We start from the raw sequence: 243,793 nt of genomic DNA, 5'->3' as shown, positions 1-243,793 counted from the left end.
GTCCAAGCAATCTAAACAGTCTCTGAGAGTTTCCATAGTAACTTTTATTTTTTTAAGTGTTGAAAATTTCCTAGCGGCATGGCTGGTTGCCTGGGCTACAGTGTTGTGTTGACAGCTCTGGTCCCTCTCCTGGCAGCTGAAGATTAGGACAGTGACCAATGAGAGAGTAGCGTTCTCTGAAGTTTCCGTCAGGCCAGTGATTCATTTTGAGACCCACATTTTATGAATGCTGTGAATTCAATGCAATGTAGCTGTTGAGGTGTCTACATTCAAATTGGATTCCATTAACTTTATGGTGTGATTAAATGTCTGAATCATGAGGACTTAGGGTTGGATTTATGTGCCTTCTGAAAGCACTTTAGAAGACTGGCAGCTTCAGTGACTGTAATTTGATGCATTGGATTAGGAGAACAAAACCTAAAAAGATATCAGCTGAAATATAACTTGGATCTGAGAACCCAAACTTGAGAGTTGAGGTGGACACTCACTCTCAGATGTGCAGAGTGGAGCACTATTCTGCATGCATAATTTTTCCTTCAGAATACTTTATTTTTGACATTAGAAGGGATTTGGTGGTCTGCCATTAGGGTGTTTTGCAACTTAAAGTACCTGGTCATTAATTGTGGTGCTTGTTAAAAATGCCAGTTTCCAAGTCTGGCCTTCCGACTCTGCAGGGCTGGAGTGGGGTGCAGGAATTACAGACTTCCTTGGGAGAAAGCGATTTAATCCTCCTGCTTTTGGAGAAGTGATGTGTCTCACTTATGGCCTGAATCACAGCTAGTGGTAAGAGAGCAAGACCCCAAATTATATCTCTTTCCATTTTTCTTCAGGGATGTTTTATTAACTACTTAGTTCACACTCATTCAGATATGTATTTATGACATGGAAATTGTCAGATTTGAAAGCCACATGCACCACATTAGAAACATCAGAGAAAAACATGGAATGGCAGAGAAAGAGAACTTTGATATCTAAAAATTTAAAGAACTCCTGAGGTGTTAAATGGGAGCTGCACAATGCTTCTTCACGTATTTGAGTCAGTTTCAGGCAGTTCCTGACAGTCATGTATAAAATACTTTCATTTCTGCCTTTCTCTTTATGGATTTCTTTGGCTTCACATACCCTACAAATACACAGCTTCTGGAAATTCTAGAACAGATGGAATTAAAAACTTCATTATTGCTGTTTGTACTTGCTATTTAATTTTTTTAACTTATGAATTATATTTTCAGATTCTTTGTAACTTCCTGTTGAGTGGTCAGCATTTTTTGTATTGCTTTTAAAGAGCTGTTTATATATTAAAGTTATTAACTCCAAATCTGTCATACATATTGCTGAAGGTTTTTTTTTTTCCCCTATTTTTATTAATGGTAAATTTTCTTTCACATGAAGCAGTTCAGAATTCTCCTGTAGTTAAAATTTTTCTTCTTACCTGTTCTTGTCTTTGTAATGTTACTTCATTTCTTTAATTTGTTAAGCCCTCTCTATCATGAGATCAGGAAGAGTCATTCACACTTTCTTCTAGTTGTTTTGTAGTTTTAATATTTGCATTTAATGCTTTAACTCATTGCTATACTCTGTAACATGTAACATATAAAACACAGATAACATATAAATATTTTTCCTTAATTATCTCAGCATCATTTCTTATAGATTTCTTTACTTTCCAATTGGTTTTTCAAGCATGTCATAAGAATTCTTTATTCCATACTGAGATACTGTGCTAAATATTTTTAATGAATTTAAAAATTTAATGACTACAGATTTCATTTGATCTTCATAATAAAATTCTAGTATAATTATTTTTATCCCCATTTTACAGGTGAGTGAACTGAGGCCTAGATACCTTATACTACTTATCTACAAAAGGCAGATCTAAGAGGGGATCTCAGGATTAAGTGCTTCCAAATTCTTAGATTTAGTCACCCATGTAAATTTCACCATAAAACAAATTCCTACAGTTACAGCTATTTTGGGATTCTTTATTGTTTTACTAACTTGGCAGCTGTGTGCTGTGCTTAGTTGGTCAGTCGTGTCTGACTCTTTGTGACCCCATGGACTGTAGTCTGCCAGGCTCCTCTGTCTATGGGGATTCTCCAGGTAAGAATACTGGAGTGGGTTGCCATGACCTCCTCCAGGGGTCTTCCTGACCCAGGGATCAAACCAGGTCTCCCACATTGCAGGCAGATTCTTTACCGTCTGAGCCACCAGGGAAGCCCAATTTGGCAGCTAGTTTTGCGCCATGAGGGAAGCCCAACTAATATCACACTTTTAAGCATTTCAGCTTTCAGAAATACTTACAAGTATTTCAGAAAACCATCTTCTGGACTTCCCCGGTGGTCCAGTGTTTAAGAATCTGCCTGACAATGCAGCAGACATGGGTTCGGTCCCTGAGCTGGGAAGATTTCTCATGCCACAGGGCAACGAAGCCCATGTACCACAACCACTGAGCCTGTGCCCTAGGGCTTGTAAGGCACAACTGCATTCACCGCAACTACTCAAGATGTGTGCCTAGGGACTGTGTGAAACAAGAGAAGCCCCACAGTAAGCCCGAACACCCAAATGAAGAGTAGCGCCTGTTGGCCACAGCTAGAGAAACCCACGTGCAGCAATCAAGACCCAGTGCTGCCATCAGTAAATAAATAATAATTTTTTAAAAAAAATTATTATTTCTTTTTAAAAAGGAAAGCCATTTTCTCTTGTTACTGAAGGTGTATTCATGTTGGCCTCAGACTAACATCAGTAAATACAAATCCTGAGATTTTCAGTGGAATTACATGTAAAAATGACATCTTTATAGTATTTAAATTTTGCATCAAGCAAAATATCCTTTAGAACAGTTTATTTTTCTTCTGTAGGTCCTTTACATTTCCTATTTTCACTTTAAATATTTTGAATGCTTTTTAACTGTTGTAAGAGATTTTTTCCCATTATATTTTCTAACCATTATTAATTTGTAGAAAATCTATTTTTTTAGTCTTTATATTTTATCTTTCTTTTTCGAATAGAATTCCTTCTGAGTTTTTACTGTAGATAATATTATAATCTACAAATAATCATTTTAGCTTTATGATAACTATACTTTTAATCTCCTTATGTTGTCTTATTCCAGGGGTAGGAAAAGTGAAATATCATTGGTGAAAACAGCCAGCCTATGTACCTGTGTCCTTTTCCTCTTCCTTCTATAAAACATTCATGAAGGACTTCTCTGTGCCAGGCACTGTCCTAGACCTTGCAGGTAGAGCACAGAACAAGACAGAAACAGCACCTGCCCTCCTACAGCTGTATCCTGGGCTGGGAGACACACATCTAGCAGGTAATTATTAGTAATTCATTAACTGCAACCCTTATCTCATTTTTGACTTTAATGGGAATGCACCTAGTGTTTCAGTCCAAGTCAATGTGAGATCTTTAACATGTTATGTCCTTCTAAGGCAAGGTTCTAGTTTTTTAAAGTCAGGGATGTCCCTGGGGTTTTAAGAAAAGGCTTCTCAATGTTGCCTTAAAAAAAAAAACAACCCCCAAAACTATTGTCAATCCATCCATTTTATAAACAATAAACTCAAAGCTCACAGGGCTAATGGAGCATGCCCGACATCCTGCAGGGGTTTTTTTTTGTGTGTGTGTGACCGTATCCTCCATGGAACTCACCTTCTAGAACTCATCTCGGTACCATCAGGGCAATGCGCCTATTCACCCACAGCTTTGATCCCCAGGTTAGGAAGATCCCCTGGAGAAGGAATCAGCAACTGGCTCCAATATTCTTGCTTAGAGAATTCCATGAACAGAGGAGCCTGGAGGGCTACAGTTTATGGGGTGGCAAAGAGTTGGACATTCCTGAGCTACTGAGCACACAAGCACCTGTCAATATATCCAACTTAGACTGAGAACTTTTTCAGAACAGGAGCCGTTTCTTGGAAGCATTCTGTGCTTCCATGGGTTGGAACAGTACCTGCCACTTTCTAGTGGTCGCTGCAGTAAAGACTCCCTACTTGCCCCAGAGAGGGCAAGGAAAAGGGCACCCAAGCTTCTGGAGTTGGTCCAGAAGCTGGCAAAGGGCAAGGACACTGAAGGCTAGAGTGTAGCATCAACCTATCAGAAGTGATATTTACTTCTTATTAGTTAAAAAAGTTAACATGGAATTTATGGAAAATATAGAAAAAAATTTTAAAATCACCTGCAACCTTACCATCAACAGATAACTTCCATTTTATTTGAATGCTTTATCTTTGCATATCATTTTTTCCCTACAAAACACTTATCATATTGAGTGATAGGTTTTTCCTCTAATATCTTGAACAATTTCCCAAGTCTACAATTATGTCAGCTTTTTGTTTGTTTTGTCTCATCAGTTGAGGCCTGGCCCTTGAGTTTCCCTTTGCAGTGCTCCAGTGATTCATCTGTCTATTCATTTTGAAAGAGTTCTAACAAATAAAGGAGCCTATGAGGACACCTTGAATAAAGACACTTAACTGAATCTAAAATGGCCACACTTGGTTGAATGAATGATGACCTTGTCATCAAAATTTCAGCAGAAAGGAAATGGTACTAATAATTCAACAAGAGTCTAGCACCTTAAGAGCTGAATAGGTTTGGTTTCAAAAAATTTCTAGCTATTTTTCATAGACATGTTGGAATGCAATAGCTTCTTCTGTGGCAAACATTTAAAATACCACACCCACACAGAGAGATAATAATCAGCACTAGCAGCATAATCTTTGAAAAGGAGGAAAAAAATAAGTCTTATCTATCTGTCTACCTACCTACCTATCCATCTAAATTTGGAATTGAAGAATGCTGAGAATGCTAGGACATTCCAAGGTATAAAATATGGAAAAAAACACCACCACAAAAAACATTATGGAGGAAAGATCATTGCTGGAGTAGAAATGGCAGGGACCTGCCCAACAGCCATTGTATGTTTTTTCCCTCTTGAAAGGAAATTCCAATTTTGTTCAGTTACTGGCTTACCATGTGTTTCAGGCCCGCTCTCCCGCCCCTGCTGGTGAATCCTGACTCATCGAAGTTAATTCTTTTTTTTTTTTTTTTTTTTTTTTACTTTTAGAATGATCATATTTTGATATTTTTCTATAGTGTGCTAGTGTTTCCAGTTAAATATGCTTGCTTTTGGGTTTTCAGATAAACCTGCAAAGTTAATTCTTATCATTCTACTTCCCTTACCAGTATCCGGTTTAGAATTGATCACGTGATACAACTCTGGCTGAAGGGACACAGGAGAAACTCTCCCAGGAGGCTTTGGGCAAAGTTTTTCTTCTTCTTAAAATGAAACATAAGTGAAGAAAAAACCTGTGAGCATGTAGTTGTCATCTTGGGATTAGTGGCGGACAACTCAGGACAGTAGCCAAGGTGCTGAAGGGGACGCTGCAGGCAGAAATGATCTGGGTCCTCCATGATGTCATTGAGGCTCCCCACCTATGAGCTTCTTTCTTGTAAGATTATGTAGTATATTTTCATAATTGTTTAAGCCATTTTGAATTTAAGATTTTATTGCTTTGTAGCCACAAGCATTCTGAGTGGCACAGGTGGTCACCAATAGCTAGTAAACAAGTGGTGATAGAACATGTTTGAGGGAGAGAATAACTAAATTCTATTTCCAACTCTATGATCTGACTGTGCTGCTTATTTTTACCTATGGACTGTCTACTACCCAAATCAGAAAATAATGCTTCTGAAATACATATTAATCTTTAGAATTGGATATAGTTAACATCAAGGAGCAACATATCAGTATTTGCTCTAGTAAGGGCTTTAGCTAGGTTCAGGAGTAGGAATCTAGTAAATACTTTTCAGTGAATCAAGGAGTTGAGGAAATAACCTTGGCTTAAGGGAGAAACTATTAGCAAATTAATAATCTAGAGTCTTGTTTATACTTATTATATTAGAGATATCCCAAGCCATCCATAGACATTTAAAAAATTACTAGCCTGACTTAAAGTAGGAAGTATTGAAGGTGTGGCCTCTCAAGAGTTTCCTGAGTGTGCAGTTCATCATGCTCGAGAGGCTCAGTCAATTATTTCATAGAAAGTCTGTTTAGGAGGGACTGCGGGCTTATATAAGCTAAGAAGTAATTACTTTATGCAATAAAACTATAAGCAGGTCCCTGGTTAATGAATTTGCTGGTTGTTCTCCCAATTTATAGACATTGACCCATATGAGGTACACTGCATATGCATAAGCACAGAGAGACATATTCATTAGTTACTTAGGGCAGGTCAAATTCCATTAACAGAGAGACTCAAGAGTGAAGTCACTCTCAGGAACGGAAGTTTCTTTCTACTTCATGTGACAGTCTGGATGTGTGATCTCGGTTGGTAAGTTTCACCTGTTTTGTGTATGAACCCAGGCAGACAGCTGCTTTGTCACCTTCCAGCCATCACTGTCTCACTGCCATCCAGCCAGCAGAGAGGGGAGGGGAAGAACATGGACGAGGTGTGGTCTGGTCTTGAGTGATACTCTTCAAGGAGCACAATGCACTTGTGTTCACATTCTGCTGGCTGGAACCCGGTCCCACTGTCATACCTCACTGCAAAGGGATCAGGAAAAATGGAGACTAGCCATGTGCTTAGGAAAATTGGAGAAGGGGTTTCCTGGACACCTTCTCACACATATGTGGAGTCACAAAAAGAGGACCAGGAACCTTGTCCTCCCTAGTCCCTTCTCCCCACTGCAGTTAGAGTCCTAGCTGCATAGTTCAAATGTGCTTATCCCTCACCGGCCACCTTCAAGTCTCAGCTGAAAACCCTTCAATAACCTACTATTAATATATTCAGGACAAACACAAAGCTCTTTATCCCAACATAATCTAATATCCTTTAAGCCAGGGGTCTCCAATACCCGGTGGTCCATGACCTGTTAGGAACCAGGGCACACAGCCAGAGGTGAGCAGCGGGCTAGTGAGCAAAGCTTCATCTGCATTCATAGCTGCTCTGTATCACTGGCATTGCCACCTGGGCTCCAGCCTCCTGGCATATCAGCGGTGGCATTAGATTCTCATAGGAGCATGCACTGTGAACTGCACCTGCGAAGGATCTAGGTTGTGCGCTCCTTATGAGAATCATCTCAAAACCATCCCCCCTCCTCCTGACCCCTCGACCATGGACAAAATTGTCTTCCATGAAACTGGTTTCTGGTACCAAAAAGGTTGGGGACTGCTACTTTAATCTATTAATTTTCAATCTTGGAAAATGCCCCTTCTCCCTTTCAAGGCTCCAGTCACTCAGACCCCCTTTCACATCCTCTATTTCCTATATTGTCTTTTCCCAGGGATTTTGCACTTGCTGTTCCCTTTGCCTAAAAACTCTTTTCTCCCGTCTTTGCCTAATTTGTGCTTACTCATCCTTTCAACGTGATTCTCCCAGGGGAACGTGCCTGGATTGTTCAAATTCCTCTAAATCAGCTCTCATTGTAGACTATACTGTTTTCCCCCACAGTACCCATTACAGTTATTCTTTTATAATTGTTTGTGTGATTGATTAAAATCCACCTCTTACACTAGACTATAAACTCCATGAGTTAAGTGATTATGTCGGTTTTTCTACAGAAGATACTCAGTAAATATTTGTTGACTATCAGGATATGTGAGTAAATGAATGAACAATTGTATGGATGAAGATCTGGATTTTAGTTTGGGCCCTGCCACAAATTAGCCATGTGATCACAGAGTTTTTACTATTTGGGGCCTCAGTTTGTCTTCAAGAACTGAACTAACATGATGTTTAAAACTTTCAGCACCATGGTCCTATGGTCCTACTATTTTAAAACTGAATCCTGTGGGTCATTATGTTTGTTTCAATCACTCAACTATGTTTCCTAAGCAGATGTTACAAGTTCTGGATCTGGCAAGTAGAGTAAAAAACATATTTTATTCTTTTGTCTTGAATTTTTGATGATTACAAATTCAGTGCAAACTTTAACTTTATCCTAATCTATGAAGTTCAGTCATAGCTGAAAAGGGGATTGGATGACGTTAATAAAAAATAATAGCACCAATGATTATACAGAAAAAGATAAGGAAATAAAATCTATAAATATGTTGTTAGTCACTGTAAGGGATTAATTCCAGTTTGGGACTGGAAAATGAGTATCATGTTACTTTTATTCCATTTGAATTTGTGCCTTGGCTTTATGAAGGTCATGTTTTGACAGTGCCTTAATATAAATGTTTATTGGTATAAGAACAGGGGCTTTTATCCTCCTTTTGATTTTGAGATTGATATTCAATAAAAATATTGAGTCTGTATTAACCCTTTTTAGATCATAGGATGACAGGTGACCATTACCAAGCTTGATTTCAAGTTGCTGGATAGCATCAATTCCATGAACTCCATGAAGTCAAGGACCTTATCTGTCTTGCTGCTACTGCTGCTGCTGCTAAGTCACGTCAGTCGTGTCCGACTCTTAGCGACCCCATGGACTGCAACCTACCAGGCTCCTTTGTCCATGGGATTTTCCAGGCAAGAATACTGGAGTGGGTTGCCATTGCCTTCTCCTCATCTGTCTTATTTCATCCTAATACCTAGAAAGTGCCCTGAGTAAATAACAAGTTAGATTAAAAACAAGAAACACCAAATGACCGTTGGAGACATCTGCACTCAACATTCCCTGAAGCTAAAAGTTAAATAACACAAAACTCTGGCAGCTCAGACAAAAATGTGATGAACTGATCTCTGTTGTTGGTAGTTTCATGAACAAGAGAAGGACTGCAAGAACCAAAGAAATTTTTGGTATTCTCTCTCACTTTTGAAATTTGAATTCCAACAAGATGGTATTATTTTGATTTAGATTCCTTTTTGTTTAGGAAACCTAAACTAACAGTTATTTTGGCTGCTACAAAGAGGTCCTGACTCCTCTTATTTAACAAACCAATGTCCAGGAAAAAAAATTTTTTTTTGCTATCCAGAAGAGGGACATCTTCCTGAGACTCTGAAACCTGAGATATCATAAGTATTTCTCCTCTGCAATTGTTGAGAAAAGTAGCACGTTTCTTCTCTAGGGGAACTGAAGCATAATGAAATGCAATCTAAGAACATGCAAACTTATTATCTACCAGGATGGTTGAATGGTTCCAATCAAATGGAAGAGAGAAATAAGGGCTTTATATTCGGATTTTGGAAAAATGATTCCACAGCTATATTTAGGTGCAACAGTGCCTACAAATACCTGAAATAGTGGCAGTCTGTGCCTTGCTTGTATCATCATGAGTATATTTTCTATTTGAAACTTTCCATAGGGGTGAGGAAAAAATCACTGCAAATTATTCCTGCAAATGGAGAAAATCTATCTCACTGTGGATGGTAAGAACAAGGCTGCTACATATCTACGTAAGAGGTTGTGACTGTTATTCAGGTGAATCCTCAGAGGGCTGCCTTTGTGCCAAAGACTGCATAGAGTAGGTGGACCCTGTGACTAAAAAAGTAAAAAATGTTATTTATTTCTCCCACTCTTAGAAACTGCTAAGAAGTGGAGTTATAGCTTTTATGAGAATTCGCTCTTTTCCACGCCTACATGTATAGAAGTCCTGGCACCTGGGAGATGACCTTTTTAAAAATATGAATCTGATGTCACTGACTACTTAAAACTTATCAACAAGTAACACATTGCTTTTAGGGTAAAAATAAAAATCTGTACTGTGGGGCTACAGGTCCCTTAGAGAGCTCTGGCTGTGACCAGTCATACAGCTTCCTCTGCACCCCAGGGACTTTGCACATGCTTCTCTCTCTCTGCCTGAAATTCATCTTCCTCCACCTTCTGTGAAGTTAAATCCAACCTCTCCCAATCCTACCTCTTGTGTCTCAAGGGGAAAAACATGTGAGAAGTTCCCCTGATGTCCCAGACTAGATCAAGTTCTTTTTTTCAATATGCTCATAATTTCCTGAAGCCTGCCTTTGTCATAGTCAGCATTAGCTGTCTCCCTCTCCTAGATGGTGATGGACAGGGAGGCCTGGCATGCTGCACTCCATGGGGTCGCGAAGAGTCAGACAACAACTGAGTGACTGAACTCTCCTACATTATTAGGACAGAGGCCCTGTCTGTTTGGCTCACTAGTAAATGCTTGGGCACGTAGTAGGTACTCAATGAGTATACAGCATGTACATAAAGGAACAAATGGAGCTGGGTTAGGCATTCCATCCCTACATAAGTTTTCTAAATACTTAATATGTTTAGAATACAAATAAGTTTGTTCCCTTATTATAACTAAAATCCCAAATGGTCAGTTTTCCCTTTGTTTCATATTGACTATGAGATAGCTAGGTGAAGGTAAGGTTAAGAATATGGGCTTTGTAATCACACAAGCCTAAGTTCAAAACCTGGTTCAACCATTACTGGCTGTGTAATCATGGGAAAGTTACTTAAATTTTTTTCTCTGCTCCAGTTTCCTCATCTGTAAAACAGGTCATACCTGGATTTCAAGCCCTGATCTGCCAGTTGTCAATGGTGCAATTCGGTTCAAGTTAGTCATCTCTCTAAGCTTCAGGCATCTTAACTATACAATTAGGCCAGTAATATCTGTCTGTCTATCTGTTAGGGTTATTTGAAGGATTAAAAGTACACGAAAGTGAAACTGTTAGTTGCTCAGTAAGGTCAGACTCTTTGCAACCCCATGGATTGTAGCCTGCCAGGCTCCTCTGTCCATGGAATTCTCCAGGAAAGAACACTGGAGTGGGTTGCCACTTCCTTTTCCAGGGGATCTTCTAGACGCAGGGGTCAACCCCGGGTCTCCTGCATTGCAGGCAGATTCTTTATCATTTGAACAGGGAAGCCTTTAAGTGTATATATATATATATATATATATATATATATATATATATACACATACATATACATATATATGCTGCTGCTAAGTCGCTTCAGTTGTGTTCGACTCTGTGCGACCCCATAGATGGCAGCCCACCAGGCTCCCCACTCCAGTACTCCTGCCTGGAAAATTCCATGGACGGAGGAGCCTGGTAGGCTGCAGTCCATGGGGTTGCTGAGGGTCGGACACGACTAAGCGACTTCACTTTCACTTTTCACTTTCAGGCACTGGAGAAGGAAATGGCAACCCACTCCAGTGTTCTTGCCTGGAGAATCCCAGGGACGGGGGAGCCTGGTTGGCTGCCGTCTATGGGGTCGCACAGAGTCTGACACGACTGGAGTGACTTAGCAGCAAAGAGTTATCATACACTGTTGGTAAAATATCCTTGGAAGGCACTTTGGCAATATCTATAAAAACTGGAAATGCAAATAAAATTTGACCTAGGAATTTCTCTCCTTAGGAATTCATTCTTGAAGTATAATCATACATGTTCACACAGATGGCAACACGACATTGTGATAGCAAAAGTGTGTTAGCCACTCAGTTGTGTCCGACTCTTTGCAACCCCATGAACTGCAGCCCACCAGGCTCCTCTGTCCATGGGATTTTCCAAGCACGAATACTAGAGTGGGTTACCATTTCCTTCTCCAAGCAAAAGTACTGAAAACAATACAAAGTCCATTAATAGAAATCGTTTAAAAGTTATGGAATTTCTAAAATGAAATACTGTATACATACTCATTAAAAAGTGTGTGCTCAGGCACATCCAACTCTTCGAACTCCATGGGCTGCCACTAAAAAATACTGATAGAGAATTATCTTAAGATATATTATTTCATATAAAAAAGCACTGTAAAGAACAATGCAAACTGTGTGTGTTTTTTTAAAGACCACTCTATACAAGTATCCAGTTGTTTAAATGGGCAAAAATAATTTCCTATGGACTTACTGAAAGCTGTGGTTGCCTCATGGGAAAACAAATGAAGGTACCTAGCCAGGGTGAAATTTATTTCTCATTGTCTACACTGCTTTTTTCCTTTTTTTTGGTAATAGAGTGCATATATTGCTTTATTGATTCAAAATTAATTTAAAAGAGCAAAGACTGAATTAAAATTTGTAGTTACTGCTACTATAATTGCTCTTTCTCCTATTATTAGATGTTACAGTCAGGCTATTGCAGGGATCCCTGGGCTGCTCCAACACTATAAAGACATAAGAAAACAGGGTGACAAGTTAGTTACCATGGGGGGACATACCGACCCACAAGTTCCAGTGGAAAGACAGAGGAAGCTGGGAATTCTGGCAAGGTGGCTACCCCAAACAACTGGACAGTGGGTATCAGGGATGGGCAGTGGGTTTTGGTTATCAAGACTATGGTTTTTCCAGTGGTCATGTATGGATGTGAGAGTTGGACTGTGAAGAAAGCTGAGCACTGAAGAATTGATGCTTTTGAACTGTGGTGTTGGAGAAGACTCTTGAGAGTCCCTTGGACTGCAAGGAGATACAACCAGTCCATTCTAAAGGAGATCAGTCCTGGGTGTTCTTTGGAAGGAATGATGCTAAAGCTGAAACTCCAGTACTTTGGCCACCTCATGCGAAGAGTTGACTCATTAGAGAAGACTCTGATGCTGGGAGGGATTGGGGGCAGGAGGAGAAGGGGACAACAGAGGATGAGATGGCTGGATGGCATTACCGACTCAATGGATGTGAACTCCGGGAGTTGGTGATGGACAGGGAGGCCTGGTGTGCTGCAATTCATGGGGTCGCAAAGAGTCGGACACGACTGAGCGACTGAACTGAACTGAACTGAACTGAACTGAAGAGGTAAACAGAAACCAAACCTTAGGAAAAAAATCCTTTAATGTGAATTCATTGAGTTATCAGAACAACCACAAAAAATAAGTATTATCTTCACTTAACAGATGACCAATTAGTGGGTGAGCAGCCTGTCCAAAGTCACACATCAGACCCTGGGAGTCTAACTCCAGAGGCAGGCTTTCGGTGTTCATATAGGGTATTGTTTTTGTGTAGTTTTTAGGGATCCAACTGCTTATTTTTTATTCAGTTTTGAACTCTTTGTACCTTTGCTCAAAATCAGCACTCTTTATTAGAAATGGAGGTCCACCTATGTGCCAATGGTTGCATTTGAAGCTGTTCTGGATATTTTAAGAAGCTCCTTTATTTCCTATTTGTGGTTTCTCTAGTTTCACCTCTGTTTTCCCTGGAAAAAAGACGGATTGATGAAATTAAGACTTGTGAGCCCTTCTAGTGATCTCTGATGGCCATCAGCATTTTCAGTTAGGAAGGACGGCTCAAAGAAGAAACATCTTAGCTCATTCAGGCCTTCCAGACTTGGAACTGCATGAACAAATAAATAAAGACAGTTTCAAAGTAAGGACTTCTCTTACTTCGCTGATCAGTGTAGTTAAAACAACCAAATGCTTCCAGATCTGTCTCTACCCTAAATGAATATATTTTGGGCAGTCCCCTTGGTACTGATGCCGTAAGCACGGTTGTAGCCCAAGGTCACAGCACGGACCAAACATATTCGACCAAGCGCCACCCAGATGTAAGTACATTTGGTTCCAATATAAACTGGAAACTTCTTGAAGAAATGTTCCCCTCCTTGCAATGCTCTACATTCTAGAACACTCTGAAGTCTCAGAAATTGGGAAAGGAACGAGGTAGTAGTCAATATAATTTGCCAAACTAGGGATAATCAGTTGGCAAATGGATACTTTCTTTTGAAATTATATTTTTAATAATGGTATTTAAAGGCTTGAGATGTTTTCAATCATTCTACTGCAATATAATGGTTAATTTTAAGAGCTCTGTGAGTTTGATTTGTATTTAAGATTTTTGCAATCTATATATAGGTTGGTCTTTAATAACCACTTATACATTGCTTCTTTTTATATAGGTCATGTATTCTCCCAGGAGAGTAACAAGATTAGAAATAACAAATACAGTACAGAATAAATTAAAGTGCTTCAAACTGCATTATATAATTTCAGAAAATTGGTTTCACACTGAAACATTTAAATAAGAAAACCAACTGATTTAAGGAGAAAAAAAAACAAAACCTAGTACATGCACTTGAATTCCTATTGTTTAGCAAATTTTACCCTCAGCAGTATGGTGGTGGTCTGTGTTCACAAGGCTTCAGCAATGTGGCAGTTCATTTGGGTCAATATGGATAAAATCATTATCATTCTTCTTTATTTTAAAATGTTGACTTCATTCTCCTTAAGATGAATAACATTTACTAGTCAAAATGTCAAAGGAGTATTATAAAAGTAATTGTATTTTTATATATGGTTCTCCAAACTCTTATATAAAAATGTTCTTATTACACACAGTGCAATAAATTCAGAGGTTGTTATGGGACAGGAGACAGAGAAATTGGGGCCAATACTTTTCTAATTAGTTAGGATAATAAAAAGTGGGGCTTGGTTTTCCTGTCTCAACTAAATGAAGGCGATCTGGTGCTCGAGAGAGTCTATGATTCCGGCCGGTTTTGTTTGTTTCGTTAAGTTTTAGTATCACTCTCCTGGTTCGGAGTCCTCAGGCCTTTTTCAATTTTTCTATTCGTGCATTAAAGGCTTCTTCCTGTATTTGCAGCTTTTCGTTTATCTCAGTCTGTGAAGACAATCATAAAAAAGTGGTTATGATGGAGCTATCTTTTGCTGCACATTGTCTTTGTGGTTTTGACATACTATAGTGCCTAAAGACAGACATTATCCCTCACACACCTTCCTGTTTTGCAGACATAGCCGTGTTTCAGCCTGTAGTGATGTGATAACACTTTATCATATTTCTCTGCACATTCCCAATGTATAGCATGTCTGCTATGAACAGGAAGTGGTATTTGGACAGCCATTTTTCACATAGGCTTGTGTTGGAAGATAGGCTAATTTATCTGCATTTTCAGACAGACTTTACCAACAAGCACCGAATCAGAATAACTGCTCTAGGCTCAGTTACTGCAGTGTTGTTGGTACTGCCACCCCTCTGCAATGGGTGTTTTTGTCTCCCGTGTAATACATTCTAATTGGGATCCCAGAAAGCTTCTGTTGTGAAATCACAACACAAATAATCTCACAATTAGAATGATTCTCATAATTAAAGAGTATTTGCCACATATACAGCTCTTAAAATTATGCCCTTTGTGATATAGTTTTGGTATAAAAAAGTAAGCAGTTGCTGACAGGTTTTCGTGTTTGCTGTGGCTATGATAGCATTTAGCCTCTGGCAGTGATATTCTGTGGACTAACATTGCTACCTACACAAATCCAAAAATATTTTCACATTAGCTGAACATTTGTAGCCCTGGAAATGTCTTTTTTGTTTTTCATGATGGATTATAACATTATGTATAGAGAAACCAGTGGCAGGGGGCATGATAAAACTGGGGTCTTTGTTTAGGTGATTTAAAATAGTAAACAAGCATATGAGGAATAGTTCATACACATAAATGTTAATAAGTAATTAGAAATGTAGAATTGTAATGCCTATGACCTAATTTAAGGTCAGCAGGTAACTGTATTTTAAGAAACATTTTAATTTATATAGAAGAAATTTAAAAAATCAAATACTGATTTTGGTCCAAATATAACTTCATTGTTATTTATTTATTTATAACTGTAATTGTAACAGCTAGTTTTGAAAGGTCTACTTGCTTGCCTTGTCTGATGAGATATTGTTTCACAGTTAAGAGAAACTATTTCTGAAAAGATCCCATTGGTGCCAATAATTCTGGGTTCTCGCACAAGTACGTTTTTTGGCTCCAGTTTTATCGAGTCTTGGGCTCAAGTCTGGCCTCTGGCTTTTCCTCGTTTCCTTTCTTGGTGCTAAGTGAAGGAGGCAATGAGGGTTGTCCAGGTTACAAAAGAAATGTCTTATTTTTAGGAACCTATAATCCTCTCGGGCATAATTTTGGGAAAGCTGAAAGGAGGAAGGGTCTAGGAGTATGGAGACCTAGGGATTCATTTAGCTCTGCAGCCTTGAGCAGGTAACTTAACCACCTTTAGTTCTTACTGAAAAATTAAGTAGTTTAAAATTAAGTATGTTAAATTTCATGTATGTTGGCTTTTAAATTCATAATTCCAAGTATGTTAACTTTTAAATTCATAATTCTAACTTTTAATTCTGATATATTCACTGTTGTTATACTATTTCATTATCATGATATTGTGCTATATTTAAAAAAGTATTACTTCTGTTTCTTTATGGCAGGCTATATATTATATCATGTAGGGCATGAAATGGTTTGAAGAAATGATTCTGTTACAGTTCCAAAGGATTGGGAAGCAGTGGTCTAACTAGACAATTGACTCTTCCCACTTTCAATTAAATGTATTTTAGGTCTACCAATAATCTCATTTCTTTTAAACTAAGGACAGAAGTATTATTATCTTCCAGCTTCTGTTTCCCTATCTCATCAGGGTTTTCACATTAACCTGGAGGTCTTTTTGGTATTTCACTGAGACAGAATTGACTGCCAGTAAGTGAAGGCTCTGGGGAAAAGGCTCCTGAAGGTCAAGGGCGTGCCTGCTAGAGCTGTGCTGACCGAGGGACACATCTCAGATCTCCAGACCATGGTGATCAGTATTTTGGACATGGACGACAAGATCCCCCGTCTGGTCAAGAACAGGTTGTCCTTGGTCTACAGTGTCTCCATGTTAATCCTCAGGACACGGATGACCAGATGTGCTACCTACAAGTCCCAGGATAGGGTATGGTTCTATTGCCTTTTAGGAAAGAATGGAAAATCCATGACCTGGGTCCGACAGTCTCTCAGTGATTACTTCTTGAGGTGATTTTCCACTCAGATTTTCTAACCTGGGAAGTTGACCTAAAAATACCTATGGTCCCAAGATGGCAAACTTCTCTTAAGGTTTTCACATTATTTTACTCTACTGCTTAAGATAGGGCCAACAGCCAACATTTAATGAAAGAATTTAGTGCTAGCATTCATATGTCTCTGAAATACAAATGCAAGAATTTAGTGCTAGCATTCATATTTCTCTGAAATATAATTCTTTAAATATATTAAAGTTTGCTCCATTGGGCATAATTTTTATTATACAACTCAGGGCCAAACTAATTTCATTTTAAATGTATCTTTAAAATTAAAATATCTAGGCTACATAAGCTTAAAATGTTTGCTCTATTCAGTATAATTTTAATTAACATCTCAGGGCCAAGATAACTTCATTCTTAATAAATTTCTGAAGCTATAAAGTGAGTCAATGGGAAAGTAAGTAGATTAACATAAAAAAATTTAAGGATTCACACAATTTTCAGAAATTTCTGAATTACAGAAAGTGAAATATGCTTGTAACCACAATGGAGAATGAGGTCTGAAAAAAACTGTACTCAAAACATGAATTCACTACTGCCTTTTCCTACAAAAATTATAATAAGACTATGATTTTTACCTTTGTATATTTTTTGAGTATGATTTTTAGATAAAGAAGGAGAAAAAACTATTGGAAAATTTAATGTATCTTACAAATAATAATTCATTAAATGTTTCTACAGCAAGTCATTGGTTTATATGCACTGACCACTGATAAGTGGCTACCTTTGAACAGGGATGAGACAGTTTTAAGAGCCAAGAATACTGGAAGGCAGGTTTTAGAAGTGGAAAATAACTTACCCATTTAAAACAGGGAGAAATTTAGGTAGGCAGAGAGTAATTACCCGACTTGGAATTTGACCAAGACGCAACAGTAAACACTGAAAAAGTGCCACACCACTGGAGTATTAAAAAGCAAAGTAGTCTGGTTGTGATATTAGAGGTTGTGTGGTTTTTGTAGATTACGCTGGAATTAGAACTAGAACCCGGTTCACAGCTCCCAATCAGGGTCTTTCATCAACTTCTGACCCTGGAAACTCTGGACAAATGACTTAATATTTCTGTTTCTCTCAGTTTTCATTTTATTTATCAGAGAAGTGCCTGCCTAATTCAAATGGAGTTTACTAGGATTATTGAGAGAAAATACATAAAGGGGTTTGCTATCTTGAGATACTGTATAAATAAGCATCATCAAGCCATTTTATTGAAAAACTGGCAATAATTTGGCTCAAGCTAATGCCCATTCTAAAGGAGATTGGTCCTGGGTGTTCTTCGGAAGGCTAAAGCTGAAACTCCAGTACTTTGGCCGCCTCATGCGAAGAGCGGACTCATTGGAAAAGACTCTGATGCTGGGAGGGACTAGGGGCAGGAGGAGAAAGGGACAACAGAGGATGAGATAGCTGGATGGCAGTGCCGACTCGATGCACGTGAGTTTGAGTGAACTCTGGGAGTTGGTGATGGACAGGGAGGCCTGGTGTGCTGCAATTAATGGGGTCGCAAAGAGTCGGACACGACTGAGCGACTGAACTGAACTGAACTGAATGCCCATAAATCTACTTAATATGGAAATGATCAAGGCACCTGAAAGATCTGCATCCCTCACCTCTGGTCCTTTCTATGCCTAATTCTTGACAAGATGGGGGATCTTGTCGTCCAGTGTCCATAGTTCTCTCTATGCCTAATTACATTTAGATGAGCCAGCTAATGGACTTCCAGGCCCAGTAAGAACGGCTGCAGGCCAGTGGGACAACACTTACACATAGAACCATCATATTTCTTTTGCTATAAGGGTAGTGATATAAATACTACAGACTCTAATATTAAAGAAATTTCAATGAATATTTAAACATACTGCTCATGGAACATGGAACATGGCCTCAGTAAAGATGTTTTCAATTTTGAGGGCTTGCAAACAATTTTATTACTGTATAGGGCCTTGGTGATAATTTCAGGGCCACAGGATCACAAAGGAGCCCAGGGCCATGATTATCCACAAACTATATTTAGATGAAATGTTATCAAATCTAAAGAGGAGATATGTTTTGAACTCAGCTTAATTCAGCTGCTCTCTGCCCTTCAACAGAGTAACCAGTTATTACATTCATGGGGTTGTTAACAATAAAGCTTTGTGTAAAACGTGTCCTTTCACTATTTCTGGTAAACACTAAACACCCCTTATTAAGCCGAGGACTTTGGCTGATTCTGTTGGCATCGAATTATTAAATGTTCGTGTAAATAGTACATTAACACTTGATGATTAAACAAGTAACAAGGTATGCTATTGCCAAGCTAATCTTTTGTTTCCTCTAAATTGTTATTAATGCAGAGTGCTTTTTATATATAGTCTCATGTCCAAAAAAACAACTGAGTGCATTCCCTGAGATGCATTCATATTTTAAACATGCAGTATAATGTCCTATTGGTTCATGTTTATTTCCTCAGGAAATTATAAATCCTCTCAAAATATGCAAATGACTCAATCATTTTGCCTAGGAAATGATGCAAGCCTTTGTGTTGAGGTAGAAAAGGTGGCATTCTATTTTTTTGGACAGGAAAAAAATTAAGGATAAAGCTAAGCCTATTGATTCATCATTAGCAGTTGCTACTGAGATGGTTGCTGTCATCACCATTTTCATGCAGCCATTGGTGTCAGTGGTAAATCATTAATATATAAATAAATAAATAAATAAATATATATCCATTAGCTGGGCTTCCCTGGGGGCTCAGATGGTAAAGAATCTGCCTGCAATGTGGGAGACCTGGGTTCGCTCCCTGGGTTGAGACGATCCCCTGGAGAAGAGAAGGGCTACTCAGTAAAGAGCTGGACACGACTAAGCAACTTCCACTTTCACACACCCATCAGCTCTTACTGATATGTGAAAAGGAGCAAACTATCTGAGAAGGAGTTCAAAGATAAGAAAGCCTCTCTTTAGAAATTTCATGGAAAGACTAAGCTAAGAATGATGGTCTGGTGTTAAATGTACTACCATTACCCCTGCATGAGCAGTCAGTCAGTGTGACTGGGCATCAAGTGTTTATGGGTCTTGATGCTGCGTGATTCTGTAAACTGGTAACATACCACAAAATGTGCCATTGTTGAATTTATTTTGTGATCTTACTGAGTCTCAGATGACACAACTGAGAGTTATGTGGAGACGTTACATTGAGCTGCTCGATCATCAGCATCACACTTGCTGGCAGAGCATGGGTAGTGTTTATAGACATTAAGGTTGAGGTTGGCTAATTAACAAGTAATAAAGTAAGTAAGCACACTATCAAGTAAGCACACTATCAAGGCTGAGTACCTGAATGCTGAGTAAAATGTCATCTGTGACTTGGTCCAGCACCGATTTTATCTCTTCAATGGTGAAACCAACTAACAGATCAGTTTCTGAAGTATCGGCTTCTGGCTGGGACTCTTCAGGGCCTTGTTCTTGATTCAACCCCTAGAATATTAAATGTAAACAACACTCAAGTAGTTTCTGGAGCCTTTACTGATTTATATGTAGCCTCAGACTTCTCTTGGCTGCTTTCCTATCAGAAATGATATCAATCTAGGTGGATTTTGATCTGACATTTTCCTGCATTTTCATTATTCATGAGCATTATGACAGGTCAGTAAGCGGTGCTTTTACCTACTCAGAGAAAATGAAGGTAGAGATTGGGGAAGGTGGAGCAGAAAAGATTAAAATTGCTTAATCAGCCTCAGCTGGCCCACCTGTGAATCAATGCCAAAAGAAACATTTATATTTAACTAGGAAAGGTCGGAAGGAAAATAGGAGTGCATTTGGTTCTTTTTCTCCTACTAGAGAATATCATACTGAGACACAGTGAAGTAAGAGACAAAAGAAAACATACCTTTATTTCCATATCCAGTGGTGGAGGTGGCTCTATGAATGTTGAGTAAACATCAAATGAGATTCCTTCTTCTAGAGGATCAGGGAAAGGGTGATCGGCAGGATTCACAACTTCTATCAGTTGCTAGAGGGGAAGAGAAGAGCTGTATTATGACAAAAGCTCGGGTGAGTAACCACAATTTCAGCCAATATACACAAAGTTCCAAGTCTATTACTTTTTAAATGCCATTGACTCTGATTTCTTGATGCCACAGATCTCTTAGCTTTATAGTGCTTTTTGTGCTCTGATAATTAGCATTTTACTTCCCCCACTGTCTTATCTTTCTATACTGTGTAGTTTGGGACTTCATTTTATACTGCCTTAATCTTGAATTGTTCCATGGGTCAGTGTTCCCTTCCTCCTGCCTACAAGTTCTCTGAAGGCAGAGACCATGTTTTAGATTCTCTGTGCATCTTCTCCAGTTCTGGCAGAGTTTGATCTTAAAACACTCAATGACAGCCTGATGGTGATTGATATTACCCAGTAGAGTCTAGCTGTTCTTACAGGCAACGGTGAAATGGCCAAGAGAACTTGGTGATGAGGATAATAAAGGTTCTAAAGGTTAACGTACAAAGTTAGCACAGAGTAACTCAGAGAGGAGATGTGCAAAGTCAAGAAAAAATACTGAGGGCAAGGCAAGATGTCACTGAAAACATTTAACAATTCTGTGGCAAGATTGTCCCAATCAGAGAAGGGTGATGGTGGTCAACAGCAGAAATGAAGAAACGAGTCAAAGAAGTGTCCACCTCACCATGCCTTGAGGGAGAGAGCAGAGGTGAGGGTACAGATGACACTAAACATCTGATGCCTCTCAATGGTTCCTCTTGCTTTGATTTCATGTTTAAAAGGCAACATTCTGATCATAATCTGACTTCTCATCTCAGTTGTTCTACAGACATGACTCAGTTGTTCTACAGCTGAGTGCTCTGATCTTCATGCCTATTACATTCCTCACTGTAAATCAATAAACCCATGTTCTCATGTATTCAGTAAGGTCCTAAGAGCTTGTTTTTATGGCTCTGAGATGAAGCTACCCACTGTATGCTGACAAAGTCTTTAAGACTACAAGTTTTGAGACTTCCCTCAAGGCCCAGTGGTTGAGCATATGATTTCTAAGGTAGCGATGGTGATTTGATCCCCAGTCAGGGAACTAAGATCCCATGTGTGTGTAGTGTGTGTGTGTGTGTGTGTGTGTGTGTGTGTGTGCGCGCACACAAACACTAGTTGTGTCTGACTCTTTGTGAGTCCATTGACTTTAGCCCACCAGACTTCTCTGTCCATGATATTTTTCAGACAAGAACACTGGAGCAGGTTGCCATTTCCTACTCCAGGGGATCTTCTCAACCCAAGTATTGAACCCTTATGTCTTGAGTCTCCTGCATTTGCAGATGGATTTTTTACCTCTGTGCCACCTGGGAAGCCCAAGATCCTATGTGCTTAAGGGCAACTAAGCCAGTGTGCCACAACTACTGAACCCATGGGCTCTGGCACCTGCTCATGACAACTAGAGAGAAGACAGAGTGTTGCAACTAAGACCAGATATAGACAAAAAATTAAAAAAAAAAGTGCCTACTCTAAGACAATAATCTAGAAATGCATAAACACCAAATAATTACCATCCCATGGGGCCTGGAAAAACCCTGAAATCATCATGTTCATTTCTAACTTTTCCACGTATTATAATACTTCACTTTTTACATACTAATACTTTTGATTTAGATAGGTTTTGGAATGAACTGAAGGCTAGGTTATTGCATGGTCATACCAATATATTTTGCCTTGAATTTGTATTACTAATTTTAATTTGATCTTATAGGAAGTTGCTGCTTAGTATAAATATATATAAGGACTGAAGTGTTGTAACTTTACAGTCAAGGCAATTTGGAAATCAAGAAATTAAATGATTGGCTTAAGGTCAAATAATTACTTGGTGACAGGGCTAGGAGTTAAGCCCTGGTGTGCTGACTTTGTGGCCTATGCCGTTTTCAGTCAACTGTAATATGTCCTCATGTTGCCACATTTGGAAGTTGCTGATATTATTAAGCACTTAATCTTTATTCTGTTAGATGACATCATTCCAGATTATTCATCCTAAATTGACCAAGATGACTAAATGTTAATAAAAATAGAAGATTGAAAAAACTGTATCAGAATAATCTTTCTGTCTCTTCACATTAGTAAAATGTTCTTTTTTCCTAAACGGGACATCCGAGCATTTTCATCTCCTCACAAAATTTGTAAATTTTTTTCAGCATGCTTGCTTTTTTATCCTCCTACACTTTATATTGCACTTTATTTTACTAAGCTAGAAAAGTGACATAGTTAAATATATTTTAGTGTCTTCTGAAACATTATAGATAAAGTAAATAAGCTGTATATAGGAATCCAGAGACAAGGGAAGATAATGAGGAATTTACTTGGTTGACTAAAGGAGACTAAATTCACTAAAGCTGACTTTAATATAGGGTAAAACTAGAAATTTGAGGGGAGTGGTAGTGAGTTAGACATTGAAAAAAGAAGAAAGGAATTGACTGGAATTTATTTTATTTACCACAGGCACTGAGAAGGTAAGCAGGAGATAACCTGCAAGGTTAAAGTAGTTTCTTTTAATGAAGGAAAATTTTATCTTGTTGCTTTTGCCATATCTGTCTTGCTGGTATAGTTTTCCATACACAGGCTAAGACTTTGCTAATTTTATTTCCCTTTGGTGGAAGTCATCAATGGATCATATCTCCAACCTAGTAGTAGAGAATTCTACCATCTGCCCACCTGTATCCTTTCTTCCAATAAATTATACATTTAAATACTTAAGGGCAAACAGATATTTGTGCTTACGGATCTCATTTTATTCCTTAAATCCCTTGTGGGCTGGATTTCCTTATAAAGTTTATCTGAACTGCTCGCCAACTCCAACTCCTCTGTTTTCCAAGTCTTTGGCACTGGTGCATGTGTGTGTACATGTGTGTGTGTACTGGGCACACACTTTGAAACCTGGAACTCCTCAGCTCCACATCATCATTTTTTCGGTGGGGTGAAGCTCCTATTTATCCCAAGAACCCAAACCTCTGACTGAGAACCAGGTTTCTTTTCCTTGATTTTTGTGAGTATAGCTCATATAGCTATTCATTTATTTGATTCATGTACAATAACTGGCAGTGAGGATTTCTTTACTTCAGGGTATTTTGCATACCATCAATGAACCAAACCACAGCTATGTTTTTCTTTCACAAAGAGTCTATATTTGGTTACGTTAGTAAGATACTGTAAGGGAGAGAAATAAAATAAATTCCAATTTCAGATGAGGGTAAATGTAAAGTCATTTCATTAGTAGTACGAAGGTACATTGTCAAATATATAGCTTGAAATAAACATAGTGCCCAGAAGCATCATAGTGATTTTTTCCCCATTAAGTAGCCATTTTAGAAAACAAGTTTAAGGAAAATTAGAATCAATAATTGTGGTGAGAGCACAGAGCCAGCAAATATGTTTAAATGAAACCGTCTGATGCAATACTTTCTTTAAAAAATACAATTAGGCCTTTGTATTTTTTTTTTTTAACAAAACCTCATGTTTTACAACATCACTGGTTCTGTAATAAAATCTATTTAAAACAGAAAGACATGGTCAGCTTTATTAAGTTAGATTTTCTGAAAGAACGTTATAATTTCCTCAAGTCTATGAATAGCTGAAGCAAATTAAACTAGTTTTATAACTATTTTATATATTCCTGTAGAACTGTAATTGTCTCATATTTTTTCCCTCAAAAGTATAATACATTACCTCTTAAATCTGGAAAATAAAAACAGAAAAAGTATAAAGTATGTTTATAAAAAATACTCCTATTTGGTACTCTGGTTTAGCAACCCCCTCTTTGAGTCTATAAGAGAATAGCACCCATAATCTTCAGATCAGAAAACAAAGAGAAAGACTTTAAGTGATTTGCCTGAGGCCTAATGCTGGAATTAAAAATCAGGAGTTTCTGATTATATACGTACATCATTTGACCAAATGATTGGTTTTGCCTGACTTTCAAATACCCCCTAAATATTACTTTGAATGTAAAGCAATAAATGTGTTTCTCTTGCCATTTTTGAATGCTTGCACACAAATGGATATAATAAAAACAATTATGTTGTTCCATGTGAATGCCATTTATATTTTTTCTGATAATGAGCAGACCATTTGAACTAAGGTGAGTACATTAAAAGCTCTAATAAAGAAGAGAATAGATTTCTAAACAGAATAATGAACTGTTAAGTGAACATACAATAAATAACATCTACAGATGTGGACGTTAGAAAATTTGTTTTGCATAACTTACCAGTATACATTTCCCCCAGATGTTATCTGTTACATGAAAATTAACTTAAGTTGGCTATAGTGTTCATTAAGTGCACACTGCATTTGAGTTATTTAAGATGGTTTATAATCTGAGTTTAGTTGAATTGTGCCATGGTATTTAAAGAATATCAAGTAAATGGCTTTTGGCATAATTTATACTTGGAAGTACAAAATTTCATCAACAAACATTATGCAGCTTTAAAAACATCCAAGATCTTTACTTACAAGCCAAATGAAATCACTAGAAGTCATTTAAGAATTTATATATTCAGTATGAAATAGACATTTACTACAGGAATAAATAATAAGGATTTTCAACCTCCTGGAACTCAGGACAGGGTCAGTTTAGGTCTAAAAAATACTTACAGGAATTAAAACCTGCTTCCAGATCTTTCTGTGTCTGAGCAGTATAAAGATCTTATCTGAAAATTGTGTTACTTCATGTTTTCTTTTTCTACTCTATGTGTTAACATTATTGGTAGCATTAACTCTAGTTTGCATTAACTCTAGTTTATTGTGTTTATTACTTGTTTTCTTATTTTTGTTGTTTGTTTTTGCTTATTTTTATTTATTTAGTATAGTTTTTTCTTTAGAAAAACCATAGGTGATTTGTTAGTAGTGTTTATATCATTGAAATCCATGATTAAGATGGCAATTATTAAAGTCAGTTAAGTTATTCAAAATATTAAAAATGCTATTGGAATGACAATTTTCTGTTCTGAATGGCAAAAAACAAGAAAAATTCATTAAACTCTTTTTGAGCTACAGATACAAAAAAACTGGTATGCTTCAAAGAGACAATTTTGGAATTGTCAGATGATGACATCATAGGTAAATCAGAATTTACTACAAAATGTCAAAGTTTCAAAACAAAAACTTTATGGTAAACTTCCCCAATACTAAGGAAAAAAAAGCACAAAAATTCCTGTAATGTTTTAACTATTTTCTCTCCTTGAAAAAAAGCATTACTTATTTGCAAGTCTAATTAAGACATATTGTGTCATTCTGGAAAATTTTAACACAAATTGTAACCCATTGCTCACCACATACAACACATAAAATACCAACACATGAATGCCACCTGCAAAACGCAATCAACTCTGGTAATGTCATACTGAGGCCATAAATTTAAAATGAAAAGAGAGGAAATTCAAAAGCTGAGATTATCAGAGAAACTTTAATCCATTTCTAAAGTGTTTTTTTTGTGTGTGTGTTTAGGCCATTATAAATTTCTTAATATACCCTATAAATGTAGAATATCAATTCTGCTAAGAGTCCTCCTCCCCAGTTGAATTTTTGACTTGGAAATAAATTCGCAAATGCAGCACATTAATTTTCTTTCCTATGCTTAATATGCAGTATTTACATTTTGAAAAGGTTCAAAATGTTGCCAGGCTTCTGCAGGGTATGAATAGACATCTAATAGCAACTTCTATTTTTATCCACAGCATACTGGTAGTTTGAACATTTATAACTTAATAGAGCTCTGAGACCATCAGATTCACATGCTAATCACCTAAACAGGGAACGGTAACAGTACAAGTTAGGACAGGAAATGAAGACTACCAAGTCCAGCTAAAGCTGCAAGGAGGAATTTAGGTTGGCAGGCGCCAGTAAACCAATTCGCAATCTGGCTAGGACACTCCAGTTAACACCTTATGCCCACTTTATTTATATCTCTTGATTTGATCTTGTTTAACTTGGGCTTAAATTTTTTTTTAAGTTAGATAGGTAAATAAATTGATTTCAGGGTATTTTAGACATCTTTAGTATTTCTAAGTGTACTTCTGTTTAAGGCCAACCCTCTAATATGAAAAGAAATGAGTACCCCTATCTTAAAGACCTCAGATGACAAAATCCTCTCTAATGAATCTGAAAAAGAGTACCTTCTTATACTGTAAAGGCAATTTAAGAGGAAAAGATGTTTTGATCTGGCTCTGGTACAATTCCTGAGGGATAGAACAGTCCTTTAGAAACTCAGATATTTTCTAAAGATGGCAATAATCTGGAAGATATAGAACTGAATTATAGGTTTTAGACTTGGTTCTATTCCTAATTGTGTGATGCTAAGAAATCCCTAGGCCTCAGTTTATTTATCTGTAAAAGGAAGATAATGATAATTGCTACCTGGCTAATTGTTTCAAGGCACAAATTAGATAATGTGAGTGAAAATGTTGGGAGTTCTTCAAAGGGAAACTGTTATTGAACCTGAAGGTGTATTATATTACTATCATTTATAATTACTGTTATTATGGAAAGGATCATCTTTCTAATGCCGACACTGGAAGACAGATTAGAGTAGCCATGTTGGGGATACTAGTCTATGCTATTTCTATATTTAATTGGAACATCGCCCAAGCAATCCAATTAACTCAGAAGAATTTGTTAATGATGACATCCCATCACCCTGTTTCCATATAGTCTCAATTTTTAAAATACCAAACATATATCCAATGCCCTTTTATTTGATGAATTCCTTGGACCCAAACAACTTCTCTTTTGGGACTTAGACAGCATGACATAATTAGGTAGGTATGTGGCTTGGTCAGGACTATGGCAAATCACCTTATTTAGAAAAGGAGAGTGTTTATGTTCAACTTTCAAAATTAGAAAATCTGCTTCTTTCCCCCACCCCCAATTTATCACTCTGTTTATTTTTCATTTTCCAGTATCCAATGTGGCTTGTGATTTCCCAGATTGAGTTCAATTAAAAAGATTTCCTTTAACAAATTTTGTCAAAAGCACAGTTAGGGCAAACTTTCAACATGTCTTTCTTGTGAAAATCAAAATACCAGAGTTATTACAACTGCGAAGTTCAGCACTGTACTTTTGACTCTTGAATTGTCCTTATTGTGCAATTTCCTCAGGGTGAGAGACTGAAAATATGGTTAATACCATTACAAATAATTAGAAAAAAACTATTTCTTTTCAAAAATATCTTTTAGAAGCCACTCAGATTGTATCTGTTTATCTTACTAAGTTATACTCTAAAAGGCATATCACTGAACTCACTGTAAACTATTTCAAACAGCCCTGATGATGGGTGAATTTTTGTTTGGTTTCATCCAGTGTATTCTATTTAAATTTGAGGTTTCTAGTACTTAAAAATGAGGAAATACTATAAATTACCTCTTGTTTTAAGAATTAGGAAATTAAGTATCAGTTAGTCAGAATAATAAGATGAGTTATGCAATTATCTTTGTGGAGAGCCTATTCTGAATTATGAAATATAAATTTAAAATTTTGATTTTATAAATGTTGCATTTAATTATATCTTATGATAGCTTATATGAAGATAAAGCTATTTCATGGCTTTTATACTTGAAAATATTCCTTTTGAACAAGTATCTATAACTTGCAGATGTTATGAGAGACTACAAATCATAATGGTTAGAAGAGAAACTACAATGGAAGAATCCTAAGTCCTTGGTTCTAGACTTTCTCTTCATGGACTTTCTGTTACTCTCCCAGTTTAAGTTATCTGAATAAAAGGAGGCTAAAACTATTTGGAGAAAGCTACACATGCAATTTACTTAACTTCAAAGTATATGGATTGAGCTACACTTCAGTCCCAAAGCCATCAGCTGAAAGAAAATCTTTAAAACTATATTGAAATTTATTTCATTTAGAAATAAAAGGCTTTTTTGGGCTAAACTAGAATGTTTGTAAGTGCTATGAAATCTTTACAAAAGTCAACAGAATATTATTATTCCTGACCTCTTAGGCCCAAGTGTCTATTTTAAGTAATCTGACATTAAAAATGTGCTGACAAATATAGATTAAAAAACAACACAGGAAGTTGTAAATCAGTTGGTAACCCTTAGCATCAAGGAAATAAGAGACCATGAAAATATACTCATTTACTTTAGTCAACCTCAATCTTAATTTTTAACTTAAGAAAATTTGCAGAAGGCATAAAGTTTATATTTTGGATATTTTATTCATAGTTTATATGTTTCCTTTTTCTCCAGTGGGCTCACAAATTATTACAAGGAAACACGTTGTCATAGTTATAAATATTTCTCTCTCTGCTTAGCTTCCACCCCCTCCCTCCCCCTCCTTTTTAAAAATCTCAACTAATTCTTTAACTGTATTAGGCACTCTTTGGTCAGCGGGGCAGGATTTTCTTGCTTCAGAGGAAACTGCTGTTGATTATTCTTATGTGCCTGGCATTCTAGAAACATGGCTCTTTCAGGAAGCACCCAAGCCCTTCCTTCCATGCAGGGCAGCCCCTTATTATTTACATGGGACAATTATTTTTTTAAGGACCTAAGAAGAGGCGTGTCTTCCCTTGCAAGGAACAGCTCTAGGTACAGTAGTTTCAAGACTTTTCATGGAATCTGAATTCTTTGAAATTAACTACAAAACTGACTCTGTGGACAATGGCATATACAGCAAGAGATTTTATCAAAAAGACCTTTTACCTATAAGTAATAAATCATGCTGCTGCTGCTGCTGCTGCTAAGTCGCTTCAGTCGTGTCAGACTCTGTGCGACCCCATAGACGGCAGCCCACCAGGCTCCCCCGTCCCTGGGATTCTCCAGGCAAGAACACTGGAGTGGGTTGCCACTGCCTTCTCCAATGCATGAAAGTGAAAAGTGAAAGTGAAGTCGCTCAGTCGTGTCCGACTCTTAGCGACCCCATGGACTGCAGCCTACCAGGCTCCTCCATCCATGGGATTTTCCAGGCAAGAGTACTGGAGTGGGGTGCCATTGCCTTCTCTGAATAAATCACGCTAGTTTAGTTAAAAAACTGAAGTAACAGCAACTCTGAAAAAATTTGTTGTTGTTCAGTGGCTCAGTTGGCTCCAACTCTTTGCAACCCCATGGCCTGTAGCACGTCAGGCTTCCCTGTCCTTCACCATATGAAAAATTTAGGTGGTATCTTTATTCCAGATTTGAATGTTTTAGAAATTTGGATTTTTTCCCCCCTTAAATGTGTACTGGGAGTCCTAGGTTGGCTCTGCCATTCAGTAGAGAGTATGTCTGAGATGTGGTTTCTTTATTTGTAAAATTAGGGGGTTGAACTAGGTCATCTCTAGTCCAGTTACAGATGTTCTATCCTATGTTACTAAATTTCAAGTGGTTTTTTCTCTATTTATACAAGACTCACAGTCGCCAGCCTATACAGAGCCTCAGATTCAGTATTTTTATGTCATGATGTAGAGGAATATTTGGATTACACACTTAGTGCTTACTGGAATCAGACAGGCTGCGGCTTGTTCATTTATTTCTACTTATTTATCTTCTCCAAACTGACTCCTCCTCCATTTGCTTTATCTCTTGATGGTATCACCAGCTTTTTGGTTGCCAGACTCAAAACCCGGAGGTTGTCTTCAGTACTTAACTCTCCCTTGTCCCTGATATTAAATCAGTCACAAAGCATGTTGGGGGCACCTCAGTGATGTCTGCCAGACCCATTCCCTTCTTTTACACAACAATGCCCATTGGGAAGGCTTCAAATCCAAATTCCTGCCTTACAGATCTTAAGTACCTCCAGCCATATTGGAGTACTTGGCTTGCACAAAATAAGTACAGTGCCTAGCACAGAGTGTTGCTGTTGTTCAGTCACTTAGTTGTGTCTGACTCTTTCTGACACCATGGACTGCAGCACACCAGGCTTTCCTGTCTCCTGGAGTTTGCTCAAACTCATGTCCATTGAGGCAGTGACGCCTTTTAATCATCTCATCTTCTGTCTCCCCCTTCTCCTGCTGCCCTCAATCTTTCCCAGCATCAGGGTCTTTTCCAATGAGTTGGCTCCTGCAACAGGTGGCCAAAGTATTGGAGCTGTAGCTTCAGCATCAGTCCTTTCAACGAATATTCAGGACTGATTTCCTTTAGGATTGACTAGTTTGATCTTCTTGCAGTCCAAGGGACTCTCAAGAGTCTTCTCCAGCAGTACAGTTTGAGGGGTGCTCAATAAATATTTTTTCATAGGAAAAATAAAAGCATAGATGGAGGTGCTTTCCCAACCAGTGTCTTGCCTGGGAGGGTATTTCTCCCTCTTCCTTGCCAGCTGATATTCCATCTGGCCTTCCAGGCCAGCTCAAACCACCTCAGTGACATTTTTCTTGTGCTTCAGAATATTCCCTGCTCCTCTTAATAGTACTTTGTACATTGTGCCTTGAGTTACAACCATGGATGAGTGATCTCCCACTACTTTGTGGAAACTTCCTGAGGGCAGGAACCATGTCTCTGGGACCTCAGCTCAGGTTTCTGTACACAGGAGGCATTCATTAGGTGTTGAGTCTTCCATTACGGTAACCATCCATGACAACATTTTCAGGGCTGCCAGTCTGTTTGATCAGTTCTGATTCAGTTTTGTAAGTTTGTCCTGAAAAATGATACTGCTTGGACAAGCAGATCTAATGGTTCACTTCTGCATCAGTGCAATGCCTGTATTTTTCAGTTATGAATGGAGTTTTAGAGTATTCATTTGATTAGCACAATGAAAACAGCATTTCAAAGACTTGACTGTATTGCTTAAGCTGACTAATAGTTATCAGTCAGTGTAGTTTAAAATTCTAAATAATTCCTCAGAGATACTGTCCTCCCTACAGTTTTGGATGGGAGTAACATTAAAAAATTGCTAGATTTTCTGTTGCCTGGCTCTGGGGGCCATGATTCACATTGCTTTCCATGGGTTGTCCACTGGCAGCCCCCAACCTCCAAAACAATTTGAATGGTACCCACTGGAGTTGTGTCAGTGCTCACCATGACCAGGAAGCTGAACACTGATGATGAAAAAGGGCCACTCTCATTTATAGAGAAACTTGCTCCAAGCTAGGCATTAGAAATGACATTACAGAAAGCATATTACAAATATCAGGCCCTTCAATTCATACCATGATGTGAGGAGAAGTTTTATTGATCCCAATTTTGGGGGAAGAACCTAAAGTTCAAAGAGGATAAGTAACTTGATCAAGGTCACACAGCTAGAGTATGTGGAATTCCCTCAGAACTTGAACCCAGATCTATTTGACTCCGAAGTCCATATACCCAATCCATAGGGGCAAGTGAAACCCCTCTGCTTCTTTATGGATCCCCTAAATTCTTTCTCTCTAGTTCATGATCTTCCTCTCGAGTTTATAATGAGAAACTAGAGGTGCCAATAAAGGTCTGTCTAGTCAAGACTATGGTTTTTCCAGTGGTCATGTATGGATGTGAGAGTTGGACTGTGAAGAAAGCTGAGCACCAAAGAATTGATGCTTTTGAACTGTGGTGTTGGAGAAGACTCTTGAGAGTCCCTTGGTCTGCAAGGAGATACAACCAGTCCATTCTAAAGGAGATCAGTCCTGGGTGTTCTTTGGAAGGAATGATGCTAAAGCTGAAACTCCAGTACTTTGGCCACCTCATGTGAAGAGCTGACTCATTGGAAAAGACTCTCATGCTGGGAGGGATTGGGGGCAGGAGGAGAAGGGGACAACAGAGGATGAGATAGCTGGATGGCATCATGGATTCGATGGACATGAGTTTGAGTGAACTCCGGGAGTTGGTGATGGACAGGGAGGCCTGGTGTGCTGCAATTCATGGGGTCGCAAAGAGTCGGACACGACTGAGCGACTGAACTGAACTGAACTGAACTGAGAGGTTCAGAAAAGTAAATGATGTATGTACACTATTTAAATATCTGAAAATATAACTTCTCAGGGAATTTCAGAAAGAGAATTTGTTCATTGGTTCCTCACAGCACCGTAGGGCATTGTTTCAGAATAAGCTAATGAAAGTAAGGCACGGAGGACTGAATTTGTTTTTAAAGATGGCAAGATATAAAAAGCATTTGGTTTATAAAGTAATGTGAGAACATGCTTAAATTCATCTGTGTAAACAGGAAAGTCTAGGAGCATCAGTTTGCTTTTGGTGGCTAAAACTGCGTGTTCCTGTTCAAATAGCAATTTATCCTATTTGTTGTAATTGTAATTACTGTTTTCATTGGAATCACAGGTTTTTTTTTTTTCTAGAAACAGGCATGCAGAAAAACAACCAATAACCTAGATAGTTAAAAAAACACATTGAGAAATGGGTATGGTATTGTGAACAAATCTCTTGTGATTATTCTTCCACTGTGCTCTGTAATGTACTTTAAATCCATTTCCATATTTTTAATTAACACTTAGTTCCAAAAAACTTTCTGGAGGCCATTTAAATCACAAATGGGAGAAAAAACAAATTTGCTTTATCAGAAAATTGACTATAGACTATTTGGTGGCTTTTATTATTTTTACATTTTAATGATTAAAATTAAATATAGCCCAATGACTCACAACAGAAGACAGTGAAATAATTTTCATGACTGATATAATTTTAAAGTCAACCTGGGTGAATAAGATATTAGGTCTGCTGTGGACGACTTTCATTGTCTGTCCTGTGGCTCTGGTTTCTGATCAGTTCCAACCATTTCGTGGAAAGAATTAGACAGCTGTGCTGAGTTACTCTTCTAGCACAAACCCAGTGGTGCTTTGGCTTTATCTCAACAGCTGTCCTATTGGGACTGTGGTCTTGCTTTTGTCCTGTGGATTTTAGGCACCTATTTTCATAGCCTGAATCACTCATTTCATTGAGTGGGAAACAGAATGCACACATATTTTAAAATTCTTTGCACCAAAAAACCTGCATTATCTGCTGCTTCACTCAAACACTCACTGTCACAAGCAAAAGGCATAACTGCAGCTCTCTGAGGATGCTTACTCACCCATGGTCCTCTGGCAAGGGCCACTATCCTCATTTAGAACACAGGGATGTTAGGTACCCACCACATGGGTGTTTTGTGAGGATTAAATCAATGTGTTTAAGGCATGGACAGAGTGCCTGGCATGTAGTAAGAGCTTAAAAGTGTGAAGCTTGTTCTTATTTTTACATCTTCATGTCACATATTTATGTCTACAATAAACACAGTCTACCCAAAGCTCTGTGAGGGTAGGGATTTGGTCTGTTTTGTTGTTTTGTTCCCTACTTTACTGCCTGGCAGGTGGCTGATAAATAGTGGGACAGTAATAAATATTTATTGAATAACTGAATGCAGGAAATCATTGTGGTCTCATTTGGTCAGTATATCATTCTACTACTAGTTTCCCCCTGTTATATAGTCTGTTGGTATAGGGGGTGCCAAATTTTATGATTTTTTTTTTTCTGTATCTCTCCCCTGCCCTCCCACTATGACCTGTAACTCAGGCTGCTCCTCATCATGGCTGTCCAGTCCAGTTCCATGACTTTACATTTTCCTCGAATCTAATGGTTAGATTCTTCCAAGGGGTGTCCATGGAGTTTTGCAAAATGAATAGATTGTGGTGATGAGACCAGAATATTAGAATGAGTGTAGCCTGTTCCCTGATGAGGAAATTATTCAGGCCAGGAAAACCCTTGAAGGATCGTTCTGGTTTTCACACTTGTATGAACACAGCCTTGGTATGAGGGGTTGCTAATGAAGCTGGAGAATCTGGCCCAGCATGTTAATTTACCTGATTCAGGGAACTTCCTGGTATTTATAAATGAACTCTGTACATCAGACAACTGATATTTAGATAAGAAAATTTGAGAACGGCACATGCTGTAATACAGTGCTTCAGTGGATTGTAATACAGATTGATTTTAGCAAAGCTAATGTCATTTAAGTAATCAAAAACAAGCAAGGACAATGAGTTACTGTTTCAAAATTCTTCTGTTAGATATGAGAAAGCAGAACTAAACCCATAATAATAAGTAAGGCACACTGCAAAACTAAGTCATAGTATTAATCGAGTTAATCAAATTATTCAATCTACAACTGGATCTTAACAGATTTGGGATTGGAGTATCATTGAAAACATAAGTCCACTGATTATCATCATTACCCTAGGAAAGATGAAGGTTTTACTTCTGAAGAATTTGGAGTTCAGGTCATATTGTGAAGAACAGATAGAGTATCAAAATGTTATGAAAAGACATATTCTATTTCTGTAGCTTCTGTTTATATTTGAAACATTTTCTTCTCTTTCAGCTCAGCAGTGATGGTAAATACTAAGAAATGACTGGGAAGATAAGATTTTACAGTAATTCTTTATTCCTAAAAAATGCCATTTCTTTATTTTGTTATAATCATGTTTACTTGCTTATTTATAAATAATTTTAATTTGGTTTGGATACAGAAATATAGCATTGTAACTAACTTATCCTTTGTCAGATCAATTTTTCTATTGGTAGATCAACAGATATTTTATTACTTTAATGAGAATTTTTAAAAAGTGTTTGCTGTTATATCTCTGAACTTCACCATCTCACTAGCATCTGTCAGCTTTAATCACCTACAAAAACTACCTTATAAAGATTACCTTATCAGAAAAAGTGTCATCTTGTGAGCTTAGGTGTGAGAATTGCAAAATAAAGCTGAGCTACACTAACAACTGCTGTGCTAATTTATTGTAAATTATGTTTTTTTGTTTGCAGAGATAAGACATGGGAAGTGTTTCTATTTAAATTCATTTCCTATTATTTTAACATAAATAACAAATAGCTCAACAACAACAACAACAACAAAAGAACATAGAATATTCCTTAAATAGGTTCCAGTGACAGTGAAATTTATTTTCTAAGTTATTGGTACCAGTCATGTCACTCCATTCTAGGTGCAGAATCAGACAGCACAATTAAGACAAAATATGGATGCTTAGAATGCTAAATGGAAATTGCCAATTGTCATGTGAAGAGTGATGATAGGATATGAACTGGAAATAATTGCATAGCAAGCTGGTCTACAACAAAGCTTTAATTCACTGGGCTGACACTGTAAACTCATAATGTGTCGACCTGGCACCAGTCACGATAGATTATGGCTGTTCAGAATACATAAGCATGCCCCTTTTAAGAGTATTCTGGGAACCGTAGTTCAGACGACCCCAGTAAAAAACACTGCAATGGTTTTAGACAAGCTGGTTCTTTAAGAAATGAAAAAATCATGATGAGTGGTTCTATTATTAAAATTCAGAACTAGGTGGCAATGAATCACATTAAGTTATCACCTTTAAATCATCAGACAGTATAAATTGGGTCCTATAAAGAACCATGAGTCTCAATGCATTTTTAACAAGATGAACTTCTTATATAAACAAGCTTTTATTATTATATTTATTATTATTATTATATTAAAACTAGAGTGGAGTTTAGTGCTCATAAAAGTGAAGGGCTAATGCTGCTAGCTTGAGCCAGAAAGAGTATAGGCCTATATTCGTAGACTGCTTTATGTAGCTCTGCCAATAAATTTTGACCTATTCTTGTTCTTATAAGTCAATGCCAAACATGGAAATTTGTATGATTCTTTTAAAAATGCATTAGTGGATAAGCATGTGGTAAGAGGACCCCAAGTCTATTTTTTTAAACCTACTGGAATTTGAACTCTAGACTGGAGAACCACTTGCAAGTCAACCCAATTATTTCATTCTCCCAACACCTTAAAAAAAATACATTGTTATCATTCAAAGAAAATAGAGTGGAAATACCATTTAAGAGAAAAATAGAAAGCCATTTTGCTGGCTTTGCTCTGATTTTCTTCTAGTAAGCTTTATGCTGTACCAAATTGCATTTAAAAGAAGAGTTTTTCCTCTTGTATAAGATTTAGATTTCAGTTCAATTCAATTGATCTGAATGTATTCCATCCAGGCAGCCACATCACAGGCAGGATTTCTGCTCTTATAGGAGTTAGTCTGGAGGTAGAATTAGAAGGCAGGGGATACAAGCACCTGTATAATCAATTATAACAATAAGTGAAAATGACTACGATTAGGTTAGAAGAGAGGACTACTGGGCTAGTCCCACTTTATTTAGCTGACGACTGAATGACTGAGTGATGTGCTCGTTAAAGACAAGAACAGAGAAGGGAAGGGCAGGGCAAGGTGGAGTATGTGGGTGGATACTGTGTCAGCTGGCTACTCTCATCATAATCACCCAAAGTCAGAGGAATAGGTGGCATTAAATAACTTGCATATGAAAATATGTTAAAATAAATTTGGTTCTTGAAGAAGTTGAACATAGTTGTTAATTACTGATAAATATTACTCTAATTATAAAGAAGAACAGAACAAACACTATTATTGGTTGATGGTTATTTTTGCTTTAAATGTTTACAGTTGGAGGGACACAGATAGACCTCTGGGCACAGATTATGAAAAACACATTTGATAGCTAAATATAAAACATCCAAATATTAATAACTACTGACATTTATGTAGTCCTTTCCTCCCAAAGCCCTTGACAAACATTAATGGCTATATGTACACAAGAATAGCACTGAAATGCTGCTGCTCTTGCAAATGACTAGATACTAAATCCAAGACAAAAGTAGCAAATGGTTGATTTACTTAAATACAGGTCTGTAGACTAAAGGTGTACATTTAGAAACACGAGGCTACATTTCACAATGTTTACCATATTTTATTTCAACATTATTGAATTACTGGGCTTTTCAAACTCCATTCTCTTATTTAGACACTAAGAGTCGGACATGACTGAGCGACTGAACTGAACTGAACTGAAGGTGTTTGTATTTTTTTAGATGTTGGTGTATGATTGTTGTACAGCAATGAATATCAGGGTTGATGGCATCTCCTTTCTGAGGACATCAGCTCTGACTCTTTAGTGCCCCCTAGCATGAGGAGGGCTGATATGCCAGTGAAGCACAGGACTGCCTCCTACTGAAAGACTAGTTTTGTTTCATTACCAACCAAAATTGTTATTAGTTATATGAGAAAAACTATCTGGCTCAAATAAGTTTCTTTTACGAAATATCAGATCAAATTAGAACTGTTGCTTGGTGACACTGATTGAAAAGATGCCATGTTTGTTGTTACTAACTTAAATAAAGTGTAAATTACCTTGCAGTAATAATTTTTAAAGACCAGAAAACAAAATTTTTAATGTATACTCTTAGGGCTCTTACTGTAAAATATTAATTATGTTATTGCATTCTCAATTTCATTGCATTCTGGCAATGACAGAAATATAAATTTCCTTAACATTTCCTGTAATGATATTATATTCTGGAAAATTTCGATTCAGGGATTACTACAAATCACTTACTTTAAATTTTAACATTCTTTCCTTCTCCATAAATCCTATGCACCCTCAAAAGTTCAGCTAAACTCCCAGCTCCTCCTCAAAGCTTTCATACTTTTTTCAGAAAACAAGGCATTCTATTTTTAAAATTCTCATTTATGCAATCATTTGCAGTGTGACTTTACTGAGTATCCACTATAAACCAGCATTGTCTAGGCCCTAGGTTTTCAGGGATGATCAAATATTCCTCTACTTTCAAGCAGGTCACAATTTAGCGTGTACATGGGGTTCTTGGTAGGGATGATATACAAGATAATTTGCAGAGTGAAATAACTGCTAGAAGAATATGTAGGGTGTTCTAGAAATAGAGAGGAGAGACAGCTACTTCATTCTGATAGAACAGAACAGAGGAAGGGATTCAGGAAAAGCATAAAGGGGAGATGGTACCTGTATTAAATTTTGAAGGGTAAATAGGGAATAGCATGCAGATGGGGGTGAATAAAGAGACAATCCCATAAACAAAGACAGACAGACAGGGGAAGTGCATGTTCAAAAGTATAGAGGGTAAGGAGAGCATCCCAGGACAGGAGATGCACATAGTGTTGGCGAAAGTTGGGGCCAATCAGGTCTAGGTTGAGTTTCAGCTTGCACATTTAATAACTACACAACTTTCAGACAAGTCACTTAATTTCCTGTAACCGTTGGTTCTCAGCCTATCATATGGGGCAAGCAACCTTCTGACTGACATCATGCATTGGTAAAGCCCATTTCTTTGAGGATTTTGTGGGAACATCTCAAAAAGTCAAAGATCAGAACAACTGAAATAAAAGTTATCGTGTAAAACTTTGTTTGAGGCATGCTAATGTTTTAAATATTTAAATGTTGTAAAGTTTTTAAATTTAAAATTTGATGTATAATCTTTTAGAGTCAGTCATGTCTAGAAGTAAGTGTATATTTGTCTTTTGCTATAGCTACAGTGAAACAATGGAGAAAAGGAAATTAAGAGATTTATTTCTATATGTCCAAATAATATCCAGCAATTTTAAAAACAAATTTAGCAAATGTTAGAACAATGCATTTCCCTCATCATTTGCTGAGAAGAAGGCTGCTTGATTAATGTAATTAAAGGGTTGCTTGTAACTCAAGACTCAATTAAAAAAATAAATTTGGCCTTATTACTTTACTTCCAACTGGTGGTTTTCCTAGCGTGATTTTTGAGCTAAAATCTGCGGCTGCTTTGTTCATGACACATAAATTGTTTTAGCACATCCTTTCCCCTGCTGTGCATATGATTAAGAAAGCAGAGGTTAAATAGTGCAGTAAAGAATTGGGTAAATTCATTCTATTTTTGCTCACAGCGCCTTTTACCCCCTCTCCCTTTTAGGACTGGGAAAGTGCAAAAACCTATTATCTCTTTCTGAAATTATTTAAGATAGGTTCTTAGGCTGAAAATGTAACTTCTCTCTCTTAACACTTTCTAGTATACTGATTGTGTGATGCCTGTGCTATAGATATTATTTGTACTGGCAAGAAAACCAAATGCAAGTGCATCCTACCATTTATTGAGTGCTCATGTATGCTAGGCATTTTGCACACATTGGCCTATTTTCACTTGCAATAATCCTATGAAATAGGAATACGCATTCTCATTTTAAGATAAGGAACAAGAGGCTCTGAGAGGTTATGTTATTGTTCAAATAACATACCCCATGATTAGAGGTAACAGAACTAAGGTGCTAACCCTGGTCTCTTTCATTCTAAACCTTGTTTCTTAACTATTCGCATTTTTTTGTAGGTAGAGTTTGATTTACAAGATTTAAATAAAATTCTGGTAGAGCATCTTGCATATATAGTTGGTGCAATACATGTTAAATTCAACTAAATGAAAATGTTATGCTCACGAGCACAGAGAGAAGACAGTTGTTGCTCTCTTTGAGTTTACAATCTAACGTGGGCATGACTATAAGGTACAATGAGACAAGCAGCCTCAAAGGCAGTGTAGTATAGTGAGGAAATCATGAAAAACTCAGCATGTTTGATAGAGTTCTTTATCTCTTTCCTTAAGCCTGCTCCTTCTCCAGGCTTCCAGGTAATGGTGATAATATTCACCTAACTGTTCAAATCAGAATTGTGGTGGAGGCATGGGTCATTCTTGATTTCTCCTTTTCCCTCATGCTTTACATCCAATTCTTCAGCCACTCCTGCCAGATCTGCTCTGAAATATATTTGGAATCTACTTCTCTCTAACTTTTCTACTATCACCCTTTCCAGGATCTCAGAGCAGAGCAATCACCTTCTCATTGGTCTTCCTGCTCTCCTATTCAGTCAGAATCAGGCACAAGATACAGCCAGGGAAGGCTTTGTGGAGCCTGAAGTTAAATTACGAAAAAAAATTACATACACAAGTGATCTATAGAAATCACACAAGTGAATATATATATATATATATATATATACACACATGTACATATGCATATATATGCAAGGAATTAACAACAAATTAGATATATTAAAAAGCTGACAAATTCCACAAATATTACAAAATAAAAAAATGAGTAACTGTCAACTGCTTGACCTATATTTGTAATTCATCTCACTTTACTTTTGGAGCTTCATATTCTAATCAGCTCTTCATATGACAAAATGTTGTAATATTATTTTCCACAGAAAGACTAGAAAGATTATCTAGTCTTTCCTCTAGTTTGATTAATGAAAATTGTAATGATTATTGATATAGTTCAGAAAAATTTCAGCTTCACAACTCATTATAGATACTATCATGTGAATTTTAGGACTGATGGCAAGTTTAAAAAAAAACCTGTAGCAAGATTCCTCCATATATGAAATGTAACACTATAGGGTCTTTTCAGATTCTCTTATACAGTGAACAATTTAAAATAATCTTAATCCTTATAAAGATGGCACTCATTAAGCAATTTCTGTCAATATCTTTACTGTAGATACATATTATATATTTGATGTTATTGTCAATGTTAGTATTTTTTGGTAAAAGGCAAGAAATTAAAATCTTTTTACAATGTGTTCATGTGATTCACTCCTTTTCCCTAACTGGACCATCAAGCAATCTGGCCTAGTCATTGCTTCTATTTAAAATGTATTTTTTCCGCTTATTGAGTTACTACTTTTGTTATGATTACAATTGTTTTGAGGGGTTACAATTTATTCACTGATGTCAGAATAGTTTATATTAATTTCTCATCTGCATTGCTCTTATTTTATATTCTACTATATTTTGAATTTTTCTCAGTTCTTTATAAAGCAATTTAAAGATGACAAAAGAAGGTGCTCTGAATATAAGTCCAAATCAAAAGTTGTTAATTTCTCACTTGTTGAATTAAAATACTCCAAAAGTCTGCCCAAATTCCAGTTAAGATGATATATTCAAAATTTGTTGAATAAAATGTTTGCATTTCATTTGCACTTGGGTTTTTATTCCAAGTCTTCAAAAATATATTTGAGTTCTTAAAATGTCATTTAACTCATATTACAAGACTTAAATAACTTTTCACATAGCTGATCACTGTTAGAATTTTCCACAGACTAGCTTCTCCTTCCATACGCTTCAAACCTGGTTTCTCGAGACCCCACTACTGACACATGCCCAGGCCCTGGCCCTAAAGAACACACTCACATTACAATGTGACCCTGTATCATGATGCAGTCTCTGCATCATGATGTCACAGTGCACGGCAAAAGCCACACTTGCACAAAGATGGCTAGATAAAGACTATTACATATGAGTTCCCTCTCCCAGTTCAATCAGTGACCTTTCTAATGTGCTTATCTACCTATAAATCTCCAACTGTCTGTAGGAAATTTATGTTTTGTCATTTCAGTATCACATTAAATTTAATGTATTTAACACTAAACTCAACATCACAACCCTTAGTATCATTATGAAAATTATCTTTTCTAATTATGTCAATAGCACAATTACTTTTAGATCCTTTTATTCAAATCTGTACAAGTTTTGACTTGTCTTAATTTAGTCTTTGATATCCAAATTGTCATCAACTTCTATTTTAAATTTTCTTTATAGTAGTTCTTACATGTCTATTCCTTTCCATTTCGATTGCTATATCCTAGTTCTATTTTTTAATCATTTCTCAATTTCCTAATTTAGCTTTCTGTTCCCCAATCACTTTTCATTTCACAATGTTGTGTATAACATTGCCAAGTTAACTTTGCTCAAAATACTGCTTTTATCAACTTCTTTTTATTACATTTAGATCACAGTTCTTACCAAAGATGGAATAGAAACAGCTCAAATTTCTGAAGAATTAAAGTTACTCTCATGCCTATTAAATATTAATTAGGATGAATTGAGTGGAAAGCCATGCTGAATTTGACAGAGTCTGATTCATAGCATATTTTCTACTTAGAACTTTATTTCCAAGTTGTAGCAATTCTCAGCCTCTCTACCAGGATTTCCAGATAATTCAGCCTTCATGCCCAAGTCATCTACTGTTTATAATGAATTAACTTCTTTCCTGTGCATCTTGAATCTTACTAGCTATGTGCCATCCTTGAGAAAATAATCATTTAAACAATTTTCTGTAGGACTTAGTCGCCTTGTAGAACTCCTGTTAAAAAGGCGGATAAAGTAATAACTGAAATAAACCATAGCTGATATAAATTGCTAATAAAATATTACAAGTAGAGATTCTGCATCTACCTTAATGACTTAGGAAAAAAAAAACCCACTTCATTCATAATTAGCAATGTCCATTTGCATACAAACAATGCTGCCAAATTCAAACCCTGTCCTACTTAAGAGAACAAAGGCTGTTTATAAACAGCTTCCATGTAATACTGTCTATATTATTTGTCTTTGTACTTTTACAGACTGAAGTTTTACTATTAGTGCAGACTAGGCGGATAGGTGAATTAATGAGGTTTTTAACTGTTTATAATTTGCCAGAAGATCCAAACTGCTATAACATATATTGTCCAATATAACTGTTATATAATATAATGTATACTACAGTAATTTTCATGTTAGAATTATGTGAAATCTACACATATTTAGAGAGGTCAACTATAATAAAACATTTTTATTCTTGAGCTATCATTAAAAATGTTTCAAATTTAAATTTTAAAATGAAAAGTGGATAATAGTTGTTTGTTAACACTATATGGTAGTGACATTTGTGTAATGGGATAGCATCTAGCTGTTAAAGTGAAAGAAAACCCAAAATTCAGCAGCTTTAACAAGACAGTATTTTATCGTGGCTTCACATAAAATTTCAGAAGTTAGCAAAAGAAAGCTGCTACACAGCACACACATAGCAACTCTGACTCTGCTCTGTATGAAGTCTTTTGGGGTCTGGGCTCCTTTTAGCTTGCTGCTCCTCTATGCTGGCCTCCAGTCCCGAGATAACCTCCTGGTCCAAAATGCTTGCTCCATCCAAAGCCATCCTTTTCATAGTCTACCCAGGAAAACAGGAGAAAAGCAAAAAGAAGGGAAGAGATGGGAATACCAGACCACCTGACTTGCCTCCTGAGAAATCTGTATGCAGGTCAGGAAGCAACATTTAGAACTAGACATGGAAGAACAGATTGGTTCTTGGAAAGGAGTATGTCAAGGCTGTATATTGTCAACCTGTTTATTTTTCATATATGCAGAGTACATCATGCAAAATGCTGGGCTGGATGAAGCACAAGCTGGAATCAAGATTGCTGGGAGAAATATCAATAACCTCAGATATGCAGATGACACCACCCTTACGGCAGAAAGTGAAGAGGAACTAACTAAAAAGCCTCTTGATGAAAGTGAAAGAGGAGAGTGAAAAGTTGGCTTAAAGCTCAACATTCAGAAAATTAAGATCATGGCATCTGGTCCCATCACTTCATGGCAAATAGATGTGGAAACAATGGAAACAGTGACAGACTTTTATTTTGGGGGCTCCAAAATCACTGCAGATGGTGACTGCAGCCATGAAGTTAAATGACACTTGCTTCTTGGAAGAAAAGTTATGACCAACCTAGGCAGCATATTCAAAAGCAGAGACATTACTTTGCCAACAAAAGTCCATCTAGTCAAAGCTATGGTTTGTCCAGTAGTCATGTATGGATGTGAGAGTTGAACTATAAAGAAAGCTGAGCACCGAAGAATTGATGCTTTTGAACTGTGGTGTTGGAGAAGACTCTTGAGAATCCCTTGGACTGCAAGGAGATCCAACCAGTCCATCCTAAAGGAAATCAGTCCTGAATATTCATTGGAAGGACTAATGCTGAAGGTGAAACTCCAATACTTTGGCCACCTGATGCAAAGAACCAACTCATTGGAAAAAACCCTCATGCTGGGAAAGATTGAAGGCGGGAGGAGAAAGGGACGATAGAAGATGAGATAGCTGGATGGCATCACTGACATGATGGACATGAGTTTGAGCAGGCTCTGAGAGTTGGTGATGGACAGGGAAGCCTGGTGTGTTACAGTTCATGGGGTCACAAAGAGTCGGACACGACTGAGAGGCTGAACTGAACTGAAAAAGAAGGGTGTGCTCCTTCCTTTTAATGACAATTCCATTAAGATTCACACTTGACTTCTGCTTACATTCCATCGGCCAACACTGTTTTGCCTAAGTTTACTTACTCACTCACTGAAAAGGATGCTGGGAAGTGAAGTCTATCCTAGCCAATCATCTTCCCCAGTAAAATTTTTCTACTAGGGGAAAAGGGGAAGAAGGGGGAGAATGTATGCTGGGAGATGACTCAAGAGACTCTACCACAAATCCTATAATCCTAATTTTATCTAATAAACCACTCATACTTCATTCTTATGGAGAGGGTAGATCCTATGCCAGAAAATTACACCCAGTTGGGCAAACAATGACAACATTCTTATAAATGAACTACTTGAAGGCAATGTCTTCATCTTTTTCAGAAGGACCTCCAGGGTCTACACCATGGTGGAAGCTGGAGAAATGTTAGTGTGAGGTAATAACTAAGATGCACTGGTCCCAGACTGATTTAGTTAAGTCTGGCTGTTCCAGAGACTTTTGGTGGGAAACTGAAACTCAAGATTTAAGGATTGCCATTACCTAGTCTTTGATAATTTCATGTAGCAGACTTTATTTGATCTTATTGACAGAAAGTGGCTCTCGTGTCTGCCTGGAGTCTAGAAAGAAAGATCAAGTTCCTGCTGAATTAGGTTCCGTAGGAGGCTGTAGTCTAATCTCCATGTGAACCTCAGTTTGTGAACACCTTTTGAGGTTTATCCTGGATCCCTCTGAGAGAAATTTTCTGGCTAGGACCCAATTTTATTCCATTGACTTCACGGTTGTATAAAGATACCTTCTATTTCACTGTTGCTCATCAGTGGAACTCAATAATTCCGGCCTTGGAAAATCTCATTCTTTTCTTGGATTCTCTTTAGAACATAGAAGAATGCTCAGTACTATCATGCTTCATCAAAAAATTTAAGATTACTTTTAGGTTAGGCTGAATTTCTCAACTATGGTTCAAATCTCACCTGGTCTCATCAATGAAACTAGTTTTACTAAAAGAAGCTAATGCCATCCTCCACTCTGGTCCACATGATTTCTTCTTATTTTTGTTTTTATTTTAAGATCTTGTCCAACACTTCTAATTTGGATGAGCTTACTCATAATCTCTTTGATCATGGCTATTGCTTTAGAAAGAGTTCCACTTATTTCTCTAGTTATGAATGCTGCCAGTTGTCTAACAGTCTGTAATTTCAGATATTTAAACTTTGAAGAACCAGTGTGTTTCCCTTTCATTTGCAGGAGATAGGTTTAAAGAGACTTAAGTAAGGAGGCAAAAATCCATTGTATTTGTTGTTGACATAAAATGTTGCAGATAGCTTTCTGGCTTTTGTCTCAACTCTCTTTAGTGTTTTATTTTTTCCTTCCTACTTCTTCAGGAAAATCTTAATTAGGTTCCAGTGGTTCTTAACATCTGTTTAATTTTCCATTAAAAAAGTAAGGTGTGTTTTGAGTAGTTAGCAGACATCCTTAGTATCAGCAAATGGAAAAGGTTGAGCAATAAAGCAGTGGGCCACTGGAACAAAAGACTAAATATTATTGGTGAAAGAGTAATTGCGGTTTTGGATCATGAATTTTAAATCATTATAACTAGGTTTAAACACATCTTTATTAATCAAAATAGGAACCATTACAATCAACACATCTTTGCCAGTGAGAAATAAGTTTATTTCTGTAGCATAAAAATTCATGCTTTGGGATATGATGAACTCTTGGGAAGCATTTTCTGCCTCCTGCTAGTTGTGGAAGTATTTTCCCTACAAAAAGCTGTAATGCTTGAAGAAGTAGTAGTCTGTTGGCAAGAGGACAGGTGAATATGGTGGGTGAGGCAAAACTTCATAGCCCAATTTGTTCAACTTTTGAAGTGCTGGTTGTGTGATGGGCGGTTGGGCATTGTTGTGGAGAACTGGGCCCATTTTATTGACCAACGCCGGCTGCAGGCACTGCAGTTTTTGGTGCATCTCATCGGTTTGCTGAACGTATTTCTCAGATGTAATGGTCTTGCCAGGATTCTGAACGCTGCAGTGGATCAGATGGGCAACATACCACCCAACAGTGACCATGACCTTTTTTTGGTGCAAGTTTGGCTTTGGGAAGTGCTTTGGAGCTTCTTCTTGGTTGAATCACTGAGTTGATCGTTGCTGGTTGTCGTATAAAATCCACTTATTATCCCACGTCCCAATCCGATCGAGAAATGATTCATTGTTGTTGCACAGAACAGAGAAGACACTTCAAAACAAAGATTTTTTTAAATTTGAGGTCAGCTCATGAGGCGCCCTCTTATCAAGCTTTTTCACCTTTCCAATTTGCTTCAAATGCCAAACGACTGTAGAAAGGTCGGCATGGAGTTCTTTGGCAACCTCTTGTGTAAGAGGATCAGCTTCGATGATTGCTCTCAATAGGTTGCTATCAGCTTCTGATGGCCGCCCAATGCACTCCTCATCTTCAAGGCTCTTACCTTCTTTGCAAAACTTCATTTACTTTATGTTCATTAGCAGTTCCTGGGCCAAATACATTGTTGATGTTGCAAATTGTCTCTGCTGCTTTATGACCCATTTTGAATTCGAATAAGAAAATAACTCGAATTTGCTTTTTGTCTAACATCATTTCCCTAGTCTAAAATAAATATAAAATAAACAGCAATAAGTTATTAGCATCGAAATAAAGTGAAATATGTTAACTAAAATGATGTATAACATAACCACATTTATTTAAGAATGTATTCCAATATCAAACAGCAAATTTCAACAATGCAAAACCACAATTACTTCTGCACCATCCTAATACAATAGCGACTATTGGACACCTAAATCCACTGATCTGATATGTTATACACATTGAACTTGATTATAAATGTGGACCAAGAGTAAAAAGGTCTTGGGATGGATACACACACACACACACACACACACACACACACACGCATGTGCATGCCACATATGGTAATAAACATTATATTACTATACTCCTGAAATTAAAAGAAATTTTAGAGCTGGAAGAAAAGACAGGCCAAATCATTTTGAAATATTAATAAATACCTAATATATGATAACTGATTTATCCTCAGTAAAAAGTTTAAATTTTAAACTGGAAAAAAAAGCTAGAGTTAAAAAAAGTCAGCTCTTGACAATGTTTGGTATATATAAATGAGAGTGCATTCTACACTAAGCTTCTATTATCAGTTTTTCTGTTGTAATTTAAAAACATTATAGTCTCTATTCTTCTAACAATAAAACTCTTTTTCATGACATAAATCTAAGAATGTCTTAGCTGAAAAAATTATCTTTCTAGTTAAGGGCTTTATTATTCTCTTTCCTCTTTATTATTTGATCATTTAAGGAAAAATCAAGGAAAAACATATCTTAAGAAAATAAAGAAATATAGATAAAAAGCTAACATTCCTCAGTTTGTACTTTGAACTGCTAGTTTTCTGAACTGTGAATGCTTTTATATTTAAAAGTAATTTAACATCTAGTTATAAACAAAAAAAGGACCAGGTTAGGTTAAACTTTGGTAGTTTGAATGTAATGATTTCGTTACTTTGAAAATCATCCTCATGGGTATAAAAATAAAGTTTTAACCAAACCTCCACAGGAGGGCACTATAGTGTGACTCTGGTATAAACTGCAACTATTGCAGCCCATTCAGTCATTATCTGACCCTTGATTAAACATCTAAAATAGTGAGCACTTCTCCCAAATTAGAAAATTCTAGTTTTCAAAACTCAAGATAGATAGATTTCACATGCGGCAAATTTATTTTCTTAGTAAAATAACGCAAAAGAGTATAGGATATTTAATCTTTCTTTTGCGCCATACATTAAACATAAAATCTTATCTCAAAATACAGCAAAAGTGGTAAGGTGCATGGTCTGGATGAGGCAAAATCTAAATAGGTTAGGGTTATATAATATTGAAACAACAGGAATATTTTAGAACTATCAGACTATGCAATCTAAACTAAAAGATACTAAAACAGATAAATGCATTTACTACTCATTGGTGGCATGTATTTAGAAACAGTATATGAAAATTGTATATAAAATTGGTATAACAAATGGTATATGTTACTTATAATGTATGCCTACCTAACTAGACAGTGGATAGGTAAATCAACCTTAGTGAATGTAGAAACAGAATCAAAATATAAATACCAAAGTATCTCCAAACTAGTTCACCTCATCCCAGTAAGGATCTGAAAACACTGACTGCAATGATAAAGACGGAGATTTGATTTAAATTAAGATTTTCTAAATGCCCCTGGCCCTAACTTTCAATTTCACTAGTGTATTTCCAAGTTTTTCTCTAGCAGATAAGAATTTTGATAGTTTACTAGAGTTAAATCCATATGAAAGTAATTGTAATCTTGGCAGTTATGAAGTGTCTCTGTGACCCTTGCCTTATTATTCTGAGGACTAAGAGAATGCTGTACAAGTCCACAAAAGCTCCACTGAATAGAAAGTTTCATTAAATTTACAGAGCAATAAGAGCAGGGGTTACAGATATAGCTCTATAACTTTACATAACAGATCTGTTTCCATTAAGCAAATTACTCATTTCATTATAGTTCTGCCAAAAAAATAGCATTCAGATAAATCCTAATAATGAAGGGAAAGGCTGGTAGAATGTTGCAGTGGTGAGAATCCCCATATCAATGGCCTTAACTTTTGGGTGCAACATGTTCCACTTTATGGTCTAATATTGATAGCTGCAGTATTCTGGAAATATAAGTTGAAACAAAATGATGTAACCACACCGTGAGCCTGACAGCTTTCTGAATCTGCATTCTGTATTAGAAATGTATGGCATCATAATTTTATACAAATGCAAAGTGCTTACTTAAAACAGGGTTTGCTAAACTTTTGATGGCTCACACCTGGCTGAATAATTAAATTTGTTGGTAATTAAAATGCTAGTTCATCACTCCCCTGGGGACTCAAGGCAGACTGTTTTAATTCAAATATCTTTTCTTTTAGCTCATACTTACAGATTCTTTAGCCAATAAACAATTCAGCAATAGATTTAAAAGCAATAAAAAATCAGAAAGTAAGACTTGGATACTCTACTTGTACATAATAAAAATTACTTTTATAAACTACTCTTATGTAAAATTGGCAAATTATATAGTCAGATACTTAAATAATAGAATCATACAAGATCAAGGTTTTCCTTTCTTTTTAAATCTGGAATCTAGCTAACCAGAACACCTACTTCACTGGTTTTTCTGAAACTTCCATTTAAATTTTTTTCTCAGCTTTACTAGGTATACTTTTAAATACCAAAACTAGCACATATCTAAGTCAAGGCTGCATATTGTCATCCTGCTTATTTAACTTATATGCAGAGTACATCATGAGAAATGCTGGGCTGGATGAAGCACAAGCTGGAATCAAGATTGCAGGAAGAAATATCAACAACCTCAGATATACAGATGACACCACCCTTATGGCAGAAAGTAAAGAAGAACTAAAGAGCCTCTTGATGAAAGTGAAAGAGGAGAGTGAAAAAGTTGGCTTAAAACTCAACATTCAGAAAACTAAGATCATGGTATTTGGTCCCATCACTTCATGGCAAGTAGATGGGGAAACAATGGAAACAGGGTTGTCTTTATTTTTCTGGGCTCCAAAACCACTGCAGATGGTGATTGCAGCCATGAAATTAAAAGACACCTTGGAAGGAAAGCTATGACCAATCAAGACAGCCTATTAAAAAGCAGAGACATTACTTTGCCAACAAAGTTCCATCTCATCAAGGCTATGGTTTTCCAGTAGCCATGTATGAATGTGAAAGTTGGAGTATAACAAAAGCTGAGCACCGAAGAATTGATGCTTTTGAACTGTGGTGTTGGAGATGACTCTTGAGAGTCCCTTGGACAGCAAGGAGATCCAACCAGTCCATCCTAAAGGAGATTCAGTCCTGAATGTTCATTGGAAGGACTGATGTTGAAGCTGAAACTCCAATACTTTGGCCACCTGATGCAAAGAGCTGACTCATTTGAAAAGACCCTAATGCTGGGGAAGATTGAAGGCAGGAGGAGAAGGGGATGACAGAGGATCAGATGGTTGGATGGCGTAACTGACTAAATGGGTGTGAGTTTGGATAAACTCCAGGAGTTGGTGATGGATAGGGAGGCCTGGCATGCTGCAGTCCATGGGGTCGCAAAGAGTAGGATAAGACAGACAGACTGAACTGAACTGAAGGTATACATTTTGATGAATTTAGACATATGCATACACTTGTCACACCATCACTACAATCAAGGTAATAAGCATACCCATCACCTCCAAAAGATTTCTTGTTTCCTTTGCTTCTTTTATTTATTTATTGCTGTGGTATAGCAACACTTAACATGAGCTTGATCTTCTTAAGTTTTAAGTGCACAGTACCATATTTCTAACTCTAGGCACTATGCTGCACAGCAGATATCCAGAACTTATTTATCCTGCATACCTGAAACTTTATACCCATTGAACAACTCCCTATCTACTCTTCCCTTCACCCCCTGGCAATACCATTCTGTTCTCTCTTTCCATGAATCTAACTATTTTATATACCCCATGTAAGTGGAATCACTCCATACCTGTCCTTCTGTGACTGGCTTAATTCATGTAGCATAAGGTGGCACTAGTGGTAAAGAACCCACCTGCCAATGCAGGAGACATAAGAGATGCAGGTTCAATCCCTGGGTCAGGAAGATCCCCTGGAGGAGGGTATGGCAACCTACTTCAGTATTCTTGTCTGGAGAATCCCATGAACAGAGGAACCTGGCTGGCTACAGTCCATAGTGTCAGAAAGAGTTGGATACAACTGAAGTAATTTAGCATGCAAGTATGTAATGTCCTCCAGATCCATTCATGTGTTGCTGTAAACGGTAAGATTTCCTTTTTAAAGGCTGAAAAATATTTCATTATATTTCTGTACCACATTTCCTTTCTCCATTTATTTGTTGATGCACATTTGGGTGGCTTCCATACATTGCCTATTGTGAATAATGCTGCAGTAAATATGGGAATGCAGGTATCTCTCTGAAATCCTGATTTCCACTCTTTTGGCTATATAATCAGACACGGGATTGCTGGATCATATGGTAGTACTATTTTTAATTTTTTTGAAGAATGTCCTTATTATTTGTCAAGGTGACTGTGCCATTTAACATTCCACTAACACTGTACGAAAGTTTCAATTTCTTCACAAAAATAAATCTTGTTTTTTATTAATAACCTTCCTAACAGGTGTGAATCACATTCCCTGGTGGCAAGGACAATAAAGCATCTGTCTACAATGCGGAAGACATGGGATTGATCCCTGGGTGGGGAAGATCTCCTGGAGAAGGAAATGGCAACCCACTCCAGTATTCTTGCCTGAAAATCCCACGGACAGAGGAGGCTGGTAGGCTAAAGTCCATGGAGTCGCAAAGGTCAGGAGGGGCGGCTGTGAGGAGATACCCCTAGTCCAAGGTAAGGAGCAGCAGCTGTGCTTTGCTTGATTAGCTGTGAAGAGATACCCCATGTCCAAAGTAAGAGAAAACCAAGTAAGATGGTAGGTGTTGTGAGAGGGCATCACAGGGCAGAAACGTTGAAACCATAATCACAGAAAACTAGCCAATCTGATCACATGGACCAGAGCACTGTCTAACTCAATGAAACTAAGCCATGCTGTATGGGGCCATCCAGGACGGGTGGGTCATGGTGGAGAGGTCTGAGAGAATGTGGTCCACTGGAGAAGGAAATGGCAAACCACTTCAGTATTCTTGACTTGAGAACCCCATGAACAGTATGAAAAGGCAAAATGATAGGATACTGGAAGAGGAACTACCTGGGTTGGTAGGTGCCCAATATGCTATTGGAGATCAATGGAGAAATAACTAGACCATTCAGATATGACCTAAATCAAATCCCTTATAATTATATAGTGGAAGTGAGAAATAGATTTAAGGGACTAGATCTGATAGATAGAGTGCCTGACGAACTATGGACAGAAGTTTGTGACATTGTACAGGAGACAGGGATCAAGACCATCCCCATGGAAAAGAAATGCAAAAAAGCAAAATGGCTGTCTGAGGAGGCCTTACGAATAGCTCTGAAAATAAGAGAAGTGAAAAGCAAAGGAGAAAAGGAAAGATATAAGCATCTGAATGCAGAGTTCCAAAGAATAGCAAGGAGAGATAAGAAAGCCTTCCTCAGTGATCAATGCAAAGAAATAGAGAAAAACAACATAATGGGAAAGACTAGAGATCTCTTCAAGAAAATTAGAGATGCCAAGAGAACATTTCATGCAAAGATGGGCACAATAAAGAACAGAAATAGTATGGACTTAACAGAAGCAGAAGATATTAAGAAGAGGTGGCAAGAATACACAGGAAAACTGTACAAAAAAGATCTTCAACCAAGATAATCATGATGGTGTGATCATTCACCTAGAGCCAGACATCCTGGAATGTGAAGTCAAGTGGGCCTTAGAAAGCATCACTACGAACAAAGCTAGTGGAGGTGATGGAATTCCAGTGGAGCTATTTCAAATCCTGAAAGATGATGCTGTGAAAGTGCTGCACTCAATATGCCAGCATATTTGGAAAACTCAGAAGTGGCCACAGGACTGGAAAAGGTCTGTTTTCACTGCAATCCCAAAGAAAGGCAATGCCAAAGAATGCTCAAACTACTGCACAATTGCACTCATCTCACATGCTAGCAAAGTAATGCTCAAAATTCTCCAAGACAGGCTTCAACAGTACATGAACCATGAACTTCTGATGTTTAAGCTGGTTTTAGAAAAGGCAAAGGAACCAGATCAAATTGCCAACATGAGCTGGATCATCGAAAAAGCAAGAGACTTGCAGAAAAACATCTATTTCTGCTTTATTGACTATGCCAAAGCCTTTGACTATGTGTATCACAATAAACTGTGGAAAATTCTGAAAGGGATGGGAATACCAGACCACCTGACTTGCCTCTTGAGAAACCTATATGCACGACAGGAAGCAACAGTTAGAACTGGACATGGAACAAAAGACTGGATCCAAATAGGAAAAGGAGTACATCAAGGCTGTATATTGTCACCCTGTGTATTTAACTTATATGCAGAGTACATCATGAGAAAAGCTGGGCTGGAAGAAGCACAAGCTGGAATCAAGATTGCCGGGAGAAATATCAATAACCTCAGATATGCAGGTGACACTACCCTTACGGCAGAAAGTGAAGAGGAACTAAAAAGCCTCTTGATGAAAGTGAAAGAGAAGAGTGAAAAAGTTGGCTTAAAGCTCAACATTCAGAAAACGAAGATCATGGCATCTGGTCCCATCACTTCATGGGAAATAGATGGGGAAACAGTGGAAACTGTGTCAGACTTTATTTTTTTGGCTCCAAAATCACTGCAGGTGGTGACTGCAGCCATGAAATTAGAAGACGCTTACTCCTGGGAAGAAAAGTTATGACCAACATAGATAGCATATTCAAAAGCAGAGACATTACTTTGCAAGAAAGGACCATCTAGTCAAGGCTATGTTTTTTCCAGTGGTCATGTATGGATGTGAGAGTTGGACTGTGAAGAAAGCTGAGTGCCGAAGAATTGATGCTTTTGAATTGTGGTGTTGCAGAAGACTCTTGAGAGTCCCTTGGACTGCAAGGAGATCCAACCAGTCCATTCTAAAGGAGATCAGTCCTGGGTGTTCATTGGAAGGACTGATGCTAAAGCTGAAACTCCAATACTTTGGCCACCTCATGCAAAGAGTTGACTCATTGGAAAAGACTCTGATTCTGAGGGATTAGGGGCAAGAGGAGAGGGGATGTCAGAGGATGAGATGGTTGGATGGCATCACCAACTCAATGGACATGAGTTTGGATGAACTCCGGGAGTTGGTGATGAACAGGGAGGCCTGGCGTGCTGTGATTCATGGGGTCGCAAAGAGTTGGACATGACTAAGCAACTGAACTGTCTGAACAGGTGTGTGGTAATAGCTCAATATGGTTTTGGTTTGCATTTCTCTGATAAATAGTGATACTGAGCATCTTTCACATATCTGTTGTCTATTTGTTGTCTACTTTGGAGAAATATCTCTTCAAGTTCCTTGCCTACTTTTTAAAACAGGTTATTTGGTTTTTCCTATTTATAGAAGTTTCTTATATTGTAAATCAACCCTTTATCAGATACATGATTTGAAAATATTTCCTCCCATTCTACAGTTTGTCTTCTCACTGTTTTGTTTCCTTTGCCATGCAGAAGCTTTTTAGTTTGATTTAGTCCATGGCATCCCACTCCAGTACTCTTGCCTAGAAAATCCTATGGATGGAGGAGCCTGGAAGGCTGCAGTCCATGGGGTCGCTGAGGGTCGGACATGACTGAGTGACTTCACTTTCACTTTTCACTTTCATGCATTGGAGAAGGAAACGGCAACCCACTCCAGTGTTCTTGCCTGGAGAATCCCAGGGACAGGGGAGCCTGGTGGGCTGCCGTCTATGGGGTCGCACAGAGTCGGACACGACTAAGTGACTTAGCAGTAGCAGTAGTCTCACTTATCTATTTTTGCTTTTTTGTTTGTGCTTTTGGGCTTCCCTAGTAGCTCAGCTGATAAAGAATCTGCCTGCAATGCGGGAGACCCTGGTTTGATTCCTGGGTCAGGAAGATCCCCTGGAGAAGTGAATGGTTACCCACTGCAGTATTCTGGCCTAGAGAATTCCATGGACTGTATAGTGCATGGGGTTGCAAAGAGTCAGATGCGACTTTCACTTTCTTTGTGCTTTTGGCATCATAGTCAAAAGTCACTGCCAGGACCCATGTCATTTCCCTTAGGTTTTCTTCTAAGAACTTTACAGTTTCAGGTACTACATTCAGTTTTTAACACATTTTGAGTTGATTTTGTGTATGGTGTGAGATAGGGGTCCAATTTCACTTGTTTGCATGTGAATATCCAGGTTTCCAAACACCTTTTGTTGAGACTATCCATTTTCAATTGTGTATTCTTAGCTCCTTTGTTGAAGATCGGTTGTTCATATATGTGTGGGATTATTTCAGTTTTAGTCAAATGACTTTAATTAAAAAAAAATGATAGTAATTTAAAAAAATGTAACCTCCAGGATCTATATTAGAGATGGGCCAAATTTCTATGGACTTTCCTCCTTCTTTCTCTCACTTTCTTCTCTTTCCCTTCTTTCCTTCCTTTTCATCCTTTCTCACTTTCTTTTTCATTTTTACCAAAGTCAGGAAGAGGTACCGAAAGATTTTTTCACAAAATTTAATATGTCCAAAAGAAAAAGCAAAATTTTGGTTAACTAGGATGCTTCATTTATTAATCAAAATTTTGCTGCCAAAATCTATTTAATTTCCAACTGTGATCCCCCAAAGAACAAAACAGTTTTTTGAGGGTGACTGATGTTTTTATTTTGAAACAAAAACAATCAGAAGGTGAAATATGACATTAGGTGAGTACTAGAAACCTCCATAATACAAGAGGGAAAAGAAAGAGATAATGATCAATGTATAACTATTGATTTTACATGGTTTCATCCTTTAGTGAATGAAATGACATACTGTGCCTCTGTGGGCAGAATTATGTAACAAAAGCCAATAGAAGAGGGAGCCACAACATGCAAAAGCAGATTACCTATGACCTATATCAACATTTTCAGTGTTCCCATGATTTAGACATTAGGTTTTTAAATATAATGCATAGAAGTTTGATCAAAATTGTATCTGTGTTTTACTTTTTTTGAAATATCTTCTAATTTACATATAAGTTATAAAAATCATCAACAGAGTTCCTGTAGTACCACTGATAGAACCACTGGATTAAACTGCAGACCAATGCTGTATTTCTCATCAGACTTCAATATGCTTTAAAGAAACATAGCACTTTCCTGTACAACCAGAGGACAGCTATTTAAATTAACCTTGATCTAATATTGCCATATAATCCCCAGACTCTAGTAGAGTTTTGCCAATTATCCTAATAATGTCATTTGTAAGTCCGGGATCCAATCCAGAAGTATGTTTTGTATTTGTTTCTTTAGTCTTGTCAAGATAGACTGATGAGTCCCTCAGTCTATCTTTACTTTTCTTGAACTTGATTTTTTGAAAAGCCTAACAGTAACTTTTAAAAATATTTTTCTGATGTTCCTCATGATTTAATGCATTTTTGACAAGATGCCCCAGAAGTAATGTTATATCCTTTTCATTACAGCATATCAGGAGACAACAGTGCTAATTTGCATAATTTCTTATAATATTAATGTTTGTAACTTGGATGAGATGGTATTGGTTAAATACTCTGCTTTGAAGTTAATTATTCAGCATGTTGTACTTACTTAATAAGCAGTTAGTAACAATTTTTTTGAAAGATACATTGAGACAATGTAAGTATTCAGTTTTTCATCAAACTTACACCGTCAGTTTTAGCATTCTTTGATCATTCATATCTAAATAAGTTATTATTAAATAGTAATAGTTTAACTTCATTATTCTTTTGATTTACAAGTTGTCATTCCACTGATGTGTCCTATTTCCCTTCATAAATCTATTTTTAAAATTCATGAATTTACAACAGTGAAGCTTCAGGGATATGTATTTTACAAATGGAGTCCATTACCATCATAGTGTATTTTGGTGTTCAAATTAGCTAGTAGAGCATTCATTACTATCATGATTTATTTTGATGTTCCATTTGGCCAGCAGGTGATCCTTCAAACTAGAGCCTGTGTCAATGGACAAGGCCCCATCACTCTTTGTATACTTCTTTCCTTTCTGGAACAATAACACATTCCAGAACCACTATTTTTTCCTTCCCTATAGCCAAGTCAGATGTTTATGGAGCCTTAGTTTCTTTTATTGTGCCACTGTATTTAGAAACGAAGAACTTGGTGCTTAGCGTGTTCATTGTTACTAAGGGTCCTCTCAGCAGACAAAATTAGAAAAAATTTACATTACATCACACTATACTATTCTCTGTGTGTTTATCTACCTACCGACCTGTCTATATATCCACCTATCTGTCCACCCACCTATCTTAAAACTCATTAGTTCAAACTGATAACTCCAAAACCAAGTAGTCCTCCCCCTTACTACTTGTATAACTTCCTCTCCATTGTTCTTGATACATTTACTTATCTTCTCTATGTCTCCCCTCATATATAACCAATTTTCAAAGCTGTGTTATTCAAAAGTTCAACCCTAGATATATGCTGCCCTCTCTTTCTCCTACTGCCCCCAGCTCGGATCTAAGAAGGGGGATGGGAAGTAGATGAAGAAGGAAGGAGGAAATAAAGAATCTTGGCTCTGGCTTCACAGTCCTCCACACTGAACTAAAACTTGAACCTGGACAGAAACACAGTAGCTCTCCAGTTCCCTGCTGGGTTGTGCTGGTAGAAACAGCTTTGTCAAAAACTTATGAAAATCCAAATTATGAAGTAATCTTTTGGAGTCTATTGTATACTAACTGAAACAAACAGGTTAGCTATATAAGCATATAGAAGAAACTAATAGTTATAGTCCCTTTACATTCTATAAAATCCATAGAAATATTATAGATTATTCTTTCTTTGTAATTGATATCTAAAAGGTGATATCTAATAAATTTACTTATGAGGCTAGCTCCCAACTGGTATATTTTTGCCCAAAAATCTGCAATCACCTGGTGACATTAGGTGTTGATTTGTAAATACTGACAGGCCAGTTGCAACACTTGCAGATCTATCTCCTACTTCCATATTTCAAGAAAGGTATTTTTATTACCAAACGTCTGAGGATTGATATGCCAAAAGTGTTAAAGGCCTTGTATATAAACATGAGTATGAGCTAACTTTGTATGTTTAAAAGAAAACAAAAACAGAAAGAAAAGCCAACATGTTAGAAGACTTACAGAGATGAAAGGATCTAAAGAAACCAGGGAAACATAATACCCATATCTTCGGATGCATTCAAAAGCATGTTGAAATAAAGGAAGGTTGAAAAATGGTTTTAGTCGTATGACATTAGAGTCTAAAAACACTGAATGTGTGTGACCCACAGATTTTAAGGCTCTAGAAATAAAATTTCAAGCCAATTCTGTAACAGATGCTAATGTAAATGATGCTTACAGGCATTGATAAAACACTGCCTTCCTTCTACTAACATATTCCATAATTATACTGTGATTTAAATAGTTTATATATAGAGAGATGAATGTGGAACAGGAGAAAAGTATTCATACATTAGCATTCAGAGTAAGTAATTCAAACATCTAATTGTTCCAGCTCAAGGAAAATTTAAAAATATTACCGGTTAGGTGTTGAAAATTATTTTGGTTTATTTTTTATTGAGTCATGCTGATCATTTACAAAATTAGAAAATGTTCTTGATCATAATAGATACACATTAGAGAAAATACAGGAAAGGAGCAGAATGACAGACAATTATCAGGAAAACATTTCTGCTTTTTTTTTTCCATCCTAGATATATTAAAAAGTCTTTTAAAAAAAAACAACAAACTGAGCTTGTGCTGTTTGAAAAGAGTTATGGATAAAAACAGACATTTCTAGCTTGTTTGTTTGTTTTTTTTTTTTTCTGGAGAGAAATGTTGTGTATAAGGGGTTTGATTGTACACTCTTTGAACTCTAGAGGTCTTTTAGATGTATTTTAATTAACTTGAAACAGCTTTAAATCTCTTTCTTCAATATTCTGAGAACACCAAAGAAAATTTTAACTATTGTAAGAATTATTCTTGAGATTTATGCAATGGTCAATTTATAAGTCTTTCCTTTTGTAATGAGTGTGGAACCAAACCAAATGGAGTCACTTATGCCAAGGACAAAGTGGAGTCAGTCAAAACACAAGAGCAAAAATTAATCTTAACCTAACCTCACAGCTCTTTCTTCTTAGAAATCAGCAGAGGACACTAGCCAGGCCCCAAATACCAAGTCTTTTCATGCCATCTCTGATTTTCTTGTTTCCTAACTCAGCTACCCTGATCCAAATAAGAAAGAAGACCACCAGGCAACAAACCAGCTGAAAAAGCCAAACAACTTCTGTATTCTTCCCATAAAAATTCATTAGTCTGTAAGCAACTGAGAACTCATTGTTCCCGTAGCCTTGAGTTCCCTGGCTTGTAAGCTGAAAACCTTGCAATAAACTCATCCATCTGCTTTGTTTCACTCAGCATGAAGAATCTGGTTTTTGACACTGGGGTGATTTGTAAATTTAGGATCTTTGGAAATTCCAGTTTTATTAGTATAGGTAAAAATATTATGATATTTAAAAATAGTTGAAGTCCAACTGGGTCAACTGAATAAATGTTTCTTGCATATTTCTCTATATTAATATCTATAGGAAAGTCAGTTAAGTAAACGTCCTAATTTCATTGAGTTTATAACAGAAAGTAATAACTTATAAATCTCATTTTGTCTTTTATAATTTTAATTTATACAGGTATCATAATGTTATAGGGGATTTCAAAGGAAGTTATCCAATTCTGGGCAATCCTATATGATTTCATGGGAAAATAGTATTTTCTAAATGTTATAAGTAACATGTTCCCTGTTGCAGAGCTTCCCTGGTGGCTCAGATAGTAAAGAATCTGCCTGCAACGCAGAAGTCTTGAGTTTAGTCCCTGGGTCAGGCAGATGCCCTAGAGAAGGGAATTCTACTCACTCTAGTATTTTTGCCTAAAGATTTCCATGCTTGGGGCTGGTGTACTGGGACTACCCAGAGGGATGGTACGGGGAGGGAGGAGGGAGGGGGGTTCAGGATGGGGAACACGTGTATACCTGTGGTGGATTCATGCTGATGTATGGCAAAACCAATACAATATTGTAAAGTAATTAACCTCCAATTAAAATAAATAAATTTATATTAATTAAAAAAAAAGAATTCCATGCTGTCCCCTGTTATATCAGCTTCCCACCAATGAAAATGATTTTACTATTTTTTGACCATAAGAATAAACAGCATCATCTTCAAATGGATCAAGCAATATGAAATAGTAAAAATAAAAATAAAAACTGTCACCAGAATTCCATATATTATTAATATTTAAATATTTTTCCAGGTATTTTTCCTATGTAATCAAATATGCACATAAAAATAAAGCTGTACCTTTTATATTGTTGTTTAGTCCCTAAATCATGTCTGACTCTTTTGAGACCCCAAGGACTATGGCCCGCCAGGCTCCTCTACCCATGGGCTATCGCAGGCAAGAATACTGGAGTGGGTAGCTATTTCCTTCTTCAGGGGATCTTCCTAACCCAGGGGTCAAACCCATGTCTCCTGCATTGGCAGGCAGATTCTTTACCACTGAGCCACCAGGGAAGCCCATTTTTTATATTACTACATTTAATATTATATACATATATATATATATAAATATATTTACTGTAAGGAATAGGATGATATGATATAGATATTTTAGTCTTTCCTTGTCAATCTCATTGTGAAAATTCAAGAGCTCATATTTAATGGGTATGTGATCCTAATTTGGATGGATGTACTGCTGCTGCTAAGCCACTTCAGTCGTGTCCGACTCTGTGTGACCCCATAGACAGCAGCCCACCAGGCTCCCCCGTCCCTGGGATTCTCCAGGCAAGAACACTGGAGTGGGTCACTATTTCCTTCTCCAATGTATGAAAGTGAAAAGTGAAAGGGAAGACGCTCAGTCATGTCCGACTCTTCGCGACACCATGGACTGCAACCTACCAGGCTCCTCTGTCCATGGGATTTTCCAGGCAAGAGTACTGGAGTGGGGTGCCATCGCCTTCTCCGATGGATGTACTAGTATGTGCTTAATCAATTTCTTATTCAGGGACACTATTTTCCAGTTTTCATGACTATAAAGAGCAACACTAGGAGGAGAGTCCTCATAGATATATCTGCACATACCGAATTACCTTTTTGAGATAAAGCCACAGAATCAGAATTTCCAGGTCAAAGGGTATGCGTTCTAAAATTTTTGATACATTTTAACAAACTGCAGACTAGCAGAGAAGAAATTTGAATTTTCATAGAGTCTAGTTTCTTATACCCAGATAGGCTAACTCAGTGTTGCCAATCCAATAAAGAGAGGATGGTATCACATTAACTTGTCAGTATTTCTTTCATTATTAGTGAGCCTGAATATCTTTTTCATATATTTAGTGGCCATTTGTCCCCTCTTTTATAGAATGCTGTTTGTGTCATTTAGTTTACTATTGGGATGGTTTATGTGATGCTATGAATGTTAATCCTTTGTTTAACATTTGTTAAAAATAACATTTCTATTTAAGAAATTTCCAAACTTGATTCTATGTGTTATCTTTCTGTTAAAATGTAATTTGGGGTTTTATAATTATCAATATTTTCCTTTATGTCTTATGAGACATGCTCAGAAAGTCTATCTCATCTGAAATTATAAATAAATTAGAAAAGAGTTTGTTCATATTTTCATCCAGATCTACTATGGTTTTATTTTTTAACTTTATATATTTTCTTTATCTGGCATTTTCTTGGATGAAAGGAGTAAGATGGTGATGAGTAATTTTCCATATTTCAATAATTCATTTGAATGCCATCTTTATCATATATTAAAATCTTAGATATGCTCACAGCTCTTTCTAAACTCTTGGTTGTGCTACTTGACCTGCTGGTCTTTTTCAGATCCTGCATCATTTCATTGTATCTGGTAGGATAAATTTCTCTTCATTAACATGGCATTTTCATTCTTCCAGCTGGAAGAATAATTATGTTATATTCTCCCTTGTTAGTATATATACCTCATCATAAGAGTACCCCAGTCACAAATTTTAATAGGGTTTTGAGTGGCATTGCATTGGATTTAAACATTAAGAGTGAATTTTCATATAGAAGTATTAAGTACTTCTATGAAAGAAGAAAATATGCTTCATTTTTTGTTCAAGCCTTCATTTATATTCTTCAGTAAATAACAGTTTATTCACTTGGTTTCATCATATTCTTTTGATTTTTTCATGGCTATTGAAAACTTGGTCTTATTTTTGTGAGTGGAGTTTTTATTCCAAAATATTTTCCAACTATATTGTTTAAACATAAAAATGCTCTTAACTTTTATACTTTAATTTTTACTTGTTGCCATATACAATGTTACTTTTTTCTTGTTTTCAGTTGATTCTCTTGGATTTTTCAGGTAAATAGTCATACAATTTAAAGCCAATCACGCTTTTCCTTCTGCTTTCTAATACTGATTCTTCTTGAATTAAATGATGCCCTCCCCCTCCCCCCCAGTTCATATGTTGAAGGTCTAAACCCCAATGTGACCAAGTTTGGAGTTCAAAATTAAGGTTAAATGAGGTCATAAAGGTGGGGCCCTTTTCCTATAGCATTAGTGTCCGTTTAAGAAGGGACACCAGAGCACAACCTCTCTTTCTCTGCCATGTCAGGACACACAGCAAAGGTGGCTGTCTGCAGGCCAGGAAGAGAATTCTTAACAGAAATTGACCATCCTGGCGCTATGATCTTGGTCTTCTCCAAGAACAAAGACAAAATAAATTTCTACTGTTTCAGCCATCCAGTCTATGGAATTTTGTCATGGAGGCCTGAGCAGAATAATATTCTTATTTCATTCTCTTATTGGACTGGCTTTAAGTCATAAAGATGGTTGGATGGCGTCACTGACTCAATGGATGTTAGTTTAAGCAAACTCCGGGAGTTGGTAATGTACACGGAAGCCTGGCGTGACTGAACTGAACTAAGTCATAAAATGACAAATAAATCACTAAATTTTTAAAAATTGAAAATAGTTGATTTACAGTGTTGTGTTAGTTTTGGGTATATAGCAAAGTGATTCATATATATATATATATTTTAGATTCTTTTCCACTGTATGTTATTATAGGATAGTGATTATAATTCCCTGTGCTATACAGCAAAATTCTTACTTATTATATTTATTTTATATATAGTAGTGTGTATATTTTAATATTAAACTCCTAATTTATCCTCCCTAGGAGCCCTCATCTTATCACTATTTTTAATGGGAATTCTTGTAATTAATTTTGGAAATGTCTGATTTTAAAATACTAAGTATTATTCTACTCCTATTTTAATAAGAGGTCCTATCAGTAATATGAGGCTGCTTTATTTAAAATGGAGCTATTGTGTAGCACAGGGAATTCTGCTCAATATTACGTGGTAGCCTGGAGGGGAGGGGAGTTTGAGGAAGAATGGATACAGTTGTATGTATGGATAAGTTCCTACACAGTTCAGTTCAGTCGCTCAGTTGTGTCCAACTCTTCGCGAACCCATGGACCACAGCACGCCAGGCCTCCCTGTACATCACCAACTCCCGGAGTTTACTCAAACTCATCTCCATTGAGTCAGTGATGCGATCCAACCATCTCATCCTCTGTAGTCCCCTTTTCACCTGCCCTCCATCTTTCCCAGCATCAGAGTCTTTTCAAATGAGTCAGCTCTTTGCATCAGGTGGCCAAAGTAATGGAGTTTCAGCATCAAAATCAGTCCTTCCAATGAATATTCAGGGCTGATCTTTAGGATGGACTGGTTGGATCTCCTTGCAGTCCAAGGGACTCTCAAGAGTCTTCTCCACCACCACAGTTCAAAAGCATCAATTCTTCGGAGCTAAGCTTTCATTATAGTCCAACTCTCACATCCATACATGACTACTGGAAAAACCATAGCCTTGATGAGATGGATCTTTGTTGGCAGAGTAATGTCTCTGCTTTTTAATATGCTGTCTAGGCTGGTCATAACTTTCCTTCCAAGGAGCAAGTGTCTTTTAATTTCATGGCTGTAGTTACCAACTGAAGTGATTTTGGAGCCCAAAAAAGTAAAGTCAGCCAATGTTTCCACTGTTTCCCCATCTATTTGCCATGAAATGAGGGGACTGGATACCATGATTTTAGTTTTCTGAATGTTGAGCTTTAAGCCAACTTTTTCACTCTCCTCTTTCACTTTCATCAAAAGGCTTTTTAGTTCCTCTTCACTTTCTGCCAGAAGGGTAGTGTCACCTGCATATCTGAGGTTATTGATATTTCTCCTGGCAATCTTGATTCCAGCTTGTGCTTCTTCCAGCCCACCCTTTCTCATGATGTACTCTGCACAGAAGTTAAATAAGCAGGGTGACAATATACAGCCTTGACATATTCCTTTTCCTATTTGGAACCAGTCTGTTGTTCCATGTCCAGTTCTAACTGTTGCTTCCTGACCTGCATACAGATTTCTTAAGACGTAGGTAAGCTGGTCTGGTATCTCTTTCAGAATTTTCCATAGTTTAATGTGATCCACACAGTCAAAGGCTTTGGTATAGTCAATAAAGCAGAAATAGGTGTTTTTCTGGAACTCCCTTGGTTTTTGGATGATCCAGCAGATGTTGGAAATTTGATTTCTGGTTCCTCTGATTTTTATAAAACCAGCTTGAACATCTGGAAGTTCACAGTTCACATATTGCTGAAGCCTGGCTTGGAGAATTCTGAGCATTACTTTGCTAGCGTGTGAGATGAGTGCAATTGTGTGGTAGTTTGAGCATTCTTTGGCATTGCCTTTCTTTGGGATTGGGATGAAAACTGACCTTTTCCAGTCCTGTGGCCACTGCTGAGTTTTCCAAGTTTGCTGGCATATTGAGTGCAGCAATTTCACAGCATCATCTTTCAGGATTTGAAATAGCTCTACTGGAATTCCATCACCTCCACTAGCTTTGTTCATAGCGACGCTTGCTAAGGCACACTTGACTTCACATGCCAGGATGTCTGGCTCTAGGTGAGTGATCACATCATCGTGATTATCCAGGTTATGAAGATCTTTTTTGTACAGTTCTTCTGTGTTTTCTTGCCGCCAGCTCTTCTTAGTATCTCCTGCTTCTGTTAGGTCCATACCATTTCTGTCCTATATTGAGCCCATCTTTGCATGAAATGTTCCCTTGGTATCTCTAATTTTCTTGAAGAGATATCTAGCCTTTCCCATTCTATTGTTTTCCTCTATTTCTTTGCATTGCTCACTGAGGAAGGCCTTCTTATCTCTCCTTGCTATTCTCTGGAACTCTGCATTCAGATGGTTATATCTTTCCTTTTCTCCTTTGTTTGTCCCTTCTCTTCTTTTCACAGCTATTTGTAAGGCCTCCTCAGACAGCCATTTTGCTTTTTTGCATTTCTTTTTCGTGCAGATGATTTTGCTCCCTGTCTCCTGTACAATGTCACAAACCTCCGTCCATAGTTCATCAGGTACTCTGTCTATCAGATCTAGTCCCTTACATTTATTTCTCCCTTCCACTGTATAATTATAAGGGATTTGATTTAGGTCATACCTGAATGGTCTAGTGGTTTTCCCTACTTTCTTCAATTTAAGTCTGAATTTGGCAATAAGGAGTTCATGATCTGAGCCACAGTCAGCTCCCAGACTTATTTTTCCTGACTGTATAGAGCTTCTCCATCTTGGCTGCAAAGAATATAAACAATCTAACTTTGGTGTTGGCCATTTGGTGATGTCCATGTGTAGAGTTTTCTCTTGTGTTGTTGGAAGAGAGTGTTTGCTATGACTAGTGTGTTCTCTTAAAAAACTCTATTAGCCTTTGCCTTGCTTCATTCTGTACTCCAAGGCCAAATTTGCCTGTTACTCCATGTGTTTCTTGACCCCCACTTTTGCATTTCAATCCCCTATAATGAAAGGACATCTTTTTGGGGTGTTAGTTCTAAAGGGTCTTATAGGTCTTCATAGACCCGTTCAACTTCAGCTTCTTCAGCACTACATAGTTCACCTGAACCTATCATAACAGTGCTTGTTAATTGGCTATATCCCAATACAAAATAGAAAGTTAAAAGTAATGTGTGAATATTCAAATGCTTTTTAATATTTATCAAGAAGATAACAAAGTTTTTCTTCTTGTCTATTCAGGGATGACATGTGAATAGATCTGCCTTGTACTCCTGTAATAACTCAATTTGATCATGGTGTGTTATTGTTCTCAAGTATCACTGAATTCTACTTGAGCAAATTTTACTTAGGTCACCTGTACCAATATTCACAAGTGAACTGAGTTGTAGTTTTCTCTTTTAAATTACTTTTTCTTTTGCCTCATCTTTTTTTTTTTAATTTTTATTTTTACTTTATTTTACTTTGCAATACTGTATTGGTTTTACCAAACATTGACATGAATCCACCATGGGTGTACATGAGTTTCCAATCCTGAACCCCTCCTCCCACCTCCCACCCCATTTGACAAGATTTGGAATCACTGTTTGCCCTCATAAAAAGTATGAGCAATGTTTCTTCTGTTTCCTTGGAAGAGCTTAAATATGTCAACCTCTATCACCTGAAGGTTAAAAATATTTCATTTCTGAAGACTTTTATTTTTTCTGTTTTTATCTTATAGTTATTAGTTGGTTTAGACTTTCAGTATCATCTGTTTTAATAATTTTTTCTTCCCTTCCAACCATGTTTCTCTACAGTGATCTCTGGTTATTGCTGCTTTCTAATTCATGTTTACTTTTGTATTGGTGCTTTTCTTTTATGTTTTTGAAATTTAGGCTACCTAGTATTTTACCTAGTAAAAAAGAAAATTCTTTTTAAAGAGTAATTATTAATTCGATTGCTCTTCTTTTGCAAATCATTAATTTTTACTTTTATCTTAATGATTTTCTTCTGTTTGTTCTGTGATTACTGTTACTTCTTAAACCCTTGAGTAGAATGTTTTGTTACTCTTTTTTAATTTTTTAACTGTTTCATATTAAAACAACTTTAAGATCCTGTGCATAACTTTGGTTGTATCCATTTGTTTGGCAATGAGTATTTAGATTGTTATTTTTCTAACAATTTTGGCATAGAATTAATCTTTGGCTGGAATTATTCCCTGGTGGCTCAGTGGTAAAGAACTGCCTGCCATGCAGGAGACAGAGGTTTGATACTTGGGTTGGGAAGATTCCCTAGTAAAGATTTTGCACCCAAACTTCATCTCAGAATGACTATGGGATACTAAAATTGTGACAATGAATCCTATAGAATGCATCATTCCTTAATCCTCTGCTTCCAGCTGGATTTGGCCAAAGAGAGCCACAAGCAGGATGTAAGAGAGAGGGCAAGGAGGAAAGAGAGAAATCAGGGTATTTATTGCCCCCATTCCTTATTACTTGGTTATGGTTCTGGACTACACTGTGCTTCTTTATGACTTCAGTTCCAACTTTGTGGCTCCCCTTTCAAGATTTCATTTCTTACTTCTAGTGACACCTTGAGCCCTTGGATCTTCCCTCTTCAGCCTTAGGGCTAGTGACAAAACTTACTCCTTAAACTTACTCCTTAAACCTCAGTGACTTACAACTATAAGGATTAATTAATATTAGTTATTGGTTGTGATGCTGCTTCCTGATGTCCATTCTGGGATTCAGGTGATAGAGAAGCACAAACTAGGTTTAAAAGCTTCCTCCCATCTCTTTCATGACATTTCAGCTCACATTTTATTGGCTCATGTAAGTCATGACCAAGTATAACTTCAATGAAATGGGCAAGTATAAGCCTCCTTATAGAGGCAGAAATGGGGGAACAGTAGTAACAAAATCTGTCAAAGGTATCAATAATGCCTTCCCTGCTGTTGACTGTTGCAGATGGATATGGCAACCCACTCCAATACTCTTGCCTAGAGAATTCCGTGGACAGAGGAGTCTGGTGGGCTACTGTCCACGGGGTTGCACAGAGTCGGACTTGACTGAAGTGACTTGGCATGCATGCATGCGTTGGAGAAGGAAATGGCAACCCACTCCAGTATTCTTGCCTGCAGAATCCCAGGGACAGAGGAGCCTGGTGGGCTGCCTCTATGGGGTCACACAGAGTTGGACACGATCGAAGCAACTGCAGCAGTAGCAGCAGCTGTTGACTGTACGTGGTGCTCACCAGGCTGCAGGGATTCTCATCCCAATATAAACATACAGATGATATATAGAAATGATCTTCAAGTTTTTTGAAGATGTTGTCTGTTTCATGCCCAGAATTCTGATAAATACTGTGGTGTTCACTGAATCTTTTCTCACTATTTCTGAAACTCAATGAAAAGTAGTTTTTCTTTTAAGAATTATAATAATTACATTGTTTTATACTTCATTAGTAATTTGACCTTAATTTTATGCTCAAGTGAGTGCAGTACTCATCAATCATCTCTCATCCAGTGATTCTGCCATTTCTATAGTTTTTATTTGGATGATTATCTGTATTAGCTGGTACTGACAAACGTATTTTTCAAAAATGGTACTTGTAAACCTGGGACATATGCTTCTTTAAATTTTGTCTGTTTGTGCTTATTTCATATTGTCTTGACATCTGAATACTAATTTGAGTATGTAACTCTACAGTCAAAGCTCTCCACCTCCCCACAATAAATACCTTTTATTAAATGCAATTCTAATACAAATGACATATGGCTATATAAGATATACTAAATGACGAACCTTCAGTTATTATTGGCTTCCTTTGCCTGATATTCCACATCGAATCTCTTCTCCTAAACTTCATTGACATTATTTCTAATTCCTTCACATCTGAAACTGCTAAGGAGAATTAAGTCGATGTTTCTTTCTACCTCTTCCTTTATCAGTGGCTTATTTCTGTTGCTGGAATGCTTTAACCATGAAGTTCAGTAACTCCACATGGAGATGTCTTGAGGTTTGTCATTCTTTATATTTTCCATTTAGGACACTGACACCTTTTGTTCTTCACCTTGCAGGACATTTTAGTTCTGTCCAAAATAGCCATAAGAAATTTGGCCCATTCCTAAAGGTCTTTGAAATGTGATCCTATCTAAAACATCCATGAGGATGTTTGGTCTATGCCAAATGGTTTTGGACTAACTTCCTGTCTTCCTTCACTGAGAAATGTTACTTCAGTTTATCTTTTTTTTTAAAAAATGTTTCTTTTCTTTATTTTTAAATATAAATTAATTTATTTTAATCGGAAATTACTGATTGTTAATTAACTTTACAATTGCCAATTACTTTACAATATTGTATTGGTTTTGCCATACATCAACATGAATCTGCCACAGGTATCCTACTGTACATTGGACCTCTACTGGATCCCTTGTAATTCTCCTCTCTATGTCCTTTCCCTCACATTTCTTGTGTGATTTTCTAATGCTTATTTTTTGTTGTCATGGTTTGGTTTTTCTACTGTAATTTCTACTCTTCCCCATTTCTAAATATTTCCCAGTTTTTCAGTGTTATCATTTTTCTCTCTTTAGAATATCATTTTCCTTTTTATTTTATTGTTTTATATCTTTAAATGACATGTGTCCTAAATTGCAGGTACTGGGCGAGGGGAAGAAATAGAAAGCATTATAGTTTAAACTCTTTAGGGTAAATCTTCATCTATCTTTAGTGAGTCTATTTGATTTTTTTTCACTCCTTTTCCCCTCGCTCTTCCCTTTCCTTTTTCTTATTTAGCTCTCCTCCCTCACTCCCTTCTTCCCTCCTCCTCCTATTCCTTCTTTCTGATTTTTTAAACGTTATTGTTAATTATAGATCCACCTTTTAAAATGGAGACGGAAATGGCAACCCACTCCAGTATTCTTGCCTGGAAAATCGCATGGACAGAGGAGCCTGATGGGCTAGGGAGAAAATCACAAAACAGGATAAACTCCCAACACAGAGAAGCATCCTCCAGTTCAGGAGTTTAAAAAAATGTAGAGAAAAACATGAAAGGAAGGATCTCATACCCTACAGCTTAAAGTTTACCTCAAGATAGCACGACCTTTGGTTAAAAGCATATATCAGAGATAACTGCCTGCAGCTTGGAGAAGCTGCTTCCCATCTACTGCCAATTTTGCTTACCAGAAGACTAGAACCTATGCTGAGTATTTTCTGGCTTTTCAAAGCTAGCAATAGAAAGTGTGAATCTTTAGATTTTCTATCACATGTCACCTGCAACTCTGTTCTGTCTTCATAAACTGGAGAGTTTAAGCTTGGCTCTCGGTATCCTTTCTCAGCTATCCTTTGAGTACAGTCTAAATAGTACTGTATAACAGTTGTTCAGTGGCATTATAGTTTCTGTTTAGGCCTAACCTTTCTTAATTTAAGTTGGAAATCAAAGAAAGGAATTTTATAAATATGCCTATATGTCATTATCTTTCCAAGAAGTCCATTATAACTTTCAAAATTTGTTTTACTAAGACCCAGGAAAGCAATGATCAGACTTAATCTTTGGTTTAAGATACAGGAAGTCAGGGCTTTATTAACACTTCCTGAAACTCTGAGGCATTTAGAAGTAAATTATATATTGGAATTATGTTACTCCATTAGTAAGTGTATCCAAAAGGTAATTTATTTAACCTAATGACTTTCTGTAAAATTAACAACATGTTTTCAAAGTATATTTATGAAATGAAAAGTAACTGATGAAAGTTTTTCGTTTAGCAGTTTTGTTGGACTTTTTATTATGAACTGGAAATCAATTTCTAAGCACCCAGAAGATACAGGCATTGGGTAGAAATTAACGTTTTCTGTGAGAAATGTATCTCATCAGATTAATCAAATTTATTTCCATGAGATAGTGACAAGCTGTTAGAGCTCATGAAATAACACCTGTATTATAATTTTTATTAGATCTCCAGGAGCTTTTCACAATGAATTGGTAAATATTTTGTTTAAAACTTAGCTTTTTAACTTTTCCCAGTAAACTGTCTACTTTCTGAACTGCAATGACTAACTGGATTGGCTGGTTTGACTTGATGTAGTACTAATCTGACTTCTGACTGCCACTTTGGAAATTAAAACACATGCACACACATACACATCCAAACTCTGACCTTTGTTTCATATTTAAATAATAATCTCCTTTTGGAAAACTATGCTATTTTTATACCTTTCTTTAAACAAACTGAGGCTACTTTTCACAAATGATTTTTAAGTGTTTTAATTTAAACTTTGTGGACTGGGTGTTTTCTAGTGAATTGAACTACTTTTTGGACTGAAATGAACAGCTTGCTTAGTTGCTGTGACACTGTGTAGCCCTAACCTGCCTCATGACCCTGACTTTGGAAACTAAAACACCTACACACATCATGGTGTTCATGGACACAAACACACACCCAAACTCTGACCTTTGCTTTATGTCAAAAATAATACTCTTTTTATGGAAAATCATGCTGAATTTATGGCAAACAAGATTTCTATCCAACTCTGCTTCAGGAAGAATTTTCCTATGTTAAAACTCAGTAAGGTTCCCTTTAGTTCACCCTCACAGTCAAGTTTGAAAATGGCTTCAAGTTGTTTATTGCACCAAACCGGAATCACAGTGTCTAGCATCCATTTAGAGTCTGTTATAATCTACTCTACTCTACTCACTAAATTTTATTTCCCAACAGTCTCCAATATGTAGCCTTGCTTAAGATGAGCAATCTCTTCCCTGTTATCTGGTTAAAATGCAACAATTATTCTTGGCTCTATGACCTTGCTCATACTGTAACTAATTTCCACTTTCTCAAATATGGAATGTTCTTTACTAACTTTTCTAAATGCTGCCCTTCTTTGTAGGCCTACCTCATTTCCAAACTCCTCAAACAAAATTTTATTTTGCTGCTATGGTCCACAGTGATTGTTCTTTTTCCTTTTATTTCTAAACTAAAACTTTTGTGTTAATTCCCTTAATATTTATCTTTTCAAGTAGATTGTATATTCTCTGATATCAGGTATCATATTATACTTTTTTATTTTTCAACAGTCATAAAGAGCATAGCACTGAACACATAATACTTTTTTTGGCTGTCAAAGGTATGAGTAATGTGTTTACCTTTTTCTGTTTATAACTGTAGACTATTTCCTCTAGGTAGAACACAATTTTTTTAAATGCAATTATTGTCAGATTTTGCTTCTCCTGTGTAGGTAGGTGGTTAAAGGGTTTACCATTATATTAAAACCTGAAAAAGTGAGAAGTATTAGTGGCTCAGTTGTGTCCAACTCCTTGTGATCCCATGGACGGTAGCCCTCCAGGCTTTTCTGTCCATGGGATTTCCCAGGCAAGAACACTGCAGTGGATTGCCATTCCCTTCTCCAGAGGATCTTCCCCACCCAGGGACTGAACCTGTGTCTCCTGCACTGCAGGCAGACTCTTTAACATCTGAGCCACCAGGTAAGAGTAAAATATCCTAAGATAATTTGAAGCCCTGGAAGTTCCAATAAGGTGGAAAGTGGATGATTTTGTTTTCAAAGATTAGAGTTCATGAGATAGACTATACTCCACATAAAACTGGAAGTGTATATGGACTTTCCTGGTGGCTGAGATGATAAAGAATCTCCCTGAAATGAGAGAGACCTGGGTTCGATCCCTGGGTCGGGAAGATCCTCTGGAGAAAGGAATGGCTACCCATGCCAGTATTCTTGCCTGGAGAATTCCATGGACAGAGGGACTTGGTAGGCTACAACCCATGGGGTTGCAAAGAGTCAGACACCACTGAGAGACTAACACTTTTTTCACTTCAGATCCTAATCTGGGAGGAAAGATACCCCTTTTTTTTCTAAAGTCATTTCCTGAGTATTGTGTTTCTTTTATTATGATATTCCCCGCTTCCCAGCACACCACCACCATGAGCCTGGTAAAATACACACAAACATCACTTAGTGTCATTTTGCATATTTGTATTTAAAAAACACAATTAAGGACAAGGAAGGAAATGGCAAGCCAACGGCCTTCAGAAGTACCCAATATTGGCCTATTCGAAAGCTTAAATTTTATTCTAATCTTCCTCAATAAAGATACATTACTACCTCATATATATAAAGCAACAGTGAGTGGGGAGAGGGACATATTATTCAAAATAGATGCTGATTATTTTATATAATATGAATTTCTTATTTAAGCAACTAGAAATAATGTTATTTAAAATGTAGAAGAGATAAGACATATAAATAATTCACGGTTGAAATTTAAAAATGCCCCAAGAAAGGTAAAGATAAAATGAAGAGTTCACAGGGGAAATAGAAGAGCTATTTTCAGTTTAGGGGGTTAATAATTGATAAAAGAGAGAGGATTTGAAGTGAACATTGATGATAGAGCTAGTTTGGACAAGCATCCATTTAAGGGAGGTGGGAAGATGTGATGGGTTATGGATGACTACTAATCCTCTGTCACTCTCTGCATTGAGAGGTGAAGCTTATTCCCCCTCCCTTTGGAATCCTAGCTGGTTCTGTGACTGCTTTCCCTAGTGCAACATGGTCCAAGTGACACTGGGAGTTCTGAGCCTAACCTCCAAGAGGACTGGGCAGCTTCTGCTTCTTCCCTCTTGCAACCTTCACTTTTGAGATCCAAGGACCCTGCAGTGAGTCCAGCCACCTAGATGAAATGTGTAGAGATCATGAGAGAGAGGTCAGCTTCTAAGGGTATGTATTTTCTTGATGACTAATAAAGCCAGACATACCTTTTCATTTGGATATATTCTTTTGTGAAGACTTTGTCCAAGTTTTTGCCCATTTCCCCCCCTATTGGTTTACCTCTATCTTACTGATTTGTAGTTCTTTATCTATTGTGTATACATCTTTTTTTTTTGGTCACATACATTTTATGGCAAATATTTTCTCCAATCTACTAAAAAGTTTTATCTTTTAAATTGTGTTTTTTGTTGAAAAAAGTTCTTAATATTAACATAGTACAGTTTATCAACATTTTCAGTTTCAGTTAGTATTTTCTGTGACCCTGTTTAAGGCCATGATATTTTTGTTTTCCTCGATAAGCTTATATGTTTTACTTGTATGTTCAGATCTATAATTCATAAGGAATTGATCTTTGTTTATATTGTGAGCTAAGGGTACACAAACATTATTTTTTCTTATGGAATATACACCATCTATCATCACTTATTGAAAAGGCCGTTTCCCCCTCTGCATTCTATTGTCACCTTTGTCATAAACTAAATGACCATGTGAGTATGGTTCTCTTCTTGCACTTTTCAATTCTCTTCTGATGGTCTATTTGTCCATCATTAAGTCAAACATGGTGGTGGTTTTATCGCTAAGTTGTGCCTGACTCTTGCGATCCCATGGACTGTATCCTGCCAGATTACTCTGTCCATGGAATTCTCTAGGCAAGAATACTGGAGTGGGTTGTCATTTACTTCTCCAGAGGATCTTGCTGACCCAGGAATCAAATCTGGGTCTCCTGCATTGCAGGCAGATTCTTTACCGACTGAACTATGAGGGAAGTCAAACATAAGTTGCTGTCAGTACTCAGTTCAGTTCAGTCGCTCAGTTGTGTCCGACACTTTGCAGCACGCCAGGCCTCCCTGTTCATCACCATCTCCCGGAGTTCACTCAGACTCACATCCACTGAGTTCATGATGCCATCCAGCCATCTCATCCTCAGTCGTCCCCTTCCCCTCCTGCCCCTAATCCCTCCCAGCATCAGAGTCTTTTCCAATGAGTCAACTCTTCACATGAGGTGGCCAAAGTACTGGAGTTTCAGCTTTAGTATCATTCCTTCCAAAGAAATCCCAGGGTTGATCTCCTTCAGAATGGACTGGTTGGATCTCCTTGCAGTCCAAGGGACTCTCAAGAGTCTTCTCCAACACCACAGTTCAAAAGCATCAATTCTTTGGCGCTCAGCCTTCTTCATAGTCCAACTCTCACATCCATACATGACCACAGGGAAAACCATAGCCCTGACTAGACGGACCTTAGTCGGCAAAGTAATGTCTCTGCTTTTGAATATACTATCTAGGTTGGTCATAACTTTTCTTCCAAGGAGTAAGCGTCTTTTAATTTCATGGCTGCAGTCACCATCTGCAGTGATTTTGGAGCCCCCAAAAATAAAGTCTGATACTGTTTCCACTGTTTCCCCATCTCTTTCCCATGAAGTGATGGGACCGGATGCCATGATCTTCCTTTTCTGAATGTTGAGCTTTAAGCCAACTTTTTCACTCTCCTCTTTCACTTTCATCAAGAGGCTCTTTAGCTCCTCTTCACTTTCTGCCATAAGGGTGGTGTCATCTGCACATCTGAGGTTATTGATATTTCTCCCGGCAATCTTGATTCCAACTTGTGCTTCTTCCAGCCCAGCGTTTCTCATGATGTACTCTGCATAGAAGTTAAATAAGCAGGGTGACAATATACAGCCTTGATGTACTCCTTTTCCTATTTGGAACCAGTCTGTTGTTCCATGTCCAGTTCTAACTGTTGCTTCCTGACCTGCATACAGATTTCTCAAGAGGCAGGTTAGATGGTCTGTTATTCCCATCTCTTCCAGAATTTTCCACAGTTCATTGTGATCCACACAGTCAAAGGCTTTGGCATAGGCAATAAAGCAGAAATAGATGTTTTTCTGGAATTCTCTTGCTTTTCCCATGATCCAGCGGATGTTGGCAAGTTGATCTCTGGTTCCTCTGCCTTTTCTAAAACCAGCTTGAACATCAGGGAGTTCACGGTTCACATACTGCTGAAGCCTGTCTTGGAGAATTTTGAGCATTACTTTACTAGCATGTGAGATGGGTGCAATTGTGTGGTAGTTTGAGCATTCTTTGGCATTGCCTTTCTTTGGGAGTGGAATAAAAACTGACCTTTTCCAGTCCTGTGGCCACTGCTGAGTTTTTGAAAATTGCTGAGTGCAGCAATTTCACAGCATCATCTTTCAGGATTTGAAACAGCTCAACTGGAATTCCATCACCTCCAGTAGCTTTGTTCGTAGTGATGCTTTCTAAGGCCCACTTACTTCACTTTCCAAGATGTCTGGCTCTAGATTAGTGATCACATCATCATGATTATCTGGGTCGTGAAGATCTTTTTTGTACAGTTTTTCCATGTATTCTGCCACCTCTGCTTAATATCTTCTGCTTCTGTTAGGTCCATACCATTTCTGTCCTATATTGTGCCCATCTTTGCAGGCAATGTTCCCTTGGTATCTCTAATTTTCTTGAAGAGATCTCTAGTCTTTCCATTCTGTTCTTTTCCTCTATTTCTTTGCATTGATCGCTGAAGAAGGCTTTCTTATCTCTTCTTGCTATTCTTTGGAACTCTGCATTCAGATGCTTATATCTTTACTTTTCTCCTTTGCTTTTTGCCTCTCTTCTTTTCACAGCTATTTGTAAGGCCTCCCCAGACAGCCATTTTCAGATTTGTAAATCTTGAAAACAGTAGTACAAACACTTCATTGTGTTTTCTTCAAGATTGTTTCAGTTTTTTTTTTTTTTTGAGATTCTTTATACATTTTAGAATCAGATTAGCAATTATATGTACAAAACCTGCTGGAATTTTTATTGAGGTTACCTTGAATATGTAGATAAATTTGGATAGAACTGACATCTTTATTATACTGAGTCCTCTAGTCCATGGCCACTGTATATTCCTCTATATGTTTACATATTCTTTTAATTTCATTCAATAATGTTTTGCCATTGTCTATGTACACATTCTTTACAGACTTCCAGTTTGATATGGTGTTTTTTTTTGCTTGTTTAATATTTTTAGTTATTTTACTTATTTGGCTGTGACAGGTCTTAATGGTGGCATACAATCTTCTACCTTCATTGTGGCATGTAGAATCTTTGGTTGTGGTATGTGGGATCTAGTTCCCTGACCAGGGATAGAACCCAGGCCCTCCCTGCATTGGGGGCACAGAGTCTTAGCCACAGGACCACCAAAGAATTCCTGATAGCTCGTGTTTTTTGATGTTATTGTAAATGTTGTCATTTTATTAAGTTTTATTTTCTAATTATATCTTGATAATATACAAAAAACCTTTTGTTTATTGGTCACATGTCCATTGATTTATGAAATTATTTTATAAATTGCAATAATTCTTCTGTAGGTCCTATATATACAATTGGATCATTAAATGTGAGAAATAACAGTTTTAAATTTTACTTTCCTATTTCTATATCTTCAACTTTTTCCTACCTTATTGCACTAGCTAAGATTTCCAGCATATCCTGAATAGAAGTAATGAGAGGAGAGATCCTTATTCTCATTCTTAAGAGGAAAGATTTCAATATCTGCCATAATTATGCCATATCGGTCATAATTATGATAATTATGATAATTAATTCTTCTATTCCAGATTTGCCACAGACTTTTATAATGACTGGATGTCAGATTTATGAAATGATAGTTCTTCTAATGAGAAGATCATATGATTGCCCTCCTCTATTTTAATGAGGCAAATTTCGCTGACTGATTCTCAAATGTTAAATAAACCTTGCATTCTTGAAAGACACAACTTGTTTACCATTGGACTTGATTTGTTAACAATTCATTTGGAATTTTTGCATGTGTTTTCTTTTTTTTTTATGAGTATTTTTTTTTAGTTTTTTATTTTTTTTTTAAATTTTAAAATCTTTAATTCTTACATGCATTCCCAAACATGAACCCCCTCCCACCTCCCTCCCCATAACATCTCTCTGGGTCATCTCCATGCACCAGCCCCAAGCATGTTGTATCCTGCGTCAGACATAGACTGGCGATTCAATTCTTACATGATACTATACATGTTAGAATGCCATTCTCCCAAATCATCCTACCCTCTCCCTCTCCCTCTGAGTCCAAAAGTCCATTATACACATCTATGTCTTTTTTCCTGTCTTGCATACAGGGTCGTCATTGCCATCTTCCTAAATTCCATATATATGTGTAAGTATAGTGTATTGGTGTTTTTCTTTCTGGCTTACTTCACTCTGTATAATCGGCTCCAGTTTCATCCATCTCACCAGAACTGACTCAAATCAATTCTTTTCAACGGCTAAGTAATACTCCATTGTGTATATGTACCACAGCTTTCTTATCCATTCATCTGCTGATGGACATCTAGGTTGTTTCCATGTCCTGGCTATTATAAAGAGTGCTGCGATGAACATTGGGGTACATGTGTCTCTTTCCATTCTGGTTTCCTTGGTGTGTATGCCCAGCAGTGGGATTGCTGGGTCATAAGGTAGTTCTATTTGCAATTTTTTAAGGAATCTCCACACTGTTCTCCATAGTGGCTGTACTAGTTTGCATTCCCACCAACAGTGTAGGAGGGTTCCCTTTTCTCCACACCCTCTCCAGCATTTATTGCTTGTAGATTTTTGGATCGCAGCCATTCTGACTGGTGTGAAGTGGTACCTCATTGTGGTTTTGATTTGCATTTCTCTAATAATGAGTGATGTTGAGCATCTTTTCATGTGTTTGTTAGCCATTCGTATGTCTTCTTTGGAGAAATGTCTATTTAGTTCTTTGGCCCATTTTTTGATTGGGTCGTTTATTTTTCTGGAATTGAGCTGCATAAGTTGCTTGTATATTTTTGAGATTAGTTGTTTGTCAGTTGCTTCATTTGCTATTATTTTCTCCCATTCAGAAGGCTGTCTTTTCACCTTGCTTATATTTTCCTTTGTTGTGCAGAAGCTTTTAATTTTAATTAGATCCCATTTGTTTATTTTTGCTTTTATTTCCAGACTGCATGTGTTTTCAAAAGGGAGAAATGTCAAGAATTTTCCTCTTATAATATCCTTGCTAGGTTTAAGTATGTTAATCTTTTTGTGAACTCAGGAAGTTCATACATCATTAGTTTTATTACTTTCTTATAAGCATGAAGATATGCTGGAAATCTCCTTGTGGAAAATATTTTGTTAATATTTAAAAATATTTTAATTATTTCAATTTCTTTGATATAGAGCTATTAGAACTTTCCAAATTTTGTCATTTTAACTAGCATGAAAATTTAGGTAAAATGTTGCTTATATTATCTTCTTATCTTTTAAATGCCTGTATAATCTTTAGCAATGACAGTCCCTTGGAGTGGAAGGAGATCAAACCAGTCAATCCTAAATGAGATCAACCCTGAATATTCACTGGAAGGACTGATGCTGAAGCTCCAGTACTTTGGCTACCTTATGTGAAGAGCCAACTCATAGGAAAAGACCGTGATGCTGGGAAAGACTAAAGGCAGGAGTAGAAGGGAACAACAGAAGATGAGATGGTTGGATGGTATCACTGACTCAATGAGTTTGAGCCAACTATGGGAGATGGTGAAGGACAAGGAAGCCTGGTATGTTGCAGACAGGGGTCCAAAAGAGTAAGACATGACTGAGCGCCTGAACAGTAACAGTTTATTACTGACCTTGTATTGTGTGCCATCTCTTTTTCTTAAACAGTCTTTCTATCAATTTTATTAGCCTTTCTAAAGAATTACCTCATATATTTCTTAATTTTCTCTGCTGGTTGTGTATTTTCTATTCCATTAATTTCTGCTCTTAGATTTTTATTTTCTTGCTTATCCTCCCTTTGAATGTAATTTGGTATTTAAAATTTTTATTTCTCTAATTTGGTCTCTGGCCCAGCAGTCTGGATGTCTTCTTCAAGCACATTAAACTGTGACAGCTAACTTGTAGAGTATGTAAAATCTCGGTCCTTTCACAGATCTTGACAATACCATTCCCTTATTATGCTTTCAATATTTGTAGAAATTTCAGTGATGTAACCTCATTTACTACTGATATTAGTAATTTTGTCTTCTTTTTTCACTGCTTAGTTTTGATAGTCATTTATCAACTTTTATTGACCTTCTAAATAATAGCTCAACCTTTTTTGTTTGGTTTTATTGGTTTCTGTTCCTGATTAGTGTTTTTTGTTTCTGTTTAATTTATGCTTAATTTTATACTTTTTACTAGTTTCTTAAGGTGGAATCTGAGGTCAGAGATATGGGACGTTTTGTTTAATGTTGTAAATCTCTCTGTAAACACTGCTTTAGCTTTATCCTACAAATTTTGATTTTTTTTGTGTGTGTGTTTTTATTTTCATTCCAGTCAAAATACTTTTAAAATTCCTTTTTGATTTTTATGGGTTGAGAACTGTGTTATTGAGTTTATACCTATTTGGGGATTTCTCTTACTGATTTCTAATTAATTCAATTATAATCAGAAGACATTTTGTATAATTTGAATTCTTTGAAACTAATTAGACTTCTTTATAGTCCAGAAATGGACTACTTTGTAAATATCCTTTGCATACTTAAAAGAAAAGCTTTCTGTTGTTCAATTATGTCAAGCTATTTGATAATATTGTTCAAGTCTTCTGTATTTTACTAACTTAGTCTTCTTGTTCTATCAATTATTAAGGGAGAGGTATTGAAATCTTCCACTGTAACTGTGGATTTCTCTGTTCATCCTTATAGATCTGTTGGTTTTTGTTTTATATATTTAGAATTTCTGTAACTAGTCACATGAATATTTAGGATATTTTTTTTCTCTTTAATTGACTCCTGTATCATTTTGAAATGACCTTCTTTCTTACTGGTCAATTCATTGCTCTGATCTCTATTTTATCTGATATTGACAAAGCCATTCCTCCTTGCTTTTTCATTTTTATTAGCATGGTGTATATTTTTTCCATCTTTTTGCTTTTAACCTATATCTATCTTTATATTCAAGATGTGTTTCTTGTAGGCATCATATAGTTGGCAACTTTATGATCTTTGCCTTTTCTTTGGGTTCTTATATTCAGTATCATAATTCACATGATTAGGTTTACATTTCCATTTAATGTGATAACTGATATAGCTGAGTTTAGGGCTACCATCTTGCTATTTATCCCATAAATCCTTTGTTCATTTTTTTCTGTCTTCTTTTGGATTCACTATTTTGATTTCATTTCTTAGCTAAGGACTTTTTAGAGTGTTTTTGGCAGTTGATTTAGTGTTAACAGTATACATCCTTAATCCAGTCTACCCTGAGTGATACTGTACCATTTCATGTACAGAAGTTTTTAGCAATATACTTCCAAATCTCCCTTTTTAGTCTCTGTGCTATTATTATCATATGTATGTGTGTGTCAAATTGTGTCCAACTCTGTGTGATCCTATGGACTATAGCCCACAAAGCTCCTCTGATCATGTGATTCTCCAGGCAAGAATACTGGAGTGGGTTGCCATGTCCTCCTCCAGGGGATCTTCCTGACTCAAGGATCAAACCCATGTTCTCTTATGTCTCCTGAACTGGCATGCAGGTTCTTAACCACTAGCGCCACCTGGGAAGCCCATTATTATCATACATTCTAATTTTTTAAAATGCTATAAGCCAAAAATACATTCTTTCTCTAAATAGTAGAATGTTAAAAAATTATTTTATATTGACTCATACCTTTACCCTTCTAGTGTTTTCATTCCTTTGCATAGTTCCAGATTTCCACTTTATATCATTTTCCTCTGCCTGAACATCTCCTTAACATTTCCTGTATTGGGGGTCTGCTCACAATGGATTTTTAAGCTTTTGTGTATCTGGACAAGTATTTATTTCACCAGCAGTTTAGAACAATATTGTCACTGGATGTAGAACTCTAGGTTGATCGTTTTTCTTTTGGTGCTCCATCTCTTCTGGTTTGCAATGTTTCTAGGGAGAACTCTATTTTCATTCTACCTTTGTTCCTCTGTGAGAAACAAAGATAATGCTTTTAATTCTATAGATGCTTTTAAGATTTCTCTTTATCACTAGTCTAGCAATTTGATTATACTGTATTACAGATTAGTTTTCTTTATGGTCTTACGTTTGGGTGAGTTTTGCTGAGTTTCTTGGATCTATAACTTTATAGTTTTCAGGAAATCTGGATAAAAATTTGCTACTATCTCTTCAAATACGTTCCCATCTCCTCCTTTTTTCTTTCAAGAAATCCAATTACATGTGTATTTGGCTACTTGAAAACATCCCACAGCTCACTGACTTATTTTAACTTCCTCCAGACAAGCAAGGAGTAGGAGCAAAATGCCTCAATCCAATCATGGTCTAGAAAATCATGGGGCTGGTTTTCAAACACTGTAAAAGCTAAGTGCACCTTTAATTCATTCTCACTATTAGTCTATAAGGCTAAGTGTACCATTCATTTACATTCCACTCCAGAATCCCAAAGACTAGGACCCTTACCTCTCTGGATTTCTGTACTTTAAATTGTTATGCTCTCAGCAGTGTAAGACTCTAAAAGTTCTGCTATGCTCTATGGATGCTCTTTGCACAGCATTTGAATTGTTTCCTTAGCACTGTCTGTGAAAAACTGCATATACCTGGAGTAGATGACTGTCACAGAATGTTAGGCTCACTTCTATACACCTATCTTCTTTCTTCAATTTCCATCTCCTCATCCTAGCACCAGTGGCATGCCCATACTCTAATTTTTGTTTTCTTCATATAGTCAAAGCTATGGTTGTTCCAGCAGTCATGTACAAATGTGAGAGTTGGACCATAAAGAAGGCTGAATACCAAAGAATTGATGCTTTCGAATTGTGGTGCTGGAGAAAAGTCTTGAGAGTCCCTTGGACTGTAAGGAGATCAAACCAGTCAGTCCTAAAGGAAATCAATCCTGAATATTCATTGGAAAGAGTGCTGATGAGGCTGAAACTCCAATATTTTGGCCACCTGATACAAACAGCCAACTCAATAGAAAAGACCCTGACTCTGGAAAAGATTCAGGGCAAGAGGAGACAGAGGTGACAGAGGATGAGATGGTTGGATGGCATCACTAACTCAATGGACATGAGTTTGAGCAAGCTCCAGGAGATAGTGAAGGGCAGGGAAGCCTGGAGTGCTTTAGACCATGGGTTTGCAAAGAGTTGTACACAACTTAGTGACAGAATAACAACAAAAGTCTTATGAATTTGCCAAAAATTCTATTGGCTTGTCTGCTTCTTAGGGACTGTCCTTTGCCTGCTTCTCAATTTCTTGACTTGTACTTCCTAAAACAAATACTCCAGGAGAGAGGTAGCACATATGCTTAGGCTTACTTCAAAAATACTGGGCTCACATCTCTCTAGGATCATGGCCTCTTTAAGTATTGACTGCCTTGGAAGATCTCCAAAGCCTTCAAATGAGTTTTTAAAATTTATCCACTTTTTTATTTGTTCCTGATTAGAGCATCTTCTGTTATAAGATACTCCATCAGAGCTAGAAACAGATGTGATAGAATGATTATTTTTTGATGAAGTATTTTTTACACTAGAAAGATACATAATTGTCAAATTTATGCTTTATTGTTTAACATCCTCAAAGTACAAATTTCCACTGTTTTGAAAAGAGAATATTTTTGAGTTTACTTTATATCCAGGGGATTTCAAAAGTATCACAACTGCTTTCAGGATCCAAATTGTGTTCAATAGGGTTTCTCTAGTTAAGTGTAAGAGCTCCTTAAAGAAACTATTATAATAAAGTATCTATCATTATCTCTTTCTCTATTTATGTCTCTGCACACACATACAAAATCAGCATCTCAAGCCTCCAGTCACAGTGCTATATTAGGAACTGGGAATCTGTGGCAAAGAACAAAGTGAAAGTGAAAGTGAAGTTGCTCAGTCGTGTCCGACTCTTTGCGACCCATGAACTGTAGCCCACCAAGCTCCTCCGTCCATGGGATTCTCCAGGCAAGAATACTGGAGTGGGTTGCCATTTCCTTCTCCAGGGGATCTTCCCAACCCAGGGATCGAACCCAGGTCTCCCACACTGCAGGCAAACGCTTTAATCTTTGCACCACCAGGGAAGCCCTTGAATACAAGACTCCAAGTACTAACATCAAAGATTTCAAGGGAGGAAAGGAAGCCAGGTTGAAAGAAGAAGAGGGAGGAGGCGGGAGGGAGGGGCGAAAGGGGTGGCCTTACAGTCGTCTCCTACCACCTACAGATACCCAGACATTATGGGACTTTTCCCTGGGCCTCAAAAAGGGAGGACTGGAACTCGGCCCTACCAGAAATCAGATCAGACCAGAACCAGAATTCGAGTTCTCTGCCAAGAGGAGGTGATCAGTCTCCAATCCTCAGCTCAGGCTGAGGGCCCTTCGACCAGATTCCTGCGTTCAGGACCGGGGGACTAGAAAAACAGGGAAGGACAGGAAGGGTTAAGGAGAGGAAAGAGAGAGGGGGAAGGGGAGGTTTCCATTATCTATATACACAAAAAACTCACTGGAAACTTTATTTAAAATAGTAATTAAGTTTCTTCTTGTTTCTGGTGAATAAAAGCATTACATTCTTAAATCATTGTCTTCATTTTGAGGTAACAAAAATTGAAATGTACAAATTATATAAAATGCTTATTCTATGAAGTCACTCTTGTTTTAATTTACGTCCCTCACCCTTTAACTCATTTTATAATTTTGAAATGGCAAGTGGAGCTTATGTTACCACAAACATTTCCTTTAATCTGAAAAATGTGTTTTTTGAAAAGCCACTCAACGCAAATAAAGCTCTAAGTAAAGCTTCTTTTTCTAAATCAGTTTAAATTAGCTATATTTTTTTGGAGCCTTGAAAAAAATGAGAGATACAGCACTGAGTTTCGTTAGTTTTATATATATACATATATATATGTATATATTCTTCTCTTTCTGAAGAGAAGAAAGGAAGTCAGGCCAACAGTGATTTAAATGACTTTAAAACAAATCTTTCCTCTTTCTGTCTTTTGTTTTTAGTGGTTTATTGGCTGTTGGAGTCCCTTCTAGTATGTAAAATTAATTTGTGCAAAGGCATTGATTTAATGTATTTGTGATTTGTGTAAAGGCACTATGCATTTGCTGTGAAAATTTAAGTGAGCTTTTGTGGTTATACCATAAAGCTAATAAAGCAATCCACGTATTTTAGCCATGTTTTAATTAAAGGTGACTATCTTAAACTGACTTAATTCCAAATGTCTGGGCTTATTTTAACTTAATGGCTCTATGTCTAAGCAATAATCTAATTTTAAACTTTTTGTTTATTCTAAGTAAAGTCAAACAATATGTGTATTTGTTAAGAATAATCTTTGGGCAATACTTGAGATGATGTATTCCATTAGAAATGATTTGGGAAATCTCTTTTGAATAACCAATTTAAACTGTCTCCCCTTATGATCTGTAGAAAAAAGGGATAAAATTAAATATTTCTTCTATTCAAAATTAACTGCTGAATGTTAAATATTTTCCACATCTATCTACTTTGGATTTATTAAAGTAAGTTTCAAAAGTGGGGCCTCTCTCTTCCAAATTCTTAGAGCATTTTAACCATAAAAGGCTTAAAAATATTTCCCAATCCCATGGGCAGTAATCTGATATTCAGGAATTCTTTTTTAAGGGAATAAATGGAGTATAAATAAGCTTTTAAAATTAGAACTTTATGTGTGATCCACCATAGAAAACATTGTTTCAGTGCTTATAATGTGCCATGTACTTGAGATATAAAAAGGGAAACAGAAAGCGAAATAAAATTTATGTAGTACTCCCTACTCCTTATTTTCCCAATATTTAAGCATTTTCTCCTTTGTTTCTTATAGTACTCCGACAAGAATAAGAGGTGTTCTCTCAGTTTTAAAGATGAGGGACCCACAGCTCCATAGAGTTATGTAATTCGTCCATGGTTCTAAAGGCAGCAGATGGAGACTAAATTTTAACACGGGTAGAGAAATGGAAAGGAAGGTAAATAATAAACTGACCACTTCTGTTTCATTATCAAAAGAACACACTCATTCATTCACTCGCTTACAAAGCTGGTGTCTCATGTGTTTTTGTCTATACGAGCACTGGGGATATAAAATGAGATCAGTACTCAAGTCACACTTTCAAGTCCTGAATATGGAGTGAACATACTCCCATCAATATATTCAGCCTGCTCAGCCTCTACTGTCTCATTTTTTGTTTCATCCTCTTTTGTCTGATACCTTTAAAGTCAACTCAACCATTTTCTTCATTGTTGCATCCCTATTTCCCCCAACCCCTGCCAATCGGTTATCTGGACAATAAGTTATCACACACATATGTGGACAGCTCAGTTCAGAATCCCATTTTGAGGGTCTTTTTCCTGAGGCCACTCCTGTTATCGATTACTATACAGTCCAGGTTCTGTGACAAAAAGGCACACTGAAGCTTGGTAACTGAGGAGGGCTTAAAAAGGTGGTTATTTACCAAAAAGCAGGCTGCTTTAGGGGGAAGCAACAAGGATGGTTTGGCACCCTGTTCTCATCCCAGCGTCAAGCTGGGAGGAAAGGGAGCAGTTTCCAGAATACAGAGAGAAGAGTTATGTAGATAAGGCAGGAAGTCTAGCCTTCTGTAAAGGCCACACTCAATATGCAGTGACCCTACAGGGAGGGGAGCTGAGAGTAGAAACACACAGCCTCTCTCTTCAACCACCCATGTCCACACAGTGGCCTACCTAGAAGTCAGAAGGTAAGAAGCTATTGATGATTTCCAAAAACATTGGTTTTCTGAGACACAGAGAAGGGTAGAAAAGGGTAGAAAGTGGATCTGGAGAAGCCAACAGAAAACATCACGCAATAGGCCAAATATTTAATGTAGGATTGTTTATGGTATTTAAAATATATTTAGGAAATAGCTATGTTTAATTATAATTGTTTTTATCTAGATAACTGATTATGTTGAATAGGTGACTACATTCATTTTATGAAAATGGTATAATTAAATATTCAGAACTTCAGCCAGAGTTTATCTTAAGTAACATCTCAAGTTTTGAAAAATTTACATTTATATCAGAGTTATGCTCATTTACATTTAATCATCACATTACTTCAAAACATTCAATATTTAACAAAAATAATGGAGTACTTTCACTTTTCTTTTCTCCATTTTGACTGTAACTTAATATACAGTACTGTACTTAATGTCCATTTTTATAAACTACATAAGCCAAAGGCACATATTTGGTTAACGATATTTATGAAATGAAAATGAACATCATGGTGCCTCTGGGTATAAAGCATAAAGAATGTAAAAGAACTGTAAAAGTGATAACTAATTTAAAATAACTTTGTTATAATATTATTTCTATTATCTTTTTTCAGTGCGTGTTTGGAAGGTACTATAGTTAAACTATGTCCTACTTTGTTTCTGTTTAATTGCTTGAACATCTGTAGGTAACCAATATTATGACATCCTGCTTAACTTAAAAGTGGCCTAAACTGTCTCATTCAAGGCTTTCTTTGGTGATCCTAGGCATTAAATCAAAGCCTCTGCAGAGGAAGTTTGGGACAGTCTTTAAGCATGTGGACCTTAGTCCTCAGGTTTCATGGTTAAAAAGTTGTCTCCCTCCTTTGGTTGTTGTGAAAATTGTTGACTTAAAGTTTGTAGACAGTTCCTAGTGTATACTAAATGTTCAACTAGCTTAACTTCCCTTCTCCCTAAACGTTTGCTCAGTTAACATCTATTATTCCATGTATCCACCCCAAAAAGATAACTAGGCTCAGAGAAGCCTTCTCTGACCCACTAATCCTCAGATTAGAAAGCACTCTCTAATCTCCTTCTTTACAATACTCTGTAGTTTTCCTTTACAGTACTTGGCCTGTGTGCGCATGCGTGCTGTTATGTCTGACTCTGCGACCGGATGGACTATAGCCTGCCAAGGTTCTCTGTCTATGGGATTCTCCAGGCAAGAATACTGTAGTGGGTGGTCATTTCCTCTTCCAGGGCGTCTCAACCCAGGGATCGAACCTGTGTCTCCTGCATTGGCAGTGGATTCTTTACTACCGAGCTATCTGGGAAGCCCTATATTCTAGTGAGTTTATTAATGTCCATTTCTCTCACTAGATTCTTTAGCATTATGAACAACTGTGCTTATTTTGCTGGCACATACTGATACTAAAAGTAATATTTTATAAACATATGGACAGTAAGTTCCCAGAGTACTTAGTGTGGTAGGCACTCTGCACTTGCTTAATAAATATCTTGATTATTAAAGGAGACAATAGAGAGCAACCTGAAGATTATAGGTAACATCTACAACTGGAAATGCATTTAGAAGACAGTGATCTGGAACCTATAATTTGTTCCTTAGGAGATGAGCTTAAACTGCAAGGCAGCTTTGCCCATGTGGAGCTGAAATGCACATCTAGTCCTATTCCTGAGCCAAAGAGAGCATTGAGCCAATATCTCCCAGTGAACTTGTACAGTTATCAGTAATAAGCCTTGCTTATAAAAAAGGCTTAGCTTCACATACTTATAACATGTCTCTCTAGATTGCTAGTTTGAGTTATTAAAAAAAGTAGTTTCTTAAATAAATTAAGTAAAGATTTTCATTGTTTAAGTAGAGCAAAATTATCTGTATTCATTTGTTAGCAGCATGCATCATTTCTTTCCCATTTAGAATACTTGATCTCTTTAGCTGAAAGCCTGTAATTCTTTAAGTTACTGTGTGTTGAATTAGGATAGAAAAACATTTTCTGAATAATGGAGACTTCTCTGTCAGTTCTTCCTCTTCTTAAAGTGTGTGTGTGTGTGTGTGTGTGTGTGTATGTGTGTGTGTGTATTTCCCCACAAGCACTGGCACATTTATATGATTCTGTGTATACTGAGCACGCAAATCCTGGAGTAAAGTTGCTTCCCCATCTAAATTCTGATTAGTCTAAAAGCCAAGCTCTGGGAGGTATGAAACTCCATACTCATCACTTAAACCTGCCACATTTGCTATGGTCATTAGTACTTCAAGCCAAGAGAAGAAATAAGCAACTAAAAAAACACACACAAAAAAACAAAAAAACTCACTCTACTTCATCTATCCTTATATTATTTCCTTGATCAAACACAGAGCTAGTTTGCCACAGAAAACTTTGGTTTTTTCCCTCTTCACTCCTATAGTCAATGGTGCTGATGCAGCTGCATAATTTGCATAGAAAGTTGCTCCCTTCTGTAGTCAGAATACCAATAAGGTGGCCTCTTTCTAAGCATGTTTATTCTCTCTTGATTGACTCTTCACTTGCATGCTTTTCTGCACAATGCATACTCACTTGCATATTCTCAGCCATCTGTCAAACACTCACCAAGCCTTTAAGGCTGGCCTCATAATCAAACTTGAACACTGAGGAAAGGTTGGTATGTGGCCCAATATTATAGAACTGTGACCAGAATCATCTTTTCAAGAAAGTAATCAATAAAAATATATCATCCTACAGTACTGGTTGACTTCCATTTGATTGCATAAATTTATTAACAGTTAAGCCTGCATTCACCAAGATACAGCTAGCTCTATATTTATAGTAAATGACTTCCTAGTTATAAACAACCATAGTTTCTATCCACACCAACTGTAGCAATCCAACATGATTTTCAGTCTGTAGAACAGAATCTGTTTTGTCATTCTATTAGTTATGCTACCTAGAACAAGACAGGCTTATCATAAATTTGGGACTTCACTACCAATGAGAATATTTAGAAGTATATTTAAGGGAAGAATAGGATAAAATAGTTTGAATTGGAACTGTCCTATAAAATTCTATAAAAATCCAGGATAGATGGTCACATCCCTATAGATGTCCTGGCTCAATTTTACATTTTATACTTTAAACAACTTTACAAAATCTGTTTCAAAAATCGTACAGTTAAATTTAAAATATATTCAATGAAAATATAATTTACTACTTCTCAATTCATTCAATAAAATTCATTACGTGTCTTTTGCTTGCAGGAGCTTCCATTACTGGGTATGTCATTCATTATTGAGAAAGTAACTGCATACTCCTAGACAAGATCCTCCCCAGAAGAGCCAGCCAATAGTCTTTCGTCTGCCATATGCTTTTTTTTTTCTTTTTAATCCTGTCAGACCTTCAGATTTGAAGACAGCTGTTATATCTTTCTTCAGTTTTTCTTCTTCAGAGACCTCTGAAAAATCCAGGTTATTTTCTTCTAACACATTTTGATTTGAATATATCCCTTTTCAAATGTACATTACTGAACCCTGTATGGTCTATTTTAGACATGTCTGGACATCTTAGTGAATAATGAAAAGATGACTTTTCTTTAAACCAGAAGCTAGATTATTAATGGATTCTGCTGTAATCACAGAATTGAGATATGTTGATTTTTCTTAAGACTCTATTCATTCCCTCTCTTCTTGCCATCTATTGGCCAGATAAGTATCTGAAACTACACAGTACATCCCATAGCTGGTGTCCTTGTTTTCTAGGTCTTATTGTGATCATCCTGGACATTTTGGTGATTTATAGAACTCATGAATAATAAGATGCTATCGAAGTAACAATTAAATCTTCATTGGCAATAGACCCTTTTGCTTTAGGGAAAAAGAACACTGCCTAATCACATAAACATGAAATGCATCTCTTCAAAATAAAAGACATTTTCATAATGTTATGCAATCTTTTAAAGTTAAGTAAGCAAGAAAAAAGAAATACTGCTGGATAAGGAAAATAAACGGAAATCGAATAAATCTTTGCTAATTTAAGTCTTTACTCAGAAAACAGCTGTGTGTTGAAGTACATGCTGATTATAAAAAATAAATTCAGGACATATAGACAAGTGTAAAGAGCAAGTAAAAATTATCTGGTATACTATCAACATCAAATAACTACTGCTAACAATTTGAAATATGTCCTTCAGGACCTGTTCTTTATATAGCTACATAAATAAGGATATAAAATTATAAATCACAATCACAATAGATACATTTGGTAGTCTGTTTTTTTTTACTTCCTTAACATAATGTGAATAATTTTTCATCATAAGTACAACACTACATGAGTACTTTTAATGATGACAAATAATAGAGACATCACAGATTTGAACATTTTCTTCTAATAGATGTTCAGGTGTTTCACAGTTTGAGGGTTTTTTTTTTTCCTATCATAAACAAATACATGCACTGATAGATCTGTCTAGTGTCTGATTATCATTTTGGAATAAACTCAAAGAAGAATAACTGTTAGCTCAATAGGTGAACACATTTTAAAATTTGATAAATCTTGCCAAAGTTCTCTCTGGAAAGTTTACCAGTTTACACTCCTACCATCAGTGTATGTGAGTGCCAGTTTAAGATACTCTTAAGATAAGGTGCTATCACTTTAATTTTTGAGAATCTGATAATTTTAATTTGCATTTCTTTGAGTTCTACAAAGGGTGAAACTGCATAAGTTTATTGGATATTTATATATCTTCTCTTCTAAATATGCTTTACTATTTTTTCCACTAGTATTGTTACCTTTTGTTCATTGATTTGTAAGAAATCATTACATTCCACATTAATACTATTATGCCTTTGTTCTACCCATACTGTTTTATTTTTAGAGTGTTTGATTTTTGTCTATGGTGTTCCCCTCCCCAAACAGAATTTTAAAATTTTGATGTCATCTAAAATATTATTGGTCTCTGATGTCTTAAGAGTCTCAACGTATAATGGGAATTCCCATTATAAATTAAACATTCCCAGGGTGGTCCATACAAAGAGGTTCTCCATGATTAAAACAACTCATATAAGCATATTTTCTTCTAATACTGACTTTTAATTTCCTGGTAATGGGTTTAACGATTGATATCTTAATAGGTTGATTTAGATTTTTCAGTCTGTGCACAAAAATAATATTCTCCAAATAAAATATTTTGGAATTAGTCAATGAAATAAACTTTTCCTTCCTTTACATTAATTGATTTAGTGAACAACTACTGAATGCTGTGCTGTGCTTAGTCGTCCAGTTGTGTCTGACTCTTTGCCACCCCATGGACATCCATGTGGATTCTCCAGGCAAGAATACTGGAATGGGTTGACATGCCCTCCTCCAGGGAATCTTTCCAACCCAGGGATGGAACCCAGATCTCCCACACTGCCGGGAAGGATTCTCTACCCTCCGAGCCACCAGGGAAGTATGTGAATATATATAGGTTCTCTACTGAAGAAAATAAGAAAAAAATATCAGTTATCCTAATCCCCCAGAGCTACATAGTTTCAAGTGATACAACTCTATACTTAGAAAATATTTAATTCTAAGGAAATCAAAAGTAAAAATGCCAGAGAAAGTCAGTCTCCCCTCACCCCTTCCTTTTTCTTCGGTGTTTAAAAGAAGCATCCCTCAAACAGCTATGGGGGAATAATTAGATTTGAATTGGCATAGAAAAGGTTGAAGAGCATTTCAAGCAGCAGGAAAAGCTTATGTCAAGGCAAAAGTAAGTAGGAACCCTGTAATTATGAAAAGACCAACCTAGTTCATCAGAGAACTGGTTACAGAGGAACTGAGATTAATGTTAGTGGGCCAACAGATGGAAAGACTTGAGTAACAGGTTCAAGAGTTTAGGTGCCATATGATTGGTGACGGAAACCATCTTTAAATTATGCTCCTGCCATTTATCAATTATTTTATACTGGAGACAGATCCCCTACATTTCTCTCAAAAGACTGATATTTAGGGCAGGATGATTATTTTCCTGTGCTTTGTGGAAAAAGAACAAGAAGTTTGATAAATTGTATTCTCAAGCATCAACCATTTTCTTTAAATGATAGATTCTAAAGTCAGTCACACATGCCAGGTAGAGCAGATAGAGTTATTTTAACACAACAATTTCTGATTGATTTTCTTTAGCAATACCCAATGAGAGTAGGTCAAACTACAAATTATGTCCTGTATGATTTTCCCGTCCAGCAGTTTGCTAATAGGATCATCCAACAAGGGGGAAAAAAAAGCCTTTTTCAAGATTAAAAACATCATCTGGATAAGTTTAGATTATTTTGATAGGTACATCTCAAGGGTAAACTAAAGAGAAAAAAGATATCTTTATAGCTACGCTTCAGTTGCCACACTCTGTTCCAAAATACGATCAGACATGCAATGCTGTTTCTGCTTTTTGTTTTTCCTTAAAAGGCTGAGCGTTTACATAAGTGTCATATTTTGTTTATTAAGGACACCATAACTTTATAGTTTAAAAAAAGAAAATAAATTCATATTTCTATCTGGTTATTTTTCTCCGCCAAAAGCTAACATTTTAAGTACAGTGTCATTAACACCCATAATCTGTGTGGGTTTTGAAATAAGGAAGAAAAAAGTGTTTTATTTATTTTGTTTTTGATTTAGGAATAAGTGTTCAGAACATAAAATTATATACAATTGACATCACTGACTTTAGAGAGGTCTGAATTTTCTATATTTGCTGACTATAAGTGGTATTATTTTAGGTTTTGAAAGGCTGCCAAAATATGACTCTAGGCAAGGTAACCACTTAGGCATATTTATCATTCTCTTTAAATATCTTTGTAAGTATGTCATATTTATAATAATCAGATTCTGCCACAGTACCACTTGTGAAAACAGGGCCTCCACTTTCAGCTGTGCAGGCTGCGTAATGCACAACTCCACTAATCACATAGATCGTGATGTGAACGGTGCCCTCTGGAGTTGTGCAAAGGGAGAGTGTGTGAAAATGTCCATAAACTTACAGTCTGAACATTAAGCATTTTCGCTTAAATAGTTAAGAGATAAAATTATACCTATTACATGTGTAAATTAGGGAAACTATTAAAGCAGACTTAATCTTTTTTATATTTAAATACAAATATGTATATGTGTGTGCATCTGTTTAAATACACACACACACACACACACACATATATGTATAATATAACCTTTGAAAATACACATGATCCAAGACTTGATGTGTTGAAACTCTGGTGAAATTAAACTGAATAAATATTTTTAAAATGTGTTATGTATACATAATTCATGATATCAATTTTAATTTCTTAGGGAAAATTTGGGATGTTATAGCACAGCACCAGATTTTTAATCTATAAATGACTTTTCAGTTAAACCAAGTTTATACTTAAATTTAAAATATGTCAGTAACACACTTGTAAAGTATCTAAAAATTTTATGGATCAAGAGTTCACCTATGTTTTTTCTATTCAGTTTTTCATTTTGTAAACACCCAGATGATAATTCTCTGTCAATATATTAATACGGAAGCATGCTTATATGCCTGCATTTAATTTACAAAATGCGCCTCACTACTTCTTGGGAATGAACTAGGGAACAATTTAATTATTGTACAAGTAATACATGAAGACATTCACACTGTAGAAGGTTACCATAAATCTGAAATACACAGAATAAAATGTCCCTCTTCAAACCCTATCAAACTCCTACTTTCACTCAGTTGCCCAAAGGTCTGCCATGTTAAAGTTTAGTATAAATCTTCTAGCCTTTCAAGTCTTTACCATCATTTAAATGTATATACATGTCTATATATTTTCATGTTTATCTGCCTTTAAAAATAAGTGGAAACACTATTCACATTGTTCTACCGTTCTTCTTCCTTTAAGCATGTTCGAGATCCTAACATAACCATACATGTGGATCTGCTGGACTCCTTCAAAAGACTGGTTAGTTTTCCACAGTGTGATTATACTTCATTTTATTTAGTCATTTCCCTTCTTTTTCACTTTCTGAAATTATTAGCTGTTATAAACCATACTTTGATGTATATTCATGAATAAACATCTTTATATAACATGAGTATGTCCAAATGAAAGATACTTATAAATTAGAATTTGGTGGACATAGGATATTTACATTTGATTTTTCCAATCTACTCTCCGAAGTGGCTTTAAAAATTTAAAAACTTCTCAACAATCCCCTGCCATAGAGCTTTGTTTTCTTGCATCTTCCTTAATACTGGCTATTAATCAACCTTTTTGATATTAGCCAATATTATAGTTGAAAATAGTTTTTCTTATTTGCACTTCCTTTATAAATAGTGAGGTTAAATATATTTGTATCTTATCAGTAAAATATACAGCCTGTTCAAATTCTTTGCAATGCTTCTGTTTCTTGTTTGTCTTTTACTTATTTCCTCTGTGCTTACTATTTATGCATAAAATAATTTTGACCTTTAACATTGTTTGCAAAAATTTTCAAGTGCCTTTTTAAAAACATTTTTCTTTGTAGTATCTTCCTTAAACCTTAAAAAAAAATAGGCAGTTAATCCTAGAACTAAATTTAATCTCAAAATTAAAAACTACTTTCCTCCATACTTTTCTCGTGTTTTCATATGAGAGATTTTAAATTTAGCACTTTTTAATCCAATGGATTTTTATTATTCCATTTTCTCTTCTACTAGCTTAACATTATTTATCCAAAGCTTATCCTAGAGATGCAGTTCAGTTCAGTTCAGTTGAGTCGCTCAGTTGTGTCTGACTCTTTGCGACCGCATGAATCACAGCACACCAGGCCTCCCTGTCCATCACCAACTCCCGGAGTTCACTCAAACTCATGTCCATTGAGTTGGTGATGCCATCCAGCCATCTCATCCTCTGTCGTCCCCTTCTCCTCCTGCCCCTAATCCCTCCCAGCATCAGGGTCTTTTCCAATGAGTCAACTCTTCGCATGAGGTGGCCAAAGTATTGGAGTTTCAGCTTTAGCATCAGTCCTCCCAATGAACACCCAGGACTGATCTCCTTTAGGATGGACTGGTTGGATCTCCTTGCAGTCCAAGGGACTCTCAAGAGTCTTCTCCAATACCACAGTCCAAAAGCATCAATTCTTCGGCACTCAGCCTTCTTCACAGTCCAACTCTCACATCCATACATGACCACTGGAAAAACATTGATGAGACAGACCTTTGTTGGCAAAGTAATATCTCTATTTTTCAATATTATGCATCCTCAAATTATTAAATATTTATAAATCGATACTTTGACTCTTCTCAAAAAATGTGAGAAACAATACATTAACTCATTTACCTTCTTTTCAGTTTATAAGGTGCTTAGTCACACAGTCATGTCTGACTCTTTGTGACCCCATGAACAGTAGCCCACCAGGCTTCTCTGTCCATGGGATTCTCCAGGCAAGAATACTGGAGTAGGTTGCCATTTCCTTCTCCAAACTAATTTACCATCCTTTCAATATATAAAGTATTATCAGTTTATTTGGGGTTCCCTGGTGGCTCAGACTCTAAAGAGTCTGCCTGCAGGAGACTTAGGCAGTGAACCCAGGAGATCTGGGTTCAAATCCTGGGTCAGGAAGATCCCCTGGAGAAGGAAATGGCAACCCACTCCAGTATTCTTGCATGGAGAATCCCATGGACAGAGGAGCCTGGCAAGCTATAGTCCATGGGGTCACAAAGAGTTGGACACAACTGAGCGACTTCACTTTCACTTTTATCAGTTTATTTTAATTCTCTATGTAATATTTTAAGCCACACAAAACACAGGTGTATTATTCAGATCTACTGTCACATTTTACTTGTTTTCATTCTTTTCTATTTCTTTCACTTTCTATCTAGAATCATTTCATTAAAAATGTTGTAATGAAAAATTAGTCTTACTCAAATATAGATGATTTATGTTTTGATAATTTCTACTGTACAGCAAAGTGATTCAGTTATACATATACATGTTCTTTTTTTACATTCTTTTGCATTATGATTTATCATAGGGTACTGAATATAGTTCCCTGTGCTATATAATAGTATCTTGTTGTTTATCCGTTCTCTATACAGCAGTTTGGATCTGCTATTTCCACACTTTCAACCTTTACCTTCCCTTTGGCAACCACAAGTCTTTTCTCTAGGTCTGTGAGTGTGTTTCTGCTTCTTTGATAGGTTCATTTGTATATTTTAGATTCCACATATAAGTGATATCATATGGTATTTGTCTTTTTCTTTCTGACTTGGTATAATAATCTCTGCTGCTGCTGCTAAGTCGCTTCAGTCGTGTCCGACTCTGTGCTACCCCATAGACGGCACCCACCAGGCTCCCTTGTCCCTGGGATTCTCCAGGCAAGAACACTGGAGTCGGTTGCCATTGCCTTCTCCAATGCATTAAAGTGAAAAGTGAAAGTGAAGTCACTCAGTCGTATCTGACTCTTTGCGACCCCATGGATTGCAGCCCACCAAGCTCCTCCGTCCATGGGATTTTCCAGGTGAGAGTACTGGAGTGGGGTGCCAATAATAATCTCTAGGTCCATCCATATTGCTGCAAATGGCATTATTTCTTCCTTTTTATGGCTGAGTAGTATTCCACTGTACATACGTACCACAGCTTTTATTTTTTGTTTTTTAGCATTTACAATGTTGTGTTGGTTTCTGTCATACAACACTGTAAATCAGCCATAATTACACATATATCCCCTCTTTGCTAAACCATTCTTCCTTCCAAGCCATAACAGAATGCCAGACCAGGCTGCCTGTGCTACACAGTGACTTCTCACCAGCTATCTATCTTACACTTCGATAGTGTATACATGTTGATGCTACTTTCTCCATTCACTCTCTCCTTCCCCCACTGTGTCCACAAGTCCATCCTCTATATTGGCATCTCCACATCTTCCCTGCAAATAGGTTCATCAGTGCCATTTTTCTAGATCCGTATAGATACGTACTAATACACTATATTTGTTTTTTTCTTTCTGATTTCAGTTCAGTTCAGTTCAGTCACTCCGTCGTGTCCAACTCTTTGCGACCCCATGAATCGCAGCACGCCAGGCCTCCCTGTCCATCACCAACTCCCGGAGTTCACTCCGACTCACTTCCATCGAGTCCGTGTTGCCATCCAGCCATCTCATCCTTTGTCGTCCCCTTCCCCTTCTGCCCCCAATCCCTCCCAGCATCAGAGTCTTTTCCAATAAGTCAACTCTTCGCATGATGTGGCCAAAGTATTGGAGCTTCAGCTTTAGCATCATTCCTTCCAAAGAAATCCTAGGGCTGAGCTCCTTCAGAATGGACTGGCTGGATCTCCGTGCAGTCCAAGGGACTCTCAAGAGTCTTCTCCAACACCACAGTTAAAAAGCATCAATTCTTTGGCGCTCAGCCTTCTTCACAGTCCAGCTCTCACATCCACACATGACTACTGGAAAACCCATAGCTTTGACTAGATGGACCTTAGTTGGCAAAGTAATGCCTCTGCTTTTGAATATGCTATCTAGGTTGGTCATAACTTTTCTTTCTCATTTACTTCACTCTATATAACAGGCTCTAGGTTCATTCATCTTGATAGAACTGACTCAAAATTAATTCTTCTTTATAACTGAGTAATATTCCATTGTATATATGTACCACATCTTCTTTACCCATTCATCTGTCAATGGACATCTAGGTTGCTTCCATGTCCTGGTTATTGTAAACAGTGATGCACTGAACATTGGGGTACATAAGTCATTTAGAATTGAGGTTTTCTCAGGGTACATGCCCAGCAGGGGGGTTGCTGGGTCATAAGGTAGATTTATTCCTAGTTTTTAAAAGGAATCTCCATATTGTTCTCCATAATGGCTGTACCAGTTTACATTACCTCCAACAGTATAGGAGGTTTCCCTTTTCTCCACATTCTCCCCAGCATTTACTGTTGGTAGCTTTTTTTTTTGATGATGGCCATTCTGACTGGTGTGAGGTGATACCTCATTGTAGTTTTGATTTCCATTTCTCTAATAATTGGTGATGTTGAGCATCTCTTCATATGTTTTTGCCATCTGTATGTCTTCTTTAGGGAAATGTATGTTTATGTCTTCTGCCCATTTTTTGATTGGGCTATTTGTTTTCCTAATATTGAGCTGTATGAGCTGCTTATGTATTCTGGTGATTAACCCTTTGTCAGTTGTTTCATTTGTCATTATTTTCTCCCAACCTGAGGGTTGTCTTTTAATCCTGTTTATTGTTTCTTTTGCAGTGTAAAAGTTTTTAAGTTTAACTAGATTCCACTTGTTTATTTTTGTTTTTATTTCCATTACTCTACGTGTTGGGTCAAAGAAGATGTTGCTAATTATGTCAAAGAGTATACTGCTTTATGCACTCTTTAAGAGCTTTATAGTTTTTGGCCTAACATTTAAGTCTTTAATCCATCTTGAGTTTATTTTTGTGTGTGGTGTTAGGAAGTGTTCTACTTTGATTCTTTTACATGTAGCTCTCCAGTTTTCCCTGAAACACTTATTGAAGAGGCTGTCTTTTCTCCATTATATTTTCTTGGCTCCTTTGTCGAAGATAAGGTGTTCATAGGTGCGTGGGTTAATTTCTGGGCTTTCTATCTTGTTCCATAGGTCTATATTTCTGTTTTTCTGCTGGTATCATACTGTCTTGATTGCTGTAGCTTTGTAGTATAGCCTGAAGTTGGGAAAGTTGATTCCTTCAGGTCTGTTTTTCTTTCTCAAGACTGCTTTGGCTATTCGAGGTCTTTTGTGTTTCCATATGAACTGTGAAATTTTTTGTTCCAGTTCTGTGAAAAATACCATTGGTTGTTTGATAGGGATATCTTTGAATCTATAAATTACTTTGGGTAGTAATAATCATTTTTACTCTATTGAGTCTTCAATCTAAGAACATTGTACCACATCTTTATCCATTCATCTGTTGGACATTGATGTTGTTTCAATGTCCTGGCTATTGTGAATAGTGATAAAATGAATGGTGGGATGCATCTATCTTTTCAAATTATAGTTTTGTCTGGATATATGTCCAAGAGTGAGACTGTAAGCTCAGATGGCAACTCTATTTTTAGTTTTTTGAGGAATCTCCACGTTGTTTTCCATAGTGAATACACCAATTTACATTCCCACCAAAAGTGTAAGAGGGTTCCTTTTTTATTCTACACCCTCTCCACCATTTGTTATTTGTAGACTTTTTCAGGATGGTTATTCTGACCAGTGAGAGGTGGTACCTCATTGTAGTTTTGATTTGCATTTTTCTAATAATTGGTGATTTTGAATATTTTTTCATGTGCCTATTGGCCATGTGTATGTCTTCTTTGAAGAAATGCCTATTTAGGTCTTCTGTTCATTTTCATTTAGGCCTTTTTCCTCTTTTCTTTTCTTTTTTTTTGTTATTGAGTTGTATGGGTTGTTTGTATATTTTAGAAAAAATGTGACTCATAAAGGGTTAGTACGCCAAAAAATAAAAAGACTTCATACAAGTCAGTAACAGAAAGAAAAAAAAAAAAACCTGCATAAAAATGCAAACATCTTCTCCCACTCAGTAGGTTGCGTTTTAATTTTGGTGATGTCCTTTGATGTGCAAAAGATTTTAAGTTCAACTAGGCCTCATTTGTGTTTTTTAGCTTTTGTTTTCTTTGCCTGATGAGACAGATCCAAAAACATAGTGCTAACTCTTAATGCTCAAAATTCTCGAAGCCAGGCTTCAGCAGTACATGAACCATGAACTTCCTGATGTTCAAGTTGGTTTTAGAAAAGGCAGAGGAACCAGAGATCAAATTGCCAACATCCGCTGGATCATAGAAAAAGCAAGAGAGTTCCAGAAAAACATCTATTTTTGCTTTATCGACTATGCCAAAGCCTTTGACTGTGTGGATCACAATAAACTGTGGAAAATTCTGATACAGATGGGAAACCAGACCACCTGACCTGCCTCTTGAGAAAACTATATGCAGGTCAGGAAGCAACAGTTAGAACTGGACATGGAACAACAGACTGGTTCCAAATAGGAAAAGGAGTACGTCAAGGCTGTATATTGTCACTCTGCTTATTTAACTTCTATGCAGAGTACATCATGAGAAACGCTGGGCTGGAGGAAGCACAAGCTGGAATCAAGATTGCTGGGAGAAATATCAATAACCTCAGATATGCGGATGACACCACCCTTATGGCAGAAAGTGAAGAGGAACTCAAAAGCCTCTTGATGAAAGTGAAAGAGGAGAGTGAAAAAGTTGGCTTAAACCTCAACGTTCAGAAAACGAAGATCATGGCATCCGGTCCCATCACTTCATGGGAAAGAGATGGGGAAACAGTGGCTGACTTGATTTTTGGGGCTCCAAAATCACTGCAGATGGTGACTGCAGGCATGAAATTACAAGACGCTTACTCCTTGGAAGGAAAGTTATGACCAACCTAGACAGCATATTAAAAAGCAGAGACATTACTTTGACACAAAGGTCCGTCTAGTCAAGGCTATGGTTTTTCCAGTGGTCATGTATGGATGTGAGAGTTGGACTGTGAAGAAGGCTGAGTGCCGAATAATTGATGCTTTTGAACTGTGGTGTTGGAGAAGACCTCTGAGAGTCCCTTGGATTGCAAAGAGGTCCACCCAGTCCATCCTAAAGGAGATCAGTCCTGGGTGTTCACTGGAAGGACTGATGCTAAAGCTGAAACTCCAATACTTTGGCTACCTCATGCGAAGAGTTGACTCACTGGAAAAGACCCTGATGCTGGGAAGGATTGGGGGCAGGAGGAGTAGGGGACGACAGAGGATGAGAGGGTTGGATGGCATCACCAACTGGATGGATGTGAGTTTGTGTGAACTCCGGGAGTTGGTGATGGACAGGGAGGCCTGGCTAGCTGTGATTCACAGGGTCGCAAACAGTCAGACACGACTGAGCGACTGAACTGAACTGAAAATAAATTTGGGGGATTTAGATGATGATTGCATAGAATCTATACATAAATTGGGAAGAACTGATGTCTTCACAATATTGAGTCTTTCTACCCACACATGGAATATCGCTCCATTTATCAAGTTTTTTTTTTTTCATTTCATTCTTCAGAGGTTTACGTTTTCCTCATGTAAATCTTGTATATATTTTGTCGATTTATGGCTAAGTATTTCATTTTTTGAGTGCTAATACAAAGAATAAAGTGATTTAAATTTCAAATTCCACTTGTTCTTTCTGATACATAGGAAAGAAACTGACTTTTTTATATATTAAGTTTTTATCCTGTACTCTTTTGAGAATTGCTTGTGTTTGTTTCTTATAGGATTTCTTTTTTGGTAAATTCTATCAGATTTTCTACAGTTAGGTCCTCTGCAAACAAAGACATTTTTATATCTTCTTTCTCAATCTGTATAATGTTTATATCATCTTCTTGTCTTATCAGTTAGAACTTATAGTACAGAAGAGATATCCCTGCCTTGTAGTACACTTTACCTTAGTGGAAAGTTTTGAGTTTCTAACTTAATGGTATTTGTTGTTCAGTTGTTAAATCGTGGTTGACTCTTTGCAACCCCATAGACTGCAGCACACCAGGCTTCCCTATCTTACACTATCCCCTGGAATTTCCTCAAACTCATGACCATTTAGTCAGTGATGCCATCCAGCCACCTATCTCATCTTCTGTTGCCCCCTTCTCTTCCTGTCCTCAATCTTTCCTGGCATCAGGGTCTCTTCCAATGAGTTAGTCTTTGCATCAGGTGGCCAAAGGGGTGGAGCTCTGGCTTCAGCATCAGTCCTTACAGTGAATATTTAGGGTTGATTTCCTTTAGGATTGAATGGTTTAATAATGTTAGCTGTAGGTTTTTGATATTTGTTATCAAAAGAGGGAGTTCCCTTCTATTTCTAGTATGCTGTTTTTATATCAAGTGGGTATCAAATTTTATGTAATGCTTTTTCTGAATCTATTATGACCATGTGATTTTTCTTTTTTTATCTTGCCTCGAAGTATTGTAATAATTGAGTTTTGAATGTTGAATAAGCCTTGTATACTTGGGATAAATCGCACTTGGTCATGGTGAATACATGGCTAGATGAGATTTGCTAAATTTTCGTTAAGTACCTCTGCATCTATGTCCATGAGAGCTATTAGTCTACAGTTTTCTTTTGTTGTAATGTCTTTGTCTAATTTTAGTACTTTGGTAATGCTGGCCTCATAGAATCAGTTAGGAAGTATTCCCTCTATTTCAGTCTTCTGCAAGAGTTTGTAGAGAACTGGTATGATTTCTTCCTTATTTGTTACAATTCACAAGTGAGCCCATCTAAGCCATGTGTCTTGTCTTTTGGAAGATTACTAATTATTTACTTTCTTTAACAGATATAGGCTTATTCATTTATTCACATCATCTGTTTCTTCTTTTGTGAGTTTTGGCAAACTTTGTCTTTCAAGTTAACTGGTCCATTTCATCAATGTTATCAAATCTGTGGGCAGAGAATTGTTCACAGTATTCCTTTATTATCCTCTTAATGTCCATAGGGAAGTAGTAATGTTCCCTCCTTCATTACTGATAGTAAGTAATTTGTGTCCTACCTCTTTTTTCTTAATTAGCTTAGCTGAAGCTTATCAATTCCATTGATCTTTTCAAAGAATCAGTTTTTGATTTCACTTATTTTCTCTATTGATTTCCTGTTTTCAGTTTCATTGATTTCTGCTCCAGTTCTTTAGGAGCAGACTATTTTTCTTTCAGTTACTCTGTATTCCATTTGTTCTTATTTTTCTAGTTTCCTAACATGGAAATTTAGATTACTGATTTTAGATCTTTCTTGTTTTCCAATATATACATTCAATGCTATAAATTTCCCTCTAAGCGCTGCATTTGCTGTATCCCATAAATTGTGATTAGCTGTGTTTTTATTTTTATTTAGCTCAAAATACTTTCAAGTTCCTCATGAGATGCCTTATCTGAGCCAGTGCTATTAGAAGTGTGTCTAATTACTACAAATTGTTGGATTTTTCAGTTACCTTTCTGTTATTGATTTCTAGTTTAATTCCACTGTGATCTACGAGGAGACATTTATGATTTCTGTTCCTTTAAATTTGTTAAGGTGTGTTTTATGGTATAGAATAAGGTCTATTTTGGTGAATGCTCCTTGTGAGCTTGAAAAGAATGTGTACTCTGCTATTGTTGGATAAGTAGTCCATAGATGTCAATTATATTCAGTTGACTGATAGTGTTGTTGAGTCTTACTATGTTTTTTTTTTCTTTTTTCTTTTTTTTTTAATTTTAATTTTTTTATTTTTATTTTTTTTTATTTTTTAAATTTTAAAATCTTTAATTCTTACATGCATCTGCCAGCTAGATCTATGTACTTATGAATAGAGGGGTGCTGAACTTTCCAACTATGATAGAGGATTTATCCCTTTTTTAAATTTGTAATTCTATTAGTTTTTGCCTCACACAATTTGATACCCTGTTGTTAAGTCACATATGCTAAGAACTGTCATGTTTTCTTGGAGAATTAACCCTTTTATCACTCTGTGATGTCCTCTTCATACCTGTGTTGGGGAAGCTAGTGAAGTAGTCTTGTTCAGGCTTCAGAGGTGGCACTAAGTCTCTCTCCCTCTGACTGGACAATGACCTTAAAACTGGCTGCATGCCAAACTGCTTTTCCATCTTGAGTTTACTTTTGTGTATGGTGTCAAAGAATGTTCTAATTTCATTTTTTTTTTTACACATAGCTGTCAAGTTTTTCCAGCATCATCTACTGAAGATTGTCTTTCCTCTATTGTATAGTCTTGCCTCCTTTGTCATAGACTAATTGACCAGAGGTGTTCGGTTTTATTTCTGGGCTTTCTATCCTGTCCATTGACTTATATTTCTTTGTGTGTGTGTGTGTGTGTGTGTGTGTGTGTGTGTGTGTGTGTGTGTGTGAATACTATTTTGATAAATGTAGCTTTGTAGTATAGTCTGAAGTAAAGTAATCTGATTCCTCCAGCTCCATTTTTCTTTCTCAGGATTGCTTTTTGGCTATTTGGGGTCTTTTGTGTTTCCATAGAAGTTGTAAAAATTTTTGTTCTAATTTTGAGAAAAAAATGCCATTGATAATTTGATACAGATTGCACTGAATCTATAGACTGCCTTGGATAGTACAGTCATTTTGACAATCAATTCTTCCAATTCAAGAACATGGTATATTTTTTCCATCTACTTGTATTATCTGTTTCTTTCATCAGCATCTTATAATATTCAGAGTACAAGTCTTTTGTATCCATAGGTAGGTTTATTCTTAGGAATTTTATTCTTTCTGATGCTATGGTAAATGGGGCTGTTTTTCTGATTTCTCTTTTTGGTTTTTCATTCTTACTGTATAGGAATGCAGGGATAGATAATTGTTAGTGTACAGAAATGCAACAGATTTCTATGTGTTGATTTTGCATCCTACAACTTCATTGAATTAATTTGGAGTAGTTTTCCAGTAACATTTAAAGGGTTTTCTATGTATAGTATCATGTCATCAGCAAATAGTGACAGTTTTATTTCTTATTTTCCAATCTGGATTCCTTCTGTTTCTTTTTCTTCTCTGATTGCTGTGGCCAGGGCTTCCAAAACTATGTTGACTAAAAGTGGTGAAAGTGGAAATCCTTGTCTTGTTTCTGCTCTTATAGGAAGTGCTTTCAGCTTTCCACCATTGAGTACAGTATTAGCTATAGGTTTGTCATGTGTATATGTGTGTGTTAGTTGCTCAGTTGTGTCCAACTCTTTGTGACCCCATGAACTGTAGCCCACCAGGCTCCCCTGTCCATGGAATTCTCCAGGCAAGAATACTGGAGTGGGTTGCTATTACCTTTTTCTGGGGATCTTCCCAACCCAGGGATCTAATCTGGGCTTCCTGCATTGCAGGTAGATTCTTTACCATTTGAGTCACCAGCTAAGCCCACAGGTTTGTCATATATGGCCTTTATTATGTTGAAGTATGCTCCCTATATGCCTACTTTCTACTTTTAGAGAGTTTTTATCATAAACTGGTATTGAATTTTGTCAAAAGCATTTTCTGGATCTACTGAGATGATCATATTGTTTTTAACACAATCTTTTTTTCCATGAATTTAAACCACTGACATTAAATTTGATATAGCTGGATTAATACATACCATATTTGTTTCTGCTTTTTATTTGTTGCCTCTTTCAGTTCTTAATTGAAAATTCAATATAATTACATAATATATAATTTCCATTATATATATATCCATTATATTTCCATTATATATATATTATATATATAATTTCCATTTTTTAGCATATTACTAATTTAGTGGTGTTCTCTAGTTTTCAATATCCACTTACAGCCAATCCAAGTCCAATTTTAAATATTAATAGTAGTATACTGCTTCATGGGTAATATAAGGACCTTGTAAAAACAAAATAAACCTATTTCTTCTCTGTTGTCTCTTATATCCATCATGAAATTCATGTCACTTATAGATAAGCGCATATATATATATATATATATATAAAATCAAATGCATTATTATTATTTAAACAAATTTTACTCTTAGCTAAATTAAGAAAAAAGAAAATCAAAAGTTCTTATTTTACCTTGATTTATTCCCTCTTTGAATGCACTTCTTTACTTTATGCAGATCCAAGATTGTGACCTATATTATTTCACCTTGTTAAATAACTTTCTTCTAACATTTCTTGCAAGCCAGGTCTACTGGCAACAAATTCCCTCAGGACTATTTGTTTGAGAAAGCCTTCCTTTTTCACTTCTTAAGGATAATTTCACAATGTAGAGAATTCTAGGTTGGTAGTTTTTTTCTTTCAGCACTAAACACTTCACTCAGTTCTTACTTGTATGGTTTCAGAGAAATTGAAAGTAATTCTTATACTGGTTCGTACAGGTTGAGTCTTTTTTTCTCCCTCCTACTACTTTCAGAATTTTTCTTTATCTTTGATTTTATATAGTTTAAAACTTACATGCCTAGGTATAATTTTTTTGGCATTTATCATCTTTTGGGTTCTCTGACCTCCCAGGATGCAGGGAAATTCATCTGGGGAAAATTTCATTCATTATTGCTTCAAATATTTCTTCTCTTCCTTTCTCTCCTTCTACTCCTGCTTTTCCCACTATATGCATTTTATACCTTTTGTAGTTGTCCTGTAGACCTTGAATAGTCTGTTCCATTTTTTTTTTCTCTTTCAGTGTTTGTTTTCTTTGGTTTTTGGTTTGAGGATTCTTTTGATAATATCCTCTAGTTCAGAGATTCTTTCCTCAGTTGTTTCCAGATTACCAATAAGCTCATCAAAAGTATTCCTCTTTTCTTTTACAGTATTTTAATATGAAGTATATAATCAACCAAATAATGAAGAAGGGTAACAATAAGAAGGCACTGCGATAGTAGATAGCAAGAAATTCTATTATGGTATGGTGATTAAAGCAGGGTGATATTCTGACAGGGATTCACAAATAAACCAATGGGATTACTGGTCATAATAAGTCAAACTGAGCATTAAGAATAGTAATTAATATGGATCAAACAAAACAGAAACAAAATAAAATCTATTTCAGTTTCCTATTCTTACTACAACAAATTACCACAAACAGTGGCTTAAATTAACATAAATTTATTTTACAGTTCTGGAAGTCAGAAGTCCTCAACTTAATGTGTTGAAGAGGCTCCATTCAGTTCAGAGACTCTACAGGAGAATCTGTTTCCTTGCCTTATTCAGCTCTTAGCTGCCGCTGCTGCTAAGCTGCATCAGTAGTGTCTGACTCTGTGTGATCCCATAGACAGCAGCCCACCAGGCTCCCCTGTCCCTGGGATTCTCCAGGCAAGAACACTGGTGTGGGTTGCCATTCCCTTCTCCAATGCATGAAAGTGGAAAGTGAAAGTGAAGACGCTCAGTAGTGTCTGACTCTTAGCGACCCCATGGACTGCAGCCCAGCAGGCTCCTCCGTCCATGGGATTTTCCAGGCAAGAGTACTGGAGTGGGGTGCCAGTGCCTTCTCCGGTGAAGTCACTCAGTCATGTCCAACTCTTCATGACACCATGGACTGTAGCCTACCAGGCTCCTCCATCCATGGGATTTTCCAGGCAAGAGTACCAGAGTGGGTTGCCACTGTCTTCTCTGTCTGCTCCTAGAGGGCACCTGAATTCCTTGGCTCCTTGCCTCTTCCTCCATCTTCAAAGCCAACAATTTAGCTTATTCAAATCTTCCCCTTGTCACTGACTCTCTCTTTCCTCTCTTTTCCTCTTAGGGGGAACATGATCACATTGAGCCTACTTGGATAATCCTCCCATCTCAAAGCCTTCAGCTTAATCATATCTGCAAAATCTCTTTCACATGTAAGATTACATATCCACAGGTTCCAGGAATTGGTATGTAGGCATCTTGAAATGATGGGAGGGAAATTAATTATTCAGTCTACCACCATCACTTTTGAAGTATACTAAAAATCCAACTTATTATTTTGAAAACTTTCAGAGAAAGGGAGAGAATAAGAAACCTGTTCTTTCTTTTCCATATGAACTGTATCTCATTTTAATCAAATAATTGAAGAGTGAAAGTTTCTGTTTCTAGAAATACTGAACTCATAAATGAAGAAAGAATGATAAAATATTAAAAGAGAAAAAGAAAACAGAAAGAAAACCAGACACTATTTGCCTCTTAATAAGACTGTACAAAACCACCTTCAAATCATTCTTGCTAAGTATATGAAGTGAAATCTAGTTAGCCTTCCAACATTAACTGTGTTCTGAAAATAAGGAAGAGATACCACAGAAATTTAGGTAAAATTTAGTCAAATGTCAGTAAATTCTATAGGATAGAAGATCTAAAGTATTCAACAAATAAAATGTTCAATTTTCTTTGCATTTTGTTAGGTTCATTCCTACATATTTTATGGTTTTCATTATTACCAATGGGATCCTTTTCTTCAAGGCTATTAACAAAATACAGGAAAATATTTTTTTCTTAATGATGGTTTCTTACCATACCATCTGCAAACAATGACAGCTTTGTATCTTGTTTTTCAACACCTCCCTTTTTCTTCTAATTTTGACTTTTTTGTTTTATCAAATTGGTGAGGAACTAAAAATCCAATGTTGCGTCAAAATTATCAGCCTTGTCTTGTTCTTTGTGGGTATTTTAATGGCTTCATTAAGACATTTTAGACAGATTTCAGTTTTTGGTATATTCTATCAGCTAAGAGTATAAACCTACATTATGGGCTAACTAGAGTCTTTTTAAAATGAGAAATGGATAGTTATCAAATGTTTTACTGTATCTATTGAGATCATCATTTTGTTTTTCCTTCCTCTAATCTGACAGTGTACTAAATTACATTAATAGATATCCCAGTGTTAAACCATCCTTTCATATCTGGAATAAACACTATCTGAACATCTAATCCTTTGCCATATTTCACTTCATAATATTTTATTTAAGATTAATGCATCTATAATATTTTCATAACTGTGATTGCCTACAATATTGTGTTATTCTTTTCTATTTCTAATTATAATTTATTACCGATTCACAGGATAAATTTAAAACTTTCTCAGGATTATATTAACTTCAGAGAATGAGTTGAAAGCTTTCCATCTCCTTCTATGCTCTATAATAACATATAAAAAGGAAATGTTTCCTCTTAGAAATTTTGGTACATGTCCATCCCAAACTTCCTAATTATCTGGACACCCAACGAGGACTTACAATATAGCACCTGCTCCATGTTATGTGGCAGCCTAGATGGAAAGGGAGTTTGGGGAGAATGGGTATGTATATATATATATATATATATATATATATATATATATATATGCCTGAATCCCTTTGCTGTTCCCCTTAAACTATCACAACATAATTTGCTAATTGGCTATATCCCCAGACAAAATAAAAGTGAAACAAATTTTGGTAGAACTAGCCTATAAAACCTATATCTGACGGCATTTTTATGTGTTGAGCATTCAATATTTTATATGTTTAACATTCTATTAAGATTTTCTACACTCTCAAGGAAATCTGTATTTCTCAAGTAAAATTTACAGTTCCCTGAATATTGCTTTTTCTGGATTTTCAAGCCTATCAACAGAAAATTGATATTTTATAAACATTTTCAAATTTCATTTTAAACAAACAAGATCTGTATCAGTTCATTTGTCAAGAAAAGGATAAACTTTCAAACTTTTGTGAGACTATTAATCAGAGTTTAGATCTACTAACATTTGCTCTATCAACTCTGTTTCTTAGCTATCATTTGATCTGTTCATAGAGTTTCATGCATCTCTTATAATTTTATTTTCCTCAACTACTTGTTGATTTTGTGCTGCCAGCTGACCTTCACATTAGATGATCCTTGTTCATTTGTCTGTGGATGTCTGTTTGCCAAGCCTGCCTTTAGACACTGTAGGGGAGGCATAAAGAATGATGTTGTAAGGCATTCAAGGTGTACTCACTGTCACTTCTGAACATCAATTGCCACTACAGAACTGCCCTTCTCTTTAGTGTCAACACCCACAATAGTTTCTTTAGCATGGGAATGAATGCCACAGAATCCCAGTATCCTGTACAAGCAGCAGAAGGTAAATGGACTAAATGGGGTAGCTGCTCTACTTGCTTTCATCAGTTCAATTCAGTCATTCAGTCGTGTCCAACTCTTTGCAACCCCATTGACTGCAGCAGGCCAGGCCTCCCTGTCCATCACCAGCTCCTGGAGCTTATAGAAACTCATGTCCATTGAGTCGGTGATGCAATACAACCATGTCATCCAATGTTGTCCCCTTCTCCTCATGCCTTTAATGTTTCCCAGCATCAGGGTCTTTTCCAATGAGTCAGTTCTTTGCACCAGGTGGACAAAGTATTGGAGTTTCAACTTCAGCATCAGTCCTTCCAATGAATATTCAGGACTGATTTCCTTTAGGATGGACTGGTTTCCTTTAGGATGGACTGGTTTGATCTTGCTGTCCAAGGGACTCTCAAAAGTCATCTCCAACACCACAGTTCAAAAGCATCAATTCTTTGGTGCTCAGCTTTCTTTATAGTCTAACTCTCATATCCATACATGACTACTGGAAAAACCATAGCTTTGACTAGACAGACCTTTGTTGGCAAAGTAACGTCTCTCCTTTTTAAAATGCTCTCTTAAGTTAGTCTTAACTTTTCTTCCAAGGAGCAAGCGTCATTTAATTTCATGGCTGCAGTCACCATCTGCAGCGATTTTGGAGCCCCCCAAAGTAAAGTCTGTCACTGTTTTCACTCTTTCCCCATTTATTTGCCATGAAGTGATGGGACCAGATGCCATGATCTTCGTTTTTCTGAATGTTGAGTTTTAAGCCAACTTTTTCACTCTCCTCTTTCATTTTCATCAAGAGGCTCTTTAGTTCCTCTTCATTTTCTGCCATAAGGGTAGTGTCATCTGTATATCTCAGGTTTTTGATATGTCTCCTGGCAATCTTGATTCCAGCTTGTGTTTCATCTAGCCTAGCATTTCTCATGATGTATTCCACATAGAAGATAAATAAGCAGAGTGACAATTTACAGCCTTGATGTACTCCTTTCCCAATTTGAAACCAGTCTGGTCCATGTCCAGTTCTAACTGTTGCTTCCTGACCTGCATCCAGATTTCTCAGGAGGCAGGTCAGGTAGTCTGGTATTCTCATCTCTTTAAGAATTTTCCACAGCTTACTGTGATCCACACAAAGGCTTTGGCATAGTCAATAAAGCAGAAGTAGATATTTTTCTGGAACTCTCTTGCTTTTTCAATGATCCAATGGATGTTGGCAATTTGATCTCTGGTTCCTCTGCCTTTTCTAAATCCAGCTTAAACATCTGGAAGTTCACAGTTCATGTACTGTTGAAGCCTGGCTTGGAGAATTTTGAACATTACTTTGCTAGCATGTGAGATGAGCGCAACTGTGTGGTAGTTTGAGCATTCTTTGTCATTGCCTTTCTTTGGGATTGGAATGAAAACTGACCTGAAAGTAATGCTTTCATCATTTTCCCTCTCAAAGTTTCTCTCATTTCTGTATCAATTTAGGATGCCTAAAGAAATGTAGCATTAACTCTGTAGTGCCTTTTCAGTACATATGGGGCTACAGTTTCATCTAATCAATAATTTATCATTTTAGATGGCATCAAACCTCTTATCTATGGCATTCTGAATTTTGAAAATTTTGGTCTTTTACAGGATTTTGGATGCAAGAGGAATTGTACATGTGTGCTTAGTTTATTCTTTTGATAAAACCACTGTTCCCTTTGGAAAAGTTCTTCCTGCTTCTTTGGGGATCTATTCATGTTCTTTCACCCATTCAATATGGTCAACTTGGGTTTTCTAATAATATCACTTCTCTGGTCACAGTGACTAATTGAGAGCAGACATAAAACACAAACACAGAAAATCGTATTGGGAGGAGGAATGTTTCTTTCTTTCGGAGGTGCTAAACTGTAACTGTCTCTTTCATGTCCACCACCAGCTGGAGGAAGCCTGACTGCAATAGAAGGGAACAAGGCCCTTCAGAAAAAAGAAATGAAAAAAGTCTAGGAGAGATGAGAGACTGAACCACATGCATGGATATCCACATGTACATACACACTCAGTAACATGGTTGACTATGAGATCCAGTTAGTTTTAGTCTAGCTTTCACCCCTGCCTTTACCTGTTAGTGACTTCCCTGGTAGTTCAGTTGGTAAAGAATCTGCCTGCAATGCAGGAGACCAGGGTTCAATCATTGGGTTGGGAAGATCCCCTGGTGAAGTGAATGTCAAACTACTTCAGTATCCTTGCCTGGAGAATTCCATGGACAGAGAAGCCTGCTGTGCTACAGTCCATGGCGTCCCAAATGTCGGACATGACTAAGTGACTAAGCACACAAGCACACGACATAATAAGATATCTCCCCCCTTTTTTAATTAATTGAACTATTTTGAGTGGAATTTCTTTTGCTTGCACCAAAAAAATATACTTTCTGGCTAACTCATTCACAGTCTTTAGATTTCCTCTTAGACTTCACTTGTTAATGGAAGACCCCTATATTATAATTACTTAATCATCTCTCCCCTCTCATTCAACAATAAACTCCATGAGGACAAGGATCATTGCTTGTCACTGTGTATGCCTGGAACTTTTGTACAAGGCCTAGAGCATAATAGAAACTGGATCACATAAACATGTGGAATAATGAATAAATGCTGTAACTGTATCATCTCATTTTAGTAGATGCCCGGCAGTAGATACCTGGTTAGAACCATGTCTTTGGGTATCTGCTATAAGTTTTTGATCATCATCATTGCTACTAACCAATAGGGTTCTTTGTGTACAAGTATTCACTGTTTCTCCTAGTTTTCAGGTAACCAAAGCAAAGGACAGTTTCCAGGTTTTTGGGTGGGTCCTCAAGGCCATAGAAAACATATACCCCTTAAGGCAGGAGTCCCAAACTTCTGGAATCTAATGTCTGATGATTTGAGGTGGAGCCCATGTAAGAATAGAAACAAAGTGTACAATAAATGCAATATACTCAAATCATCCTGAAACCATCCCCCTCAACCTAGTCCATGGAAAAACTGTCTTCCACAAAACCAGTCCCTAGTGCCAGAAAGTTTGGGGACTGCTGCCTTAAGGAGACTTTGGTTCCCTTATAATTGTTATGTTTGTGGATCTGTGATCTAATTGTATTGCCAAAACAACAGACTTGGAGAGTTCTTGGCTTGGGTGATTAAAAGGAAATTCTCATCTCTATAAATAAATTGTGTCATCCTCTAAGATGGCTACAACTACAGGTATCTATCTGCTGCCTTTGTTCTCTGCTCCATCCTGTCATTATTCTAGCTCATTCTAGTTGTTCACTACCTTTTTCAACATATGTTTATATGCGAACTATTGAAAGAACTACAAAACATGCTGCTTATAGAACTGTATATATTAGATTTCTAGATTATGAAAAATCTCAGGCCAAGAATAATGAATTACCTACCAAAAAATGACCTAATATGAAATTTGTTTAAAAAAGGTGAGTAGAAATAGCTAGAAACAACTATTAAAATGAAAAATACAAATTCAATTTTCTTTAAAACCCAAGAAAAATTGAGTATGATTTATGTTTTTTATTAATAATTAAAATTAATATTTAGCAATTATTCTTAGAGGTGATTTATGCATTTTGTTATAATCATCTATCCATAACTAAGAAACAAACTAAATTTCATCAGTGTTACTTAACTTGAATTCTTGCCTGAGATTTAAAGTTTGAACACTTACATGGCTGTTGTATCGCCCTTGTTTGGTTCCAGAGCCCTGAGGTCAGCATGAATAATTACGTTAGTGGACCAGGCCTCTATGAAAGGTTGTTACTTAAAAGAAGGTATTTGCACCAAACATTATCAGAAACTCCTAAAATGCTATAAAATAATTGTAGTATAACATTTGCTTTGGTTAATCCTTTAAAATTATATGAATGATCTAATTCTCGAAGACCCAACATCCCTTCCTTAAGGAATTTATTTATAGCTCTGGTCAACTTGGGGAAAATACAAAAGACAATAGAAAATAAATGGATCAACCCTTGTCTACTTTCTCCATTTTTTCTTTCCATAAGCATAAATGTCACCTAAATATAACCTTACAACAGAGGAGAAAGGCACGATTGTGTAATTAACAAAGGGAAAGGGAGTTCTTCACGAAATTTTTTTTCTTCATGATTCTAAATATCTGTGTATGCCACTGCTGGAAGCCACTACCATTTTCCCAAAGTTTTGCTGAGTAGATAAGATAGGGTTGTATGCCAAACAGATGATTATTATAATGCTGTCATACTATATGATTTAATTCTGAAATGGAAACATTTTCAGTGAAACTTTTGTCAAATGACATCTAATTTAAGACACAAAATGAGGAGACTACAAAGAAGAAATTTTAAGGAAAGTCAAAAGCAAAAAGGGTTCCTTGTTTTCCTTCAGCTCATTTAAAAGGCCAACAGTAGAACAAGTACCCAAATGGACACCATGACTCAGGTGTTTAATGAAGTCAGCAATTTATAAACTACAGAATAACAATACTAGGGAAGACCAAATGGCTGGCACATTGCATCTGCTTCTTAATACTAGGAAAATTATACAGATAATGTAAATATCCCCTTATTCACCTTATTTCTGACTGTGACCATTCCCGTCTCCTATTTTTCTAGTTGAGAATCTAAAGAGCACTTTTTATGGCATCTTCAGAGTTGGATTGACTGAGCGACTAAGTACAGCACAGCCTTCATAAGATGTTCTCTTATCGTGGATTCATTTCTAGTAATTATGAATATGTGATTATATTTAAGAGTGTTCAAAAACAGCTTTAGGTAAACCATTTCTTGTAGAACTGCTATTATATGCACTGTCACTGAATCACTTATGGAGTATTAAGAGGCACTGCTATGTGCCCTGCATTATACTATATGTTGCATAGTGAAACAGCACATGATTCACGGCTTCAAGGAAATTACGGTTGGATTATGTCAACTATATCAATCCCCGGGAAACAATTAGAAAACCATATAACGAGATGTAAACATACATGCTTACTGCTGTGCTAAGAGTAGCCAATATTCAGCAGAAAGAGATAAATTGGAATAAAATAATAGAATGTGATTAAAGAGTTTCTCTAAACCCTTCCTTTGAGATGCGACGTAATTAAGGAAGGTTTGCTTCGTTGAGAAAGTGGGATTTGAATTAGGCCTTAAACAATGAGTACACTGAAAATAAATGTGAAATTAGAAGAGATTTAACTGAATTAATTTATCTCACTTTTCCTGATTTTATTTGTATGAAGATACACATACTCTATCCAACTGAGCTTTGTCAAATAATCCATAAATACATAAAGTATATGTGATTAACAATGCTTTTAATGCCAAAAGACAGCTTATTTTCTTAATCCAAAGCTCACTTTGTGTAATTATTCTTTTTGCAAACTACTAGTTGGTTATATTAACACTTGAGTAATCTTGACAAGAAGTTGCTTTAAGCAGTTAAAGATCCAGATGCTGATCAGCATGCATTAAGTGATTCAGCTTAATTGGTTCCATCTAGATAAATTACTTACCTCAGTTCCTATCACAATTTCTTCCCTGGCAGAGAAGAACAGAAACTCATACAGCTTGTAGTGCTGAAATAAGCTGAAACACAAAATAAATGTGGAAAACTGATAAATTTATTTCAGGGAAAAAAGCAAATATATAAGAATATTTAATATAGGAAAGTTGTCTGCATTGACCAAGCTAAAGACATTAAACACTAATATGGTATCAGTCACCTCCACTACTTCAAAATATGTTGCCCAGAAATGCTAAGAAATTTAAAGGCTTATTTTCTGATACAATGACAATATAACACAGTACCTAAATTAGTAACGGTAAACTAATCTGTGATGAATGGATAGGTTTGGGGTAGATTTCATCTTGACTTTTCTTGGCTCATGACCAAATAATGCAATGCACCTAAACACCAACCTTCATATTCTTTTTCATGTTTTGTTCCAAACTGGAATCAATTTCCTCTCATACAAATAGCACTGAATTCTAAGGCTACTTCCATATCAATTAAACCTCTCATGTTCTCAAACTGTTTCAAGATTAATCTCTAATAACACCTGAAAAATGATATAATGTTAACTGAACTACTTTTTAAGAGATGTCTGATTTTCTTAAAGAATATTCGATTACACATCAAAGGTAGGAATTAACTTAAGAAAGATAATTTCTTTAGCTCCTACCCTAAAGACTAGGTGGTCAGTGTATAAAACCTATAAAGAGATAAAAGATAGGAGTTTCTTAAAATGTATGTATTTCTAGTAAGGTTAAATATCTCAGCAATGTGTTACTGAGAGTTAAAAATTTACTGAAAGGTTGACTTCTAATATCCTGTTTGTGATAATATTTGAATTTTTCTAATTCTCATCCTGCTGGTTGGGAAAATTAATAGACTCATAATACAGTGAAATGCTGAAGAACAAAAAATTGTCTTAGTGGTTTCTCTTTCACTCTGGTGCCTTTTGCTATTTAAGAAAATTGATTTTAATATAACTGAGAAATTAACATTTGCAAAATGTAGCTACAGAGCATGTATAATAATGGTTTCTGAATGCTGTAATGGATCAAAGTTTCAATTCATTTGAAATCAATGAAAAAATCCTCAGGCAGCTGGGGCTCTCTGAGTTACATTAGCAGTTGATCTCACTACTAACACAATCCATTAAAAAGTGATGTGTGTGCAGATCAGTCATGTTTTTTTTTTTTTATTACATTCAAATTAGTCATCAACATTCAGAAAACTAACTTAGACCTTGACATTACTTTGATTTGTTGGCTAGAAAATACATTAAGATTAGTGACATTTGATGATTCAATGAAGCAAAATACATTCAAACCCACCTTCCCTTACACTGGTTACCTAGAGAAAGCTTTAAGATTAAAAGTATTACACTGTCAATAACTGACTCTGAGTAGAAAAATAAGACTGCAGAGTATTTTGGAAAGAGCTTGGCTTCTTTTCAGTTAACTGGTATAAAACTTTCCTTCCCCCATCTTATGTCACTCAATGAAGTCAATTCATAAATCTTCCCGCAATTTCATAATCTTTCCACCTTATTCTCCTTATTGCATATAGTTATTAGATCAGTATTAGTTGCTCAGCTGTGTCCAACTCTTTGTGACCCCATGAACTGCAGCCCACTGGGCTCCCCTGTCCATGGAATTCTCTAGGCAACAATACTGGAGTGGGTTGCCATTCCCTTCTCTAGGGGATCTCCCAGGGATCAAACTTGGGTCTTCTTCATTACAGGTGGATTCTTTACCACCTGAACCACCAGGGAAGTCATTATTAGATTATCCCATACTAAAAAAGAAACTCACTTCTCACAATGAATATAAAATGCATGACTTGGATGCAGTGGTCAAAGAGGCAAAGTTGGGCAAGGTCAGGGCTATAGAGAGACAGGCAAGGAGAGGGAGGGGCCACCTAAGGGAGGCACTTACCCAGTTGCTGGTCAAGTCACCCCCAGTGCCTTGATCTGGTCCCCACCACAGCTGGGGTTCTCTCACTTTACCAGGGAGACTTATATGGGAACAAAGCATCACTTCTGAAATGGGAATGTATTTTTTACCTCTACCTTTGAACTTTCAGTTGACTCAAATCCTTAGATTATTTTATCAAACATCTGTCTTAGTCTTAAATCAAAAGGAGAGGACTCAGAATGAAAATGGGTCAAGATACCTGGCTCCACACCAGGAAGTGCACGTGTGCAAACAGGGACAGTGTTGCTTTTCTTATATTGGGTATACATCTGTGCACATTACCTTCACCTGACTTCTACAGAATACATAGAATATACAATGACAGAAGTGTCCTTGAAGCCGATGGATATCTAAATGATGTCTTATGTTAAAAAGCTATGTATATATTACTCAGATTACTCAGTACTCATAGCAATGTTGGGAAGAAATTTTGGTATTCATTTTTTAATTCATAAATGCCTTATATTGATAGAGTATATGGTGCAGACTTATTAAGAGCATCAAATGAAATTTCAATTTTATTGTCAGTTAAGTTTCATGTACAATAAGTCATGTTATAAAAAGCACTCTCCCAAAATTGACTAGGGCTATCGCTGGTTGATTAAACTTAATTATCAGGCTAAAATGAAACATGGTTATATTTTTTATACATGAGTTAGCTTTATATTTAGAAAATTTCTCTGTAGTCATTAAAACGGTAACTATTATATGCTTTACCTGCCATTAAACTAATATTTGTGGATCTTTGTGACACTGTGAACAAGTGTTGTAGAGAAGCACATTTCTCTTTACACAATGTCAGTATCAATTCCAGGTATCCTACTTACCAACTCATATTTTATTCTATGTGACATAGACATTTAAAACATGTAATTTCTTTGAAATCACAACATAAAGATTTAACAGCATCAAAACTAGTTCTGGAACTTCCTTAGTGGAGTACTGGATAAGAATCTACCTGCTTATGCAGGGGACACGGGTTCAGTCCCTTGTCTGGGAAGATTCCACATGCCATAGAGCAACTAAATCCATCCACTACAACTACTGAGCCTGTGCTCTAGAGTCCACGAGCTGCAACTCCCAGGTTGCACGTTGCAACGACTGTATCCTGCATGCTCTAGGGCCTGTGAGACGTAACTGCTGGGCCTGTGTGCTGCAATTACTGAAGCCTGTGCACCCTAGATTCTGTGCTCCACAAGAGAAGCCACTGCAATGAGAAGCCTGTGCACTGCACCAATGAGTAGGCCCTGCTTGCTGCATAGTCCCCACTCACTACAACTGGAGAGACCCTGTGCAAAGCAAAGAAGACGCAGTGCAGTCTAACAGTAAGTAAATTATTTTTTTAAAAAAGAAAAACTAGTTCTGATTTACCTTATTTGCCTAAACTTCCAACTTTGGGGGGTGGGGTGGGGAGAGGTAAGACTTTTTACCTTTTACAAAATTTTACTTTTTTACTTTTTACAAAATTACTAGGTAATTTTGTTTTGTGAAGTTAACTGGTTAGGATCTAAAGATGACTAATACTGACACCCTCTCCTCTCTTAACCATTTTCTGAATGTAAATAAAATGAAAAGAAACATGTTGATGAATATTTGTCCAGAGAGATGAGATGAACAAGAAAAGAGCTGCCATCTTTCACCATCTAGAAGGTGCTTGGGTTTTGCTGTTGTGATTATCCATCCTTGTGCCCAAAGTAAAACTCTTGGGCTGAGAGTTCAGCTGAAAAATGTGCAAGAGAGAAGGCTCAAATAGAGAGAGAAAGGAAAGAAGAATGGTTTAAACTCCCCTGCCTAGTGATTTCCAAACTCTGATGGGCAGAAGGATCTTGGGGAACAGGTTTTCCTTTTCCTTTCCTTTCCTTCTCCTATTCCTGTTTCCTTTCCAGTTCTGGGTTTCCATTCCCTTCCCTCTCCCCACACAGGATCTCCCTTTAATCTGGTTCACAGGAGGACTACTGTGGCTCTCAGTGAGACATACTTTAGGAGGTTATGTTGTTACATTAAGAAATCATATTATTATATATCAAATGTTATTACATAAAAATAGATCATACACCATTATTAATGCATGCCAGAAACCAGTATATAAACCTTATCATATTAAACACATTAATTAAAAAAAAAAAAACTTCCAGACTACAACCAGGATCCTTGCCAAGCAAATTACGAGCATGTCTAGACTATCATGTAGCACCATTTATTTTAGAATTTTTAAACTTAAAGTTGAAAAGTACGGCAGTATATAGTAATGGAGGAACAAAGATATTCTGCAGAAACTTTTAGTTAGGCAAAAAAAAGATTTTTTTTTCCAATTCTTGTTTAAATATTTGCTAACTTTAAAAATATCCCTTGAGAGAGATCCATGACTCTCACGCAGATCTTGTGACAAAGCATATAAAAAGACAGATTTCTTAGTTCAACAATGAAGAATCACTGTAATAAAAATACTTTTCCTCCAATCCCCATCATTTTCAAAGCAAAGAGAAAGACTTAATGAGTTTAATTGGTCAATACTACAAAATATTTCAGGGCACATAATAAATCTGAGGAAATACAGATATAAATCTCTTCAATTTCTAATATAAACCATTTAAATAAATGTTTAAATGGATATAAATTTTACTCTGTAAAATGTAAAATTTTAATGTCAAGATCAACTACCTAAAGAATCCATTGTGATGAAATCTGAATAATCTGAAAAAATCACTTTATTAATAAGAACAGTAGTACTTCGTGATTCAGAGAAAAAATTCTTAGACAAGAATTACATATCTCAATGATATTATACTTATCAAACACAAAGATTTTTTAAAGTCACAAGGTTAACCAAAATGTTCAATGTCCTAGATCTACTGGATGGATGATTTGAGTATTATCTAATTATTGGTTGGGTTAATTACTGTATCGCTTCCCTGATAGTTCAGTTGGTAAAGAATTTGCCTGCAATGCAGGAGACCTGGGTTCGATCCACAAAGATTCCCTGGAGAAGGGAAAGGCTACCCACTCCAGTATTCTGGCCTGGAGAATTCCATGGACTGTGTAATCCATGGGGTTGCAGAGAGTCAGACACGAAGAGTGACTTTCACTTCACTTCACTTAATTACTGTATAAATTTTGTAATGTATAACTTAGTTTAAAATTCAGTTTCTATTTAATAGACCTTTTCTATAAAACCTGAAATAAAAACCTAAATGCTACTGAATAAAGTCCCTACCTGATTTTCAAGTAATCAACAATAGCATTGGCTTGTTTCACATCAAAGATATTCCATTTTTCATTTTTGTGTGATGGTCCTATTTCAGCCATGACTTCTCCAAGCCATTTTATGCTGTCTTCTAAGGACATATGCAGTGCTGAAAAAAAAAATCCAGACAAGTCTTAAGCATTATTTTATGGATGCTTTGGCAACAAAATAACCAAAGAAGTCCTTAATGTGTAAAAATTGCAGTACTTGTGAGGACAAATGTAATACTACTGTTGTTTATGCTAATAATTATATTTTATGTAAAAGAACAGCAGGTGACAAACCGAACAATAGTAAATTACCATAAACACTATACAAATGTCTAAAGAGTTTGTTTCCATTTAAAGATGGGAAAAAAAAAAAACCTCAAAAAATTACTTTAGACTGGAAAAGAAAATCTTTTTATGATCTTAGATTAAGAGTATAGATGGAAATGACCCAAAGGTTGCTTAGATCAGCTGGTAAGGAAAGCCTACATGGTAGACAGCAAAACCGAACACAGAGCTGAAAATGTAAATGAACAGAGTTGACTAATACTCAGTTTTAGCTGATTGTTACCATGTGGGAATTTGGGCCTGAAGAGGTTTAACAGATGCCAGGAATATGGATTTTTATGTAAAACACCAAGACTTTTCATTTTTCCTTTCCAAGCTGCAGACATATATATGCTGTTTCTCAAATGTATGCCTGATGGTGGTGGTGAGAGCCAGATGACAGTGCAAAAAGAGTGACACCGGCACCACTTTGTCACCATTACACCAAACAAGTCAATTATTTCACTATTAAAAGCAAACAAACAACAAAGTAAAACTATTTCCTAAGGCATCCAGTTGAAAAAGAAGTAGGTAAGTGTCAAAAGCCTGAGAGTTAAACTTTTACAATGTGTATATTATAAATATTAACTTTCATCTTTTCATGTTTTCACTTGTGGCAGGCAAATACAAAATACACATACACAGACAGTCATGGCTCCCTGTGTGCTGAGGATGAATCCAGGTAACTGGAGTGTCTCGGTTGTCCTTTGCTGATAAGTGAAGGGTGTATGGACATGACACCAAAGAGCATGAAGCTGGAGATTTGAAAGGCTCTAGCAGAAAGGAGGTTGGATTGCTTGCTTGGGGAAGGCACTTGTCAGCTGGGGGCCTAGATGAGGGACTAGGAGAGAACTGTGCTGAACAATGTGAACCTCATCCTCCCAAGCCCAACCAAACCATTAATAAAGTTTCCATGTCTTGTTAATGGGGTGTATGGATTTTTCAGGGAGGTAGAAGGGGAGAGTGCTGGGAAGTTATGAGAATATAGGCTGATTGTTGGACCCATTTATTTCTGGGTTACACAGCTACTTTTCCTAGGATGTAAGTGCTAGGTCCCAAAATTACTAATAAAATGCCAGGAATTTAAAAATTTGGGAGACACTATAAATACCAACTTGTGATTTGTTTAGTCTAGATTCTATATGTAGGAATTAGAAAAGAAGCATAAAACTATATAACAATTAAAACCTAGTTTAATGAATGACAATTAGTCTAATTCTCATAGCCTCCTTATAGATACTGTTTTATATCTGTCAGAGGTATAGAATTATTGCTAGATAACTAGGTTTTCCTATATCATTTTAAGTGGAGCTCAATTATTATTGAATTATTTCTTTTTTCATGACAAACTTCTTTTGAAAATAGAGCAATTTCAGAAATGAAAAATCTGTTGGATAAAAGTACCTAAGAAATGAATGGATTAAAATCTGAATCATTAATAAAACGATATTAATTAGAGATGCAGAGAAAAAATCTAGATTGTAATTCTAGATGTAATTATACTTATCAAGCACAAAAATAAATTCAAATAGCTATTTCCTTATGTTAAAATATAAATGACTCTTTAAAACTGTTTTTTATGTCTAATGTCTTTCAACAGGAAATGGCTTTAAAAATATGAAAGTTACTTATCTAACTGAAATGTTTGCTTTTAAAAATCACTTTTAGTGATGTGATTAAAATATAAGATTAAACCAATTAAACAGTAAAAGCTGTTAGATATAAAATTTATCCTTGAAAATTTAGGGTAATCAAAAAACAAAATATAATTAGTTGGAAGATTTAGATTGGTAATTCATAACTGCCATTTACTAGTGAGGTGATCTGAGTTTCATTTGCTTATCTGTAAATGAGAATAATACCAATTTTCAAACTAATAGTGCTGCTGTGAAGATCGAGTAAGGAATGCATAGGAAACTCTTGGTAAACTGAAAAGATACATATATATTATATGTCTATTCCAACCCAAAGAAAGGCAATGCCAAAGAATGCTTGAACTACTGCACAATTTCACTGATCTCACACGCTAGTAAAGTAATGCTCAAAATTCTCCAAGCCAGGCTTCAGATGAACTTCCAGATGTTCAAGCTGGTTTTACAAAAGGCAGAGGAACCAGAGATCAAATTGCCAACATCTGCTAGATCATTGGAAAAGCAAGAGAGTTCCAGAAAAACATCTATTTCTGCTTTATCGACTATGCCAAAGCCTTTGACTATGTGGATCACAATAAACTGTGGAAAATTCTGAAAGCGATGGGAATACCAGACCATCTGACCTGTCTCTTGAGAAACCTGTATGCAGGTCAAGAAGCAACAGTTAGAACTGGACATAGAACAACAGACTGGTTCCAAATAGGAAAAGGAGTACATCAAGGCTGTATATTGTCACCCTGCTTATTTAACTTATATGTGGAGTACATCAGGAGAAACGCTGGCCTGGAAGAAGCACAAGCTGGAATCAGGATTGCCAGGAGAAATATTAATAACCTCAGATATGCAGATGACACCACCCTTATGGCAGAAAGTGAAGAGGAACTAAAAGCCTCTTGCTGAAAGTGAAAGAGGAGAGTGAAAAAGTTGGCTTAAAGCTCAACATTTAGAAAACTAAGATCATGGCATCTGGTCCCATCACTTCATGGAAAAGAGATGGGGAAACAGTGGAAACAGTGGCTGACTTTACTTTTTTGGGCTCCAAAATCACTGCAGATGGTGATTGCAGCCATGAAATTAAAAGACACTTACTCCTTGGGAGGAAAGTTATGACCAACCTAGATAGCATACTGAAAAGCAGAGACATTACTTTGCCAACAAGGGTCCGTCTTGTTAAAGGTATGGTTTTTCCAGTGGTCATGTATGGACGGTGAAGAAAGCTGAGCACTGAAGAATTGATGCTTTTGAACTGCGGTCTTGGAGAAGACTCTTGAGAGTCCCTTAGACTAAAAGAAGATCCAATCAGTCCATCCTAAAGGAGTTCAGTCCTGGGTGTTCATTGGAAGGACTGATATTGAAGCTGAAACTCCAGTACTTTGGCCACCTCATGTGAAGAGTTGACTCATTGGAAAAGACCCTGATGCTGGGAGGAATTTGGGGCAGGAGGAGAAGGGGACGACAGAGGAGAGATGGCTGGATGGCATCACTGACTCGATGGACATGGGTTTGGGTAGACTCCGGGAGTTGGTGATGGACAGGGAGGCTTGGCGTGCTGTGATTCATGGGGTCTCGAAGATTTGGACACGACTAAGCGACTGAACTGAACTGAACCTAACTGATAGCACTTTCTAGAATTCAATCCAAAACCAGGCACGTTTGAGATAGTCAGGAGGATGGGCTCTCACTTGCTGGAGTTCAGATGTGTCATCTCTGAATCTTATTTATTTTTATAATTTTTAAAATAAGGAGAATAATATTAATAGAACTATCTCATAAGATTGTGGATGAATCAAGTGCCAGTATTTGGAAAGCAAATGGCACTGTGAGTGACACAAGTTAAATCTATGAAATATTTACTATTATTATTCCTATTTGGAAGAAAAACAATTCAACTTCATAGAACTAAGAAGTGTTCTATGAATATTTAATAAATTTATGTTATATAGAGGAGAATTAATCTTGGCCCACTGACCCTGACAGAGGCCAAATATCCAGACTATCTAACTGTCTACATCCCATGCTTGGTCAGGTCCTGGAAAAACTGGACCTCAATATGTATATTATTGGAAAAGGATATGGCAACCCACTCCAGTACTCTTGCCTAGAAAATTCCACGGATGGAGGAGTCTGGTAGGCTACAGTCCATGGGGTCACAAAGAGTCAGACACGACTGAGCGACTTCACGAAAGATAATTGTACAAATCTTATGTTCTATAATCCTTTATTTTGATCTACTTTGACTCCAGGTGGGTTGTCTGCAGAATGACTCATAGATAATGCAGCAGAATCTGAGACAAGGGACACATTATAAGTGAGTCAGTATAAAATGCAGTTTTCACACTATAATTTTATTAGCAACCATTGACCATGCTACAGTTCAGAGCACAGATTCAGTGCTTTTTCTATGACGATGTTGCAGAATGGGATGGGAGTGCTCACTATGCACTCAGGACTCTACCACCTTTTAGTTTAAATATAAACGTACTTTACCTATTTCTCTGGCACACCTGGCTAAGATTACATTCTCTCCTGATGGTAGTTAGAACCTTTTCAGGTTGAAAGGTTTGAGGGGATTTTCTTTTTCTATCAGAATGAAAAAGTTAGATCCCTTGCTTTTCTTCTGGTTAGCCTTTACACATGTACTTTCACTCTCTCATAGTTTTTGAGTACTTGGATGGATCCTGTTCAAGTTTTAAAAATTCACTTTTGGACTGACATCAACAATATAAAGTTTCACATAAAAGAAATACTTGTGATGCAGTTGTAAGTTATGGAAAAAGTTTAAAATGGAAATCTCTTGTCCAATTTGGAATGTGACATTCATGAAATTTTTCTACTTTCCTTTAGTGTTTCTAGTTTATAAATTCTTAGTTCACAGGCTGCAAAGCTTAAGACTATTCATGTCATATACTTCTTTTTACAATTAAATTGATTAAGTGGTACATTCACATGGTTCAAAAAATATGTCAAGGTGTACTGTAAGAAGACTTACTCCAATCCTGTTGTCCAAATGTCTAGTTCCTACACCCTTTGCACCTAAAATTTTGATTATTAGTTTTTTCTACATCATTTCAGCACTTCTTTGTATATATAGTAAATAAAAACATATACTTATTCTTGTCTCTTTTTTTAAACAAAAGAATACAATTCTGCACCTCACTTGACTCAGTAACATATGATATCTAGAAAGCTTCCTTATTCTTTCCATTTTTACAGCTACATGGTATTACGATTTAGAGATAGGGTAATCCCTACAGATAAATTTGTATTTTCAGAGTAGTTTTAGATTTACAGGAAAGTTGCAAGAATATCAGAGTTCCCATATAGCTTATACACAGTTTCCCCCATTGTTAATATTGCTATGGTGCATTTGGCACAACTAATGAGCAAATATTGATATATTATTATTCAAGTTCACTCTTTGGATTTCTTTAGTTTTTATTCAAGTCTTTTTTTTTTTTTTTTTCTGTTTCAGGATTCCCTCCAGACACATTACATTTACTCATCTCATCTTCTGAGACTGCACAATTTCTCAGAGGTTCCTTGCTATTAAAGGCTTGCACAGTTTCAAGAAGTACTGATCAGGTATTTTGTAGTGTGTACTTAAATTTGGAATAAATTTGATACTTCTGTCATGATTAGATAAGGAAGAAAGGTTTTGGAGAAGAAGACTACAGAGCCATTTTCTTCACATTATATCAAGTGGTAAAGAATCTGTCTACAAATGCAGATGTAGGAAACGCGGGTTTGATCCCTGGTTCAGGTAGATTTCTAGGAAGAGGAAATGGCAACCCACTCCAGTATTCTTGGCTGGAGAATCCCATGGACAGGAGAGCAAGGTGAGCTACCATCCATGGGGTTGCAAGGAATTGGACATGACTGAGTGACTGGGCATGCACACACCTTACTATGCATATTTTGCCACCCACATCATATTACTATTTAACATGGCTCATCACTAATAACATTAGTATTTAGACCTGTGGAGGTTGTATCTGTCAGGCTTCCCTATATAAAGTTACTATTTTCCCTCCTTTCCATACTGTCCTCTTTGAAATGAGCTGTGCAGAACATTCTTAAGAAATGGGAAAAGGCATTCAACTTCTTGAGGATGCAGTGATGTGCTTAGTTGTTCAGTCCTTTCTGTGACTTTGCGACCTCATGGACTGTAACCCGCCAGACTCCTCTGTCCATGGGGATTTTCCAGGCAAGAATACTGGAGTGGGTGGCCATGCCTTCCTCCAGAGGAGGTATCTATAAAAATTACTGGGACTTCCACATGGGAGATTTGTCTATTTTGCCCCAGTTAATTATTTGCTGTTGTTCAGTCACGAAGTCATGCTCAACTCTTTGCAACCCCATGAATTGCAGTACAACAGGCTTCTCTGTCCTCATTATCTTCTGGAGTTTGTTCAAACTCATGTCCATGGAGAAAGTGATGGCATCCAACCATCTCATCCTCTGTCATCCCCTTCTTTTCTTGCCCTCAATCTTTCCCAGCATCAGGGTTTTACCAATGAGTCAGCTTTTCCCATCAGGTGGACAAACTATTGGAGCTTCAGCATCACTCCTTCCAATGAATATTCACGACTGATTTCCTTTAGGATTGACTGGTTTGAGCTCCTTGTTCTCCAAGGACTCTCAAGAGTTCTCCAGCACCAATTTTTCGGCACTCAGCCTTCTTTATACCCTTTAATATCCATACACAACTACTGGAAAAACCATAGCTTTAACTATACGGACCTTTGTTGGCAAAGTGATGTCTCTGCTTTTTAATATACTGTCCAGGTTTGTCCTAACTATTCTTCCAAGGAGCAAGCATCTTTTAATTTCATGGCTGCAGTCACCATCCGCAGTGATTTTGGAGGCCAAGAAAACGAAATCTGACAGTTTCTACATTTTCCCCATCTATTTGCCGTGAAGCAATGGACAGGCTGTCATGATCTTCACTTTTTGAATGCTGAGTTTTAAGCCAGGTTTTCACTCTCCTCTTTCATCTTCATTAAGAGGTTCTTTAGCTGCTCTTTACTTTCTGCCATTAAAAGTGGTATCATCTACATATCTGAGTTTGTTGATATCTCTCCCTGCAATCTTGATTCCACCTTGGGATTCATCCATCCTGGCATTCTGCATGATGTACTCTGCATTTCAGTTCAGTTCAGTCACTCAGTCGTGTCTGACTCTTTGTGACCAAATGGACTGCAGCACACCAGGCTTCCCTGTCCTTTACCAACTCCCAGAGTTTACTCAAACTAATGTCCATCAAGTCAGTGATGCAATCCAACTATCTCATCCTGTCATCCTCTTCTCTTTCCACCTTCAATCTTTCCCAGTATCAGGAAAGAGTTAGTTCCAAAGAGTTAGTTCTTCACATCAGGTGACCAAAGTATTGTAGTTTCAGCTATAGTATGAGCCTTTACAATGAATATTCGGGACTGATTTCCTTTAGGATTGACTGGTTGGATTTCCTTGCTGTCCAAGGGACTCTCAAGAGCCTTTTCCAATACCACAGTTCAAAAGAATCAATTCTTTGGCACTCAGCTTTCTTTACAGTCCAACTCTCACATCCATACATGACTACTAGAAAAACCATAGCTTTGACTAGATGGACTTTTATTGGCAAAGTAATGTCTCTGCCTTTTAATATGCTGTCTAGGTTGGTCATAACTTTTCTTCTAAAGAGTAAGTGTCTTTTAATTTCATGGCTGCAATCACCACCTGCAGTGATTTTAGAGCTCCCCAAAATAAAGTCTCTCACTGTTTCCCCATCTATTTCCCATGAAGTGATGGGACCAGATGCCATGATCTTCGTTTTCTGAATGTTGAGCTTTAAGCCAACTTTTTCACTCTCCTCTTTCACTTTCATCAAGAGGCTCTTTAGTTCTTTGGTTTCTGCCATAAGAGATGGGAATACCAGACCACCTGACCTGCCTCTTGAGAAATCTGTATGTCAGGAAGCAACAGTTAGAACTGGACATGGAAAAAAAGACTGGTTCCAAATAGGAAAAGGAGTATGTCAAGGCTGTATATTGTCACTCTGCTATTTAACTTATATGCAGAGTACATCATGAGAAACTCTGGGCTGGATGAAGCACAAGCTGGAATCAAGATTGCCGGGAGAAATATCAATAACCTCAGATATGCAGATGACACCACCCTTATGGCAGAAAGTGAAGAGGAACTCAAAAGCCTCTTGATGAAAGTGAAAGAGGAGGGTGAAAAAGTTGGCTTAAACCTCAACGTTCAGAAAACGAAGATCATGGCATCTGGTCCCATCACTTCATGGGAAATAGACGGGGAAACAGTGGAAACAGTCAGACTTTATTTTTGGGGCTCCAAAATTACTGCAGATGTTGATTGCAGCCATGAAATTAAAAGATGCTTACTCCTTGGAAGGAAAGTTATGACCAACCTAGATAGCATATTCAAAAGCAGAGACATTACTTCGCCAGCAAAGGTCCGTCTAGTCAAGGCTATGGTTTTCCAGTAATCATGTATGGATGTGAGAGTTGGACTGTGAAGAAAGCTGAGTGCCGAAGAATTGATGCTTTTGAACTGTAGAGAAGACTCTTGAGAGTCCCTTGGACTGCAAGGAGATCCAACCAGTCCATTCTAAAAGAGATCAGTCCTGGGTGTACTCTGGAAGGACTGATGCTAAAGCTGAAACTCCAGTACTTAGGCCACCTCATGTGAAGAGTTGACTCACTGGAAAAGACTCTGATGCTGGGAGGGACTGGGGGCAGGAGGAGAAGGGGACAACAAAGGATGAGATGGCTGGATGGCATCACTGACTCGATGGACGTGAGTTTGAGTGAACTCCAGGAGTTGGTGATGGACAGGGAGGCCTGGCGTGCCACAAAGAGTTGGACACACCTGAGCGACTGAAGTGAACTGAACTGATAAGGATGGTGTCATCTACATATCTGAGGTTACTGATATTTCTCCTGTCAATCTTGATTCCAGCTTGTGCTTCATCCAGCCCAGCATTTTGCATGTTGTACTCTGCATATAAGTTAAATAAGCAGGGTGCCAGTATACAGCCTTGACGTACTCCTTTCCCAATTTGGATCCAGTCTGTTGTTCCATGTCCAGTTCTAACTGTTGCTTCTTGACCTGCATACAGATTTCTCAGGAGGCAGGTCAGGTGTTCTGGTATTCCCATCTCTTTAAGAATTTTCCATAGTTTGTTGTGATCCACACAATCAAAATCTTCAGTGTAGTCAATAAAGTAGAAATAAGATATTTTTCTGTAACTCTCTTGCTTTTTCAATGATCTAGCAGATGTTGGCAATTTGATCTCTGGTTCCTCTGCCTTTTCTAAATCCAGCTTGTACATCTGGAAGTTCTTGGTTCAGGTACTGTTGAACCTAGTGATAAGGATTTTGAGCATAATCTTGCTGGCACATGACATGAGTACAATTGTATAATAATTTGAACATTCTTTGGCATTGCCTTTCTTTGGGATTGGAATGAAAACTGACCTTTTCCAGTCCTGTGGCCACTGCTTTTTCTAAGTTTACTGGCATACTGAGCATAGTACATTAACAGCATCATCTTCTAGGATTTCAAATAGTTCAGCTGGAACTCCATCACCTCCACTAACTTTGTTTGTAGTAATGCTTCCTAAGACCCACTTGACTTCACACTACAGAATATCTAGCTCTAGTGAGTGATTACACCATCATGGTTGTCTGGGTCACTAAGAGCTTTTTTGTAGAGTTCTGCTGTGTATTCTTGCCACCTTTTCTTAATCCGTTCTGCTTCTGCTAGGTCCTTGCCATTTTTGTCCTTTATTGTGCCTATCTTTGCATGAAAGATTCCCTTGGTATCTCCAATTTTCTTAAAGAGATCTCTAGTCTTTCCCATTCTGATTTTTTCCTCTATTTCTTTGCATTGTTGACTTAAGAAGGCTTTCTTATCTCTCCTTGCTGTTCTCTGGAACTCTGCATTCAATTTGGAATATCTTTCCCTTTCTCCTTTGCCTTTTGCTCCTCTTCTTTTCTCAGGTACTTGTAAGGACTCCTCAGACAACCACTTTGCCTTATTGCATTTCTTTTGGTTTAGCATTGCATTGTTTTTGGTCAGCACCTCCGATACAATGTTATGAACCTCCATTCATAGTTCTTCAGTGACTCTCTATCAGATGTAGTCCTTTGTTTCTATTTGTCACTTCCACTGTATAATCACAAGGGATTCATTTAGGTCCTACCCGAATGGCCTCGTGGTTTTCCCTATTTTCTTCAATTTAAGCCTAAATTTTGCAATAAGGAGCTGATAAACTAGACACAGTCAGCTCCAGATTTTGTTTTTGCTGACTGTATAGAGGTTTTCTGTCTTAGGATGCATAGAATGTAATCAATCTGATTTCAGTACTTTCCATCTGGTGACGTCCATGTGTAGAGTTGTATCTTGTGTTGTTGGAAGAGAGTATTTGCTGTGAACAGTATGTTCTCTTGGCAAAACTGTTAGCCTTTGCCCTGATTCATTTTGTACTCCAAGGCCAAACTTGCCTGTTATTCCAGGTAACTCCTGATTTCCTACTTTTGTATTCCAGTCCCCTGTGATGAAAAGGACATCTTTTGTGTGTGTTAGATCTAGGTCTTGTAGGTCTTCATAAATAACAGTTCAACTTTAGCTTCTTCAGCATTACTGGGTGCAGCATAGACTTGGATTACTGTGTTGCTGAATGGTTTGCCTTGGAAATGAACTGAGATCATCCTGTCATTTTTGAGATTGCACACAACTACTGCATTTTAAACTCTTTTGTTGACTATGAGGCCTATTCCATCCTTTCTAAGGAATGCTTGCCCACAGTAGTAGATATAATGGTCATCTGAATTAAATTTGCCCATCCCATCTATTTTCATTCACTAATTCCTAAAATGTCCATGTTCACTCTTGCCATCTCCTGTTTGACCACATCCAATTTACCTTGATTCATGGATTTAACATTCCAGGTTACTATGCAATATTTTTCTTTACAGCACTGGATTTCACTTTTACCCCTAGATACAAACACTACTGGGCATCCTTTTGGCTATGTCCCAGCCTCTTCATTCTTTCTGTAGCTATTTCTCTGCTCTTCCTCAGTAGTATACTGGACACCTACCAACCTGGGAGGTTCATATTTCAGTGTTATATGTTTTTGCCTTTTCATACTGCTCATGGGGTTCTCAAGGCAAGAATACTCAAGAGGTCTGTCATTCCCTTCTCCAGTGGACCATGTTTTGTCAGGCCCTAACTAGCAGGGACATGCCCTTCAGCTGCTCAAGGTAGCTGGATTACATGCATGGTGCCCTGGCTATCCTGCTGTCCCACTGTTGGTCTTCCTTGAGCGTTTAAACCGTCACTGGCCATCCAGTGTCAGTCAATGTGCAGTAAGGGGATCGAGGCAAAGGTGACACTGGAATGGCTGGTAAGTGGGTCAGAGGAAGGCTGGAGCCAATGTTGAAGGATTCCCAGGGGCAGAGGGCAGCCCAGCATCATGGCTGCCACTGGCCACTTGGAGTCAACCTGCTGCCCAGCAGCCACTGTCCACCATGGAGCTGATGCACCGCCCAGGAGCCGCTGTCCACCAGTGGAGCTGATGTGCCGCCCAGGAGCTGCTGTCTGCTGTGGAGCCACTGTCTACTCTGGAGCCGATCAACCACCTTGGAGTGAACAGTACCCACGCCTCTCCACTGCTGGTGGTCATCCTGGGGCCAATCTGTTACTACCCTACTCCCGTCTCCGTCTCTGGGGTGATCTCTGTGAAGCTACTTCCCAGGCCACCAACACCACTTCAGGTTGCCAAAGCCATGTTATCCCATGGCCATTTGCAGGTAGTTAATTATTTATTCAAGCATTAATTCATTTATTCAAATTATTTATTCAATCATTAATTTTCATCAGCATGGATTCATGGAAGTTAATTTCATATTTGGATTATAATTCAATACTATGCCATCTTGTTCAATTTGTTCTGTGGATACTGGGAGCTTTTTCAGTTGGCTTCTCTATTCTTTTGGCATACTCCCATCATTCTTATTTTTAAGTAATTTTTTCTGGTCACTACAAGATGCCCCATGCTCACCTTTTATGCTCCCTGCTCTAGGTCTACAATCAGCCATTTTTCTAAGGAGCCCTGGTTCCTTTCATCTGAGATTGAAATTATAAACCAAGGCCTGAGTCCTGAGTGCTACGCTCACTGCTATTGGATATCATTGCTTGGCCCTCTTTGTGAATAGAGCTGAGAAGTTTATGAATATATGTTTACACTGAACTCTACAACTATTCATCTGTATATTTCTTACGTTAAACAAGAGTTCACACTGATATTTTCAGTTGATGTTTCTAATTTTTTGCTGTTTCAAATATTACTGAAACTAATGACTCTACATATATGTCAGGTTATGCATGTGCCAGTGAATATGCAGGATAAGTTCCCAAAAGTTGAATTGCTGAGAAGAGACAATACATTTGTCAAAGAGATAATAAATCTGTAAATCTGATAGACAGCTGCTAACCTACATTCCACAATGGGGCTTTTATTTCCATCAGCAACACAAGAGAGTACTTGTTTTCTTACAGCTTTGACAGTTGAAAATGCTACCAAAGTTTTACAGTTTTGTCAATTTGATATATGACAAATATTTTAATTAACATTTTCCTTATCTTTAAGATTGAGCTTCTCATTTATTTAAGAATCATTTGTATTTATTTAGTCATAGCCTGGGTATACTCTTCTATTGCACTATTGGTCTTTTCTTCTTGCTTTTGTATGCTCTTTTTTTATATTATAGAATTTGTTTGTTGGTGTCTGAGATGCAATGTTTTCCCCAGGTTCTAATTTTTATTTTTATTTTGGTATTTTTCCATTGCAGACTTTTGACTTTTATAAATGAAATTTATATCAAATATGTATCAAATTTTATCTTTATGGCTTCAGAATTTTGAAGTATAAAGATCTTCCCCATCCAAGGTTGTAAATAAATTAAACCATGTTTTTCTCTAATATTTTTAAGGCTTAACTTAATTTAAAATTAAGCACTTGATCCATTTGGAATATATTCTGGTTTATATCAACAGACAGACACAGGTTTGAATCAATTTCATTTCACTTTTTTCTTGATGGATACCCAGTTGTCCCAGTATTATTTATTGAATAATTTATCTTTTCATCACAGATTTGAAAAGCCATTTTACTGAATTCTAATGATTAGTTAAATTGCTGTTCCTTTGGTCTGTCTGTCAAGTGATTCACCATTGTGTTCAAATACTTGAGGTTTTCTGTTAATAAACTACAGAATTACTACTAGTAGTACTACTACTACTAAGATATGCTATAGCTTATTACATTTTCTGAAGACAGTTTTTCTGGCAATTTGTCTTATTTTCCATATTTTGTTAGAATCATCTTGCCTAGAAACACACCCCTAGACAAAAATATTAACAAAATACTGTTGGCATTTTTAATTGGAATATTAATGCTATAGATTAACTTGATAAGACTTCACATCTTTATGATGTTGACTCTTTCAAAGAATGTTGTTTTTCCAAATGTTAAAAACCTCCTGTGTGACTTTAAAAATGCTCTGAAGTTTTCTTCATATAGGGCCTGCACATTGCTTTTTTAAAGTTTATTCCTGCTTAGTATTTTATCATTGTTGTTGTTGTTAGAGCACATATTTTTCTTTCACTAAATCTTTTATACATAAATATTATGTTTTTATACACAAATATTTATGTACAAATATTTTTATACCTAAATATTTTTTAACACTATCATACAGTAAAATTCACTGTTCCTTTTGGTGTACAGTTCTAGAAAGTTAAATGCTTGGATAGCCTATCACTACCATCAGGATACAGAAAAGGTACATCACCTCCAAAAACTCCCTCATGCTGTCTTTTTACGTCCTCTCATCACCTCAACCTCTGGCAAACACTGATTTGTTCTCCACTGCTGTTTGTTTCCGGAGAAGGCAATGGCACCCCACTCCAGTACTCTTGCCTGGAAAATCCCATGGATGGAGGAGCCTGGTAGGCTTCAGTCCATGGGGTCGCTAAGAGTCGGACATGACTGAGTGACTTCACTTTCACTTTTCACTTTCGTGCATTGGAGAAGGAAATGGCAACCCACTCCAGTGTTCTTGCCTGGAGAATCCCAGGGATGGGGGAGCCTGGTGGGCTGCCCTCTACGGGGTCGCACAGAGTCGGACATGACTGAAGTGACTTAGCAGCTTAGCAGCTGTTCGTTTCCAAGGCAAACCATTCAATATCATGGTAATCCAAGTCTATGCCCCAACGAGTAATGCTGAAGAAGCTGAAGTTGAACGGTTCTATGAAGACCTACAAGACCTTTTAGAACTAACACTCGAAAAAGATGTTGCCGGGAGCCAGCACAGGAGATCCCACCCATGACAAGGTCATGCAGGACTCGAGGGACTCCCTGGGCCATCCCACCCATGACAAGGTCATGTGGAAGAGTCCTGATGAGCAAGGCCTCAGGACTCGACGGACCCCCTGGACCTGCTCGAGCATCTACCCTCAAACCAGAATCTGTCTGTCTTACTATTTTATGTCTTTCACCAGCTCCTCTGACATTAGCAGGGGGCTGTACCCCGACCACCCTTCTCTGGTATGAGTAAACTTAGGGCTTTAGTTAATAAATCTCCTGGGCATGAAAGGAGTGTTTCAAACTCTGTTAGCATTCTAGCTTACTTGGCAGGTTTATCCAGACTCTTGCAACATTGTTGAGCCTATGCTTGCTGCCAAGTTCTCACATCCCTTATCCATTTTGTTCCTGGGAGTGCATATAGTTAAGATATAGAAATAACAAGCAGTAGCTTTAGCATTAGCAACATTAGACATTGAGTTAATAAGTTCTTTCTTTGCTGTAACCCTCTGAATCATTGCTCCATAAAAATGTAACTCTGTACTTTAAGGGTGACGCAGGCTAAGAATTTAAGAAGAAACTCTTTAAGGGAAGATTATTGTTCTGGCTGACCAACATTTATCAAAAAGAGGTCATGAAATATCAACAAGCCTCCAGAATAGAAGATGATGTACAAAAAATTAGACTCTTACAAGAAGGAACCTGATATTGATAAAAGTTATAACTGATGGAATGTTGACTCTGCACTTTTCACATTGCTGTATGTACAACTCAGGTTATAAAAGCCCCGAGGAAAATAAAGTAAAACGGGCCTCGCTCACTGAAGTTTGGTCACCCCGTGTCATTCTTTCCTTATCTCTATCTCTATCTCTCTTCATTCACCGACGTCGCCAATACTGAGGATATCCCTGGACTCAGCTGAGGCTAAACCCCGGCAAGATGTCCTTTTCATTATAGGGGACTGGAATGCAAAAGTAGGAAGTCAAGAAACACCTGGAGTAACAGGCAAATTTGGCCTTGGAATGTGGAATGAAGCAGGGCAAGGACTAATAGAGTTTTGCCAAAAATATGCACTGGTCATAGCAAACACCCTCTTCCAACAATACAAGAGAAGACTCTACACATGGACATCACCAGATGGTCAACACCGAAATCAGATTGACTATATTCTCTGCAGCCAAAGATGGAGAAGCTCTATACAGTCAATAAAAACAAGACCAGGATCTGACTGTGGCTCAGATCATGAACTCCTTATTGCCAAATTCAGACTCAAATTGAAGAAAATAGGGAAAACTGGTAGACGATTCAGGTATGACCTAAATCAAATCCCTTATGATTTACAGTGGAATTGAGAAATAGATTTAAGGGCCTAGATCTGATAGATAGAGTGCCTGATGAACTACGGAATGAGGTTCGTGACACTGTACAGGAGACAGGAATCAACACCATCCCCATGGAAAAGAAATGCAAAAAAGCAAAACTGCTGTCAGAGGAGGCCTTACAAATAGCTGTGAAAAGAAGAGAAGTAAAAAGCAAAGGTGAAAAGGAAAGATATAAGCATCTGAATGCAGAGTTCCAAAGAATAGCAAGAAGAGATAAGAAAGCCTTCTTCAGTGATCAATGCAAAGAAATAGAGGAAAACAACAGAATGGGAAAGACTAGAGATTTCTTCAAGAAAATTAGAGATACCAAGTGAACATTTCATGCAAAGATGGGCTGGATCAAGGACAGAAATGGTATGGACCTAACAGAAGTAGAAGATATTAGGAAGCGGTGGCAAGAATACGCAGAAGAACTGTACAAAAAAGATCTTCACGAACCGGATAATCATGATGGTGTGAATACTCATCTAAAGCCAGAAATCCTGGAATGTGAAGTGAAGTGGGCCTTAGAAAGCATCACTACGAACAAACCTAGTGGAGGCGATGGAATTGCAGTTGAGCTATTTCAAATCCTGGAAGATGATGCTGTGAAAGTGCTGCACTCAATATGCCAGCAAATTTGGAAAACTCAGCAGTGGCCACAGGACTGGAAAAGGTCAGTTTTCATTCCAATCCCAAAGAAAGGCAATGCCAAAGAATGCTCAAATTACCACACAATTGCACTCATCTCACATGCTAGTAAAGTAATGCTCAAAATTCTCCAAGACAGGCTTCAGCAATACATGAACGGTGAACTTCCTGATGTTCAAGCTGGTTTTGGAAAAGGCAGAGGAACCAGAGATCAAATTGCCAAAATCTGCTGGATCATGGAATAAGCAAGAGAGTTCCAGAAAAACATCTATTTCTGCTTTACTGACTATGCCAAAGCCTTTGATTGTGTGGATCACAATGTTCAGTTCAGTTCAGTTCAGTCACTCAGTCGTGTCTGACTCTTTGCACGCCCCCACCCCCCGAAATGAACTGCAGCACGCCAGGCCTCCCTGTCCATCACCAACACCTGGAGTTCACGCAGACTCACGTCCATCGAGTCAGTGATGCCATCCAGCCATCTCATCCTCGGTCACCCCCTTCTCCTCCTGCCCCCAATCACTCCCAGCATCAGAGTCTTTTCCAATGAGTCAACTCTTCCCATGAGGTGGCCAAAGTACTGGAGTTTCAGCTTTAGCATCATTCCTTCCAAAGAAATCCCAGGGTTGATCTCCTTCAGAATGGACTGGCTGGATCTCCTTGCAGTCCAAGGGACTCTCAAGAGTCTTCTCCAACTCCACAGTTCAAAAGCATCAATTCTTCGGCGCTCAGCCTTCATCACAGTCCAACTCTCACATCCATACATGACCACTGGAAAAACCATAGCCTTGACTAGACAGACCTTAGTCGGCAAAATAATGTCTATGTTTTTGAATATGCTATCTAGGTTGGTCATAATTTTTCTTCCAAGGACTAAACATCTTTTAATTTCATGGCTGCACTCACCATCTGCAGTGATTTTGGAGCCCCAAAAAATAAAGTCTGACACTGTTTCCACTGTTTCTCCATCTATTTCCCATGGAGTAATGGGACCGGATGCCAATAAACTGTGGAAAATTCTGAGAGAGATGGGAATACCAGACCACCTAACCTGCCTCTTGAGAAATCTGTATGCAGGTCAGGAAACAACAGTTAGAACTGGACATGGAATGACAGACTGGTTCCAAATAGGAAAAGGAGTATGTCAAGGCTGTATGTTGTCACCCTGCTTATTTAACTTCTATGCAGAGTACATCAGGAGAAATGCTAGACTGGAAGAAACACAAGCTGGAATCAAGACTGCCAGGAGAAATATCAATCACCTCAGATATGCAGATTACACCACCCTTATGGAAGAAAGTGAAGAGGAACTGAAAAACCTTTTGATGGAAGTGAAAGAGGAGAGTGAAAAAGTTGGCTTAAAGCTCAACATTCAGAAAATGAAGATGATGGCATCTGGTCCCATCGCTTCATGGGAAACAGATGGGGAAACAGTGGAAACAGTGTCAGACTTTATTTTGGGGGGCTCCAAAATCACTGCAGATGGTGACTGCAGCCATGAAATTAAAAGATGCTTAGTCCTTGAAAGAATAGTTACGACCAAGCTAGATAGCATATTCAAAAGCAGAGACATTACTTTGCTGACTAAGGTCCATCTAGTCAAGGCTATGGTTTTCCCATTGTCTTGTATGGATGTGAGAGTTGGACTGTGATGAAGGCTGAGCACCGAAGAATTGATGCTTTTGAACTGTGGTGTTGGAGAAGACTCTTGAGAGTCCCTCGGACTGCAAGGAGATCCAACCAGTCCATTCTGAAGGAGATCAGCCCTGAGATTTCTTTGGAAGGAATGATGCTAAAGCTGAAACTCCAGTACTTTGGCCACCTCATGCGAAGGGTTGACTCATTGGAAAAGACTCTGATGCTGGGAGGGATTAGGGGCAGGAGAAGAAGGGGACAACCGAGGATGAGATGGCTGGATAGTATCACTGACTCAATGGACGTGAGTCTGAGTGAACTCCAGGAGTTGGTGATGGACAGGGAGGCTTGGCGTGCTGCGATTCATGGGGTTGCAAAGAGCTGGACACGACTGAGCGACTGAACTGAACTGGTGTCACTGTGATTTGTTGAGAATTTCCCATAGGTGTAATCATAAAGAATACCATCTTTAAGACTGACTTCTTTAACTCAGTATGATCCTATTGAGACTCATTCTAATTATTGTATCATGGCTCAACTACTTTTACGGCTGAGTAGTGTTCCATTGCATGGATATACCATAGTTTTTTTACCTGTTTATCCATTGATAGACATTTGAATTCGTTTTTATTTTTGAGCACTTATGAACAGAGCTGCTAGACAACATGCATGTGCAGGTTTTTGTGTGAATATATGATTTTCTTTCTTTAGAGTAACGCAGGTTTCTTTAGAGAGGGATGAATGGGATATAATTTTCTAAGAAACTGCCAACTATTATACAGAGTGGCTGTGTCGTTTTTTTATCTCCACAAACAAAGAACAAGAGTTCTAGATGCTCTGAATCCTTGTCTGCACTTGATATTGTCAGTCCATTCTAACAGATGTGTAATGGTATCATAGTGGTTTTATTACATTTCCCTAATGACTAATGATGTTGAGCTTCTTTTCAGGAGTTTATTTGCTATCTTTATATATCTTCTTTGGTGAAGCATCTGTTCAGATTCTGTGCCCCCTTTTTTTTAAAAAAAGGTCAACTTTATTTTGTAAAAGATTTGCATTTATTGAAAATTACAAAAATAATATTGAGAATTCTTGCCAACCCTCCACATAGTTTCTTTTATTTTTAATATCAAACATTATCATGGTACATTTATTACTACTAATAAACCAAATTTAAACATGACAATGAGCTTCCTTGGTGGCTCAGACAGTAAAGCGTCTGCCTACAATGCGGGAGACCTGCGTTCAATCCCTGGGTCAGGAAGATCTCCTGGAGAAGGAAATGGCAACCGGCTCCAGTATTCTTGCCTGGAAAATCCCATGGATGGAGGAACCTGGTAGGCTACAGTCCATGGGGTCGCAAAGAGTCGGACATGACTGAGCAACTTCACACACAAATATTAAAATGAACTAAAGCCCTTATTTTATTAATTTTCATAATTTTTACTTAATATTCCAGGACATCATCCAGGACACCAATTACATTTGGTTGTCATGCCCCTTAGGTCCCCCTAGATTCATAGTTTCTCTGACTTTTCTTGTTTCTAATAACCTTGTCAGCTTGGAGAAGACCAGTCAAATATTTTGTACAATGTTCCTCAATTTAGTTTGCCTGATCGTTAAACAGAAGTTATGGGTTTTTCATGGCTTTGTCCATTTCTAACAGGATTTTTAAACTTATCGCTGTGTTTTGACAGTTCTTTATGCATTACAGATACAAGCTCTTTTTCAGATATGTGATTTGCAAATGTATTTCTCCCTGTCTACAACTTTTCATTCTTTTAACAATGACTTTCATAAAACAAAAGTTTTAAAATCTTATGAAGTCCAATTTATAAATTTTTCTTTCACAGGTACTGTTTTGGGGTTCACATCTAAGAACTTCTCAATAACCCAAGGTTATAAAGATTTTCTCTTATGTTTTATTCTAAAAGATTTACAGTTTTATATTTCAAGTTTATAACAATTAGAGTTAACTTGCATCAAGTGAAAAGTTTAGGCTGAAGTGCACTCTTTTCAATATAGATGAATAGTTGTTTCAATACATTTATTGAAAAGGAGACTTGGTTCCACTGAATTGCTTTTGCATAGTTATCAAAAAGTCAGATGATCATTTTTCTATTCTGAATTCTGTCTTCTGTTTCACTGATACATGTGTTTATCCCTTCACTAATTCCACAATGACTTTATTACTATAACTATATAGTAATTCTTAAACTGAGTGTTAAGCCTTATGCAACTTTACTCTTATTTTTCAAAAAAAAATTTAGTTGTTTTAGCTCCTTGGCCTTTCCATATAAATTTTAAAATCAGTAAGTATGTCTAGAAAAAATCCTGCTGGTATTTGGATTGATACTGCATTAAATCTACATATCAATTTGGGAAGACATCTTTATCATGTGGAGATTTCTAATCCAAGAACACAGCATGTTTTTTTATTTGTTTAGGTTTTAATTTTATCACCATTTTGTAGTTTTTGGCATATAGATTGTGCACATTTTGTTATACTTATACTTCTGTATCCATACTTCTATCATTTTTTGAGTTGTTATAAATGAAATTGTTTGTTAAAAATTTGGTAGTATATTGAAATACAACTGACTTTTGTGTTTTGACCTTCTTCCTGCAACATTGCTAAATTCATTACTTCTAGGAATTTTTTTATTCTGTGGAATTTGCTATATAATCATTTCATCTGACAAGAGGGACTGTATAATTCCCTCCTTTTCAGTCTGCCTGTATTGTATTTCTTTTTCTCACTATACTGCACTTATTGCTAAGACTCCAATTCTTATGTTGAATAGGAGGTAAAACCAGACATTCTTACCTTGATCCTGATCTTACGAGGAAACAATTTTTTCTCATCACTAAGTATGATGGTGGCTTTTCTGTAGATGTCTTTTATAAGGTTGACAAAAATCTCATCTTTTCTTAACTTTCTGATGTTAAAAACATGAATGGATGTTGTACTTAGTCAAATACTATCTTTGCATCCATTTACATGATCATGTGCTCGTTTCTTCTTTCAATTTTTTACATGAATCAGATTTTCAACACTGAACCATTCAGCATTGAATTTCTGGTATAAACCCCAACTGGTCATCTATATTTTTTTTTTTATGAATTGCCTGATTAATTCTGACAATATTTTGTTGAGATGCTTTTATGTTCATTAGGGACATTGCTCTGTAATTTCTTCTCCTCTTTTTACTTCTACTTCCCCCCACCTTTCCTCAACTTTTTCTTCTTTTCTCTTTCCCCTCACCCCTCCTTTTCTTTGTCAGGTTTGGTATGAATATAATTTTAGCCTCACAAAATGAGTTACAAAGAGTCCTCTCCTCTGTTATTCCTGGAAGATGTCATATATAATTGGTGGTATTTCTTCATTAAATGTTTAACAGAATTTTCCAGTAGAAACATCTGGGCCTGAAGAATTTTTTCTGATAGTTCTTGGCAACAAATTCAATTTTTTCAATAGTTATGGGACTATCAAGATATCTACTTCATCTTGGTGAAATTTTTTAGTTTGAGGTTTTTGAAAACTGGTCAGTTACTTTTGTTTTCTAATGTACATATAATTAACATTCTCTTATTATTCTGTTAATGTCTGCACAATCTTTAGTGATATCCTTTTTTATACTTGATAATAATAACCTTGATAATAATAACTTCCATCTTTTTCTTAGTCAATTTTGCTTCATGTTTATCGATTTTGATCTTACCAAAGATCCAGATTTTTTTTCCCTGATTTTCTCTATTGGTTTTCCATTTTCAATTTCATTGACTTCTGTTTATTATTTATTTCTTTTCTGCTTGATCTATGCTCTATTCATTTACTTAAAAATCTTTTCTAATATCTGTTGAGACTTACTCTTTGACTCATGGACTATTAAGAATTGTGCTGTTCAATATCCAAGTGTTCGGAGATTTCCCTTACACATTTCTGTTGTTGATTGTTAAATTCCATGATGGTCAGAAAATATATTTGTATGGTTTCAATTAAAGTTGTTACATGATCCAGGATATGGGTCCTCCTTGATGAATGTGCCATACACACTTGAAAGCATGACTATTCTGTTGTTTTGAGGTATGTTGCTCTGTAAATGGCAATTAGATCCAGACAGCTGATGTTTTTCTTTTGGTTTACCTTATTTGTGACCTAGTTAGCCTCTTGAATTTACAGGTCTATGTCTTCTGATAAATTTGGGATGTTTTAAACTACTGCTTTTTCAAATGCTTGTTTAGCACTGTACTCTTTCTCCTATCCTTTTGGGACTCTGAATGATATGTATATTAGAACTTCTGTTGTCCATAGGTCCTTGAGGTTTTGTTCATTTGTTTACCAATCTTTTAAAATTTTTTCTCTGTATTGCACAGATTGGATAATTTCTATTGCTCTTCCATCTTTAAGTTCACTGATTTTTCCTTTGTCTCCATTCTGTTATTCATTCCATTCAGTGAGATTTTAATTTTGGTCATTGTACAATTTGGTTCTAAAATTTTGTTTCTTGATTATACCTTCTGTTTCTTTCATGATTCTTTATATTTTAATGTTTGTTTCAACAATGTTCACAACAGTTCTTTTAAGCTCTTGTAGCTGTTTTGAAGTCTTTGTCATCTAATTTCAATATCTATTTCATCTTTTTTTAAAAAATCTTGTCATTTTATTTTTATTTATTTATTTTTTTGGTGCTCTTTTTTATTTTTATTTATTTTTTTTACTTTACAATACTGTATTGGTTTTGCCATACATTGACATGAATCCGCCAAGGGTGTACATGAGTTCCCAATCCTGAACCCCTCTCCCACCACCCTCCCCATATCATCTCTCTGGGTCATCCCAGTGCACCAGCCCATTTCATCTTATTGTTGGTATCTAGTTATTAATATTTTCCATGCAGGATGAGATCCACACAGTTCTTTGTCTGCCTAGCAATTCTGAAAATAGTATTGAAAGAATGTTTCGAGACCTGTAGTACTCAAAGATTCCACAAATATTTGTGTCATGAGGGAAAAAACAGCCAAAGTCTGTTTTTGTGATGATTTACTAAGAATTCTTTTTTGGAAGATTATAGTTCAACAATTGACACTGAAACAATGTTATATTATTTATCAGGGCTCTTAATAAAATAGTACTGGAAAAGACTGAATTCTCAAAACTACCTAAGACCTCAGTTTCTGTTTTAGTTTTATATTAGGTACAGAATAATCTGAAATCAGTCAGTTAATATCATACAATATTTCTCACTGTCAAGTATAATTATTTTTTTCTTCTATTGGACATTATTAGTGTTTAACACGGCACCACATACCTAAGTAAAGAAAAAATGAAATTCTCCTATTTGCAGAGAAGGAAAATAAGGATTTCTCTTCCTCACATACAAAAACTACCAATGCTTCCCTTGTTAAGAGTGATGAGAAGCAGGAAGAAAACATAAGGTATGAGTGACTCCTCAATTAATTTTGCTAACACAGTATTTCCCTGCTTCTGAAAAGTTAGAAAATTATACAAGGAACAAAATAAGCTTTGTGTGACCAAAAGTCCTCCATAAATTTTAGTAGGACAATGGTGACAATACTTTAGGGGTAGAAAGGACTTCTATCTCCCTAAATTTTTTTAAAAAAGAAACTAAAAACAAGCAAATAATCAAAAGAAGAGACAAAATGGAAGGAGGAAGAAATGAAGGAAGGAAGGAAGGAAGCAAAGCTGCCTCCCGTAGACACAAGCAGGTCTTTCTGTGGAGTTAGAAATACTTTGACATTTATTGTGTTCATGGTCTTTTGATTATACAGTAAGATTCATGTTTTAGTTCTGCCATTTATCAACTATGCACCTTAGACCCCTTGCTCAGCTGTGATAGAGGGGTTATGATACCTCCCCTGCAGTTGCTCTGCACTTTACAATGTATGTTAAAGATTGGAACCAAACATACTGCCTAGGACAAAGCTGGCAATAAGTAATGATAGATTTCCTTCTTTTCCTCCTTCCAAGAAAGTAACTCTGTTTATTCTCAAACAAAAGTCATCACATTTAAAACTGCTCCAAGGAAGAATTTCCAAATTTCCTGTAGTAACTCATTTCAGTAAATAAAAAAACTCACAAAATCTAAGTGTATGGGACTAATGTCTATTTCATGGGGCTTTGATACTGAACAAAGTACCTCCTCTTAACAGCAAACCTGATATTACAGTAATATTTAAATGTAAGATAAGATGAAAACAGCTCAAACAATGAAAAATATCTAGATAAATCTGAATTACTTGATATTTTTGGGATGATGACACTGATAAGATTTCAAAATTAAAGTAATATATCTGGCAAATTCATTATTGAGAACATTAACTTTGTTAAGTATTAACACTTTACAACTTAATGAAGTTATGAAGAATATTCTTGCTATATATACCCAAGGAAAAAACACATAATTTTCATTGTAGGATTTACAATGAAATTAGGAGCTTTTGCTTGAGAAAATTCATTTAGACAGTGGACTAAATTTTCTTTTCTTAAAAAAAGAAAAAGTAATGTACTTACTTCTAAGATTATGAAGTAGCATATCTAGTAAAGTCATAAATTTTGAATATTGAATAACAGAAAAGTCCATTCCTCTTGCCCACAAAAATCCAGATACGTAATAATCTAGTAGACTGGCTTCCTTTAAACAGGTTTGAAGATTTTTGAAATTCAAAAACTTTTCTAGTTTCCTGTTAACAAAAAAAAATCAAGATATTAAAATTGATTAAACACTGAACAGTTCCTTTTCTAAGTTTTGAAAACAGATACTATTCTTGAATGAAGATTCTATAATGCTCATAAGCTAAAAAAAACCATGATTATATAAAAATCCTAAACCCAAACAGCATTCAAAAGAGAGCACATGAAAATTCTTATTATTCTTTTTTTTCCACTTCCTCTTTCTTCTTCTAAATTTCTCTCCTCTCCTCTTTTTTAATTGAAGTAAAACTGCTTTACAATGTTGTGTTGGTTTCTGCTATATAATATGTGAATCAGCCATGATTATACATATATCTGTTCTCTCTTGAGCCTCCCTTCCCTTCTCTCATACCACCCCTGTAGGTTATCACAGAGCACCAGGTTGGGCTCCCTGTGTCATACAGCAACTTCTCACCAGCTACTCATACGTTGATGCTACTTTCTCCATTCATCTGCCTCTTTCTCTCCCTTTCCCACCATGTTTATAAGTCCATTCTCCACATCTGCATCTCCATTCCTTCCCTGCAAATAGGTTCATTGATACTGTTTTTCTAGATTCCTTATATATGGGTTAATACATGGTTTTTCTTTCTGATTTACTTCACTCTGTAGGCTCTAGGTTCACCCACTTCCCTAGAACTGACTCAAATTCATTTTTTATAGCTGGGTAATATTCCATTGTATACATGTACCACATCTTCTTTATCCATTCATCAGTCGATGGACATCTAGGTTGCTCCCAGGTCCTGGCTATTGCAAACAGTGCTGCAATGAACACGTACATATGCCTTTTAGAACTGTGGTTTCATCAGGGAATATGCCCAGTAGTGGGGTTGCTGGGTCATATGGTATATTTAGTCCTAGTTTTTTTAAGGAATCTCCGTACTTTTCTTCATAATGGCTATATCAGTTTACATTCCCACCAACAGTTGTTGGGAGTTTCCTTTTTCTCTTATTTATCTCTGAAGTAAAATGTAGTAACTTTTTCTTTTCTTTCAAATTCAATGTCTTTTTTCACTTATACAATCAAGTTTCTTTTACTCTGACAGTGTTCTGGAACTGGATTGTTAAATATTTATTGTTTTATTTTTTAGGAATTCCAATTATGTATGTTTTACTCATTTTTTCTAGTACTGTAATTTTCTTTATCTTCAAAAAACTTTAAATCAATTTCCTTTTCATTTTATATGCTTTTCTCATTACTGTCTTCTGTGTCCCTTGTATTTTCAGCATTGTTAATTCTCCCTTGGGCTATTTATAAATTTCACTTCTGTGAGACCTCTCCTTCTCTACTTAAAAAAAAAAGTTTCATCACCTTTTATTTATTTTTATCTCTACCTTGATTTTTTTGTATCTCTGTCTTATGTTCTTGTGACTACTTCACAAGAGTTCTTATTCTTAATTCATGATAAATATATTTGAGCATTTTTTTTTGTCTGTTCATAGCCATATTTTTCTGGTGTGTTTCCTTTGCCTGACATTTCTTTTTTTTCTATTCTTCATTTTTATCCTCACAACGTCTTTGTATGTATACTCCTAGTTTAATGCTCAAACCTGGTCATATTACAAGCTATTTTCTATATGAAATAAGTTTATGTCAATTATTCTACTTTTTAGCCTTTATTCAATTACTGGGAAAAATGAAAAATGTAGAATAGGTTCTCCTTATACCATCTCTATACCTCCTTATAGATAGAGGAAGTATCTGCTCCACACCTTATAATATAGTCCTGCTGTTGCAAACAAGTGTTCTTGGAATGGCACTTCAGGGTTTTCTCTTCACCTGGGAGAATATTTTTTAAACTCATTCTCAGATCTTAAACTGTGTGATCGTCCCGGTACTTTTCCCCACACTTCTGCTTGATCTACCATGTTTCTGGCAGGCATACTCACATTTTGCAGTCTGGACTTTCATTCTCCTTGTTAGTACAGAGATGGAATTGATATTTCCTTGATGCTTATATGTGATTTCTGAGGGAGAAAGAGTGTGTGTGTGTGTGTGTGTGTGTTTGTCTGTGTGACAACTTTATACAGTTATTAAAAAAAAAGATAGTCATTATTTATAATATTAAAATATGATCAGAATAATGAATACAGCAAGAATAAACAAGTTTGGGAAAAAATAAAGCTGATGTTATGTTTAACACACTCTCATCCAACTCAGAAACATTTCATTTACAGTGGTATCAGAGTAGACCCCAATCCCCAAAGTGAGATCTGAGTCTTTTCACAGTAATCATAGACTCTTCTCATAATGCTGTATAATGCCTTTCTGTATATGGCATTCTTTATAATTATTGACCTATAGTGGGTACTGTCCTAAACTGTTCTAGTTAATGCATAACTAAAGGTAAGGTTAATTTTCTTCTGTGGAACAAAAATCAAAAGCATAAATAAGTAGCTTTGACTGCTACTGGCAGCTGTTTTAGAAAAATCAGTCCCAAGATTAAGCCTTACTTCCTGATAATTTTGAGGACTTGAGTCAATCAACACTGTAGTCACTCTCTCTCTCAATGTCCCATTATGTGATAGTTTACATACACACATATGTGTCAGTTCAATTCAGTTGCTCAGTCGTGTCCGACTCTTTGCGACCCCATGAATTGCAGCACACCAGGCCTCCCTGTCCATCACCAACTCCCGGAGTTCACCCAAACTCACGTCCATTGAGTTGGTGATGCCATCCAGCCATCTTATATGTGTACATGTGCATAAACTTTATTTTTAAGACAATACAATCTTTTTTTATGTTACAAGCAAATAAAAGCATACACAACTGATATATTTTGTCAAGCAGAGAAATTAAATGATAGATGCAGAAAAGAATGGGCAGGCACTCTGGGGAGGGAGGTTATCTTACTAGCCAGCCATCTTCCATTTGCACTGGATATCAGTCAGCAAGATTCATTTTTCAGTGTTTATAATACCACTTAGTCTTAAGTGAAAAGCAGTAAGAAAACTTCTATAGCAGTAAAAACTTGTGTTATTTTACTAGAATCAATAAATAGGCCAAGGAACAGGTAGAAAACAAAGAAACAGACCAAATATATATGGAAACAGGGATATGAGAGGTAATATTTCAAAATCAGTAAGGGAAGTACGAATTGTTTAAGAATGATGCTAGTTTATTCCAACAGAAATTAAACAGTTAAAAAAATGATGCTGGCAGCACTAGCTAGCCACATAGAAAATAAAACAATACTCAACCAATACATGGATTAACTAAAACAAACCCAGCAGCATTTTATTCTGAATTATATCCTTAAAGCTTTGGTTTTTTTGGGGGGAGAGGGGAAATTTACAGTAAGAGTGTATTTGTTTAAGAAACAGTTTTGAACAGCAACTTTTCTTATTTTCTTTGCTATCAAAGCTTTTATTTTATGAAGCTTAAATTACTTCTCTGATTCACTATGCTAGATGTATACTCTAACATCTAATTGCTATAATCTGCATTTTGAATGTTTTCATAATTTTTTTTCCATTACTGACTTGATTTTCACCAAGATAAGTTCTATACTGGATTTATTCTTTTTTCCTTTATTTTTTTTAATTGAAGGATAATTGCTTTACAGAATTTTGTTTTCTGTCAAGCCTCAACATGAATCAGCCATAGGTATACATATGTCCCCTCTCTTTTGAACCTCATTCCCATCTCCCTCCCCATCCCACCCCTCTAGATGGATACAGAGGCCCTGTTTGAGTTTCCTGAAGCATACAGCAAATCCCCCTTGGCTAGCTATCTTACATATGGTAATGTAAGTTTCCATGTTACTCTTTCCACACATCTCACCTTCTCCTCCCCCTCCCCATGTCCTTAAGTCTATTCTCTATGTCTGTTTCTCCACTGTTGCCGTGAATAAATTATTCAGTATCATTTTTCTATATTCCATATATATGCATTCAAATAGGATATTTATCATTCTCTTTCTGACTCACTTCACTCTGCATAATAGGTTCTAGGTTCATCCACCTCGTCAGAACTGACTCAAATGTGTTCCTTTTTATGGCTGAGTAATTTTCCATTGTGTGTATGTACCACAACTTCTTTATCCATTCATCTGTCGAAGGACACAGAGGTTGCTTCCATATTCTACCTATTGTAAATAGTGCCGTAATGAACAATGTGATACATGTATCTTTTGAAATTTTCATTTCATCAGGGTATATGCCCAAGAGTGAGATTGCTGGGTCATATGGTGGTTTCATTCCTAGTTTTCTAAGGAATCTCAACACTGTTGTCCATAGTGGCTGCATCAATTTACATTCCCACCATAATGCAAGAGCATTCCCTTTTCACCACACCCTCTCCAGCATTTATCGTTTATAGACTTTTTGATGATGGCCATTCTGACTAGTGTGAGGTGATATCTCATTGTAATTTTGATTTGCATTTCTCTAATAATGAGTGATGTTGAGCATCTTTTCATGTGTTTGTTAGCTATCTGTATGTCTTCTTTGTATGTATGTTTAAGTAATGTATGTTTAAGTCCTTTTCCCACTTTTTGATTAGGTTGTTTGTTTTTCTGGCACTGAGTTGTGTGAGCTACTTGTATATTTTGGAAATTAATCCTTTGTCAATTGTTTCATTTGCTATCATCTTCTCCTATTCTGAGGGTTGTCTATTCACCTTGCTTATAATTTCCTTTGCTATGCAAAAGCTTTTAAGTTTCATCAGGCCCTACTTGTTTACTTTTATTTCAGTTACTCTAGGCGGTAATGTTGAAGAAATTAAAGTTGAATAGTTCTACGAAGACCTTCTCGAACTAACACCAAAAAAAGATCCTTTTCATTAGTGAGTGAAGTCACTCAGTCGTGTCCAACTCTTTGCGACCCCATGGACACCAGGCTCCTCCATCCATGGGATTTTCTAGGCAAGAGTACTGAAGTGGGTTGCTGTTTCCTTCTCCAGGGAACTTCCCAACCCAGGGATTGAACCCAGGTCTCCCACATTGTAGACAGACGCTTTCCGTCTGAGCCACCACTTGATCTTAGCCAAAAGGCCAAGAAGCGCTGGAATGCAAAAGTAGGAAATCAAGAGATACCGGGAGTAACAGGCAAATTTGGCCTTGGAGCACAAAATGATGCAGGGCAAAGGCTAACAGTTATGTCAAGAGAATGCACTGGTCATAGCAAACACCCTCTTCCAACAACACAAAAGAAGACTCTACAAATGGACATCACCAGATGGTCAATACCGAAACAGACTGATTATATTCTTTGCAGCAAAAGATGCAGAAGCTCTATACAGTTAGTGAAAACAAGACTGGGAACTGACTATAGCTTGGATCATGAATTCCATACCACCAAATTCAGACTTAAAATGAAGAGAGTAGGGAAAACCACTAACCATTCAGGTATGACATAAATCAAATCCCTTATGATTATACACTGAAAGTGACAAATAGATTCAAAGATTAGATCCGACAGACTAGAGTGCCTGAAGAACTATGGACAAAGGTTCATGACATTGTACAAGGGGCTGTGATCAAGACCATCCCAAAGAAAAAGAAATGCAAAAAGGAAAAATGGTAGTCCAAGGAGGCCTGACAAATAGCTGAGAAAAGAAAAGATGCAAAAGGCAAAGGAGAAAAGAAAAGATATACTCATCTGAATGCAGAGTTCCAAAGAACAGCAAGGAGAGATAAGAAAGCCTTCCTCACCGACCAATGGAAAGAAATAGAGAAAAACAATAGAATGGAAAAGACTAGAGATCTCTTCAAGATAATTAGAGATACCAAGGGAACATTTCATGCAAAGATGGGCTCGATAAAGGACAGAAATGTTATGGACCTAACAGAAGCAAAAGATATTATGAAGAAGTGGCAAGAATACACAGAAGAACTATATATAAAAGATCTTTGTGACCCAGATAATGGCAATGGAGTAATCACTCACCTAGAGCCAGACATCCTGGAATAAGAAGTCATGCAGACCTTAGGAAACATTACTACGAGCAAAGCTAGTGGAGGTGATGGAATTCCAGTTGAGCTATTTCAAATCTTAAAAGATGATGCTGTAAAGTGCTCACTCAATATGCCAGCAAATCTGGAAAACTCAGCAGTGACCACAGGACTGGAAAGGGTCAGTTTTCATTCCAACCCAAGGCAATGCCAAAGAATGTTCAAACTACCACACAATTGCACTCATCTCACAAGCTAGTAATGTTCAAAATTCTCCAAACCAGGCTTCAACAGTACGTGAACCATGAACTTCCAGATGTTCAAGCTGGATTTAGAAACGGCAGAGGAACCAGAGATCAATTTGCATCCATTGGATCATAGAAAAAGCAAGAAAATTTTAGAAAAACATCTACTTCTGCTTTATTGACTATACCGAAGCCTTGGACTGTGTGGATCACAATGAACTGTGGAAAATAAGAGATGGGAACACCAGACCACTGGACCTGCCTCCTGAGAAATCTGGATGCAGGTCAAGAAGAAACAGTTGGAACTGGACATGGAACAACAGACTGGTTCCAAATAGGAAAAGGAGTACATCAAGGCGGTATATTGTCACCCTGCTTATATAAATTATATGCAGAGTACATCATGCAAAATACCAAACTGGATGAAGCACAAGCTGGAATCACGATGGCCAGGAGAAATATCAATAACCTCAGATACGCAGGTGATACCACCCTTATGGCAGAAAACAAAGAACTAAAGAGACTCCTGATGAAAGTGAAAGAGGAGAATGAAAAAGTTGGCTTAAAACTTAACATTCAGAAAACTAAGATCACGGCATCCAGTCCCATCACTTCATGCCAAATAGACGGGGAAACAATGGAAACAGTGAGCGACTTTAATTTTGGGGGCTCCAAAATCACTGCAGATGGTGACTTTAGCCATGAAATTAAATGATACTTGCTCCTTGGAAGAAAAGTTATTCCAAACCTAGACAGCATATTAAAAAGGAGAGACATTACCTTGCCAACAAAGGTCTGTCTAGTCAACGCTATGCTTTTTCCACTAGTCATGTATGGATGTGATATTTGGATGATAAAGAAAGCTGAGCACAGAAGAATTGATGCTTTTGAACTGTAGTGTTTGAGAAAACTCTTGAGAGTCCCTATACAACCAGTCCATCCTGAAAGAACTCAGTCCTGAATATTCACTGGAAGGGCTGATGCTGAAGCTGAAACTCCAATACTTTGGCCATCTGATGGGAAGAACTGACTCATTGGAAAAGACCCTGACGCTGGGAAAGACTGAAGGCAGGAAGAGAAGGGGACAAAGAGGATGAGATGGTTGGACAGCATCACCAACTTGATGAGTTAAGTAAGCTCTGGATGCTGGCAATGGACAGGAAAGCCTGGAATGCTGCAGTCCATGGCGTCGCCAAGAGTCAGACATGACTGAGCAACTGTAATGAACTGAACCTAGAAGGTGGACCATAGAGAGGATCCTGCCTTGATTTATGTCATTGCGTGTTTTGCCTATGTTTTCCTCTAAGAGGTTTATAGTTTGTGGTCTTACATTTAGGTCTTTAATCCATTTTGAGTTTATCTTTGTGTATGGGGTTAGGAAGTGATCTAATTTCATTCTTTTACATGTAGCTGTCCAGTTTTACCAGCACCATTTATTGAAGAGGCTGTCTTTGCCCCATTGTATATTTTTTGACTCCTTCATCTATTTCTGCTTTATTGACTATGCCAAAGCCTTTGACTGTGTGGATCACAATAAACTGTGGAAAATTCTGAAGGATGGGAATACCAGACCACCTAACCTGCGTCTTGAGAAATCTGTATGCAGGTAGGGAAGCAGCAGTTAGAACTGGACATGGAACAGCAGACTGGTTCCCAATAGGAAAAGGAGTATGTCTAGCCTGCATATTGTCACATTGCTTGTTTAACTTATATGCAGAGTACATCAGGAGAAACGAAGGGCTAGAAGAAGCACAAGCTGGAATCAAGATTGCCAGGAGAAATATCAATAACCTCAGATATGCAGATGACACCATCTTATGGCAGAAAGTTAAGAGGTACCAAAGAAACCTCTTAATGAAAGTGAAAGTAGAGAGTGAAAATGTTGGCTTAATGCTCAACATTCAGCAAACTAAGATCATGGCATCTGGTCCCATCACTTCATGAGAAATAGATGGGGAAACAGTGGAAACAGAGTTAGACTTTGTTTTGGGGGGCTCCATAATTACTGCAGATGTTGATTGCAGCCACGAAATTAAAAGACACTTTCTCCTTAGAAGAAAAGTTATGTCCAACCTAGATAGCATATTTAAAAGCAGAGATATTACTTTGCCAACTAAGGTCCATCTAGTCAAGGCTATGGTTTTTCCAGTGGTCATGTATGGATGTGAGAATTGGACTGTGAAGAAAGCTGAGCACCGAAGAATTGATGCTTTTGAACTGTGGTGTTGGAGAAGACTCTTGAGAGTTCCTTCGAATGCAAGGAGATCCAACCAGTCCATCCTGAAGTCCTGGGTGTTTATTAGAAGGAATGATGCTGAAGCTGAAACTTCAATACTTTGGCCACCTCATGTGAAGAGTTGACTCATTGGAAAAGACTCTGATGCTGGGAGGGATTGGGGGCAGGAGGAGCAGGGGACGACAGAGGATGAGATGGCTGGATGGCATCACGGACTCGATGGACATGAGTTTGATTGAACTCTGGGAGTGGGTGATGGACAGGGAGGCCTGGCTTGCTGTGATTCATGGGGTTGCAAAGAGTCGGACACGACTGAGCAAGTGAAATGAACTGAACTGAAGTTTGGTCTCATGGTTTGTGTAAGCTTCTTATAGGATGAAATTTGTGCTGAGTTTTTGTTTGTTTGTTTTTCCTCTGATGGGCAAGGCTGAAGGGCATGGTAATCCCATTTGCTGATAACTGGGTTTGTATTTTTGTTTGTGTTTTAGATGTGGGGTTCTACATAGAGTGTTACTGGTGGTTGGGTGATGCCAGGTCTTGTATTGAAGTGGTTTCCTTTCTGTGAGTTCTCACTGTTTCATACTCCCTAGGGTTAGTTTTCTGGTAGTCTAGGGTCTTGGAGTCAGTGCTCCCACTCGAAAGGCTCAGGGCTTGATCTTTGGTCAGGAACAAAGATTTCACAAGTGGTTTTTTACGACATTAAGTGAGATTAAAACAAATATCCAAAAACGAGAAACCAAAGATGAACCCCAGACAAATGGTAGTTATTAAATCAGGCAAATAATAATTAAAATAATGGAATATACATATACACATATCAAGCCATGAGTAAACTGAAAGCAGTCCAACAAAAATCAAGAACAGTAGATTGACCTGGCTAACCAAGTAAATCAAAAGTTATATTTACCAGTTACGAACAAAACTAACTAAAGCACAAACTGGAAAGCAAAACTAAAGCAAGGTGCCAAGTATGTAATAAAACAATGAAAACAAAACTAACAAATATGTTAAGAGGAAAGGAAAGAAAGAATATATATGCAATGTTAAATAGAGATAGATAAAGAAGATTTATATACATTAAAGATTAACTGCGAGGGGAAAAGAACAGTAGGAAAGGCAAACAAAGGAATAAATGTAGTAAAAATATAATATGTTTTTTAAAAAGTTAAAATGATAAAAAAGAGAGAGAAAAAAAAAACAGAGGAAGAAAGAAAAAAGGAAAACACAGAACTGCAAAAGCCCCACATAGAGGCAGAGGTTTATAGCAACAATAAAAAGTATGACTGAATTTACACATATACATATACACCCATAAACAAAATCAAAACAGTCCAACAAAAATAAAGTACAACAAATTGACCCAGCAAACAAAACCAAAAATTATATCTACCAGAACAAAACTAACTAAAGCACAAACTGGAAAACAAAACTAAAGCAAGGTGCCAACTGGGGAATAAAGCAATGAAAATAAATCTAACAAATACGTTGAGAGGAAAGGAAAGATAGAAAGGAAACAAAGAATAGATATGCAAATTAAATAGAGGTAGGTAAATAAGATTTATATACATTAAAGATCAAGTGCAAAGGGAAAAGAACAGGAGGAAAAGCCAACAAATGAATAAATGTAGAAAAATAATAATAGGCTTAAAAATTAAAACTAAAGAAAAAGAAAAAAAGGAAAACTCCACAGAACTGCAAAAGCCCAATATAGTGGCAGTGGTTTATAACAGCAATAAAAAATGAATCTGAGGTAAAAAAAAAATAGCTCAAGAACTGAATCAGATTTCATGGTGCCAATAACATTGACAACTAGAACAGAGGGGTAAAAAGGCGGGAAGGGGAATAGAAAAGAATCTACAGAGCAAGTCAATACATAAGGTTAATAAATGTTTTTCTTGAGTTATTGCTATCAGAGTCCTCTCCCTTACTGGGAGTCACAGTCCACCTCACCTCCCTATGATGCCCTCCAACACTGTGCTATCTCTAGACCTGCTGTTGGGGCAGCTCAGATTCTAAACTGGTGCTTCTGTGTGTTCTTGCCTCCAGTGTCCACAGCTGTCAGTACTAGCATGTTTTCTTTTGTGGGAGCTCTCAATGATCTTTTATATATTCCACAGATACAGAGTCTGCCTAGTTGATTGTGTGGATTCAGTCTGCAGCTTGTAGAGCTGGTGGGAAGGTTTTGGGTCTTCTTCCTTAGCCACCCTGTCCCTGGGTTTCTATTGTGGTTTTATTTCCACCTCTGTATGAGGGTCGTCCACTGGGGTTTGCTCCTGAGGCTGCCCGGGAGGACTTGGGTTTGCCCCTGTGAGGTGTGGAGGTGGTGCAGCTGCTTGGGTTGCAGGGCTTCTGGCAGCACCAGGTACTCAGGGGAGTTGGTGGCTAGGGCAGCAGGAAATATAGTGCTCTAGAAGGCTATGGCAAACAGTACTGGCCAATACACTCCAGTATTCTTGCCTGGAGAACCTCCTTCCCTGACAGAGAAGCCTGGCAGGCCACAGTTTACAGGGTCACCTAAGAGTTGGATACTACCCAGGTGACCTTGCCCGCACAGACACAAGGCTTTTTATGCCTGTGGCAGCTCTGCCCCAATGAGAGTTGAGCGTGAAGGTAGTAGCGCAGCTGCTTGGCTCGTGGGGACCCTGGCAATGCCAAGTGTGCAGGGACACGGACTGCTTCCGCCACAGGAGTATGGCCCTATCAGAGTCTTTTTTTCAAGCATTTTTTTAAGCTGGCAATCAAAAGGCCTCTTTGGCTAGCCTTTCTCTGTAGCTCCGCCCATTCAGGCACTTAGAAGGCTCCCTTGCTGCGGTCCTTCTCTGTTATTTGTTGCATCACGCACATAGAGGGGCCCCCCTAGCTGGGGTTCTACTCTGTAGATCAGCGTGTCAGGCACTTAAAGGAGCAACCGGGTGGGGTCCTGCTCTGTAGTTCAGTGCATCAGGCATTTGATGGGCCAGCCTCTGTATTGTTCAGCTGCCAATGCTGGCCTGTGGAGAAAGAAAGGCTATAGTGATGGCTCCACCCCCTACATGTGACTCAGCAGTATCTCCTTGCTTCCATGGCTGCCTGGCTTTCCTCCACAGGCATTTCCCATCACAATCTCCTCCCTCACCTCCCCTCAATCGGTCTCTCTGCAGTCAACAGCAGCCCCTGCCCTGGGATCGCTCCACACTCGCCAAACTCCAGCTCCCAGGCGCTGCACCTTCCAGGGTACCCTTGCCCCTTTCCGGGGTATGTACGGCTGTGGCGAGGACTGTCTGATTCTCATTCCATTTAGGCTTCCATAGATCAGCTGTTTCACTGTCAGCCTTAAATGTTTCTCCTCTGACTCAGACAATTGCCCCTGTGGGGACTGGACGCCTGCTTCAGTTCCCCCACACGCTGAGGGCAAATCCAGTCCTGCTAACACTCCTGTTTTTCCCCCTAGTTCTTTCATTCTACCGAGTTTTGCATTGTTCCATATATTCTTTTCCTCTGGGCAGGTACTCCTGTCTGCTCTCAGCTGGTGTTCTGCATGCACTTCTGTGTCTAAAGGTGTATTTCTGAGGTATCCGTGGAGAGAGATGTACACCACGTCCACCTACTCCTCCGCCATCTTGTTCCCCAGGATTTATTTTTTACTGTAGTTTCTTGTCTTAGTCCTAACAGCTCCTTTTTAACATATTTTATAATCTCTTTTTTATCTCTTGTTTTATGAAATCAATGTCCTCTTTAAACATCAGCTTTGTCTAACGATTTTTTGTTTCCGGAAGTTAGTTTTCCTTCCAAATGTATTCTTCATCTGCAATCTGCATGTTATTTTTTCAATTAAATATCTGACCTAAATAGCTGCATGTGTCCTTTGCTTTACATTATTTTTTTGAATGTTTTAACTATATTAACAGACAACTGCCTGAGAATATTTTGGTGAGATCTCCTTGAGGTCCCTCCACTTTTGCTCTCTTTTTCCCTAATGTGTCCTCTGTTGCTTTCCCTAAGTACCATTCAAATCTTAACCTTCAACTTGAGCTGCAGGCTAAATATTTAACATTTCTATTCTCTTAGTTATTTCACTCCAAAGAAAACTATGCAGGGAGACGCTGGGAACAAGATACAGCTGTGGTTTGAACGTAAAGTTTCCATGCATTTTACTGGCATTTGTAAGCTTTTCCTCTAGTGATAAAGGGAGAGGGGACAGAGGAGAATAGTGAAATGGCCACTGATGCAGCACAGGAGAATGTAGGGAAAGAAAAAGATGCTTAATAGTGATCTAGGAAGTTTTGCTATAGTGATAGGTGATGAAACTACCTACTTTATCTCACCAAGAATTTCAGTAAAAATATTACATTATTCTTGTATGCTCTTGAAATTGGAATACCTTTCATTTTTTGAATATGATGACATGCAGAAATAAGCCTTACGGCAAGAGCTGAACAGCTCATGGAAACCAGTTATAGAAAGGTTATTAAAAGATCACTCCACGTTATTTCTATGTTTAAATAGTTATTTTCAATTTAGTCTTTATCTTTTTTTCAAAAGGGATTTGCATGGATCTGTATATAAAATCAGGGTTACATGAAAACATGAATGACAGCAGTTAGGAGATGATAAATGTACCTAGATATTTATCCTTGCTTGAAGTATATTCAAGAAATATATTTTAATGATACTTTAAAGTTTCATTTGATTGGTTGCTTTTATGGAGCAAAATTTTTAATGTTAAAAGGTAAGGGAATGTGCTGATGTCCTATAATTTATTTAAGTAGGTTTATAGCTTTGCAGGACTTCCTTGGTGGCTCAGACGGTAAAGCATCTTCCTACAATGTGAGAGACCCGGGTTCAATCCCTGGGTTGAGATCTTCTGGAGAAGGAAATGGCATCCCACTCCAGTTTCTTGCCTGGAAAATCCCATGGATGGAGGAACCCGGTAGGCAACAGTCCATGGTGTCGCAGAGAGTTGGACACAACTGAAGGACTTCACTTCACTATAGGCTTTGCAGGGGCTTCCCTAGTGGCTCTGATGGTAAAGAATCTGCCTACAATGTGGGAGACCTGGCTTGATTCTTGGGTCAAGAAGATTCCCTGGAGAAAGAAATGGCTACCCACTCCACTATTCTTGCCTGGAGAATTCCATGGACAGAGGAGCCTGGTGGGCTACAGTCCATGGGGTCGCAAAGAGTCAGATAGGAGTGAGTGACTAACACTTTCATTTTCTTCGCTTCCTAGATTGTATGGTTTTTGGCATACTTTTGCCAGTTGGTGACAGGATACTTCAATTATATTTCTGTCATTTTGAAAGGTATATAATCCCAACTTATAATAATGCTATTTTAAATGGAAAGTGAACGACTGATTGCAAATATTTCAGGGTAACTGTTAAAAAAATCATGTAAAAATATCTCAAGAAAATTACTCTAAGAAATGGTTCCTGGCATAACACTGAAGTCATTTATCCAAAATTGATGTCCTATAATCTGAGATTACTTCAGGTGAATTCTATTAATCAGATGGTCAACGACATATCCTGAAAGAATGACCTTTTAGGTCAACCTGCTGTTTAGCTTGGGTTGTTTCTATGTTGCTAACTTCTGTATCACTCCTTGAATCATTTACTTTCTCCTGGATCTCACCTCTTAGAGATGAAAAATACTTTTAGAAATTAGATATTTAACAAAAAAGACAATAATTGAAAAAATAGTCAAAAAGATTGTTATATAAACAGTACAATTAAGATGTGATGAGAAATACATAAGTCTAAAAAGCATTTGTGTAATAAGTTTTATTAACTATTTTTAAACAATATATTTTATTTACTATTCAATATAATTAAATTATAATCTATAAACTATATTAAATGTGTCACTGACATCATATTACTCTATCTGCCTAGTATTAAATATCTACTTTTTACATTTCAATGACAACATTTGGGGTTATCTAGAAGTCCAAAATAATATGGCTGACTTAAGTAATCAGTGATATTAATACAATAAGTGAATTTTTCTAATTAATTCTGGCACTAAAAAATAAGAATTCCCAAAGAGTATCTGTTTCTATAAAACTGGTAAAATGACCTTGAAATTCTTACTTGATATCTATGAAATTGTTAATTGACTCATACTTCTAAAGATGCAGATAGTAAGCTGTATGGCCAAATCACAGACCACCAAAATTTCTAGCAGGATTTAAAGGCAGTGCAGGTGAAGAGCATCTCAGGAAAAGGCCTGTCAGTGTCATCTGCCTGCTCTTAATATGCTTTCCCTTCTCAAACTTCTCCTCCACCCATTAAATTTATCATACTTCCTTCTCAGCTGTAAATCACCTCTATTCCATAATATTTGATATTATGATCTGCAAATGATAACCACTGACAGAGTCATTTTCTATTTGCCATTATGGTTTACAACACTCTGCTTGCATCCAGATGACTGGCCTACAGAAATCTTACCCTGGAACATTACAGTCCAGAACATCATCACATCATTCCCACTCTCCATATATTACAACTAATCAGGCTTCCATTATTAGAGTGAGATAATTTTTAAAATGAATGTTACTAAAAACACCATTTAGGCATTTGTGTGGTGAATATATCTGAGTATATCTAAAGAGTTCTAAGTAAATGATCTACTGTAGAAATCAATGGCTTTAAAAATAAGATGTACCTGTATTAGAACTGATGCCTATAGATTCAGTTATATTCCCATATTTAAACAAAATGTATGAGATTAGAATACTTGGTATAGCTTCGTATCCAATAAAAATCACAGGTGGATGGCTAATATTCCAGATTACCAAAATTATACATGTATTGACTATTAATATTACAGAAAATACATCTTACTCTTGTCATGATGAGACAGAAGACCTAGAGGTTCTTATGTATACTGTCGGTTTTACAAATGAAAGAGAAAAGAAGATGTCATATGCTAATGGTTGTTTTTAACAATAAATCCCTATTCTGTGTTAAGATAACAAGTTGGTTTGAAATCCACTTCTCCCATAAAGAAGACTGCTGAGCAGTGCAAAAAGTCAGTTTGAGAATTTTTGTGTTCCAGAGTCTGGATATATATATATATATATCTGTGCACAATATAATAACACATATTTTGAAAAAAGGTTTAAAAATGTGTAATAACATATTATTCCGTTTATAGATGCAGAACTAGAACTGTTCCATATTTGGTTGTGATATCAAAAGTACTTACTGTTGAACTCCATCTACATCCTCTGCTAGTATTTCAGTGATCTGGGCAACTGAAAGAAAATCTGGAGACAGAATCTTTTCATGTTCCTGGAATTCAGCATCTTTCTACCAAAAAAAAATGGAATAATTATTTCAATCACATTTCACATATTAATCCTAATAATACCAAAATCTGTTCTTACTTTTGTCTACTGCTATCAGGAAAAAAAATTTAAGTAATGGTATCTCTTCTACAAAGCTGAATGGTTAGTCAATCTGTCTTCTGTGCATATTTAAAACTGGGTGATGGTTTTCAACTAACAAACATTTTTGAATATCTATATATTCCTCTTTGAACCTAGGGTACAAGAGGAGGCAAAGACAACAAAGACTTGTTACCCTCAAGAAGCTCAACATCTTATGGAAGGAATAAACCGAAGATGATTTTAAAACAAGAAAATAAAATTATAAGTGAACCATAATAAAGGTGTCATTCAGGACTTCCCTGATGGCACAGTGGATAGGAATCTGCCTGCCAATGTAGGGGATACAAGTTCGATCCCTGGTCCAAGAAGATTCCATATGCTGCAGAGCAACTAAGCCCATATCCCTCAGCTGCTGACGCCTGCACGCTCTAGAGCCTGTGCTCCACAACAAGAGAAGCCACCACAATGAGAAGCCAGTGGCCACAACTAGAGAGTGGCCTGAGCTTGCAGCAACTAGAGAAAGCCCACAGGAAGCAACAAAGATCCAGTGCAGCCAAAAATAAGTAAATAGATTAAAATTTAAAAAATAGCTGTCATTCAGTCTAAAGGAAGGAAGGGACAAGGACAAAAACAGGACAAAGAAAGTCTAAAGAAAGGAATAGATTTTCGGAGAATGAACGTGGATAGTGCCGCAGGTGAATGAATCAGCAACACCAAGGTGATAAATGCAGGACAGTTGGGTACCAGTTCTGTGAGTATCAGTAATTCACAGTGGTGCCAAGCATACACACAGAGTACAAGTTGAACCTAAGTGGAAGGTGGGCATTGGGAAAATATCACAGGAGATCTTAAATAATTTAATAAATATTTACTAAGCAATTACAAGACACAAGATACTGCACAAGTCACCATACATATTTTGGACCATGGCTATTGGAAGAATGACAGAAGAGTTTGTTCTTAATAAGCAGAAATGGACTGTGAAGTTTTTGAGCAGTGAAACGACAAAATAAAACTATGCTTCAATGAAGGGTAATCTGTAGCAGGGTGAAGGAAAGACAGGAACAGAGCAAGGGTAAAAAGGAAGAGTTAAATGAAAAAATTATTAGAACAGTTCAGGAATGAAGCATTGGGTGCACTGGGCTCCTAGCAGTGTGCATGAAAATGGATAAGGATAAATGCAACATATATATGGGGGACTAAAAAGAGGGAAGAATGAATGCAGAGTCTGAGTTTCTGAAATAGGTGACTAGAAGAAAAAGGTATTGAGACTCAGGGCCTCCAAAAGCAAATATGCCCCCATGCACGAACCAGACAAAAGAATACTCTCTGGGTAGAGGAAGTATTAAAAGATGTAAGGCTGACACAGCCCTGCACCCAAGTGCACCGCTTGTGAACAGAATAGTTCCACCTTCTGCTCAATTCTCAGCTGAGTCGTTTTGTACAGAGTACAATCCATAAAAACATACAAGGCTCTCTTATTGGGCTTCCTTGATGGCTCAGATGGTAAAGAATCTGCCTGCAATGCGGGAGATGCGGGTTTGATCCCTGGGAGGGAAGATCCCCCGAAGAAGAGAACCCACTCCAATATTCTTGCCAAAAGAATTCCATGGACACAGTCTATGGAGTCACAGAGAGTTGGACACGACTGAGCAACTGACACATAAACACTCTTATTACACCAAAAGAAATAAGAGATTTAGAAGATGATGCCTTTAAGAAGGCAAGATGATGAGTTTGGTTTCAGTGGTTGAATTTTAGGTGGAATATGAATAGCAAGAAATGTTTAGAGATTAATTAGAAATGCTAGAGTCACAAGGTCAATTTTACAGATATTGGTTTAGGAGTCACTGCAAGTATGAGAATGAATGAAACTGCCCAGAGCCAGAGCATAAAGTGAACTGTGAATGGAGGATGGAAATGGAGACTGAGAAAGTGGTAAGACACCAGGAGCTTCATGAAAATCAAAGATTATGAGATTTATACCAGTCAGAATGGCCATCATTAAACAGTCTACAAATAACAAATGCTGGAGACCATGTGGAGAAAAGGTAACTCAAACATGGTTGGTGGGAATGTAAATTGGTGTAACCATTATGTAAATAGTGGGGAGGTTACTCAAAAAATTAGAGTTGCCATGAGTGTATGCTCAGTTGTATCCAACTCTTTATAACCCCATGAACTGTAGCCCACTGGGCTCCTCTGTCCATGGAATTTTTCAGGCAAGAATACTGAAGTGGGTAACCATTCCCTTCTATGGGGAGACTTGCTGACCAAAGGAGCAAACTCATATACTCTATTCAGTTCAGTTCAGTTGTGTCCAACTCTTTGCAACCCCATGAACTACAGCATGCCAGCCAGGCTTCCCTGTCCATCACCAACTCCTGAGGCTTGCTCAAACTCCTGTCCATTGAATCAGTGATGCCATCCAACAATCTCATCCTCTGTCGTCCCCTTCTCCTCCTGCCCTCAATCTTGCCCAGCATCAGGGTCTTTTCCAGTGAGTCAACTCTTTGCATCAGGTAGCCAAACTATTGGAGCTTCATCTTCAGCATCAGTCCTTCCAACAAATATTCAGGAATGACTTCCTTGAGGATTGACTGGTTTCATCTCCTTGCAGTCCAAGGGACTCTCAAGAGTCTTCTCCAACACCACACTTCAAAAGCATCCATTCTTCAGCACTCAGCTTTCTTTATGGTCCATCTCTCACATCCATATATGACTACTGGAAAAACCACAGCTTTGACTAGATGGACCTTTGTTGGCAAAGTAATGTCTCTGCTTTTTAATATGCTGTCTAGGTTGGTCATAACTTTTCTTTCGAGGAGTAAGCATCTTAATTTCATGGCTGTAGTCAACATCTGCAGTGAGTTTGGAGCCAAATAAAATAAAGTCTCTCACTGTTTCCATTGTTTCCCCATCTATTTGCCATGAAGTGATGGGACTGGATGCCATGATCTTAGTTTTTTGAATGTTGAGTTTTAAGCCAGCTTTTTCATTCTCCTCTTTCACTTTCATCAAGAGGCTCTTTAGTTTTTCTCTGCTTTCTGCCATAAGGGTGGCGTCATCTGCATATTTGAGGTTATTGATATTTCTCCTGACAGTCTTGATGCCAGCTTGTGCTTCATCCAGTAAGTCATTTTGCATGATGTACTCTGCATAGAAGTTAAATAAGCAGGGTGACAATATACAGCCTTGACTTACTCCTTTCCTAATCTGGAATCAGTCCATTGTTGTATGTTCGACTTTAACTGTTGCTTCTTGACCTGTAGCTATGCATGGTGGTCTGGTATTACCATCTCTTGAAGAATTTTCCAGTTTGTCATGATTCACACAGTCAAAGGCTTTGGCATAGTCAATGAAGCAGAAGTAGATGTTTTTCTGGAATACTTTTGTTTTTTCTATGATCCAATGGATGTTGGCAATTTGATCTCTTGTTTCTCTGCCTTTTCTAAATCCAGCTTGTACATCTGGAAGTTCTCAATTCACGCACTGTTGAAGCCTAGCATGGAGAATTTTGAGCATTACCTTGCTAGTATGTGAGATGAATGCACTGTGCAGTAGTTTGAACATTCTTTGGCATTGTCTTTCTTTGTGATTGGAATGAAAACTGACCTTTTCCAGTCCTGTGGCCACTGCTGAGCTTTCCAAATTTGCTGGCATACTGAATGCAGCACTTTCACAGCATCATCTTTTAGGACTTGAAAGAGCTCAACTGGAATTCCATCACCTCCACTAGCTTTGTTCCTAATTATGCTTCCTAAGGCCCACTTGACTCTGCATTCCAGGATATCTGTCTCAAGGTGAGTGATCACACCATCATGGTATCTGGGCATGATGATCCTTTTTGTATAGCTCTGTGTATTCTTGCCACCTCTTCTTAACATCTTCTGCTTCTGTTACGTCCATACTGTTTGTCCTTTATTGTGCCCATCTTTGCAAGAAATGTTCCCTTTGTATCTCTAATTTTCTTAAAGAGATCTCTAGTCTTTCCCATTCTATTGTTTTCCTCTCTTTCTTTGCACTGATCACTGAGGAGGGCTTTCTTATCTCTCCCTGCTATTCTTTGGAACTCTGCATTCAGATGGATATACCTTTTCTTTTCTCCTTTGCCTTTCGCTTCTCTTCCCAGCTATTTGTAAGGCCTTCTCAGACAACCATTTTGCCCTTTTGCATTTATTTTTCTTTGGGATTATCTTGATCACAGCCTCCTGTACAATGTTATGAACCTCTGTCCACAGTTCTTCAGGCACTGTCTATCAGATCTAATCCTTTGAATCTATTTGCCACTTTCAGTGTATAATCATAAGGGAGTTGATCTAGGTCATACCTGAATGGTCTAGTGGTTTTCCCTACTTTCTTCAATTTAAGTTTGAATTTTGTAATAAGCAGTTCATGATATGAGCCAGAGTCAGCTCCTAGTCTTGTGTTTGCTGACTATATAGAGCTTCTCCGTCTTTGGGTGCAAAGATTATAATCAATCTGATTTCAGTATTGACCATCTGGTGATGTCCATATGTAGAGTCATCCATTACTCAGCCATTAAAAAAAATGAAATTATTCCATTTGCAGCAACAGGGATAGATCTAGAGATTATCATCCTAAGTTAAGAAAGTCGGAAAGACAAATATCCTATGACACCACTTACATGTGGAATCTAAAATATGACACAATCATTATATCTATGAAACAAAAAGTCTCACAGATACAGATAACAGACTTGTGGTTACTAAACAGGAGGAGAGGTTGGGAGGGAAGGATTGGGAGTTTGGGATTAGCAGAGGCAAACTATTATATTTAGAATGAATAAAAAATAATATCCTACTGTGTAGCACAGAGAACTATATTCAGTATCCTGTGACAAAACATAATAGAAAAGAATGTTAAAAATAATATATACAAGTATAAGGAGTCACTTCTCTGCACAAAAGAAATCAACATATTGTAAATCAACTATGTGCTGTGCTATTCTCAGTTACTCAGTTGTGTCCGACTCTTTGTAACCCCATGGAGTGTAGCCCGCCAGGCTTCTCTGTTCATGGGGATTCTCCAGGCAAGAATACTGGACTGAGTTGCCATGCCCTCCTCCAGGGGATTTTCCCAACCCAGGGATAGAACCCAGGTCTCCTATATCACAGGTGGGTTCTTTACCATCTGAGCCACCAGGGAAGCCCAACTAAACTTTAAAATTTTAAAAATAAATAAATCTTTAAAAAGTATTGTGAGATTTGGGTGAGAGTGGGGCAAATATTTTTAATTCAACAGTTATTTATCCTCCTTCCATGTCAATTAACTCCAATAAATAAGAACAGCAAGAAACTTTTTGCTATAGTTAATAAGATTACATCCCAAATTTTCTTTATTCTTTTTCAAGAATAGAAAACTGCAAAGCTAACACTCACTGGAAATAATAATCAGTTTAATGTTTATAATTTAATATTAGGTTATTATATTTTTATTTTTAAAAATCTAATTGAAAAGTAAAATATGCTATTTTATTAACTATCTTTATTTAGTATAGAGTCAGCAAACTAACCTAAACTAGGTCATCCATTTGATTATAAATTCAAGAAGAAAAAATATTTTAGTACCTAATATAATACTTTGCACCTAGTAGGCACTCAGATGCTTATAAATTGAATTAAATGCATGCAGTGTTTAGACAGGATAGTATTCTAGTTCATAATATATTGTATACATTTGTTTAAATATTTGTTAGTTACATGCATTTTTTATTATTAGCATTAAACTATAATTATTACTGTACTATCAGTTCAACTAGGTTGTAAATTCCTCAGGGACAGTCATTCAATATTTTATTTCTTTTGAGAATTCTGAAGTTTCTAGTTAGATCAACAAAGGTTGTTAATTAACCTGTGTCTGAATTCATCTTCATCCTGTGATGACATTGTTAGATGATGGAACATGATGAAAAGCCGTATGTAGATTTTGAAATATCATGATGCCTTTAATATATTGATGAATTCTGTGACTTAACAGCAAGACTTTTGAACCTAAAACTGGATTCATGTTAAAACATCTTTTGATATGTTTTAATACAAACACAATTGTTATCATTATTAAAAATGAATAAAGATATACATGAAAGATATACACACATTCAGATCATTGTCTCAGACTTCAAAATTTTTTAGGAGAAAATAGGTCACACAAGAACTGCAAAAAACAGTATAATCTTAATCTTTCATACAATAATAATTCTAGCTAAGGAATCTAATACCAGTGCCTTGTTCTTCTACTAAAACTTGACAGATTAAGATAATCATTTTGTAGGAGGGTTTGCCTCTGTTTTTTTGTTTTCTTTTGTTTTAAATTTAATTCCTGGACCTATTTTAAATGAGAGCTTTTCTTCTGTTTGTTTATACACTGCCATGCACTAGAAAGGATGTAAGATGGTTAAATATCTTTAATCTTTCAATACATACATTCTCATTTGTAAAAATTAAAGATACAATGGAAAATTCATGAATAGGCTAATAAAAATGTAAATATGTAATTATCACTTTCTCTGTAAAATTACATCTCTGACTAGGAAAATATGTGAGCTAAACTGCACTGTAACTCATTTTATTCCACCACCTGGTGGATTTTAGCTGTTATTCCAGAAGCATTAAAATTGTAAGCTGCTATTTTTTGTCAGATAATCTTTTCTGTGAATTTTTTTCTCTAATGTCATCTAAACTTTTCACATTTGAACATAACGTCTTTCTTCTAGAATTTAATCTTTTGGGCACATCTTTGTTTCCATCACTGATATGTCTTAAAAGATTCTTAAAAAATGTTCACTTAAGAAATATATAGCACAGTTCACCAAAGATGCCTAAGAGGGGTTTCATAGCCTTAGAGAACATAGAGTGGTCTACCATTTCCACACTCTGAAAGGCTTTCTTCAAGATTGAAAATAAATGAACTAAGAAGCAGCTCTGTGTTGAGCCATGTTGGAGCTGAGGCAAAAAGGAAAGATCAGTAATAATGATGCTGTCTTTACTTGGAATTTAAATCCATTATGGATTTTTGCATTTATTTTAATTTTTTTAAATATTGCATTAAATTTTTTCTCTTGACTACGGAATTTTTTAGCATCCCTTAAATTCTGTACCCAAGGAGGGTTAGTGCTGGACACCATAAAGAGCCAATTTAAGAAAAAAAAAAAAGTAGATGAAAGAAGGGTAAGTAAAAGCAAGAGCTAGTTCCTTAAAATAATGAACAAAATAGACAAATTTTGGGCAAAGCTGGTTAAAGAAGAAATAAATATATGCCACATTAAATGAATTCATTTGAAAATTACAAGGTAATGGGTCATTTTCTAGGAATATACATTATAAATTTGACCAAGGGTAAAGGAAAAAATGGACCTGACAAACATGAACTAAACTAGAAGTCTACTTTTTAAAAGGTCACACGTCCAGACAGTTTTACACTTGAAGTTCTACTAAACAACCAGAACACATAAATTCTGTTAGTCTAATGATTGCAGATTGTAGATATTCATTTTTAGAGACCAGCATTATCTGTATACAAAAACCTGAACTAGCACGGAAAGTTGAGTAAAGTCAAAATCATTAATGAACTCAGATGCAAAAATTCTACTTTAAAATATCTTAAGGGTCTCCCTGGTTGTCCAGTGGCTAAGAATCTGCCTGCCAATGCAGCGGAAATGGGTTCGATCACTGATTCACTGATACACGCTGTGAGGCAACTAAACCCATGCATCACAACTTCTGAAGCTGGCAAGCCCTATAACCTGTGGAACAACAGCAAGAAAAGGCACCACAATGAAAAGCCCATGTACAGCAACTATTACAGAAAAGTAGTCTCCACTCACCACAACTAGAGAAAGACTGAGCACAGCAATGGAGACCCAGCATAACCAAAATAAATAAATACATAAAATTTTAAAAATATTTTTTAAAAGTGACATCTTTGAATGTTGAATCCAGCATTGTACTAAAATAATAAGAAGCTATCATTATGACAAGATAAGGTTAATTTCATAAATGCAAGGATAAATGATGGTTAACAAGTCTCATGTACTTTTTAAGTCAAATTAAAAGATAAAATTATGGTTATATAAGTAAATAATAAATAGGCATTTGTGAGAATTCAGCAGCAAAACTCTCAGTAAAATATGAATTAAAAAAAAGCTAATTTATAGTGAATGAAACTGGCATGATGGTTCACACTAGAACAAAATTAGATCCCCATTTCAAATATACATCTATCAAAAATTAATTTTAGCTGTGTTAGATACATAACTTTAGTAAAAGAAAACTTTAAATATCAGGAAAAGATTGAAGATAATTTGTGCAACCTGAAAGTGAGGATGGAGTAGGGAGAAGCAGGAAATAGATAGGAATAAGATAGGAAATTGAAAGACTTAATAAGATGAAGGACTTATTAAACTTAATAGTAAGATGAAAGACTTACTAGAAGACCAAACATCTGTGAATACCTCCACACCCACTATCAGTATTTTCAGAGGTTCTAAGTGTTTGATAAATGATGCTATATATTCACTTCACTGGAAGCACTGATGCTAAATCTGAAACCCCAATACTTGGGCTACCTGACATGAAGAACTAACTCATTCAAAGACCCTGATGCTGGGAAAGATTGAAGGCAGGAGGAGAAGGGGACAACAGAGGATGAGAGGGTTGGATGGCATCACCGACTCAATGGACATGAGTTTGAGTAAACTCTGGGAATTGGTGATGGACAGTGAGGACTGGTGTGCTGCAGTCCATGGGGTCAAAAAGAGTCAGACATGACTGAGCGACTGAACTGAACTGAACTGACTGAGTAATGTTTTCTCAACAATATTTTGAGCAACTTTTTGGCATCCTGTCCATTGTCCTATACTATCTATATCATGTGGTGTGAATGGCTTCAATAAATCCCTCTTGAATGATATTCCAGTTGTAGGAACCTGATCATCTTGGTACTCAAGTTGAGCCCCAAGTGTTTCTCTCCAACCTGCCAATAATGAGATGGGGCTGTTTTCAAAGCCCGGGCATGTGTGCCAAGTTACTTCTGTCACGTTCGACTCTGTGAGACCCCATTGACTGTAGCCTGCCAGGCTCCTCTGTCCATGGGATTTTCCACACAAGAATACTGGAGTGGGTGGCCATGTCCTCCTCAAGGAGATCTTCCTGACCCAAGGATTGACCCGTGTCTCCCACATTACAGGCGGATTCTTTACCACTGAGCCAACTGGGAAACAATCATTTACTTTTTACGTCTCTGATGTGAGTTGAAGTATGCTGCTCCTGCTGCTGCTGCTGCTAAGTCACTTCAGTCGTGTCTGACTCTGTGCAACCCCATAGAAAGCAGCCCAAGAACACTGGAGTGGGTTGCCATGTCCTTCTCCAATGCAGGAAGGTGAAAAGTGAAAGTGAAGCCACTCAATCGTGTCCAACTCTTTGCGACCCCATGGACTGCAGCCTACCAGGCTCCTCCTCCATCGGATTTTCCAGGCAAGAGTACTGGAGTGGGTTGCCATTGCCTTCTCCAGAGTTGAAGTATAGTCCCTTTTAATTATAGTATTAATACCTAAATGATTACATGTCCCAAACAGTATTTTTGAAGATATTAAGAAAGTCAGTTTATGAACTGAATTTACACCCTCACGTACAAATTAACTTATAAGCATTTATAAACTCCTTTCACTTACAAATCTTTAGGTAGCAAATATTTATTTTCAGATTGTCATCATTTCTCTGGTTTTCTGTATTTAAATGTTTCTCTCCCAAAACTTTAGCCTTACGCAAGAGGCATTTATTCCCATGTTACTAATGAAACTATACTATTAAATGCAGAAAGTTGGCAAGAAAGTTTATGTAATGTTACATAAAAATATTTTTCTGGAGCCATATCTCATGTCTGCTTGTTCAAGGTTATCTTATAGAGTTCGATCTATGATAACTATTATACCTGGCATACCTCAAACCCTCTATAATTCCAATTAGTTGTCAAATTTTATTGAGTGCCTATTATATGATTGGGACAACTGGTTGTTTTAATTTTAGGTACTGACAACAAACAACAAGTGGGAAACCTCAGACTATTGAAAGTGTATGCTTTATTTCCAACAAACTTGGCAAAAAGAAGTATTTCACTACTGTTTGGCTCAGATGACTGAATGGTCCACTGGCTAGTCAATTTGGGTACAAATTATTGAGAAATAATACTATAATGCTAGGTTTCTAGGGATCAACTCTGGAAAGAATCTCACCTTACAAGAACCTTTCAATACCTAACTGAAAAGAAGTGGCCTCATGAATAGAGACACCAAGAGAGATTTTTGCTATCTTTTCCATCTAACCCCTGAAACCCACAGCGGGCACAAATGGGTGGCTGCTGCTGCTAAGTCACTTCAGTTGTGTCTGACTCTGTGCGACCCCATAGACGGCAGCCCACCAGGCTCCCCTGTCCAGGCAAGAACACTGGAGTGGGTTGCCATTTCCTTCTCCAATGCATTAAAGTGAAAAGTGATGTCGCTTAGTTGTGTCCGACTCCTAGCGACCCCAAGGACTGCAGACTACCAGACTCCATGGGATTTTCCAGGCAAGAGTACTGGAGTAGGTTGCCATTGCCTTCTCTAGGCAAGAGTACTGGAGTTGGGTAATGGGTGGCAGGCAGGACTTACTCTAATGAATGACACAACACTAAGGATCAACTGTCTTCTCCATGAACTACAGGAACTCTGGTTTTAAAATGAAGTCTCCAAGATGCAGGCTGTTAATCTTAGCAAACGAACAGTTAAGTGAGTCCAAATTCCAACTTTACTTTTTCAGTTTGTTACGAACTAAAAGACTAAGCATATCGCAAAATGACTGCCATGAGGAATACCTGCTGCTCCTCCAAGAAGTTAAACAAAAGAGCTCAATGACTGTGGTAAGATGGCAGATAATCACCTAAGGTCTGTAACTGGTTCATTAGTTTCACTTATCCTTTATAAAAAGTGATTCCCCCTCACCCTGGAGCACGGTTGTTTTTTTTGTTTGTTTTTTGTTTTGTATCTTAAAAAAAAATTAAGGGGTATTTTCTTTTTTGAAGTGCAGGTTCATTAATTCCAAATTATCAGTTACTTATAAAGGATATTTCTATTATTGTTACATGGATAAGTACTGGGTATATTCTCACAAGAAAGTTTTTGTATATATTTATATACCATGATTTAATTGGAAAATTTCCTATGCCACATTTGAAACTGTATTACTTACATTACAGATCACAAGGGAGTAACTGGCTTAGTAACCAGTTTATCACATTAAAATGTATTTTTAATGTATGCTAATTTCAAAAGGTTCATAGAAGAGTCAGCAGCTTTAGTGGTCTGCATACAGTATTGGGAAGAACCTGTTGGGAATAACTTGCGTATCTCTGGGCAAGGCACTGTATCACTGGCTCTGTTTATCCTCATTTATAAAACTGCAGCTCATACACATCTTCTGTACAAAAAATAAATAAATAAATGCTATTTAGACTAATAAGTGAGTTCAACCCAGCAATGTTAATTATAACATTATTATTCACCTTCAGAGTCCTAAAAAAGCTGAAGAAAAAACTTCTTAGAATAACATGATTGACTCAGTATGTGAAGATTTAAACATTTCTTAGTAGTATCTGGCAAATATTTTTAATTAAAATCTCAGGATACAAAGCTTCTGAGTAATCCCAGTTACTTAGAACCCATTTATTACTGAGAATTAGTGCTGGGAGGGGCCGGAGAAGAAATCTTTTATTTTGCACAGGAAATCACTGGAGGCCTAAGAATGTTAAATTCTTTTCCTAAAGACAAGGTGCTAATGAGCAACTCAGCCATAACCGGAAGGTTGATTTTCTAGGCGTTCCTCCTTTGTCCGATCTATCAACTATTTACTTATTTAGAGAAACAGTAAAATAATACGAGAAACACTGGCCTTCAAATATTCATCAATCCACTATCAATGAAGAGTAATTATTCCATGACACCTTTTGAGCAACAGAACTGTGATATCTGAGAAATAGGAGTCATTTACAAAGGAGACGCGCTCACTTATATTTTCCAAAATTCCCTTTTAAGTAGAGAATCCTGGGAAGAGCGCGTATTTGTGAGGCCTTTTGGGCAAAGAACCGTCCAATGGAGGGGTTTTTAGTTTACACTCGGGGCACGGAGGGGCGGCGGTCGACAGGGCAAGGGGAGCGCGGGTCGGTGGCTTGGGGAGCCCCCTTCACTCCCTGAGAGCCGGCGCCGCCTGGGCGTCGCACCCACTCGGGGCCGAGCACCCAACTCGGGCATGGGGCGCCTCCGAGGGAACAGCCTCGGCCCGCGGGAGACGTCGGGCGCTCGGGGGTCGCGGGTACCGGGCAGAGACTGCGTACCTCCGACTCGGGTGTGGTTCCCGCCGAAGTCATTCCCGCGGGAGTCGTTCCCCCTGGTGTCGTCCCCACAGACGTCGCCATGATCCCGCCTCAGCCCTGCGGCCCCTCGTCGCCTAGGCAACCGGGGAGGGGGCGGGGCCGGGGTCAATGGGCTGGGGAACTGAGGCCACGCTTAGCCGCTTCCGGTCCCGAGCCCCATGCCCACCCGGGAAATGGTCAGGACCAGGCTTGTAGGAACGGAGAGCAGGCCCTACCGCTGCGGGGCGCTGTGCCCGGAAAGCCTATGGCAGGGCTTTGAGTAACTGAATCGAGATAGACTTTCCTTTTAGCAAGAGTGAAAAAAGGAAAAGAATAAAAGCAGTTGAAACGAACTAGTAAACGGGGAAGTGGGGCTTCCCTGGTGATTCAGTGGGGATAGAGTCCATGGGGTCGCAAGAGTCAGACACAACTTAGCGACTAAACTACTACCACCAAACGTGGGTGTGTAATACTAATACATGGCAAGCCTGTCCATTTTTCCCAGGCAAGAATACTGGAGCGAGTTGCTATTCCTTTCTCCAGGAGATCCTCCCGACTCAGGGATCAAACCCACGTCTCCTGCATTGCAGACGGGTTTTTATTGACTGAACCACCAGGGAAGCCCCCCGTAAATATTAAAGTGAGGTATATTATTGAAATTAATATTTTACATGAAAAAAGTAATTTTAAAATATTAGGATATTATTGTTATGTTTAGAAGGAAAAACAGCCTTAATTTTTTTGGAGATAACATGCTGATAGATTTAGTGATGGTGAAGGGATAAAATGTCCACGATTTACTCCAAAATAAGGGAGGCAGATGGATAATGAGTGGAGGTACAGTAGAGGAATCAAGATTGGGGAGGAGGGACATGGTCATTATACTATTATTTCTACTTATAGTTTGATTTTTTTCCATAATAAAAATGTTGATAAACAATATTTTTAGTATTTGTATGGCTTCCCTGGTAGCTCAGCTGGTAAAGAATCCACCTGCAATGCAGGAGACCCCTGTTCACTTTCCTGGGTCCGGAAGATCGCTGGAGAAGGGATAGGCTATCCACTCCAGTATTCTTGGGGTTACCTGGTGGCTCAGCTGGTAAAGAATCCGCCTGCAATGTGGGAGACCTGGATTCGATTCCTGGGTTGGGAAGATTCCATCCAGAAAGAACGGCTACCCACTCCAGTATTCTGGCCTGGAGAATTTAATGGAATGGAAAATCCCATGGACGGAGGAGCCTGGTAGGCTGCAGTCCATGGGGTTGTGAAGAGTCAGACACGACTGAGTGACTTCACTTTCACTTTTCATTTTCTTGCACTGGAGAAGGAAATGGCAACCCACTCCAGTGTTCTTGCCTGGAGAATCCCAAGGACGGGGGAGCCTGGTAGGCTGCCATTTCTGGGGTCGCACAGAGTCGGACACAACTGAGGTGACTTAGCAGCAGCAGCAGCAGCAGCAGCAGCACTACTCTTGCCTACTTCACTTTCACTTTTCACTTTCATGCATTGGAGAAGGAAATGGCAACCCACTCTAGTGTTCTTGTCTGGAGAATCCCAAGGACAGAGGAGCCTGGTGGGCTGCCGTCTATGGGGTCACACAGAGTTGGACACAACTGAAGCGAATTAGCAGCAGTAGCAGCAGCATACAGTCCATGCCGTCACAAAGAGTCTGACAGGTATGAGCAACTTTCATGTGAGTGTTCCTCTCTGAACAATAGTATGTACTTCGATAATGAAATGTGTTTTACTTTTATTAACTTCCATGGGGGTTGCTATGCAGGAAACTTACTGCAAATATCAGACATTAAAATGCTTCACTTTCCTCCTCTGTCAAATGAGATAATGACAGTGTCGGCCTTATTGCATTATTGTGAGGATTTAGCATGTTAATATATGGGAATATTTAGGACAGTATCCCGCAACAGTAGTTCTGTATTATTAGGATTAGTATTAGTTTGTACTTTTCTCTTTACTCCATCCTGTACAACCATTGCCAAAATAATACTTCCTTCATGGACCTCTTCTTATATTTGACCCCTGCCTTTAAGACCAGTTTGGCAATAAGGAGTTCATGATCTGAGCCACAGTCAGCTCCTGGTCGTTTTTTTTGTTGACTGTATAGAGCTTCTCCCTTATTGGCTGCAAAGAATATAATCAATCTGATTTTGGTGTTGACCACCTGGTGATGTCCATGTGTAGAGTCTTCTCTTGTGTTGTTGCCAGAGGGTGTTTGCTAATACGAGTGCATTTTCTTGGCAAAACTCTATTAGACTTTGCCCTGTTCATTCCGTATTCCAAGGTCAAATTTACTTGTTACTCCAGGTGTTTCTTGACTTCCTACATTTGCATTCCAGTCCCCTATAATGAAAAGGACATCTTTTTTGGGCGTTAGTTCTAAAAGGTCTTGTAGGTCTTCATAGAACCGTTCAACTTCAGCTTCTTCAGCGTTACTGATTGGGGCATAGACTTGGATTACTGTGATACTGAATGGTTGGAAACGAACAGAGATCATTCTGTCGTTTTTAAGACTGCATCCTAGAACTGCATTTCAGATTCTTTGTTGACCGTGATGGCTACTCCATTTCTTCTAAGGGATTCCTGCCCACAGTAGTAGATATAATGGTCATCTGAGTTAAACTCACCCATTCCAGTCCAATTTAGTTCGCTGATTCATAGAATGTTGACATTCACTCTTGCCATCTCTTGTTTGACCACTTCCAATTTGCCTTGATTCATGGACCTGACATTCCAGGTTCCTATGCAATATTGCTCTTTACAGCATTGGACCTTGCTTCTATCACCAGTCCCATCCACAACTGGGTGTTGTTTTTGCTTTGGCTCCATCCCTTCATTCTTTCTGGAATTATTTCTCCACTGATCTCCAGTAGCATATTGGGCACCTACTGACCTGGGGAGTTCCTCTTTCAGTATCCTATCATTTTGCCTTTTCATACTGTTCGTGGGGTTCTCAAGGCAAAAATACCAAAGTGGTTTGCCATTCCCTTCTCCAACGGACCACATTCTGTCAGACCTCTCCACCATGACCCGCGTGTCTTGGGTGGCCCCATGGGCATGGCTTAGTTTCACTGAGTTAGACAAGGCTGTGGTCCTAGTGTGATTAGATTGACTAGTTTTCTGTGTTTATGGTTTCAGTTTGTCGGCCCTCTGATGCCCTCTCGCAACACCTACTGTCTTATTTGGGTTCCTTTTTCCTTGGAGGTGGGGTATCTCTTCACAGCTATTGCAGCAAAGCGCAGCTGCTGCTCCTGAACTTGGACAAGGGGTATCTCCTCACCACCGTCCCTTATTGCCAAATTCAGACTTCAACTGAATAAAGTAGGGAAAACCACTAGACCATTCAGGTATGACCTAAATCAAATCCCTTATGATTTACAGTGGAAGTGAGAAATAGATTTAAGGGACTAGATCTGATAAATAGAGTGCCTAATGAACTATGGAACGAGGTTCTTGACGTTGTGCAGGAGACAGGGATCAAGACCATCCCCATGGAAAAGAAATGCAAAAAAGCAAAATGGCTGTCTGAGGAGGCCTTACAAATAGCTGTGAAAAGAAGAGACGTGAAAAGCAAAGGACAAAAGGAAAGATATAAGCATCTGAATGCAGAGTTCCAAAGAATAGCAAGAAGAGATAAGAAAGCCTTCTTCAGTGATCAATGCAAAGAAATAGAGGAAAACAACAGAATGGGAAAGACTAAAGATCTCTTCAAGAAAATTAGAGATACCAAGGGAACATTTCACGCAAAGATGGGCTCGATAAAGGACAAAAATGGTATGGACCTAACAGAAGCAGAAGATATTAAGAAGCAGTGGCAAGAATACACAGAAGAACTGTACAGAAAAGATCTTCAAGACCAAGATAATCATGATGGTGTGATCACTCATCTAGAGCCAGACATCCTGGAATGTGAAGTCAAGTGGGCCTTAGAAAGCATCACTATGAAAAAAGCTAGTGGCTATTTCAAATCCTGAGAGAGGATGCTGTGAAAGTGGTGCACTCAATATGCCAGCAAATTTGGAAAACTCCAAATTTGGCAGTGGCCACAGGACTGGAAAAGGTCAGTTTTCATTCCAATCCCAAAGAAAGCCAATGCCAAAGAATGCTCAAACTACCACACAGTTCCACTCATCTCATACCTTAGTAAAGTAATCCTCAAAATTCTCCAAGCCAGGCTTTAGCAACACGTGAATCGTAAACTTCCAGATGTTCAAGCTGGTTTTAGAAAAGGCAGAGGAACTAGAGATCAAACTGCCAACATCCGCTGGATCATCAAAAAAGCAAGAGTTCCAGAAAAACATCTATTTCTGCTTTATTGACTATGCCAAAGCCTTTGACTGTGTGGATCACAATAAACTGTGGAAAATTCTGAAAGAGATGGGACTGCTAGACCACCTGACCTGCCTCTTGAGAAATCTGTATGCAGGTCAGGAAGCAGTAGTTAGAACTGGACATGGAACAACAGACTGGTTCCAAATAGGAAAAGGAGTACGTCAAGGCTGTATTTGTAACCCTGCTTATTTAACTTCTATGCAGAGTACATCATGAGAAGCACTGGGCTGGAAGAAGCACAGGCTGGAATCAAGATGCTGGGAGAAATATCAATAACCTCAGATATGCAGATGACACCACCCTTATGGCAGAAAGTGGAGAGGAGCTAAAAAGCCTCTTGGTGAAAGTGAAAGTGGAGAGTGAAAAAGTTGGCTTAAAGCTCAACATTCATAAAACTAAGATCATGGCATCTGATCCCATCACTTCATGGGAAATAGATGGGGTAACAGTGGAAACAGTGTCAGACTTTATTTTTTTTTTGGGGGGGGCTCCAAAATCACTGCAGATAGTGATTGCAGGCATGAAATTAAAAGACGCTTACTCCTTGGAAGGAAAGTTATGACCAACCTAGATAGTATGTTGAAAAGCAGAGATATTACTTTGCCAACTAAGGTCTGTCTAGTCAAGGCTATGGTTTTTCCAGTGGTCATGTATGGATGTGAAAGTTGGACTATAAAGAAAGCTGAGTGCCAAAGAATTGATGCTTTTGAACTGTGTTGTTGGAGAAGACTCTTGAGAGTCCCTTGGACTGCAAGGAGATCCAGCCAGTCCATCCTGAAGGAGATCAGTCCTGGGTGTTCACTGGAAGGACTGAGGCTGAAGCTGCAACTCCAATACTTTGGCCACCTCATGCAAAGAGTTGACTCATTGGAAAAAACCCTGATGCTGGGAGGGATTGGGGGCAGGAGGAGAAGGGGACGACAGAGGATGAGATGGCTGGATGGCATCACGGACTCGATGGACATGAGTTTGAGTGAACTCCGGGAGTTGGTGGTGGGCAGGGAGGCCTGGCGTGCTGTGATTCATGGGGTTGCAAAGAGTCGGACACGACTGAGCGACTGAACTGAACTGAACTGAACTGACCTTAAATTCTACCAATGACAGGAGGGTTACCTCCAGTGTGGGTGGTGGGGTGAGGTGGGGTGGGGGGTGGTGGGGAGGGGATTGTTTTGTAGTAATTTGAATTTTACTGTATTTAATGTTGTAATATATTAGAGAAGTCAGTTTCGAGGAGCTAATTTAATAATATGGGGCACTTTTTTTTTTTTTTTTTTTGCCGTGGTAAGGAATGGTGTTGAAAACCCATTAGCCTGAAGGTTACTTTTAATTTGCACAAGTTGGAGCTGATTTTAACTTCTCACTTCTTTTGTAGGGAGGTGCCAACAGGAAAGACAAATCTCAGTAGTTGATATGCTTTCTTACATGGAAAGGTCAGTTATATCTTCCTTCTCAAGTCTCTTTGGAAGATAAAGGCTTCTAACTAAAGCCTGCAAAATTCCATTTGTTATCTTAGTTTATTGTTTTAGGGCTAGCAGGGAAAAGGAAACATATGGGTCTTGTAGTTTACAATTATTTTTTTAAACGACCTCTGACTTTAAGCACATCACAGTGAAATACGGGATAGCTTGATAGTATTTTTTGCCCAATTGGATTGGCCCTCATTCTAATGAAAGTACTCCAGTCTACATGCTGATAAACCTATGAGCAGCAGGTTTTACAAGTGGAATCAAATTTTTTTGAAGAGGGATATTTTTATAATTTTTATCAGTTGAGGCCTTGTTTGTGTTACTCCCTCAGCCGTGTCTGACTCTGTGCAAACCCAAGGACTGTAGCCCGCCAGGCTTCTCTGTCCATGGGATTTTCCAGGCAAGAATATTGGAGTGGGTAGCCATTCTCTTCTCCAGGGGATCTTCTCGACCCAGGGATTGAACCCAAGTCTACTGCATTGCAGGTAGATTCTTTACTGTGTGAGCCACCAGGGAAGCCCTAATTGAGCCTTTAATGTTTAAAATAATACCAGGACTTCCCTGGTGATCCAGAGGCTAAGATTCCACGCTCTTAAAGCAGGGGGCCTGGGTTTGATCCCTGGTCAAGGTCTAGATCCCAGATGCTGAAACTAAGAGTTTGAGTACCACAACTGAAAGATCACTCAGGCTGCAAGTAAGATTCAGTGGAGTAAAATAAGATAAATAAATACATTTTTTTTAATTAAACATTTAGGAAAGGGCTAGATAATTTTTTATTGGGTATTGATGGTCTGCTGCTGCTGCTAAGTCGAATCAGTCGTGTCCGACTCTGTGCGACCCCATAGACGGCAGCCCACCAGGCTCCCCTCGTCCCTGGGATTCTCCAGGCAAGAACACTGGAGTGAGTTGCCATTGCCTTCTCCAACGCATGATTGCGAAAAGTGAAAGTGAAGTCGTTCAGCTGCGTCTGACTCTTAGCAACCCCATGGACCACAGCCTACCAGGCTCCTCCGTCCATGGGGTTTCCCAGGCAAGAGTACTGGAGTGGGGTGCCATTGCCTTCTCTGATTGATGGTCTAGTGTAGCAATATAATACAATGAAAACTGATGGTGAGATTTCCACTGTCTTCTTAGAGTCAGGAACTATTTTCACTCCACTCCTCATGATTTATGTGTTACTGGTTCATTTTAAGTATAAGAGAAGTTCTTCAACAATAAATGAAATGATGATACTAATGAGATTAATGACATATTAGTAGTTCCAACACTGTCATTCCTGAGGTCTTGAATCTTTTAAGTGACACCCATGATAGTCTTAAGAGGATCAGGCTGGAAAAACTACAGTTTGTTCTTGAAATAGTACTGAGAGACCACAAAGTTGCTGACCTGGAATTTAGATAACACACTGTATTTTAGCCTTGAGATACACTGAATTGTTAGATGTAGAAAGAAAAGCTATAGAAATCATTTTATTTTGTAAATAATTACCTTCACTCTTTGTTACATATTTAACATTTAGCAAAGAAAGTATTCCAGTAGCTAATCAATTCTGAAATATATTTCATTTTCTAAATCTTTACCTACTTCTCAAATCTGGTCTTCTCATTTCAGTTAAGTGCCTTAATCTGTTCAAGTCATATGGGAGAACATTTTAAAGTCTCACCTTAACAAAGTGCTTATAGAAAATGGGATAGTAAACCTACTGTAGTAGAATCTATTCTGAGACTAACTAATTATTGGTTGTGTGTGTGTGTGGGGGGAAGTGTAATGATTTTCAATCACTTGGTATGATTTTGAACTTGTTTGTGTAATACTGCATCCTGTCTTCAAAACTCATTGTGGGCATATCTGTTATTCTTTATTATCCAGTTATTTACTTTACAGTGAATTTTTGTGCCCTTAAGATGAAATTTCTTTTTCTCCAATCAGAAAATGTGCTCTTTTCCTAACCCAGAGACTTCTTTAAGATAGTTTTGTACAGAAACAGACAGATTTGTGGTTGCCAAGGGAGAGGGGTGAAGTGAGAGGGATGAACTGGGAGTTTGGGGTAGATGCAAACTACATTTAGAATGGATAAACAACAAGGTCCTACTGTATATTCAATATCCTGGGATAAATCATGATGGAAAAAAGTACTAAAAAGAAATTCTATATATGTTTGGGCTTCCCAGGTGGTACTCATGGTAAAGAACCCGCCTGCCAGTGCAGGAGATGCAAGAGATATGGGTTCTATCCCTGGGTGGGGAAGATCCCCTGGAGTAGGAAAGGGCAAACCACTCAAGTATTCCTGCCTGGAAAATCCCATGAACAGAGGAACCTGGCAGGCTATAATGTATGGGGTGGAAAAAGAGTCAGACGCAACTGCGAGACTAAACACACACACACACACGTGTATGTGTGTAACGGAGTCACTTTGCTGTACAGCAGAGATTGGCACAACACTATGAATCAGCTACATTTCAATAAAAAAGATAATTTTGTAACTTGTTCCTTTTCTTCCAGATGATCTTTTAAAAGAAAAATGGGGTCACCTCTCCTTAACCACTCCATGTCCTCCAGTCGGTCTCTAATCGCCTGTGCTCTCCTAAAGCCGTCCTCTCAAGGGCTGTCCCAGGTCCTGTCTTCCTTGGTGTGTGGACGTCCTATTTGTCCCAAATATCCATTCCTTGCCTTCTCTACTTGGCCTTGTGTCCTGGAAGGCTGACCCATCAGCTGGACTCACCAAGTTCGTCAGCCTGAGACTTGTGGTTACGTTTGGCCAGTGGGAACACCAGCAGATTAATGATAGGAGACTGAGGTCCAGGGTCATTTATTCTCCCTGTTTCCTTTCTTCAGGATTACAAGTTGGGTGTACAGTAGCTAGCTTCCTACACCAAAAGCCTTGATGGCTAAGGTGGGTCCCTTAGCCCCTGCAGCTCTCCTTTGAGCCTCAGTACAGTTCAGTTCAGTTCAGTCGATCAGTCATGTCTGACTCTGCGACCCCATGAACCACAGCACACCAGGCCTCCTTGTCCATCACCAACTCCTGGAGTGTTTACCCAAACTCATGTCCATTGAGTCGGTGATGCCGTCCAACTATCTCATCCTCTGTCACCCCCTTCTCCTCCTGCCTTCAATCTTTCCCAGCATCAGGGTCTTTTCAAATGAGTCAGTTCTTCACATGAGGTGGCCAAAGTATTGGAGTTTCAGCTTCAACATCAGTCCTTCCAGTGAACACCCAGGACTGATCTCCCTCAGGATGGACTGGTTGGATCTCCTTGCAGTCCATGGGACTCTCAAGAGTCTTCTCCAACACCACAGTTCAAAAGCATCAACTCTTTAGCACTCAGCTTTCATTATAGTCCAACTCTCACATCCATACATGACCACTGGAAAAACCATAGCCTTGACTAGAGAGACCTTTGTTGGCAAAGTAATGTCTCTGCTTTTTAATATGCTGTCTAGGTTGGTCATAACTGTTCTCCCAAGGAGTAAGCATCTTAATTTCATGGCTGCAGTCATCATCTGCAGTGATTTTGGAGCCCCCCAAAATAAAGTCTGCCACTGTTTCCACTATTTCTCCATCTATTTGCCATGAAGTGATGGGACTGGATGTCATGATCTTCATTTTCTGAATGTTGAATTTTAAGCCAACTTTTCACTCTCCTCTTTCACTTTCATCAAGAAGCTCTTTATTTCTTCTTCGCTTTCTACCGTAAGGGTGGTGTCATGTGTATTTGAGGTTATTGATATTTCTCCTCAGGGAACTACTTTAGAGTCTTTAATCCATTCTTGTGGACTGGGGCTTCCCAGGTAGTGACAGTGGTAAAGAACCCACCTACCAATGCAGGAGATGAAAAAGATGCAGGTTCAATCCCTGGGTCAGGAAGAGCCCCTGAAGGGAGTGTGTGGCAACCCACTCCAGTATTCTTGCCAGGAGAATCCCATGGACAGAGGAGCCTGGAGGGCTACAGTCCCAAGGGAACACAAAGAGCCAGACGCGACTGGGCAAGCAACTGAACACACACACACACACACACACGCACACACACATACCTGTGCATGCACACACACACACAGCTTAATGCAAAAAACCAAGTTAACAAATTTAAGCAACAATGCACACCTAAAGTGAAAATGCTTCAGCTGACAAAAAACCACACCCTATTTCCTTCACCCAGGCAAATGTGTGCAAATTTTTAAAGTGCAAGCAGGCTCTTTAAACACATGATTTGAGTTAGCCATAAATAATTTTTGTAAAAATGAAAATTTATCCTACATTTTAATTTGTGAAATATGTATGATCAAAACAGTTTCACTGATTTTTTTTTTCCTTCTAAAACTATCTAAAAGTGACTGGGTGCCATTTAATTAATGGCAGGGGACTCCATTGCTCTTCAGATATATCTTTGAGAAAATTTATCCTGGGGTATTCTGAAAAGTGCCTTGGCTGAGCAAGCTTTGCCCCCTTCTCTGTGCTGCCTCCCACCCCACTCCACTTTTAAACATAGCAAGTCTAATTTTACCTGTTTTACATAATAGCTTTCTTGTGAATTTTGTTAGAAGGAAAGACTTTGAGCTTTAAAAAGTTTCAAATCCACGAGGTAATCTCTAAGGAAACTTCATCTCTGAAAATTCTATTACAATATAATTTCCCAAAGCATTCGTTGTCTGAAATGTTCGCTTTGGCAAATACACAGTATTACTATTATTAAACATTTCTGATGTATATACATGTTGATGATTCGAGGGAAGGAAAATTACATACATTATCTCATTTATTCATCAGAATCCACTGTCATGGTATTCTACATAGCACCACCCTTGATCAAGAAACTTACTACCCAGGAAAATAAGCGCAGGTCTGGGCCCAAGCTCATGGAACTCACTGGTCTTATTATATCTGCTCCCCACCCCCCCCATCCCCTGAAGTAGCTGGCTTGATGAAATAGTGGAATGACCTTTTGAAGACTCAGTTACATTGCAGACCTGGATCAAGTTTATCCAGATGGTTGTACATGTTCTGAATCAGCATCCAATACATGGTACTCTTTCTCTCACAGTCAGGATACATGAGTCCAGGAATCAAGGAGTGGAAACGGGAGTGGCACAACTATTATACCCTAATGACCCAGTAGCCAAATATTTTTCCTTGTTTCTGTGTCCTTATGCTCTGTTAGCCTAGTGGTCTTAGTTCCAGAGGGGCTTCCCAAGTGGTCCTGTGGCAAACAATTTGCCTGCCTGCTAATGCTGGAGATGCAGAAGACACGGGTTTGATCCCTGGGTCAGGAAGATCCCTTGGAGGAGAGCATGGCAACCCACTCCAGTATTCTTGCCTGGAGAATCCCACAGACAGAGGAGCCTGGCAGGCTATAGTCCCTAGGGTTGCAAAAGATGGACATGACTGAGTGACTCAACATGCATGCACTTAGTTCCAGGGGGACAAATACTTCTACCAGGAGACACAACAATGACCCCACTGAATTGAATGTTGAGGCTGCTACCCAGCCACTTTGAACCTCATACCCCTGAATTAACAGACAAAGGAGGGAGTTATGGTACTGGCTGAGGTGATTGACTTGACTACCAAGAGGAAATTGGACTACTACACTACAGTGGGGTAAAGAGAGTATGTCAGGTATATAGGAGATTCCTTAGGGCCTCTGTTAGTATCAATATTACTATGAAAGTGAAAGTGTTAGTTGCTCAGTTGTGTCTCACTCTTTGCAACCCCATGGAATGTAGCCGCCAGGCTCCTCTGTCCATGGAATTCTCCAGGCAAGAATACTGAGGTGGGTTGCCATTTCCTTCTCCAGGGGATCTTCCAAGTCTACCTGCTACAGACTGTACCATCTGAGCCACTGAGGAAGTTAATATTACCTGGGATTAAGATCAATCAGTTAGTTCAGTTGCTCAGTCGTGTCCGATTTTGTGACCCCATGAATCACCAACTCCCGGAGTTCACTCAGATTCATGTCCATTGAGTCAGTGGTGCCATCCAGCCATCTCATCCTCTGTTGTCCCCTTCTCCTCCTGCCCCCAATCCCTCCCAGCATCAAAGTCTTTTCCAATGAGTCAACTCTTCTCATGAGGTGGCCAAAGTACTGGAGTTTCAGCTTTAGCATCATTCCTTCCAAAGAAATCCCAAGGTTGATCTCCTTCAGAATGGACTGGTTGGATCTCCTTGCAGTCCAAGGGACTCTCAAGAGTCTTCTCCAACACCACAGTTCAAAAGCATCAATTCTTCAGTGCTCAGCCTTCTTCACAGTCCGACTTTCACAACAATACATGACCACAGGAAAAACCATAGCCTTGACTAGACGGACCTTAGTTGGCAAAGTAATGTCTCTGCTTTTGAATATGCTCCTTGGTCATAGCTTTTCTTCCAAGGATTAAGTGTCTTAATTTCATGGGTGCAGTCACCATCTGCAGTGATTTTGGAGCCCCAAAAAATAAAGTCTGACACTGTTTCCACTGTTTCCCATCTATTTCCCATAAAGTGATGGGACCAGAAGTCATGATCTTCGTTTTCTGAATGTTGAAGATCAATAGAAAACACCAAAACCCAATCCAAGCAGGAGTACTAATGGCCCAGACCCTTCAGGAATGTTCACCCCACCAGCTGAAAAACCATGACCAGCTGAAGTGCTTGCTGAAGGCAAAAAGAATACATAAAAGATAGTGAAAATGTAGCTACAAACCTTCACTACCAACCATTTACAGAAACAAAGATTATAATTGTCATGAGTATTTTCTCCTTGTTATGAGCACCTTTGTGTGTGTTTTCTTTTCTCTCTTATTCCCTTATGTAACATAAGATGTACTGAGTTTATATCACAGTATTTATGTATTATTAATTTTACATCATAGTATTTCAGTTACAGGTTATATCAAGAAAACCAAACGGACAAAAAAAAAAAAGACAAAAAACTCTGTGCCCAAAAATTCCATTCTAATGAGGTAGTACACCTAGATTCTATTTCTAGAATATTTCTAGATATAAGAACCCACTAATTAGTGTTTTGGAAGGCTTTTTGTCTATAAATATCTGAGAGTTTAAGATATGAAAAGAGCTCAATATTTTATGTGATGTCTCTTTAAATGGAAATAATATCCTACTGGTTGATGGTTAATAGTTTATTAGAGAGTGGTAAGTGCTATGGGCTTTCCAGGTGGAACTTGTGGTAAAGAACCTGCAGGAGTTGCAGGAGATTCAGGAGACCTGGGCTTGGTCCCTGTGGTGAGAGGATCCCCTGGAGGAGGGCATGGCAACCCACTCCAGCACTCTTGCGTGGAGAATCCCATGGACAGAGGAGCCTGTTGGGCTACAGTCCATAGGGTCACAAAGAGTCAGACATGACTGAAGCAACTTAGCACACGCAAGTGCTATGGGAAAAAACAGAGCAGCTTGAAGGGAGATCAGCAGTGTGGGGTTGGGAGAATCCACGCATGTTGAAATTTCAGGTAGGATGGTCAGGATTCACCTTGGAAAAAAGATGACAATTGTGCAAGCTTATCATCACCATTATCATAACTAGCATTCTAGCTAACTGTTTTCTGTGCATTTCCTATTTAAATTTCATAACAGATGTAGGCACTGAAGCTTAAACAAGTTAATTATTTACTTCATGTAACACAGCTATTTAGTGGAGGCTATAGAATTTAAATTCAAGACTATCTGATCAAGGGCCCAAATCATGCATCCTGTACTATGTCTCAAGCAATAGTTTCCTAACTGGGTTTGAAGGTTGCAGTGACATTTGATTTGACATTAGTTTTTCAAAGCATCTATTATTAGCCTTGTATTTAAAACTCAGTTTAAAACCATGTACTTAAATATATAATAATTCACATGTTAACATATTGGAGGTTCTCAACCTGTTAAACTGAGGATTAGGTACTTTTTGTACATGTGCAAATTTTTTTCCACTTTTGTGCATATATTTGAACATTGTACAAATGTTTCATTGGCTGCTGCTGCTGCTACTAAGTCACTTCAGTTGTGTCCAACTCTGTGTGACCCCATTGATGGCAGCCCACCAGGCTCCCCATGTCCCTGGGATTCTCCAGGGAATAACGCTAGAGTGGGTTGCCATTTCAATGTTTAAATTTTGCATGATTAAGAAAATTCAGACAGTAGTTCTGTCAACAGAAAATTCTAAAATAGCTCATGTGTAGCATGAGGTAGGATTGGGAATGTCTGCTGATTGCATGTTATCATCATGATGGAATCTTGAAAACATTGAAAAAAAGAACCTATAATATGGTCATGTAATGTCATATAATATGTAATTCTAGTGCCATTGGTTCAGTTTAGATTTTTTTTTTTGCCTGAATTGAGATATAATTAGTGACTAACTCTTGAATTTATTTTAAGCTCTGAGTTACTTAAATGAAGAATATCCTGAGATTACAGGAAGTTATGTTTTTTTTCTAACCTACCATTTGTAGTTACTTATGTAGATTAAGTTGTTTTTTTTTTTAATATTATGAAACCAAGTCAGAATTTTGGAATAATTTCATTACTGAGACTGACATGACTGAAACAGTCTCATTATGTTAGTTTTTATAGTTATAGACAAATGCATGTTATAATGAGTAAATATGTTTATAGTTATAATGCTGCTGCTGCTGCTAAGTCGCTTTAGTCGTGTCCAACTCTGTGCAACCCCATAGACGGTAGCCCACTAGGCTCCCCCGTCCCTGGGATTCTCCAGGCAAGAATACTGGAGTGGGTTGCCATTTCCTTCTCTAATGCATGAAAGTGAAAAGTGAAAGTGAAGTCGCTCAGTCATGTCTGAATCTTTGCGACCCCATGAATCACAGCACACCAGGCCTCCCTGTCCATCACCAACTCCTGGTGTTCACCCAAACTCATGTCCGTCGAGTCAGTGATGCCATCCAGCCATCTCATCCTCTGTCGTCCCCTTCTCCTCCTGCCCCCAATCCCTCCCAGCATCAGGGTCTTTTCCAATAAATCAACTCTTCGCATGAGGTGGCCAAAGTATTGGAGTTTCAGCCTCAGTCCTTCCAGTGAACACCCAGGACTGATCTCCTTTAGGATGGACTGGATGGATCTCCTTGCAGTCCAAGGGACTCTGAAGAGTCTTCTCCAACACCACAGTTCAAAAGCATCAATTCTTCAGCACTCAAAGTTTAATTATTCACAAACCATTGTGCCCAAACCTCCTGGAGTTATTAGCGTGATTCTTAACAAGGCATTTTTCCTTTAAAAAATTTTTTTTTTAATATTTTTTTAAAAATATTTTGTTTCCACTGCCCAAATCCTGTTTACAAAACATTGCCTTAGTCACCAAAAATTTTTGTAAGAGAAAGCGCAGAGCATTTCAGTGTTTTTAATGAATATAATAAATCAATAATGTGATTTTTAAATTTTTATCCAAGTAAAAGCCACATTTCTGTTATTTGGCAGTTTATCACTTTTTCTCTGAATATATAAACAAGAAGCTTATGAGCAATGAGATCTAAAAGGCCGTGTGGCCACTTGTGTAAGGTCCTTGCATCTCTTCATATAGTTTAGGGATGAGGCAGAATTTGGTAAAACACATTTAAGTTAAAGAGTCCATAGTCTTTGTAATCAGTTTTGGATGCACTTTCATTCTTGAATTCAGAATCTGAAATATGAAATGTACGAAATGTAAGCAGATGTTGATAAGGAGATTTGAGAAGTTAACAGCTAGCCATGTCTGCTCCAAAGGATTATGTGCTTCCATGCAAAAAAAAAAAAGACTCCCACAAGCTTAAATATCTTCCCTTCTGAAGAATGAAAGGCAAAGAGATGCCACAGACACCATCTAGTATATTTATAACTAAAAACCCCTCTTTAAGACTCCTGTTTTTGTGCCAGATTTAAAGGCAAATTTTCATACTGTGTGTTGGTGGGTGTATATGCATTTTGATGGGCTAACCCCTCTGGTGAACTTTGAATGTGTGCTATTTTTTAAAATCCTAGATAACTTACTTTTGGAAAGTGGAAAATTGTTTCTTTTATTTCCATGAGGTCCAATACTGTGCTTTCGATGTGTTCAGTAGAGCTGGACCATAAAAATAATAAATGTGTGACAACATGAGTATAAATATAATAAATGTCATGCTTTCACATGGCAAATTGTCAATATCTATTGACATTTGTTCTTATGGCATCTATTAAGGCCACACCATATTTATTAACTCTGGTTTGATTATACCACTCCATTAACTTGGTAATTTCATTTTAGTTTAAGAGCATTTTAGCTGCGGAATTAAATTTTATGCACAAGCTCAGAAGTCCTTCGGCAGTGAACATTTCATATATATAAAATAAATAATTAATGAAGAAAAGCTGTTTGGGAGAAGCAGAAAACAACAGTATCAGGATCAGATAACTTTTTAATAACACACACTGAGATATTGCTCATGGAGATTATAATCACAAACTATGTCAGCTATGTTCATAGGCTTTTTAGTGAAATACTTTGAAGTAGAAATACCTATATCAGAGGGAAACATTACCTCAGTTAGAAAATAGGTATTAAACCCACCTTTCCAGTGTGAGCAATAAAGTGAAATGGAGCAGGACCACATTGTCCTTGCCAGCCCACCCCCTCCCGCCCACCATGCTTGCCTTTTGTCTGTGAAAAAACTTTAGCCAAACAGTAGTTTAGTCAGAAAAGTGAGAAAATGCAGAAACAAAGGAAAACAGTCAAAGGAGACCAAATAATAATAGTTTAGTCATTAACCATAGTGGAGGAGCTTTAGTTCCTTCTCAAGGGCTGTAGGTAATATTCTCAGCCATATCCTATGAGCTGTCTTATAGATACTGAGACCCTACGTGGAGAAATTAACTACGTGATGACCAAACTGTAGCCATGGTATGTGCTATGCTTAATCCCTATGTCATGTCCAACTCTGCGACCACATGGCCTGTAGGTCTGCCAGGCTCCTCTGTCCAAGGGGATTCTCGAGGTAAGAATACTGGAGTGGGTTGCCATGCCCTCCTCTAGGGGATCTTCCAACCCATGGATTGAACCTAGGTCTCCGCATTGCAGGCAGATTCTCTACCGTCTGACCACAATCCAAGAACTGGCCTCAAGAAATGAGAAAAAAAAAAAAGAAAGAAAGAAAGAAAGAAAGAAAGAAAAAACCCACCCTGGAACTGAAGGTTAACTATACTTAAAACATCAGGATATACTCTGGTCAGACCACCAATGATGACTGTCAGAACTGATTGTGCTATTTCTGTATGTAGCCTCCTCCCTCTGTCTAAAAATCTCTTACCCCCCTGATTGTCTGCAGGGGTGTGATGGGGAGGGGAGTTTGCCTTTGGACAGGCATCCACCACCCCCCAAACCCTGGTTGCTGGCATCCAAAATAAAACAAAGATTTCTTTCCACTAAACTGTCTTCTTCAATGGCTTCCGAGGGGCGCCAGCTGGACCCCAGTTTCAGTTACAAAAAGAAAATGCATATAAGTGTGAGGCTGAGTAAATTTGCTTTGTAACTAATTTTAAACATGATATTGCAGAAATTTGATCCTAAACATGTTCCCCCTTCTGATAAATCTCACACAAGTTGCCAAAAGATCACTTAAGAGACTACTGGTAGAAGACTTTGTAAGCGAGCTGGACCCTATGGAGCTTTCCCAGGGTACAGCCCTCCCGCATATCCTTTGCTTCTGCTCCTCCCTGAAGTACCTGAGGAGAAGGCAATGGCACCCCACTCCAGTTCTCTTGCCTGGAAAATCCCATGGATGGAGGAGCCTGGTAGGCTGCAGTCCATGGGGTCGCGAAGAGTCGAACACAACTGAGCGACCTTACTTTCACTTTTCATTTTCATGCATTGGAGAAGGAAATGGCAACCCACTCTAGTGTTCTTGCCTGGAGAATCCCAGGGACTGGGGAGCCTGGTGGGCTGCCATCTGTGGGGTCGCACAGAGTCGGACACGACTGAAGCGATTTAGCAGCAGCAGCAGAAGTACCTGAATAATAGTATCTGAAGAACATTTGCGTTGCTCTGAGTGAGTGAGTGAAAGTTGCTCAGTCCTGTCCGACTCTTTGCAACACCACGGACTATTCAGTCCATGGAATTTTACAGAGCAGAATACTGGAGTAGGTAGCCTTTCCCTTCTCCAGGGAATCTTCCCAACCCAGGGATCAACCCAGGTCTCCCGCATTGCAGACAGATCCTTTCCAGCTGAGCCACCAGGGAAGCTTTACAGTTACTAAAACCCCCACCAAATGGGAGGAATTAACTACTTGACAGCGGGAGCATGTAGCCCTAGACCCTAAGGATTGATAATGTTAACACCTGTGACCCCGCCCTGTTACCTGGCCATCAACCAATCAGAGAGTTGCGCATGAGTTGATCGCGTACCTCCCCCTCCCCCACCCCCGCACTTTGTCTTAAAAAGTGTCTAGCTGTAAGTGTTCAGGTTTTTTGAGCCTTAGCAGTCCCAGACTCTTACTCCTAGAAGAAACTCTGCACTTCCCTTCAGGACAACCCAAGTCAAAAATTGGCCATTCTTGAGAGCCCCCAAGTTTGCTTTGGCAATTTTGGCACCTGAGGTGGGCATGGTCCTGAAGGGACGTCCCCCGTGGCACATTCACCTTGGCTTATGGTGGCTCCCGGGGCCTGTGCAGCTGCTAACAGAGCGTCTTTTCCTCAGGGACCGCCCCCAGCGCTTGCCACAACCCGGGCGTCCTTGGCCCGCAGTGCTTTTGTGGTGAAGGAAACAAGGCGATCGCTTTGGCCACTTCAGACATCTTTGGTGAGTAACGGGGCTCGCGTGTCACGACACCAGGCTGTCCTTCCCTGTTGTGTTGGCCTCACCTGTGGCAGAGCATTGATTGGGATTTTCTCTTTTGGACAGTCATTTTGGTTTCCTCTCTGACCAGTCATTGGTAAGGGGTTCTCCCTTTTGGATCAAGTATGGCCACGTGGCTTCATATCTGACGGAGCATTGGTTGAACCTCACCACCACTGGTAACCTCTAGTTCTCTGTATCTGAATCTGCTTCTTTTTTGCTATATTCACTAGTTTGTTGTATTTTTTAGATTCTACATATAAACAATATCAATCAATATTTGTCTTTGACTTATTTCGCTTAGCATAATGCCCTCCAAATCCATCTATGTTGCTGCAAATAGCAAATTTTCATTTTTTATAGCTAATATTCCATTGCATATATGTGTATATATACACACACACACATTCATATCCACATCTATATCCATTCATCTGTTGATGGACACTTAGGTTGCTTCCATATCTTGGCTGTTGTAAATAATGCTGCTGTGAACTCCGAGGTGCATGTATCTTTGGAATTAATGTTTTGGGTATTTTGGGTATATACCCAGGAGTGAAATTTCTGTCATATGTTAGCTTTCTTTTCAGTTTTTTGAGAAAGCTTCACACTGTTTTCCACAGTGGTTGTACCAATTTACATTCTCACCAACAGTGTACAAGGGTTCCCTTTTCTCTGCATCCTTGCCAACATTTGTTGTATTCCTTTTGAGGATAGCCATTCTGGCAGGTGTGAGGTGATAGCTCATTGTGGTTTTAATTTGTGTTTCTGGGATTAGTGACGCTCAGCATCTTTTCATGTGGCTGTGGGTCACTTCCATTTTCTCTTTGGAAAAATGTCTATTCCATTCTTTTGCTCATTTTTTAGTCATGTGGTTAGTTTTTTTTTTATGTTGAGTTGTATGAGCTTTTTATATATGTTGGATATTAATCCCTTATTGGGCATATCATTAGCAAACATTTTACCCCAAGAAGGTTGTCTTTTCATTTTGTTAGAGGTCTCTTTTGCTGTACAAAAGCTTTTAAGTTTAATTAGGTCCCATTTATTTATTTTGCTTTTATTTCCTTTAGGAGATGGATTAAAAAATATTGCTGTAATTTATGTTATTGAAGGGATCTGTATTTGCTTTTGAAATCTTTTGTCACTTTGATTACATGAATATATATTCAGTACCTTATGATGCAATTTGACCAAATGTTTTGAAAATTTTTGATACTTCCAACAAACTTTTTGCTTATTAAATACAATTTGCTATCTGCTTTGGCAATTGAGGAGGGCAAGGATTTAAAAGTCAAAATGGGGCAGCTATGTTTCAGATACCCTAGGTAAAACTAGACAGCCATTGTGGACACGATTTCAGATATGTTCATGGATGGCTGAGAGCTTTTTTCCAAACTGTTTAAGATTAAGGGACATTGCCAGGTGTTCTCAAAACAATATCTGCTAGCAGCTGCTGACTGCAGCCTTATTGTCTGAAGGTATCCTCTTGTATCATGAAACCTTTCTCTTATAATAAATAAGACAATCTTAAGCTATAGTCTCCCAGCAGAAGTCACTAATTCTTTAGATATGTAATACCGCTGGAGAAATTGAAACCCAAATAAATATAATAATTTTATAAGGTATTTGTAGATCTTAACTTATTGTCCTGGTTGCCACCTGGAATAGGCAGATTCCTTTGGGAAATACTATTAATACAAGGTGCATTTTGATCATTTTCCTAATTGTAATGTGTCTACTAATTTTCAAATGTTTCTCTGAGTACTATGACAAAAGCCATCGAAAAGAGAGGTAATGTTTTCATAATACAAAATACTGATGCTAAGCTTCTTGGGACTCAAGAATTCTTTGAAATGAAAGTCAGTGATTTTCTTTCCTCTAATTCTGAGAAATTGACTTTTGCCGCTGTTCAGCGGGATGGATCCAGAGAGATCATTTCCTCTCTTCAGTCAGGATGGAGAAGTAGCAAAGAACAGGAGGGAGTTTAATAGCAGGACCCTCTGGGGCCTTCCTGGGACAGGCCCCTCTCCCATATCCTCTGCTTTAGCTCCACTCTGAAGTACTTAGATAACAGTACCTGGTGCACATTTCCTGAGTTGTTTTACAGATGCTAAAACTCCCACCAAATGGAAGGAATGAACTAGTTGATGACCATAAGCTCCACCACCCCAGACCTACCAGAATCTAAGGGTTGTTGGATATTGTTACCTCCAGTTATGCTGCCCTGTTACCTCACCATCAACCAATCAGAACTGTGCATGAGCTGATCACACACCCTAGGATTCCCCTCCCTCACTTTGCCCTCACAAATGCTTTGCTGAAACCCATCAGGAAGAGTTCAGGCTCTCTAAGCATTAGCTGTTCTGGACTCCTGGTGTGGGGCTCTGCAGTAAATGCTGCACTTTCCTTCACCACAAACTAGGGTCAGTAGACTGACTACTGTACACAGGCAAGCAGACCCAGGTACTGGTTCTATAACAGCTTCTCTAGTTTGTAGTCAGTCTCACCTGTGGATTATAAAAACTATTAGTCTTATTACTGTGTTATTTTAGCTACTATCTATTAAGTCATAGACTACACTGGGGTTTGACTGTTCAGTTCTCACTAATTTGTTTAATTTATTGTCCTCTCTGAAGGCACTTAGAACTCCAAAAGAATGCTTTAAAAGCCTTGAAAACAAATGAGTAAACACATGTTCTGCTTAACCATTTTTGTCTGACCAAAGCTCTTTGGATGTGCTCAACACTTCTTCAGTTCAGTTCAGTCGCTCAGTCGTGTCTGACTCTTTGTGACCCCATGAATCGCAACACGCCAGGCCTCCCTGTCCATCACCAACTCCCAGAGTTCACTCAAACTCATGTCCATTGAGTCGGTGATGCCATCCAGCCATCTCATCCTCTGTCATCCCCTTCTCCTCCTGGCCCCAATCCCTCCCAGCATCAGAGTCTTTTCCAGTGAGTCAACTCTTACCATGACGTGGCCAAAGTATTGGAGTTTCAGCCTCAGCATCAGTCCTTCCAATGAACACCCAGGGCTGATCTCCTTTAGGATGGACTGGCTGGATCTCCTTGCAGTCCAAGGAACTCTCAAGAGTCTTCTCCAACACCACAGTTCAAAAGCATCAATTCTTTGGTGCTCAGCTTTCTTCACAGTCCAGCTCTCACATCCATCCACTGTGGAGACAAATATGATCAGTTAAATAAATGAACAATTTCACTGGGATCAGAAAGCTTTAGTAGAAACTATTAATTTTTATAAGCATTAACTGAGAAAAATCTAGGTATTTGACATAATCTATGTGCCTGTAGAACACTGCCACCCTGTTAACATCAGGACTACAGAATCAGGCAATTCAGATAAAAATTGTAGCATATGGAGAGTCTTTACAATGGTGGGAAGATAGGCCAAAAATTATGTTTGTAAATTTCTGAAATGATTTCCAGAAATGCATAACAGGCTAAGTGCTTTATACAGTATGTATTGTTAGCAGGTGTGAGTACTTTATGTCTTACAGACAATACTGACATTTTACTCCTTTATACTCTTTAAGGGAACAAGCAGCATAATTGGAATTCCTTTGAGAATGATTTGTTAGTTATTTTGGACCTTTATAGGGAGTAAATGGTAAATAAGAGCTGAGTTTTTGGACATTAGTATCTATTGGTTGAGCAGATTATACTGTAAATTTTAAAAAGGAAGGGCAATTTAGGCAATGATGCTAACAGCTGCACAGTTATTGTGTAATAGTGGCCCACCTGGGCTGAATTGTGAATTGCAAAACAAAGCTTAATGCTTTCAATTTCGTGATGTCTTTAGCTACAAGGGAAGCTCTCAGCTAAGCAAAATGTAGAGCTACTGTCAGACCATCCCTCTGCCAAATTACTACTGCACTGAAAATGACCAGTGATGTCACTTGGTGAGGTCATCACAGCCTAGTTCTCACAAAGTTTCCAGCATTCCTGATCCCAATTTTGCAGCTCCATAAATTATTTTCGGTAATAAAATGTTTTCTCTTCATTATATTAATTTTTGGTAGTCTATTTTTTCATTTTAGTTTTTAATTGGAGTACAGTTGCTTTACAGTGTTTTATGCTGTACACCAATGTAAATCAGGTATATGTATACATATATCCCCTCATCTATATTTTTTAAGCCTATTCAGCCTGTTTTTTTAAACATGTGAAGTCTTCTCCCATCTTCATCATGAACAGTGCAATAGGTGCACAATCTAGGCAGTGAGTTACATGCTGTGATTTATAGATGGAATTTGCAATTGTTATAAACGTAGAGGAATGTTCTTATGAGTTAAGCTCAGCAAAAGTAAGCCTTCTTGTACTAAAAATTTTACCACCATGTAGTGTGGTTGATCTGGAGAAGGCAATTGCACCCCACTCCAGTACTCTTGCCTGGAAAATCCCATGGATGGAGGAGCCTGCTGGGCTGCAGTCCATGGGGTCACTAAGAGTCGGACACGACTGAGCGACTTTACTTTCACTTTTCACTTTTACGCACTGGAGAAGGAAATGGCAACCCACTCCAGTGTTCTTGCCTGGAGAATCCCAGGGACGGGGGAGCCTGGTGGGCTGCCATCTATGGGGTCGCACAGAGTCGGACACGACTGAAGTGACTTAGCAGCAGCAGCAGCAGCAGCAGTGTGATTGATCAGATTTCTGTAACTTAAAGAAAACAAGTATATTCTACATCTCCATCAGGGCCCCAACTTTGCATTTCTCTAATTTTTCTCTTTACTTTGTAGCATTGAGGAGACTAACAGAGGCTCTAGAAACACGAGCTCTTAAAAAAAAAACGGAGTTGAGACATCAGGAAACCATGTGGTCTTGCTGTGAATCATCACTAATAGAAGCCAAAGAAAAGTTGGGCATTATATCAAGCATTGTTTTCTTTCCAGGTTTTGCTAAATCTGGCTAAGTTTTATAAACACTTAGGGGAAGTTCAGAGTTCTGTATCTTATTCCTAGATCTTTCATATGAGCCTGAGAAGTCACTTAAGTTTACAGATGTGTTTGAGATGGATCTTAAACCACCTTTCAAAATATATCACCGAAGAAAAGTGTTCATTTGTATGCTCTCTCTTCACACATACCTAGACAAAATCATGGAAGCTGTTATATTTTGATGCAAAGAGTAATTCATGTTTTTCATAAAGCCAAATGGCTGCCTGAGTAAATCTGTTAATCAGTTTTTCTCTTTTTTTGTTTTCTTTCACTAATGTGGTTTCCATTAGACATTTCAATTCTGTTTCATTGCTGGTAAGCATCTGTTTTAAAATACAGTCAAAAATTGGTACTCCTGGTCCAATTCCAAGGGGCAAAATTAGCAGGAATAAGTAATCCCACAGTCTTAAGAAGAACCCTCTAAACCATGAAAAAAAAAAAACTAGTAAGTACTAAACTTTGAATAAAAGAGCCATAAATGAGTCTGGAAGCCTCATTTACATTGTAATGTGCATAGCAGCATGATGTCATTATCAATTAGTGTGAGTATTTTCTAACAGCCATCTATTCTGAGTATGGAGTTATTTAGTTTATGGTTATGATCATGGTGAGTGTGTTTGTGTGTGTGTTGGTATCAGCAACGTTCATGGAAAGTAGTAATGTGGAAAAAATTTATGCCAACCATGAATCAATCCTACTTCATTTAATGTGATTTATGATGATAAGTGTTACCTCAATTAGTGTTGAATAGAATCATAAAATCTGGCTGTAATCTAAGCTTTCTACTGTATGAGATAAAGCAACAAATATGTGTATATATGTGTGTGTGTGTGTGTGTGTGTGTGTGTGTGTGTATTTTGGGGCTTCCCATGTTGCTCAGTGGTAAAGAATCCAACTGCCAAGGCAGGAGAAGTGGATTCAATTGTGGGTCATATCTCCTGGAGGAGGGCATGGCAACCCACTCCAGTATTCTTGCCTGGATAATCACATGAGGAGCCTGGCAGGCTACAGTCCATGGGGTTTCAAAGAGTTGGACATGACTTAGTGACTGAACATATGCACATATCCATTGCCAGTTTCATCACAATTTAGCTTTGTTTTCTTTTGAAGTTTGGAATACTGGAGGTGTTGTCAGGACTTATATTTTGTTCTCTGTGTTTTAATGTCTCAGTCTCTCTGTTTAGATTGTAGGATTCCCTTTGCACTGGTTAGTCAACTAGTGTCTGAGGTATGAGGTAAGCCTAACTTCCTGAGTTTAGGGTTTGTGTTTAAAACTCCCAGCGTTCTGGGATAGTACAGGGCAGTCTGAATGGACATTGATGTTATGAGGAAGTGATCTTGATGAGATGCTATGCTTCTTAGGCCCACTTCCTGGTTTTGGGCTCTCTTTAAAAATGTTACTTATTTATACTTCTTTCTGTGTATTATAAAACATTCCATTGATTCCGTAAGTATGATTGCTGGTGTTATTATTATTAACCCTTCCTGTTTTTGCTGCATATCTGTATCTTAACCAGTGATTATGAATTTTTTAATTTATGATTTCAGAACATAAATACCTAAGTTAATTGAGACTTATCAGTGACAGATATCCAGATACTTCATATCTTTGTGGCACGTATTTCTTAATAATAACTGTTTAAAAATATAAAGGGTTAACTGAGTAATGTATGGTGTTGTTGTTTAGTTGAAAAATTGTGTCTGACTTTTTGTGATCCCATGGACTGTAGCCCACCAGGCTCCTCTGCTCATGGAATTCTCCAGACAAGAATACTGCAGTGGTTTGCCGTTTTCTTTCTCTAAAAGGATCTTCCCAACCTGGAGATTGAACCCACATCTCCTGCATTGCAGGAAGATTCTTTATTGCTGAGCCACCAGGGAAGCCCCAAGGTAATGTATACATTGTTGTTGTTGTTGTTTTTTTTTTTAATGGCTTAGTGATGCTTGGTTTACCTGTGCAGTAAAGAAAAAATAGTAAAACAAAACAGCAAAAATAAGAAAAACCCTGTTCCTGGACTCTCCTCTAATGAAGCATTTTTACTGGTCAGGCTGGTTTTCCTCCAGACAGTGGTATATATCCAGTCCTCCCGGCTCTCAGGCTAAGGCTTTGGGGCTTTGCTATGATCACACTGCAGTTTGATGATCTGTGTAATGTTCTGTGCCTCAGTTAATCACACAATGGAAGGATTCAACTGACTGAATCATTTGCTTTATTATGACTCCAGAACAGCACTGCTAGTTACTCCAGGAATTGCCTCATGGGAACTTTGTCAGAAGGAGTTATTCTGAGGCAGTCACTTTGTAAACACTTCCCTTCAGTTGCCTTGTAAGTGGCATCAAGACATTCCTGCTACAACTCAGTTGAAAAAACAACACGACCCTTTGGATAAGCTTTCCTAGTGGAAGTCGTTAATACTGAGTTTAATATCTTCATGATGTTATCATGCTAAGGTGCCAGGGTGGTAATTGAATGGGATGATGTATGTGAGTCCTTTGGTACAGTGCCTGGTAGATGATGAACACCCAGCACATGGTAAATATCCAGCAATGATGCTGGTTATTGACCTTGTTCACATCATACATGAAGCCTCAATTGGGCATCCACCTAAATTGCTTTGTTTTGAAAACTTGGCTGTGCTCCTCCTTTTATTTTTTTTCTAGCCCACAAATATGTATCTTTAAAAAGGATATAAAACTCTTTTCCTTGATCTCATCCTCTCTCACTGTTTCCTAGGCTTTGCTCCATTAGGCATCACCTCAGTCTCTCTTGCTTCACCATCCTCTATCCTGCAATTTGCACTCTCAAATTTCCCTCCAAATCCAGTCCATAAAACATAATACTTGTCCTTGATCTAAGCTTCTCTTTAAGCAGTTGACTTAGCTTGATTCTTTCCTTCATAGTCAATCTTTTAAAAAAGTTTTAAAATTTATCTTTAAATTTTTGTGAACTTTTCATTTTATATTGGGGTATAGCTGATTAATAATGCCACGATAATTTCAGGTGAATAGCACAGGGACTCAGCCATGCATATGCACATACCCATTCTCCTCCAAACTCCTCTCCCATCCAGGCTGCCATATAACATTAAGCAGAATTCCATGTGCTATACAGTAGGTCCTTGTTGGTTGTCCATTTTAAATATAGCAGTGTGTACATGTTCATCCCAAACTTACTAACTATCTCTTCCTCCTATCTTTCCCCCAAGCAGCAAGTTTGTTATTTATTTATTAATTTTCTTATGTGGGCCATTTTTAAAGTCTTTATTGAATTTGTTTCAACATTGCTTCTTTTTTATGGGTCTTCTTGCTGCAAGGCATGTGGTATCATAGCTCCCCGATCAAGGATGAATCCTTATCCCCTGCAGTAGAAGGTGAAATCTCAACCACTGAGCCACTAGGGAAGTCCCTAGAGCCAAACTTCTTTAAAAAGTCATCTACTCGATGTCATCTCTCAACTCCCTGTATAATTTGAAAGGCAATGATTGAAATGGCTGAACAAATACAGAGTGGCATGTCCAGCAAAATCTGGAATCAATTGCACGTCGAATGTTAAACAGAAAAAGAGTATGCTATCTTTCAAAGTCAGACCCCCAGGATCTAAATTGTGAGCACAGATTATAAGAAATAGTCTTACATACTTCTGGGGATGCCAAAAGAGGCAATGCCTCGTTTCTTTCTCCAAGCTGCTTATGAACTAGCTGTGGAGAGGACCACATACATAAATAACAGAAAGAAAGGGAGGGCCCTTGGTTAGGAAGAGAGGTAATGGCAAGATTAGAGTTGGGTCTAAAAGGTGGATCCAGTGTGGCAAGGTTGAGGAGTTATAGCTCCAGGTGAGGAAATACTGGGCTTCCCAGGTGGCTCTAGTGATAAAGAACCTGCATGCCAGTGCAGGAGATGAAAGAGGCAAGGGTTTGATCCCTGTCTTGGAAAGATCCCCTGGAGGAGGACATGGAACCCACATCTTGCCTGGAAAATCCCATGGACAAAGGAGCCTGGCAGGCTACAGTCCATAGGATTGCAGAGAGTCAGACATGACTAAAGTAACTTAGCATGCACAAGGAAATATTGGGTTGGCCAAAAAGTTTATTTGGGTTTTTCCATAGCATCTAACAAACCTTTTGGCCAATTCAATGCTATGTAAATATGGCTAGTGATAGGAAAAGGTAAAATATGTTTGGTAGACAGACATGAACAATCTGTTTAGGAATGAAAATTCTTATGGGAGAGTGGTGAAGTCAATGCAAAAATATTACCCAATATGCACTTTATTCAATAAATATGTTCCTGGAAAGTGGGAAGAAATAGGGACCAATGTACGTAGTTCTTTAGAAGTATTGACAGCTGGATCTGTCATCGATGAATGAATGCTGGAGGATCAAGTTCTCATAGTTCCAGTCTGACTTTAGTGTAAATGAGGTAATTGCATTAATTCTTTCAGGCCTTTAGGTGGTCTATCAGTAACTGTGTAAATAATTAACTGGCATCTGCCATTTAATATATTAATCGTGAATATGCAATGCTACATTCAGTACAGAATTGTGGGCCTCTTTAATGCTGTTTTAACAACTATTTGAATGATTTTCATGTCAACATAATTTTTTCTGTTGACCATTTCAATAAACATCTATTCTGTGGTACTCTGTGGGGCAAATTTAGTGAAGAATTATACCAAAGTTATAAGTCACTAGAGATTTCACAGGTTCCAGCATCATTTTCAAATTCTTCAAAGTTCATTAAATTGATAAAAATAGAGCCATAAGGGGGTTCAATTAACCTAACTTTCCCAGGATGTAACTTATTCTTCAGAGCTGCATATCAGATTTTACATGGTTGGAGGTTCATTTAACAAATGACTTCTATGTGCTAGTTAGGACCCAAGAGACTTGAGATTGTTCATGTGGCTTCCAGTCATCTACAGACTTCCTGTGCTTATTTATTGCTCTATGACCATATTTTATTGATATGCTATATGTCAGTTTGTCAGTTTGGGTCATTCTGTGTAATGTTGCAAAATATTCCTGATTTTTTTTCCCCTTCTGAAAGCTTGTGTTCCTCTAAAGAGCTTCTGTGTAATACCTACCCGTCCATTAGTAATTTTGATAGTTGATGTAAGTGGGGGCTAGAGCTCTGGGGATGGAAGGTATAGACAGGTTTGCTGGTTTTTATGCACACTGGTAGATGTCTTAGGAAGATGGAGTATTATTATTGAAAACCTTAGATCAGATCCTAATTCTGTGACTTGATTTTAGTCTTTCCCCCAAAAGGTCATCATCAAGGAGCAACTGTGACATATTTAACCAACTCTGTCCCTTTGAAAGCAGTCAATCAGAGTAGAGTTTCCATTTAACATCTGAATTTGATCTAGAGCCGATTTGAAAAACAATGTATTAAGATTAAAATAATAAGACTTAACATAGAATACTCATCTTCTTCCTAATTTTCCTATTGGAAATTCAAAATCATGAAGTTATTGGCAGGAAAATTCCCAGTGTTATAAGTAACATATTTTAAAGATTTGCATAAAGTAACACTGTATAACAGAATCAGCCAGCAGTTGATTATAAAAATCAGAACTAGCCCAGTGTCATATACATGAAAAACCATCTTATTTTTCTTGATTGTATTACTCCATGGACTAATTTTTTGAACAATTGAAATTGTTTAACCATGGTATAGGATCCTTCTAATAAAGTTATAAAAGGAATATCTACTTAATTGTCTCTCAAAATAGATGAGTTCCAAATTTAAAGACAAAACATGCAGTTCCTCTGAAATTTTCCTCTGATGAGGCTTACCAGATTCTACATGCTGGAAGGGAATCTAAGGATTATTCAGTTTACCAAGTCATTTGCAAGATGAGGGGACTGAGGTCCAGAGTAATCAACTCAACTTCCTGCAACAAGGCCACATCTCTTCCTGGCACCATGCTGCCACTTGCTTCATGGTACAAGATTCTGAAATTTCTCTGAGTTTCTACAACTTCATTATTTTGCTGTGTTTTTCTATCATTTGATTCTTGGATTATTTTTCTTGTGAGTGAGGCATAAGTAAGTAAGTAAGTGAAGTCGCTCAGTCATGTCTAACTCTTTGCGACCCCGTGGACTGTAGCCTACCAGGCTCCTCTGTCCGTGTGATTTTCCAGGCAATAGTACTGGAGTGGATTGCCATTTCCTTCTCCAGCAGATCTTCCCATCCTAGGGATTGAACCCGGGTTTCCCGCATTGTAGACGGACGCTTTACCATCTGAGCCACCAGGGAAGTCCAATAAGGATGCAAACTACCTTTAAAAAATTTATTTATATGTTTATTTATGGCTGCACCGAGTCTTCACTGTATGCAGACTTCCTCTGGTTTTGGTGTGTGTGCTTCTCATTGCCATGGCTTCTTTTGTTGCACCTGAAGGGCTCTAGAGCACATTTTCAGTAGTTGTGCTGCATGGGCTTAGTTGCCTTGTGACATATGGGATCTTCCTGGACCAGGGATGGAACCTGTGTCCCCTGCATTGGCAGTGGATTCTTAACCCACTGGACCAGCATGGGAGTCCTGCAAGTACTTTTAAACTTAAACTGTTTAGGCCACTGAAGTTTGGATAAGTGATGGGTTCAGAGCATGAGCTTTTTTTGTCTGACAGACATAGATTCAAGCTTTGCCTCTGCCACTGACTTGGTGACATTTGACAAATACCTTAACCCAAGCCTGTTTTGTCACAAGAAAATTAGCTTTTGTTTGTTTATGTGAACATGCCAAGTTGTCGATAAATATTGTTCTCATTATCGTTCAGTAAATGCTTATTGGGCAGCTGAATCTAGGAAAGATGTCTGAGGCTATATTACTATCTCTAAATATATTTCTTACTCTGTATTATTGAAAAAGTGATGGTGATAGTTTAGAGACAAAATTTTTCAACGTGTTATATGTTGCCTGCCTATAGTTTTCTAGATTTACAGACTTCATGACTTCATCTGTATTTTGCAGAAAAAAAGAACTCAAAAGGCATTTTACTGACTTGCTAGTGAGTCAAAGGTAGGCTAGAGTTCCAGTGAGGTTTTGATTCAGAGGTTAAACAGTGTTATCAATGTTTCCATTTTCTTTCTCACTATCCTCTCTGCCTGCCAAAGTGTTTGCTTCAACCAAGAAAGGCTCAGCTTTGGGGAACTGAAAGCATCCTAATTCATATTAAGCAATAAAAGAAGATCTCCCTGGAAGTTCTCAAATAAGAGGGTGGAAACTTAGTTCTTGAGAAATTCTCAGCAAGATATTGTTTAACTGATCCCTGCTGGACTCTGGTTATTATGTCAGAGATTGGACTTGCTGACTGGTTTTGGCCAGTCATCAACATGTCTGTTATTGGGGATGAGTCAGTTTCTCATCAGAAAATGTTGCTGTGTTGAGAGAATACTCAAAAGGAAATTAGAGTATGGTGACTAAGAAAAAAAGACAATGGATAATGGGAAGGCCAAAATATCTACTACATTTCTCTGACCTAGTAGTATGTTCCAAGTTTGAGATGCACTGTTAGGTAATTATGGGCCTTCATTGTATATCATCAAATTCTTTGCTTTTATACAGATAAATAATAGCTATGGATATAAGCATGTAAGCAAGGATATAGTTAAAGAATTTCACTTATTCAAAATTTCTCAATCTTCTCCCCAAGCAGTGACCTTTGGAAGAGTTTACTATTGTTGACTGGACAGGAGGTCTAGGTGAATTATGTTAAATACAGCACATTGCAGAATCTCTGGAGAATGATATGTGAAAAGTCAAAGACAAATAGTTTGCTTTATTTTCTATTGAAAAGTAGCTGGATTTTCTATCAGAAAAAAATACTAAGCAAGATAGAAGTGAGACTGGAATGAATTCATTTGAATCATTTCAAACGCAAAAGTAATTTCCACTTTTAGCAAATCATAACATATCAACGTTGTAACCCTTCTTGTTTCACACATTACTTAACAATATTAGTCAAGTTGGAATGCTTTTCTGTTTCTGTCAAGGAATTTAATGCTCTCAATTCTGACATCCTCTAAACACTATGGATCACACTGCAGAAATGTCTGAGGATACAACATGTATCTAAGCTGCAGTAGACTAAAAATATTTATGGCTCCAAAGTAGTTTGCATCCCGATGGAGAGTACACACCTCACTCACAGGGAAAATAATCACAGAACCAAATGATGCCAAGAGCACAAAACGCTACAGCCAGACAATCTCAGAGAGCTTTCAGAATAAGGAATCTGACTGACTTTGAACTTCATGGTTTTTGAGTGCACCAGGTTCTCAGGATAGTGACTGAGAAGCCCAGAAGTTGGCAGTACTATGGGAAGTCTGTTAGGACCTGGAATCATGAATTCTTTGAGAATCATGAAAACTACAAGTGCTGACACCAGAAAAATGTTCCTCCATCCAGAATTTCATAAAACAATTTTGGGGTTTCATGGACTCCCAAAAGTTCATTTTTATTTTTAAAAATTGTATTGGAATATGGTTGACTTGTGTTAGTTTCAGTTGTATAGCAAAGTGAATCAGTTATACATATACATATTTAAAGCTCATTTTTAGACTCAGGCATATGTACATATAATATATATACATGTACATATATATGTATATGTACACACACACACACATATATATTTTGTTCAGTGGCTCAGTCGTGTCTGACTGTTTGTGACCCCATGGACTGCAGCACACCAGGCTTCCCTGTCCTTCACTATTTCCTGGAGCTTTCTCAAACTCATGTCCATTGAGTTGGTGACACCATCCAACCATATACATAGCATTTTTATCAGAATGCAAAAACTAAACCCTCCTTCCTTGAATTAAAAAATATAATATCTAACTATTTAGAGGAAAAGAATAGGCTCATTATTCCTCAAAATATATTTCTAGTTCAGTTATTAAGGCTTAAGAACATGTGAAGGAGTAAGAAATTTGGAGCATTACTGGATTCTTCCAATACCTTGTATGCAATAGGTACAATGAATCTTACATGAAGTAATGAAAAATCAGAATTCTGTTGTAGCAGCTTAGTTCCAATGTCATAAAAGTAATACTAGGTGAATACTTACTAAAATAATTTTCCTTTATTTTGTCATGAACTATTAACTTCCTTACCACCTAATTTCCAGGCTTCTAAATAGGGTTTTTAAAAAACATAAATTCATTAAAATATACAAAATTAAGTGCCTGGTTACTTTCCTTCAGTTCAGTTCAGTTGCTCAGTTGTATCTGACTCTTTGCGACCCCATGAATCGCAGCACGCCAGGCCTCCCTGTCCATCACCAACTCCTGGAGTTCACTCAGACTCACGTCCATCGAGTCAGTGGTGCCATCCAGTCATCTCATCCTCGGTCATCCCCTTCTCGTCCTGCCCCCAATCCCTCCCAGCATCAGAGTCTTTTCCAATGAGTCAACTCTTCTCATGAGGTAACCAAAGTATTGGAGTTTCAGCTTCAGGATCATTCCCTCCAAAGAACACCCAGGGCTGATCTCCTTCAGAATGGACTGGTTGGATCTCCTTGCAGTCCAAGGGACTCTCAAGAGTCTTCTCCAACACCACAGTTCAAAAGCATCAATTCTTCGGCGCTCAGCTGTCTTCACAGTCCAACTCTCACATCCATACATGACCACTGGAAAAACCATAGCCTTGACTAGATGGACCTTTGTTGGCAAAGTAATGTCTCTGCTTTTCAATATGCTATCTAGGTTGGCCATAACTTTTCTTCCAAGGAGTAAAGGTCTTTTAATTTCATGGCTGAAATCACCATCTGCAGTGATTTTGGAGCCCAAAGAAATAAAGTCTGACACTGTTTCCACTATTTCCCATCTATTTCCAATGAAGTGATGGGACCAGATGCCATGATCTTCATTTTCTGAATGTTGAGCTATTAAGCCAACTTTTTCACTCTCCTCTTTCACTTTCATCAAGAGGCATTTTAGTTTCTCTTCACTTTCTGCCATAAGGGTGGTGTCATCTGCATATCTGAGGTTATTGATATTTCTCCCGGCAATCTTGATTCCAGCTTGTGCTTCTTCCAGCCCTTCGTTTCTCAAGATGTACTCTGCATATAAGTTAAATAAGCAGGGTGACAATATACAGCCTTGACGTACTCCTTTTCCTATTTGGAACCAGTCTGTTGTTCCATGTCCAGTTCTAACTGTTGCTTCCTATCCTGCATATAGGTTTCTCAAGAGGCAGGTCAGGTGGCCTGCTATTCCCATCTCTTACAGAATTTTCCACAGTTTATTGTGATTCCCTTTTTAACTTCAGTGGAATATTTTGCAAAATAAATATTGTGCTGAGGGGTGTATTCTAATAGTTACACGAAGAATGTTCCTTACATTTTGCATTTTCAGGTCTGTTAATTCTGTCTTTGATTTTTATAATCTCTAATAAGCTGTTTTCTAAAACTAGCATTCTCACTGGAGATCATCCAGCTTGTCGACTCAAATGACTGAAAGAACACGACTGGTCCCAACACAGAGCGAAACTCTGTGGAAAACTTGTAATGATGTGTAAACATTTTCACACTCATTATGATTCAGATATGGACTGTGGCCCAGAAAAGATGTAGATGTATTTTGATAGTCCCTGTAATTAGCTCAGCAATGTTTTTCTAAGTTATGATTTTATGCTGACTATTAGAAATTACACATTGTTGAGATGCCACATCCAAAGAAGGTACAGTATTATGTAGCAATAAACACACTAAAGTAAATTTCAAACCGAGAAAACATAAATGTGGCATGAATATAGTTGAGAAGGAATATGGTCTTAAGTTTTATATACAGTTCTAAACATATAGTCCAATTGCATTTTGAACAAGCAGAGCAAACCTTGAGGATTGAAGGCACCACAGGGCAGGTGGACTTGTTTGTTATGGGCATCAGTATGGAGATTGAGGAAACACGTCCAGGCCTAAGTTTTATACTACTGATGTCCTTTCACCCAGGGTGTGTGACAGGCAGGACTGGCTATATAATTGGTGGGACCCAGTATAGAAGGAAAATGCAGTACTTCTTGATCAATATTCATTTGGAAAAAAAATTCAAGATGGCAGCAGCGGTGCATCAACCAAGCACCGGGTCCTGTGCAGCTGCTGGCCCTGGTGATAGGGAAAGAAGGGAGTTGTCGAGATGCTTCTGAATCCTGTCTGTCTCAGCCTTAGCTCTTCCTGGGCTCTGAGGCGATGCTCAGACCAACTCAGGAAAATAGCCAGTGCTGTGTTTGGTGCAGGTTTTTAAAAGCGATTGAGGTGACAAGGGTTGTTCATTCCTGAAATCCATCCTCTAGATAGGTTGTGAGGATTAATGAGTTAATATCAGAAATTGCTAGAGGGCAAATCTTCACTTGCCTAAAAGAGCATAAAATTTTTATTTTGCCTTTTATGCTTTCTGACAATCCCTTCAGTCTGCCACTAGGCTTTTAGTGGAGCGTGTGGAGAATTTAGGACAAGATGATGAATCTTACTCAAGGGCATCTTGATAGCTTTGCAAACTTAATACAATAATGTAGGTTCTGGGCCCCGTTTCATGGAGTAAATAAAGGCAGCCAAAACTTCGGATAAAAGATGCTATAGCTCATTGGGTGTTATTATTTAGGGGGCAAATTATGGCAATGAGTCCTTTTATATATTAAAATCCCTTTTATCATTGCCTATCTTAATTTCATTTTACTTGCATGCTCAGTTGCTTCATTTGTGTCCGACTCTTTGCAACCCAATGGATGGTAACCTGCCAGGCTCCTCTGTCCATAGGATTCTCCAGGCAAGATTTCCTCCTCCAGGGGATCTTCCCAACCTAGGTATCAAATCCTCACCTCTTAAGTCTCCCGCGTTGGCAAGCACATTCTTTACCACTAGCGCCACCTAGGAAGCCCCCTAATTTTTTGAGCAACCAGAGTTATAGTGCTGCCCTATTTAGTGTTTAAGGCTGTCTATTTTTTTAAACAATGCAGAAAGAATTCACTTTGGCCCCTTAAAAAAAAAAACAAAAACAAACAGATTGTACAACTTGAAACTGAAAAGCCCCAAATGATAGCTGTTTTAAGAACTAGGACAGGAACAAAGTTGCAACCCCTTTTGCTTTCGCCACTCACTTCAGACCCCAGGGAGGTGGGTTCTTGCCCCACTGCCACAGCCTTGGACCTTGATCAACTTCAGAGTCACTTGAGAACCTTAGTTCTTCTAAGTCACTAGAAGAAAGGTGCTAATGAGGCATTTAACACTTGGACTCCAGCACCTGAGTTAAAAAAGATAGGTTGATTCTTTATTCATTCATCTGTTGATGGACATCTAGGTTGCTTCATGTCCAAGCTATTGTAAATAGTGCTACAATGAACACTGGGTTACATGTGTCTTTTCAAGTTTGGTTTCCAAGTATATGCTTAGAAGTGGTATTGTTGGGTTGTATGGTAGTTTTATTCCTGGTTTTTCAAGGAATCTCCATACTGTCTTCCATAGTGGCTGTATATATAAAATAGAAAGCCAGTAGAAATTTGCTGTATGACTCAAGGAACTCAAACCAGGGCTCTTTAACAACCTAGACGGTGGAAGGTGGGAGAGAGGTTCAGGAAGGAGGAGACATATGTACACCTATGGCTAATTCATGTTGATGTATGGTAGAAATGAAACCAATATTGTAAAGCAATTATCCTTCAATTAAAAATAAATAATTTTTTAAAAAAAAATTAAGAAAAGGGGATGCAAGCTAGAGCGGCAACAGCTGAAGACGGTAGCTGCCTTCAGCACTGATACTGGAAGCAGCTCTCTGTCCTCACTGCCTGCCTTACAGTGTGTTTCAGTTAGTGAGTAGAAGTTAGGTGTTGGGAATGGAGTGATTCGGTGCCTGCCTTCAAGGAGCTTTCCAACTGGCGGTGGAGATAAAGGTACCAAAAAATGCAGAAAGCAAGCACATGGTAAAGGAGATGAGGACAGAAAGAGGGAGAGGAGGAAAGTTTATGGAGGGAGGCTGTCAGGGGTCAAACCTTGAGGTCTGTGGTAGGGAAAATGGGCCGAATGGAGAGGAATGGTGGCTGCATGAGGGGAAACAATTGAGGAACAGCTATCCTCTGCCCGAATGAAACTGAAAACTTCCCATCAGTTTGTCTCCTGCAGTCTTCACGAACCCAAATGTGGTCAGCTTCATTTAGAAACAACAGATTTTATCTCAGTACACACACACACATATGAGACATGGTTAAGATTCATGGAACAGCTAGACTATGTTCCATGAGATTATGGCATCTGTTCCTCAATATAATTCAAAATAAAATAACACATCACACAATACATTCACATATATGCTTTGTTAAAATAGCTTATTTTCAGATTGTTTTATGGCTAAATCCCAGGTAAATTGCTTGAAGGTGGACTTGTATCAGATTTGAGGGGCTCTTGTTTGTTGTTCTTGTTCAGTTTCTAAGTCATGTTCTACTCTTTGCGAGCCATGGCTCAAAAACTCATGGTGACTGCAGGACGCTGGGCTTCCCTGTCTCCCTGAGCTTGCTCAAACTTGTGTCCGTTGAGTCGATGATGCCATCCGACCATCTCGTCCTCTGTCACCCTCTTCTCCTCCTGTTCTCACTGTTTCCCAGCAACAGGGAAATGTGTCAGCTCTTTGCATCAGGTGGCCAGAGTACTGGAGCTTCAGCATCAGTCCTTCCAATAAACATTCAGGGTTGATTTCCTTTAGGATTGACTGGTTTGATCTCCTTGCAGTCCAAGGAACTCTCAAGAATCTTCTCTAGCACCACAGTTGAAAAGCATCAATTATTTGGTGCTCAGCCTTCTTTATGATCCAATTCTCATCTCCATACATGACTGCTGGGAACAACCATAGCTTTGACTATACAGACCTTTGTTGGCAAGGTGGTATCTTTGCTTTCTAATACACTGTCTAGGCTTGTCATAGCTTTTCTTCCAAGGAGCAAGCATCACCTTCTGCAGTGATTTTGGAGCCCAAGAAAATAAAATCTGCCACTGTTTCCATTTTTCCCCAAACTCTTTGCCATGAAATGATGGGACCGGGTGCCATGATCTTAGTTTTTTGAATGTTGAGTTTTGAGACAGTTTTTTCACTTTCCTCCTTAATTATATGGAGGCCTGGTGCCAAGGTGACAGACCCAGTAAATGGCAGAGAAAGCATTCAAATTTAGGTGTGTCTGATGCCAAAGCCCAGGCTTTTTGATAATGTGGCTTTCCCAGTGAGCCATGCCTGAGATGCCTCCCAGTCCTGGGTGTGTGGGGCCCTATAGGTGGAGACAGAACCTCCATAAGGAGGCAGAAGGCTTCATAGGATGCTCTGAAATTTTGTCACAGGTTTTTAAGTGGCATACATCTTCCCTATATTTACGGTGCATTGTTATACAAGAAAAGAACACTACAGAGAAATGTTCATAGCATAATCCCATTTTTCCCTAACAAGATGCTTTTATACCTATGTTTATAGATGGTGTATGTTTGCATAGGTACCTTGGGTAGCTTGGGGGGCTTCTCAGATGACTTAGTGGTAAAAAGAATCTGTCTGCTAATGCAAGAGACATGGGTTCAATCCCTGAGTTGAGAAGACTCCCTAGAGAAGGAAATGGCAACCCACTCCATTCTTGCCTGGGAAATCCCATGGACGGAGGAGCCTGGCAGGCTACAGTCCATAGGGTCATAGAGAGTCAGATAAAACTTAGCGATTAAACAGCAGCAGCAGCTTGAGTACTGGAAGGAATTTTTTTTTTTTTTAAGGAGACAGAACACTAAGTTATTCCTAGTATTAATATAATGTGAAGGGAACATGCATAGCAGTAACACAGTTCATTCTACCCCATTACCAACAATACAGAATTGGTGAATGTGTCAGATAAGGTCACCAGATAATACATTCAAAGACAGTGCTGATTTGTTTAGGTGATGGGGCTGTGGGTAGTTTAGTCTAAGATTCCTTCCTTTTGTTGTTTTAGTTTTTGCTCTAAGGTAAAATAATGAAACAAAGGTTTCCCCGAATCTGCTGGACTTAGTTGTGCCTTTAGGTTTATAGTCAACATTCACCTACCTTCTAGTCAGAGGTCGCAGACCCAGACCGCTCAACTCCCTCTGTGCTTCCAGATGGGAAACAACCCATTCTGTTGCCCTGAGCCCCCCAGGAAACAGTGAAAAAGCTGCAGGTGCCCCCCTGAAATCTTGGGGGAAGTGTAGTGTGCCCATTCTGTTGAAAAAGGTGGGGGCAGCTGTTTTCGAGATTGCTATGTTGGAGGATGGTGAGCCCAGTATTTTTAGATCTTCCAGTTCTACTAGAAAAGCACAAAATTCAGATTTGTTTATGAACACTCTATTTTGAGTGATTGGCATGATATCACATCTGAAAAGATGCTATTCAAGTCATAATAGATGCATTTACAATCACATGTCATTGTGTCTTGTGGGGAAAGGCTAGTGCAATATTTTGGGTCTAGTTCAGTATTTTGACAGGAGCTCGGGAAAGGTCAGGCCTATGGCTCTTGGGTGGAACACAGCACTGTGTAGGTGTGGCTTAGGATGGGGGATAGCACATCCAGAAAATCAGAGAGTCGCACGTTGGAGAGGAAGGGTGGCTGTGGTCCCATCAAAAGCCCTCAATGATAACTTTGACTGATTTCTACATTTTTCTGAGTGTCTATCTTCCCCTGCTATTTATTCTCTTAGATTGGTTGTTCAAACTGAACTGTGGAGCTCAGACAGTGACAGGGTCACCTCAGTAAGGAATGAAGACATTCCTTCTCCCACCCTAACCATATACACACACAAATCCCACACATTCCAAACATGTAGAAACATGGAGTATTGTCTTGCTCTTTTATTTCTTGAGAGTTCGGGCATGGGAATGAACTGAATATTACCGTGCGTCATTGCATGTTCTGAATTCCAGCATAATTCAAACACCTCCCACGAAGATTTGTCATTCTGCCTCCAGGCAGGACTGTTCTTAAAGTGTTCTTGACATATGAACACCTGTGGTATTCATTAAGCCCTCCTGGAAATAAGATCTCCTTTAAAATACTCAGAAAGTATCTCTCTTAAAGAACAAAGTTCTGTATCTCCATCAAAAACATGAAGGTACAGCTTTTACTCTGCTCTACCTGAAAGGGTAAGAAAAGTAGGTTAGCATGTAGGGAGTGGAATTAAGTCCATGCCAGCAAGTGTTCAAGAAGTAAACCTTATATAGCTCATGACTTACATCAGCAAAACCCTCCTCTCCACTCTGTGCTTTCAGAAAAGGGGCACACGAATTCTGGAACATCATACCCTAATAATTTTTTAAAGACTCTGCAAACTACTGCTTTTAAACATTGAAATATTAAGAATTGTTCTGTACCCAAAACAGATCATCTTATTTTAGAAAGTGCTTTTTCACTAACTATCACAACATTCTTTTGCAAGGAGCTGGCTAAAAGAGAGTCAAATTTTTTTTTTTTTTCATTGCAAGTCTGTCTCCTCTGTTCTGGTTCAAGCCAATAACTCATTTTATGCAGTCACAGACCAAGAATTTTGAAATTTCGAAGGCATCACTGGAAATAGCATATTCTCCACGATCCTAAAGACACATTTCTTGATAACACATTGATTACTATATCCCTAAATGGGTATTTCTGGTACATTGTCTGTCTAGCAGGCATATATTCCCACCTATTTGTCTGGGTAATTTCTGGCTCCAGAAGAACATATGGGCCATATTCACAACTTCTAACCATTTTCAGTGTTTATCTTTATTCCATCAAAGTTCTTCAGAGTTTTTTTCTATTTCCCTTCTGTCTCTTTATCTCTTCATTTTTCTTGAATGTGCTGACTAGTAATTTGTTTTTGTAAAGCTCCAGTTTTAAAGTTTGTGGGATAGGCAAGCTCAGAAATCCACAGGCAGAAGTTTTTATTCTTGCTCTGTCATTATTTAACATTTACATTTGTGTAAGTCATTTAGCACACTCCTGCTTTCTATTCCCCATTTGGCAAATGCAATGAGGGCAGTTTCCTTCTATCAGCTTAGCAAAAATATAGTGGCAGTGAATAATGCACATGAATTACTTTGAGAGTCTTTGGAAAAATCTAGGTTCTTGACCCTACTCTGCCAATAGTCTATTTGATGCCTGTGCAAGTCGCTTTGATTATTCTTTGCTTTGGTTTCTCCATCTGAACAATATGAGTCATACTTTCTTCCTCTACCTATTTCACAGAGATGTCTGTATCTCAGGCAACTGTGATACTTTGAAAAGACAAACAGTGCTAAGAATTTAGGGCAGTATGGACTAGCTTCTGGAATAGAAATATCAATAGTAGCGAGTAATAACAGTTATCAGTGACCTACCTGTGCTTGCCATAAATTACATGATCTCGTAATCTTTTAACTGTCGATGCAACGTGGGTATAGCTGTGTGCTCGGTCGCTTCGGTCATGCCCAGCTCTTTGTGACAGTATGGACTATAGCCAGCTAGACTCTGTCCATAGGATTCTCCAGGCAAGAATACTGGAGTGGATTGCCATGCCCTCCTCTAGGGGATTTTCTCGGCCCAGAGATCGAACTTGGGTCTCTTGCATTGCAGGTGGATTCTTTACTGCTGAGCCACCAGGGAGGCCCAGTGTGGGTATACTTATTTTTACATGTACATCAGGAAACTAAGATTTGGTGTGTGACTGATATATGGTCAACACATTAGTAAGAGGCAAAACCAGAATCTGAACCTAATTGTGAGTCTCTGTTGTAGTTTTTTTTAGCTTAAAAGTGATGGTTATTCATTTATTTATATTCATTATTGTTTATTTGCATTCATGCTTGCACAGTTAGCTTCTGTTTTAAAATTTTTGGAATACATAGCAATTGAATCTAAACTACTGAATGTTACCTAGTCATGCATTAAAGAAGATGTGAACTTCAGATATAGTTTTAGGGGGACTTCTCTGGTTGTCCTAGTGGTTAAGAATCCACCTTCTAACGTAGGAATGGTTAGGGAACTAAGATCCCACATGCCGTGGTGCAACTAAGCTCTCATGCCATAATTACTGAGCCTGTGCACTACAATAAAGATCCTGTGTGCTGCAACTAACACCTGATGCAGCCGAATTAAAAATAAATAAGTATTTTTAAAAAGAAATGGCTTTAGGGAGCTGACTATGGCTTTTAATGAAGATTTAAATATGGATGCCACAAAGGAATGCAGGCTGTATCTAATCTATCATTGACAGAAAGCAGATCATTAGCTGCTGGGGGCCAGGCTTAGTTGGGGGTTAGCTTGGGAAGGGCACAAGGGAATCTTGGCGGTGAGGGCAGTGCTCCAGGTTTTAATTGTGGGGGTGGTTACAAGGTGCATTCTTTTATCAAAACTCTACATTTAAAATAGGAATATTTTTCTATACATAAACTACTAAAGTCTCAATAGATTTGACTTTTTAAAATACAGGTACCATCATCTCCTTGCTGTCTGATTGCACAAATTATTTAACTGATCTCAGTCTTACGCTCTTTCTGTAAAAATAGGACTATCCATTGTACTGCCTCCGACATGTTGATGTTCAGTCACTGCTGTATCTGACTCTTTGCAACCCCACAAACTGCAGCATGCCAGGATTCCCTGTCCTTCACTATCTCACAGAGTTTGCTCAAACTCATGTCCATTGAGTTGACAATGCCATCCAACCATCTCATCCCCTCTCGCCCCTTCTCCCCCTGCCCTCAATCTTTCCCAGCATCTGCGTCTTTCCAGTGAGTCGACTCTTCCAGCATGCTGGAGAGCATTAAATAAGAGAATCTGTACAAACAGCTTACCATCTACTTGTCCTGAGTATCCACTCAACACATGATTATTCCACAAAAATACATGCTAGACAGTGTCCTTCTAGGTGGTAATGACTGTGAGAAGGATCACCCTTTCCCTGAGTGGTCCCTGTGAGGAATATCATTTCAGATGACACCTTGCTAATGTCAAGGAAATGGCCTTGGGACGTTTTGGACTCAAGTATTCTAGGCACAGAGGACAGCACAGTTCCCTCGAAGAACTGAAGGCTGGGGAGACAGCTAAGATGTGACTTTGGAAAGCTCAACAGCAAGATTACTCCTCTCTCCTTTGGGAAGACTCTGGAGGAAATTGAATATGGGATGAGGTGTTCTGATTCACAGTTAAAACAATGTCTTTGACTTCTATTTAAAGTCTGGATTCTCAAGGGGTAAAAAAAGCTATAGGGTCACAGGGTGAGAAAGAGTGGGGCTTGGACTCTGATGGTAGAATTAGAAATGGTGAAACACAGTCAGATTTGAGATCTATTTTGGAGCAGAGAACGCAGAATTGCCAACAGTTTGGATGTAGCAAGGAATAGAGAAATTGTTTTTTGGCTTGAACAACTAGGTGCTATTTACTGTCTTGACGTTTCAGTTCAGTTCAGTTAAGTCACTCAGTCATGTCCGACTCTGTGACTCCATGAATCACAGCACGCCAGGCCTCCGTGTCCATCACCATCTCCCAAAGTTCACTCAGACTCATGTCCATTGAGTCTGTGATGCCATCCAGCCATCTCATCCTCTGTCGTCCCCTTCTCCTCCTGCCCCCAATCCCTCCCAGCATCAGAGTCTTTTCCAATGAGTCAACTCTTCGCATGAGGTGGCCAAAGTACTGGAGTTTCAGCTTTAGCATCATTCCTTCCAAAGAAATCCCAGGGCTGATCTCCTTCAGAATGGACTGGTTGGATCTCCTTGCAGTCCAAGGGACTCTCAAGAGTCTTCTCCAACACAGTTCAAAAGCATCAATTCTTCGGTGCTCAGCCTTCTTCACAGTCCAACTCTCACATCCATACATGAACACTGGAAAAACCATAGCCTTGACTAGACGGACTTTAGTTGGCAAGGTAATGTCTCTGCTTTTGAATATACTATCTAGGTTGGTCATAACTTTTCTTCCAAGGAGTAAGCATCTTTTAATTTCATAGCTGCAATCACCATCTGCAGTGATTTTGGAGCCCCCCAAAATAAGTCTGACACTGTTTCCACTATTTCCCATCTATTTCCCATGAAGTGATGGGACCAGATGCCATGATCTTCGTTTTCTGAGTGTTGAGCTTTAAGCCAACTTTTTTACTCTCCTCTTTCACTTTCATCAACAGGCTTTTTAGTTCCTCCTCACTTTCTGCCATAAGGGTGGTGTCATCTGCATATCTGAGGTTATTGATATTTCTCCCTTAAATCTTGATTCCAGCTTGTGTTTCTTCCAGTCCAGCGTTTCTCATGATGTACTCTACATAGAAGTTAAATAAACAGGGTGACAATATACAGCCTTGACGTACTCCTTGTCCTATTTGGAACCAGTCTGTTGTTCCATGTCCAGTTCTAATTGTTGCTTCCTGACCTGCATACAGATTTCTCAATTATAATTATTTTTTTTGAGAAGCCATTTGGTGAACTGTTAGGTATTATATCATGAAGGGTTTCTGGGTTGACTATTGATATTAAAGTGTTTGTGTCCTAAGTGCTAGCTTGGGATCAAATTCTTGTCTCTTAAGTCTTAAGATGTTTTATCAGGTAATGAAATGGTTGTGCTGGAATCATTTCTAAAATTGACATGGCATTTGTGCCTGCCTGCCTGTGTGTGAATGCACACATGTGAACATGTGTGTGTGTGTGTGTGTGTAATACGTTCTTGAGGCTGCCGACGTCTGGTAGCAGAAGGGAATTCAGAGCCAGTCTCAAAGCAGCCTGTTGCTCACATCACTTGGACTGTTTTACACTTCACATAATCTTTGTGGCTTTGCTCAGGTGTGGTTCTCTCATTACTGTTTTCTGCTTCTAAAACAATTAGAAATTCTGTAGTCTTTCTCAGGATGTCTGGAGTGGCAAGTGAGAAAATGTCTGGGAGACTTTTAGAGTTTCTATTCACAGTTTATATTTCAAAGCTTAATTTTATCCTTTTGGTGGAAAGGCTCAATGTCAACATCACATTAGTTGGTTAGTGGAGTTTTTCTCTTCCACCTTCACTTCCTTCTTTGCTGGCTATTTTCTCTGCGTCCCTCCTCTTACTTGTGTTTCTTATTCCAGAAACTCCTGAAATTTTCACTGAGTGCATGTGAAGGACTAATCTGTGACCAATCAATGAGCCATATTCCCCCAGGGAGTCATCTGACAACTGATGGAACCTTTAATGTAATAATTAAGTCCTTGACTTCTGCTAAGTACATACTACCTGCCAGCGCTTTAGAGGAGTTTTCCATCTTAATCCTTCCAGCAAACGCAAAAGCTCTTTTGTACAAACTTGTAAAGCTCTTTTATTTTCCACCTCTAATGGTTGAGTACACAAGTTCAGAGAATAGAGTCATTTGCCTAGGGTCACACAGCCAGTAAGTTACAGAATTTGGACTTTAACTCAGGTCGATCTGGTTCCAGATTCCAAATTTATAGCTACTAAGCAACAAACTGTGGAAAATTCTGAGAGAGATGGGAATACCAGACCACCTGACCTGCCTCTTGAGAAATCTGTATGCAGGTCAGGAAGCAACAGTTCGAACTGGACATGAAACAACAGACTGGTTCCAAATAGGAAAAGGAGTACGTCAAGGCTGTATATTGTCACCCTGCTTATTTAACTTCTATGCAGAGTACATCATGAGAAACGCTGGGCTGGAAGAAGCACAAGCTGGAATCAAGATTGCTGGGAGAAATATCAATAACCTCAGATATGCAGATGACACCACCCTTATGGCAGAAAGTGAAGAGGAACTAAAAAGCCTGTTGATGAAAGTGAAAGAGGAGAGTGAAAAAGTTGGCTTAAAGCTCAACATTCAGAAAACGAAGATCATGGCATCTGGTCCCATCACTTCATGGGAAATAGATGGGAAACAGTGGAAACAGTGTCAGATTTATTTCTTTGGGCTCCAAAATCACTGCAGATGGTGACTGCAGCCATGAAATTAGAAGACGCTTACTCCTTGGAAGAAAAGTTATGGCCAACCTAGAAAGCATATTCAAGAGCAGAGACATTACTTTTCCGACTAAGGTCTGTCTAGTCAAGGCTATGGTTTTTCCAGTGGTCATGTATGGATGTGAGAGTTGGACTGTGAAGAAGGCTGAGTGCCGAAGAATTGATGCTTTTGAACTGTGGTGTTGGAGAAGACTCTTGAGAGTCCCTTGGACTGCAAGGAGATCCAACCAGTCCATTCTGAAGGAGATCAGCCCTGGGATTTCTTTGGAAGGAATGATGCTAAAGCTGAAACTCCAATACTTTGGCCACCTCATGTGAAGAGTTGACTCACTGGAAAAGACTCTGACGCTGAGAGGGATTGGGGGCAGGAGGAGAAGGGGACAACCGAGGATGAGATGGCTGGATGGCATCACGGACTTAATGGACGTGAGTCTGAGTGAACTCCAGGAATTGGTGATGGACAGGGAGGCCTGGCGTGCTGCGATTCATGGGGTCGCAAAGAGTAGGACACAACTGAGCAACTGAACTGAACTGAACTAAAGCTATAGGGCCTCAATTTATCTAAACTTTAAGATGTTGCGTCAAGATTCTCCAGAATCTTGTGTGTGTGTGTGTGTGTGTGTGTGTGTGTGTGTGTGTGTGTGTATTAAGTTGCTAAGTTGTATCTGATTCTTTGTGATCCCATGGACTGCTGCTGCCAGGCCTCCCTATCCTTCACTATCTCTTGGAGTTTGCTGAAATTCGTGTCCATTGAGTGGTGATGCCATCCAACCATTTCATCCTCTGTCACCTCCTTGTCCTCTTGTCCTCAATCTTTCCCAGCAACTGGGTCTTTTCCAATGAGTTGGCTATTTGCATTAGGTAACCAAAATATTGGAACTTCAGCATCAGTCCTTCCAATGAATATTCAGGGTTGATTTTCTTTAGGTTGGCCTGGTATGATCTCCTTGCAAGAGTCTTTTCCAGCACCATAGTTTGAAAGCATCAATCCTTTGGTGCTCAGCCTTCTTTATGGTCCAACTCTCATCTCTGTACACGACTCCTGGGAAAACCATAGCTTTGACTGTATGGAGCTTTGTTTTCAAAGTCTTTGCTTTTTAATATGCTGTCTAGGTTTGTCATAGCTTTTCTTCTGAGGAAATCAACCACTGTGATGCTGTCTGAGGAACTTAGAAAACAGTCTTACAATCATGGCAACTGTTGTCTTAATTAATGGCCAGATTTTGTGTTACTACATAGGAGGATCTGTTATATTTTTGGCCTTCAACCAAGGTATAGAAAATAGGATTGCCTTTATTTTCAGACTCAAATATTCCTGATTTTCTGCTGACTAGTGCATTTTTTTAAAGTACTCCTTTAACCCATTGATATTAATTCACTAAAAAACCATCCATACATGATGAATCCTGAAGTTTTACATTCCCCAAATCTCTGTCAGATTGAATGTTTTAAATACTTACTGTTTTTATATGAGAGAATTCAGACATACAATATTCAGCAAGTAAGTTCAAACAGAGGCATTGCTGATTGACAAAAGCATTAGAGACGTAAGAGACTGTTTTTCAGATTCACATTGCTTTAAGTTCTGGACAGACTACTCATGAAAGGAAACAGCTACACACACACACACACACACACACACACCACATCACTCATACACACACACACAATTTCTACCCTACTTTTGAAAGATAAAATATTTGGTTTATATAGATAATTAAACCCTGGAAGCTGGCAGTAGAACCAGTCCAAACAAAATGTGTAATTCTTCTATGGCTACTTGGAAACTTTATTTGCTGGAAATGGGGGGCCTCAAATGATTCACCTTTTTATGACAATTTTCTATTCAGAGACTGTCTTTATGTGACTCAGATGTACTTCATTCAAGCAATGGAGAAAAAAAATCTGAATCACAGATTGTTAACAAAGCAATGCAGATGAATCTATTAAAGTGTATCTCCTCGCTGTTTCATTTTTGACTTCCAGTTGGCACTTTTTCTTGCCTCTCAGCTTTGAAACTCGAGAATAAAACGCCTCTGGAAACAAAGCAAAGTGAGCTGAAGTGTGTGTGTTATACAGAATACTGAGCGTGATCTTTGTGTCGTGCACAGCTACAGCTGTCACCGATTTTTCATCTACAGTAAGGTCAGCCAGACAAAAAGACCCAAGACAACACATTCAGTAGCATCTTTGTTCTCAGCTCAGTCTAAAAGAGGTAACTTTCAGTGACTTCCAATTATGATCATCCTAGTTTTTTAACACATCATTCATTTGAATATTAATTGTTGGTCAGATGGCGGAGTTCTCTCAAGTTCATCAAATAAAATAAATGTAGCTGTCATAAAAGATGTTCACCCCAAATCTCCAGAGATAAGTGACTTAGTGTTCCACACCAAACACTGATTGGTTTACCTTCAAATTGTCTTGTGGAGATAAGGAATTCAAAATGATTTTCAGTCATAAAGTGCCTACCTACTCTATATTCAGAGTCCAATTATATAATTTATTATTGAGATCATTTGGTCTACCTTTCTTACCTTCCTTGTAGCTTTCTTCATCCTTTTTCACAACAAATGACTGGATGACATGAATTCTCTACTTATTAGTTATCTAAGGAACAGTTAATAAATTGAGATTTAGAGATTGTTCAATTCTTAATTGTATCCATCTCCTTCTAATTATTTATGGATATTAAAATGTAACATTTTTGCACACTTTCTATTAATATTAACCATAATGCAAGCTAAATAAAAAAGGGAGCTTCTAATTCTGAGATTTCTAAGACATGATTTGGAGAGAAATTGCTTCTTGTTTGAAGCATTTTCCATGATAAAAATGTTTATTTTTGGTGATTAAATAAAATGAAGAGTACCAGCTTAATTTTTACCAGTAGATGATTTTTTTTTTTTAATGTTGAACTTCAGCCTGTATGGAACTCACTGTCTTCTCCATTTTATTCCTAAAATATTGTTTTATGTTCTGTCTGCTTCCATAGTATTCGATTTTATAAAATGTTCTAAGGGAAGAAATTGCACACCATCCTACAAAGACCAATGCAAAATAGTATTTTCCTTGTGTTACTATTTACCTTTCTCTCTTGTGTGGTTATGTAGGGAATGGAAAGAACTAACTCAAGTCTTCACAGACCTCAAAATATATAATTAACACTGTATCTGACAAGAGGGTTTTGTTGTTATTGTTTTTGTTTTCACTGACAAATAAATGTCACTTTTAAAAGGAATCTAACAGGAAGAGTGACAAAATTAGGCAAAAGGGCAAAAATTGTTTCCTCTCTTCATGGCAGAATACAGGAGTTTTTTTTTTTTTTTTTTTGATAAGTACTTACAATGACTACACTGTTGACTTGGCATGCAGATCAAAAGACTGACAGATTTAATTCATGTTTCTGTGCTATACAAACAATGACATGTATGAGCCAATCTGTGCTCCTTTCAACTAGTAATTGAAGGTAGTGCAAACACAGACTTTAAAGGATCAGTGGTGCCCAACTGAACTATTCGACAAAAAGAGATCCAACAGTGCTTATTCTTTTTCCTGTTTCATTGGGATTCCACTTTGCCTGGCCTCTGCCCTGCCCTTACTCTCCTGGAATTAATAGCGACTGATGGTCTGGGCATTGTGTCAACAGAAATGGACACACAAGAATTCTATATTAACATTCTGGTCTGCTGCTGGGGAGGGGGGAAGAGAGAAACTTTCAGAGTGCACAGAAATGATCTGAAGACTTTTGGAAGTTAACCACAAGAAATCAATGTTTGCATAAGCTTCCATTACACAGGCAGCTTTGCTTTATAATGTGGGGACGGTCTGGGTAATAAGGTAGTAAATTCATCCACAAATGTATACAGGATGACCCTGCAGGATTTTGACATGACATTTTCTGTGGATCTCACTTGGTTGGAAACTACAGGCAGTATTTTTCTTCAGTAATTTGTGTACTTGATGTATTTTTTTTTTCAAATTGCATGGTGCCAGCAATTTGGCTTTTAAATACAATAGTCTTTTGAAAAGTACTGCAGAAAATGAATAGAAAATCACCAGCATCATGGCAAATTATCCTAGGTCAACACATAATGCCTTCATTTCCCAGATGTCTCAATTCAGGCTGCTACTTTGGACATTTTTGTCTAAGGAGGCTTATAAGTATTCCAAGTATAATAAAAATTTTCTGTTTCGTGTTACCTTAGGCTAACATCATTGTATGTGTATCTTCCACATTAAGGTTCTCAAAGAAATGGATTTAAAACAAGGTACCCAGAGGCAGTGCTTTTGCTCAAATGTTTCCAATGAATTCTTTGTTCAAAATCCTTGCCTTTACTTTCAGATCATGGATAATTTCTCATGATTCTGCATCAATTATAAAACTATAATTGTCTTACACTAAATGGTTTTGAAATATAATTTCCAAGTTTTAAATGCCCAGTTTAAACACTTGGAAGTTGCCTATGCCATAATAATTCACTGACAAATCATTTTAAAAATACAGGGTCTTTCTTACAATGGTTGTAAAAAGAGTTACATAAAAAATGCTGGTTCATTGTAGAAAAAAGTTTCAAATATGCAAAAACAGAAAAATGTATCTATAATATTTCCAGAATAATTATTATCATTTGGTTTCTATCTTTTCAAACTTAAAAAAATAATAGTATGTTCATTCTTTTAGTAAGTACATATATATATTTTTTTCTTCTCCCACTGAGTTGTATAGAGTAATTTGTAAAGAATAATTTGATAAGTATTCTGCAGTGGGTTTCTCCTGTGGATTTATTAGAATCTAGAATTTTTGAGTAGGAAGGTATGTGTGTTTGTTATAACACAAGTTGTTGTTCACTTGCCTAGTCATGTCTAACTTTTTGCAGCCCCATGAACTGCAGCACGCCAGGCCTCCCTGTCCCTCATCATCCCCCAAAGTTTGCTCAAGTTCATATCCAACGCATTGGTGATGCCATCCAGCCATCTCATCCATAACACAAGTTCAGTTCAGTTCAGTTCATTTCGGTCACTCAGGCGTGTTCGACTCTTTGCAACACCATGAATTGCAGCACGCCAGGCTTCCCTGTCCATAAACAACTCCTGGAGTTCACTCAGACTCACATCCACTGAGTCAGTGATGCCATCCAGCCATCTCATCCTCGATCGTCTCCTTCTCCTCCTGCCCCCAATCCCTCCCAGCATCAGGCTTTTCCAGTGAGTCAACTCTTCGCATGAGGTAGCCAAAGTACTGGAGTTTCAGCTTCAGCATCATTCCTTCCAAAGAAATCCCAGGGTTGATCTCCTTCAGAATGGCCTGGTTGGATCTCCTTGCAGTCCAAGGGACTCTCAAGAGTCTTCTCCAACACCACAGTTCAAACGCATCAATTCTTTGGCGCTCAGCCTTCTTCACAGTCCAACTCTCACATCCATACATGACTACTGGAAAAACAATAGCCTTGATTAGATGGACCTTTGTTGGCAAAGTAATGTCTCTGCTTTTCAATATGCTATCTAGATTGGTCTGACACTGTTTCCACTGTTTCCCCATCTATTTCCCATCAAGTGATGGGACCGGAAACAGTGGAAACAGTGTCAGACTTTATTTTATTGGGCTCAAAAATCACTGCAGATGATGACTGCAGCCATGAAATTAAAAGACGCTTACTCCTTGGAAGAAAAGTTATGACCAACCTGGATAGTATATTCAAAAGCAGAGACATTACTTTGCCGACTAAGGTCCGTCTAGTCAAGGCTATGGTTTTCCAGTGGTCATGTATGGATGTGAGAGTTGGACTGTGAAGAAGGCTGAGCGCTGAAGAATTGATGCGTTTGAACTGTGGTATTGGAGAAAACTCTTGAGAGTCCCTTGGACTGCAAGGAGATCCAACCAGTCCATTCTGAAAGAGATCAACCTTGGGATTTCTTTGGAAGGAATGATGCTAAAGCTGAAGCTCCAGTACTTTGGCCACCTCATGTGAAGAATTGACTCATTGGAAAAGACTTTGATGCAGGGAGGGATTGGGGACAGGAGGAGAAGGGGACGACAGAGGATGAGATGGCTGGATGGCATCACGGACTTGATGGACGTGAGTCTGAGTGAACTCCGGGAGATGGTGATGGACAGGGAGGCCTGGCCTACTGCGATTCATGGGGTCACAAAGAGTCGGACACGACTGAGCAACTAAACTGAACTGAAGTGATCTAGGTTGGTCATAACTTTTCTTCCAAGGAGTAAGCATCTTTTAATTTCATGGCTGCAATCACCATCTGCAGTGATTTTGGAGCCCAAAGAAATAAAGTCTGACACTGTTTCCACTGTTTCCCCATCTATTTGCCATGAAGTGATGGGACCAGATACCATGATCTTCGTTTTCTGAATGTTGAGCTTTAAGCCAACATTTTCACTGTCCTCTTTCACTTTCATCAAGAGGCTTTTTAGTTCCTCTTCACTTTCTGCCATAAGGGTGGTGTCATCTGCATATCTGAGGTTATTGATATTTCTCCCGGCAGTCTTGATTCCAGCTTGTGCTTCTTCCAGCCCAGCGTTTCTCATGATGTACTCTGCATGTAAGTTAAACAAACAGGGTGACAATATACAGCCTTGACATACTCCTTTTCCTATTTGGAACCAGTCTGTTGTTCCATGTCCAGTTCTATTTGTTGCTTCCTGACCTGCATACAAATTTCTCAAGAGGCAGGTCAGGTGGCCTGGTATTCCCATCTCTTTCAGAATTTTCCACAGTTTATTGTCATCCACACAGTCAAAGGCTTTGGCATAGTCAATAAAGCAGAAACATGTTTTTCTGGAACTCTCTTGCTTTTTCAATGATCCAGTGGATGTTGGCAATTTGATCTCTGGTTCCTCTGCCTGTTGTAAAACCAGCTTGAACATCTGGAAATTCACGGTATTGCTGAAGCCTGGCTTGGAGAATTTTGAGCATTACTTTACTAGTGTGTGAGATGAGTGCAGTTGTGCGGTAGTTTGAGCATTCTTTGGCGTTGCCTTTCTTTGGGATTGGAATGAAAACTGACCTTTTCCAGTCCCATGGCCACTGCTGAGTTTTCCAAATTTGCTGGCATATTGAGTGCAGCACTTTCACAGCATCATCTTTCAGGATTTGAAATAGCTCAACTGGAATTCCATCACCTCCACTAGCTTTGTTCATAGTGATGCTTTCTAAGGCCCACTTGACTTCACATTCCAGTATATCTGGCTCTAGGTGAGTGATCACTCCATAGTGATTATCTGTGTCATGAAGATCTTTTTTTGTACAGTTCTTCTGTGTATTCTTGCCACCTCTTCTTAATATCTTCTGCTTCTGTTAGGTCCATACCATTTCTGTCCTTTATCGAGCCCATCTTTGCAATGTTCCCTTGGTATCTCTAATTTTCCTGAAGAGATCTCTAGTCTTTCTCATTCTGTTGTGTTCCTCTATTTCTTTGCCTTGATCGCAGAAGAAGGCTTTCTTATCTCTCCTTGATATTCTTTGGAACTCTGCATTCAGATGCTCATATATTTCCTTTTCTCCTTTGCTTTTCACTTCTCTTCTTTTCAAAGCTATTTGTAAGGCCTCCCCATACAGCCATTTTGCTTTTTTGCATTTCTTTTCCATTGCGATGGTCTTGATCCCTGTCTCTTGTAGAATGTCACAAACCTCAGTCCATAGTTCATCAAGCACTCTGTCTATCAGATCTAGTCCCTTAAATCTATGTCTCACTTCCACTGTATAATCATAAGGGATTTGATTTAGGTCATACCTGAATGATCTTGTGGTTTTCCCTACTTTCTTCAGTTTAAGTCTGAATTTGGCAATAAGGAGTCTTGATCCGAGCCACAGTCAACTCCTGGTCTTGTTTTTGTTGACTGTATAGAGCTTCTTCATCTTTGGCTGCAAAGAATATAATCAATCTGATTTCAGTTAGAAAATGATTATTTCCAGGATTACGTGGCCTGGTTAGTGGCAGAAAGAGCAACTGACAGAGAAGTGATTGCTGAAAATTTGAAGGAAAGGTGAAATACTTGAAAACTATGGATGTGAAGGATAGCAAGGAAAATTGGGCATGTTTTGCTAGAGAAGGGAATTTGATGTCTTTTTATTTGAATGGTTGCCACATCAAGTTCTTCATCAGTTCTGCCTTGGTTTGGGTTGCCGTAACAAAAATACCAGACATGGTGTGGCTTAAAAAATAAACATATTTCTCATAATTTTTGAATTTGGAATTCAGAGACTAGAGTGCAATGATGGTGGGGTTCTTGGTGAAGGCCCTCTTCCTGGTTCACAAAAGACCATCTCTTTGTATGTTCATTTGGTAGTGAGAGAGGAAGCAAAATTGCTTCTGTCTCTCTTTATAAGGGCGCTAATCTCATAATGAAGGCTCCATTCAGGACCCAATTACCCCCCAAAGACCCCACCTCAAAATAGCATCACATTTGGGATTAGAGTTTCAACTTGTGACTTTTGAGGGATACAAACATCTAGTCCATAGTAAGTGCTCTAGAAAAAAAGAAAAAACTAGGCTACAGGGTAGAGATTATTGCACAGGAAGCTTTGATGCCTGTTGAAAAGAAAGAAGGAATCATCAACTAGTAATATTCAACAGTGGGATCAGCTATGTCTCCAATACTGAACCCCTTATCATTGAAGGTGACCATGGGGATGCTGAATAGCTATTGGTCAGGGTTGCTAGATAAGGGTTGGCTGCCTGCAGAGAAATGTTGGATTATGTGAGAAGCCCCTTCCTTCTGCAGGACCATATTTCCTTGATTCCAGGCAGTCTGAAGGGCCCAACTCTATAAGGATAAGGTTGTGTGTACAAATCATGCATAAATTTAAATGACAAGAGTAAAACCAAAATCAGTTCTGGTGTGTACAACTGCTAAGTTAAACCTTTCAATTATCAAAAAGCAGCAGCTCTTTTGCTGTGCCAGATACAAGAAGTATTTTAATTCTAGAAACAGAGGCTCCGTAAGCTTGAAAGTCATCAATGAGAATGGCCAGGGTTTTTACATTGGTGGTGTGAATTCCATATCCCATCTCAAAAAGGAAGCCATGAGGAAGCCTGAGGAAACAAGGATTGGTGTATAACATACTTGATTAACTGAACTGTGTTCTTTTCTGTGTAGAGTCTAATCAGTCTGTATATGAAAGCATTGCATAATATAGTCTAGAAGCAAGCAAACATAAATCACCACTTTGGCAAAAAACCAACACGATCAGGAAGTAGAATAATAGCATAATCCAAGATGACTTTATGTTATTCCAGAGACAGAATGGGGTTGAGCATTATTCCTAAATACTGCAATATCTGCAAAGGTGAGATGATCATTATAAATCAGGATGTTACAAAGAGAAGAAAAGAGCTGTAGCTAGAGACAGATGATCCAATTAGCAAGATATCCATTTCCAAATTATTATGTTTTCAAATAAATTCTGACATGTAATTTCAGAACATTGGAAAATAATACTAAACCAGCCCAAGTAGAAACAGGAAGTAAATCTTGGCAGAGCTGTACACCCTCAGCATATTATTAATAATTTTTCCCATTGCTGAGAAGGGAAGGGGGGAAGGGTGGTGGTGAACAGAATGATTTTCAAAAACCAGCCTTGAACTTGAGATGGTTTTCCCGAACTTGGAGTTAGAAATCAAAACTGGCTAAGTCAGGGAAAAAAAAAAAAAAAAAGTCCTGTAATTTCTAAAGCAGATAGTTCAACCAGATAGTTTAAATGGATCTATAAGGACCCTCATGTTCCAAAGTATCAAATACAGCTGAAGAGTCTTATGAGCTTAATTTTACCCTCTGGTACACGGCACACATCATTATGCATCTTGGAAAAATCTATACAGTTCCTACAAGCAGACATAAAACTCTGTTTTCTTTTCAGTAAGTCCATTCATGCTAGCCAGTTGGGACCATTGGAAGCCCATAAAAATATTAACCCTACTTCCATCCTTTCCAACTCTTCCAACACATAAACCATATTTTCAAAGAGAAAGAGGACATGGTGATGCATATGTATTGACCACAAAAAGCTGCTGTCTTGGTGAAGCAGGGGAAAGAGTAGGAACAGGGCAGTGTATTTCAAAATATCCTAAGTAAGAATCAGGCTTCCCTGATAGCTCAGTTGCTAGAGAGTTGCCTGCAATGCAGGAGACCCAGTTCGATTCCTGGGTCAGGAAGGTCTGCAGTCAGCTGCTTTGCTTCCTACAGAAGCAATCTTCTAGAATCATCTCAGTCCTATGAAATAAGATTCTGTGAGGCTTGGATCTGCATTTTAAATAATCTTACTAGGGATTTTAGCACAGTATCTTTTGAGTATCATACGCTTAGGTGGAAGTATGAGGATTCCCTTCCCCAGCATCTTCCAGATACAAAATCAATATTAAAGAAGAGTGCTCCAAGGGAGGTGATTGAGGAAGAAAAACACCAAGAATGACAAGTTTAAGATCAAATAATTTGAAGTCTGAATGCCTGAGTACTGACTAACATATGACATTTGTAGACATAAGCTATTGAAATCAAAAGCAATGGTTTGGGGATAGAATAGGGAGGGATATAAAATGGCTGTGTGCTGAAGCTGTCATTTGTGTCAGCCTATTGCCTGTCACTGGAAATAAGCTGAGAATCCCCTTTGTATAACACAGCAATGAATCTTAGAAATTCTTACAAGCATGTTTAAGTGCCATTTGAAACTCAGCTGAAGCTTTTCTGTGGGAGTTCAGTTTATACAGCTGTTCCCAATGTGATACTAATAATGATGTTTTATACCAGGCAATATTCAAAACCCTTTAGATGTATTATCTCAATTAATCTTTTCCACACTTCTCTGAGGTTGATGCTATTAATCTTCCTGTTTTACAGATGAGGACATGGAGGCCCAGAGACATTAAGTATTTTGCACAAGGTTTCAGCTTCGCTACAGCAGGACTAGGCTTTAAGCACAGAATACTGACTTCAGAGCCTGTGCTTTAAACTAGGATGTTGTTCTGCCTCAAACTTTGGGACCACATTATTTAACAGAAGTCAGCAAATTTTTTCCATACAAGGCCAAATAGTAAATATTGTAGGCTTTCTGGGCCATACAGTTTCTGCCATTAAAGTCATAGACAAACCATAAATCAATGGGCATGGTTGGGTTCCAACAAAACTTTATTTACAAAAAACAGATGGCAGGCTGTGGTTTGCTGTTCTATTATATCTTTTAAAATATCCCCTCCTTCATGGTGATGTAAAAGAACTACAGGTTATTATTTTTAAGGGAAGACGTATGTGAATAGAAATTTTATATTCTGTATTCTGATGTATTTAAAATTTTCTTTCTGGGGACTTCCCTGACAGTCCAGTGGTTAAGATTCTGCACTTCCAATCCAACGGGTGCAGGTTCAATGCTTGGTAGTGAAACTAAGATCCCACATGCCATGTGGTGCAGCCCCCCCAATTTTTTTTATTAAAAATAATAAACAATGTCTGCCCCTTTCTACTGTCAAGAGGCGAAAGGGAATTTGCTTAGAAAGATTTCCAGAAGTTGTTATCAGTTTACTTTGAAGTGTTCACACTGTCTCACCTAGTTGTTCCTGTGATCGGAAATGTGGATTTATGAAACAGCCCACTAGGCTCCAGGGTGGGCCTTTGCAGAAGAGAAAAGATTTAGCACTTGGAGAGTGTAACTCACCTGGGAGAAGATCACACCTTTGATCGAGACTTCATTGTCTCCCTACTTTAAAAGGGTGTCCATAGCAGTCAAAATCAGTGGTTCTGAGGACTAAAATGTTGAACTGTAAGCTTTTTTGCTTCACATGCACGTATTCCAACTGAACGTTGCTTGAAAACACGTGCTTTAAATTTCATCAAAATGAGATCTTTTGAGTCTAAACTCTTTCAGAAGGCCTGTTAATGATCGACTTGCAAATACTAAAATTATTGATAATGGCTTTCAGAAATCCTCTAAACTCTAGAATTTGGTCTCTCTCCAACTGTGAAGTGGGACTATGACAGCTGCCATACTCCACAAAACTGGAAAACCGAATCAGAAAATAGACACCCCAAAGCCTTGGTAAGTTCAGAGGGCTAAATAACCCTTGTTGGTAAGTTATTGTTGTTCATTTGCTAAATCCTGTCCAACTCTTTGCGACCTCATGGACTGTAACACCCCAAGCTTTCTCTGTCTTTCACTATCTCCCAGAGGTTGCTCAAATTCATGTCCATTGAATCAATGATGCCATCCAACCATCTTACCCTCTCCCACCCTCTTCTCCTCTTGCCTTCAATTTTTACCAGCAGCAGGGTCTCTTCCAATGAGTCAGCTGTTTGCATCAGGTGGCCAAATTATCAGAGCTTCAGCATCAGTCCTTCTAATGAACATTTAAGGTTGATTTCCTTGCTTTCCAAGAGACTGTAAAGAGTCTTCTCCAACACCACAGTTCAAAAGCATCAATTCTTCAGTACTCAGCTTTCTTTATGGTCCAATTTTCACATCTGTACATGACTACTGGAAAAACCGTAGCTTTGACTGGATGGACCTTTGTTGGCAAAGTGATGTCTCTGCTTTTAAATACACTGTCTAGGTTTGTCATAGCTTTTCTTCCAAGGAGCAAGCGTTTTTTAATTTCATAGCTGCAGTTATCATGCACAGTGATTTTGGAGCTCAAGAAAATAAAAGTCTGTAACCATTTCTTGTTGGTAAGTTCAGTTTAGTTCAGTTGCTCAGTCATGTCTGACTATTTGCGACCCCATGAATCGCAGCATGCCAGGCCTCCCCATCCATCACCAACTCCCGGAGTTCACTCTGACTTAGGTCCATCGAGTCAGTGATGCCATCCAGCCATCTCATCCTCTGTCGTCCCCTTCTCCTCCTGCCCCCAATCCCTCCCAGCATCAAAGTCTTTTCCAATGAGTCAACTCTTTGCATGCGGTGGCCAAAGTACTGGAGTTTCAGCTTTAGCATCATTCCTTCCAAAGAAATCCTAGGGCTGATCTCCTTCAGAATGGACTGGTTGGATCTCCTTGCAGTCCATGGGACTCTCAAGAGTCTTCTGCAACACCACAATTCAAAAGCATCAATTCTTCGGCGCTCAGCTTCCTTCACAGTCCAACTCTCACATCCATACATGACCACTGGAAAAATCATAGCCTTGACTTGTTGGTAAGAGTATTGTGTAAATTGTTAGGGGTCAGGTAATGATACACACTCCCTATGTTTGTACGTGGGCTTGGTAAGCAGAGGCAGTAAAGTAGGATTCTATGTATAAAGCGACACAGGACAGTATTTCCAACAGTTCATATGAGTTCATTAGAGTCATTGTAGAACTGTCTGGAGGGTGGACTGTTGGAGGGTGTATCTATGTACTCTATGGAAAGGGGAGTGAAGGCTCTCAGATACCCGTGATGAAATATGGCAAGAGTGGATGTTGGCTTTGAATCCACGTCTCACAGTGAGAACTGCCGCTTTCCTATGCAAGTAGTTATCTGTGATTTTTAAGAAAAGATGTAAAAGAAGGAGTATGTTGTCATTCCAGCAAAACTGGAAGAAGTTGAGCTGTCCTATGAAAGGAGTTGACAGAATAAGCCCTTTCCATTGCTTTTTATAAGCTTTGCTTTTGGAAATGTGAGCATTTATGTGGACAATGGCATGAATTTTTCTAGTAGCCAGCAACTATTAGGTGATACTGGGGAAGTTGACAGTCACATAAAGAAAACAAAGAGGAACTTTCCTAGCAGTACAGTAGTTAAGACTTTGCCTTCCATGCAGGATATGCGGATTCAATACCTGGTTAGGGAGCTAAGATCCCACATGCCTCAAGGCCAAGACCCAAAACTTAAAACAGAAGCAATATTGTAACAAATTCAATAAATACTTTACAAATGGTTCATATAAAAAAAACTTTAAAAAACAAAGAAAACTAACAGTTGATCCTCAAGGTGTCAACAAATTAGGTTCACAGTTGAACAACTTGAATATACATATGCATTTGAGTTTGGGGTTCTTTTTCCTTCTTATTTCATTGCTTTTTTTGAAAGAGCTTGGATTGAGGAAGGTGAAATAAGTATAATCATGAATAATGCAAAAAGTGGTACCACCATGGTTATTCAATAATAAATCCACTTAAATTTTCTGAATAATCCAAAATGTCCAATTCTTATTATAAATGCTCCCTGTTTATTGAGCTCTTGCTGTACGTCAGTAGCTGTGTAATGACATCACATAAATTATTTTACTTATCCAATTCCATCTCTATGAAATAGGCAGTTTTACTTCCACATTTTTACCGATGAAGAAAATGGCCAGGGGCACACAGCTCAGAAGTGGGATTTCAACCCAAATCCATTTGATGCCCCAAACCATAAAACACTTAATCACTAGTTAGAAAAAAATACAGGGATAACTAAGAAGTGTGCTTGATTTATATGGAATTGTAACTAAGGGAAGAGAGCTCATGAGCAACTTTGATGGTATAATTAAAGGCAAGGGGAAGACGTCATTTCCTTTCTTGGAGAAGAACACAAGGGGTCATGGTGAAGGCACTTTCCCATCTGAGGTCCCCAGACCAGTGCAGACATTTCCACTTCAGACCTTCCTTTACTGCCCTATGGAAATGAACACCTGCACATTCTTTATTCTTTCTGCATTCTGCTTGATCCTGTCACATGACCCGTCCAGTTATGAAATTTCCCATTTAAAATTTCCCATTGAGATGCATTTTGTTTTGGGTTTATTTTGCTCGTTACACTGTGAACTCCATGAGACCTGACTCCTATTTGGCTTTGTTTCCCATGCCACCCTAGCATCTCCCATACTGCCAGGCACATAGTAATAGTAAGCACACAGAACCCGGTAGTAATAACAGCCTTGACTGAGCACTTGCTGTGGGCTAGGTATCCTTCCAAACACTCTCCATTTATTATCTCATTTAACCTTTACCGTGACTTCATGCTTACTTTAAATTCAGAGGGAGAGGTGGTTATGGTCTGTATAGTTCTTTCACCCATCACTGGCTCTTTTCATTCTATATCCTGTAGCTCCACTGCCTGCCATGTATGTGTTTTATTCACCAAGTCCACCACAAAACTGTTACTTATTCTTGATTGCTTCATTGCTTATTATATATTTTTATATATTGTTATCTATTAACAACATGTAAATAAATACCTATTAACAACAGATGGCTTCCCTGGTAGCTCAGCTAGTAAAGAATCCACCTGAAATGCAAGAGACCCCGGTTCCATTGCTGGGTTAGGAAGATCTGGTGGAGAAGGGGTAGGCTACCCATTCCAGTGTTCTTGGGCTTCCCTGGTGGCTTAGACAGTAAAGAATCGACCTGCAATGTGGGAGACCTGGGTTTGATTCCTGGGTTTGGGAAGATGCCCTGGAGAAGGGAACGACTATCCATTCCAGCATTTGGCTTGGAGGGTTCCATGGCAGGCTACAGTCCATGGGAGTTGCAAAGAGTCAGATACCAGTGAACGATTTTCACATCACTTCACTTCATTAACAATATTTCTTACACACAACCAGAGAGCTTTATCCTTTCTATTGTGAAGGTGGGCTACTTTTTAAAAATATAAATTTATTTATTTTAACTGGAGGCTAATTACTTTGCAATATTGTAGTGCCTTTTGCCATACATTGACATGAATCAGCCTTGGGTGTACATGTGTCCCCCATCCTGAACCCCCCTCCCTCCTCCCTCCCCATCCAATCCCTCAGGGTCATCCCAGTGCACTAGACCCAAGTACCCTATATTATGCATCGAACCTGGACTGGCGATCTGTTTCACATATGGTAATATACAAGTTTCAATGCTATTCTCTCAAATCATCTCACCCTCACCTTCTCCCACAGAGTCCAAAATTCTGTTCTTTACATCTGCATCTCTTTTGCTGTCTCACATATAGGGTCATTGTTACCATCTTTCTAAATTCCATATATTTGCATTAATATACTGTATTGGTGTTTTTCTTTCTGACTTACTTCACTCTGTATAATAGGCTCCAGTTTTATCTACCTCATTAGAACTGATTCAAATGCATTGTTTTTTAATGGCTGAGTAATATTCCATTGTGTATATGTACCACACATTTCTTATCCATTTGTCTGCTGATGGACATCTAGGTTGCTTCCATGTCCTGACTATTGTAAACAGTTTTGTGATGAACACTGGGGTACACATGTCTCTTTCAGTTCTGGTTTCCTCGGTGTGTATGCCCAGCAGTGGGATTGCTGGGTCATATGGCAGTTCTATTTCAAGTTTTTTAAGGAATCTCCACACACTTCTCCATAGGGGCTGTACTAGTTTGCATTCCCATCAACAGTGTAAGAGGGTTCCCTTTTCTCTGTACCCTCTCCAGCATTAATTGTTCATAGACTTTTGGATTGCAGCCATTCTGACCGGCATGAGATGGTACCTCATTGTGGTTTTGATTTGCATTTCTCTGATAATGAGTGATGTTGAGCATCTTTTCATATGTTTGTTGACCATGTGTATGTCTTCTTTGGAGAAATGTCTGTTTAGTTTTTTGGCCCGTTTTTTGATTGGGTCATTTATTCTTCTGGAATTGAGCTGCAGGAGCTGCTTGTATATTTTTGAGATAAATTCTTTGTCAGTTGCTTCATTTGCTATTATTTTCTCCCCATTCTGAAGGCTGTCTTTTCACCATGCTTATAGTTTCCTTCGTTATGCAAAAGCTTTTAAGTTTAATTAGGTTCCATTTGTTAATTTTTGCTTTTATTTCCATTACCCTGGGAGGTGGGTCATAGAGGATCCTGCTGTGATTTATGTTAGAGAGTTTTTTGCCTGTTTTCCTCTAGGAGTTTTATAGTTTCTGGTCTTACGTTTAGATCTTAAATCATTTTTGTGTTTATTTTTGTGTATGGTGTTAGTGTTCTAGTTTCATTCTTTTTACAAGTGGTTGACCAGTTTTCCCAGCACCACTTGTTAAAGAGATTGGGCTACTTTTTAAAATATTTATTTCTTTCAGATTGCATAACTACTCTGGCTAGCATGCTCCTATTTTCTAATATTTATTTATTTATTTAACCACACAGAATGTTGGATCTTACTTCCCTGACTAGGATTCAAACCCACTGTACCCCCCTGCTGTGGAAGCAAAGATTCTTCTTTTTTAAAAAAATTAATTTACTTATTTTACATTACAATATTGTATTGGTTTTGCCATATATTGACTTGAATCCACCACAAGTGTACATGTGTTCCCCATCCTGAACCTCTTCCCACTTCCCTCCCCATCCCATCCCTCTGGGTCATCCCAGTGCACCAGCTCTGAGCACCCTGTATCATGCTTTGAACCTGGACTGGCAATTCGTTTCACATCTGATATTTTACATGTTTCAATGCCATTCTCCCATATCATCCTGCCCTCGCCCTCTCCCACAGAGTCCAAAAGACTGTTCTATACATCTGTGTCTCTTTTGCTGTCTTGCATACAGGGTTATCATTACCATCTTTCTAAATTTCATATATATGTGTTAGTATACTCTATTGGTGTTTTTCTTTCTGGCTTACTTCACTCTGTATAATAGGCTCCAGTTTCATCCACCTCATTAGAACAGATTCAAATGTATTCTTTTTAATAGCTGGGTAATACTCCATTGTGTATATGTACCACAGCTTTTTTATCCATTCATCTGCTGATGGACATCTAGGTTGCTTCCATGTCCTGGCTATTATAAACAGTGCTGCGATGAACACTGAGGTACATGTGTCTCTTTCAATTCTGGTTTCCTTGGTGTGTATGCCCAGCAGTGGGATTGCTGGGTCATATGGGAGTTCTATTTCCAGTTTTGTTTTTTTTTTCTAAGGAATCTCCACACTGTTCTTCCCAGTGTCTATACTAGTTTGCATTCCCACCAACAGTGTAAGAGGGTTCCCTTTTCTCTGTACCCTCTCCAGCATTTATTGCTTGTAGACTTTTGGACAGCAGCCATTCTGACTGGCGTGAAATGGTACCTCATTCTGGTTTTGATTTGCATTTCTCTGATAATGAGTGATGTTGAGCATCTTTTCATGTGTTTGTTAGCCATCTGTATGTCTTCTTTGGAGAAATGTCTATTTAGCTCCTTGGCCCACTTTTTGATTGGGTCGTTTTGAGCTGCAGGAATTGCTTGTATATTTTTGAGATTAATTCTTTGTCCTTTGGGAAGCAAAGATTCTTAACCACTGGACTGTCAGGGAAGTCCCAGAAGCTGGGCTATTCTTGTTGAACAAACTTCAGATAATACTAGCCATAGCCATGAAACTGATTGGCAATCACTTTTATATACCAGCTGAAAAATGGAGAAAATGAACTCAGCTTCTGAGAAAGAAAAACATCTAGAAGAGGAATGAATCAAGTTATTTAATATAAATCTACTGGGTTGCTGGTTTATTAATATCCCCATGCTTGGGAAGAATAAAAGTAAATTCAAGACTCAGTCTCACCATGAAGTAACAGTTTTTAAAGTTAAAGGCATGAGAATTTTTGAGAATCTTTTGAGCAGATGGGTCCCATGTCCCCTGAGGCTTGCACAGAGCTCTGGACCCGCACAATAGGTCAACTTGCTGGTAAAACGGGTATGCAGGGATTCATGGTGTGTAGCTTGGTAAATCTGTGCCACAACAGCTACCCAATGAACATATGGGGGGAAATAGTTTTGATGACTAACAGCAAATGTGTAACATAATCTTACATTATCATAGAATTAAATGGAAAAATAAGAGCTAAGCAAGATTCTAGGTTAGAAGAGCCAGGAGTGATAAGACAGGCAAAATAGGTAAACATTAGATAAATCTGGTTCAAGAACAGAATGTGGAATTAATAACAGAGTATTATACCTAGTAAATAGTCAATAAACATCTCTTGACTAATTTGATTTTAAGTGCTTATGAGAAGAAATGGCCTCCCTCTCCACCCACATGTCAGTAAAAGTCTTTCACTCAAGCAGAAGGAAAGATTAGCTGTTTATTTTTAATCATCCTTGAAAAGAAGGCTCAGGCAAGAGATTGCTTTATTCTCTTATCTTCCCGCACCATCCCACGTTTTGGCCGTCATAAATCACTCTCTCTCTTCCTCTGTTCTCTGCCCAGGGTCCTGTGACTTTCATTCTTAGACACATCTATGCCATATGGGTAAAAGAACAAAGTGAGAAGTCATTTCCTTTATCTGTTCTCATAAACAGCCCAGAAACATGAGACAGGATCTAGGGGAGTTTACACAGGAAAGGAATGATGTGTTAAATATTTGGGTGAGGGGCTAAAGCAGAGACCATGACTTAGATTAAAGTTATCACCATAAGGGAGAGTCTTGTTATTAAGAGGTAATAATTAGAATTTGTTTAAGATTTAAATTAGTTTGCTTTGCCTTTCACTTACTTAAAGAAAATCAATTAAGAGCCTGTAAAAGGCATGAATCAAAGAGTCAAAATCCTCCCGCTGAAAATGTTCAGTGGTCACTGATAGATGTTATGCCAAAGATATTCTTTGTCATGTTTCTGACACACTGAAAAGTAATGAAGCTCTGAACCAGACTTGCCATATAAGAGCTGTGCTCTCTGTCTTCCCAAGATGAAAATCTGGAATGGCTTTTGGAATATTTGTTTTTTTTAATCATAGTGAAGCTCTTTTTTTTTTTTTTTTCTTAAATTAATTTGGTTGCTCTGGGTCTTCATTGCTGTGCTCTGGCTTTCTCCAGTTGCAGCCAGCAGGGGCTACTCTCTACTTGTGATGTACAGGCTTATTGCAGTGGCTTCTCTTGCTGCGGAGCACAGGCTTTAGGGTGCAGGCTCAGTAGTTGTGGTGCGTAGGCTTAGTTGTTCCTTGGCATATGGGATCTTCCCAGACCAGGGATCAAAACGATATCCCCTGAATTGGCAGGCAGATTCTTAACCCCTGGAACACCAGGGAAGTCCCATGGAGGAATTTGATTTATTGGAATGTGCAAGGGACAAGGGGTATTGATAAATTCTCTGACCATTGGTTTCCCAATTATGTAGGTAGGATGCAGAGATTTAATTGCTTAACTTGGCTGAAATAGATGGTCATAGCCTTTTTTTTGGACCATAAACCTGAATGTTTGCCCCAAGACACATACCACCACTCTGCACCTTAGGATAGGTGGAGGAAAGGCAGAAGAGTAACCTCAAGGAGAAGATCTTTCCAAGGAAAGTATTTACCTATCCAAATCCTTGATAGCTATAATCTCTAGCTAGTCCATACTATCCAAAAATAATGTTTTCCTTTCATCTCTTTCTCTTCCTCTTTTCCTCATTCTCTCCCTCCAGAACAGTTATGAACACTCCATAATCCTACAATACATTTTTTGTATGTTTGTCTCCATTCCTCCCCATTGCTGTCTCCTCCTCCTTTTTAGGTTAGCATCTGTGATATGATCTGTATATATTTGACACAGACTGCTTCCAAATCGGGACAGGAGTACGTCAAGGCTGTATGTTGTCACCCTGCTTATTTAACTTATATTCAGAGTATAAAAGCTGAGCACCAAATTGATGCTTTTGAACTGTGGTGTTGGAGAAGACTCTTGAGAGTCCCTTGGACTGCAAGATCAAACCAGTCCATCCTGGGGGAAATCAGTCCTGAATATTCACTGGAAGGACTGATGTTGAAGCTGAAACTCCAGTACTTTGGCCACCTGATATGAAGAACTGACTCATTTGAAAAGACCCTGATGCTGGGAAAGATTGAAGGCAGGAGGAAAAGGGGACAACAGAGGATGAAATGGTTGAATAGCATCACCAACTCGATGGACATGAGTTTGAGTAAACTCTGGGAGTTGGTGACAGACAGGGAAGCCTGACCTGCTGCAGTCCATGGGGTCACAAAGAGTCAGACATGACTGATCGACTGAACTGAACTGAACTGAATATTTGGCAAGGTTAAACTTATAGTGAAATAGTTGACTATTTTTGGAAATTGCGCAGGGCCTGAAGGATATATAGATGTATAACAAATACTTTGGAAAGAATCAGAAAAATATGAGACTAAGCAGACTCATAAATTAGGCATCAGTCAATATTACAATTCCGTTTTCGTGGACAGCTGTTGAAACAAGAGTGTTTTCTGGAATAGTTGGATCCTTTAGTGGCCTAGGAAGGAAAAGAGTATTTCAGGGGGTGGGGACAGTATGCAATTACTTTAGAATCACTCTTTCTAACCATGGAGAAAAGGACTGAGTTTACTTTAAAAACAGACACACTAAAATATTATGGCTTTAATGGAAACTCAAGTTCTTCCTTTTCTTGTTGGACATCAGAAAGGGTTGGAAAATTCTTCCTTTGCTTCGTATTACTTTCTAGAGCATTTTGCAGCAGCCTCAGTAATCTCAATCTGGTAAAGGAAACTTGAGAGGCCTGGTCAAGGGAGAGAGTGGAGGCTCTGAGACTCTGCATGCCTTGTGTGATGGCACATTACCAGGATGCCTGGCTCGGGAGGAGAAGAGGACCGGATTTGGAGTGAGGACGGAGTGGATAGTTCAACCTTCACCTCATGAGGAACTCTTCCATGAGATTCCTATTCACTCTGAGCCTGTTTCCTCCTGTGAAAAACTGGTGATTCTAGAAAGGCTCTGATGAGGATGAAAAAAGAGCTGTGTTCATTTTAAAGTACTATGCATCTATGAAGTATGCAGATGGTAACACATATGAAGTAATTTAGATGGGAGCTTCTACTGTTGTTATTTCTGGCTTTTTCTCCAAGTGAAACCTTCAGCCAGGATCTGTTGCTGGATTTACTGCAGAGAAATGGGCCTGTGCCCATGAGTGCACACACACGCGCATTTTATATGCATATGACTTCATATCGTGTCTACCTCTGTCAATGACAGTACCGCATAGTGGACTGAGCATGGACTGGTAGACCTGGGTTAGGGTTCTAGCCCTGCTTCTTACTAGAACCTTGACTTTAGGTAAGTTACTTCACATGTTTGAGCTTCAGTTAAATTTCTTCAACTCTAATACAGAGATAACACCCACCTAATACATCTTGGTACGCGATAAGATTATGTATAATTTTCCCAATAAATGGTAGGAGTATTAGTTTTCATTCTTTTTTTTATCACCTTTGTTTTCCACAGCCCTGAGGTTCTGACTGATTATATGCCTCAAAAGATTCTACTGTTGAGGAACTTGGAATGATGCATGGATAACAATGGGCCCAGGGAGATTTTCAATTTTTGTCAATTTAAAACAAAGAAAATTTTAGCAAATATTTAATCTCACCATTGAAAACATTCCCATCTAATTTGGGAACATTTAGTAGTCATAACCACTGAAACTGTTTTTACTGGAAAGGATAGATAAAAATGCTTAGCAGGCTGACAAATGCAGTAAATCTAATTTAACTTGTCTGGGTAATGCCTGTCATTTAGACTTTCATGGAGAAATAAATTTGTATTTATTTAGGATAAATATTATGAAGTCAGTTAGGCCCAACATGAAGCAGTATATTGCTGGAGTATTTTACCTTTCTGGATTTGTCAGTCTCCTGGACTTCAGTATCATTTCCCCTGTTCTGACTATACCCTAGTTTATTGTAATGACTCTTTTCTTATGGGCCATTTCTGTCTTGTTTTTTCTTTTAAATTGTTTCTTTTCCCAAGGTTCTGATGTTAGTGTAACATCTAACATAATTTGGATTCCCCTTTTGCATTTGGTTTTTAACAATCACATCCAGATGTTGTTTGCATTATAGCCTAATTCTCATTCAATAAGGTTTGGATATTTCAGAATATCTTACAATCAAAAGTGTCTTTCACATTCCTTTCAGATCACAGTGATTTATATTTTCGCATAATCTATTTGACTCCAACATAGGGTCACAGCACTGAAGGGGACTTTAGAGGTCATTTAGTCCAATCTCCTAGGTTAGAGATGAGGAAACCGAACTCCTGGGAGACTTTGTGTCCAGTGCTAGTAATATAGCCAATATTTAGCAAATCTAGGAAGAAACCATGGATCTCATTTCTCCCAGGTCACTGCAAGCTTGAATATTACATGGCTGATCATGAAAATACTTTTGAACTTATTAAAAAAACATTTCTTTTATTTATACACAGTACTCTAAATCCAACCCAGAATGTTCCAAAATCTCTAAGAATGGCTTCAAACTAAAGTTGTTCTATTGTGACTTTTCTTAAAATACATAACTTTTAAATCAAATCATTACTTGTGTGCTTCTGAATTTGAAACAATCTTGTACTTCTTCAACTTCTGTGTTCTTTGAACATTTTAAACAAAGAAGTCATGTTTTAAGCAGTCTTTTCCGTTTAAGTAGTTTCCGAATGTGAAGTCTGTAAATGGGGAGAAGTGAAGTCATCCATATATCATATGTCATTTAGGGGCATATGTAGAACTTTAATACTTTTCTCACTGGAAAAAGAAAGGTTTAAAATTTAATTCATGTAGAAAGGAAAAACCAAGAAGAACCAAACCTTCTGTTAAACAAGACCAAACGGAGTATAATTTAGAAAATATATACTGTAAATGCTAGTGCATAAAATGCCTCCATTTTAATCACAATCTACTTTTGATTTAACTGGTATTGAAATAAGGAATGCAAAGGCAAGTTAAAAGTCTTTTTTTTTTTTTAATGGGATGTCTGCCAATTACTAGTAATTGAGTAATTATTTTCCCCATAAGACATTCTGGCCCATTGGAATGTAGTTTAGTATAATAATCAGATTCAAAGAAGTTCTGATGCCAACATTGTATGGAATTTGGTCATGATGTTCTTTTTGGTGACATACTAATTCTGCCCCCCTCCCTTTTTTTTTTTTTTTTTTTTGGCCATGCCTTGAGGCTTGCGGATACCCTGACCAGGGAAATAACCAGGTCTTACCAGTGTGAAAAAGTTTATAAATGACAAGGGAAGAAAGAACAGAGAGAGCACCTCAAGGGAGAGGTGGACCATGTCAAAGGAGGCAATGAGCCCCAAGGACTGGGGTATAGAGTTTTTAAGGCAAGGTCATTTCATAATCCAAGGTGTTATTGATTGACAGTCTTGATAGACAGCTGCAGGTTATATAACAAGACGTTCTACCATGCATGTCCTTCCCATAATTCAGTCTGTTATAATTAGATGTATGTATTCACAGAATACTTATGAGTAGTTAATGAGTCCAATGTCTGCCAAAGATTACATAAGTATAGGATAGTGTGAAGTGTGCGCATGTGCTAGAGTAGGGAAAGTCCCACCAGTGGGCAGATGGGGAATTATTCTGGCCCCCTGACTATTTCGGAGTATCGGTGGGGGCATATTAGGAGGAGGGCTGGTAAATTGCTTGTTGGGATTAGTCAGCCATTGGATGTTTAGCTTAAGGGGCCACCCCTCCATGCTCTAGCTTCCTGCCTAACAATAGGATGTGCAAACAGTATACTAAACCCTTGATTCTGTTATCCATTCCTTATCATTTCATTTAGTCCTCATGAAAGCCCTTAAAAGTAGGTACTATTATATTCCCTTTTTCAGGAGGGTATTAAGGATTAAAAAGGTTAATGGAAATGTTCCAGGTTCTATAGCTAACATATGGTGAAGCTGAGCTTTGAATGCTGTCTGATTTTTAAATTTATTATTTTTTGGGGGACTGTGCTTGGTCTTCCTTGATGTACCAGCTTCCCTCTAGTTGTGGTGTGCAGGCTACTCATTGTGGTGGCTTCTCTTATTGTGGAGCATGGGGTCTAGGGTGCACAGGCTTTAGTAGTTACAGCACATGGGCTCAGTAATTATGGCTCCTGGGCTCTAGAGCACAGGCTCAGTAGCTATGGCACATGGGC

The 243,793-nt window shown here is 38.0% G+C and overlaps 1 protein-coding gene across 7 annotated transcripts; it reads right to left on the bottom strand.

Annotated features, from left to right (window-relative positions):
• Positions 1-12,658: 12,658 nt before the first annotated feature.
• On the bottom strand, positions 12,659-173,650 carry CABCOCO1 (ciliary associated calcium binding coiled-coil 1). 7 transcript variants are annotated; one of them, XM_004021391.5, is made up of 8 exons: positions 173,532-173,650; positions 160,964-161,067; positions 145,213-145,382; positions 120,665-120,803; positions 115,482-115,554; positions 20,535-20,657; positions 19,982-20,122; positions 12,659-14,455 (listed from the first exon to the last, which is right to left on the bottom strand). In XM_004021391.5, the coding sequence occupies exons 1-8, from the start codon at positions 173,610-173,612 to the stop codon at positions 14,381-14,383; spliced, it is 906 nt and encodes a 301-aa protein (XP_004021440.1). In that variant the 5' UTR covers positions 173,613-173,650; the 3' UTR covers positions 12,659-14,380. The 7 variants fall into 7 exon arrangements, with proteins under 7 accessions (XP_004021440.1, XP_042097126.1, XP_060262478.1 ...); XM_042241192.1 differs by lacking the exon at positions 173,532-173,650 and adding an exon at positions 147,286-147,363 and having other exon boundaries at positions 160,964-161,069; XM_060406495.1 differs by lacking the exon at positions 19,982-20,122.
• Between the last annotated feature and the right edge of the window lie 70,143 nt (positions 173,651-243,793).

This window comes from Ovis aries, chromosome 25, assembly GCF_016772045.2.
Source record: "Ovis aries strain OAR_USU_Benz2616 breed Rambouillet chromosome 25, ARS-UI_Ramb_v3.0, whole genome shotgun sequence".
NCBI lineage: Eukaryota > Metazoa > Chordata > Mammalia > Artiodactyla > Bovidae > Ovis > Ovis aries.
This window is presented reverse-complemented; position numbering and strand designations above follow the sequence as displayed.

Coding starts and splice junctions, on each gene's coding strand:
- CABCOCO1 (XM_004021391.5), bottom strand. CDS start 173,612: ATGGCGACGTCTGTGGGGACGACACCAGGGGGAACGACTCCCGCGGGA. Junction 120,804..145,212: donor GCTACTTCATAATCTTAGAA/GTAAGTACATTA, acceptor TTTTTTTTTCAG/CACTGCATATGTCCTTAGAA. Junction 115,555..120,664: donor GTTGATTACTTGAAAATCAG/GTAGGGACTTTA, acceptor TTTGTGTTTCAG/CTTATTTCAGCACTACAAGC.